The 225,647-nt window shown below is 44.9% G+C and overlaps 9 protein-coding genes across 35 annotated transcripts; 4 read left to right on the top strand and 5 right to left on the bottom strand.

The window, feature by feature from the left end:
* Positions 1-391: 391 nt before the first annotated feature.
* LOC119393216 (protein disulfide-isomerase A5) lies at positions 392-25,148 on the bottom strand. Of its 2 annotated transcripts, XM_037660073.2 has the most exons (23): positions 25,067-25,148; positions 24,434-24,569; positions 22,577-22,667; positions 22,430-22,495; positions 21,414-21,459; positions 20,767-20,859; positions 20,577-20,637; positions 20,128-20,195; positions 19,351-19,442; positions 19,196-19,264; positions 16,679-16,815; positions 14,758-14,825; positions 13,999-14,093; positions 13,177-13,242; positions 12,639-12,778; positions 11,379-11,449; positions 10,433-10,561; positions 9,674-9,884; positions 8,845-8,912; positions 7,783-7,877; positions 7,014-7,171; positions 4,596-4,684; positions 392-990 (listed from the first exon to the last, which is right to left on the bottom strand). In XM_037660073.2, exons 1-21 carry the CDS (start codon positions 25,118-25,120, stop codon positions 7,066-7,068), a joined length of 1,962 nt encoding a protein of 653 aa, XP_037516001.1. In that variant the 5' UTR covers positions 25,121-25,148; the 3' UTR covers positions 392-990; positions 4,596-4,684; positions 7,014-7,065. The 2 variants fall into 2 exon arrangements, with proteins under 2 accessions (XP_037516001.1, XP_037516000.1); XM_037660072.2 differs by having other exon boundaries at positions 392-4,684.
* Positions 25,149-25,384: 236 nt separating this feature from the next.
* On the top strand, positions 25,385-37,016 carry LOC119393217 (aurora kinase A). The gene is made up of 9 exons (XM_049416143.1): positions 25,385-25,593; positions 25,784-25,818; positions 25,973-26,040; positions 26,148-26,265; positions 27,236-27,315; positions 27,411-27,549; positions 31,236-31,384; positions 35,498-35,729; positions 36,503-37,016. Exons 2-9 carry the CDS (start codon positions 25,798-25,800, stop codon positions 36,590-36,592), a joined length of 897 nt encoding a protein of 298 aa, XP_049272100.1. The 5' UTR covers positions 25,385-25,593; positions 25,784-25,797; the 3' UTR covers positions 36,593-37,016.
* A 9,043-nt stretch (positions 37,017-46,059) lies between these two features.
* On the top strand, positions 46,060-47,906 carry LOC119392761 (uncharacterized). Its single transcript, XM_037659718.2, has 2 exons — positions 46,060-46,196; positions 47,029-47,906. Exon 2 carries the CDS (start codon positions 47,042-47,044, stop codon positions 47,582-47,584), a length of 543 nt encoding a protein of 180 aa, XP_037515646.1. The 5' UTR covers positions 46,060-46,196; positions 47,029-47,041; the 3' UTR covers positions 47,585-47,906.
* A 3,151-nt stretch (positions 47,907-51,057) lies between these two features.
* Positions 51,058-64,703, bottom strand: LOC119393218 (39S ribosomal protein L37, mitochondrial). The gene is made up of 8 exons (XM_037660075.2): positions 64,584-64,703; positions 63,646-63,885; positions 61,653-61,768; positions 59,022-59,259; positions 55,288-55,406; positions 54,952-55,137; positions 51,822-51,970; positions 51,058-51,385 (listed from the first exon to the last, which is right to left on the bottom strand). The coding sequence occupies exons 2-8, from the start codon at positions 63,822-63,824 to the stop codon at positions 51,113-51,115; spliced, it is 1,260 nt and encodes a 419-aa protein (XP_037516003.1). The 5' UTR covers positions 63,825-63,885; positions 64,584-64,703; the 3' UTR covers positions 51,058-51,112.
* A 119-nt stretch (positions 64,704-64,822) lies between these two features.
* LOC119393222 (40S ribosomal protein S19) lies at positions 64,823-67,846 on the top strand. Its single transcript, XM_037660077.2, has 5 exons — positions 64,823-64,910; positions 65,170-65,240; positions 65,325-65,425; positions 66,911-67,094; positions 67,733-67,846. The coding sequence occupies exons 2-5, from the start codon at positions 65,170-65,172 to the stop codon at positions 67,818-67,820; spliced, it is 444 nt and encodes a 147-aa protein (XP_037516005.1). The 5' UTR covers positions 64,823-64,910; the 3' UTR covers positions 67,821-67,846.
* A 1,114-nt stretch (positions 67,847-68,960) lies between these two features.
* Positions 68,961-75,132, top strand: LOC119393223 (transmembrane protein 218-like). Its single transcript, XM_037660078.2, has 2 exons — positions 68,961-69,073; positions 74,848-75,132. The coding sequence occupies exons 1-2, from the start codon at positions 68,961-68,963 to the stop codon at positions 75,125-75,127; spliced, it is 393 nt and encodes a 130-aa protein (XP_037516006.2). The 3' UTR covers positions 75,128-75,132.
* Positions 75,133-78,467: 3,335 nt separating this feature from the next.
* On the bottom strand, positions 78,468-82,571 carry LOC119393228 (succinate dehydrogenase cytochrome b560 subunit, mitochondrial). Its single transcript, XM_037660134.2, has 6 exons — positions 82,367-82,571; positions 81,878-81,940; positions 80,727-80,837; positions 79,699-79,760; positions 79,318-79,481; positions 78,468-78,742 (listed from the first exon to the last, which is right to left on the bottom strand). Exons 1-6 carry the CDS (start codon positions 82,381-82,383, stop codon positions 78,638-78,640), a joined length of 522 nt encoding a protein of 173 aa, XP_037516062.1. The 5' UTR covers positions 82,384-82,571; the 3' UTR covers positions 78,468-78,637.
* Positions 82,572-85,587: 3,016 nt separating this feature from the next.
* On the bottom strand, positions 85,588-145,559 carry LOC119393224 (cytoplasmic dynein 1 intermediate chain 2). Of its 26 annotated transcripts, none has more exons than XM_037660080.2 (19): positions 145,325-145,559; positions 144,975-145,059; positions 144,728-144,866; positions 144,001-144,107; positions 141,513-141,566; positions 137,998-138,018; positions 128,456-128,473; positions 127,208-127,261; positions 113,628-113,828; positions 112,889-113,045; positions 111,528-111,627; positions 103,588-103,713; positions 101,572-101,718; positions 93,394-93,507; positions 93,033-93,153; positions 88,745-88,905; positions 88,321-88,461; positions 86,873-86,998; positions 85,588-86,213 (listed from the first exon to the last, which is right to left on the bottom strand). In XM_037660080.2, the coding sequence occupies exons 1-19, from the start codon at positions 145,436-145,438 to the stop codon at positions 86,058-86,060; spliced, it is 2,142 nt and encodes a 713-aa protein (XP_037516008.1). In that variant the 5' UTR covers positions 145,439-145,559; the 3' UTR covers positions 85,588-86,057. The 26 variants fall into 26 exon arrangements, with proteins under 26 accessions (XP_037516008.1, XP_037516029.1, XP_049272102.1 ...); XM_037660101.2 differs by lacking the exon at positions 141,513-141,566 and adding an exon at positions 140,384-140,407 and having other exon boundaries at positions 127,208-127,228; positions 145,325-145,545; XM_049416145.1 differs by lacking the exon at positions 141,513-141,566 and adding an exon at positions 140,384-140,407 and having other exon boundaries at positions 145,325-145,545.
* A 32,993-nt stretch (positions 145,560-178,552) lies between these two features.
* Positions 178,553-206,879, bottom strand: LOC119393103 (uncharacterized). The gene is made up of 14 exons (XM_049415861.1): positions 206,765-206,879; positions 204,115-204,176; positions 202,706-202,823; positions 200,890-201,000; positions 199,446-199,699; positions 194,450-194,630; positions 191,360-191,539; positions 187,951-188,058; positions 187,226-187,315; positions 186,146-186,874; positions 184,999-186,102; positions 183,058-183,115; positions 181,901-182,250; positions 178,553-178,923 (listed from the first exon to the last, which is right to left on the bottom strand). Exons 1-14 carry the CDS (start codon positions 206,873-206,875, stop codon positions 178,609-178,611), a joined length of 3,771 nt encoding a protein of 1,256 aa, XP_049271818.1. The 5' UTR covers positions 206,876-206,879; the 3' UTR covers positions 178,553-178,608.
* Between the last annotated feature and the right edge of the window lie 18,768 nt (positions 206,880-225,647).

The following is a 225,647-nucleotide window of genomic DNA, read 5'->3' on the forward strand; positions in this document are numbered from 1 at the left end:
GTTGTGTGAACAGAGGTCAGAGATAATAGTATAGTCTATACACCACAGTTCTGCTCTTTGCACCATCTATTTGCCCCACAACAACTGTCCTCCATCTTGCATGCCTTTCATTGCTTCAACAGTGTGTGCCCAGTGTTTTCACATCATGAACACTGTGCACGTAATCAATGTGACATAGCATTCTTGATAGAAAAGTGGCAAGTGTACACCTTTCAAGAAAGGATACGCAAGTGAGCCAATAATTGCTGTTAGACAAAAAGGCTCCCAAAGGGTGCAAACTGCTTTTAGAGAGTAGCTGTCAGCATGAAAACTCTCACTGCCTCACTCTAAATGAACTTTTGATGTTAGCACAACGCGACTAAGAAGAAGAGTTAGGAACATACAGAAGGAGTCATAAATTTGTAAACTTTATTAAAGCCCTCATGGTTTGAAACCCTGCAGTGGCAAAATACAGGGTAAGAACAGCATTTTGATGCATTCATAGTGAAAATGTACTCACACAATCCTTGAAAACTTCACAAACAAAAATTTTGAAACAACAGCAGTTAACCCAGTGATAAAAAATCGGAAGCGTAGACTTAGGCAGATAAAACTACCCAACAAGCATTCTACAAAGCACACATAACAAATGGGGCATCAATTTGTGCAGCAGCAGAAGGAGTAAAACATTTATGCCTAGCAAAACCGAAGTCATAAGAACACGTTGAGTTAGCTTCACTGCAGTAAACTCTTGGACACGTCATGAATGTCGTTTAGTGGTGACATACGAGGGTACCAATGATAAACGATTCCATAACATAAGGTGATATATAAACAGGTCTTATACAGCAATGATAACCAACTGCAAACAAATTTGTTCACACAGTACGGTGTACAACCACAAGGTCAGAAACCTAGAAAGACTTCCTGAATGCTTTGAAGATGCTGGTTACCAGCAGATGAGCAACATTTTTTTAACGCTACCCCCCCCTTTTTTTTCAATGTTGCCTCCTGCACAACGACTGCAGAAAACACGGGGATTGAAGACAGCTGTCGACACACTAAACAACTTGATAAGCCAGTTTCCACAACAACGCAGCAATTGACACACATTTCATACTATTGTGGCTGAGCAAAGCACGAAGGACATCCAAGAAATATAGCCAGGGGCTGCCTAGGAATTCTTTCACATTGCCACTGCTTACCTGCATTACACTGACATCTACTGAAATGATTGAGTAGAAGGCACTGGTTTCATAACATCACAAGTACACTGCATGTGAGACATACTTTGCATTTACAATGTCCACTTATACAGGCTTCACGTAAAGCCAGCATTGTAAGCAACAACACTCTCCTTCCAACGCAGCAAGTGAAACACAGACAGGCACAAGACACCGGCTAATAGTTGCACCACACATACAACTACATTAAGAAGAAAGCAAGTTTCAGAAAACACTATCCACAAAGATATTACACACAAATAAAAAAGGAGTATTATACTTTCGTTGGGAGAGGCTGCCTGGGCAGCTTTTTCAATTTAAGCAGTATCATAGTTTAGTATCATACTTGTGTATTACAGGAGAATAAGTTTCTTTTTTTTTTTTAATATTAAAATTATAAAGAACTGCAGATTCAAATCTGCACTACTGATTTGGAAGACTAACAAGGCTGCCTAACTATTTTCTAACCTAACTCTTCATGTACTACATATTCATAACCGCTAACATTCAGCTACAACATGAATGATGGCCTGTTTGCAACAGCCAAAATCGGTTGATAGCGGAGCATCAACCATTGCTAAAAGCTTCTACACAGTCTGCCACCCTGTCTAGGCTCACGAGCAACATCGCCAGTTTGCACACATAATTGAATCCACGTGACCAATGTTATGGCATCTTGTCTTAAAGGGCCCCTCACCAGGTTCGGGCATTGCGAGTAAACAAGCGTGGCATGCTGACGGGTTGGTTGCGATTGTGCCTGCAAAATGTGATGCATCACATTTTGCAAAAACAGTGTAAATTTAAAGCAAGAGGTTGTGCACCATCCTTCTCAAAGGAGGCAGCCCGTGAATTCCGTTCTTCATTCAATGGGGGAGCCCACAATGCATGCATTGCAAAGCGAAAACATAAAGAGAAGAAAAAAAAAGAGCGGTGGGGCTTGCCATGTACGTGAACATCACATGCTCCCTCGACTACGGCAGTCCAGAGAGTGCAGTGCTCGTGGATGCTAGCCTCCTGAAGGCAGGTCAACAGCGCAGTTTATTTCTTTTAGTCCAATGATGAATAGATTTTAAGAAGATATTGAGACAACACCCACACAGACAGCACCTCGCAAGTCCCAATGTGTAATCAAAATTTTACAACAGGGCTGGGTGAGGGGCCCTTCAATATGCATTAAAAATGACACAAACATTTCTGCTTTGACGTTTTAATATAAATCAGAAAAACCACGTTCTAATTAGGGCAACTTTATCAATGATTTCATTTGATATGTCTGCAAACATTGAAATAAGCCTCAAACCACAAATACACGAGTCTGGCTGCTCGTGTGTGCGTGTATTCTTTGTGAATGGTAGACGCCAGGGGTGTAGCCAGAAATTTTTTTAGGGGAGGGTTCAACCATACTTTATGTATGCTCGTGCGTGCATTTGTATGTGTGCGTGTATATACACGCAAGCAAAATTGAAAAATTTCGATAGGGGGAAGGTTTGACCCCCCCCCCCTGCTACGCCCCTGGTAGATGCCAACTAAAGGAGAGAAGCTAACTTTGGGCAAGCATAAAGGTCTTGCCAGATGATGGACACCTTTGAAAAACGTATGAAAGAGAGAACATGGAGAAACATTGCAGAAAAAGAAGAGAGGAACATCTTATGAAAATAAAATATTTTGATCATCCAAACAAACTGCATTTGGACATTACAGCACCGAAAGAGCAAAAACATTGCTACAGACATGTGCAATTGAAAACAGGTGCCATTGTGTGCCTGGTACTGCACTGAATTAAATGTGGCAAGACATGAACAAGCTGCTCAACACCAAATGAGAAGCAGAAAAAACAAAGTGACAAGAGAAACCAGCTTACTGGAATGCACGCTGAAATGCAGACAGGAACATGCACGAATGAAATCATTTCTAAGACACACCATGCAATCTTAAACCACAATGCATTACAGCACCATTACTGAACCATGAGCAGCCATGATATATGCCATGGCGAGAGCACCCAATGATGGTCACTGTGAAGAAGTATGCGTATCTACTGCCTCACAGATATACGCGATGATGTGATGGAGCTGTTTCCATGTAGTGGGTTAGGAATACAACTTACGTGCCACTGGCTTCTAATACGTAGTACTGGCACTGCTAACCAATATTTGGCACTTCAAACTGGGGCTATCCTTGCAGGAAAAATATACTGACTTGAATTTGACAGACTGCATAGTATGGAACTTAAAAGATGTGCGATTTGGCAGCATTTAGCTTTTTTTATCAGGCCACTCAGTAGAAGTCTGCAGTTCCAGCTTCGTGCGGACTTTCAATCTGCACTGCATCGTGAAACAGCTCTACATAGGTTCCCTGACAATTGTCAAGCACTAGGTTCATGCTATACTTCTCAATTATTTTTTTTTCCAGAAGAGAAAGGCTTGCTTGCTTTAAGCCTAGTTATGTATAGTTCTGCTGAGGTAACAGACAAAGAGATCATTGGTTACCCAAGCCCATGCAAATGCATTTCCTGTAAGCGAGCACTGCCCCAAATACACTGTAAGTTTGATCGGAGGAGAATACTGTATATCAACAGCCATGACACTGGGCAAAGATGCATGCGCCTTCATTGAAAATATTAAGTTTACTACACCACAGGAAATGCTTCCAGTTATCATGCAAGGACAGTTATTTCCAAGCAATAAATATGCATAAAGCCTATTTGCTGTAGTAGGCACAAGTGAACTAAAGTAAAATAAGAATTAAGGACTGACATTAACAAAAAGACGTGCTCAGCTGCATCCCTACCACTTCCTTTTAGCTTTAAGTACGCTGTAACAACTTGATTTACTAGTCCCTTGCAGTTATTCTCTTGCACCGATTCAATTCGTGCTTGCGTAAAAATGATGACATATATGCAGTTAAACTAGGCTGAAATAATACCTGCTGACAAGCAATTAGGTGAACCAGGGGCCTCAAACATGAGTTAGTTGCACTTGTGCACAACCATTAAAGGCCTCCTGAATGAATGATGAGCACTTCACACATACAGAAAGTTATACACCCACTGTGCTGTATTTTTCTATGCTACGTGAGTGACAAATTCCAAATCACTTCATTCAATGCAAAGCTCTCAAAAAAGTTGCAGCTAAGCGAATTTCAGGGTGATGATGGTTGTTGCTATCACACAAAAGTGCTGCTCAAAATGTACAATACATACTTGAGTACGAGTTAGCTTATGTATTAAACAGCCAATGCCTAGAGGTAACAGACAAACCACTAGCGTGGTAACAAATCTAAATTTTCTGACAGGTTTCGTATTCTCAGGGTACAAGATGCAGAGGCATTCAACAGATATTTTCAGCTTAAAACTGCATTTCTGCCAGAATTAACTTGCATTTTTGTACGAACCTCCAAGACACCTTCTGTACGTGACAAACATGGCCTCCTGGATGATACAAGGCGCGGATGAGAACAGGAAATGTTGCTGCAGCACTGAGCTGAATGGAAAAGAGAAAGGAGAGGATATTACGTTCATATAAGACCCAAGTAGTTATAGAATTACGATGTGCATGTCTTCTCAACGAGCTTCTACCCCTTTCAACTGTAAAGTGCTGAAGGAAAAACAAGAATGCTGACGAACTGCCAATGAAAGGCTTGAAAAGTACGTTTTTGGAATATTTTCAGTTTTTAAACAATTCATACCAATTGCAAATCAGTTCTGCGGAATCCCACAAGGTGGCGGAAGGGTTAAGAAAGGGGAGAGTAGACAACCACCCATGTGTAGCACAAGGCCACAAGGAAATCCATACGGATTTCTCAGGAAGAATGCTTCTTAGTTGCTGAAAAATTCGTCCTGGTCCGGGGATTTGAACCCGGGACCAACGCCTTGCGACTCGTAGCTTCGTGTTACAAATGGGTGGTTGTCACTTTCCCTTTCTTAATTGATACCAATATACAATTTGTGGCTGCCACTTCGGACGGTACAAAAGGACAAAAACTGCTCATATGCTCTTCTGAACAGTGTGATGGTGGGCACCTAAATTTACAGTAATCATAAAGTTTGTAGTACAGTTGAAGCAAAAGTATTTGTCATTATGACAATCAAAGACCAAGGAAACCGTCATGCACCACGCTAAAGCTGATAACAAAGCAGAAAACTGGGCGAGTTGGTATGCATTCATCGCTACTGGAGAGTGCGCCCCGACGACAGAGACAAAGAAAGAAGAACGCAACACAAGCGCTCAGGAAAGCTAAAGCTGAGTCAAGTCAACAGCACAAAACAAATGAAGGACAATGTGATCACAGCCATGACGATGGTAAAAAAAATCACAGCATATCCACGTGGTGAATGATGATGAGTGGGGCGAAGCGAACTCGCGCTGCAGCACGGCGATGGCATTGGCACGAGCGTGGTCCTTCTTGATGGAAGATATTGTGACTAGATTGCTTGAGAACCACAATCTGTTGCATAAACCGCAACTATGGCCGAAACTGTTATCAAGGAAGTCTCGCTGGAAGCGCGCGTCGGCGCCTTCGGGCAGAGCCCGCCTGATGCGTTTTGCAGCCACTTCACGTGCTCGCACAGCCTCGGGCTCTGCCTGCCGGCATGTGCGCTTTCTCGCCGCTTCACGGTCCTTCACATTTTGAAGATCCGATTCGTGCTGCAGCCGTGCAGCTTCGGCCTCGCGGGCTCGAACGGCGGGGTCTTCGCTCCGCATCCGTGCAGCTTGTGGAGCAGCTTCGGCCTCGCAAGCTCGAACGGCGGGGTCTTCGCGCCGCAGCCGTGCAGCTTGTCGAGCAGCTTCGGCCTCGCGGGCTCGAACGGCAGGGTCTTCTCGCCGCAGCCGTGCAGCTTGTCGAGCAGCTTGTCGAGCAGCTTCGGCCTTGCGGGCTCGAACGGCGGGGTCTTCGCGCCGCAGCCGTGCAGCTTGTCGAGCAGCTTCGGCCTCGCGGGCTCGAACGGCAGGGTCTTCGCGCCGCAGCCGTGCAGCTTGTCCAGCAGCTTCGGCTTCGCGGGCTCGAACGGCAGGGTCTTCGCGCCGCAGCCGTGCAGCTTGTCGAGCAGCTTCGGCTTCGCGGGCTCGAACGGCAGGGTCTTCGCGCCGCAGCCGTGCAGCTTGTCGAGCAGCTTCGGCCTTGCGGGCTCGAACGGCGGGGTCTTCGCGCCGCAGCCGTGCAGCTTGTCGAGTAGCTTCGGCTTCGCGGGCTCGAACGGCAGGGTCTTCTCGCCACAGCCGTGCAGCTTGTCAAGCAGCTTCGGCTTCGCGGGCTCGAACGGCGGAATCCGCTTTGCGGCGTCGACGTGCAGCTTCGGCCTCACGGGCTCTCACCTCAGGATTCTGTCTGCGAGCGCGCGCTGCCGCCGCCTTCCGTGCCCTCCGTTCCGCAGCCTTGTCTTCCATCTGGCGGCTTCGAGCTAAAGAGAAAGCGTTACAAGAGGGAGCCTCATGGCTCGTTACTTCTGAAATGTTGTCTTCGGGTGTCATTGAAAATACGAGACGTAGTAAAAAAGAAAGAACGCCACACAGGCGAACACGCACAAGAGTGTCACTTGTCAACGTCGTCTTCTTCTTCTACTGCATACCAGAACTCGCGCTTCTCACGAGCTAGAGGTGGCTACTACAACGCTACAAACAAACGGAGGATGGACAGACCCACGGCATAAGGAGCTTCGCCCCTAAAAGAAGATACTGACTAGCCGGGTGGCATGGGGTCTCCCCTGCGTCTTCTCTGGACCCAAATAGAGTTTGCATCATCATCATCATCATACTGACTAAGTCACAAAAGCAGAACTTGGGAAAATATTTATAGTAAGCAGAGGGTTACCTTTAGACAGCCTGGCCAAAGTTATGACAGGCGACGTTGACGCAGTGTCATCTCATAGCTCGGTTTTCTTGGCTGCAACTGGAGGACTCTTAAGATATGCAACCAGGTCCTCAACGGTGTTCTTTCCTTTGTCATAGTCGGCAACAAACTTTCCTTGCCTTGTAAAGGAAAAAAAGAAAACATTTCTATAAATGTAAATGCAAAATACAAGGTAATTATATGTGCTAAATATGTAAGCACACGATGTGCACATCAACATTCAACTAACAGGTTAACTTTCGTGGCTGTTAGTTGCTTTTTTTTTTTTTAAGTAAACGAGTTGGTGCCTAAATTGTGCTGGTCAGGGGGTTGCGGCATAGCTTAATATGCCCAGCTAGACCAGCATGCTTTCCGACTGAAAGGCGATTCAGTAAATGTTTTAGTCGTAAATTAATAATTTAATGTTACGAAGACTGCACTTTTTAAGAGCTGTACGGTTTGGCTGGATTTTAAGTCTTAAAAGATTTTTGTAATGCCACAAGCCAACAAAAGCGCAACTGATTTACCTTGTCTATATTTTTTTCCATGGTTGCTCCAAATTTCACAATTGAACATTACAAATGTTTCTGTACTTATTACTTTTACATTGCCTGAAGTGAACAGATGAACTATTTAACTACAATTTGCTATGTGTCAGTGCATGTTGAAAACTATTATTCCTTTTTTTTTGTAATGAGTTACGGACTGCACGTGTAGCACAGCACTGTGGCAGTTTGAAGTGACCTGTTACCTGTAATACTTGAGTGCGGGAAGGCTGTTTACTTTCCACTTGGAAGCGAGGGTCTTCTCTTCTGATGCGTCAACTGCTGCTAGCTTGCCTGGTACCTTGATAAGGCGAAGACAACGGTCACTTCAGGAAGTGTAAATAATATTGACAAAAGTATGAAAGGCACAAGGCAGAATAGTAAGAAGAAACTGAAGGCTGTTGCTTCACTAGTTCGTGAACTGACAGAAGGTAGGTAGTACTAACACACTGTGTTGACGGGCTAGTTGATGCTTGTCCATAGTAACTTTTAGCGCAACAAAACGACACAAGAAAGACAACAGGACACACTGTTACCCTCAAATGTTCAGTTGAGAGTAGCACTGCGTCTCATCGTCTTTCTTGCATCGTTTTGCTGTGCTAAAAGTTACTATGTATGGGTATTAACAGTGGGATCTTCCTGCTTTCTTTAATCAATGATGAAGACTAGTTAGTCGAGCAACACGTGTTAACATGTCTAGCCTTTACCATTTCCAGCATGCATCGACCGTCGTGCTCCATTGTGCCACAAGATGAAAACTTGCACCTGATCTGCTCACTTGCTCTTCCCTACAACAAATTCACTGCTTTTCCTCACACTGCTACTGTAACCTACTTTAGTTTCCTGCAGAGCCTCACATCAATAAACAAAATTCAAAGCAGAATGCTTCATTGTACTTCCAGTGTCTATACATCTGAAATCATACTTGGTGTGAGAACTTTAAGAACTACAGCATGTTTTGCAGCCAGCTACAGACCACTTTCATTCCCAACATGTATGAAATTACACACAAGAGCTTTCTTCATTCGTGCTTTTCATTTCAATTTTGTTATGAAACCAAGGAGAGAAAAGCAAGTCGTCTTTCTCGATGTCTAGCGTCAATTTCATCAGTTTCATGCCCCACTCCTGCCTCCCCCCATAAACGAAGACTGCCTTCGCAAATGTGCAACTGCTGACAGAGTCCTTCATTTCTGGAATATGATGGAGAGAAAGTGACTAGAGACAGAGAGAGAAACGGAAGCAAAGCCCCTTCTATGTGCTATACTTACTTGCTCGGTGTACAACCGTAAAGCAGCTGCAGCAAAAGTAGGCTTCAGTTCTTGACTAAACTTGCACCCTGAAATAATGAAAATAATGTTCAAAGCATCGACAAGGCACCATTCACAGCTAACCCACATACCGTATTTTGCACCTTATTAAACAGAGGCTTCTAGATGTGATTAAATTATTCTTGCATTTCCTGGAAACTTTGGAAGTCTCCGGCTAGAACTCATGTTTAAGTAACACATCTTTAGAATAAACTGTCAACGAAAATTTAGGGTGTCAACGAAAATTTAGGGTAATAGAAGTGATCGACGCACGAAAGGCTAAAAACCTATATGCTAGATGGCTGTCACAATTTAATGCACATCATGGTATGTATCAACAAAGAAACAGCAAAAATCATAAGTTTCCTTAACACATTTTTTTTTTTCTATCGAAAGCTTTCCATGTAGTATAACACAAGTGAAGCATGCCATACGTGCAGTTGCAAGCAGAAGTCATATTTTTATTTGCAGCCTGGACAAGCCAGTAGAAATCAAGAGGTACTAGCTTTGTGCCGAGTTTGACTAATGAAATGAAGTATTGAATTTCACGTCGCAGAGCTGTGCTAGAAAGCTATACATTTTTTACTGATATTCGCTTATCTAAAATTTTGCTTTCAACTGTACATGCATAGATTGTTACATTCAATGTAGTCCAGCAGGGTTCTATGGCTCTTTGCTGTCAGTTGTCGAATACTTCTTGCTACTCAAAGCTGTCTGGAAGGCTCAACTACGCGAATGCAAGTTTTACGTTTCCACAGCAGCAAAATGACAAGCATCGATAGCTACTTACATGGGGCGTAAAACATCACCAACACAGATTCTTGGCTGTCAAGGTACGACTGAAAGTCTCCCGATTTTAGCAAATGGACATGGTTGCTTCCAGGCAAGTCATCCCACCAAGACTTTGGCTTTGGTTTCGGTGTTGTAGGTGATGTGGCTGCAGGCGTGGGTGCGGCTGATGTGCCGCTCTGGTCTCGAATGAAGCTCACAAAATCTGCTGTCTGCATGTGTATATAAAGGAAGAGAATGTTAACTCGGTGCATCACACTTCAAACTAAATGGTGTTACAGACATCCAGTCGAACCATATGAAGAATAGAGTATGCGTAAAATAGACCTAGTATATGGCATATGGGTCTAGTAATGTAACCGAACTATCAAGTTTTCAAGCTCTGAAGTTGAACAAAATCTGCACACAGACTCCCATACAGGCAAACATGTGCAAAGCACTGCAATTGTGAAAAAAATCAAAGTTTCTTTGTAATCTACGCACACATCTTGAAAGTGGCTGGTGAAATGTGTTGTAGAGGTCAGTTTCGGGCAGCAATTCTCAATTCTGCACCTGAAGCCTAGGCTGGAAAGTAAACCACTTATTTGTGCAATCTTTTGTTTTCTTGTTTTCTATGGAGCTTGCAGCCAAATGTGGTAAATGTCAACCGGTGGGGGGAGACTAGGGGGACAACCTACACCGCAGATCGTGCTCTGGAGCTTTCAAGAGACTGAAAAGGGGAAAAAAGCAAAGAAACATTTGCCAAGTGTAAATGACTCACCGTCTTTCCCTTGTGATACTCAGATACTGTCTTGAGATAGCTGAAGTACTTGAATGTAGGATAGCCAGCAACATCGTAGGCATTGCAGACACCACTGTGCTCTGTGCAGTCCACTGCTGCAAGAGCCACCTGCAATGGAAAGTCAGCATTAAGATTTTCTATTGAAGATGCACAAGCCTGCATGCACGGCAATCCTTTCCTGGCAATAAAACAAATAAACCATGCCATACTAAACATTTTAACCCTTTCTGCGCCATGCTGTCATAAGTTTTAACTCTCCTTTGTGAATCAACTCACTCTTTCTTTCACTGCTCAGCGGGAGGTGTGCTGCCACATAGAAGAACACGGCAAAGTAGCGAGACAAAGCCGAGCTCAATCATGGCAGTGCAGGAAATGGTGAAGTACCATGAATGAGTTGAGCTCGTCCTTGGCCATTTTTAACAGAAACACACATTGCTTACTGAAAAGCAGGCTTGTCTGTGTGGAAACTCCTTTTCGGGATGCATAGGCTTAAGCCGTATTAAAAAAAAAAAAGGAATGATTTAAAATTCACTCCAGGTGTGACTTCAAACCTGTTAGCGCAGAATACCACATGCAGGAATACAAAAAAAAAGCAGTGATAAGAAATGAGGAAGCATCGAAACATGCAGTAAATAAAAAATGACAGAAACCCTGCGCGAGATATTTAGCCACTGCACTAAGTGTATGGCAACAAATAATGCCCAACTTAGAGCATAATACCCAGCATTAAAAACTGCTTTAAAATATTTCATCATCCTCAGTGATTGAAATGTGTTCCAGTGTCAATGCAAATTCTTTAATTATTTGGAAACAAGTTGCCACAGACTTTTGCATAAATTATGTTCATAATGTTAAGCATAAAATACCTCTGTATTAAAAAAAGAAAGAAAGACAGTCATGAAGCCACTAAATAGGCAACCTGTACCTTAGGGTCATCTTTAAGCTCCTCTGCTGCTGCCTGGAATTCAGGCTTGGCTCTCTTACAGTGAACACACCCTGCATTAAAAAAGTGGGAGAACAAAAATGAATTGCAGTGATCTATACACAAGTAGCAGCACTTGTGGTCCAGTTACTACTTTACTGTGGTGACTGGCTTCTGGTCTAGAGGGCCTTGTGAGTATAGAGAGCAGTACCTTCACTGCTCACTTCAACTAGTTAAATTGTGCAAAGTGATATTTACAAATAACTGTCAACACGGTGCACTCGACAAATGTAGCACAATAACTTTTGCTATCTGACAGGGGATAAGCTCAAGGAACAAAAAGCTGTTCAAGCTTTCTTGGCAAAAATGAGGACTAAAAATTAATTACCATGCAGTATTACAAGTTCATGAACAGTGGCTTCCCAATAACTGATCAATACTATTTCTAGTAAAGAGAATGAGCAAGGGTGACAGCAAAGGTCAAATTCCTCTTCAATGTTCATTTAGGGGCTTGTCACCTACTATATCAAAACAAGTGAAAATGTGATGTCACGTGCAGCCAGAAAATGTGCCTGTGTGTTCCTGACTGTTGCGTGCTCAGAAAACAAAAGCTCAGCACAGACAGAAAGTGGTTGAGCATCAAAAAGATGGGGACACAAGATGCCACATTGGACGCACAAAAACTGTGTGTCCTAGTGCTTTTGCATCCAGTGTGGTTTCTTCTGTCCCCGTTTTTCCCTGCACCCAACCACCTTCACTCAAGATGCACCGACATGCCACAACACTGGCCCCTTTCAGCACAGGGAGTTTCTGAGGAGGATGGACACACTGAGACGCTTGAATAAGGCATAAACTGTTGTTACCTCCGTAATGTCGACTGTTTTACAAGCTGCTATAAAATTCATAATGGTTCACTAGCCAAGTCGAGGAATGCACGGAGGAAAAGTGTGTAGACGTAATATATATAAAAGAAAAAACAAAATCTGATGTCAGTTGCTCAAGTGAGTTTTGTAATCAGCCAAAAACTAAGCACAAAGAAGAAATTGGCTTCTTCGTAACTTGTAACCATAATCTTTAGGGTCCAAACATCATATATTAGTGCATTCAAGTTCAAGTGAAATTATTTGTTCAGGCAAAAAGAAAAACTATTAAGGCAACAATAGACATCTACTAATAAGAAATGACCAGAACATGATTTACACGCATTTAGTTCCACACTTTTCTGCACCCTTGCCCAATTCAGCACTATGGAGTACAACGTACATGGTGCATAGAACATAACCAGGGCATGCTTCTTGCGCTTTAAGAATGGCTTGAATGTTTCCTCGTCGAGGTGGACGACCTCACTCTTCACCTGGCTCCACGGCTGCTCGGGGGGAGGAGGCGGCGGAGGCTCCTTGGGACTGCATTTGAAGAACAAGCGTCATCATTACAGGAATGCCAGCTGAAAAAGGAACTGCCACTGGTGTCGGCTAACGTTCAGGTTGACAGCACATTGTAGTTTAGCAAAAGCACCCAGCAACACCTAATATCGAAATAAGCTTGCTTAGTTGCTGAGCATTACCCTACTGTCATTTAAATCTGCACTAAACAATATATTTCTTTCACATGCTGCTAGATTCCCAGTTTCATTGAATGGTTGCCTGCCCTTCCTTCAATTTTTCAAACAGTTTTTAAAACAGTGCAGAAAACATTTCATGATTTTAGAAATGTTTGTTTGTTTCCCTAAATGGATATGTGGGTTACACTTTGTTTGAAATTTAGTAAAATGAAAAATTTTAGCTATAACGACAATACTCACTCTTTCATGAATTCCACAATCTTTGAAGCCACCCTCAGGTTAACATCGTAGGCAAAGACACCGTTTCTGAAACATAGACATGCTTAGAATGAAGTATTAATGGTTCACATAAAACAAAGCTTGTAAGGGCAAAAAAAGAAAGGAGTAAGCCTGTCTTCATACATCCTGAATCTTATATACATCAACTTTGAAACAATGCTTGTAGTGTACAGTTGCTTTGCTCTTAAAGCCTGCATGTGTAGTTGCGCTCATACTCAAAACTTTAATCCTCACAGAATGCAAAACTGTAGACCTGATACTCTGGTTTGCTGCCTGTCAGGCCAACTGCAACTCCTGAACTTTGTAAAATGCCTAGTTTCAGACAGTGTAGATACAGAACAGCCTCCGTTTAAACTTTAAATTTGAAATACGAGTGATTGAGTCATGAAAAGCTTAAAAAAAAGTTTTTGATACTGAAACAGACAAGGAAAAAAATGTGCCACCATTCCTGCTTGTTCAAGATAACAAAAAAAGTTGCACACTAAGAAGACAGGGCATGGGACCTCCAAGATTGTGCAGTGCACAAACGATGCTGAGGTGATGTGATATGAAGGAAAGGAACGCACTCCTTTTCTCCCACAAAACAATAAGACTAGAGAGAGACAGCAAGGTAGTGAGTGATATTTTGAAGACAAAAACCTTACGGTCCTTGGCTGTTCACATGCGAAACTATGCAGAACAACTGAATTTCAACAGGGACAGTTGTATTGCGTGGCAGTGATGGAGGGATACTACATGCAGTGTGACTAGAAATGTTTGAAGCAACAAGTGTACGTCTCTTACTCAAAGTACTTGACAGTTGGGTAGCCACTAACGTTAAAATGGGAGCCGAGTGATCTTTCTTTGGTAGCATCAACAGCAGCCAGGATGCCAGCCACCTAGCAAGAGAACATATTGCACCAAACAAGACTCCGTTAGTTACACTGAAAAGGCGCAAAACCTACCAACGTTTTCGTATAGAAGCTGTTGAGTAAGAGCATCCAAAGGCGTAAACAAAAACTTAAGCTCTCAACAATGAAAGTATGCAATATCAAAAACGTGTGCACCTAAAATAAGAAACCAAAATCCCTTGTATGGCAAAATTGTGGGTTTTGAAGAAGTAGGGGCAAAGTTCAAAGTATGGCAAGCTGCACAAAATTGTAAAAACTTCAGGTGCTTTCCCAAGTTATTGCCTTTTAGTCGAGGAGGTTTTATGGTAGGTGGTCACCACTGACAGATACTCCTAAAAATTTATTTGCAATTTATCAATCTTTTCAAACATAACACATAAATGCCAACTTTGCTTTTTCATCAACATATTTAGCCTAATAGGGTAGCAGTGGTCACCATTAAAACGAAAAGCATGTGCCGCACATGATACATACGCTTCATAACAGAACATTGCACTAAGAGATAAATTGTAACAACATATATTACATAAATTACTACCAATAAACTAGTATCACAACTCGCAAGAAAGCATACTTAAAAACTTTAAGGTATCTCATTTTAACTATAACTGCCATGTCAAATGATTTTGAAGGAAGTAAATGCTATGCTCACCCCTTCACTTTTAAGAGTAGCTGCTGCTGAGACATATTCTGGTTTCATCTTCTTGCAGTGGCCACACCCTAGGGATCATGCCAATTATGCTTATAAGCAGTGAAGCAGCTCCTGTCACAAAATGTCAGCTGTTACGATGTTCTGTCAAACACAACACTAATTAGAACTTGCAGACAAGAAAGCCAAGGAAAGTATAGGGGATGTTATTTGCAGTAATTTTGATGTAAATGTCAAAAAAGTAAAGTGGACAAAAAGATTACTTGCTGCTGGCAGGGACCGAACCTGTGACCTTCGAATAATGCGTTCGATGCTCTACCAACTGAGCTAAAGCGGTGGTCATCCCTCCGTCCACTTTATGGGGTATATATGTGCATTTAAACCTGGGAGTATTAGTCAGCACCGCTAGTAGCCATGACGGTGAATGTGGAACATTTTTTCTGCCTGCTGGCGTCACAAAGCACACGATCTTTTTACAAGCTGGCAGCTGACCAATAATCCCTCGTATACTATCATAAGGCATCCAGCAGCCAGAAAAAGTGTGTTCCACACTCGCTGTCATGGCTACTAGCGGTGCTGACTAACACTCCTAGGTTTAAATACACATATATACTCCATAAAGTGGACGGAGGGATGACCGCCGCTGTAGCTCAGTCGGTAGAACATCAGACGCATTATTCGAAGGTCGCAGGTTCGGTCCCTGCCAGAGGCAAGTTATCTATTCATCCACTTTACTTTCTTCACATTTACATCATAATGACTACGAATAAGATCCCCTATACTTTCCTTGGCTTTCTTGTCTGTAAGTTCTAATTAATTTTGTGTCTAACAAAGAAAAACGACCCCTTAAAGGGGTGGTGCCACCAAATTTGTGGCTTGCGCGTTCTTTGCTGTAAACGTTTCCTATAGCTCCAGGAAGCATGATGCATGCACCAATATTCATGTATTCTCGCTAAATAATTTAATATCGCCTTTTGATTTGGACAACTTTCGGTTTCGGTTTCTGGGCGCCGAGGTTGGGCAGTGACGTAGAAGTGTAGGAGGCGTGGTCACGTGACCACACAAGGCTGTGACGCACATAGCCAGGAAGCGATCGAAACTCGGCGAGTGATGTAGCAACCGATGCTTTGCCGGTACTATAGTGAACTAGAATATATTCTAGTTCACTACAGCCGGTACGTACGTTGCGGAAGTGGCGGAGGTCCGGAGCTCACTCACGTTACTACAGCAGATTTGGTGTGACGTCACTACAACTTTCGTTGCCCATCCTACAGATCTACGTCAGTGTTGGCGCGCTAGCGATGGGTTTCGATCGGGAGAATGAGCATTTAGGTACACTTTGGAAGTGAATTAAAATATATTCTAAACGTTTGCTGTGTCCGACCCTTCGTGTGGAATGTCCTTGCATACAAAGGAAACCCACAACAGGCTTGTTATAGCCTCGAAATTTCATTTAAAAATTCCCTTCCTTCAGTATTCTGTCATATAGAACAAGTTCAGTTTAATACAAATGAACTGTATTGAATCCTCAAGAATACTACTAGAAAGTGAAAACTGTGGTACATTTACCAAATTAAACTTCAACCAGCAATCAAACTTGGCAATCTGCTACACTTCCCAAGATTCAGAACTTATTTTTGATACATTCCAGCCACAAAGCTTTCACATAAAAGAAAGTGCTAAAAAAGTAGACATATCAAAGAATCATGGGCATCTTTAAATCGAGATAAAATTAAAATGTTCCTAGTGTCGCAAGAAATAACCACGAGGCCGAAGGAAGCAGTTTCTGAAGAGGCCGCACGCCGAGTCTAATATAGGTTCTGATGCAAGCTTTCTTTAAAATAAACTACATGCTGCAGCGCTTTGGTAAACACGTGAAACTTTGGTAACTTTATGTGGATCACCAAGCATGCTCATTACTCACAGGGTGCATAGAACATGACAAGAACAGAAGGATTCTTTTGCAGCGTTGGCTCGAATGTCTCCTCAGTCAAGTGAACAACATCACTGGGCTCATCTGACCAAGCTTGTTCTTTTTGCTTCTTGGGTTGCTGCTGTGGACTAGATCATGAAAAAACATAGGACAATGCAGTTTACAAGGATGGACTGCTGACCCAGCTAGTAATTGTTAGCTAAATAAAAATGCGCTGAAACATGAGCCCTTGATGAGAAGTGAAGGATTACTGAGAAACAAGAGAAAATATTGAAAAACTAGAGAACCATGCGTTAAGAAAAACCTACACATCCCACAAGGCCTTCACATCCCATAATGCTGACCTTAAGCAACTTTCTAACTTGCATTACGTATGGATTAACTGACACACCAGTCAAGCAGTCAAGTTTAGTGCACTTACTGGGAGTGCACTTCAGTTTAAATGCGCTTTGCAGAACCTAAACCTAGCAATGGGAATGTCAACTGCAGAAGAGTACACTCTGGTCGGAGTGCGTTCAAGGAATGCACTTCGCTCACCGAGTGCGTTGCCACTGGACTAGCAATAGACTGGAATGCGCTCATATTCTGTTCTGGCAGGATGAAACGCCGCAGTTTTGTTCTGCATTCTGTAGGTATGCACCTTGGCCGGTATCGACTTGCAGTAAAAAACATTTTTGTTTTCCATCGAGAAAAAAAATACATTCAGGTAGTTTTTTATTTATAATAAATCGCCAAACAATCAATTTTTAGACGTTTTCTTTTCCTTTTTAATGTACACCTTCAAAAAAAAAAAAAGGCGCTCGCAGTCTGTCGCAGTTCTTTCTTTTACTACGAGTGTGCTCTTTTTTCCTCTTTAGCGCTGCATAGCCTAAAGAGTCACTCAGGGTCCCTAAGTACACTCCCCATAAGTGCACTTAACTTGCCCAGTTGATAGGGGTATAACACACAATCCTCTAGCTTTTCTGTATTTCTTTCCTGCTTTTCAATAGTCCATCAGTTGTCACTAAGAGCTGGTTTTGTTGCATCCTTATCTCTCAATGCTCATCATTGAGAACTTCTTTATTTAACCACAAAACAGTCTTTTGAGATCTAACCTTGCAGGGTTCACAAAAATGCTTGAAAGGATAAATTCCTGCTAATATCTCCTGCTTAAGCAAAATGCCGTTAAACGGAAACCATTTAGGAAGTAATCAAATGCGGGGCTGTTTTTTAAAGATGTGAAAATCATGGGTTTTTTCTTTCACGATATCAAAGACAACTGTTTCAGATTACTCTGCACTTCCTCTCTTGTCATGTGCAAGAGATTTCTTTTTGCACAAAGAAAATCTCAAATAAGCTCAAAGAAAAACAAAAGACAGCACAGAGAAATAGAAACCAGAATGAAAAGCCCAGAGAGATGTACTACTACTCATGACCTTAATGCTAGCGAGAAGAAAACAGGTGTGCAGTGGGAACATATTAGCTGAAAGGTAACTTTAGCATTCTCTTACCTGGTTATGTCCATTCAAAGTCTAGCAATGTAGAGTATTTTTTTACAAGTGTTTATATAATGTAGAAGAACTGAGTGCTGGGCAATTTGATAATCCATACTAACGACAAACTGCATGAAAAACACCAGGGACGAGAAAGGAACACAAGACGGGCACGGACTAGCAACTCATAGTCATAATCAATGTTAAGTTTATTCAATGTAAACTCCATAATTTAGCAAACAAGTCTTCTTGAAGCACACTGCTAAAAGGGGTATTGACACAAAAATTTTGGCCTCGCGTTTTTTTGCTGCAATGTGTTGCTGGGGGCATGTCAGTCATAACAAGGCACATCGTGTGCTGCAGTGCGTGACAGATAATTAATTACAGGCTCCTCATTACCGACAAGTGTCAGTTTCGGTTTCAAAAATGACCAGCCCCCAGGTGCAACTACACTCAAAGCTCGATATAACTAACACGGATGTAACGAAATATCGGTTATAACGAAGTAATTGAAGAATGGTCTTGCAATAGACACAGTGTTAGGAATACACTTTTATAACGAATTTTCGGATATAACGAACTTATTTTCATGTAAAATTTAACTTATTTATAATGAGGTTTGAGTGTATCGCCACCTAGCGGGCGCAGCGCTCGCTTACGTCAGCATACAGGACTGTGACGCACTTTTGCACGGGTCGCGAGCAGTAGCCAAGAAGTAGGCTGCTGGAGCGAACGCGGCAAAAAAAAAAAAGGCAGCTATGACTCTTCATAGCGTGTTGCAGCGCGGTCACGTGAGGGAAGTAGAGGGGCCACCGAGGGTCACCTCTGAGAGTGTCAATAGCGCGAGGGTATCGATCGCTCACGCAAACTTCGAAACTGATCTAAAATACCTTCCAAGCTATATTCGCTGTTGATATTTTGCAGATGATATATGCATGTTCACAGGAATCGATCTCGCAGGCTATCTCAGCCGCGAAATTTTGTATCAGTACCCCTTTAATGTTGAAAAGAAAGAAAGAGCAAACATACAACTTACTTTTTCATGAACTTAACAATGGCATCCTTGTTGTTATCACCTTCATAGCGATGCTTTAAGGTTCCAGACCTGATTGAAACAATGAGAAAGTAAGGGAAAAAAATTAACATGTTCAAAGAACCAGCTCTCAGATATTAGGATAATGAAAACCTTACACAAAATACAGAAGCGTTGGGAAACCAGTGATGTTGTAGTGTCGACGAATAGCTGTGTTTTCAGGCCTGTTCAAGTCCATCGCAGCCAGTACCTACAGAGGGTTATGATGGAGAAAATTGTGCACGCAGGCGCTGGACTGCTTGCTATGCAGCAGAGCTGCTTTCAATCACAGTATGCACAGTTCTCTTAGCAATAAAAAATGCTATTGAGAAAGATCTTTGCAAAGGTACAAGTGACAAGGTAGTACTCATCATCAAGTGCATGGCTGGCAATATTTTCTAGAACAATGCATCTACACCTATGTTAATTTTTTTTTCTTACCTTGTAGTCACCGTAAGAAATTTTGGGTAGATTTTTTTCGAAATATGGATGCTCTGAACATATTAAATTTTCAATAAAAGTAATAAACCTTGGGGGGGGGGGTCACATTTCGTGAAATAATTCGATCCTCAAAGGGTCAACATAACTACTTACTTGTTTAACGAAACGAAAAACAGCGCTTATATTACAAAAACAGAGATGGAACGACACACGATGCACTGTGTCGTTCCTTCTCTGTCCTTGTCGCATAAGTGATGTTTTTCCTTTCGTTATGCAACACCAACTGGCCCAATGTCGCTCACTGCTGCAACTACTTGTTGCTTAGCTTATGTTACACCTTACTAAATAGCTGTCTCAAACCAGTTTATTCTGTCAATCAAAAACAAATGACACATGGCATTTTATATACTACTGCACAATGTAGTGCAAAAAGAAAAGAGGCTCAGGCAGCTCACCGAGTGACCCTTGAGTTCTGTAGCAGCCTTTGCATAGTCTGGTTTGAGTCTCTTGCAGAATGAACACCCTTGAGAAGGAGAGGACAAAGCAGAGTGACTGAAATACTCAGATGCGAAGAAAAAAGGAAACATATGCAGCACATTACTCAAATACAGTAACGGAAACAAAGGCTGCCTAAAGGCTTTGTAACTGCCGATAAAGTTGAAACTGCAAGTGCAATGCAACAAGTAGCTCACCCATTTTACATCTCAAGACTAATCGGCAGTGAGAAAGGTATGAGAATTTTTATAGCAGAAGAACTTCCAAACTACGACGCACCACACAAATAGAATAATGACAGCAGCCTCTAGTGCTGAAGATCACTTTTGGCTCTCTATTGTTACCACTAGTACAATGTCAATAACAATGTAAGAACACTACACAAATAATAAAGTTATGCTATACATACAAGGAGCATAGAACATGATGAGAACAGGTGACGTTTCTTTCTGGAATAGCCTTTTCAGTTCCTGGGAAAAAGAGCATCATTCAATTACAGCTGGCACATGTACAGAGAATTAACTGGCAAATGAATATTTTTTGGCTTTTACTTGTAACTTGATGAGGCTTGCAGTGATCAAAGTGGATAGTACGATTACCTCAATCGTAGCAATGTGATAGACATCAGCACTGTCTTCTTCCTCCTCCCAAGGTATGTCGCCCGTGGGGTCTTTTAGGAAGTTAGACATGGACTGAAATGAAGAATGACACGAATGACTTTACATCTTTAAGACAGGCCTTTAAAGCATTACACAGTATGGATAGCAGCTGCACAAAGGCCACTGAGCAGTTCAGCCGTTGTTCACATAAGATCCCTCTGAAATTGACTCCTAAGTGTCAAGGTTAATTTCAGCTGTGGCCAGAGGGCAAACCATGGACAGGTATGCCCCCATTGCCACTCTTGTACGCTTGCCACTTCAGAGACTTGCTGGAAGACCACACGTGGCATCCACAGCATTTTTAGAGATAAGCATGTTATAAGTAGAGCGGTTCCTTGACACAATGGCCACAAGAAATCAACATAGCTAACCTATACACGCATCACGGCAAACGAATGCCCCTCATTTTATCTTGTTTTTCATCTCTACACACAATTTCTTTTCTAGAAACTTAATTAAGTACCAATGATCAGCTGGTGTCGTGCTTTAGAGAAAAGGATAGCTCATCAGCTGTTATAAGGCAAAGTTTTAGGTCATCACAAAGCAGCCTCCTGTGTTTTGCTAGTGCCTAGTTGTCTTGAACGTACCGTGACTGTCAGCTTCCGGTCATAGTCCTTGTGAAATTCGCCATCCCTAGAAAACAAAGTTCAGTATGTAAAAATATTGCTGAGGCGGTGCACATCAAAGTGCCGAAAAGGCAACAGCAAGATGTGAAGATGGAAAAAAATGTCAATAAAAGAAATCTTAAATGCAACTGAATTTGTGTGGCGAGAATAAAACACCCACGGCAAGAGAAAACGTACACCATGAATCGAATAATAAAGTTAAAGATTCAATACCTAAAGGCACACAACATTGAGATCTAGAATAACAGAGAGCTGAGCTAGTTGGTAAGTATTCATTCTAAAAAGACAGGGCGTGCAAACATGGACACAAGAAAGGCGTTTGTGGTGTCCCGACTTCTTTCTTGTGTCCATGTTTGCACGCCCTGTCTTTTTAGATTGAGATCTACTTTGAAATTTCTGCAAGTGTGACTACTGCCTTGTAAGGATAATGTCTTATCAAAGTAAACGTTTCTTTGTAATGGAGAAAAAAAATAACATCTGAAAAACAAATGAAAGGAATCGTATATACTACTTGCGCCATAAGACGAACAAGTACGGCACTATGGTACTCTCGCTTTCCGCTGCCCCTAATTTTGTTATTTTGTTGTTTTCCATGTGATGGGATTATTCAAGCTGTGAAATGCAGCTTACTTCCTTTCACACTATAACCACGCCTATGTTCACTCTTATGTGCCTGCCACGAGGCTGAATAAACTCAACTAAATATGACAATGCTCGTGTAATCCCCCCCCCTTTTATGTAACACCTTCTTGGACCCTTGGGATAAATAAATGAAACTGAAGGCTCTACACATGACTATCATATCGAAGCTACGCAGAACTACCGATATATTCAGCATCTGTGACATATATAAGAGAGATGCGGAAGCCTAAACTCTGCAGCACAACTGGCAACAATAGCTAGCACACAGTAAGGCGTAAAGCAATGAACAAAAATACTGCTCTGTAAGAATACTAAATAGGAGACTGCTGGCTTACTTGTAGTGTTTCAAAACTGCCGGTTCAGGTGCTACCTTAAGCTTTTTGCAAAGCTTCTTTCCCTCCCTGCAAAAAAATAAATAAAAATGCCCAGTGAGAAGACAAAAAGTGATGGCGAGGCTAGAGATAGAAGATTGTAAAACACACCCTGAGCAGTCAACATGTGCCAAAGTGGCTTGGCCTTTGAGTTCCAATGCAACATCGCTGCATATTCGTAGTGGCTCAGTAGCTTCCTTAGCTGTAAAAGCAATCATCACCTCATCATAAATGCTATCAGTCCCACCTTTCCATGGTGTTCATAATGTACTGTAACTGCCACAATAAACCTTAATGCGCTCCTGAAGCCCTTTTTAAACAGAACAAATAAGTTTACTTTGTCACTAGGCGATACTTTTATGAACGTCTCATTTATTAAGGCTCATTCCCACTGGTGACTTGCACAGGCTGCACAACCAAGTTGGTCACAAACCGACCGGTCACAAACGGTCAAAAAGCAACTGTTTTGGGCTAGCCACAAAGCTTCTCAACCAATCAGACACCGAGGAACAGAACATCTGCTTGATTTATAAGATGATGTCAAGGCAAGCATATATGAACAGCACCAATCGTGAAATATTCTGCTATGGTGACAGGCAGGTTGCGTCAGCTGGTGCAAACATCGGTCACTATGAATAGCAATAAGTCGTGCAACCTCTGTCGATTAGCCTTCACTCTGGCACATGCAACTTGGTTTCATCATGAAAGAGGGCAATAATAATAATTGTTGGGGTTTAACGTCCCACAACCACGATATGATTATGAGGGACGCCGTAATGGAGGGATACGGAAATTTCAACCACCTGGGGTTCTTTAACGAGCACCTAAATCTAAGTACATGGGCCTCAAGCATTTTCGCCTCCATCGAAAATGTGGTCGCGGCGGCCAAGATTTGATCCCGTGACCTTAGGGTCGATGAAAAAAGGTAGGCGTGCAAACACGGACACAGGTGAAGAGAAAAAGACAACACAAACATCTTATCTCTTCTCCTGTGCTTGTGTTGGCACGTCTACCCTCTTTCATAATGAATCCATACCTACTATTTCCTGCCGTTATATGCAAGTTGGAGCTCACAATCTCACTGCGAAGGCTACCTGTTCTATATTACTCAGATTTATTTTATGTGCTCCCGTACAGCAGCAAACCATGGCTGCTGAAAAGGTTTTAGATATGGTAACTGAGCAGTGCCTCTGATGGCAGGGAACAGCATCACTGAACTGATCATCATCATTTATAATTATCAGATGGTGCCACATGATTTTGAGTTGCTGGTAATACAAAGGCTTACAGAAATATGATGTGCTCGCAGTAGGACAGTTCACACAATGAAAAGCAGGGGGACAGCGCAAGGGTGTGGTGGCAGCAGAAAACCCAGTTCCAAATAATAGCGCTAATTCATAATGTACGCACAGTCTTCTTGTTTGAGAAGACAAAAAACGAAGAAGCTTAGTGATAAGCCTGAACTTTTCCATCTTAATCTGCTATACAGTGCTCGGCAAAGCAAATAGATAAAGTGATCACGATGATAAGGACAGAAAAGTAATGTAATCAAACATGTGACATCGCACTCGGAGGCAGAAAGTTACAGCCAATGAACCAGAATATTTCGACGTGCTGCAAGTGAACACGTAAACAATCAAGCTGACACGGAACTATTCATGGCAATGCTTCACATTACCGTTTTTACAAGTTTTCATCAATCTGACCCCTTCGAAATTCAATTTTTCGAAGTGCCAGTCCTGTGATCCCCGATTACGAAACATTTGAAACCATTACTCGAATCTCCAAAGATTATACATTGCGCCATTAAAGTTAAAAAACAAAACAAAAAGAAAACCGTTACACTATACGCACAGCTCAACAAACGAACACATGATAATAATCACTGAATTTCCTTCGTAAACTGGGCGTAGTCATGCGCCGGTACACTGCATCAACTTCACATGTAACATTCCGCTTCGAGCTTACCGTTTTTCGTATATAGGATAAGAACATTCTTCTTTGTGCGAAGAAGCTTCTTGTGCTGCTTTATGTCAACAACGTCCTCGATGAGGTCTCGTCCGCTTACCTTCTTAGTTTCAATTTGAAGACAGCAGGCTAGTACCTGAACAGAAGCGATTGCACAGTCACTCTCAGCTGCACCCAGCACTATCGCGAGTCACAAAAAGTCACCTCTTTTTTAGAACCACGGCCGATACGAATAAGCGTCGTAGAAAAAAATCTAGATATAAATGCGTGCACAATATTAATCGCCTAAAGAACTTACTAGACAAGCTTACGTGGCATAACGAAAGTAACGCGATATCACTAAATTTACTACAAATACAGCAAAATTTCTCGTAAATTGCGTTAACGTTGGAACGTCGCGTGCGTGGTCACTTAAATGTTTTGAATTCAAAACAGCGCTACAGCAGTAGCAAACCCTAGCAGTGACTTCGCTCAGCTGACAACTGATAACCGGCATCCACCGGCTCGAGAGCTATTGGCACTGCGGCACATTCAACAAATATGCATAAAAAGTTCAACGTTGAAAAATTATATACGTATGCAAAGCATCTTCTGTTACTGACATGATACAAGCAGGTAAACGTGCACACTTACAAAACAAAGTAGTAAGACAACATCTCGCACATGCCACCTCACGCATAGCGCCATGATTTTTGATATGTGGCTGCTTCTTGGCTCGTCTGTGGCTGACTCTGTTCTTTATCGCGCAACTGGCTTAAATGTCTCGTTATAAAACGCGACATAATTATTTATGAACACAAAAAAGGTTATTTAAATATACAATAATTTGACTAGAAGTACGTTTATGAGCAACAAGAAAGAAAAAGTTCATTTGTATTCCAGGGGGTGTGCTGCTGCCCTAACCAGCCGGCCAATAGAAACTTCCGTGCGAAAATTTAAACGGACTCAGCCAACTCAACGCCTCAACGCCTCAACGCTCATGCAGCTCATGCTTCTTCTGTGATCGCAGTGCGCGCACTGCGCTTGTGCCCGTTAGTACCGAGTACTGTTTGTACAAGGCTGGTACTATCAGTCATTGCTAGTCTTCTGTAGTTACAGAGCCCCCGTTTAGCCGTTCATCACCTTGTGTTCACTTACGGAGCTACTTTCAACAGCCTGTGGTGAGTCTTCAACCCAGAGATGCCAAAGTCATCTTTTGCTAGCGCATCTTACACTTACGGGGTCCCCCACGTTGCCTCATCATTAATGTTATTTGTCTTTATTACGTTTCCTTTTTCCCGGCGCAAGGACGCTTCATGCGCGACGTAGCATTCCTAGCCAGCCGTTGACGTTGTTTTGTTTACTTTGCAGTTCCTTGCTCGGATATGGGTGACAAAGAAAATCAGGTAATCAAGCACACTACTAGGCACATTTGTTGCGTCTTCAATGTAATATTACTTCCATGCGTGTCATGTGTTGTTACTGATCGCCGTAATTGTTGTAAACTGGCGCCGATAGTAGCGGTTGGGTCGGTTCTCATGACGGCCTCTTCCGTTACAGCCTCAAAACTCGACTGCTGCTGACGGTAGCTCGCAAGCAAAGACCGATGATGCCTCAAAGAAGAAAAGGCAAGCTCCTTCAACCTTGTAGAACTGGAACTTTCATGATTAAGCAGCGATTATTGCGATATGTGCAGGCTACTGGCACGTGTTCGACTAAATGTCATTATTCACAGGGCGAGCGCGGAGTGGCGCCTGCAGGATTTCGAAATAGGAAGGCCGCTGGGCAAAGGAAAGTTCGGAAATGTGTACCTAGCACGGGAGAAGAAGAGCAAGTTTGTTATTGCCCTCAAGGTAGGCACAGCTATCGCAACCGTTTCCTTTATGGCGAACAAGCGGCGGCTTCACCGCGCGCTGCTTATCTCTGCGCCGCAGTCATTGCAGTGGATATTTGTCTGTAGTTTTCAGAGGCTCCAACGATGGGGACATGCAGTTTGCACGAATAAGAACCCGAAATCTGATTTTTCACAGCACTCGTAAGTTATTACTGTCGCTGAAGCAGACAAGGCCGGAAAAATTGTTTTAGTGTGTGTCAAACAGACTAAGGTAACGTTCAGTAAATAGCAGTTCAATCGTGATGTACCGCATAACAACAGTTTACTAAACAGTGCTTAACATAAGTGATATGATATACATGCACAGAAACTATACTATGTAGCTACTCTATTTAACTTAATTTTGAGTGCCTTTACTGGCTCAGCGCATACAAATGCCCTTCTACTGAATGCTACAAAACAAGAACTGTAGACAGCTATGGTGTGCTGTGTTCACACCGTCTGCATTGCTAACCTGGCACCCAAATAGGACTGTTCTGCTTCCTCATTGTTATGGCTGGACATCGGAGCATATCCTTGTAAAACTTTCAGTTCGCGTCTACCGTTTAGTATCATAACGATGCATACTGCTCATCCGTTGATGCTGTGGAACTCGTCAATGTTGCCCGCAATGCCATCGTGTATTAGAAATTCAACACCATACTATTTCTTGTTGGAGATCTTTCTGTAACAGAGGATGTGGCTATTTGAATTTACCAATTTCATTGGCCTAGGTTTGTCCTTTGTCCATCAAACACTGTAGGGCCTCAAAATCTATTTTTACGTGTAAAGCAAGGGCCCCTAGTACTGTGAACTAGTCATTAAAGAAAGCTGCAGCACTTTAATTCATTATATGCGCTAGTGATGAGAAAACATTTTCTTCAGTTAAGAAAGGGAGTGGACGATTGCTCTGCGTATTTCTGATGGCTGCTGACCTTCTATCCTGACAGGTCATGTTCAAGTCCCAGCTGCAGAGTAACAATGTTGAACACCAGCTACAAAGGGAAATTGAAATCCAATCACACCTCAGGTTTGTCTTTCACATTGCTCTTGTTTGTTTGGTTCGGTTAGATCTGCTATTTACTTGTCATGCAGCAGACTGAAAGATACTTTCTCTTTGTGCAGGCACCCACATATCCTGAGGCTATATGGGTATTTCCATGATGACACTAGAGTATATCTTATCCTTGAGTATGCTCCCAAAGGAGAATTGTACAAAGAACTCACCAAGGCCAAGATGTTTGATGACAAGAAGTCTGCAAGTGTAAGTCTTCCGATTGCAGTACAATCCTCAACCCTAACTGCCTGTGTAAACACAGTTCTAATTGATTACTTGCACAGAAATTCATTGCAGTTGCTATATTAGAAAACCACAAGCCAACTGATGGGGCTCCCAGTAGCTTGATCCATTTGTGTCTTGATGGCTCTGTCAAAGCCATAAATTCTAGTTATTGAGGTGACAGTAGTATGTTACTAATTTTATGATGTTGCATGGAAGCTAATAGAACTCATTTAGCATTTGCAATACGTTTTGTTGGGCTAGTTGGTTCATGACTTCTGAAGGAAAAAATTGTAGCGCAAAACAACACACGGACGTCTTTTTGTCACAGCAAGCCAAGAATGGCAGGGCCATTACCATCAAGTAGCGCCAGTCCCGTCCTCTCTGTCTGTCCGTGTGTTGCTTTGCGCTACAATTTTTTCCTTCAGAACTCGTTTAGCATTTGTGCAATTTATTATTCCATAGTGTTCACACTAGACCACATGTGCCAGTTGCACTTTCACAAACACACTGGAACACCAGCCATACCCCTGCTCACTTCAGCTTCAATACTCGGATGCTTCTTGTAAAGGCGTGCGAACACATTTTCTTGTCAAGGCCTGTACCTCCTGCATTGGCTGAGCAGCTACAGCATAACACTGCTAATCATAAGTTCGTGGTTCTGTTTCCAACCACATTTCAAAAGGGCCAAAATGCAGGAACTCTTGGGTACTTAGGTGGACATTGGAAGAACCCCGCATCGTTGAAATTAGTCCTACGCTGTGCTTTGCCTTGTAATCAAATTATGGATTGGCATGTAATGTCTGCATTGGCAGTAAACCTTGCCTCCTGGAAGCGTAGCAACAAGACAGTTCTATTTTTTTTCTAACATGTCCAGTAACAAACCAATGAATCTTGCATGCAAACATGCAGCGCTGCACTTTCCCCTGGTGACAAACTTTGGCGACGGGGCACGCTTGCCAGCAAACGTTCATTGGAATGTGAAGGCGTTGTGTGGAATTGTACCTTTTCCCAAACCTTATATTCTGCGGTGATCGGTTGGGACATGTTAACGCGCATACTGTTGAACCTTTGGCAAGCATTTCACAAGGATATTAGTCTTCAACCTGCAGCAGAAGCCCAAAAACTCACACTCAAACTCCGTAGTGTGTGAATGCAAACCAGTTTGTACATATCCATAGTTAAAAACAGAGCAAGATAAACACCCAAACTCGGTGCCCAATTGCAGACAAAAGTGATTGAGCAGCTTTTTTTCTTTACAAATAAAACATTTAACTATATTAATTGCAATATTGAAAGATTCAAAACCATAATATTGTAAATTCTATCATTTTTATGAATCTCTGTCTATTTGCATAGAGGTGAAGTATCACCTTCAAGATTGGCGCCTAGAAACTGGTTGGGGGTGTTTGCGAAGCTCTGACACAGACCAATTTCCAATTTGTTCTTGAGAAACTAGGCAAGCAACGATGCCAAGTGATACTTCGAAAAATGTCGTGACAATAACGTGGGAACTTTCTGCAATATTCGAATACGAACAGAGCTGCCATAAGCGCAAAATCTATCTTAAACAGAAAATGCCTGCCTGGTGACACGCTTTCAGTAACAAACAACGTAAGAAACTGCAGACTTACTCAATGTCTCAAGCCTAACAGGGGTGCAACAGACGAAATAGGATTTGTAGCAATTTTTGGAGCAGCAAAATGTTGCTTTTGGAGCACAAAAACCCAAATTTAGAGCAGGTTACGAAAAAAACCTGAATTTTTAGCACGAAATCCCAAATTTGGAGCAGGCGAACTTTTACAAAGGCGAACTTTTGTAAAAAAAAAAAAAACGTGCAAAAACAAAAAAAAAACGTACAAACCAATAAACATCAGCTAACTTGTGCATAGTGCACATGAACACTGCTATTTCAATAAAAGCAGTGTGTTGAGCCACCCCACAGTGCGAACAATGACTAAGTCCACATTAACAGTTGCAGGGTCTGTCGAATAATTCGACAGCAACTGTAAATGCTAATGTGGACCTGCGAACCTGGCAACCTCGAAATTCAGGAGATTCGTAAAGCAGGAGCAAGTGGGGGTGGAGAAAAAAGAAGACTGGCGTACATTTTTGTCTGTTTTCAAGGCCGCAGAAACGCCGTACGCAGCAGCTCCAAATGATTGCCAATAATTTTTTAGACGTCGGCGATCATACTAGTACTCATCATTTCATGGCGCATGCACGAATGAGTCATTAAGGTACAAAATGTACTGTGTCCCTGACAGCTAGTACTAAAGGCTCCTTCTAAATCTCGGTACGCTTTTCCGCAGGACACTAGTGTGTTGCGGCAAAACTGGCTTAAAAAACGTTCTCGATGCAATAAAACAAGCAGCAGGAAATTTGAGAACCACTGTCCTTTTTTATTGCGATAGCAATTATATGGACACTGTCGACGGGTTTTTGACGTCATGTTCAGTGTTCCATATAAAATCTAAATTGATAACATCCCCCGGCGCGTAGTATGTTCTACCGCGGGTAAAAGCGCGCGAGTGCAGGCGACGAACGCGGCTGAAGCAGAGATCAAACGAGCCAGCGTATCTCCGTGGCTCAGAGGGCACATGCGATAACCACTCCGCTCGGGAGGACTGCCATCGAAGCAGAGAGGAAACGCCCCGCCCGTCTTGAACAAGCATGAAAAGACGTGAGGGGGGGGGAGGGATGTCGCTCGAGTAGCAACATCTTTGAAATTTGATTCTAAAGGCGTGGTCGCGATTGCTGGCGCGCGCGCTATCTCGGCAGCCATCAGGGGGCGGCTCGTATACCCCTCTACATGCTGCGCTCTCAATGCGAAGACACTGTACAGAAAGAGCATCTTTCCCTAGAGCGGCCGTATTCTCTAACACTAATGTTTTGTAGAGGTATGCGAGATCGGATACAAACGAGTTTGCTGCCAACCTCACTTCGTATAACATTACAATTTGTTGCTATCGCGTTCATTGCTTCGTTCTTGTGGTGAAACTGTTACTTTTTTCTTTTCTTTCACGGGGGGTTAGGGTTAGGGTCTGCGCATCTGTATTGGATGATGATGCCCACACTGCAGATGACCAACGTGGCCTCCATTTCTCGCTAAAATTTGCGCAACTGAGAAATTTTGAAGCTGGTCAGGCATTTTGGCGCAGCGTGGCACAATTTCAACAAATTTCGCAGTTTTGGCGCAGCTGTTGCATCCCTGGCCTAAGCATGATGACAGAACGTTAGCACGCATTGAAAGAAATTGGGAAGCCTGCACGCCAATTGCTGGCCTAAAACAGCCAGAAAACTCTTTGTGATGCTGACATCTGTCACAAAAGCCATTCAGATACATGGCAGTAGCAGATAATAATGAAACTGGCATGCTTTCATCGGGGCCCTTTGGCTGGCATTGCAAGGGGGTCATGCAAGTTTGTAAAAAGTTCCATTCAAAAGATTCTTAGCTTCCCAGACGGCATCTTGAAGCTTCCAGTGATTAACAAAAATTTGGACTGGTGGCCTTTAAATGCAATAAACTTATCGAAATTAGCCTTGAAATAAAGCTTTGTCTTAATGCTTTGCCTTGCTTATGTCCACAGTGCTGTGACTAGCCGTCTCTGCAGCATTATTCTTCGTGCAGTGATGGTCTTTCTTTTTCATTTTTTTCCCCCCTCGAACAGTACATCTATCAAGTCTGTGATGCCCTGAAGTACTGCCACAGCAAAAAGGTCATACATCGAGACATAAAACCAGAAAACATCCTTATTGGCGCCAACGGTATGCTCAAGATTGCAGACTTTGGTTGGTCTGTACATGCCCCATCATCAAGGTGTGTTCTTCATTTCATTTACTTTGGGCCCAAACTGTGGCTTGGACTGTATGCCTAATTGTTTACACGCAGCCTTTAAAAAGACACTAAAATGCAACAGTGAATCGGTTAGAGTGATTATCCAAGAAATGTACTTCCATGAATTTCACTATCGTATGTTGGTTAATAAAAAAGAAAATGAAGACCAGCCTCCAAAGTTTCATTTTTAAATTTCGCGCTCATATCCCTGCACGCAAATGTCAGCATGACGTCATATATTTTGAAGTGTTTTGTATTTTGGTCACATTGGCTCAACAAAATTTCCTGAAACTTGGTACATTAAGCCCCTGTTAGCTGGCAACGTACTCCATTTTTACCGCTTGTGAACTATGTAGGCTTCAGCAGACGCCCTAGAAATCTATGACGCCACGGCAAGTTGGTGTAGGAACTTCAGTATGGCGACACCACCTGCATTTTTCTTTTAGCGTGTTGTCTCGCTTACCAGCCGTCTTCTTGTGTTAAGAGTTGTGCTTTTTGTGTTGTGAAAGGGTAATTTACCCGAGTGTACTGTACAGATTGTTTTTTTTTTTTTCTGTTTAGTGTCCCTTTAAATTTCCCCAAGTGCCAAATGACGGCCTTACAGTCGTCTGGGAGAAGCTATACAAAGCACATATCGTCGCATATTCAACTGAATGCATACACAAGTTCTTCACTGTGCAAGGCAATCGAGGGCTCGATCTCTGACGCATGCTTGCGACAGTTGACATGGATTGCTTTGACAATTTCCTGTTGCGTCTCCCTCCTGTGACCGTACAATATGGTGGTGTTGGCAAATCGGGGGACACGTTCACAATTACCGTATTGGTGTGACAGGTTTGAGCTAGCTTGGCCTTTAAGGCAATTGTAGTACATATTCTCACAGGCACAGATTAGTGCGGCACGGTCTGCTCAATATACACATGGTTGTAGGAAAGTGAAACTGAATAACCACTGATGTGGCATGGGACAGAACTGTTCAAGTCTCACTTGGCAGCCACTTTTTCTTAGCCTTTTGGCTTCATTATTCACAGTCAATGTTGGCACAAAGCCTACCCAACTTGTTGGGATGCAGAAATTAAAACCTGAATGTTAAAGCAAGGAGTTACCCTCTTAAGGCAGTGGGCCAGTACATGTGCATAGAAAGGCGCACCGCTAGCAGTGTTGTACGGAACGGCGTTCCAAGGAACCACGTTCCTTTTTAGAGGAACGCCACCGTTCCATTGAGGATCGGTGAAACGGTAACTCGTTACGTTTGCGTAGGAACGGCATAGAGAATGGCGTTCCTTCTGTAAAAGTTCCTCAGCATTGAACAGGCGCCCGCACACAGCACATCATGCAGAACAGGGTGGATGGGCGACCGCGTGAGGCGTAAGAATCTACCGCTCGCCTGTCACTTGACTATGCTGCATCCTGGTTTTCACTTTAAGGCGCCCGCCGGGGGCGCAGGAAAGCGCGCGATGTCAAGACCGACCACGCGCAGGAGGAACAGCTGATTTTTTTTTTTTTTTTCTTTTTGTCTGAGCCAGTCTGACAGCAATCACGGGCCGTTCTTAAGTGGAGAACTTGTACTTGACATTCGAGAATCATCGAACCCCATTGTAAGGCTGCCGCCAGGAAAGGGCACGCAATTTTTTTACCTCGGCGACCTTTTTGTTCTGCCAACTCAAAAGCAGCTTTTGTGTGTGAGGGGGGGAGGGGCGCTGCGTATTTGGGCAATTCTGCTGCGCGTCCCCATGGCCTTGTCAGCATAGGGAAAAGTGGGGGAGCCGACTTACTGTAGTCAAGGCGTTTACGCATGGTTTCGTGGAGTTTTCGAACAGCGTGAATAATCGTCACGAATCTGGTGTTTGACGCGCGTGGGACACAGGAGCCAATCAGAACGCCAGAGGCCGCAGAAAATGAGTGAAGCACCGATCTGCAACTTTTATTATAGTTCAGTTCAACAGCCGCCGCACTGATGTCTGTCATGCAATAAACGATGCGCGTACATACAGCGCCATAGCTCGACAAACTCACTCATGAGTCCATTCACTGAGACTCACTCAGACTCAGATCGAGCCGGGAGTCTGAGTGAGTCCGGGTGAGTGATATTTTGGGGAGCTGGAGTCCGAGTGAGTCCAATTAAGAAAAATTTTAGTGAGCCTGCATCCGAGTGAGTCTAGTTAAGGAAACTTTTGGTGAGTCCGAGTCCAAGTGAGCCCTAAGGGCAAAATATATTTCTTGAGTGAGTCTGAGTGAGCTCCATATTTTTTGCCGACCTATGGTTCTATCTACTAGACTTTAGCATTACAATAAGCCTTATATCACATCTAGACTCACGCCGACTAACACTTACTTCAACGCACTAGCGTTCATACGCCCGATCAATATTTATTGATCAGAGGAGTGAGTTAAGGAGGGGGGGAGGTCACAGCACCTTATTCCCTCAAACTCTTTCAAGGGGAGTTCTTGGTAAAACAATCTCGTTCGAGTCATATGCTTCAATGAAAATGTCCTTACTGGATTGCAACCACTGATAACTCGTATTTGAAGGTACGAGATCAAAAGGAACCAAGTAGAGCACCGATTATGCGAAATATTGGTGTTAAACACCATTTACAGCGTGTTCGAAAATGCCATTTATATGCTAATGGACTCATGAGTCGACTCACTCAGACTCGGATAGAGCCGTGAGTCCGAGTGAGTAATATTTTGGTGAGTTTGAGTACGAGTGAGTCCGGCTGAAAAATATTTCAGTGAGTCTAAGTACGAGTGAGTCCGGTTGAAGAAAATTTTGTTGAGTCTAAGTGAGCTCTAAGGGCAAAATATATTTCATGAGTGACTCTGAGTGAGCTCCAGGTTTTTTGCCGACCTATGTCCAGCGCTACATTCTTGTTGCGCGCGCTGAGCCTGCCCTCGCCCCTACGACCACGGTGGACTTGTCCCTATTTGTGTAGAACATGGCAGTACCCTCAAGCACTTCATGGAATGGCTCTTCAATATTGCCAACGAAGTGCTGACAAGAAAACAGGTTCCTCAGTCGGATACCAACATCGATATGTGACTCTTGCTGAGTGCGAACAAGGGACTTTTAAAGATGCGAATATGTATCCTAGACATTATTTTCTACTCACACTGCGGTATTCAATCAGCACTCATTAAATGCCTATGTGTTGTTCTTTTCGATGTGGTTTCCTGTGCAAGAAACTTATAAGCGCAGTATTATGACGGCGCATTTGATGACTGACGTGGGTAGTCCATGTGCTGAACTTGTAATAGACAAGCACAAAAGTTGCAGTTAGGCATGTCTGTAGTATGGCCGGTGGTCTCTAAAAAATGCATCTAGGAGCGTTTCTTTAAATTCATTTTATCTACATATAAGCTACTGCCGGCGATGTCAAATTTGTAAAATATATGTAGCTCGATGTTAGCTTTAAATTGCTCCCCTTATTTCGCCTCGAGGTTATCCGGCACTATATTTTGATTGAAAATTCAAATGCAACGTAAAAGTAACGACACGTTCCAATTTTCGAAAAGTAACTGGAACGCGTTCCTTTCTCATTGAGAAACCTATAACGGGAACTCGTTCCAAGATTGGAAAGGAACGAGCCTTCGTTCCTGTTTTAGAGGAATGTGTACAACGCTGACCGCTAGTTTCATATACTCATTTTGCTCAAAAGCCTGCTCTGCCTCCCTGCTGCCCTTAGGAGGAAGCCTTTCCTTTGGAAAGCAGTCTCTCTCAATTTGTCTGCCTCTGCACTGAGCCTGTCAACCGTTACACAGGGTCATCATTTTTCATCTCGGAACAGAAACAATACAGCGCTATATCATTTTCTTTACTTGCTTTGTACAATCCAAGCTATAAGTCAACAGTGACTTCACTGACCCCAAGTCGTGCTTCCAACGAAGTGGCTTGTGGAGAACACCCCCAACAAGTTGGGGAATTGGATGCAGCACTTGCTCATGCACTCGGACATGAACTCTAAGCCACTGGGATAGCTAGGAACCAAATCTGCAACCTCGTGCTTACTAGCAAAGTGCCATAGCTGCTTAGTCATTGTGGCACATTGACATTGAAAACTGAGCAGTGCAATGCATGGATTGCTTACCCTGCAGGCGCGCCACCATGTGTGGCACCATGGACTATCTTCCGCCAGAGATGATCGAAAACAGTGTCTACGATGAAAAAGTGGACCTCTGGGCCGTTGGTATCCTGATCTACGAGTTCCTTGTAGGTAGGCCCCCATTTGAGGCAAACACTACTGCAGCGACGTACGACCGAATTCGCCGTGTGGACCTTCGGTTTCCAGCTCACGTCTCGGATGATGCCAAGGATCTTATTTCCAGGGTGAGTATTCATGTCGTATATCTTGCCCTTTTGTTCTTTAATTGTTGCACGATACCAAGAGATGAAGGATGCAGCCGAGGACTGTAGAAGGTTAGATGGGATGATGAAATTAAGAAACTTGCAGGTAAAAAAAAATGGAAACGGCTTGCGGAGGATGGGGTAATTTGGATATCATTCGAAAAGGCCTTTGGCCTGCAGTGTACATTAAAAAAAGAAAAAAAGGCTTATAAATGTTGATGTCTTCTCCATACGTACCAAGCTGCATATAACAAACCTACAAGCTGTGAAAATGTCTTAGACAAGAATACTGCTAAAGTTAGGTGTAATACTACCATATGTTATGTAACACAAAATAAAATGCATTAATAAAGCCCAATTTAACAAAAATGTAAGACGTCTACCTCCACTATGGGTGTGCTAATGCAGACAATACCTCATGCGTAGTTTCCTCTAGTCATTGCTACGAATAGCAGAAAGGCGTTTGGGGTTGTTCAGTCAATCAGCCTTTTACATTTCCCTGTGCTGCTATCTGCCATTTTGGTAGGGACCGAGACGACCGGTACGGCCAGAACAAAAGCCACCGAGGTCGTACGGCGTTTCGCGACTTTTCCGCTAGGGGAAGGGCGCCGTGGCATTGTGAAAAAGGCGGATTAGAACCTCTAAGGAATTTGTTTTTGGACTGCCCATTGCCGTTCCATTCAAGCGCACATTGCTTCCTCCCTAAAGTCCATGAACTTCACTTTTCTTCCTCTTTCTTTTTTTTTTTTTTTCAGCTACTGAAAAAGGATCCTAAGCAGAGGCCAACCATTGAAGAAGTTATGGCGCATCCTTGGGTCACAAGCAATCTGGAACCTAGCTTGTAATTGTATAATATTAATAGACTTGTATAAGAGTTTAAATTGGAGTATTTCCTAATCTAAAATCTGCAAAGTTTACAGGAGTTTTAGGTTAGCTATCTACAGAGATTTAGAGTAGGAAATACTTTGAAAATTTAAACTCTGCGTGTACATATTTGTGCTTTTTTTTTTTTCATTTTGTGACATCGCAGGTATCCATTGGCCATGGCTGAGCAGCCTGATGTGCTAGGACGCTACTTTGAATAAATGCACTCCTCTCTCTCTCTTTTTTTTTTCTTCCAAACTTTGCTGCTCCCATGGCATTTTATAGTTTTAATAGTGTTTTACCTGTACGACCTGTCACAAAATCTGATGTGTTGCTATTCATTTGAAGCCCTGCTGTAAGGTCCTTGGGCAATTATAGCACGGTGGCGACAATAAAGAATTGTGATGCAAAAAAAAAGTGTTGTGTAGCAAGCAGCCAGTTGGCAAGTTGCCTAATCGGTGACTGCCTCTTGGCAACTGTAGATATCCTTGGCTTCAAGGGCTATGTTCGAAGTTCAAGAAGAAAATTAATGTATGGACGGCCAACACCACCGAAGCTTCCCAATCTGCCCACATTAGCTCCGATAATTTGGACCATGTTTGTGGCCTTATCAAATATATGTGCCACCAGGGAATTGCATGCTCCCTGATTTAAAGCGTTTGGCCACGGCCACATGCTGGAAAATTTGGACTAAGTTCGGAGAATCCACTCGGAATTTAATAATGGAGTTCAAGCAAAAGGGCCAGGGCCAACTGTGGGAGCAGGACACGAACTCTGAGCATGAGCAGCGTTCCCGAGCTTGAGCACCGATGATGGCCCAGTAGCGTTCCTCTTCGCTGCAATATATATATATATATATATATATATATATATATATATATATACACACACACACACATATATACTAGGGGTGTGCGGATATTAGAGTTTCAAATTCTAATTAAATAATTCGATTATACTTTCGAAGAACTAGTGTTCGAAGTTTCTAATAATTTGACAGGACGAATATCTAAAACATGACAAAGGCCAATGGTGAAACTTTAAGGTGGGGTGGCAAAAACTAACGCTATCGTTACAATAGGCCTTTCATTAAAACTTTCACTGATATCCTGGCTCAAAAGTGAGCGCATGTTTATCTGAAAGGAGATTGTCATTTCCGCAAGTAAAAAAAAAGACATGAGAAAACCGTCAAGCCCTTCACAACTTCGCTTCTGAAACGAAGGCATGGCCTTCTTGCGTAGTTCGGTCGTGTACGCCGCAAGTGCCATAAAACGTTCCAACTTTGGCCCGCAATACCCTCGGTAATGGGCTTCACCTGTGAAAATTTGTTCACGCTGTGCAGTCACCACACCACTTGTTCGGAAACTCCCATCCTTCTGGCGCACAGTTAAAACGCTGCTGTAAACAGGGGCCCAAAGATTTTTGGGCCCAGTGCACTCATGACGATGAAGTACAACATTACCGTTGTCAGATAAGCCGTAAACACCGTAACATCACGGTGAGAGAGCCTGAAGCCAGATCACGTGGAACAGCTTGCGTTTCTGCATGACAATTTGTAGTCTTTCAGTAGCAGTCGCTCACCGCACAATGTTCTCGAGGACATCAGCAGATTTCATTTCTTTCTTCTTTCTTTCAATTTTCAATAACAGCTCTTGTATTCGATATTCGATATTTTTGACCAATATTCGGCACTATTAAATTCGAAATAAAATTTCACTATTAGCACACCCCTAATGCGTATTTTCCCAACTAAGCCGCCAATGCCAGCACTTTCCTGAATGATGACCTATGCCATGAAGGGTCTCTGCGACATTTTAAGTGACTGCATTATTTAGCACTGGAATGTGTGTAGTAATGAATACCAAGAATGCAAAAAGAATGATGAAAGTTAGTGCATGAAAACTGCAGTTATTAGTCTTCAAAGTTCAAAACTCGAGCAGACGACGGCAAGAAACATTCCCTTTCACATTTCACTCTCCTGCTGACGTCAGTGGTAGGCCTCATGGTGGCCTTCACACAGTACCTCGCCACTGCTCTTTTTGACGGTGTTGCTACCATGGCTACGATGAATCACGTGCGTCGGCTAGCAGATGCTCCCATAGTTTGTTGTGTAGTGCACGCAATGATTTTGGATGACCTAACAGACCTCAAGTGCGAGCTCTTGCGATAGAGTGATGCACTGCATGTTGTGGTGTATGAGGTCGCGCCATTGCAAATTGGAAGTGCATTGCTGAGCCTCACGCAACGCGAGGGTGACCTCAAGGACACGGACGAAACACTACTGCCCAATGACATGGAAGGCGTTGGTTGGTAAGCGTTCAGAATTTTTCTTTTTTCGTTGACAGCATTGTGCCGAACTGAGCGTTGCATATTTTGCAGCTGTCGGTGTGGCTGATGTCGCCCGATGCCGCAAAAAGCAAAACGTGTGAGAATATCGTGTGATTACCATTCCCGCCAGTTGCCTTGCTCAGTAATACGGCATAGCTACCACCATATGATTATTACATGCTACTTGTCGCGTCAAGCCAATCAAAAACCCACGGCCTTTGTCGTCACTGCCACATGACGAAACGTCACTTCACATAAGGAAAATAGACAATGTCTGTCACTGTAGTCCGAAATCAAGGTAGTTTACCCGGCGAAATAAAATAACAGCTTAGCTTTCAGCGTTGCCACTTGCGCAACTATGTAGGTGCATTCCACAGTACCAGAAGAAGCAATGAAAACAACATGCTTAATTTGAGTTTCAGGGCCCCTTTACTTTGTAGTGGGTTGCACCATAATATAAAATCAGTATCTGATCGATGCGTTGAGGAACTTATCATTGACACTAGAAGAATATCTTGCTAAATTCTGCAGCTTTAAATATTTCATTGCTGACAATTGGCAATTCAAATCATAATATTAATTAGCTATAGCATCCACGAATGTTACCCTATAGAACGTAATGGAAATATCCACCCGCTACTCTGCCGATCCCCTGCATTGGGTATGAGCCATGGTCGGAGGACAACATCAACAACCATCCAATTAACCAGGAAAGCTGCATGCGTCTCTGCCACAGGAATTGGCACACTCATAGATTGATTTATTGACCACACAGGCTTCAAGAACCACAGCAGAATCGAGTCACAATGGTATGAAATCCACCATTTTTTTCCGTTTAGGGGCAGTCGGGTTCACTACATCTTATTGCATACAGCGCTTGAGCTCAGCAGAGTGTGATGTCAGCTCCGGTCCTCCCTTCAATGGAGCACCTGATCGGTGGTCAATTACCAACACAACATAGATACTTCAATTCTATAAGATGAAGTTGCCATGATCTGATGCATGCATGAGGTATGCATTGATAACTCCATATCAAAACTTTAACGGCAATTAATTCACCGTTCTTGTCAGAAGCGGGTCATGTAGCTAGCACAGATATATTGGATGGTTTGTTTTGCTGAGCGTGGTGATTATGCAAAGCCACAACGTTTCGAGACGGCCATTTGGCAAGGCAGAAACAAGTCTTCTATTCTCACAAAGGCATGTACTAAACAACTTCGCAGCTCTTAAGCTTGCACAAAATTGTCCGACGTTGAAGTTGTGGAGCAGCTAAAAAACATAGCGATGCATTATGGTGACCAGCTTATAACTTTAGACTACTTGGAAGGCAACAGGCATTTATCCAGTCCCTGGATGCAGTGCGTGCGGGCACACACATAGTTCTGGTGAAGAAATCGTGCTGGTACTAGTAGTGTGTGTGTGTGTGTGTGTGTGTGTGTGTGTGTGTGTGTGTGTGTGTGTGTGTGTGTCTATATATATATATATATATATATATATATATATATATATATATATAGACACACACACACACACGCACACACACACACACACACACACACACACACACACACACACACACACACACACACTACTAGTACCAGCACGATTTCTTCACCAGAACTATGTGTGTGCCCGCACGCACTGCATCCAGGGACTGGATAAATGCCTGTTGCCTTCCAAGTAGTCTAAAGTTATAAGCTGGTCACCATAATGCATCGCTATGTTTTTTAGCTGCTCCACAACTTCAACGTCGGACAATTTTGTGCAAGCTTAAGAGCTGCGAAGTTGTTTAGTACATGCCTTTGTGAGAATTTTCTGCAAGACAATTTTCCGTCCTCTTACTCGATCTCATATGTTTTCCTACTCATGCGTGTTCTGAGAAACTTGTCTAATCTCTAAATTAGCATTCTACCAACCACTAAATTTCTTTTTTCTACCTGGAGTATTTGAAAGCCTATGATATGACAAAAAAAAAGCTATATACATGCGTATAAACATATTAACAAAAAAATTTTGGGAAAAGAACAACCTGTTCATTGAAAGGCAGTCGAAGCACTGGTAGTGACAGTAATGCATATAACAGCTACAAAAAGTCTTATAGTATTATAGGCCCTATATATTGTGGTATGCATTTGCGTACTAATTCAGTTAACGAACATAGTGTCTGCATACACAGGCAAACACAAACACTTTATTCCACCACTACGAACACTGGCTTTCACAACGCTGGCTCGATGAACAGAGCAAATGCAGAGAGTTGCATTTCGCTTCTTATAAAGATGATAATTTCTTACGGAAAATGATATGTGTAACATTAAGAGATCAGAAGACAGCAAAATGGGTCAGGAAACAAACAGGGGTAGCCAATATCGTAGTTGACATTAAGCAAAAGAAACGGACCTTGGCTGACCATGTAATTCGTAGGACACAATTGGTGGTCAGTTAGAGCAACGGAATGGTTACCAAGAAACTGGTTACCAAGAACACGGAACAACGGAATGGTTACCAAGAAATGGGAAACGGCTGGGCATGGCAGCGAGTTAGATGTAGTGATGAAATTGAAAAATGTTATCCTTGCTAGTTTGACAAAATATTACAGTAAAATCTCCAGGCGTACTAACATTCATCTGGTGGTGCTTGTTTCAGAGCAAGACCAGCCTGTTGATAAGAGATGAGGAACAGGCGTCGCTTAGCGAGCATGAATGTAGTGAACTCTCAAGCAGTTGGGACACGGCGCACTGTGATTTGAGAGGAAGCACCTCACTCAATCGTCCTCCTCCCGTGGTCTCCTTCAAAAATTCACGCCACCATGAACAGCAGCAGACGCGACAGCAAGCACCAAGTCCACCGACCACATTGTCACAGACTCAACTGTTCCACTCTCCGCCAGGCTCGACTTCGAGGCGCCTCAACCACACGCAGACGTCATGGCAGAATTGGTAAGCTTGGGACGCTAATACATAGCCATGGCCCATTCAAATTCATATTGCACTGTCAGAAATTTCTTCTGTTCTGGGTGATGCTATCAGCCATAGAGCTAGAGGGACAGTTTAAATATATGCAACTGGAGAGTTCTTGGAAATTGATATAGCCCTGCACACACACACACAGATGCATGCATGCGCACACACACACATGCACAATTAAAAGTCACAGTCAAAAACATAATATTTTTTCCGACGTTTCGGCCTTGAGACTTGCCTTTCCCAAAGATAAGTATAATTTCTTCTTGCACGCGATGTCCCCGTATGCTTCCAGAGAACTTATTTTCACCCTCAAGCTGGGCCTCTCTTTTTCACGAACGAATCAACTCCTCTTTTTCTCCTGGCTCCACTCCCCAACCCGTTTAACACATGCGAATCTGTATGCACCATGGGGAAATGTACTTAAGGCATGAGGCCAAGTGTTTGGAAAACTTTTTAAAAAAGCGATAAGCACTAAAGATTATTTGTCTACATTATAAAGCACACCTTTTTTGGCACACGTGAGCACTATAAAGCAAGTCGTATGTTTCTCAAGTTGAGTTCTATTGAGTGGAACTCAAGTTCCACTCAATAAAAAAACCTAATTTTTTGTAAGGACATAAAAGAAGCATTGGCCAGTGCAATGAACCAAAACAAATGCGATCAGATGAATGTTAAAAACATAGTGATTAAATAATAAAAAAAATTATGCACTAATACTGGGGGCACCTTCGTATAACAGGCAGCCATATTAAATATTGTGGCACGATTTTACTTAACTAATGTGATAAGGAAGTGTGTCAAGTTTTAATGAAAGATCTCCATTGGCAAAAACGCAGTGATTGTTCACGTACGGAAAAATACCAAAAAATATAAGTTCTGAGAAAATCAACAAAAAAGATTTGAAACAGGTGCAGCACTTACACAAGGTGAGCAGGAGTGCTAAAATCCTCCATACTTGTAGCTAGTTCCTTTCTGGACCTTGTTCTTGTCTGCCTTTGCTCGAATGGCACCTCGTCATTTCTTTTTTTTTTTTTTCTGGCTTGCTTTGCTGCATCATTGCTGCGACAGAATGCTTTCGTGACGCGGTGCCGATCAATCGTGAGGCAAGCTTTTGTAGTGTAGAAGCCAGGCTCAGTGCCAAGTTGCTTCAAGATATCAAGTGTGCCTGTTGTCATTATTGAAATGGCACACAGCGTGATATAAAGCAAATTTGATGATTGACAGGCTCACACACAAAGCATAAACAACACATGTACGACGATGCGGGTCCACGTCGTGAGGAGTTCATGACTGTTAAGATAAAAAATGATGCGTTGACAATGCTATTAGAGCATTATTACATGTTCGCACTTGATATAATTGATAAATAACCAACAAAATACTACATATCGAGCTAATCTTATAATGCACAGAAAGCTGGCACTTTCGGTTTCGTAGAGTATGGTGGTCTAACATTTTTGCTTGTATCTTTTGAAAGAAACTGCATAGCTAGAAACTCTATGCAGCAAAATGATGGACGATAGATAAATAAATAAATAAATAAATAAATAAATACTATATATATATATATATGTACACACCGACGAAATCGTGCGTGTGTTGTTTATGCTCAGGCACACATATCGATCGGAGACCGATCTTCATCAAGACGAAATTTATCAGGCTCCTGGCACGACTCCCATAATTTGGTGACACCCCCTAGAAGCCAGAATCCTGAATAAACTCCTGCTTTAACCTTAAAAGAAAATAGCCAAATTTTTCCTTCCAACGTTTAAGCAAATGCAATGCTGCCGGTCTGATTCCTTTTGACATCATGGCTATAAGCACTGCCACAGGTTGAGAATATCCAAAAAAAGGTTGCTCTATATGTACAAGTTCCTGGCAAATGCAAAACTACTTGCGTAAACATCTTAAGAAACTTCGAGTGCGAACTAAGACGGGGACAAGAGTGAGGGAACGACACTGGTGCTAACTATCAACTGAAAGCTTTATTAAAGAAACCGACAACTGCCCAGAATATGAAATGAGTTTACTCCACTGATGTAAAGATTGTCCATCGCACTGACTCAAACCAACCCTGTTTTTTTCGTGAGAGATGGATTTATATTTTTATTTCTTAATTGAAAGTCGTGAAAAATGACCTGTGGCGCCTCTGGCGGCAGAAACATGGATGATCCGATGAAGACGGCCACGTGACCATTGATTGCTGTACGCGGTCAACGATTTTGTTGTTAGTATTGAAATATTGTTCGTTTCTTTATATTAAAAGGTATTACTCCATAATAATCTACATATAGGCCTGCGTTAGTAGTATGCATTAAAGTGGCGCTGCCTTCGCGTGACGTAATGATCCCATGCTCGTCAGCGCGTCTTGAGCAACTTTTCAGCGTGCTCATGCAACCGTGCACGCAGTATCAAGGTCGCTAAGTATTTGGAGCGACATAGTTTTGCTACCTACACTTCGTCTCAGAAATGACGCGCGCTGCTACTCGGTGCGGCCGTGCATATGCACAGTTACGTTTTCGATTACTTGGCTTGGCTCGTGTATCGAGAGAGTAACGAAGCCGGGACAAGCCATCCATGACACAGGCGCAGGCAACCTTGGGTGCAGGCGCACACAACGCTGTACAAATACCGGGAAGGTGTATAAAGCCACACATCTCATTGTAACAGCTTGATATTTTCAAAAATGGGTGGGGTGGAAAGCTCAAAATAAAGGTGGTTAAGCATAGTTACAGTAACTCCTGCAAAAGCAGAACGACAGCTTTCACAAGGGCTAGCGGCATCGTTATCAATACTCAGTGTTGCTGGAGCAAGCCTCCATGCGTGTTTGGAGCCTTTCAGATTGAAAAATATTGCTTATAAAATAACTACGTGCTTTTCGGATAAACCACTGCAGCTACAAACGCTACGAAGGGTGTGCTTCCTGTCGCGCCGTAAAAAACTGGGTCAAGAAAAATCAGTTGTCGGTCCCTTTAAGCAAGATTGAACATATATCCTCGGAACACGTCACCCGCTGCACATACGCACTGTCCTACGTGCAATATGAGCACTACCACACTGTATCTGCTTGCTACCCTCTTTCCTGTAAGTGTTGTTCCCTCACTCTTGTCCCTGTCTTAGTTCACGCTCGAAGCTCCTTAAGACGTATACGTACCAACTAGCTCGTCTTTCTGTCTTACTTGTGCAAGTTGTGCTTTGTCTCACAACCATTTCGTTGGGCAACTTATTTGGATGTGAAACAACAAGTCCATATCTAAAAGTCTTCTTTAACTGGCAAAGAAAACTGTGGACAAATCTAATCCCCGATTAAAGCCCCGTGAAATAGCAGACAGACCGGTGGTGCCGTATGGTGGTGAACAACCATAAAATCAAACCAATCACACTACTTCTACGATTTATCTGCGTGGCCACTGCACCTATGTGAAATGCTGCCTCAAATGCTCCTCAAATTATTCTGTTGTTCTTTTTACCGGCAGGACATTGATGTCGGAAGGTGCAACTCTCAGAGTGATCTTTCTTTGAAAGCAACATATACATTATTGGAGAACTGCCTCCTCTCAACACACCTGCTGGCAACAGGCATGACCCTGACTTCTCAGCCTTGTTTATAAGGAACAGGGGAAGTCCAAATTGAATGAACTGTCTTAAAGGGACACTGAAATAATTCAATGAATTAGTTTAGACTGACAAGTTGTACTCTGAAAAATCTGCTGTCGTGAATTTCACCATCGTAAGTTTATTAATATATGAGAATATGTATTAAGATCAAAATTTCACAGCAAAAATTCATGCCGAAATATCCTTGGGTGATGTCACGGATTTCAAAGTATATTTTTCACATTTTGGTGGCATTGGCTCAATGAAAATTCTTAAAACTTCATATGGTAATTCTCCCACCCCCCTCAAAAGTCAATGTACTTCATTTTTACCAATTAGGAAATAAGTAGGCCCTAGCAGGCGCTATCAAATTCTACGATGTCACAGTGATTGGTGTAAGAACTTCAAGGTGGTGTCATCACCTGCATTTGCTTTCTGCGCATTTTCTTGCTTACCAAGCGTTTTCTTGCAGCAAGTGTGGTGATTCTGGTATTGTGAAAGAGTAATTTACTAATACAAGAAAAATCGTTTTCCTCTTTAGAGTCCCTTCAATTCTGGTAACAAAATATGAAACAGGTAGCAACACTGCAGCAGGTACTGCTACAGTGTTGCTGTTGGGATCATTCACTGTTGGCTCACATTGTTGGGATCTTTCTTTTGGATAGCAAGGTGCAGGCATTATAGGACCATGGTGAGTTGCTTTCCAAAGTACAATTTGCTTTTTACGAAGTTGTTTTCAATAAAAAAGAAGATGCAAATTTTGAAGTGTATATTTTGTCTGTGCAAACAAGAGCCATGCAAGAAACCTTGCACACATTTATGGGTGCTCGTCAATCAATAACTTGTGGATTTTCTTGCGCAGAAGGCAAAAGCAAAAGATTAATTTCTGGTAGTCAGTAATTACTCATGTTTGCCATGTAAGGTATTGCAATGGCATGGTGACACATTTGGTGCTATGCTAGCAACGTATTGAGCCGCGATGTGTGGCTTAGTACTGTAGGCAATTATTTCAATGTGTAGTGGACAATATGAAAGTAAGAGAACGCACTTTCATGCAAACCTCAACAGCAGATGTTGCATTGTGGAGGAGACATCATAAGTGCAAGTGCGATGACGTAACGATTCGCATGAGAGATAATCATTCACACACAAAAAAAAAAAAATACACAAACAAGATGTGCGAGGTTGCAAAAGTTGCCTTATCGTGTGGAAGTGCATCTTAAGCTTAAACAAATTTGGACAGCAAGCAAATTAGCTGTGCAGATTTGTAAGGCGGAAGAAATTTCATGAACAAGTCACCCATAAGTAGCATTACAGTAGAATAATGCTTTAGTAGCACAAAGATACAAAAAAAATCTATATTTATATCAACTTGTGGCAGCAATGGAAAGGCAGCGCATTTATTGTATATTGCTCACGTCGCCTGGACACAGTGCATGGCAACATGACTAAATGTTCTTTTTTTTTGGTCTATGACTTGCTTTTTGTAGCAATGTAAGGGCGCTTTTTCAATGGTGTTGCAGGTCCACAACGTGGATGATGCAACTGTCTGGTATTGTAGTCATACTCATGCTGGTTGGTGTGATTGCCCTAACATTCAAGCTGCACAAGCGCTACAGGGAGCCGGAAGAAAGCTACGCGCCTGGCTTGAATATCATCGAACATGACCGCAGTGATCCCGGCAACAAGAGTGACATCGACTCCGCAAGGCACCATCGTGACGCCCAGCTGCCCGCAGAAAATGGCCATTTCAATGCTTTGAGCATGATGAAAAATGCCAGCATACAAAACCCAGTCGAAGCCTCGCATTTGGAAGTCAAAGTCACCACAAAGCAGGGCTCCAGAAGTTTGCCCCACTCCTCAGCAGAGTTAGGGGTGAGCAAACAGGGCCTCCAAAGCAATCAACCTGAAGACAAGGCGCAGCATGTCGCAGCCACAAGTACAGAGGTCCCAACATTCTCATCGGTTGACGGTGGTGGAATGAGGAAAGAAAACTCCAAGAATGCGAGGAGCCTTGTCCGGATGAACAGGACAGCTTGGGTCAAGGCCCAAGACTTGCAGCTGCTCAGAAATGGTTGACACAATGTGACAATGTCCATGGCGGACTGTCAGAGATAGTACCAGCGTGTATATGTATTAGTTTGGTGGCATTGCTGCACCATAAAAATGATGATTCAGTTTTTACAATCCATATTATTGTTTAGATCAGGTCTGCATGACAACAAGGCCAAATTCTCAGCAGTTGCTTTTGCTGGTGCTGCTCTTCAATTCTTTGATTCAAGAAATTCTCTTGCTGTAAAATTTAGTTGTCACAGACTCATTTTCTGGTACCCAATCATTCGGAGGTTCATTCATTGTACTGCGGTAATACTGCCGGGATAAAAAGTAAAGAAGGCGAGAACAAAGCATGCACTGAAGTCTCAACTAATCACAAGGGAAACCTGGGCTAGTTGGTCATAGTTCATTTTTGACCAGCTTACAGCGTTTAAGGGACGAGGACGAAGTTCAAAGAAGGTGACGACACAAGCGCTGACTCACAACTAAAGTTTGTGAAAAGAAACGACAAAATAAATACGAAGGCCAACCACATTTCAACGGAGTGACTGCCCGTGTGCAGCAGAGTCATCCAAGTGATGTAAATATGCCAGAACACGCAGAGCATAAATGTGCGTCCACAAACAAACAAACAAATACTACAACTAACAAACACAAAGGTGCAAAGAGGTGCAATTTCTAAAGAACGTGTAGTTTCTCAATTTCAGCTTGTCTTCTTGATTAATGCGGGAAAAGGTTTCTTGGCACCTCTGTGTTTGTTAGTTGCATTTGTTTGTTTCCGGATGCATGTGTATGCTCCACGTGTTCTGGCATATTTACATCACTTGGATGACTCTGCTGCACACGGGCAGTCACTCTGTTGAAATGTGGTTGGCCTTTGTATTTATTTTATCGTTTTTTTCTTTTAATAAACTTTAGTTGTGAGTCAGCGCCCGTGTCATCACCTTCTTTGAACTTCGTCCTCGTCCCTTAAGAGCTGTAAGCTGCTCAACTAATCCTTATTCAGAAAAGAAAGTCAGCATACATACAAGCGAAATAATGAAACATTGTTCCACTGAAAACTACAAAGGGATCATAATGCAAGCGCGAGGTACAAAAGTTTAACTTGGGATGCAAGATTTTGTGACGTAAACAATGCATTTTGTCATGTGTAGCTGTTGGTCTGCAAGGTCATTGAAGCTTTCCATGTTAGTAGGAAAAATGACACGTGAAAGTGCAGATACAGGTTTTTTTCAAGGAGTGGTGGTGACTGACTTGAGATAGTGAAGATTGCGTGGATGCTTACGAGCAACAATAATAATAATAATAATAATAATAATATTATTATTATTATTATTATTATTAATAATAATAACAACATATGGGGCCTTATGAGCCAAAACCACAATATGATTATGATCACTATGGAGGGCTCCGGAAGTTTCGACCACCTGGGGTTCTTTAACATGCATCTAAATCAAAGTACATGGGCCCCTAGCATTTCACCTCCAGTGAAATGCGACTGTGGTGGCAGGGTTGAACCTGCATCTTTCGTTTCAGCAGCCAAGCACCATAACCACTGTACTACAGCGGCAATAATAACAATAATAACAATAATCGGTGTGAAAATACCAAAGCTTCAACTTTCAATGAGATTTGAATAAATAAAGCCAAGTGTGAATTGAATAAAATATTTTTCTAACCTCTTTTAAATATGAATACAACTGGTTTCTGAAAAAAAAATTTTTTTTTCACTAGCCAGAGACAAAAAAAAGAAAGCTTTTGCACAGCAAATAATTCACAATAAAATTATTTGTTTTACAACATTATTTCTTGATAGTATCACAACTACAATTATTTAATGCTGCCATTAAAAAGGATAGCTTTTTGACATACCCACCGTGGTAACTTAGGCTGTAAGGTGCTGTGCTGCCAGTTTGCTGACACAAGTTCGATTTCCGGCCACAGCGGACGCATTTCGATGGGGGGCGAAATGCAAGAACACCCATGTACTGGCATGTCACAATTCCTCCAGAAATCAAAAACAGCAGCTGACTAGACATACAAGTGCCTACGTGCTTTGGATGATTATCATACTTAGATCCTTGAGGTACGCTATCAAAATCAGGAGGTGTGATGACAACCAATCTGTGCAATGGTCATTGTGAATGCATTACTATAGGTTAGCCCACACCAGTGCTTGGTTTCCCGTGAAGCAATTCTTTTTTATTTCATGATGTTAGCATAATTTAGTGATGGCCATCTATTAATTTCGATAGTTTCCGTCAAGATAATTTGGCAGTCGGTTTTAACTGCGCACTTGGTTGCCCTGTGCACACATGTGTTGGCAACTACACGAGATCACTGGTACAGCTTTTGCGAAAGTGCACTAAGTGAGCTAGTATAGCATCGATCAGGAAGGGGCATAATGCTGCTGTGACTTCGCAATTATAACATGTTTGAAATACACTACAAAGTTTTTTTTTGTTCAAATGTGTATTTTTAACAGTAAAAGTGTGGTTCAAATTGAATGGAATACCAAGATATTATAATAGGATATTTGAAGTTTTCAATATTTGCACACCCCCACCACTAATTATAGTTATTATAATAACTAAATTTGCATGCCGCTTTACTTGTGTCGGCGTCGATGCAGCCGATTTCCTGAACTCACAAACAAGGAGTTCAACACATGACTCATTTCTGTTTTCCTCAGCCCTAGTCCCAACAGTGCTGTCATAATATAATGTACTTAAATTAACTTGCCTAGTTTTCTATTCCGATGCATTCAGAAGTGTAAGGAGTACTTACTAGAACCACTGTGGCACTGTCAGGCTAAAACATCGACAGTGGCCGACAAGAGCAATAAGCAAGTCTGAAACAGTGATCATGTTTATTAAGGGCATAAAATATTTCTTGAAAATCTACACAATCTCAGTGTACATACAATAACAGTGCAAGCTGCTCTGAAATGCGCAAGTTTGCGCTGGTTGGTCCATGCTATACATTGGTCACAGAGTGACAGCAGATGGCAAGAGTCCATTCTTTCCACTTGTCTTATCCCATGCAGCGTTACTCAGTTTGGCTGTGGGCTGCTTACAGCTGGGCTTACATCACTCACATTAAGCAAGTGGTGCGTCACATACACTGATCATGACTGCATTAAGACTGCAGCATATTTGAGCACTGTCTACTCAGGCCTAGCAAAATTTTTATTTGTAGAAACGGGCTGCATTATACACCAGATTTGCCGAAGACTCAACATATTAGGTTTCAAGAACTTTTACCTAACCCTAATGGCTGAAATGGGAAACAATAACTTGCGACATTCCAAACACCTGTGACTAACCCTGGGGTTTTAGTGCGAAATTCATAAATCTAACTTTGTCAGTTCTCTTTTTTTTTTCTAATTACCATGGAGAGCTGCTTAGTCTTTCTTTAGTGCCTCTCTGAAAAAGCACAGCTTAAGAGTCAAAAGCTTCGCAAAGGGGAGTGCAACTTGAGAAAGATACAAATACTGCTCAGCATTACATTTTATTGGCTTCTATTCATCCCGTCGCTCACTCTACATGACTAACCCTGGAGAGATGGCAGCCGACTGAACCCATGGGTGTAGAATGCGAGAAAGTGTTGGAAGACAGCGGGATTGTGGCCCACCATGCCTTCCCTGTGATTGCAGCTTTCAAAGAGCCTGTGTGGCTCCCCTGCCACCCAGACCTGGTTCTTGATGCCTTCGTCAGTGGAGAGGTCCAGTGTATTCAGCTGGTACGCCAGAAAGCCAAATGTTTCGGCATCACTGTACGTGCATTGCAGAGCCACAGGCTCTGGTAAGGTCAGTGTGTCTGCCTGAAAAACAGACGGGCACAGTACAATTTGGCAGATTTGGCTATGCAGCTCTGGAAAGTTGTACGGGTCTCAAATTAGTCTATTACCACCACCACCACCAAAGTGCTTAGTAATGTGATGCCACTTTTATGAACACTACGATGTATTTTGCAACTGCCATCATGCTGTCCTGGTACTGATCTTGTGTGCATGGCTAATCCAAGGAGTCATGAATATGGAGTCTGCTGCTGGCACGAGTGTGTTGCATATGCACATTAGCGTTCCTGTTCAAGGGCACTTTTGGCGCCGTATTACATACACTGCTCCGAGCAGAAGAAACCATAAATGTCAAGCTAAACACTATAAGTGGTCATCCTAGAATGTGCAGCGCTCGCATGTTAGATACCACACCAGCACTCCTTTAAATAGATCAGTCAGAATGTAAAGAAAGACATACCCCATACAATTGCCTGGCTCTGGCTGCTGCGAACGTGAAACATGCAAGAATGGCACGGGCCATCTTTTCCTTGGGAAACCAGAAATAGTAGTAGGGGTGCGTCACATGAAGCGTGTGTGGATGCTGGTTGAGTGCCACTCTTGGAACAGCTGAAAGATGGACAGAACACAAAATGACACTTCTCGTGCCAAGCTTTGACATCCAGACATAGAACAGACCTGCCTGCTTTACCACCTGCTAAATGTCCAAAGCCAACTTTCTCTTATAGGTATCTGCTTAATGGGCAAGCCTTTCACTGCACTACCGCTTCATCCATACTATGGCCGTGATATAAATAAATAATGAAATTCAGTGTACAAATGAAAATCATTTCATAAATACATTACGAAAATAATAATGTGGCCTAGCACAGCTTTCAAGAACCAGAGTTAAAAGCTAAAAAATGATAAAAAGGTTCTCAAATTCAAAATGTAGGTTAGTCATTTCAGTACCCTCTATCCTGCCTGTCGTTCTCACTTAGCACCTTTTTTACCACTTATGAGCAGTGAAACATTAAACATTTAGCATGCATACATCTTGTTTTGCTGCCATCTAACCTAACCTAACACAATGTAACCTAACACAGTGATTTGTTCTGTGTTCTGTGCGTCTTCTATAACATCTCTGTACCATTTCTTTGCTATAATAAGTACCTAATTAGCTCAGACATGTACCTTGTCGCCGCAGTACCACTCTCTGTACCGGTTTTATTGTAACATGCATGGGGAAGTACTCTAATATGATACATTCTACAGCACAGTCTTGGTTTTATTTAAAATTGCAGCCGTTCAAGAGTAAAACCTTGTGCCACAACATAAGTTAAAGGGACACTAAAGGCAAAATACAACTCGGAATGGACTTTTGAAATACCATTCCCAGAATCTCGTAGTGCTTGTTTCGTGCCTAGGAAATGCTTAGTTTGAATGAAAATCACACTTTAGTGGTCCGTATAATGTTAGCTCAATTCAAACCGCCCGCCTCTCAGGGCCCCGTGACGTAAGCGCTCCCTAAAGCCGTCTTTAGTGGGTGTTACGCCAGCACTTTCTGTTATCTGGCAACATTGCACCTCCACCAGGAACACACGCAAGAATATTTGTTATGCTTGTTTTGTTGGCCACTGCTGCTTGCATTGTAATGCGATGTTTTCTGTGGAAGTGCTTGATACTCGGACACCGTTGTGTAGGGAAGCTGCATGCGATCCGGCCTTCAGTGTGGGAATACGGCCGTCCCATGTGTGTGTGTGTATTTGTGCTGGTGCCGTTCGGTGAACCCGTAGTCTAGACATTATACCTGTGGTGAACTCTAAGTGCGCCACGGTGCGGCCGTGGCGCTGCCAGCGTGATGAAGAGCGGCATTTCTTTTCCTCCCTCTGCACCGCAACAAAGGCACGAAGGAGGTGCGGAAAAGGAGAGAGGAGAAGGGAAACCAGTCTACTGAGTGGTACCGAGACTCCTAACAACACGCCTCGTCTCTGCGTCGCTTCCAGGTACCAACAAGCCTCGGTTTACGCTATGCCTCCAAAATGCAACACGATCAACCAATGTATACAGTGAAATCTGTGTGCGCAGCCTTTACTTGTGTGATCCACGCCAGACCAATGTTCATCCCCTCTGACGTGTCACGCAGAAGGCACCTGACGACTCATTTGGCTTTGAAGCGCGGAGAGGGACGGGTCACGCAAACAGCCACGAGAATGATATGCAGCCCTTCCTATTAATACAGTTTTGCTTTTTTAAAACCTTGAAACCATTTCTTTATTGTTCCATTTCCCTTACATGGGCATGCAGCATCCTGACAATACATATTGACAAAATAGCGCTGCGAGGAAGCAGTGCATTGAAGGGCGGTTTACACGACTTGCTTGCATTACGGTTGATTTCGTAATCCTCTGCACAAAAAGGCAGTGAGCACAAGAGTAGATTTTGCTGTTGTTCACCCCACATTTGTAGATGTGCGGCACTTAGACACTTTGAGCGTAGGAGTTCACTTCGTGGCGCCCATTTGAAAGTCGTTATTTTCGTTGATGCAGCAGACATTACATGGATGTGGCATTTTCTCTAAATTGCAGTCAGAGCGAGTTTTGCGAGCCAGCAAAGCCTGCGCAGCAATATGCAATAATAAAACTACCCTTGAAATGCGACTACGCAAGAGAAAACTACCACTGAGACACGACAGCTTGAGCGGAGTGCAGCCCGGCAAGAACGGCATTTTTGAACCACCCGTGCCATTCGGCATGGTAACGCCAAGTTCTGTTTTCCACGAATCAAAGAGAAACATACAAGCAGCACGTTATTATGTGTTGTAATGCACCGAATGTTATCTTTTATTATAAGTAGTTTGAGTACTAGTTATTAATTGTACTCTGGACTCTTGACGTCATCGGGCTCATTCCAAAATGTCCCACTGGTGGCGCATATCGTGTCCTACATTTACCTTAATTTCTCGATTAGTAGAGCACTGCTGTTGGTAATATTGACGTTTTAGACGCTCTCACACATTGACCTTTCACTCTGACATAAATTGTTATTTCCCTTTAGTGTCCCTTGAAAACACATTACTGAAACACTACCTATGGTACTTCTATTTCCAAGTGCACATATCCCAGTGATCCATTGAGGCAGTAGCAATGGAATAATGCAATAATTCCACTTTAGTTACTTTGCCAGCCATACTTTTTCTAAAGCTTCAAGATGTTCTGCTGATGCTACTGACAGGATCGACTGGTCGTGAATGTTGGATCATAAGAAAGGAGTACAACTGAATACAAATGATGGCTACAATGCACTGGCTTAGGGAGCATGCGAATTTGGTCCTGGCACACACCATGACAGAAAGTATAACTTGCACAACCAGGGGCAGCATTTCATGGCAGCGTGTTCAACTTGAGAGGAGGGAAACGGAGCTATCAAAATGCAGGCATCTTCCACTGCATGCTCGCCGACAAAGACATAGAGACGGAAGCCTTACAAGGAGGAGAGCATAAACTTCAAAAAAAGAAAAAGAAAAATGAAAGAAAAAAATAAAAACGATGGGGCAGGAACAACATGTGTGGCTCCTTTTTCAGTGCCATTCCTCTGGCACTTTGACTTACGATAGATGTCGTCCATACGATAGATGTGGCCCTTGTCCAAGTCAAGCGTGTACTTGGCAGGGTACAGGTCGGGCATCGCCATGTCAGCCGTGGCCTTGACCTCCTCGGGGGTGTTAAAGGCACGCAGTGGAACCTTGCTCGTGGTCAGGGTGTCCACCTCACTTTTAAACACCACAGTGTTCCCATCTGCCAAGCATAATTTAAAAGGGGCAGCTGAGGGTCACAATAGCTTAAGCCCACTTAAATAATATGCCTGCACTATGGTGCTGCAACTTATATCTAGTAAAGAATTTAGCGAGCAATTGAGAAAAAAAAATAGTGCGATCAGGTACACACCTGCCTTTTGGAAGCAGACATTGCTGACCACATCAGACAGGCGGGTGCGATCCATGGCCTCTGGAACTTGGCTGGTCAGCTTCTCACACAAATGATGGTAGCTGGCAAGCACTTGAGAACTGCAGGCCGCACAGGAATGAGCTTTTAGTGGGCAAGAGGCCAAAGCTGAAGGAATTAAATGGGTAAAAACAAAGCAGTGTAGCTTTCAAGGAAGCCTGCTATGACTGTGGGCAAGAAGGACCGCTTTTTTCTCACCTGCAGTGAATGCAACAAAGAAATGAAGAAACACCCTACTCTGAAAAAATAAGAGGTGATGAATGAAACCACATGCTAGTTTAGTGTTAATAGTATCCTTTGAATCATAGCAATCTTAACCTGTTCTGCAATATCATCTCTAAGGTCACAAATTTACAATGTAATAGAATGTTTGTGTGAATTATTCTACAGTGCAGTAAGCACTGCATACATATTACCTTCTTCATTGGACTGATATATAATCAGTTTACAGCTGCATGACTGAATAACTGTTTTCTTAATTGATTAATGTTGTAATCCAGGTAAGTTAAAAAAAAAATTAATTACTTGCAGCTTATGGTCAATACTTTAGCCTCAATTCTGTCTAAGCAGCTGTTGCAGAAAAAAGCCAACTCAAATGTTTTTTTAGTGGCCCATTCACGACAGTGAAATGTGAAGCCACATGAAGTCATGCTCTACGCAACGCATAGAAGGCGAAAATGCATTTTGGCGGTCTCAGAGTATGCGTCTTCTCCATACCGATTCTCTTTTGTTGGCCAAACTGCCACGTCCACTGAGCTAATGTATGACAGCGACGAATGTATGAAAATTGGTAGTTATGAGAAATGTTGGTGTTGTTTTCGTTGAACCTTATATTCGCTTTCATGGGTGAACTATTTTAGGTGGTTTCCCAGCTTTCTGAGAGCTGTACAGCCATGGCATATTGGCGGCGAGGACATACCGTGGCACCGTCTGCCGGAATCTCTCTGTGACGTGTAAAACGACATCACGTGGTACCGGCTGCACGAAGTGTTCTATGTCTCCAGTGATTCAGGCTGTTCAGCCGCGGCTTTTCTCGCTTTGCAATCGTTGAATGTGTTTGTATTAGCTGCAAAAGAACCTAGAGTGTTTGCTAACAAAGGTTTTTAGCGAGCCAACATGCGGTCATTGTCGCGTCGTAGACTTTCGACGGAGTGCATGCGCGTGGCACAGTGGACGCCGAACGTGAAGAGGCACTCTGGTAAAAGGTGAGTTGTTATGAAATTCACCTAGTAATCTGTAACTCGAAGCATTCTCGCATCTCGCGTACATTTATGTTTACTGAGGCAAGCGCGACTGCGCGCACCTCTCTCTTGCTTTTGCGCAGAAGGTGCACGGCTGAGAGGTAACGTTTCGATCCACGTGGACTGCCACGTGCGATTCACAGCAATGCCTCACCCTAGTATTCAGTGCGTAATCAAATGGCCGAGTGCAAACGATGCACTGACATTGGTTATTAAGTTTGCATGACCTTTCATAACGGTGGCCATGAGCTCTTTTGCCGCAATAACAGTACTGTTCACAACAACCGTGGTTTGTGCGGCTTGCCACTTTCACCAGAATCATTGCCGGACGATGATTTACAACAGATATATTCTAATAAGTGGAACTTTAACCGCATATATTTTTGTCTCCTTAATCCACGCTTCGCTTCCGCTACATGTGCTTCAATGTGCGAGGTGTATTGACTGATGTGATATCATACGAGCACGTTGCAATCTATGTGCATTGCTTGCTCCACTATTAATTACAATTGCTGTATTTTGTTTTCAGTGACTCTGCCGGTCTCTGGCATTAACCAATTCGTGCACCAGCAGCTCAGCACGTCACTGCTGCTAACAGAAGGAGAGGCAGTGTATGAGGCCAACCACACTTGAATGTGCAACGCAAAAGAACAGCATCAGGACAAAATCACCCTCGCTGCCCTTGTGCTGGAAACATCTGGGATAAGCCTTCCAGCCTGGCGTGAATAAACGTCATAAATTCCTATGTGTACAGTCCCAGAAAGTTCCACGTCCCACTCACCGAAAATTTTAGCTCCAAAGCAGTACACAAAATCTTCGCGAAAGCTCTTGCTACCCACGCAATAACGAATGGTGGGTTGCTTCCCCATTCTCAGCTTTATCAACCACGCATCTCGGCGCTTCTTGGTTTTGGGGTATGCATGGAAACTCACATCAGGCTAGGTCGAATACGTTCGGCACTGCGGCACTGAGCAATAAACTACACTGAAGGAAAAAAGAGAACTTAAACCTTGGGTTGACGTGGTTCTCGCAGCGTTGGTTTTCGGCGGCAAAGGCGAGTCACGTGATGTCGTTTAACGCCGGTCTCTCCTGTGGTGGCCTTCGAGGCCAATAGGTCTGCATTTGCTAGGCCTCAAGCTATGTATTATTTTGGTTTTCAACACCAAAAAAAGCAGCAATGGCTAGCTGTGTAGACTACTTCAAAAGGTTATGTGTAGGAGCTAGGCCACCAACGACAGCACGTATAAAGTGCAGCAACTATACCACAAATGACTACAAATGTTTGCGACTGCTTACAGGACGGAACGGTGTAAGCTCATGTGCGATTGCAGAGCTCCATACTGTTCGCACAAAGTACCTGAAGTCAATCAAGTTGTGGAATCAAGGCACAGTACCAAGTATGATCAGCACTCCGTGATAACACGCAACATATGTGGGGCCATGCAAATGAAGAAGGTGCTGATTTCATCGTTACAATTAGTTTTCTGAAACTAGCTCATTATTCAGATTTTCAAGGCCTTATAAATGTAAAAAAAATTTGTCAGCAATTCTATATATGCAGCTAACTTCAGTCCAAGTACAAAAAGACTTGCATGCTGATACTTCCACTCGAATGAGATGCGTGAGTGAAGGTATCAGCGCAGTTAGAGATACTAAGCAATATGTATTTAAAGAATTTTTGATGGAATGGATCTGTGGACTGATGATCGCTTGTAACAGACAAATTGGACATCTTTCTTTGAAAGGAGCACTGACACAAAATTTCAAAGGCGGGATAACTTGTGGGATAGATTTGTGTGGGCACATACATATCGTCTATGAAATATCAACTGACAATATAGCCTAGAATATATTTAAAATCAATTTTAAGGTGCGTGTCGTGCCACTGCATGTGAAACGCGCCTTTGGTTTTCGTGTAAACAACCAACTGCCAGCTGCGTCACGAGTTTGTGTTGGCTGCCACGATCCTTGCAAGCACTCTCTGCTAGCAGACCTTTTCAATGGAAAGAGGGGGCAGACTTGCAGGGGAGTACAAAGGCTGATGTCCTCGCCATGGCAGTGCATTTTTGGGGGGGTCACGCATATTTACGTCTCAGAGGGGATCCAGGAAGCCTTGGTTAAAAAGAGTTCTCAACGCGGTGCCCATGTGCATGCAGTTCTGTGTGCTCGCGTAGCCAGCTATGTTTACATGAAAACCACTCTGGGTCCCGCCTCACTCGGCGCTCTCTGAAACCAAAACTGCGACTGGGCACTGTAAAACCATCTCCATATAATTAACCATCGCGCACTCGAGTAATCGAGCTTTCCAGCCATGATAAGTGGGTCGTTCGCTACTTATTGCAACAGAAAAAACAAGATGCAAAATTTTTGTGTCAGTGCTCCTTTAAAAGCAGCATATTGCCCCTTCAAAGGGCTAAGAATGAGACAGAAACTTACACCTTGCGATCGACGGGTACTCCGAATTCTCGTGGAAAACTCATGTGGGGCTGTGTCAGATCAATCCTCTTGGGCAGTTTCACCTGGGTGCAGTCGTACAAGTGCACCTGCGCAAGGGCCTCTTTGGCAGCCGCCTGCTGAGCTTCTCCAAGGGTGTGCAGCCTAACGTGCTCCGAAAGTGCTGTGGGGAGGCCATCATACCGGACTGTCTTGGTCAGCAGGCACATGTGCTTGTCCCCTGGTGTTAGTGCAAAAGCACACAAAATAGTCAAAAAGTGCACTGCATACTCCCTGGCCACCAATTCCTGTCACAGTAATCGTACCACTTACAGAGCGCACACAAGGTGGTCAGCCAACAAACACAGAACTGAAAGTGACTTGTCTTAGAAGTGAGGCTTTCTTCTCCTATCCCGCTAGAGCTTGGCGGGAATGTTGTGAATGAATGTGTGGATGTGTGCGAATGCTAGAAGATGGAATCTCCAGCAGACCCGCTTATATTATCACTTAATTTTGACCAATAAGATAGTCATTGATCACACCTGTGCAACTGAACGATAAATCATGACACAAAGCCAGCACATATACACTAATGGTGGATCATAAGTAGCACAAAAGCACGACAAAATGGAAAATAGAATAGCGCTTGATATAGACCCTTTTCGAAAAAGTGCACCCCTAGCGCCGCGCACGCAAACTACAGTCTGCCGCCATTGTGTGGGCACCGCAGCAGACGACGCAGGCTTCGGCAACGTGCCAGTGCGTGACATTTCAGCACCGCCGAATTGTGAACTGTCATCAACGTTTTTCGTAGAGACGGCGTGCTGCAATGGTGCAGACGTGCTGCGTTCCCATGTGCCACCATCGAGGATATCGCGACGAGAACAGCGATAAGGTATGCGATAAAACTTGAACAAACGCACATGCTCTCTCTCCGTACGCGATGTCAAACGGACGTGCGGAAGGGCGTCGTTTTGTAAACGCGCTACAGAAACGGACGTGCTTATTTCACAGCACCATGTGTAGCCTTGCTTTTGCGAATGAATAGCCTTCACCCGAGTGCCTGCATGCGGTGAATTGCGATAGATTGTTTGTGCAGAAATACTGCGAGGGATCGTAAGGCCAGCCAGAAAAATAAAACTGAAGTTGCGTATCATTCATTTAGTAGCGACAGTACTGGCGCATATCGTAAGCCACATGTCAACATTTTTTAGTACAGACAAACAGGGGCGTAGGCAGAATTTTCTTTCGGGGGAGGGGGGGGGGGGGGCGCACCACCCTGATCTGAAGTGAGGGCCGCACAGGCAGATGTTGTCGAGTGTCATTTTGTGCTCTATGTGCCATGGCTAAAAAAATTCGGGGGGGGGGGGGGGGCAGGCACCGGGCCTGGTGTGCCCCCACCCCTGGCTACACCACTGCATACAAATATACCCAACGCGTGGCGTCCGAAAAATAGTTGCATGGTGTGGCTTGCGGCAGACAGGATTTTCACTGGTTGCGGTCGCAAGTTCCGGGACAGTGACGTCCTTCCTTTCCTTCGGTGAGAAGTTTGTAGTTTGTAGCTTTCGGTGAGAAGTTTGTAGCTTCGGCGAGCCTTTTTTTCCCGGTCCGGGTGCGCATGCGAGTTGGCTCTGGTCACGTTCCCGCAACCGCGGCAGTCGCGCCAAACTGCTCGTCCAACCCGTTGAAGGGTACAAAATGTTGCTCATTGTGCAGCGGAAGCACCTCAGAAAGACCAACAGATAGTACTAAGAGCTCGTTCAAGCACGCAAACGGTGAGATTTCAACGGATGACACGGAGAACTAGCCGCCAACACAAACATCACAGCACTCACGCATTTGACGGCTCGCTTTCCATGCCCTCACGATGGCGCTGGCTATCCCATGCTCCTTTGCGAAGCGAAACTGATGAAAAGCCCACCATCAGGTGGCGTATTTATGAAAAGGGTCTATTGAGCAGCTTCTTATTCTTATTTTTCTTATTATTTTCTTATTATTTGGGCCCCTGAATAAGGATCCACATGTGCACATGATTTTTTCCGATTAGTATACTGCATCACTTTCACTTTCAAGCGCTTTCATCAGTTCCAACTTCAGAGGGCTCCTGTAATGCCTTCATGGTGTTAACAGCGCTGTGATGATTAAAGTAAATAAAACTGTACGATGCAAAAAAAGAACATTACATTTGATTACAGAAAATTTATTCCCTCAGCTAGATCATTTGGAGGGCGACCTTCAAACTAATAATTTGCTTTAGCCATTTAAGGCAAATAATTGAAAAGTTAACCTAATTTTGTTAATTAGGCATAAAATTACACTAATTATTCTTCATCTAAAGGCTGGCATCTGGGCACTCGAATGACATCAATAATGTCATCATTTATATAGGTATAACATTAAAATGTTCGTACAGCTTTATAAAAACACCCGGTATAGCAGGGAAGGCTATATATTTCTTGTTTACAGAGTCAGGTCAATGCCACTTAGCAGCACTGAGTGTAACAGGAATATATTGCACATTCCAAACAAAACCTACGCAGATGCTGTGAATCCCCCATTAATTCAACCAACAGAGCGAGTAAAGCCCTGTCACATGAAGATTTCGACCACTGATGGCAAAATGCCAGTACTGACCTTCGAGGAGCCGGGACTTTTTGTGCACAATATAGGCCTCGTGGTCATGCCAGTCGGGGTTCCTGCTATCCTGGCGCATTTCATTCGGTCTGCCATGGGGTTCGGGAAGGTCAAACCTGCAGCAGCACAAGTCATGGACGTCATCATCAGCCCTGTTTGAGGGGCACTGCATAACTTATGCACCTGCCCATGCTGCCTATACTTACCAAGTCTACACTCACAGCGAAGATAATTGTGTATTCCGGAAATGTAGCTGACCACTCCAACTCATCTTTATATCCCTCACCTTTGTCCAGCACAAACTGAAACTTCGTCTTTTTTTTTTTTTTTGCTTAGAAAAGCACAGGACTGCATCATGACAACTAAAGCAAAGGTTTCCTTACCTCTTCCTTAGGATTTGGTGTCAATGCAGACCTGACAGTTGCTGCTGGGTATTGTCCAGTGTTTTGAGGGGCCCCTCACCAGGCCCCAGTGCAAAATTTGGATTCAGATTCTGTGCTAATCCAGGAAATGCCGAGCTCTGGTCCCTGATTTTAGACTGCGCACCAACTGCACAATATTTCTCAGTGTGATGCCACACAACGATCATTCATGCACGAGTTTAGAGTGCAGAAAAATTATTTATTTGAAAATGAACCAGTCCTGACTTGCCCAGCGTTGGGTGTCCTACTTTTGTGCCCACTGTCTTGGAAGCGCAGGAAAGCCTGGTGAGCCCTTTGTAACAGATGACACAGTGCTGCTCTTGTCACATAGTAATGCAAGGGCAGCATTGTTCTGCATTTTTTTTATTAATATGACTACTTGGTGGAAGGAGTACATGTTCAGAGATCTCTAAGGTCCAGTTGTTGAAGTAAATAAACAAAGAATTACAGCATGCTGTATTCGTTCCATTTTAGTGTTCTTTTCTTTTGCACTCGCATGTATGTGCTCATGATTAACTTCCTCAGGCAGACTTTACTGCCCTTATATTACCAACATATATATGTATGTCACAGCCATTACAAAAGGTAAATATGCTTCACATTCCTACACCAGTCAGTAGGTGACTCTTAAGGGCTCGTTTTTTTTTTGTTGTTATACACGATATTAATGAGAACTAACAGACAATAACGCCAAGGAAAGTACAGGAGGTGTTATCTGTAGTATTTAGGATATAAATGTGAAGAAAGTAAAGTGGACGAAAAGGTAACTTGCCGCCGGCAGGGACCGAACCTGCGACCTTCGAATAACGCGTCCGATGCTCTACCACTAAGCTACGGCGGTGGTCGTCCTCCAGTCCACTTTATGGGGTATATATGTGCATTTAAACCTAGGAGTGTTAGTCAGCGCCAATCACAGCCATGGCGGCAAGTGTGGAACACTCTTTTTTCTGCCTGTTGGCGTCACGTAGCACATGATCTTTTTACGAGCTGGAACACTCACCGCCATGGCTGCGAATGGCGCTGACTAACAATCCTAGGTTTAAATGCACATATATACCCCATGAAGTGGACGGGAGGACGACCGCCGCCGTAGCTCAGTGGTAGAGCATCGGACGCGTTATTCGAAGGTTGCAGGCTCGGTCCCTGCCGGCGGCAAGTTATCTTTTTGTCCACTTTACTTTCTTCACATTTATATTCTAAATACTATAGATAACACCCCCTGTACTTTCCTTGGCGTTATTGTCTGTTAGGTCTCATTAATACACCAGTCAGTGTAACACGCTCATTCTCTTGCACTAGGCGGCACAGCTCATTCGTTGCTGCACTTTATTCTTCAATTATAGTGCACCATGGGCCACACACAGGTGAGATGCGGCACTCGCATGACGTGAGTTTGTGCAACAGTTCACATGACAATGTCGAGAACTAGCGCAGAAATCGCAGCCAAATTGAGAGGACGTTACACCTTGACGTAGGTGCAACCAGTTTATACACTGGATGTTTTAATTTCACGTAACACGTTAATCTCTCCAGAATGCCAGCCGCTAATGTACGGGTGCGAAGTAACTTACGGTTCCGGCACAAATTCGTTTGCGGCCACCTGGAGAGCATCGTGAATTTCGACCCCCTTGTCCAAGAGGGGCTGCGGCGTCCGGAACTTGACCACTCTGCGCAAGGTTCTTCTGTTCTTCCACAGCCTTTTGCGGAAGTAGATCTCGTTTTGTATGCGCAGCACCGCAGTCAACCTCATCGTGCAAGGCCAGCGGTGACAAAACTGTTCCTCTCTTTGGAGGCCGAGTGACTACACGCCTCTGCGGATGAAAAGAAACGTTTAGTTTCATTCTTGACCAAGCTCGGCGACAAGTTACATGCAACGTGAAAAGAAGGGTATACTGCTGAACCAACTGAGGTAATGTAGTGCACTAAAGCTGAAACAACGCAATATCAAGTTTCAAGTCCAGCTCCGGCTTGAAAGACAACCAGTCAACGGGCACTTTCGATCACGATCTAGTTTCATGACAGGCTTATTTGCGCAAGATGCGGAAGGGAGCCAATCGCGGTCGACGAACTTTGTCACGATCGGAAATCGTTCGCGGTCGAAAGTGCCCGTGTGACACCTGAAAGACAAGCAGCAATACGGCAGAGCAAAGCAGCCGATCTCTGCCACTCGTAGTCTACAGCGAAGTTCTTACTAGGGAATTTACGCAGGCACTATGAATAAAGAGCGTGCCAGGCTAGCATACTAGCCAATGTAACTCGTTTGCCCTGAGTATTCTGCGCCGCCCACTTTATTATAATTTCAGGTGCTCTCCATAGGCCCCGGAGTGTGGCCTGCCCTGCAAGAGACTTCCGCAACACAAGTCAGAACTTTACGAACTTTACTTCGAAGGGCAAATGTTGGAGATATATTTTCAATAAAAAAAAGTGAAGTTCTTGCATATGAATAACGCAGGTGTTTATGCAGCAAGTGCATCATGCAACGGTAGTAGTAATGAAGTTACCTACTTACTGTTAACGATCACCACAAAACTAAAGCAACTCGCATTTCGGCACGCTGCCCATTTAAACGCTCATGGAGGCTGCCATATTGCCTAGTGATTCGCGTCTTCGCATAAGATAAATCGTTAATATAGCTGTTAGTAATATTTATTAATATAATTGTATCGTCGCATAATAATGTTTTTGCTATGCTATTAAGGGATATCTCGTGGACAAATAATGATGAAGCTATCCGGAAATTTGCAGATGGCGTAGGCGGCGAATTTTCCCAGCATACATTGCGCGCTCACACACGTTTCGGTCGTTTCGGTCCTTTCCCTTCGCAAGCGCCGGCAAGGTACGTTTAGGCCTAGTTTAAGTAGCTCTATTTGAGCATTTTGGAGCGAGAAAAAGGCTACAGTACTGTACGCACCGTAATTGTGCGTGCTCTTTGATTGTTGTGGTTCAGTTATCGGGGGAGCCAGTCTAGCGACTTACAAGAGCACCGCTGATGTGAGCGTGGGTGCATCTGCCATGTGACGTGCAGTTGTGTTCGGTGATCATTTGTAAGTGAAGTCCGTATGTGTTGACCCTATGTTTTCGATTGCGCCTTTCAGATGCCTTCTGTCGGAGTCAAAGACGTTGACCAGCAGGCGTTTGTGCGGGCTTTGTCTGCCTTCCTCAAAAAGTAAGCGTCGAGATTGTTCTGGCATGTTATTGAGGTCTCCGTAGGAAGGCCTAGCAAACTGACTCAATCTTGATTGCCCGTCAGGTCCGGCAAGCTGAAGGTTCCCGACTGGGTTGATGTAGTGAAGACCGCCATCTACAAGGAGCTGGCCCCTTATGACGAGGACTGGTTCTACACACGATGCGGTGAGTTGAATGACGTTGATGGACGCGTGTTGCAGTAGGCACCTCTGGAGCGCGCAGTAATCTAAAAATTCGCCGCCCTTGCGCCTTGCGTGAGCTGTTCGTATTTCAAGCGCAAACATTTTAACTTCACAGAAGATGCTAGAATTGTGGAGGAAGCGTTTGGTGGCAGGTGTGACGTACTGCCCCCATTCCTGGACCCCGTGTTCTTGCAGAGATGATCCCAGCGGCCAGGACTCTAAAATTTTTGTGACGTTTCACGCTGTTACGAGTGAGAGCAGATGTATTGATGTCAGGTTTCTGTTTAAAGACAAAACACAGCCCATGAAGTCCACCAGTATACCCACTTTGCACATCATCATTTGGTATGCAATAAAGTAATCTTGGATATAATCGGTTGTGGCTAGTGGAAACGAGCTATACCATTGAAGCGAAACTGTGTCACTAATAATGCTGTGCAATAATTTTGCAGGCTTCGTCATTACTGATTGGGTCTATTAAGTGCTCGCAATGAAGGGTTGCCCAGCTTATGACATAATTGCATTCCAAGGCCATATAGCTTGTATGTGCAGAAGAAATGCAAGTGAAAAAGATTACAGCTCAAAGCAGCTGTGCACTGTGTGCCTGCACGACGCAGGTGATGTCAGTGGGAATGACTCGAACGCGGTAATACTCAATTGTAAATGTTTGGGTTCGTTGGCATGACCTCTACAGCGAAGCTGTATATAACTAGGTCATTCATAACTCCATGAACAGAAAACCTCTAATGCAAGTATGTCAAACCCAGCTACTTGCCATTCGTCCTCCAAAAATGAAGTCCATGGGCAAAACTGTATGTACGATAAACCCCACTACGCACCACTGGTCCACTAAAATTGAAGGAAACACACGGGCGCTAAACACCAACGTATGTGCCTCAGAAATTGGGCAAACTCCACTACTCGTCACTAGTCCACTGAAACGTTGTGAAATAATGCTGCAAAAACACTCGTACTGCTCAAATGTCTAGAGATTGTGCACATTCGTTCGACGCTAGACGACTTGTGCAGCTCAAATTGGAAACTTTCCTGGAGTTGTTGAATTGCGAAGCTTTTAGAAGTGCTTGTAAAATATTGAAGTTTCTCTAATAAACTAATCGTCACTCGCCAGGGATATGTGCTACGGTACTGGTAGTTCGGTGCCCATTGTATTAATCTTTTTAGTGCATACAGCTGTAAGACGGCCAAGGAGGAGATGCGAAAAATCGAATAAAAGAACATGTACAAGCTATACAACTCTATAAACAAAATTTACTTTAGGATCAGTCTTTCGTGCTCTGAGAAAAAGTAAGCTGAGTATGAATTGCAAAGCTGCCAAAATACAGACAGCTATGGTGTTATCAACAATGAAACTTACACAAAAATGATGTGCTTTTTCAAAATTGGGATTGCCTTGTTCTGAAAAATCATGTGAATGATTCCTTCTGATTGTATGCCCCCGTTACTACAGCATCTGTGGCACGGCACCTGTACATGCGGTCTCCATCTGGTGTCAAGTCCATGCGGAAGATCTATGGTGGCCGGTACCGCCGGGGTGTTCGCCCATCTCACTTCTGCCCCGCCTCTGCCAGTGTGGCGCGCAAGGCCCTCCAGGCCCTGGAACAGCTGAAGCTGGTTGAGCAGGACCCAAGCGGGTGAGTGGTGCTAGGATTGAAAACTTTTGGGCTCTGTGTCGAGTCACGTGAACCTTGTGGTACTATAATTGAGATAAACAATGGCAGCACATTTGCCTACTTTAAGGAACTGCAGGTCACCAACCCAGGGTGGTCATAAAATATTGCAACTGTACATTTTATGCTTGACCTTGAATTCCCGATAGTCGACTTGAGGCTGCCAAAATCTGCTTGTATGCTTTGAAGACAAACTTATTGCCATTATTAGTCCTTGTCCTGAAATTTTTGTGGCATAAAAATAACTGGTTGAAATTGCACATGTTCAAAATTTCAGAGTAAATGAAAATATCAATTCGTAACAGATATTGTTAAGCATACTATAAGAACTCTTCCTTTCTCTCTGGTGCTTTGCACCCACAAATGTGAAGAATAATTGGATCTTTCTGTTACTTCATTTGACACTCCTAAGTGTAAATTACCTTTCTTGCTTACCAGTGAATACAATACTAAACACAACACAGAATTGCAGTCTGTATGCTAAGATTAATGCATGCTTTAGTAATGTGCATGCTGTCCTCATTATTTGGCTGTGATTATTTAGCATGAGCTGTTCGTATAGCATTTCAGGTGTAGATGCTTAGCTGATCTGTGTCTTCCAGTGGCCGCAAGCTGACCAGTCAAGGCAGGAAAGATTTGGACCGGATCGCAGCACAGATCAAGATGAAGACATCTGTATCTGCCAAATAGATGCACCCTTTCATTAAAATGTTTTGACCACATTTCCAGCGTGCTGTTTGTATTTAAGCTGCACATTTTAGTAATGTCACTAGTGCTGTGTTATGCTTATAAAAGCGCCTAACAAGTCTGACAAATCTCTGTATGAGAAACAAATAGTGTCCATGTTTGTGATGCAGTGAGTCATTTTCATATTAGAGTAACAAAAATTTACAATGAGTAACAAGACAAAGTTATGTCGAACGGGTACTGAAGTGCAACACTTATCGTGCAGACTCTGTGCTCATCAATGTCTGTTACAATTGCAAGTCTTAGTTGTGCTGTATAAGAAGTATGAAGCACTGGAAGAGCAAATCTTTAATTTTGCTACTACTAGTCTCTGTGCTAGTTGCAGAAGCAGTCGTGTTTGGCTGTATCAATTGATTTAAAAAAAGTGATCTGTTGAAGCACCACCTCTAAATGACCATGCCACGTATTGAACAATGGACTCGTAACATTTAACGCGTTGCGCTTTTGAACATGGCATCACTGGGAAAGGCTGCTGTTATCGAGATACGTGCAGTACTGTTAGAGAGTTTTAGCAAGTTACGGAAATACGGTACGCAAATACGGTAAGGCAGTACGGTAGCGTTCCTCCTTTCCCGCTGGTTGTGCTTTTGCCGCTCCCCGTTCCAGTGACAATGCGTACCCCAAACGACAGGTGTCTCGTTAACAATGCGTGGGCTGGCGGGCAACAATAAGCCGTGACAACCCCACAGTAAATTTCGAAAAAGCTTTTGTGGTGTTGGGGTGCCTTCCCGGCAAAAGGTCGACGACCTGGAAAGGAGGAGCGGTACCGTCCTACGGTAGCGTATTTGCGTACCGTATTTCCGTAACTTGCTAAAACTCTCTATTGTCTCCAGTTAGGACGTTTGCCTCGTGCAACGAAGACTGCAGGCGGCGCCATTGGTTGCCAGTACAAAAATTTTGCGATGGCCGAAAGTACACTGCACCCAAAGAGTGCAAGTCTTCTGTCACCTGGACGACGCTTTATTCTGACCGGGACTCCTCTCTGACGCGTTGTGCCAGCGGGTGCAACACGCACCGTTCGGAATACACTGATCGGCCGACCGCGAGCGCCGGTTGCCATGGCAACGCATGTTGACGGTAAGCATGGCTAGCCCACGCGTGTTCGAGGTTGGCATCGGCGTTTTTATTCTCGCCGTGCTGTGGACAACATGCTGCTTGCTTTGCATCTTCCTGTCCAAAACGCAAGGAATTTCCCGGTGAGTCGATAAAATGTGCTGCAATAATACCTTGGTTGGGATAAAATGGTTTTGCTGTAGGCGCTTGCTTGTCTGACGCGCGCTGCGTGTGATACCTAGAAACTGCGCTGTACAGTTTTAGATTTTTAGCTTAAACACACCGTAATTTGCCCGTCGGAAACAGAAATGATCATCATCATGAACCGGCACGCGCTCTCTCCGTCCTCTTCTTCATCGTCGTCGTCTTAAATTCGCTCCCAGAACATGTGCGGCGATTTCTCCGGTGCGGGATACAATAATCTGATGGGCGAGACAACGAGTACAGAGAGAGAACAAAAAAATTCTTGGCGAGGCGGGATTCGAATCCGCGTTCCCACGATCCGAAGGCGAGCATCGTAACCACTCGGCCAGGGGCGTAGCCAGAATTTTTTTTCGGGGGGGTTCAGCCATACTTTATGTATGTTCGTGCGTGCGTTTGTATGTGTGCGTGTATATATACGCAAGCATAAGTGAAAAATTTCAGGGGGGGGGGAGGTTGACCCCCCCCCCCCGGCTACGCCCTTGCACTCGGCTATCCAGGCACGCTATCAGAGCATAGCAAAGAAGGACGGGAAAGGAAAGTGAGGTGGAGGGAAGAGAGTAAAGCGTAGCATAGAAAGAGAAAAAGATAGAAATATAGAGGAAATAAGCGAGAGAGAGAAATTAAAAGGAAAGAGAAAGTGAGGGTGAGGAGGAGAAAAAGAGTACGGGAGAGAGTAAAGCATAGCATAGACAGAATGAGCAAGAGAGAAATACAGAGAAACAAATGTAGAAAGAAAAAGTGAAAGAGAGAATCAAAAAAGGAGAAAGAAAGAAATTAATAGAAATAAAGAGAGAGGAAAAAGAAGACAGAAAAAATGTAACGAGAAGAGTCACAGTTTCGCCGCAACGGCGAAGCAATGAATGCGATAGCAACAAAGTGGAATGTAACGCGAAGAACGGAAAGCAGCTCGAAATTACCAGCGCGTCGCTCGAGCCCAAAGGACGCACGAAAAGAACGCGCACAGGACGAGCGCGAACTATCATGCGTCACAGCTCGATACTTGAAGCGCACTGCTGAAACATAAAGCAGGACGCACGAAACGAACGAACAGGTATACACACGACGAGCGCGAACTAAACGTCGCAGTTGTTACGCATTTCTGTTTGAACAGCTTGCTCTTTCGCAAACGCGGCCGCTGCAGCGAGCGAAGTGACCTTCGTACGCTCTGTGATTTCAGCGCGGACATCGCGGGGAAAGCACAAGACATATAACCCCCCGCTCTATCCCGCGCCCGCCCCCCTTCTTTCCCTGAAATAAGCGCGCGAAGGCGACCACGCCCTGTAGGGCAAAGAGCATCGGCGTTACAGTGGCTAGAATATCGGCGTTCGCAGGAGCGGGGCGGCGACCTTTAAAGCCCAGCGCGCTCCTCGCGCCATCTCGCTGGTAATGAAGAAACGCTTATAAGCGCCTGCCGTCTCTGAGTCCGGCCAGCGGTAAAGGGTGTGTCTATAACGCTCGCCGTTAGCTACGTGGACGATCTACGGTGGACGATGTGCGTTTCGTGGCGTAGTGGCTCGCGCCACGCGCTGCCGAGCGAGAGGTCCCTGGTTCGATTCCGCGCTTCGGAAGCAATTTTATGAATTACTTTTCTTTGGAGCTTTTATATGTATATATATATATATATACCGGGTGTCCCAGCTATCTTTAGCCAAGGGTTTAAAAATACAATATTAGAGGCAGGCGAGTGAAATCACTTGCAAATTACTGACAGTCACCTTGCGCACTACAGACAATTTTTTGTTTGGCAATTAGCTAATTTGTTAATTATGAATATTTAATTAAATTGCAAAATATTGGCTGTAGGCAAGAAATGCGGCTTGCAAAGTTCGAGGGCGTCTTCAGAAACCCCAATTCCATTATTTGCGATAAAGGAAGTCTCACGTATACCATTTTTTCCCAAGCTGCAAAGAAAGCCCGCGAAATACAAAAAGAACCACGTGACTAGCGCATTCGCCCGCCGCGAGAATGCTGCCGTCAGCCGTGGTTTGAGAGAACGAAATCAGCTGCGGCCACGACTCGCCAGCTCCGTTGCAGCAGTAGGCCCATAAGTTAACGGTGGTTTCTTGGCCCGTTGCCAGCCAGTTGGCGCGCGTGACGGTGCAAGTTGTAGCGAGCGCGGGCCAAGGAACCACCGTCAACTTATCGGCCTGCCTCTGCAACGGAGCCGCCGAGTCGCGGCCGCAGCTGATTTCGTTCGCTCAAACCACGGCTGAGGGCAGCATTCTCGCGGCGGGCGAATGCGCTAGTCACGTGGTTCTTTTTGTATTTCGCGGGCTTTCTTTGCAGCTTGGAAAAATGGTATACGTGAGACTTTCTTTATCGCAAATAATGCAATTGGGGTTTCTGAAGACGCCCTCGAACTTTGCAAGCCGCATTTCTTGCCTACAGCCAATATTTTGCAATTTAATTAAATAATCATAATTAACAAATTAGTTAATTACCAAACAAAAAATTGCCTGTAGTGCGCAAGGTGACTGTCAGTAATTTGCAAGTGATTTCACTCGCCTGCCTCTAATATTGTATTTTTAAAGCCTTGGCTAAAGATAGCTGGGACACCCTGTATATATATATATACGGTGCATGACGGCGGCGGCGGCGACGGACAAAAACCAGCCGAGACTGTCCATATAATTGCTATCGCAATAAAAAGATTTTGTTTGCGAGGACATCGACTAGTGGCTGCAAATTAACGGTATCTTCAGATGGGTGCTGCTGTCTTCAATGCTTGCTGGCTATTTACACGAGCGCTGTCTTACACTAGGCTATTTAACCGGATGAAATGTGCCGCAGGTTTAAAAGGCTGACTGGGCGCAGCGGGCACTGTGGGGGAAGGGCGAAAGCATTATATGGCCAATGAAGGGAAAAATCTGACGAGCATCTGGCTAACATTGGAAGGAAAGAAAACTGTGACGCCACGTGGGTTTTTGACCAAAGGGACCAGGCGCATATCCAAGTGACCAGTCAAGTGTCAAACATTGATTCAAACTTGTCACGGGTTGCTCCGGTCTCGTGTAACAGAGCAGCCGCCTTTTCTGCGCACCCAGCGTGCTCAGTTTCGATGTCGCAACAAAAATTTGATTACGAGTATCTCAAATTGTGTGAAATTTTTGCGATTGCCAAGAAATGGCTATGCCATAACTTTTTATGACCCACAACTTTCCCATATAGACTACTGCCCTCAGGTTGACAATTAAAAAGTTACTTTAAGTTTTTATTCATTGGTAATTTCAATGAACTTAAGGTGCGGCAACGCCTCAGTGTAATGTTCGTGTGTGAAGACTGCAAGTGCCTGACTGTCATTGCATTCTTACAGACAATTTCTATAAAAAAAGAAAACCCTGCACTGTGCTTGTGTGTAATATATACAGGGTTTCCAAAATATCACGCAACACAATTTTAAAAAAGAGGAACGTCGTTACGCGAAGCATACCTAGCACATATTGTTCCCAGTAAACTGTAGTAGCCACAAATTTTTTGTTAACGAGGTTTTGGTAATTAGTCCTAATTACATTTATAACTCGACAAATACTTACCTAGTCATTAAAATGTCAATGAGGCGTACTATGTAAGCATGTTCAAATGACATCTAACTGCGCTATTTTCAACAATGTACTAAATGCGTGCTTGCCTTATTTTGGCTAATAGAGAAAGCCAGTGAAATCTGAAAAATGACATGTAACTAAACTGCAGTGCGCATGAGGAAGCAGTGCCCTCAAACAGGATCACTGTGAGGTAGCAAGTCAAGACTACGCTCCCACCTTTTGCTGGTGGGAGCGTAGTCATGTGTTATTTTTCATATTTCGCATGCTTTCTTCATCAGCCGAAAAAAATGGGCACGTAATTAGTACACTGCTGAAAATAGCGCAGTTAGATGCCATTTGAACATGCCTACATATGCCTCATTGACATTTTAATAATTAGGCGAGTATTTGTCGAGTTAGAAACAATTAGGACTAACTAAACCTCATTAACGAAAAAATTAGTAGTGGCTACTGCAGTGTACTGGGAACAACATGCACTAGGTGTCTTCGCGTAACGACATTCCTTTTTTCTTTTTTTCATCGTACTGCGTGATATTTGGGACACCCTGTGTATATACTGTATATATGTATTCATTTCCCACTGGTGGAGACTGCACAACACACGTTACGAATCTGCTTACATGTATAGCCACATATATCAGCTACAGATACACTGTAATTGCACAATGAAACGAACAACACCTTAATACCAACAACTACCGTATTTACTCGATTCTACCGCGCCCTCGATTGTAACGCGCACCCGTTTTCCGCGACCAAAAAAAAAAAAAGTAATACATCGATTGTAACGCGCACCCATTTTTCGTGAGAGAAAAGAACAAAAAAAGTCCGTAGGAGTCAAACTTCGCACATTCAGAAGAACATGTATTTGGGTTTTAAAGAACTAAAGTTTCAAAAAAGTAAAACACGAAGTCAAAAAGCGGGCCTTGCCGCTAAAACTGTCACCGCTACGGCGGCGAGACGAGTCGCGTAATGGATCAGTCCTCGTCGCTGTCAACGCTCTTCGATTTCGGGAAACCGGCCCTGCTTTGGTCCACTGAAATCTTTTCGTGAAGCTTTGCTGTAAAAAATCTTCTGCTTCTGTTTGCGCCAGTCTCGCACGCACGTTTCGGGAACTCCGAACTATATCCGAACGACCGCGATGCGGCCCGATTTCCGTCCGTCTCTCTGCACATGTAATAACTATTCTTTTAAATGCGGCATCGTGGTACACTCGTCGAGTATTCGGAGTCTGCACTTCCATGCCGTCGATGCGAACGCAGAACGGGATGACAATCTCCTCAGCACACCTACGAACTGAAAAAATTGCAGAAATCGTAGGAGGCGGCCATTTTGAATTGTCGATGGCAATACGATAACCGAGTTTCTTTTTTTTTTTCGGTACTCGATTCTAACGCGCACGCGATTTTTGGACTCGTTTTTCCGGAAAAAAGGTGCGCGTTAGATTCGAGTAAATACGGTATATTCCTTCAAGCAGAGCACTCCTTTACAGCTTCTAAAAGCACCCAACTGTTCGCACATCAACAATCATTGTCGATGGTCCGTACACAACCGTTTACACAGCAATTGTAATACAAGGAGGCATCCTCGCACCATGCCTGATATAGTGTCCGATTTAGGGGGCCTACGCAGTAACCCCACTGCAGTAGAACACGTGTCATTTTCAGTGAAACAAGTATGAGAAGTTACTTGCCAGTTTTACAACTGGTCAGCACTCAATAAACTGGCCCTTTGCTGAAGAATGGTCCTTAAAGTAGCCTGGCAATTGCAATTTTGCCTTTTGTGTGCTATGACCACAGCACTTTACCCACTAATGAAATTCAGACAGACAGGGATGACCAACCGGTTTTTAGAGCAAAAAGAAATGAAACTAATTGGTGGCAGAATGTTTTTGTCTGGTTGCACTAAATGAACAAAACATTTCATAAGCCTTTCAGCAGTAGTTAACATTGAGACTTCCAGCATTTGCTCTGCTCCTTTAGAGAATACAGAACCCCAATAAACTTGCACATTTTAAGTTTGTTATAATTCGCTCTCATACAATATGCTAGAAATGGAACGTCCTTTATGAAAAAATCGAGCTCTATTAAAAGCAATGTCTTATGAGAACTGTTTTAAGCACTCAAAAAGCACACATACGCACAGTTTCATGTGTTACACGTCCTTTGCAGAGCTGTTGGTGTGTTTGCTGTTGCACTTCTGGCAACTGTGCTACTACTCGTGTTGCCACAGGGCGAAGGCCAGAAACCAAAGGACAGCGACATCACTGACTCACTGTTCATCTGGAGGATCACACTTACTGTCCTTTTGGGCGTATGCGCACTCGCATCACCCATGATCATGATCAAGGTGCACTGGAGTGTGCCTGTGCAAGCAAGAAGTCTCAATAGATTGAACAACATAATTAGACGCCGTACTGTCAGCATTCAGACATCTGAAGAACAGCTGTAGCGTTTCAACAAAAATGTCCCTTTAGTTTCTCATTGGTAGGCCCTGAATGGGGCCGATTCTGCTGAAGCTGAAACAGCTAGAGAGAGAGATAAGGGGAACGCAGGGACCTTAACCAGGCGGGAGAAACCAAGTATTTCTGGCTACAAATAAACCAGTCCAGTTTTACCTTGTCACTGCTGAAAAATCCAACAGGACCACTCCAGGTGACATCAAAGGGCAGCTCGCTCGAAGTAGTTTCACAAAGAGCAGCTACGAGTGTTTGGCAATGGGACAAGTATATGTACATGTACATATTTTGTGTTCCTATGTGACATAGCTTCTTTAACTGTTGTGCTTGAACACATAGGCATACTTTATTTTCACTCTGTTTGTCCAAATGGCTGATGAAGTCAAGCAGTACTTTACAGTGACCAAGTTGTCCACAGTGTCATCTATTCACAAGTGACAACCCTTCAAAGCAAATAAAGGCAGAAGTTCAGGGGAAGATGGAACCTCAAAGAGATGAATGAATGAATGTGACCTTTATGAGAAGGACGAATCTTGGCCACTTTTGGGGATGAGATGGGAAAGGGGATTAAGTGTTCGGGACATGGCACCAGAAAAAAAGTTTATTTCTTGATCGATTTTGATGAAACTTCCTGACTTTATGTATATTTTTGTGCTAATTTCAAATATGTAATTACTTTTCTAGTATGATGTGTGCCTTTTAAAATACAAAATATTTCATGTGTCTTTTGGGGAGCAAGACTTTTTCTAAACTGAGTTAGTTACAAAGTAAATCAGCATATCATGATAATCTGGAATCAGAACTATGTGTGTTGTGACTTCCTTTTCTTCGTCATTCGTCTACAGATGACCAAACATCATCATTATGGATGCTCCTCACGAGCTGACGCGTGCTCACGTAGCAGCGCTGGCTCGCCCTCTTCTTTTCTTTTTTTGTTTCTAGTTCCATTAAAGCGGTTCATCTTGCAAGACGTGTTTTGGCTCGATGTTAACCGCGCCGCAGTTGGAAGGCTTAGAGGTCCAACAATGTGCAATGCAACAAAAATGGATGTTCTAAACCCATTTGAACAAAAGTTATGATATGTTGAACATTACCAATGAGTCAATTTTAAGCTGGAATTTCACCCGTGAATGTTGAACATACCATAACTTTTGTTCTAATGGTGTTAGAACATCCGTTTTTGTTGCACTGCACACAGTTCTGATTCTAGATTATCATGATATGCTGATTTACTTTGTAACTAACTCAGTTTAGAAAAAAGCTTGCTCCCCAAAAGACACACGAAATATTCTGTATTTTAAAAGCTACACATCATACTAGAAAAGTAATTCCATATTTGAAATCAGCATATAAATATACATAAAGTTATCGTTTCATCAAAATTGATCAAGAAATAAAGAAAAAATTTTAAGAGCAGTGTCCCCCCTTAAAGGGTGGTGAGCAACTTCGTGTCACGCTGAGATGAAAAATTCGTGGACATGGGATGTCGCTGAAGCCGACATTTCGACAAGCGGACTTTTCTTCAAAGCTGCGACTGCTCTTCTTAGATTGTGTGCGTATATGTTTTGTACCATCTCTTCCAACTCAAACAAAGGAGGAGGAGAGGGCAACTGCAAAAACGGGGGTGGGGGAGAAGGAGGAGCAGGCGTGCCAAATTGGGTGAGTCAAAAGGAAAGAGTAGTAGTCCAAGAAAAAGAAAGCAGGGGGGGCGTATGCGCATTGAAGGGTAGAAAAGGGAGGTAGACGTTTCACTGAATTATGGTTGTCACAAGGAAGTGCCACCTGACAGTTATAATTTCATGGCGATAAGCACAGTTAGAAATTCCTAGAAATTCTCCGTTTTTGCAGTTGCCCTCTCCTCCTTTGTTTGGGTTGGAAGAGAGGGTACGAAACATATACACACACGATCCAAGGAAAGCAGTTGCAGCCTTGAAGAAGACAAGCCTGCTTGTCGAAACGTCGGCTTCAGCGACACCCCGTGTCCACGAATTTTTCAACCTTAAAAAGCGCCCTTAGCACCTGTGAATACGGTGGACCTTCACCACCTTTCATTTTTTCACCCTAGGTGCCAAGGACTGGGCCTGCAGTACTTTTTTAAACAAAGTTGCAGAATTAATAAAAAATTTCGTTTCTTCAATGAGTTCAGTTATGTTTAAGTGGACTTCATGCAAGAACTGTCCACAAGAATGGTATGCTCTCATCAAGTCTAAGATATATTTGATGATTAGCATATTTGGAAAATATGTCTTTTGAAAAATATGTTTCTTGAAAAATATGCCTAACGTAAACATTATAAGACAATGAAAGAAGTGCAGCTACCTATACATGACAACATTGGTGTATGTGACATTTTAAATGTTCATGTATTCAGTGAATTGGCATGTGCAGTTGTGCACACAGCAGTTGAATTCAATAAAAAAAAAAAACAGCGAAGTGGAACCCTAGTGCCACCACTGACAGCAGCACTGGATCCAATTCTGAGCTTTATTTTCATGATTCATTCCTCTTGCTTCTTGTCTTTGTTCTTCTTGTTGCTTTGGTAATATTTAGCTCAAACAAAAGTAGGGAGACCGTTCTCACTGTATACGTATGCCCATTTTTCAACGCATCCATTTTTTGCTGCGAACATGTAATAATCCACGGTGTCCATAACAGTCAGCATGAACAGTAAAAAAATTTACCAACGATTACTATACCCTCTAATGCAAAATTTGAGTGCAGCTCTACGCATGTTTTCCAGGTTGCCAGACAGCATAAATCCCGATGGCATAAAATGTGTGCGTTTCCACACGGGTAATATACTGCTACAATTATTGAACATTACTTTAAGAATGATTGCAGTGTAATAGTTGAACATTGCTTTATTCATTTGGAACACTATACAGTGACAGTGAGAAGTGAAAGGTGGAACCGATGCGCAAACATACTTTAGCATCAGTAGTATAAATGCCTTTTCGTTAAAAGGTTTCAACGTGCATGCCAGCTCTGCCGAGATGTGCAGAGGGCAGGTCCATCTGGCGGCATCAGAAAAAAAAACAAAATTCCACACCATGTGACTATGTTCTCAACTCTGAATGACGGAAACTCACGCGACGCATTCGTCCTTACTCTATCATCTTTTTCTGTGCTCATTTGCTCGGTTTCGGTGAGGCATACTGATGCTCAAAACAGGAACAGGCACCTCAGAGCTGCACTCCAAAAAGACAGAACAAGGGTGAGTAAAGACAGGTGACCGTTGTCTCTTTCTTCGTCCTGTGTGTTTTCGGTGGTCACTTTTCCTAATCATGAATCACCAACTGGCCTACACCCACTATCTTCTAAAAGACAAAGTGCTCACCTACATGCACATTTGTTGCAGGTATTTTATTAACAATCAGAAAACCAGACACAACATGTCAAGAATGAGTGCTGTACCATTTTTCTTTTCATGTCTATGCAAAGCCTTAAATAAGGGAGTGCCGTGTCACTGGGCTGTAAGTGCTGCTCGCCAGACACAAGGTGGTCTACTTGAAGGCCAACACTACTGCCATCACCAGACTGAGGCCGATGACAAAAAAGCCTGTTGCGTAGAGCTCCTTGAGGCTAAAGCCAAGGCCCAAATCCCAGGCCTGAAAACAAAGGTTTCATGAGCTGCAGGTGGCTTGTACACCTATTGATGGTGATATGACCTGGTACTACAGTAGGTTGCACAGAGCACCCATTCTATCTGCACAGGAGTGTAGCTCTCTCTTTCTTTTTCCTTTCTTCGTCTTTGTTTAAGTACATAACAACAGTGCTGGCCTTAACCTTAAGCCCCACTACAGAACAAACGAGAAAATGAAATGCCTAAAACACAGAACACCAAGTGCATTTTTTGTTATCTTTCCTGTGCACTTTAGCCTATGCTGTTGTACAAAACTCTTCCATTTGTAAAATATTCTAGACCAACGTTAGAAGTGTATGGATCAAGATACCAAAGTGTAAAGGCCCAGCTGCTATTATGGCAGCGCTGAATGCAAAATGCCAAGCATGTTAAAGAAGTTACACCCCACGGCAAAATTCTAAAGGATGAACCTGCGGCCATACACCAAACAGTCACACCAGGATACTGCACTTGGTGTTCTTGCCTTAAGTTAGATGGATTATGAGAAGAATGCGACATTTCGCAAATATGAAGCAGTTGGCACCGTTAGGCACTACTCACCAGGTGGCGCATGCCATTGAAGGTGTGGTAGGAGAGGCAAAAGGCCAGGCCAAGCTTCACCGGGAAAGTGAGTATGGGCGAAATGTGCATGGCCTGCAGTGCCTCCACATAGTGTGGGAAGTTGTGGGAGCACATAAATGGCATCACACCCATTCCGTACAGGCCTGGGCAAAAGGAACAAAAATGTGTGGATTCTACTATTGATTTTTGACTGCCAAAAAAATGTACAACCATTTTAGTAGCCAACTTCTTCTGTAATCTAAAAGGTGCAAAGCTTTCAGAAAGGTTACCCCAGATGCTAGTATTCACTGCCTCCATAGCATACCTTTGACAGACTGCAACACTCTGGAAAATATGCATAATTTGGAAAACAATACTCACCTACTGCCATAGCACAGCCAGTTGCCCTGTGTGTCAGTGAAAGCATTGATGTCATTTGCGGCCTACAAAAAGAACAGTCAAATAAGACTGCATGTCAGATTTGCTGGGTCAGAATATTTAATACTGCACAGGAAAGCAAAGAGCCATGTGGATCTCAAAACCTTCAAGAACCTCTTGCTAGCCTGTTCAGTAGCGATTCATGCATGGCTGGATGCCCACAATAAGGTGACAACATCCGTGCACAGCATGCATATTCAACAATTACACGATGTGCTGGCCACCATGTTGCACTCTTATTTTTAATTGGCCTCTGTCAGGCAGCACTGTCAGTTGCCCGTTATAAAGGGAGTAGCCGCAAGCATTATCAGCGTCATTACAGGAAAGCTGCCTTGAAGTTTGTTGAAAGAGTCGATTAGTTTTCGGTGCCACATATAAAAAGAACACCATAATTTTAGCTTTGAGACTTCACAAACAGCATGTACAATATGAAATCTTCGCATGTTCAAGCTTTTCTGGCACGTGTGAAAAGAAGACTTTCCAGCGGTAGCATACAAACCGACAAGCTCCACATTATGCTGGCACTTTGCTTAAGGCTACTTCATAATTCTAAGGGTACCAATTTGTTCCAGAAGTGAAGTACATACTGTAATGTTTTACCAGCTTGTTCATGGCTCTAAATATATATCTCAGCTCTATAAATGAAAGAAAACAGTACTTACTAACCAGAAAAATCTGTAACATTACCACTCGATTCACACAAAGCACTACAGATTAAAACTAAACTCAGTTCAAGCATTTCTTTAGGTATTACATATGAACATCATACCCTAATTGCACAACAAATAGGCAGCTGTAAGACGCTACCAACATTTGGCCCAACTTCAGAAGACATGCAAATGAGTACACCAGTGACTCTTCGACTTATACGCAATGCCAATATTGCATGATACCCTCAAGGGGCTGCTGTAGATTAACCAATGCTACTGCAATGAGATATGGCTCGAAAAAGAGTCTGAACATATCCTTACGCATAAATGCTCAGGTGGGGCGACAGGGGCCTTTTTAGTGACTTGTTCTTTTTGAAGAAGTACTCGGTCGCTTCCTCCTGCTTTGGGCTCATTGCCGACATCGGTGCGAGGCTGGCAAAAAAAAAATGGGAAGGGCTATACAGCAGTCACTTTTTTACTGAAGCGACAGTGTATGCGCTGAGTCAACGCAAGCTGTGCAAATTTCTCAATGGCACACACCGTGACAGGAAATACAAAATTGGTTCAGATGATCAATGTTTCCATTTAATATGTCTGCAGAATGAATTTCTCTTGAGGAGCAGCACAGTGCTCTCCTTTCTACTCTGCTCTTCTAACTTCTGAAACAAATCTAGTGTCGTATAAGAAAAACTATATGTAAATGATCACTTGTAATCAATATTATTTCTTGTAATTGATTGATTACTTTTGCATTTCACGATGCTCGCGGTAATACAACCATTTCTTTGCAGTAACACATAACAAGTAACTTTACTGACAAGACAACATGTTACAAGCAATGCAACTTTGAACACTTGAATGTGGCCAGAACTACAATAGAACACCAGGGGCCTTGCTGACTTTACACTTACACAATCAAACACAGGCAACACAGTATTTGCTCCTAATAACGCTTCACCAGATGCTGGCTGACAAACTGAATCGAAGATGTGAATTCCTCAATATCAACTACATAGGATTTTTTTTGTCGAGAACTTCAATGGCTCTACCGAGGATGCCCTTCCAGAGCAGCGTCAACAATGAATCGGGGCACTGGATAGAGGGCACACACAAAAGAACCACAGCACTGACTATCCACTATCTTGACATTCATATGCTACAACACTGCTTTTGCCTGCGGCGCTGAGAAAAAAAAGAAGAAAAAGAGGGCCAGTTTCCGGTACTTCCGGTGTCTTCACACAAAATCTAGCGAAGAATTTTTATAAGCACTTTTTAGCGAATATAAACAATGTGTGTAGGGCCGTAGAGGACACGTTGAAAGGACATATCTAAAATGTGTCGTAGCAACAAGATCATAATCCCACATTTCTCAAAGAACGTAATCTAAAAGTGATCAATAAAGCTCTCGAGCCAGGAGCAAGTTAACGAAGTTCCAAATATCAGAATAATATCATTGCGAAAGCTGGACATACCAGGCAGAGGGCACAGCTGTCGCTGGTCGCAGAAGCGACAGAGCGCTTGCTCTATTGGCGAACCTGGAATGAACAGAACCGAAGCAAAGAGCACATAGGCAGGTCAGAAGCATGTACTACAACATCTCTTAGCCTCAGCTGTGCAGCCTTCATACGCAAGTACTACGAGAGGGAACTGAGAGAAGCCGGGAGTGCCCTCATTAACCTTGTCGTTTTATAGCAAAGCCGTACACTACAGGACGCTTTGTGTTTCTGCCATTCAAACTACGCAAGATTCCGCCAACTTCCCTACAAACATCAAAATATTGAGCAGAAGAGCGGACTGGAGGCTAGAGGCGCAAATGTATCCAAGAGCACCCAAACCAGAGGGCGAAAGCTGGCCCTCTGGCCAGCTTTCGCATTCGACACACGACTACTACACACGAGCTATCTCGCAACTACGAAGCGACAGTAGGTTAAAGTTTCGCCATGCATCAATGAAGTACTTACCTCACTGCATATGCCATAATATTACGACACAGGCTTAGCTAAACGAAATATCAAAGCTGTATGTACTACGTCTTTACAAGACGTACAAAAACGCGAGAACCGACGGCCGAGTGATCCGGGCTGACACAGCAAGCTTGGATTGGCTCGACTTCAATTTCAGCTAGTTAAAGCCATTAATAAGCTATTCATTTTCGGACCAACGCATCGTTGATCCGCGTTAGCACAAAGGAAGAAAAAAAATTATGCGCGATGTGTCAACTGTAACGATGGCATTACCAGAACTCAACTGCTTTATCAAAACGCATCTTGCGCATTTTAATACCAATCTCGGAGGACACGCTTTTGCCAGACATTCATGACATGCCATCAAGCACTTTTACGTTAATGGAACGGTCGCGAGAGATCGATATACAACTAGAGACGCGCCAAGGAATACTTCGCACGAAAAAAAAAAAAGACAGCAGTTAGTTTCTAAATAACCAACCAACTATTATCTGCCATTTAAGTGAATCTCGGAGGTCATGTGATAAACCCACGGAGCGTTCGTTTGTCAAGGCCGACTGCATGAAATAGTGCTCCTTTTTCTTCCTACCTGGAACGTACTGTCCTGAATTTGGCCTCCAGCAACCAGATTGGTGACAGCGGTGTCGTCCAGCTGTGTCACGAACGGAGCCACAGCAAATAAGCCACCCAGCAGCTGTTTCTGCTGGCGTGTATGACTGCTTCAGCAAAATTATGTACAAAGTTGTGGCACAGTTGTGTAACTACGAGATCAGGAAGAAGACAGGGCACATACTTAATGTTATGTAAAAATCCCGCTGAAGCTGGAACCTACCTTTCTTCATAGAAGTATCCCCATATATATTGCTCAGATTATTCACTTTGTATGAGCAGCTTCACTTTGTACGTGGCAATGGGAATGGTAACTTTAGTCAAAATGTTCAATTTTTCAATTTATCTTTGTTTGCAATCGTCAGACCATCTTTAACATCATGGTGAAATATTTGAACAAAATAGGCAATAGAAGTTTAGAAAAAAGCACTTTATTAGTGTGCTGTCATCAAAGACCGAGAAAATTGGGCATTCGAAAATGCAAATCTTGCAGCTTTCCCTTGGCACAAGGCCACAATCTTAGCATCATTGTAAAGAGGAGAGATTGGAGCTCAAGGTAGCCACAGTATTGCATTTCTTCAAAAAATAAAACCAGCTCCCTTATAGTTTTCTTAGCTTTAAGCGGATCCATTTTCTTCGAGCTCGGTTTTCTCAGCTTTCATTTTTTATGCAGTTGCTTTCAATCATCCCAGTGCCCTTTCACAAAAAATAAAGATATAACCATGCCGTTTTTTGCACTTTTATCCTGAAACGTTGGTGAGTGCCGTAAAGCTGTCCGGCACAGAATGAACCCTTGTGAATATTCTAATGCAAAAATTTGGATGAACTTATGGCTAATTACTTAATTCATTCTGGGATGACAATGAGGGTCTATCATGTGTTGTAACTCAACAACTACAACATATACATCAAAACCGATTTCAGTTTTGATATCAGCATAACAAATCACATCTGCATACCCCAAAGGTGGTAGGTCAGCCAATGTTACGGGATTACTTCTATTAAGATTGATCTCAGATCGCATAGAGGGCCTAGCCGAACGAAGCCGATGATCAGGGCTGCCGAGTTTCCAAACAGGGCCTCTTTCAACCTGACAGGGTCACAAGGAGCCAATGATCTGTGGTCCAATGAAGGACTACAGACCACAAGCAAGCTCATCCACTCTGTCTTGAAGTTGCACGAACCCGAGCATCAAAGATGTTCGTGTATATCCTCACAGTGTGCCACATACTACCAGTGTATGCTGAACTTTAATGAAAACCAGCAGGGTATAGGGGACATTAATTGTACTGTTTTAAGGGTATTCTTGTGAAGAAAGTAAAGTACACTTAAAACAGCACAATTGATGTCCCCTGTACCTTCCTAGGCTCCATTATCTACTGGTTTTCATTAAAGTTGTGTCAAACAAACAAACAAAAAAAAAAAAAACAGAGCCCTAAAAAATTCCTTTCATTCAGTGTGCTGAACCACACAATGAGGGGTAGTGACTGTGGTTAATAATGCAAGCATATTCTTCTGATACGGTTTGGAGAGTGGCTACCATACATATACTTAATCAAGGAGTATAAGAATTGTGCTGACTATGCACACTTGTACAACCCTGACAGCAGTAACTCTTTGCACCAATTGCGAAAATCACTGATTGAATATTCAAGCTAAAATTAAGCGGCTTTCTTTTGTATGTGTGCTTACTTGCACATGAGAATGTTCCATGCACAAGGGCAACTACGAGCACATGAAATTAGCAGTCACTGAAAATGGTATCGCAGCAGCCACAAAGTCACTGCTTTCTGTGGGAGAGCAAGCGCGCCCATTTCCTTTCCTTAAGGCTGGCGCGATCGCTAACTGACGGCGGGAGCGAAGGGACCACTAGGAGAGGAGCACCGTCGCCCTTTACGGACAACCCCTTCTTTCCCGCCGCTCCTCGCACCAATCCTCGCATCCCGGCTCGCGGGAAAGAACCCTCGCGGTGAGGAGGGAGACGAGAGGTGAACAAAACTGCCAATCAGGCAGGGAGACGGTCTCTCTTGCTCTGTCGACCTGCGAGGTACCACCTCACCGCCCCAAGATCCGCGAGCCAAACATCGACCGAAGGTGTAAGCGTTACCCTTTGTTTTCTACTAGAGCGGACTATCCCTCTATGCGACATTTGCGCGTTATTGCTAGAGTAGCAATAAAGTGTTGTTTGTTGTTCTAGCCTGTTGCCTTATTCGCCCGAACCCGTCGTAGCTGCGATGACTCGCGCTACGGGAAGGGGACGTTGACACGTGCACGGTACGACTATTTGCGGCTGGGACCGGAGCTAGGCTTCTGCACCAGCCGTGCATAGAGCGGACCCCTTCATTTCACAGTGTCACTTTCAGTGGCATCTTTATGCAAAGTGTCTGCACACAAAACTACCAATTTGTACATAAACATGAAACTGTCCAGCCTTCAATGTAGGAAACCAAGTCCACCTGGTGAAGAAGTTCTCAAACCACTGAGGAAGGCAGTGACTACGTGGCTGCTGGCCTCTGTTATGGGGGGGGGGCATCCAACGAGGTGTGTCAAGTCGTGTCTTATCAGTGAATACTACAGGAACAACTAGTGCAATGAAAATTGCGAGACCATTTGCGCAGCAATAAATATGCACATCATCGTAACTTTATTTATAAATGCTACACGATTCCCCCTTTAATACAGACCACTGGAACAAGCGACAGCGCCACCCATACGTGTATGCACAAAAGGGGATGTGCAACAAGGAAAGGGGTAAACACTAGGACTGCAACCAATGTCGCTGCATGTCAAGTTTTAATTTACTCTCTCTCTCTATAGAAATGTTGCCTACTCTGTACATGTGTACACACGCAGGTTCTGTGACGTGAGCAGAACCTTCAGCCCTTCCCACATTCTTTCAGCCGCACGAGCAACAAAGAAGAGCGGTAACAGAAAATCTGTGTTCCTTTCACCCCCAGCGTTCGCAGACTTCTTAAATTACAACGTGGCATGCGAAAGCATAAATTAGCTGCACAGCAGTGTGGTTGGTGGTCGCTGCAGAATGGCACCTCCGGCTGTCCTCGCACAAGGAGAACATCGATCAGGCATACGAGGAAAGCGGTGAGGACGAGGACAGAGTCACTGTTGTAGGCGCCAGGTTGAAGCTGTCGAGCTCCTGGTCGGCCTGATTGTTCTTCAGCTCTTGAAGAGACTGCACGAACCTGGACCACTCGTCATTCTTTGGCACGGCCAGTTGCTGCATGTGCAAAGTACAGAGATCAAGGCACAAACTACCAAACTTGGAAGTACACAGAGGGGATTCCAAGGCACATGCCACGTGCACCAACTTCTGTGCTTCACAAAGCTTATTCAAAGATTTGTTCACTGTTTTTTCGCATTACAGTATTTTTTGGTAACCCTGTAATGTGACAGGAACACATTGGAATATTACACCCCCCAGGAGGCAACAATGTGAAATAATGACAAAACACCCAAAATAAAGTGATTTTTGGAGATTGATAAACTGTGCAGATATATGTAAATAAAAGGCTTCAGCCCAGTTGTGTGTGATCCGTCATAAAGGTTAAACCCCAAATGTATCTAACTTATGAAATTAAGACTCAGTTAAACCTCAACAAACTAACAAGTTTGGTAAAGCTGTCACTTCACTTCATTGTGTAGAAATTTAGCTAACACTCAAATTAGGTATTTGATGCAAGACTGAATGAAGGGGCTGAATAAACATAACGACTGTAATGGCAAAATGAAATTATTTTATTTTTCAAATTAATTAGGAATGAATTAATATCAACTGTAGGTAATAAATATTTGACACCTGTAAAGATTAAAAGACTGATGAAATGGTGACAGTCAGCAATATATGAAACCCTTGAAGAACTTTTCGGGAAAGCTCACCTCCCCAACGTCGTAGACCCAGACTTTTCCAGCGTCGTCGCCCACAGCCACTTGGTGTCCTGAAGGTGTCCAGATAACCCTGTTCAGTGCAGGGCTTCCATCCACCACTTCACTCACTGTGGGGAGCTGTTGAGCAAGAACAAGCCAGAAGACGCAAGGCTTCCAAATGCCCTACACACAAAAGGGCCTGGATTCTGCACAAGTGTAGTGTTACTGACGCCATTTCAGAGGCACGCTAAGGTACCTTTAGTGTATCTATACTGCTTTCATCAAATTCTGCAGTGTAAGTGGTAATCGGCAAGCTTGCTTGATCCATTTATTTGTTTTAAGAGTTAGTATGTTTAAAGCAGACACGTATTAACAGGGTTTTAATGTATGAGATAAAGCGGAACGAAAATATTCCTATCACCCAAAATTTCGTATCACCAAAAAACTAGCGAAACCCGTTTCCAAACTACGATATACACACAAAACGTTTATTTCCGTCAAAAGAGCTCGCATATGTCTTTCTGGGACACATGCAAACGAACCAATAAGGGATGGCGCAGTTGGCTGCCACAAACGTGCGTTTCAAAGCTTCGCTTGAGGCCAAGTGAAAGCTATGTGCTAAAGTCCGATCCACCATAGTCATAATCGAAGAATGACAGGAATGCCGAAACGCTTCGTGCCTTTTGATGACTTTATTGCCTTTTATCTACACCTGCATTATCTGCATGCCTTCAGAGCTGTGTAGTTGCTATCGATATCGCGTTGATACCGACTGCAGTTTCGTGCGTGGCGGTTGCAACAATCGGTAGTTCCGTTTTCAATCGGTGTGCACTGGCCGCGCACGTGCCTTCAGCACTGCGTCGTTGCAATCTATGATTGCATCTTCCGCGGTTTTGTCCACCATGGTTGTGGCAAGCAGCCCTGCTTTGACTTGGTGAGCGTTGGATGCACACGCACTTCTGGAATTTCGTTGTCGCCATACATGATCACGTCGATAGCGGCCGCGGTTTCGTCCACAGCGGTTGTGGCAAAGGATAACCACAGTTCTGTGTGTGTGCTGGCTGCGCGCATACTTCTGGAGCACGCTGCTCTCAGCAGACTCTCGACGGTTTCGGTACCAAAGTTCGTATCACCCGTCGTGACCCGTAGATGTGTTCGGAACACCCGAGTTTTGGCCCATTGAACACAATGAAATTCGGCTGGGGAATTTTACGAATTCGTATCAGCCGGGTTCGTATCACCAAGATTCTACTGTAGTAATATAAAGCAAAATTGTGTTTTGTCCATATCGTAATGTAAGAAATATGTTTATAATGAGCATCAGACATAATGAAAGTATGTTCATGTTATACAAAGGGTTCACCTATGCTCCATCGGGTCTTCTAGCAGTCTTCTTTAAAATGTTTTCTCTCTCTCTCTCAAAGCAGTTCTGTGTCATTAGATAATGAGCACATGCTCACCTCTGTGTCGTTGTTGAGGTTCCATAGGTCAAGTCGTCCTGTGCCATCAACGCATGCAAACAACGCTGGGTGCACAGGGGACCATCTGACATCATACACATAGTCCCCATTGTCTTCAAATGAGTAGATGGGCTTGGACTCCTGCAATCAAGTGCAAGCAGAAAGCTATGTTGCTGCAACCTGCAAACCATCTGCAGAACTTTCACATGTACACTCTGCGTGCACCCATTCAGAGTCTGAATGTCAGTCTTGTCTGACTGCTGACAGCATGTTACTTTCACCGTAGCATTCTAACAGTGTTATACTTCTTGCCTAATCTAAACTGCTATGAAACACTTGCCATTTTCATTGTTTCAGTGGTCTTTGGAAATCGAGACTAAACTGTAAAATTAAACAACACAAGGGAAGGTGCAGGGCCACTGACCTTCAGGCTCCAGAGCTTGACAGTCCAGTCGAAGGAAGACGTGAGAAAGAGGTGCGACAGGTCCACTTGGCCCTGGCAACCGTGTGAATGCACTGCTGTCACGGGACCTTGATGACCTTCAAATGCCTCCAATATGCCTGCCTTGGTGCCGTGCCGACAAGCTGCATTTGATAAATACGTAAGGTGAGCTCGAACTACTACGAACATGAAAGTAAACATCAAGATACCAGCTCGATCTGCAGAAGAATGCAAGCATAATTTACTGCATAAAATTGAAGCTGCTGCTCTTGACAGCGGTGGAGATGATGAGAGCAGGCACACAACATGAACAAATGCATTTGTAGTGACACCTTGGAACAGTGTGTTAAACAGTGCTGCCTTTTAATTTCCCTACTAAAAACGAGCTGAGCTCATCCACACGATCTGTACCGCTCCCACTGAAGAAGAGCTGAGCTCGTCCACCGTGAAACAAGCGTTTGGGGGCACCGCAGGTAAGCTACCCTGATTCATTTCGCTGAGTTTTCTTTGGCTTCAACAGATGGCGCTGTAAAAAATTTTAAAACGTGCTCAAAGCATGTGTTTTGATCGAGAAAGGACTTGGTTCTGGTAACCGGAATGAAAAAACGGCGCCCTTCTGAGTGCGCAAGTGGCATGTGCTGCCGACAAAAGCTCCGTTCAGAAAAAAAAAAAAAGAACGAAACGCACTTGTTCGTCGAAGTTTTGTGAAATGAAGAATTTCAGTTCTCCTGCGAGTGTGGCAGCATAGTTTCTCTAAATCATTGGATCCGGACATCGCATCTCGACATATTGACACTGGACGCATCCAAGGTTTGTTTTCACGGACTCACTTGTCACTGCACTTTATTTTTTAAATTTAAAAGAGACATCTTCTGCCCTGAAGGCTGGAGAGATTAGGGCACTTTCTATGACGCAGTGCACTGAAAACAATCCTCTGCATATATATATACAGAGTGTTTCAAGAAATGTGTCCAGCAGTTTTTCAAAATCACAGAAAGGAGGTATCTGCGTGCTACCTGCGGTGTGACCTTTACTGTGGGAGAGGGCATTTTGAGATGCGCACAAACATTAATTACGGCAGCAATTATAGAAATTAAGAAAATTAACTTTTTAACTAGTGGAAATAATTGGTAGAGTCAAATGGGCGAATGGAAGCCCTTCCTGAGAATAGCCCATAGCCGCTTTGAAATTTCTGAAAGGCAGCCACTGGTAATCACCGTGGAGCGATGAAACCTGGCTAATTTTGCTGGCGATACCGAAACCTACGCACCAAAAAGCGCGTCTGCCATTCACTGCGAAAACGCCCTCAGTGACGACACTGTTTCCCTCGCACGGGGGGGGGGGAATAAGCGAGCGCAGTTATCATCCGTTGATCTAGATACTTCGTTTCGTTGCAGAGCGAGCCGCACATGCTTGCCTTTGGTAAATGCATGACATATCTAGATCAACGGATGATAACGGCGCTCGCTTATCCCCCGCCCCCGTGCGAGGGAAACAGTGTCGTCACTGAGGGCGTTTCCGCAGTGAATGGCAGACGCGCTTTTTGGTGCGTAGGTTTCGGTATCGCCAGCAAAATTAGCCAGATTTCATCGCTCCGTGGTGATTACCAGTGGCCGCCTTTCAGAAATTTCAAAGCGGCTATGGGCTATTCTCAGGAAAGGCTTCCATTCGCCCATTTGACTCTACCACTTATTTCCACTGGTTAAAAAGTTAATTTTCTTAATTTCTATAATTACTGCCGTAATTAATGTTTGTGCGCCTCTCAAAATGCCCTCTCCCACAGTAACGGTAACGCCGCAGGTAGCACGCAGATACCTCCTTTGTGTGATTTTTAAAAACTACTGGACACATTTCTTGAAACACCCTGTATATATATATATATATATATTGTGCATGTATACTGCGAATGAAGCGCCTTTTAATAATTTTTTAAAGTTGTTTCAGGACGCATAGAATCGAAGAGGCAAATAAAAAAATTGGTATTTTTAAAAATTGTTTTCAGCCAAAAAACACCGTATGGAAATGGTTAAACATCCTGCATCATACTGTTCTCTTTGACAGGAAAGATAAAACGAAAAGTTTAAGCTACAGAGGTCATATTTCCAATAAAATGTTATTTAGGCCAAAAAATATACTAAACAGAAGGCACGCTGGACAGAGTGAAGATGTGTTGCACAGACTGCTAAAAAACATTTGTTGACATCATCATAACTGCTCCCTTCATGACATTACAAATAGCAAGCACAAGTTAGCTGTCAAGGTTGTGCAAAGAGCACTCTTTGAGACCTCATCAAATAAAGATTGAATACTAGTGCCAGAAATTAATAGAATATCAAATACTGCTTCTCAAACAGTTTTCTAACATTGTACAACCATTTTCACCATTATTATAAAACCACAATCACACCTAGCATTCATAATTTTAGCGCTAAGGGCACAAACAGAGCATCAGGAACCAAAAAAAAAAAGTATTCTTTGCATGTGCAGACCTCTTCAGAGTGAGTAAGAATGACTGCTGTATAGCTGGTGAAGTTGGGCTCCCTTTGCAATCTTGAATGAATAAAACGCGCGAAAGAACGAGGACGAACAGAAGAAACAACAGAAGACGGCGCTGACTCGCAACTAAAACTTTATTTCACAACGAACAGAATAAATAGCATCTGGGAAAGGATATCAAAAGACCATCACGTATGCACAAGGCGACAAAAGTATCAACAACAACAAAATACCCCATGTGAGTGATTAGTCATGAACATGAGGCAAGTTATCTCTGAGATATGACACTTCAGCCTGTGACAAGGCTACCGAAGGTTGGCTGACGCATATGTGACCTTCCAATGACATGTAAAAAGCTTCCATTATTTCTCGTGTGCGCTGATCCCTGTGCCCATGCAAAATTTCCGTCCTATCAAAACTGGGATTACAACCACTTTTGCAACAATGAAGAGCCAAATGAGAACCTGTGCCATTTTTAACATTTTGCGCATGCTCTTGGATCCTAATGTTTATGCACCGACTAGTTTGCCCTATGTAAATGTTACCGCAGGAACATGGAATTTTATATACAACATTAGTTTGACAATCTACAAATTTTTTCTCATGTTTGACCGCGCACCTTAGCCGTTTGTCACTTTTTCCTCCATTTAACTTTCTGTGCACGCCTGGACATACCTGTCGCAACTTGTGGCCAACACTGAAAACAGCGTCAACATGGTACATAGTTGCCACATTTTTAATTCCATGTGATAACCTATGCAAATGAAGAATCACTGCTAAATTCTTCCTTGTGGTAGTGCGATTACCATCAGCTGTTCTATTCGGCCTAGCTTTTACTGTTTTTGCCACTTTTTCACAAGCTCTCGTGATAACCCAAGTCGGGTATCCTGCTTCTTGTAGTCTTGACACCTGTCTTGCAAAACTTTGTTGCATCATGTGGTGACATGATTTAAACAAAGAAGACTGAATGCATGCAACGCTGATACTGCTTTTGACCACTTTCGAGTGTTCAGATAAAAAGGCATTTGCTCTGTTCTGTTCGTTGTGAAATAAAGTTTTAGTTGCGAGTCAGCACCGTGGTCTGTTGTTTCTTCCGTTCGTCCTCGTTCTTTCGCGCGCTTTATTCATTCAAGATGGAATCACACCAACTTGCCCAGTTAAACGTTCTAATGCCCTTTGCAATGTTGCTGCTGAACTTCGTAAGCTGTCATGCCCTATGCCTATACTATGCCCACGGGGATAAACTTCGTAGTACCATTGCAACAATTTTCTGTTTATATCAGGTGCAATTCACATTTTAAAATATCGGTAAACATTTTAAAGAATATTCGCCATTATGAACAGTCGCTGTTTGATTCGAAGACGATATCAAATGCAACACAATTTGATTTGACATTTGAGTTTCAAATAATGACACACCCCTAGCAGCGAGTATAAATAACAATTTTCAAGGTGCATGTCCAAAATATGACCCCAATCATCAACGGGATGCCCAAGAGAAACAACCAACCAATGGTTAGGTATTGCTTGAGAACATTTCTGTGAGTTCTGAGGTAACGGGTAAAGGTCAAAACGAAGGTTAAAGTACTATTTCTTGAATTTCATGCCAAAGCCCCAGCAACAGTATGTCTGGATGCGCGACGTCATGGATTCGGAAGTCTAGAAACTTGAGAAGTTCAGAATGTTTTATTTTAGCAACAATAACAGCAGAAGTTGCCCCTTAAATGTGAAAGCGTAGCGATTCCAGCCAGAAAACGGCAGGCATTACCATTACCTGTATAAACAGCGCCTTCCTCACTGCCTACGATGAAGTTATTGCAGTCGCCCATGGGGAATGAGAGAGAGGTGACCGCAATGGCACGTGACTGCTTCTGCTGTGTCAGATCCAGTACGTCCTGGGCAAAAAGAAAGGCGAGTTTCGTTTAAGAGCAGCTGTGCACTTATACCCCATGTTGGTAAAGGCTTAGGCTAGGCAGGTTTCACACAATGGGTGTAACAGGTTCTTGCGAGCACAATCACTCGCAAGAGCACTAGTATAACGGAGCACTGGTTCTGGCTAACCGGTAAGCCGCAAGACAATTTTCAGCCAGGAGATGACACGCAGATGTCAAAATAGCTGTACACAGTTGACTGACCTGCGGCGCTGACAGCATGTCAAGGCTCCAGGTACAGAACTTGCCATCTGTAGATACGCTCACCAGGTTGTGTGCATTCTGTGTACCGACTACTTGGACACAGTAGACGGGGTGCTGCAAGAGCAAAGTCACAAGCAATGACTAAAATGTCACTGCCACAACACCATATTGAGACCAACGAGCAAAAAGAAAACAAGAAACAGTGGCAAAGCTTTAAACTTCATTCCACTCAGTTACACCATAAAGAGCAGTCGCCTGTTGAAAGCATAGCATAAATAGAAGGAGCAGGCAAGCATGACTCTTCTAGCTAAACCACTGGCTTGTGCCACATATTTTGCACAGAGCTAGCATTTTGTAGTGGGTTCAGTTTGATGGCACCAGAACCTGGGTAGTACATCAAATTATTCGCTACATCAAACAGTTGAAACATCCCCTTTCTTATCCCATGCAAAAGGACAGAATTGTACTATGCGTATATTAGACTCTTGTTCATCATAACATTGAATATGCATGTTGAACATTGTGCAATGTGATCGCTTCTTTCATTGGTAACGTTCATGCCAATGAAACGGCACAGGTTTTGTAATGCTGTTTCACAGTGCACTAAATCTGAAGGGCAGTGCCACTCACAATGGAGAAATAAGCAAGGTGAGCGTCTTAAAGTAAGGATGGCTTGTGTGAAAGGGATTTTATTTGTGGTCCATACTGATTAATTTGCTTTAGTAAGCTTTGCCGCAACAAAGACGTGTAATGTAAAAAATGCCAACAGCTGACAGAATTGCCATGCAATGCAGCATACTGCCTGTGGCTGAAAAGGAGACCACTATGATGCTTCACAAGTGGAAAGAGTCTCCTTGTTTTGTTAAGGGCCTTCCACAAGAAGGTGTGGATGAAAATGTAATAGCAAGCAGGTAAGCTTTCATGCCTTATAACTAAGCAACCTTGGGGAAACAAGTTGGCATATTTTTTCAGTTTTCACAACCTCAAGGAATGGCTTAAGGAGCACGGAGTTTTTGTATAAGCTTCAAACAAGCATATACTGTGTCTCAAATTATGGATACATCGAATTGTTTCATGACCACCTTCGGAGTTTGATATATCCAGGTTGGACTGTACAACTGTACATAATCTGCAGGCATTACTTGCTTACTTTGTCCACAACCAAAAGTGGATGATGTCACTGAAAAAAAAAAAATTAATTTTGCTGAATAAAACGAAGGCACCATGTGTTGGAGCTTCTGCAAACAGGTAGAGTTAATTGCAGTTGTGGCATATAGTGCCATCGCTCCAGTGAAACAGAACAGACACGCTTTTAAAGGTGCCACATCAATGCCAGCCTCAGATTTATTGTGGCAGAAACAGCTATGCAATGACCCCTCCGTCACATCAAAGCAACAAGAGCTGAACCAACTACAGAATGCTACCTTTGTACGAAACTTTTAACCATGAACAAGCCAGCCACTGAATAAGTTGTGTAGATCTGGCTACCCTAGTTATGCAATGTGCAGCACTGTATACAATGGAATATCGTTGAAGAAAACCTCGAGGGACTGGAAATACATTCCCATTAACAGGAGTTCTGTTTTGGTGCAGCACAATGAATTTAATGTATCAGCTAGTTGGTACCGTGGTATGGGGCACTGTTGACAGCTATCGGATAGACTAGGCTCTGCTCCTTGTGTTTATAAAAGACACACACCTATGCCACAGTTATTATTTCAATCGGTGGCCGAATAACACGCAGTTGTCCACGGAGAATCCTTGTCACTATTTATTGAAGGTGGCTATCGCGGTAGAGGACAGGTGTCGCAAGAATATAGTATTTCAGATTGTTCGTCTTTTGAGAAAAATCCTTCAGAGCTCACTTATGGTCGATTCCACGAAAGATAAAAAAAGGGTGTATATTTGATGTTTCCAATTTTCCTGATAATTTTGTATGTTGTGCACATATGACTGCACAGCACGAAATCGCAGTTCGTTTTCAAATAAAAATTTTTTTCAACACAGCAGAATTCGACAAGTGTCGCCGGTTGACGACGACCATTTTACGAAGAGTGCGTTTTCGTAAATTCGCAATCATGCTGGCAGCCACTGCAGCTATATATTACAAATATCTTTCTTTTTGGCGGAAGTAGAAGTAAAGAGGAAATAGCTCTTATCATTTCATGGAATTCTGAGCAAATTATGTATTTTTAAAAATTCACAAAAAACGCTGCGTTTTTGAAAATCAGTCAAATTTGGGACGCTATGGATAATTCTGTGAACACCTTAGCTTGTTCATATTTGCAGTATGAATAGGCCTTTATGTGAATAATGAACCTCTGCATTTGTATTTCTCTAATAATTTTCAAAGTAGTAAATTTTTCATGCTCGAAACACCAAAAAGAGAAAAGTGCTCCTCAATTCGAAAATCTATAATAAAAAAAACCCAACCTCAATTTTGTTTAAAGTCCCCCAAAACGTTCTCAAAGGACTGCAGAATGATATTATGAAAAAACATGTTGCATCATTTTTATTAGAACAAAAGTAGAAAATGTCAAACATTGTGTTTATAGAGCATGGTGGCTACTGCGTAAAGGACATCTCTAGTAACAAGACAATACAGTAACACGTCTTGTTTCTTCTCTAAGCTTCGCTAAACAGCAGTAATGATCTATGGTCGGAAATTGGGAACTGTTTTGTAAAGAATAAAAGATCGTTCCAATTAAATGCATTCGCGTGGTTTGCGACTTCACGCCAGTGTTAGACATCCATCAGTCCACAGTAGGCACTTTCAGTTGTAGCCTCCTTTTCTTTCATCTATTTCAGTTGAGTATAATTCATATCTTGAGTGCTAAAGAACGCATTCCCTCCATGCGTCTCTTATGATGTTGAGCTGTGCCAGAATTGAGAGATTCGTATAAAAGGCAAGGTCTCTTCATGAATGGAAATGAATTTCTGGTGAGCGGTCGCCAAGAGGTGTGGTTTTTGTTGGCCCAAATGGGTACGTTGTCAAACCTTATGTGATCAATGCAGAGTTTAAAAAGAATCGATTACGTGAAGATTGGTGGCAGCAGTTCTGGCCACGGACAAAACACGTTTTGTTTGCATTGCATCTGCTTTGTTTTGTATCTCCTTCTTTCTCTTGAAGCAGTGCTGGCAGATCTGGTCTCCCTCTTGAATTGAGCGCGCATCCTGCTTCATGACCCTCCGCAAAAGAGAGCCTCGATGCGATATCTTCTACATAACGAAAATTCCGCTGCAGCGGAATTTTCTTTTTGTGCACCATGAGGCAGTCCGTACAAAATCTCGGTCATGGCTATAACGCCTACCCATAGCCACCTTCAGAGCGTAGGACAGTGATCGCACCAAAGTGAAGCCCAATTTGGATGCTTAACTTCTATCTCAGGTGGTGTTTGGCTGACTGGCACAGCCGTGCTCGTTGCTGTCGTCTGCTCAGGCGGGCGTCTATCGCGCCACCCTTTGCACCTGCCCGTCTAACGCATGCTACTCCGTTTACACGAAGGCGTGTAGCGCGGGCCACAAGGAGGTTCTATAGAACCTCTGGAGTGGCAGTCCCGGCCGCCGCCAACGGGAGCAAGTGAAGCCGCCGGCGGCCATGTAGCTAGAGGAAAAACACGGCCCGACCGCCATAGACGGCAATGGAATACGCGCGGCGAGCGCGTTGGTTTGCAGTCCCACAATCAAAAAATGAGATGGAAACTGCTTTAAACCCACGAACAGTTGCCTCTTCTCGTTTATGAAACAAATTATGTCATACTATTACGTGAGTGAGTGAGTGAATAGCTTTAATAAGTTCCTGCAGGTTTCCGGGCTGGGTTCCCGCCTAGGAGTCGGCCGAGAGACCGTGTCTCTCAGCAGCTTCCTTGGCCTGCTGGATCGCCCAGAGTTGATTGTCTAGTCCTGAGCTGAGCTATTACGTCAGCTGCAGACTTTCAGAATAATCTGTTGTCGAAGGGGTGCTTCGTATATCGAGCGCGCTGTAATTACATATGTGTTACTAGGAACTGGGTTTTTGTGTTGTAACGGCGTCAGTGTTCAAGGGGTAACCACAAGCTAACGTGGAACGCACTTATTCTCTTTACATAAGCACACATCAATCACGCGAACATTTGGCCAGAAGGAGGATTCGCAAGCATTAACCTACGTGGGCGACGTGTGCCATCACGGCAAGCGCAGCGCGCACAGCCTCGAAACGAGGTAGCTCTCGCCCTCTCAGACTAGACGCATAAAAAAGTAAAGCAGCCGCGTCCTTCGGTGTTTCGATTTCGGTTTGGTCGGATTTCAAAAGAGTTACATCTTGCTTTTGCCGCAATTTTTTCTTTTCGTAACTATTTGTGTTGAAGCTACGTCAAGGAGGTAGAAACTAACAGGCTTTTGTAGATGCGCTGGGAAAGCAGGAAAAATTGTAGGTACAAATTGTAGGTGCCAGGCCGTCGATCTGCCCCGTTCTGTCGAAGCAGCATTCTGCGAAGTGAATAGAGCAGAGGTGGTTGGTTGGTTGGTTGTTCCTTGGCAACCTGGCGCAACCCACCGCGGGGTATCGGCCATGAAACGGGCGGCACCTTATTTTAGAGATAAAATTGTTTTACATGGAGCAGAGGTGGTCAGAGCTGGTCGAGCTGGTAACCGTCCTTAGCTCTCTAACCACTTCTTCGACCGGCACGTTCCCAGGTAGAACGCTGCGCGCAGTCTTTTGGAAACATGTAACACGGATAATCACGTCATGGAATGTTGCGTTTGCCAATTCCTCGATAAACATCCATCAAATTCGATATCCATGCACCGGATAAATATGCATGCACGCCGTCAGTCTTGACTTGCAAGAAAACACCAGAAAGCTCGGAATTCTAAGGGCGTTCTGACTTCCTACTCGTACCAATATTGCTCGGTATACGTCCAGCTAGACTGCACCCACTTCGTGTATACACTTAAAAGTCACGTACAACGTCGTGTCAGCGAACATTTAAAGCGTAAAATTTTCGTCGCTACAACTGCACGCATGTATTACATGTATGCGCACCTTTCAAATTGTTTCCAGTTTAACAGCATGCACGAAAAACAGACAATCGTCAGCGAACTAAGTGAGGACACTTACACGTGAAAAGTGATCCCAGGCGTCTTCTTATTGCGATTTGTGCAGCCATAAGCGACGCACGAAGTCGCCATGGCCTCGTAAAATGTTTAACTGCTTTACAAAAGCATGCCACCGTCCCCAAAGACAACTGCGACGGCGGGGCAACGGAGCGCACTCCGTCGTCTGCTTCCGAGTTTTTCCTTTTGCAATATGGCGGCGACCGGCTTCACTTACGGGGGCGCCACCTCCACTCCAGAAGAAATAGTATATAACCTCCTTGGCGGGCCACTCGATCCGCCACACGATCCGCACGGTGCGGATCCAGAGACCGGGCGGGAGAGCGACGAGCGGTGAAAAATGTATCGTGTAACCAAAGCAATCGACACCCCAGCTTTTTCTCGTGCAGAGCGACAAAGCCTGGCAAACTATGTGTGGCTGTTGTGCTTAGGTTGCACTGCGGGACTCGCCGTTCACCACTGCCGCCATTTGCGATTTCTCACATTCTTACAATGCATGATTGACTCAGCTACACAAATTTCACGTTTAGCTTCATTGCTTTTATATAAGCGCATTTACTAAAAAAAATTATCCAGAGGAATGAAAATGTCCGTGCTGCCCGTCGACGAGGAATGTAAGTGGTGTCGCAAATGCATTTAATTGGAACGATCTTTTTTTTCTTCACAAAACAGTTCCCACTTTCCCACAATAGATCATTACTGCTGTTTAGCGAAGCTCAGAGAAGAAAAAAGACGTGTTACTGCATTTTCTTGTTACTAGAGATGTCCTTTACGCAGTTGCCACCACGCTCTGGAAACACAATGCTTGACATTTTCTGCTTTTTCTCTAATAAAAATGATGCAACATGTTTTTTGATAATATCATTCTGCAGTCCTTTGAGAACGTTTTGGGGGACTTTGAACAAAATTGAGGTTGGGGTTTTTTTTATTATAGATTTTCGAATTGAGGAGCACTTTTCTTTTTTTGGTGTTTCGAGCATGAAAAATTTACTACTTTGAAAATTATTAGAGAAATACAAATGCAGAGGTTCATTATTTACATAAAGGCCTATTCATACTGCAAATATGAACAAGCTAAGGTGTTCACAGAATTAGCCATAGCGTCCCAAGTTTGACTGATTTTCAAAAATGCAGCGTTTTTCGTGAATTTTTAAAAATGCATAATTTGCTCAGAATTCCATGAAATGATAAGAGCTATTTCCTCTTTACTTCTACTTCCACCAAAAAGAAAGATATTTGTAATATATAGCTTCAGTGGCTGCCAGCATGATTGTGAATTTACGAAAACGCACTCTTCGTAAAATGGTCGTCGTCAACCGGCGACACTTGTCGAATTTTGCTGTGTTGAAAAAATTTTTTATTTGAAAACAATCTGCGATTTCGTGCTGTGCAGTCATATGTGCACAACATTCAAAATTATCAGGAAAATCGGAAACATCAAATATACACTGTTTTTTGATCTTTCGTGGAATCGACCTTATGTGGTTCCATTTACAGAAAGTTAAAAAGAATTCGGTTGCGATTAACAATAGTTTTTCTTTATTGTTATCCAGATACAAAACCAACCAATCAAAAGAGTGTTGTTCAGCTTAAAGGGGTCACGAAGCACCCCTTGGGCTTGTTGAAAAAACACATCCTGCGGAAAGGTGACACGGCTATGAACTGCTCAGCCAAATATTGCAGTTGCGCGTGCCACGTAAAGGCGGCAAGTGGAGCGCGAAGTTGCAGTTTTCTCATGCGCCCTCTTTTCAAACAGAGGCCAGTTCTCACTCTCGTCGGTGGGCGGAGCGCCTGCTGGTTGACATCGCATATCTGCTTCTCCGCGTCGCAAAAGACACAGCATCCTCAATGGCCGATAGCCAACATAAATCGAGAGCGGCGTTCAGATCAGATGCGCTTCTTGCCACGGGGTGCCGCCACTTGCCGGCACCGCGTTCCTCAGTGTGCTAACTTCGCGTGGTAGCCACACTCACGCAAGCGAATCACAGCGGGAGAGCGATTGCGTTTCACGACGCGCGCTGAGGTAACTTCTTTCCCCCATGCCACCCCTCCCTGTGTAGCTTCCAGCGCGCTCGCTGGGATGAGAAAAGAGAGAAAGTGCTGAGAGCGTGCGCCAAACCCCCCTAACTCCACTCGTTCTTGACAGATTCGAGAAATTTTTGCGGCAATCGATTCGGGAGGCAGTTAACTCCGATACTGAGGCCATTTTGGAAAAGTGGTTCATGACCCCTTTAAGCAATTTCTGTTTAATGAGATTATACTGTACATCAAAACTGCATTTATTTTCATTTATTAGTAGTAGTTGTAGATCCCAATTAGGGAGTCACAATTCGGGAATTAAAAAAGGAAAGAAAGAAAGACTCCAATAATTCAGTTCACAAGAAAACATTTCTAGAGCATATTTATAAATTCTAAGATTGTAGAAGTAAACTTGACATACAACAAATAAATTTGACAACTGTGTCGCACTGTGTTGCACAGGAATTTATCATGCATTTAGAGTATTTGGTATGCACATTTGGTTCCCTTTGACAACATATTAATTTGACTTTTACATACTTGTTGACAACCTTCCTCAATCCATCTCTGCCTTTATAATACTGTGTGCCTCGTGATCATTGCAAATTATGCAAGTTGTTGCATTTGTGCAAATTGAATTGAAAGAAGTACAAGTGCTAAACTGAATAGAAGGAAAGGGAGAGTTAGGTTGCTGCCATCTGGCACAAAAGCTGCCATCGTTTTCATAAATTGGTATTCAATACAATAGACATTTGGTAAACAGAAATCTCTTAAAGGGAACAGTGGCTTAAAACGGAACAACTTCCTCTAATATGATTGGTTTCGTACTTGAATTCTGCACTCTGGTTGATCTCTTGGGAAACGGAACTCCTGATAAAGGGACATGTTTTCCTGGTCCCATCAGGTTCCGTATGACGAGTCTACTGTACTTGTGGTTCACTAAAATTCGGTCCTTCAATAAATTCCTCGAGCTATGGTGCTTCTTGCACAGCAAGCTGGTATTAGCTTGCTGATGAGGTGCACTACTGCCTATCAGAGGATGATGTTCCGGTAGGCAATCCTTACTGTGTGCGCAGCGGCTGAAAGAGGGCTCCGTTGGACAGGTGTTCGCCGGCTATTCCGATTGTCCCAAAGTGCGATCTGGCCAGAGTAGGTGCCTCCAATGATGAGGTTTGGGTGGAACTTGGCGAAGCATGCCGACACCACTGCTGACTGCAAAGTGGACAGATGCGGAAGTACAGCTGCCATTAACCAGAGCAGCAAAGATGCATGTCCTACTAGCTTAAAATTGAAAAGGCTTCCACATGAATTGACAGGAAGGCGCATTAAGCTAGCCAATTCACATCACCAAACCAGATATCTAACACACACCACCACAAAAAAAAAAAAAAAAAAAAAGAGGTGTTTGAGGTGCATTCGGTTTATGATGGAAGCTGTACGTTGCTTTTAATAGAACCTGAAACACTTATTTTGTGTGGGTAAAATATCCCACGGAATAAAATGCCATTTCAAGGGCCAAATGCATGAGTACGTAAGCGATATTTTGATGTGTGGCAAAATGGAGGACCATTTAAAAAGGCAGATTGACTGATTGATGGATTTTGATGCCTCAAAGAACCACAGCGGCTGTGAGAAACATCGAGTTGAAAGCCTTTCTGATCATTTAAGGGGGGACACTGCTCTTAAATTTTTTTCTTTATTTCTTGATCAATTTTGATGAAACTTGGCGAATTTACGTATATTTAGGTGTTGATTTCAAATATGCAATTACTTTTCTTGTATATTGTGTAGTTTTTAAAATACAAAATATTTTATGTGCCTTTTGGGGAGCAAGACTTTTTCTGAACCGAGTTAGTTACAAAGTAAATCAGTATATCACAATAATCTGCAACCAGAACTGTGTGCAGTGCAACAAAAATGGATGTTCTAAACCCATTAGAACAAAAGTTATGGTATGTTGAACGTTCACGAGTGAAATTCTAGCTTGAAAATGACTCACTCATGAATGTTCAACATAGCATAACTTTTGTTCAAATGGGTTTAGGACATCCATTTTTGTTGCACTGCACACAGTTCCGATTGCAGATTATTGTGATATGCTTATTTACTTTGTAACACAGTCAGTTTAGAAATAATCTTGCTCCCCAAAAGGCACATAAAATATTTTGTATTTTAAAAACTACACACCATAACAGAAAAATAATTGCATATTTGAAATTAACACACAAATATACGTAAACTCGGGAAGTTTCATCAATATCGATCAAGAAATAAAAAACTTTTTTTCAAGTGCCCTGTCCCCCCTTAAAATTTAAACCAGTTGGGTGTCCTTAAAGGGACACTAAAGAGAAAAATGATTTTTCTTGTATTAGTAAATTAACCTTCCACAATACCAAAAGCAAAACTGTCGCAGTGAGAAGACTGTTCGTAGGCAACAAAACATGGAAAAAGAAAATGCAGATGGCAACATCACCTTGAAGTTCCCACAAGAACTCGCTGTGATGTCATACATTTTGATCGCGTCTATACGAGAGCTTACATTGTCCTTAGCTGTAAAAATGCAGTACATTGTCCTATAAGGGAGCCATAGACTTAACATGCCAAGCTTCAGGAAATTTCGTTGAGCCAATGTGGTCAAAATACAAAGAAGAACCTTTAAAATCCATGACGCCACACTGACATTCATTTGCAGAGATTTTTGCGTGAAATTTAAAAACGTAATTTTGACCTTCGTTTCCTCTTCTATTAACTTATGATGGTGAAATTAATGACAGACCAGTTTTCAAACAATAATTTATCTAAACTGATTCATTGTTTCGTATTGGTGTCACAAGCATACCAAGCTTGCATACCAAGCAATTATCATACCAAGCAATAAAAACACAGCCACTGCTACTGGAAGTTGAACCTTGACTGAACTATAATACTATATATATATATATATATATATATATATATATATATATATATATATATATATATATATATATATATATTGCTGCTTACAAAAAAACAAGCAAAGAGGCAGTGTGTAAAGGGGCAGCATACAGACAAGAAGTTGTTAATGTGGCACATACACACCTGACAGTGGAAGATGTATTCAGGTGTGGTTTTCTTGAATTTCATGTTCCATACGAGGCAGACACCATCAGGGTCATTTGGAGAATCGTAGTTGTTTCCATATGACGCTACCAGAAGCTCCGGAAACTGCAGAGTATTAAATCTACGTTATCACATGATAAATGACTTCGATAAACCTTTAATGCTTTACAAAAGCTTGAGCCCTTGCAGCATCATTAGAAAAAGTGTTGGTTATTCACTGTCCCTGAAAGGCCAACTCCGGCGATTTTTTGGCCATGTCAAAGTAATGGTGCTTTTATATTCCTGAGACGCTCCTGTCACGGGTCCGACAGCAGAAACACTCGGCAAATTGGAGAATAATTTTAAATAAGCAAAAAAGCGCAACACCAAAACCGAAACCCAACCGAGCATACTGTCTTCGCGTGACGTATAAGTGGTTACAAAACCGGAAATCATGCAAGGCATGCCGGTCCCACCAGCGCGTAGTATGAAAGCTGCGAAGAGCAGACGCTCATTTGAAAGGTGACTCCGTCGAAAATCTTGTGTGTGACTGACCGTGTCACGTGCACAAGCTGAGCTGTCGGAAAATGACAGCTGCGATTCCGACGCATTTGGAGGCCAACTGTAATGGTCATTCCTCTTCGATGAAGTGGAACACACCTGTTTAGCTCTTTGCTTGCCTAGTTGCACATTCTACCGCCAGATGGCACCACCTGTCCAGGGAGCTCAAGTCTGTGCGGCCGTGATTGGGTAAAATGCTATCGCCGAGAAGTTCGCGGACTAACTAAAGCTTCTTAATATTGCTATGGAAAGAGTGCATAAGTTTGGCAATAGCGGCGTTCAACATCGCGTTGGTACGGCCGAAGGAATTTAATGTAAGCCAAGTATGAGCCACCTTTCGCACCATTAGGTTACGTTGTTTCGCACGATGCGCAGCTCACCGTATACCGATAGGCCCGGTCACGGTGCACCCTGTATATGCTACGGGAAGTGTTTCCGTGGTGTTCACGCATGTGCAGTCTTTAGCCGGTACGGTATTACCGTACTTTCCGTGCGGTAAACCGGCATTGCTAGCTAAAACACTCTAATATAGAGACGCAGGGTAATCGTTAGGTGCGAGTGTATCGTGACTGCCAACGGGGAATCGTGTGCAGCCCACAACGCAACACCACTTGCCACCCATCGCACGCATTACCACAAGAAACTTAAATTCACACGCCCAGCCAACGAAGCGCTCGCCAAACACTCGCGATTGTTGCCTTGCGGATAGCAGACGCTCTAGGGGCCCCTCGGTTCCGTCACGCACCCAATGTTGCCAATAATTTTGGGAAGCGAGGTGGGGAGAGTCGGGGCAATCAATAAAATTCATTTGCAATGAATCTGCGTATGTCTCCAGCTTGTAATTTGGCATATGTAACGGGAACGTGAAAAGGAACGTACCCAGCGAATTTTATTGAGATCCATGGACCTCGAAAAATCACCGGAGTTGGCCTTGAAGGATGCCATGACACACGAGTGCACTCACGGCAACAAACACAGAGGGAAAGTACTCATCTTGAGGTCATAGTGAGGTCATTCTATGGTAACTTGGAAAAACGTGCAGGGCCTCTTTAAATTGTATTTACCGATTTTCACATTTAATTCTTTTATAAACATCTATTAAAAATACATCATAAAAAATTATGTAGTATTCATACTTTACACATTCTTCAGTAGCAAAAAGATCTTCCTTCCTCATAATTTCAAGTATTATTGCAATTTTGAGATACATTAAATGAATATAGAAAACAACACAGTAGGCAGGTAACTTTATTGGACATTTATGTTAAAAATTTTAGGAGTGTGATTGTGCAGCTCAATATTAATTTTTTTGGTTACAATTCAAAGTAGGGTGATTCCACGAGAGATCGAACATGCCTGTCCGGTCGATATTTTTGTTTTGCCTGGGTTTTTTATATGTTATGTGGGCACATTCAAAGTGCGCAGAACCGAAAATTTTATTTCCATGAAACGCTCCCAGCGCGCCAAAAAAATATTTGAAGGTGGCGGCGCGGGCCTCCTGTTTTTGCTTGCTGCAATGTTTTCGGATTTCACGGCCGAATTTAACGCGAACTATAAATGATGTGTGGAAAATTTTTTTGCTGGTTTTAATACGCATTACTGTGAATTACATCCATGCTTTTTTTATGCCGTCCTCAAAAAGAAGAAAATGTGAAAAAATGGCAAACACGGCCAAAATCAAAAAAGGATCCTAAGTTTGAGGCACCTTGGCGCCTTTGCTGTTTCAAACAGAAACTTGAAAACAATGTCAACTATAGAAAAGAGCCTTTGCAACATTTATACGGAAGATCATTTTCCTACAGGCAGCGCAAAAAAAGCAAAAATAGTTAAAGAAGCGAATTTTTTCAAAAAAGTACATTTTCAAAAAATAAAATAAAAGAACTCCGGTCTCAATTTTGACGACAATTTTTTATCGAAGAGCGCTTATGTCAGTGAACACACGGTTTTAATATCATGTCCTCATTTGCTTTGTTTACGAGATATAACTGGTCAAAATGACCCTTGCTGTGTGTGCTCACTTCAGTGCGACTGATGGTTGTTATTAGCTTGCATTGTGCGTAAATCTCAGTTTTAATTATTCTGCTGCAGCAAAACCTTACTCTGGTGGCTTTTCATCAAGAAAAATGTGTTCTCATATTTTATTTGTGTCTAGCGTGTGCAAAAGCGGGCTGCTGCCGCCCTTTAAATGGCTAACGTGTAAACAGTTTGCAGCCTACAAACTCGCCGAAAATCATCAGAGGAAAGATGGGCGCGCCTGTTCAAGATATCAATCGCTTCTTCTTCCCAAAGAAATGCCTGGTCTACCTCATCGCGGTTAGGTGTAGACAGGTTTTCCTTGAGGAGCGTAAAGCAATGCAAGCAGACTTCGCAGGTGTTGCGAAGATCCTCAGCCTATGACAGTAGCTTCTGGAGGTAGGCAACAACAAAAAGAGCAAAGAAAGAAAATTTGTGCAACGAAAATGTTTTCCTCAGCAATCTTCTTCTTGTGAACGCGTAAATAATCGGCACAGAATAACAGGACGTAGCCATGGGCCGCGGGCATCGCGTGTAGTGAACAGCTAGACCTAGAGCAAGTCGAAACGTTTATACTGAACGGCGCTGCACAAATTATCTCACATCTGCGCAGCTGTCATGAATGCGTTTCCAGAACTGCTCAAGGTTTAAAATTTTATGACTAAGGGTGTCTAAGCGCTTTGGGCTGTAGTAATTAATTTGTAGGCCACACTCATTGTCAAAACTAAGGGTAATGTCCGTCTGGCGCCACCAATGACCTCTGCTGTCCTCGACGTGGGAAAGCACTTTAGTAAAGTGGCAATAAAACATCATCAATTGGGCAGCTTCGGCCCCTCATGGCTTAATCATGCTGCACCGCACGTTTTCTGGCTGTTGAAATGCTGAGGTAAAGGTCGAGATGATACAGGAAGACATTATCTGCGACGCCGAAAACATGTGACAGCGTTAAGTGAAATAAACGGCTCGGAAATGATTGAGCTAACTTTTTACAAATGTTGTTTAGGCACAGTGTGCGTCGAATGGGGAAGATGGTTAGAGCATACAATGCACGTAATGGAAGGGAAGCAAGCAGGCAGTGAGAAAACAACTGCATAACAGCGCGCCTGCTGATCGTGGCATTTAGTTACAGATTAAGTTGGCCTTCGCTGCATACAGATGCTTTATTCTGTGTGCAAGGAGAGTTTTGACGAAGTGACCTAAACCATGTGTTCGCGGTGTCTCGCGTGCTTTTGATTAGCGAATACTGGCGGGGTAAGTTGAGGTTATAAGCTGCAAACTGTGTACGCGTTAGGCCTTTAGAGAGCGGCAGCAGCCCACCCTCGCGCACGCTAGACACAATTAAAGGACCCCTGACACCAAAATTGAAACCTCGAGATGTTTTTGTTGTTTGACTTTCCTGTATACGGGGACACATCTGACTGATTATTAGTGACGAACGTTGCCTTTAAGATACCTTAATTTGGTTTTAAAAGTAAGCATGAGTGCTCATTTGAGTTGGCTGCACCTCGCGACATCCTGGTATGACATAGAGGCCCTGACGAGTAAAGCAAGTATTGTGGACGTCACGGAAGGTTTGCCGGGTGCACGTGCACAATACGGCGAGGCCTATTGTTCCGCACCCCTTTCGCTTTGTTATCCGGCTGCTCTTGAGGTAGTTTTCACACGCGCTTAACAGGTTTAACCCATACCGAGGCACCCACATACTTTCAATCTCTACCGCGCGCGGGGCCCCGATTTGAAAACCGCGCTTTCAATGTCACCACAGCTTGAGTGCACGTAGTCTCTGACGCTCCCACGCATGGGGTGCTAGTTTTTTGTGGTTTTTAGGCGGGCGTTTTGAAGTGACGCTAAAACGGTCACAATTAGCTACGCTAGAATTAGTTATACGATACGCTAGAGCATTTACGATTCAACTTAGGGATTACCAGACACAAAGCTACAAATTACAGCAAAAAAGTCACCAACAAAAATTTTGCTGTCAGGGGCCCTTTAAAGCTTGAGAATACATTTTTCTTGACGACAAGACACCAGAGCAAAGTTTTACTGCAGGAAAATAATTAAAATTAGATTTGCGTGCAATGCAAGCTGATGACAACTATCAATCGCACTGAAGTGAGCACACACAGCAAGGGTAATTTTGGCCCCTTAAATGTCATGAACAAAGCAAATGAGGAAATACATATTAACACGGTGTTTTCACTGACATAAGCGTTCATCGATAAAAAAATGTCGTCAAAATTGAGGCCTGAGCTTTTTTTTTTTTTTGAAAATGTACTTTTTTGAAAAAAAATTCGCTTCTTTAACTATTTTCTTCTTATTTTGCGCTGCCTGTAGGAAAACGATCTTCCGCATAAATGTTGCAAAGGCTCCTTGAAATACTTGTCACTTTTTTGAAGTTTCTGTGTGAAATAGGAAAGGCGCCAAGGTGCATCAAACTTAGCGAACTTTGTTGATTTGGGCAGGGGTTTGCCTTTTTTTTTTCACATTTCTTTTCCTTTTGAGGACGGCATAATAAAGCATGGACACAGTAATGCGTAATAAAACCAACAAAAAAATTTTCAACGCATCATTTATAGTTCGCGTTAAATTCGGCCGTGAAATCCGAAAACATTGCAGTGAACAAAAACAGGAGGTCCGCGCTGCCACATTCAAATATTTTTTTTTTGCACGCTGGGAGCGTTTCTTGGAAATATAATTTTCGGTTCCGTGCACTTTGAATGTGCCCAAATAACACATAAAAAACCCAGGCAAAACAAAAATATCGACCGGACAGGCATGCTCGATCTCTCGTGGAATTACCCTTTAGAGGGCGGCAGCAGCCCATTTTCGCACACGTTAAAAGCAAATAAAATCTGAGAACACATTTTTCTTGACGAAAAGCCACCAGAGCAAGGTTTTGCTGCAGCAGAATAATTAAAACCGAGATTTACGCACAATGCAAGCTGATAACAACCATCAGTCGCACTGAAGTGAGCACACACAGCAAGGGTCATTTTGGCCCGTTATATTTCGTGAACAAAGCAAATGAGGACATATGATATTAAAACCGCGTGTTCACTGACATAAGCGCTCTTCGATAAAAAATTGTCGTTAAACTTGAGACCGGAGTTTTTTATTTTATTTTTTGAAAATGTACTTTTGAAAAACGCGCTAATTTAACTATTTTTTTCTTTTTTCGCGCTGCCTGTAGGAAAATGACCTTCCGTATAAATGTTGCAAAGGCTCTTTTCTATATTTGACATTGTTTTCAAGTTTCTGTTTGTAATAGCAAAGGCGCCAAGGCGCCTCAAACTTAGGACCCTTTTTTGTTTTCGGCCGCGTTTGCCATTTTTTCACATTTTCTTCTTTTTGAGGACGGCATAAAAAAAAGCATGGATGTAATTCACAGTAATGCGTATTAAAACCAGCAAAAAAATTTTCCACACATCATTTATAGTTTGCGTTAAATTCGGCCGTGAAATCCGAAAACATTGCAGCGAGCAAAAACAGGAGGCCCGCACCGCCACCTTCAAATATTTTTTTGTCGCGCCGGGAGCGTTTCATGGAAATAAAATTTTTGGTTCCGTGCACTTTGAATGTGCCCACATAACATATAAAAAACCCAGGCAAAACAAAAATTGCGACCGGACAGGCATGTTCGATCTCGTGGAATCACCCAGTAATGCTACACAGATAAAGAACTGTGCAAAAACACGGAATGCAAGAAAGGATGCACACACCCGCCACGGTGCTCTAGAGGTTATGGTGCTCGACTGCTGACCTGCAGGTCCCGGAATCGAATCTCGGTTGCGGCGGCCACATTTTTGGCCCGTGTATTAAGATTTAGTAGGTGCGTGTTAAAGAGCCCCATGTGGTCAAAACTTCTGGAGCTCACAATGGAGGGAAACAGCGCGAAAGAGGAAACACCAGGCAGAGAAGGACACATACAACAGCGCTGTTGTATGTGCCCTTCTTATGTGGTGTTTAGTCTTTCGTGCTGTTTCCCTCCAATATGTCGTACCAACTTGCCTCTGGACCTCTCCACTGCAGTGCCTCTCATAATCACACTGTGGTTTTGGGACGTTAAACCTTAACAATTATTATTATTAGAAAGGATGCACAGAGACAGTGCTGACTCGCAACTAATTTATTCCTCCGAATGCTATGATTTTTATGGCATGCATCAGGCTGAAAAGAAACAGACGAACAGCTGATTACAAAATTTGCATTGACAAAGACAGATGTCAAGAGGGTTGCCGAATGAGATAGATGAAGAGTGCTGGGTGCGGGGTCTAAAACCTTAAAAGTGAAGCACCTTCGTGATATACAAGGCGAATACCTCACAGAAAATTTTAACGCGGTAGCGTAAACGGGATTGTGTCACAGAAATTCCAGTGTCAGCGTCATTGGTTGTGAGTGAAAAATCAGCGTTGTCCGTGAGCGAAAATTTGAGATAGATGCAATAAGAAAGAACGATAAAAAAAATCTTCGGTTCGAATGTGAATCGAAGCCACGACTTCTGCATGGCAAGCAGGTGTTCTACGACAGAGCCATGCCAATGCTCGAATTGCTTGTGTAGAAGTGCAGAATAACACCAGGTGTCAAAACATGTGAACTGCGCAACGAATGGTTGTTTTAAAGGCCCACCAATTACAAAGCACACAGGCATAATTAATTATCATTATCAACGACAGCATCAACAACGTATGCAGCTGCGAAGGTGGGCGTGTTGCCTTACGGCTGCATAGTGGGTACCTCACCAACTCGCAAAAAGAAGAATTATGATGTAGCGGGCACTCTGCAACTGTACTTGCGGTAGGCATTTTATGATACTTTGAAAAGACCAATTTACAGACGTGTATTTCCTAGCAGCACGGTTTAGGTGTCCACCGAGAGGTGAAGCCAGGTAGCAATTGAGAAGGCGATGCGAACAGGGTCCCGTCATGCTATCGCGTTCTACTCTTGGACACGAAGATCAAGCGTCCTCCATGTTTTCAAAAAATGTTCCGACTTTTCGCACTGTTTCTTCTTGTCTTAGTATGAACCAACTTGCCCAAGCACCTGTTTCAGCTAATGCTGCACCCTACACAAAAATATGTTGACTAAACTGATAAGTGCAGTCTGTAAATTTAGCATAGCTACGCAATCTAAATAATTAACTGCAGTGACAGTATACTGTGAATGTTTACTGAGGTAAATCCAAGATATGCAAAATGTTCTGTAGCAGTTTTAAATGTACCAACTGATATCATATTTAAAAATACATTACAGCAAATACAAAGCGAACACATGACGAATGGACAAGATAGTTTGCTTTAGGCACTGACAAAGGATTTATGTTTCTGTCCAGCAACCCATTTAGGAGAGTCACCATGGAGAGGGAGTACCTGTGAAGACCAGTCAAAACTGGTGACAATCCTGTTCTTGGACCACCGGTCATCTGCGAACACCCTGTTCATGGACAGCTTGATGCCGCTCTTGTCATCACTGGGAAAACAGAGGAGCAGTGCCGTCGAGATTTGAAATGCAACATGCACCATACAAGCTACAGCCATAACCACAAAGGATTGGTACTGAAAAGCATACTCCTTATTGAAATGCACCCACACTCCATAAACGACAGTAAAGGTTGGCAGAACATGGAAGATGGACAAGGAAGAGTACACGACAGGCTTCCACAAACCTTAGGCCAGATCTTAGACAACTTTCTCAAGGTTTTTTTTGGTTAGCATGAACAGTAGTTCTAAAGAGGAAGTGAAATGATAAGGTCATTTTTACACAAACATACACACATACAAAGTCATGTAAATGCACAAAAGCCTGTCCCAAGGTATCTGGAAAGATGTTTCAGGTAGTTCGCATAATGCACCTCAAGTACAAGTTCACATGAACACATTGATAAGCTTGCAGTAATCATCTCGCTATTGCTTTCTGAGAAGAAATGCACAGTTGGCACTACATGACATAGAAATGTATGCACTGAAATCGTGCAGAAAACTGCTTTGAGAATTGTTCATATAATTAAAGGTTTAGCTCATCAATAAGTACTCATTTCCTTTCCTGTTTGTAAGTCTGGAAAATGCCACTTTAAAAGGTTAAGTTATAACAGGGTGTTTGATATTGCAGAAATAAACTACCTCAAACAACCAGACAGACTGTTTGGTGCAAACCTGCATTCACAACACACAAGTACAGTTAGAAGGTGAATTCCTTGCAAGACTGGTCGCAAGGTATGAAAAAGGTGATGTGATCCCATGGTGTAAGCTTGCTGTCATGGTGGATGAGTGCTCTGCTACACAATACAATCTTTTTGCAGGAACACACTGGGGCAATTTTCATTCGATCTGACCTGCAGCCATATTAGACGAAGGCTTTACAACAGTGTTAAAGTTAAACATTGTTTGAGAACGATGCGTTGGTTACTAAACACCTCAGCATGGTTAGAATGAACCATAATGTGTTTCAGCACTCTTTTTTTTGCCTTATTTAGTAGCGTTACAGGGGCTACAACCTTCACAACAAAATCCGCACATCTAATATAATTCATTCCAGGTAAATCATGCAGCGTATTGAAGACGCATGATTGTATGCGAGCTAATTAAAATGTCAAGTATCTTCCAGAACTGCACATTTTCCTCGCTTCTGCAGGGCTGTAGGGACCTCCAACCCTTAAGACCCAAAAAGTAAGGTTGCTACACACGCGCTGCAATGCAGTACTAAACAAGTTCAGTGCAGCAGAGAAGCCCACCTGTCCTGCTCTTCTGTGGTGCCACTGTAGTCGATGCAGATGTCCACATTCTCATACAGTGCTCGTTCAATGACACGTGCAGAGCGGGACAGGAAGCTGCGGAAGTCGTCGCTCAGAAGGATCTGCAGCCTTTCTTCCTCGCTCAGTTCACGAGGCACTGTAAGCAAAGGCAGCACACCTCTCAGCATTTCGTGAAGCTGTATGCAGAACTGTACACACTAAGACAGCACATATAAATCCAAAGCATAAACAAAAATATTGATGTCTAAAATGTGTCGCATACACTTCAAGGTACCTCAGATGAAACCTTCTCTGCAAATTAGAATAATATGTACAGAATGTTTTATAGAAAGGAGGTGGAAGCCATTTTCTATAAGCCTTAAATCAAGTGGAACAGGCAACTCCACATGGGATGGTACACATAACTGTGACAGTTGTGTGTTTCATTTAATGGGTGTTATTTTCGCACTGTTGGGGAAAAAAAAGCATCGTCTATAAAAGATAACTGTCCATTGCTGCATAAAATGCTGTTAATACCTTGCTCAGGGATCCTACGTGGCTACATGGCCTACATACACAGATCCTACATGGCTCCCCATTTCTTTCCAAACATTTTCACTCTACTAGCCACGGGTTTGCACTGTGCAAAGGAGTTGGAAACTGTGGTCTGGACATCAGCTGTCAAGGTTTAAGGTTCCAGTGCTAGGCGAGAACTTCCACGGCTAAGAGGCTCACACACCTTTAGGCTTGTCCTGTTCTGCAGCTGCCCTGTGTCCATCAGTGGCTCCCTCGGCAGGTGTCTGGGCGGGCCGTACAGGCTCGATGTGGGGCAGACCTGTCACCTTGTGCTGGTGTGGCTCATGCAGAGGTAGCGCCCCCTCCACCACTGCTCCCAGCGAGGAGCCGTCTTCTTCCGCTAGGACGTCCCCAAAAGTCAACACTGCCCGTGAACAAGCACAGCCCAAGTTCAGACTCCCAAGTGTTGCCTCCCTGAGCTGCGCTACCATGCACTGACCTTCCTAGAGCCGTATTTTTAACTGGTACAATGCAGCATCAAATGTCATGCACCAGTGCAGCAATTAGAATTTGTTGACACTGTATTGTTTCTTCCCTCACATTAAGTGCATACAGTACAAGTTTGACACAAGAAAATATCCCATCTTGGTGCTCCTACACAGGGGTTGCTTGACCCATAGAGTCTTTTACAGTTGATATATTTTATCTTACAATTAATATCGATGCTAGAGTACTGTTGTGTGCATGGGAATGCTAGGAATGGGAGGTTTAAGGAGGCACATTTCTTGCAAGAGCCAGGGCCTTTGAATCTGGTGACTACTGTTCCATCACAGTGGATCAGCGAACACAGTGCCTAAAATACAGTTTTTCTCTTGTTGTAAATGTCAAAATTATTGTTTACTTACACGTAAGGAATCACATAGGTGTGTTCATGTATCACATGCAAACTGTTCTAGAGGGCTGCTTATTTTAGAGAAAAGACAAGCAGTCCATGCATCGTGTGCATTAGTTTTAACTGTGAATGTGCATGACATACGAGACCAAAATGAAAATTCTCCCAAATATTTCCTTTTAAGAAAGCTTTCCTAGTGCAGCTGTGAACACATTTGAGGCTAAGGTACATTTAACAACACCCTGGCCCTGCACCTTACTACATCATTCCCATGGTGTCACTGAGAGTGCGATCACAAGAACATTTCACCTTGACAATTATTTTAAATGAGCAGTATAAACTATCAAAGAAATTTAGGCAGGGCTGTAAATGTTAGGTTGTTTAACTTGTCTATTCGCAGCCTTTAATTAACTCAGCCTTTTAATCACTACCTTAGTTGGTATCACTCTGTTTTAACCATCAATTAAAACAGCATGTTAGCAGGCAAAATGACTAGCTGGCGGTCAGCCAATATATAATGTGCCACACAATCTCCAAAATCTCCCATGACAGGTCACTCCACCAATTCTCAACGTTCTGGTTACTGTGCCTTTTCTGCCAAGAGGAGTTTTTTTACTTTCATTATCAAAATGTCTGTTCTTCCTAGCTTTTTGTAATGCACCCATTGATACATCAAGCAAAATTTTGTATGGAGACTGCCATCTGTATTTGCACTTTCTGAAGCTAGGCGTCTTATGCAGTCCAAAGTTTCATTGCAATGGTCTTTAAGAAGCTTGCATAGACAGTGGTACCATGAGTTTCTTAACTATTGTGATGAGAAATCGTTAACAGGGAATGTCACTGGAATCAGTGCTTTGACAAGTGGACTTGTCTTTGTCAACATAGCAACTCTCAGCAAATGGTTGCTCCAGTGAAATCCCCTGTTCACAAATTTCTCATCACTTCATGCACCCACCTTCTCCTGAATGTCTGTCTTTTTGGATTTCTTGATACCATTATAACACACTGTATGTTATGCTAAACCACGATCACTGCAAGTGGTATATCCAAAAGTTGTTGTATGACAGTAGTATACCTCACAATATTAATGTTAAACCAATGGTATGAAAGGCTTCCAGCTCTTACTGCTAATAAAATTATCACTTTTAATGGCTATTAACATAAAGCTTATTCAAGAGGCCTGCTATGGCACCAAAACTGAGTAGCCTCTAGCATGCACATTTGACACCATCGAGAACAGCATGATAGCATCTGTCTTATGCCAGATATGCATCATCGTGAATTTAGAAAGGCATTGAATGACATTTCAAATGCCGACACAGTTGCTGATCTGTAATAATAATTGAAGGCAACATGAATGCCTAACAATGTGAAAGGACACACATACACAGCTTCATTTGTACTTTGTTTAAGAAGCAATGCTTTCTGAACTGCTGGTACACTCTTACGCAGTGCCGAAAGGAGGATTTCCTTTGTATAGCCCTGAAGACAATTTTTTTTTTCCACTTTTAAGAGCAGCTTGTTAAATGTAAGTGCAAAATCAAAATGTTACTGATAAAGCAATCCTAGAAGCCTTCCGATTGTGATACATGGTAGACAAATTTTACATTCCTGGACCAATAAATGCTGTCCTTAGCTTTCACTAAAATTGGCATTGCTGAATTTGCAGGAAGCCAGTAATCATGCTGCCTTGGCTGCTTCCAATTTTGAATGCCCAGTAACCTTCAGCGATTCACCTGATGAACGAAATTTAAATTAAAAAAGTACTGCAGCATAAAGCTTTCTGCCGCTTACACATTTCACAGAGATATGCATGCATAGGTACATTTAATCATTTAAAATTTTCTAAAAGCCAGTAACTTAAGAGAAAAGTATAAGGAATGCTGAGAGCTAAGAGGAGCTATAAGAACCACTATACATGGACAACCCGCATCTGATGGACTTATTTTTGCACAGTGAGCTACAAATGATGTAAACACATAGCCAAGTATTAACAAGGAATCCTAAGCTTTAAGCATGCACAGGGGCACATAGGCACTATACTTAGGACAGAGCTGTGTCACTGGAAGTAAAAAAATGCTTTATGCTGCTTTGTGCTGCTTAAACATATGGCGTCAAACTCCATGCTGTTAAAAATATTTTGGCAATGATCTCTTACCATCATCAACTGTGGAGATCCATGGGGCACATTTTTGGAAAGAAGAAAAGGTGCTTTAGAGACCCAGCCATATTGTCAAAAAAGAGAATAAAAATAATGGCATGCTTTTAACTGGGCATGCTGGAGCAAAAGTATTGAAAGCCATACATAGAAGTGGTATTGATTTAGAGTTATGGCAGTGCAACTGAGACAAGGACATAGCAAAAGAACACAAGGCATCCTTTCAATATATTAAGTTGAAGACGAATGAATGTAAATGATCTGCTTTCCATTTGGATATCTTGGGTTTTGGCCCAAAACATTTTAATAACTACAAACAAGAGCACTCAGTAAGCAACCCATCCATTTACATGAATAAAACTAAGATAGACTTTATTGAAAGCAGCAGTGTTTGCAAAATGTTATGCGACATAATCATGAGCTCACCAGAAGCTTTTCTGGCCGTTTCATTGTTTTAAATGCAAATGGCTATCCTGTGTTAATAAGCTTCTTTACATTAGCACATACGCCAAATAGACCCAGGTCCTTATGTGGTCCTTTCAGTATACTTCAGTGGTGTAGTATGGAGCCAAACTTGCATCAGTCAATATGTTCCGAATGCAGTTTTTTATGGTATTCTTTTACTGTTTTTTTACACGCCTGTTCCACTGCACATAATTTGTGGCTTCTTGTTTTGAAGACTCAGTGAAGAACAAGTGCTGCCTACAGTCCTTTTGCTATGTCTGTGGTCTCAGCCATATGGCTGTAATAACCATGCTAGAGCAACCAAGACAGCATGACACCCTTAATGCAATTTTTGCTGAGAATGCAAGCATAGTGAATAAAACTAATGTAGCAGAAAATGACAAAGAAGCAAATAAATGATATAAAAAGCAGCTCTAAGGGTGCTATGCAGAATGATAAGCATAGCAACGAAAAGTGCATTACAGACACATAAAGTGTGCCACTACGTAAGTAACAGAAGGCTCCTGATGGCTTAAAGGCTGCTGTGGGACTTCGAACACTATACATTGCACGTGAGCACAAGAAGCCACACCACCTACTGCTGCTGCTGCAGATGCCTACATTTAAAATATAAAGATTTCACAAAATGCTGCACTGCCGACACAGACACGCACGCACACACAATGACTGAAAGAGGAAAGAAAGGACATGGCCAGCCCCAGAGCTTGCTTTGATGAGTTTGCACTCCTGGTGAATGACTTGCAGGGCAGCACATTTCAAAGCTACACCTGTGCCCTCGGAGGATACCAGGGATGCTTTAATGATGAGCCATTGAAAATTTAAACACACAAAGCTTTTACGCCACTGAAGTCTAAGTATACAAGTAATGTTCATTTTGCTCCAGAATGTGGTCACTGTGGATATGAATTACCCTTCTTTCTAGCACTTTTATAGCAGAATGCCATGGCCGGCCCAGTTCCTAACAGATGTCCACTTTCCCAAGGACAGCCAACTCCACACAGCTACAACTTCCTAGTTGATGTTTATACAGTGCTATAAAAAAATCCTACTCAGCTTCCCATAACCATATTTTCCTACAAAAAGGTGCAATTACTTGCTTCTAGAGCATTTCTTTGTGTCATAGCTGATGCTGTAACTAAATTCTGCACAACCAATTCACAATACCATCAGTCAAGATTACGTTACGTCAGCATATCATTACTACTTGCAGTAAAAAAAAACAGTATTTGCTTAAGAATATTTGTATGTAGTGCAACATAGGTGTAGCGACAGAGAAGAGGCCGACACCCATGTTGCCCTGGTTGAACACTTCTTCTTTCTTTTTCCTTTATTTCGTGCTCACGAGCAGCCCCGCCTTACGCCCGCTTCTTCGCGCGTCTTGTGCGCGGCATGGCGTTTCCCGCCATCGTTTTGCCGCGGCAGATTCAACATCCTCCCGGGGCAGCGGCGTGGTCGCTTGCTTCCAATAGATACCGCCGATGAGCCGTGCGCCGGACTTGATGGCCGTTTGGGTAGGCGAGTTCAAAATCTCTCTAGATGCCGTTTCTACCTGGATACGCCTTAACCACTCTGCTGAGTTTTACTGCAGTACCGGCACACTGTCATTCTGGAGAATCAACGTCGCCAACGTGCAGTCGGAACAAAGATGGATGGCACTGATGAGCGTAGCGCAGGTGAAGGAAATATTCTTTCTTCCTGCTTTTCCACAACCATTGCAGAAGCTCGTGGTCACACTTCACAAGCCTTCGCAGGTCATGAGCGGTGGAACTATGCAAATAGCCGGTAGTTCTTGCTGGTAGCCGCAAGAAGTGCTTGCCGGTTAGGAGGTACCAGGGTGTCCGCGCCCGTGCATCCTTGGTGTCCTCGCAGAGTTGCGTTAGAGGGCGGTCATGTACTGTCACGCCTCTATGGACTTCATATGTCAATGACGGGTAACGTGAAAAGTGATGGTCCGAAAGAACAGGACGTTCCGATGCCCACTTCCACAAGTCCTCGACGTCAGGAGGAAGAGGCTCGTCCCAGTAGATGACCTGCCTCGATTGCCGTCTGCGCTTTTCCTCCTCTGATGTCGTGGCTAGGCAATCACGCGTCACGTCTACTGGCATGCCGCAGAGAGGACATACGGTCTGTCTAGGCCTTGAAGTAGCTCCTGGCGATGATGACTGCGCTGTCACTGTTATGGTGGACGGTAGATGAGGCGACGTTGAGGTGTCCGTTGCCTTGCGGTTTGCTGACGCTTTCCCTGAAGTAGTTTCCTCACCTGACATTCGTCTCTGCCGCTGACTTTCCACTTTATTGAACTTTAGGATTGCCTTCACTTGCTCTTCGTTTGATTGCCCCGCAGAGTCTGCGACGTCTGCGTCGGTTTTCGTGCGCTTACGGTACAAGATTGCCTGGTCCTCTGGCAATGAGCGCGTCGGCAGTCGATGCGAAACAACCGCGTACTCTGCAGACGGCATGCAAAGGCCGTCCAAACAGTCATTCCTGAACTGTGTTTTCTCGTAGAGGTTGCGCAGCTTAGATACTTGTGATGGTGACTGGACCGATTCAATGGCAAGCAAGCTGTCTGTGTGGTCCTCGATGAGGAGGTCTTTTCGGCCATATCGTTTGATGAGCACCTTGACGGTGATATTGTTGTTGGCTTCATTCAGCTGTATGCCTTCGATGGCTCGCTTCGCAGTGTCGGCCAAGTAAGTCAAGTACTCGAACTTCTCGATACCGGTGAGATCGGGGTGCGTGTTAATGGTCGCCTCGTAGTGCTCCCAGAACCCCGGCCACTCACTGCTCTCGCCGCTGAAGACGGGTACTTGAAGGTTCGGCAGGGCGTCTTGTAGGCCTGGTGCTCACGGCCTACGCTGATCGTTGAGGTTTCGACTGGTCACGTCCGAGTGGGCTGCTCCCATGGAATTGCTGGATCCATCTCTTGTCCACGCGTGCCTCGACTGGTTGGCTTCGATGACGGTAGGACCAACCGATGCACGCGCGCCAAGCGCGGACCGAAGTCTGCTGACGGCTTTCACGATCTTCTCGTGGTACTCAATCGCGCCCGTAATTTCCTCGTCAAACTTCTCACCGTCAAGGGCGTAGGCGATCTGTCTGTCCAGTTCAGCGAGAGCGGAGTCCTTGTCGCGAAGCTCGTTGATGAGTTCCTGCAAGTCGGTGGAAGACGGTAGTGTGCCTTGCAGGAGGATCTCGCTGGCCTCGGACAGGAGTCGGGTAGTGGCACCGCGAAGGTCGCCTCGATCTCTGCGTAACTTGTTCATCCTCGGTATGGCATCGGTACGGAGGATGTTGGCCTTCTCCTGGGTTTCCGGCACCAATAATGCAGCGACAGAGAAGAGGCCGACACCCGTGTTGCCCTGGTTGAACACTTCTTCTTTCCTTTTCCTTTATTTCGTGCTCACGAGCAGCCCCGCCTTACGCCCGCTTCTTCGCGCGTCTTGTGCGCGGCATGGCGTTTCCCGCCATCGTTTTGCCGCGGCAGATTCAACAATAGGAACTAAGCAAACTCATGAAGGCAAAGGTAAAATACCACAAATATTTTTAAATGGGGTGCTTGTCAAGAGCTTCAATTTAGGCAGAGCACAAGAGCTGCACTAGATTACTGGTGTATGTTATGCTCACCACCACATTCTTGCATCAGCCATGTGGAGTCATTTCGCCAGTGTATGTGCATATCAAATGTCTGCTTATGTTTCATCATCGGTGAGTTGGACTCACACGGTCCCTGTAATAAGAGCAGCCCTGCACGGCTGTGCTTGTAGTTCAGTCTTTTCGTAGTGAGTTTGCACAACAATCTGCTTGATGCTGTCGCTCTGACTTTTCCATTTTCCCATCGCGACCGAAACATGATGGCGACGAGGACGGTATTAATAAGTATGCAAATTAACTGAAGAAATCCAATGTGAGGTGAGGCTGTTTCTCGGGATGGCAGCACTCGAAAGGTTCAAGGAGTTCATTGAGGATGGCAACGAGGATTTTGTATCCTACGTTCAGAGGTTCGAGCACTTCCTAAAGGCCTCGGAGGCGAGTGACGACTTGAAGGGTTCCATGTTTATCATGGCAATTGAGAAGAAGACCTATCAGCAAAACGCTGGTATAGCCAGAAAAGCCAGAAAGGAAGACCTATAAGCACCAAGTACTGTGAGCACATGGCATTCTGAAGCCATTGGTCACTGCTGAAAGATTAGAGTTTAATTCCAATTTTCAGCACGAAGGGGAATTTGTAACAATATTTTCCGTTAAGTTTAGGCATCTAGAGGCGTCATGCGACTTTAGAACTTTCCTTTATGATGCTCTTCGGGAATGTTTTGTTGTTGGACTGTGTGACAGAGCAGCGCAAGCAGATTTGCTGAAGAGGGGAACTTTAACATTCAAGAGTGCATGCAACATTGTGAAGTGGAGAGAAAGTCGGGAGTTTCAGCCCAGTAGTGTGCAACCAGTAAACACAGTCGGCCGCTAACTGGACGGTCGGAAACGCAGAGCGGAACAGACAAGCTGGTATGCCACAATGAGGATCGAACATCAGAATGTTTCACTTGTCAGAATGTTTTCGGTGCGCATCCGTCCACAATGCATCAATCTGCAAGTTCTGCAAGTAACGGTGCCATCTTTGCAAGCAATAGGGACACTTAGCTAAAATATGCAAGGCTAGATGTAAGGGCATTACGAATGCAGTGGATGACAGTGACAATGAGCTGGTGTTGCACAATATTTACTTGTGTGATGAATGCGCAGGATGATATGAATTATGTCTTCCAAGTGGCATAGAAGGTGTTTTCATGCAGATGGACACAGGAGCATCACTTTCAATTGTGCCAGAAAGCCTGTACAAGAAGAATTGGCCCAGTCTACCTTTAGAGCCCTGCAAACTGAAGCTGAAAACGTATGGCAGTTCTTAGCTTGCCATTATGGAGAAGCTAATAGCTTCAGTAGAACAAGGTCCGCACCAGGAGCTTCCACTAGTGGTCGTTAAAACCCGTGATACCAGCAATACTGGATTGCTTGGGTGAAACTGGCTGGCAGCTGTGAAGATGAACTGGCCTGGTATGCACTAGGTGTGCCAAGATATTGCTGCAATATTACTGGAATGGTATTTACAAGTTTTTGATCAAGCGCTTGGTTCAGTTAAGAGCACTGCTATCAAGCTAGTGCTTAAACAAGGTAGCATTCCTGTCTTTTGCAAAGCGTGCCAAGTGCCTTTTCATTGAAAGATGCTGTAGCACAATGCTCCGTAATGCAATAACACAACGCTGGGCATTATTGCTAGCAGTGTACAACTATCAGCGGGTGTATCGAAAAGGCAGTGGTATTGGAAATGCTGACGCTCTTTTGCACTTGTCATTGCCAAATGAAAAATAGGTTTCAGATTATATGTTCTTTTCTGCTGTTGACCAGGTGCTGTTGTGTGTTGCCAACATACAGAAGGGACAGATCCTGTTTTGTCAAAAGTGCTTGCCTACATATGAAATGGCTGGCCAACAAACATGGCAGATAGTCTTAATACTTTAAATCACCGGCTTTACTCAACATGAGAACAAAACAAGAGATAGACGTTTCGCCACCTATACGGGTGGCATCGTCAGTACACAAATGACATCAAATGAGAGAATACGTTGTGCTTATATCTTGCCGTAAACATCAGGCAGGGGGCCACGATTACTACTGCATGCAGTTTGATTACGGTGAATGTACCATGACTCAATAAATTTTCTTGGGCCCCATCGTTGCTGTCGCGCCAATGTTGTCGCATTATCGGGATCAAAAACGTGACCTTTCGTCCGGCAGTGGTCAACTAATTCCGTCTTGGCACGTGTTGCATGTGTGGCCTTCGTGACGTCCCTTGCGTGTTCCTTGAGATGAGTATGGCGTCGTCGCCCCGTCTCGCCGATGTAGCTGGCATCACAGTCCATGCAGTCCACCTTATATATAACTCCACTTTGTTCGTCCGGGGGGTGCGGTCCTTTTGTTTTGGGAACACATTTGCTAGCGTGCGTATGGGTTTAAAAACAGTTCAAACACCCAAAGGCCGTAAGGCCCTACGCACTACTTATGACACACCGCGAACATATGGGATGCACGCAAAAGAAGTTGCCTTAGTGGTCCTACTCTCGCGAGGTCTTCGCATGCGGCGTTGCGTATCGTCGACAAACCGCTGAGGGTAGCCACATTTATTTAAGACACTGGCAACATTTGTTTCTTCACGCTTCCTCAGGGTTTGCGTCGACGATAGCGCGTCGCAGCTTGACAAAAGTGCATGCACAACAGCATACTTGTGTTCGGCAGGATGGTGCGAGTCGAAACTCAGCACACTGCCGCTATCGCAAGATTTGCGGTATACGGCTGTCCCCAATGAACCGCCCTCGCCCCGACATACCAGAACATCCGAACATCAAGAACATCAAGGAATACCGGAACATCACAGAACATACCAGAACATCAAGGAACACGCAAGGGATGTCATGAAGGCCACACATGCAACACGTGCCAAGATGGAATTAGTTGACTACTGCCTGACGAAAGGACATGTTTTCGATCTCGATAATGCGATGACATTGGTGCGGGAGCAACGATGGGGCCCAAGAAAAAAAAAAAATTTATTGAGTCATGGTACATTCACCGTAATCAAACTGCATGCAATAGTCATCGTGGCCCCCTGCCGGATGTTTACGGCAAGATATAAGCACGATGTATTCTCTCATTTGATGTCATTTGTGTACTGATGATGCCACCCGTATAGGTGGCGAAACGTCTATCTCTTGTTATGTTTTTATGTTGAGTAAAGCCGGTGATTGAAAGTTTTAAGATGAATTCCCCTGGCTTTTGGAATATTTTCTCATGGCAGATAGTGCTTTGTCTACTTATTTCATTAGACGAAGTGGATTGTCCACTGACGAGAAATTTGTAGCGTGTGACAACCAAGTCATCATCCCTCAATGTTTTGCCTTTTGCATGAAGATAACCAAACAACATGCGTTAAAATTCTCACTTGTAGCTATGTCTGGTGGGTGAGATGAGATGAGGACATTTCTAGTCTGGTTAAGCAATGTGGCACTTTTCAGATGACACAAAATGCTCCACAAGAAAAGCCATTGCTGACATGGGGTTGGCTGACACGCCGGTGGCAACGAGTTCATCTGGACGTTGCATTCGTTGAGAATCGGCCGTTGTTGGTGTTAACTGACACACACTTAAGTGCATGGAGGTCATCCTGATGGCATAAACGACAACTGACAGAACTATTGAAAAACTGCGCACTGCTTTTGCAGCACACAGACTTTCGCACGAAGTTGTAACTGATAACAATGTTTAGGTACTACAAGCTGAAAAAAGCCCTGCTTAAATGGCAGCATGCTGATGGCTGCAAAGCGCAGTTGTAAATGCTGCAGAGAAATTCTGGTCTTGTCATGCAGTTTGCTTACTTGTAAATGTGGAATGAACAGAATATTGGATCTGGTGTGATTGTTTAAATGTCATGTGAAAGGCATATATCAGACTCCATTTAAGCTATGAACAATCCAAAACGACCTTTGTAGACTTCTGAATGCACTGCAAAGTATGTGGTGCAAAGTTGCAATGGTGCTTAGTGCTGTACTAGGCAGGGACCATAGAGTGCTTTATGACATACTGCTACCCTAGCGGATGCTACATGCTAAAGGACGCTATAATAAACGGTCTACCCTAAAGTATATCTATCCGAGTTCTTAGAAGGGCACTGCGTCATAGTGGGAATGATGGAACGCATAAAGTTAGGACTTTTTTTTAACGTGGCTTGGCCATATTCAAGATAGTGCTAGCATGGTCAATTTCCAAGCAAACACCAAGCTTCTTCAAAACTATGAATAATCAAAACAAGCATTGGTTCTCCCACAACTTGTATTACTATTTGTTAATACACAGCTTGCATTAATATTTATTCGCTTATGATAAAATAACTAAATAAAAAATATGAAGGTGCTTGACTGAAACTGGCCCACAATGACTGCATAGCCCATCTTTCCTTCTCTTAATTAAAGGGGCTGAGACATCAAATTTGTGGCTTGTGCATTCTTTGTTTCAAACCATACTTTATGTATGTTCGTGCGTGCGTTTGTATGTGTGCATGTATACAGTGAAACCTCGGTGATACGATCACAGCTAATACGAATTTCGGGGTGATACGAATTTTTTGTTGGTCCCGGCCATGGCCCATTGGCCTGCAATGTAATGGAGTACGGTCGTTGCGAACCGATTTTCACCCAGCGACGTTTGATACGAACGTACGCTACCGCTCAGGTACGAAGAGGTGCTGTCCGCGCTGTCTCGGAAGATGCGCCAAGCACGTGTGAGCGCGGGAAAGCAAGCGTGGACATGCGCGCCGCACCGCGAAATCGTCAGAATCAGGGTGTAAGAAAAACACTTACGGTCAGAATGAACCTTCAGTGACGCGTCACGGCCTCCGAGATTGTGTGCGCGAATCTTTGGGGCTCTTATGTGACTCCGTGTGCCTTAGCCTTTAGATTACAGAAGACATTAGCGCCGTGCTTTTTTTTTTCTAACGCGTCGATGCGGGCTGCTGTCGTTGTGCTGTGTTTACACGTGCCTGCCTCGTGCATCAGACATCCTATGAAAGGTGGACGATGACCGAAAGAAAACGAGGACGGTCTTGGCGAAGAAGTCAGGCCTCACAACGTCAACATGCGCGACCGTTGAGGTCGCACTTGTGCGGGCAAGGCCGTAAATATCCAAAAAACATCCCCAACACCTCGCGATAACAAAATCATAACACAGAACCGTGGTTTTGTAATTTTGTGGTCTTGATCCATCGCGTCAAAGCGCCTCTTTTGTTACTTTCGCTGCAGTACTCCTGTGCCACGCAAAAAAGCATACTGAAATTTAGAAGGGGCTACTGCTGTCGCGGGTCACAACGCTCTTGGTTCATTAATTGAATACGCGCGTACGGGCCGTGCATTTACGAGTGCTGGTATGATTGCCGACATCTAAAAACTTGACTGACAATCATTCAGGGTTCTTCCTAACGTTGCTGCGGCCGTGAAAAACAATAAATGAAAATGTACGCCAGCTTTCTTTTGTCGCATGCTAATTTTGCGCGCTGTCCGGTGATACGAATTTCGGATGATACGAATATTTTTGGTCGCCCCGTGAGATTCGTATCACTGAGGTTTCACTGTATATGCGCAAGCAAAATTGAAAATTTGGGGGGGGGGGGGGAAGTGAACCCCCCCAACCCTCCCCCTTGGCTACGCCCCTGCAATCTAAGCTGCCACAGCGGGTATCCCTTGGCAAGCGCAAAAAACTACGGTTTAGACAGTGATCTCCAGCCTAGTTTCAAAAAAAAAACTGAAGTGACGACTATATCCTTAGGTTTGTTTTGAGTAATCTATTCGTCCTCCATTGGCAAAAGAGAAGGTAACACAAGGACATTTCTTGGTGTACATCAGGCAGCAGCAGCAGCAGCAGTGGCAGGCAACGGTGTCATTCCACTTGCCTCCCAAGAGCTGAAAGCCCACATACGCAAGCTGTGCACAATGTGAGGACTGAACGATTGGACATAAGAGTGAAAATGGCAGCAGTGTCAAAATGCAATGCACGAATGACCTTAAACCACATTCTCCACAACACCGTGTCGCATGTGTTCAAGCAAGGATCCAATGATGCCTTAGAAGCATAACTTAACGCAGCCTTCCTGGAAAGGGACCAGCTCTCAGAGCTAGTAAGACCACAACTGATGTGCCACATAGCAGCAGCTACACTGAAGAAGGACTTTGAGGAAGGGCACCTCTACAATGCAGTGGGGACACATCACATAAGGGAGATTGGAACACAAGTGGAACAATAACACTGAGCACACACGTCACAAGCAAGGGCAACAGTGCAAGGCAAGAAATTAAAAAGCCAGTTAATCTGCAAGAATGTGCCACCACGATGATGACAACAGCCAGCAGGCAAGCAAAGATGTCAAGCAATGCCAGAGTCACAACACATAGGCACACGAGCATGGAGGCAGTAAAAGGTTGCTTTCATGGCAGAAGCTAGAATTCTGGGTTAGAATGTACGGCAGTGTACATTGCAACAGTTTAAATGAGGGCTCATGCAAATGCTGCACAAAGACAGCAATAACAGGGAAGAAGCCAGTCAAGGTTAGAAAGGAGACAGAAGGGACAATACAAGCTCAAGGAAAAAAACAAAAGCCTGGGCAAAGCAGGGCATAAGCTCACAAGCAGTTTAACTGAGAAAAAAAAAAAAGGAATATGGGCACAAGAATGGCGTGCTGGCCAGTGGAACCTACCTTGAAACTCGTCATCCCATTCTATTGCGGTAGGAAAAACAAAGTGACCGTCGTCTTTGTGAGTTTTTTGTTGGGTGTGGATAAAAAGGAATGGAAAGAAAAGAAAAAAAAAAAGAAAGATGCAAGAAGACACGTGTCAAGGTGTTGGAATGGCCCCAGACAATACAACCACACACTTACATTAAAAAAATAATAGAGACACTCGCGGAACGGTCACTGCTGCCTTCTCGCTCTAATGGAGAGAAGTCAGGGGCCACCGAACCAATTAAGAAGCATCAAGAAAGCTGGATACTGTCCTTGGCACAGTCAGCATGCAAAAATTAATACTGCACGTTCCTACTGGACTTCACTGGAATGTCAGAGATCTCTTGAAAAAAATTATTTCTCAGCCAGCAGCATTCATTATAAAACCATAGAAATTAGGAGGCAATATAAAGCCCTGCACACAGATGCCATCAAACAAAGGGAGAAGAAATCAGTTCTCCTTTTTTTGTGAATAGCAAGCACTACTTTTAACCTATGAGGCAAGGCTGCGCCAGCTATATAACAGTGCTCAACTGGCATCTTTCAATAATGAAGTCAAGTTCACTGAGAAAATGCGTGGAAAAGGTAACAGTAGTGGACAGACAGTAAAGCGGAGAAAAAGTAATTAGGTATTACTGTCAGCTTCTCTAGCGTAGGCGATAACTTCATCTAGGACAAGCAACTGGTGAACATTTCTTGTGGTCAAGTAATATGTAAGAAGACCAGCCTTTTTTTTTTTAAAGGCATAACATCATTTGTTTATTGGTGCCAAGCATGGCTGGTTGGAAAAAAGAGGCAAAGAACGCACACATTGTGTGCAGGACATGTCCCGAGATTTCAACAAGCTCTGCAGGTCTGTCAGAAATAAAAAAAGTCAAGCTGAGTGTTGATGCAACGTGAGTGAATGTGCAAGAAAAAAGAAATGCAAAATGAAAGAGCAAAGCAGCAGCAGAGCAACGTAACATGGAAAGAGATGAGAGAGAAGTCAATGAGTGAGCGAGTGAGCTGAGCAGCATTGGCATGAGTTCGGTGTAAGGGAAGCCTGCACAGATCCTCGCAGATGGATAGCGAAGTACATGTGAATGCTGACGATGCAAGTCTAGCAACCAGGAAGAAACGGATGTTGATGCCTTAAACAGCATGTTGAATGTAGTTTGTGACCTTCCCCGCCCAACCAAAATGTGCATTGAAACAAGAGTGCAGACAAGAGGATTGAGAACGTACCTTCATCCCAATGTATCACTTTAGAAGGGACAGGAGGAAAACAAAAAGAGTAGGTGACAGTTTTACACATCAGCCTCATCAAATAGAAGCAATATTAACAGCAGTTCATTAGAAACATTCATATCTGAGGCTATAGTGCTTTATGGAGATGGTCTATCCTTGCGATTACCCATTATGCTGGATATATTATCGGAGGTACTCCATTTATTCTCCCAAAAAATATTAAAAACTCCCCTTAGCTTTACGACTACCAGCAACAGAAATTGCAGAAGTATACTTCTTTCTTTTTGTTCTTTATATGCATGCAACACTAATATGGCTATAAACGGAAAGGACTGAAGAGAGAGAGAGAGAGAGGGGGGGGGGGGGTTTCCAACTCCTTTAGACGACATCACTGTGACAATATGCGGCTTAATACAACTTACACAAACGTAAGCAATTATATTATGTGTATACGTCCAATACATTGAATGGTTATGCTAGAATGCCGGCAATATGCTCTATTCGGATATGAAAATGAGGAAGTATAGCATTTTAGAATGGCCACCATTGTCCCTGAAGAACTTTACACACAACTAATACCTGCATCAGGCACACCATGAAAGAGACACTTCCTCTGGAATTTAACTAATCAAAGTAATTTAGTTTTGGCAGTATGGAAAATGCAGAAGCCTGGTTTAGCTGGCAATAGATTGTTGCCCAAAGATTGACTACACGACTAGACTAAGTGACAAAAGAAAAAAAAAAAAGAATAATGGGTTGACTGATGAAGCTTAAAGGGACACTAAAGGCAAATATTAAGTCGACGTTGATTGTTGAAATCGCGGTCCAGAAACCTCGTAGTGCTACTTTTATGCCAAGGAATTGCTTATTTTGAAATAAAATCACGTTTTAGTGGTCCACATCACGTTAGCGCACTTCAACTCACTCGCCTGAAATTCGACTTTCATACGTCACTGCTGCCGTGCCCAACGTTACCCGCCTTTACTGCGCGGCCGCCGACACTAGTAGCAGCAGAGCGAAAGTAGCGGGACCCACAGCAGCAACAACGACCATCGAAGCCATCGAAGCTTGCTGCAATCGCCACAATGGATGTGGACGGAGAACTTGACAACGAGACATTGGCTCGCGACGCTGGGCTCCAATTCAGCGACCTGAGCCCCGATGAACGCAGTATACTGCTGAGGGCTCGTAGTGCCGGCGTCGTTGCATGCGGCATTTTGTCGAACTTTCTGTCAGAGCGACTTTCACGAGCGCGCAAAACACACGCGACGCGATCCCGAAACTACCACTGAGAAGCGACCGCGTGAGCGAAGCAGGGCGCCGGGTGAAGCGCAGTTCGGCGAAAACGGAACCTTTGAACCACGCGCGCCGTTCCCCATGGCAACGCCACAGAGGTTCTTTTTTCCATGAACCAAACGGAAATGAACAAACGGCATTTATTATGTCTTTTGATGCACGGAAGGTTCTTTTTTTATTGCCGCTAGTTTGGTTACTAGTGATTTATTGTAGGCAGACTCTCATACGTCATCGGGATCACTTCGAAAATGTCCCACTCGTGGCGCTCATCATGCGATACATTTAGCTTAATTTCTCGGTAAGTAGGGCACTGCTGTTGATAATATTGCCGTTTTAGAAGTTGTCATACATTGAGCTTTCACTCTGACATAAATTGTTATTTGCCTTTAATGTCCCTTTAACATCGTGGGAGACATCATTGTGCAATGCTCCTGATCATTTTGACCAAATGGGGCTCTTTATGGATTATCCAAAGCACTGTATACACCCCAGTAGAATGTAACTGTGGCAGCTACGATCTGACCTTAGCGGCAGTCTTTTAGCTACTTTGAGAACATATATTCTTAATTTTTTTTCCGTTGCAATAAAATATTCTGTTGCATAACAGCCCAAAAGCTTAGAAGAAATGGCAATGCTGGGCACGCATTGTTATACTCAAGCTATGCTTACAATGATGTGGATTTAAGTCAGATCTCCCAGAACAGCACTCCCCTGTTTGCATTAGCCACTGCCTCCACATACGAATCGCCTATCAAGATGTTTTGGTGTCAGCTACACTGCAGCTTTCTCAATCTGGTCATCACTCAACTGAACACATGCAGTACATTGTGGACTGGCCAGCTAAAATTGCACTATGCGCACGAGAGCACAAAAAAGGGACAAGGGCATCCCCCGTAAGAAAAGTTAGAAGACAAGCCTTGTGAGCTACAACAACGTGCATCCACACCATGCAGGCTTAACTGCAGCAAAAAAAAAAAAGAAAGAAAGAAAGGGAGGCGGTGTACAACACAGTCTATTACTAGAGTAATGGCTGTCATTGGTGGCAAGCAACAGATAAAACAAGAAGGGTGAGGAAGGGAAGCACACTGGAACGCACAGAATGAGAACTCATAAGAAAAGAAACAAAGGCCGTCATATACATAGAAGCAGTGTGCAAAAGTTGGTGACAGGTACGCAGTACTGATGACATCACCAACACAGTTTCGCAACTACAATGTTTTCCAGTATGCACTTAAGAGAGTTGAGCACTGGTCGTCTTTTGGAAGGGTGCGCTAAATTATCTCTAAAACTGGAAGATAAAGTAAAAAGGTAAACAAAATATATTCTGTTTCTAAAGGAAGGGATAGTATTAAGTATGAAATATATGTATTTTTGTTTTCAAAGGAAAAAAACAATAAGTGCGCAGCAGCAGAGGTAGCACAAATACTGGCATTTTACGGCATTAGCATGCTTCACAGAAGGCAAAAAAGATATGAAGGGTCAGGAGCCAAGTAAAGTGAAATGTGAGAGATGAAACCCGAAGAACCAGAACAGTATATTAATAATAGCCACTCTGGGCACACCTGAGGAACCTTTTAAACCTGATTATGAGTGCAAAACAGCGCAGCCGACAGGAGGGGACAGAAGAGGACACAGAGCGCTGAGTCAGCGCTCTGTCCTCTTCTGTCCCCTCCTGTCGGCTGCGCTGTTTTGCACTCATAATCATGCTGTACCAACACATCCAATCCTACAGTCTTTTAAACCTCTAAGTGCCGAACAAGAGCGCTACTCATATGTGTGTTATACTGCTCGTTTTGAATGTTAACAATGAGGCCATACTCGTCCCTTTCTGCCTTTACGCAGTATTCAGGGGACAGTCTTGTCAATGGCAATTTTGAAAAAACAGATTGCACAAAAATTACCAGAGGAAGCTCTGGTGCTGCAATCACTCAGCTACCAGAATAATTTTATGCTAATGGCTTCAAATGTTCTTGCAGCTTCATTATTATGCTTAATCTTTCTAAATTGCAAATTAATATTTTAAAAAAAGTCAGCGATGGCAATAGGTCTCTGCGTACATGCATGACCATTGGAAACTGTTGCACTTACAGCATGATATTTACTCAAGAAAGGTCAATTCAAAAAATCACAAAGCCACTTAAAAAGCCATAGGAACAAAGTATGGGTAAATTCATGCATGTATTGCCATTCTGGTGAGCCATCGTACTTGCCACTACGATAAAACAGTAATGCCAGATCTCCCCATATAACTCTTGGAGAAACTCTGTAGCCTCATCCCACTCATTCCTCAAATTAATGCAAACAGAAAGGAAAACACACAAGTGATAATTAAGTGATTTGAGCAGTTTCTTGCTTGGCAACTGTGGTGCCCAACAGCACAGGATGTTCCCTAAACCAATCATGCTGCCTTTCAAGCCAATCCAGCAACAAATCTGCATGTTTTTTACTTGATGTTATTTAATAATAATTTATAGCTTGACAAAAGCAAAGGAACCTGGAGCAATTAGCTGTAAACTGCTCCAGTGGGTTGGGTTCAGACACAAACACGATATTTGTAATAATAATCTGCAATCGCTTATCTCAGCATGCAGAGTTCTACTCGTGATCTGACTCCTCAAGAGAGAAAAGAAATCTAGTTTGGCTACATTAAACAAATATTGATGCCCTTAAAAACGATACTTTGACAGACTTGGAACAAAAATAAAGAATAAAACAGGTACTTGGGAGTTTAATGTAGGAGCCAATTTATTCTTCAATTGCCAGGTTGACTGCTGATCAAGAATCCTTGTAGAAACCAATCCTTTCACGAAAGGATACAGTGAAGTTCCAAGAAGGACATGGTGCTGAGCAAAATCTTGAAAACAATGCTTTCTTTTGTTGATATGTGTACATTACATTAGTTTTTTTCCAGTGACAGCTTTTCACTGGATTATTAGTGTTATTAATCGGTGTAAGATGTGACTAGTTTATTAGAACCTTCTTCAGTATAATTATACTGCTCAAGCAAATACAAAACATTCTGAGACATGTGCAATCTGGAATGCAGAGTGGTGAATATGTATAAGATAGCAAATGGACTTAAACAATCAGTTTCACTTATTTTTCTATGCACACGTTCACACAACTGAGAGATTCTTAACTTGCACTTTTGCCAATGATAGTTTAGTTGTTAATGGTAGCTGGTGTGGTACGAATTGGTACAAACATGGTACAAATAAAATAATACCCAGTATAGTTCATGAAATTTTTGTTGTTTTTATAGAAAACACATTTGCTGTTCATACGATACCATAAAATGACCACGCTCCAATTTCTTAATCATTGATCGGCACTTAGGGGTTAATGCAATGCCACTGTAAGGTGCTTCACAGTTTGCTTTCTACACACGAGTTTCAACTGGCTGATAAGATTTGACTCGCCTGTAGATTTTGACCATGACTAACAAGAAATTTTTATGAATGATTGGCTACGAAGAAAAGGGTTAAGTACTTTGAAGCGTGCTTGAACATGGCACATATCAGCAACTGCTTATATGTGTGAACTCTATAGCCAATCTCTAAGAACTAGCTGGGAAACCCTTGCAGTGAACAATACCCTCCGAATATAAATTACCACCTAAATTGGCATCAGCATACAGAGTAGGTAAATATGATGAAATGTGAATGGCTTCATGAAGAGGTCATTAAGGACTGATGTATAACCTTATGCAGTTTATTATGGTGCATTACAATTTTAGAACTTAATTAAATTTAGGAATGTAAAAAATTGCTGACAAGTGAGACAGAAAAAAAAGAAAGCAAGACCTTGATACCTATAGCAACGGGAAATATAAAGAAAAGCATAATCTGCATTGCAGAAAGAACCACTCAGGTAGAAACTAAAGCAAAAATACAACAAAGATTAAGAAAACAATGCGAGTAAAGATACAGGTAGTAAATGGACAAGGAAAGAAATGAAACAACACTCTTGAGGTGGAAGAAATCTGTCTGACGGCAAGCGTGAATACAGTAACTTGTGCAAAAGAAGACCTGCATCTGAAACATAAAAGTATCTAGCGTAGCAAGTAGAAGTGAGTGTCATCTCTGTGCTACATGATACAAATTCCTGCAACTTATACTAAATTCTAAACTCGATTGGTATTTGCACGACATCATAGTTTTTTGTAGTGAGAGAGCTACTCGAAAAGACTGTCTCTGCGCTATAATGGAATAAAAGCAGGAAGCTTAAAAAGCTTCGGCCAGCTTGGGAGAAAGCAAATAGAAGGCAAGGTATGCAGCAGGCATGCAAGAGTGGTGTGCTCTTTGACAAGGTGGACATGGCTGTTTGCGTCATGTCAACAGCATGTGATAGAACTTGTTCAATGTAGTACAGACTAAAATTTGATAAGTAGCAGCTATGCGTGACAAAAAGTTGCAAAGAGATGGTCAACAGGTGTTGCCTTTAATGTGACATTGGCTTGTTTTCTGTAAATAGCGCCAAATGATATTCTGCTGCTAAAACGGAAACACTGGTAATACACTTTCAGATAATTTGTGGTGCATACTTCTTTCACAATGAGCAAGAACAGGGTCACAGACAAGGGAACAGACAGCCCATTTACTCATTCTTGTGCAATTTGAAAAAAACTCAAGCAGGTGCAAAAATTCATGCTAGTGCAAAGGCCGTAGCAAATGCACGGGGGAAAAGAAAGGGGGAGGTGGGGGGAACAGCAAGGCCACTTTTTCCTCACCATGTTCTGTTACCAACAAGGAAAAAACCAAAAGTAACACTGAAATTCTAACAGGGTGTCATAAATACTAAGATTTGCTCCTACGCAGTTGGTGAAAGACATAAGCATAAAATGGAAATGTTGTCATTCACTTATTTATAGCACAAAGCTATGAAGGAAATCCATACTGATCTCTTGTAAAGAAAGCTTTTAGTTGACAAATAATTTATCCTTGTCCCAGACCACGAGGAAATTTTCGTCACCTAAGAAGCTTCCTTTATGAAAAGTCTCCATGGTTTTCCTTTGCAGCTTCGTGTACAAATGGGTGGTTGGCAAATTTTGCTGGCCTGCTGCATAACTGATTTACCGAATAGACAAATTGTTTGAGAGAGTAAAACTGTCACTGGAAACAGTGCCATGGCAGTATGAAACATGACGAAAAAAAATTTTTTCAAAAAAAAAATCCAAGTGCCTATATTGAAGGGGTGGGGGGGGGGATGAGGACAGAGGTAGAGGGCGGGGACAAGATTCTCCTTTTTTGGGCAGTGGTAGCCAAAGCAACCTGACAAAGGAGGTGGACGACAGGCACTGAAGGGGAAAGGAGGGGGGGGGGGGGTCAATCGTCCCTAACCCCTGGAGGACGAAGGTCTGTCCGAGTGATCTCCAAGTTACCCTATCTCAAGCAAGCTGATTTCATTTTATCCCTGTGAACTTATTAATTCTGTTACTCCATCAAACTCAATGGCATCCTCGGCTTCCTTTCCCTTCCAGTGGTATACCCTCCGTTGCTCTAACTGACCAGCGGCTGTCTGTCCTACACATTTTGTGGCCAGCCCAGGCACCTTAAAGCCAACATTGATTGAAGTGTTCACATCTATGGGTCACCCATGTTGCTCTAAAATCACCTTTTGTGTACTTTAAAACGAAGGCAAGATGGGTGCTTTGATCAGGTTACAACAGATGTCAGTTATAAGGGCTTATCCGTGCTGGCATAAATTAGAAACGAATGCTAAACTGCAATGGAATGGACCAACAGAGCAAGTACGCACCAAAATGCATCTGAGATGCACAGATACATTCTCAAAATCAACTACTAAACAAGTGCACATGTTAATGGCACAGCCTCAGAGAGCCATATAATGAGCACAAGGGTACACAAATGTCTATTGATGTGCCTTTCTCTGCCACCATACATTTTAGCTCAGAGTCAAAACTTAGCACATGTAGTACAAAATGGGAATGAAAAAAGAGAAACAGTTTACTAGTCCAGGTGTTCATCAATGAGCATTTAAAGGCCAACTCCGGCGATTTTTCGAGGTCGATGGATCTCAATGAAATTCGCTGGGTACGTTCCTTTGCACGTTTCCGTCATTTATGCCAAATTACAGGCTTGAGACATGCGCAGATTGTTTGCAAATGAATTTTAAAGATTGTCTGCAAACGCCCTCCTGGCTTCTCACAATTATTGGCAACACTGCGTCTGTGACGTCAGTATTGGGAAGGCGGCGGAAGTGACGCAGCCGAAGGCACCACTAACTTCGGCACTTCGGCCGCTACAGCGAGCGTCTGCTGTGCACAAGGCGACAGACAGCGTTGGTTTGGCCGGCGCTTCGCTGGTCGTCCCGGCTGTCACAGTTTTCATACTCCGCGCCAGCGTGACCGGCATGCCTTGCATGACTTTTGGTTCGTTCATAACAACCTCTACGTCATACGTAGACAGTACACTCGGTTGGCTTTCGGTTTCGATGTTGCGCTTTTTTGCTAATTTAAAATTATTCTCCAACTTGCCGAGTATTTCTGCTATCGGGCCCGTAACAGGAGCGTCTCAGGAACATAAAAGCACAATTACTTTGACATGGACAAAAAATCGCCGGAGTTGGCCTTTAAGTGTTCAATAAGTGACCAAAACAAGTGCAACCACATCCCCTTGTTCAGTGAATTGGGTTTAAATTTAGCAAAACCACCATGCACCATACCAACACTTCGCTAGTCTTACGAGAAAGATCATTCAAGAAGCAGCATCACATACATGCTCACTGGATCATTTGAACAAGAGTACACTTCTATGTCCTGCAAGCTGAGAGCTACTTTTGAATCTAGTGGTGTGTTGGCTCATTTTGAAGTAAATCAACTTGCCAACGGGTAGTGCAACGGCACATAGTATGCTGCTACTTGTTGCAAAGGCTCATGTAGCAGCATAGCAGGCAATCTAGTGAGCTAGACTGAGTGTCACTATGTTGCAATGTACTGCTCCCATATGACCACCTTCTGTGTCGTGATGTCACAACACAATACGCTCCTGGAAGACTAAACTGATACCAGCTGCAGAAAAGTTTTTAAGGTGTTCTGAGGCTCCCAAATATTTTTCCTAAGGTATACACATCTTCACATAAAACAAGCAATGGTAACTAGAAAATATCAAGTCAGTATGCCTTAAAAATAACACGAAGCTTTAACCCTCCCCCCATTTCCCCTAATTAAAAAAATAGACAAAGGACTGTAATTTTGAAGGAGGCTGTAATGGAGGGCTCCGGATTGTATTTGACCACCTGGAGTTCTTTAGGATGCATACAGGCGTTTTCGTACACAGCCTCCATGAAAGTGCAGCATTTGTGACTGGGAATCAAAGCTCCAACCTTGTCTGAGCAGCAAAATGCCGTTATGAAAGCTACCCTGGAGGAGGGTGGCTGAAATATTTTTTTGAAATTTCCTGAACGCTCTCAGCAATCCTATAGCAAAGGCATGTAGCCTTTGCTATAGCCAGCCATGCAGTATGCCTACCAGATTTCTCAATCTCTGCTACAGCGCTACCAGTAGGCCTGCAATCATTGGACATGAAGCTCATAGTCACGAAGCCAGGAAAAGACATCACTGTTTCTAGCACAGATTCAGTAGGACGACTTAGCTTCGGTCTTGCATACCGCTGGTTTCATAATAACTGCTACTGGCACCCATCTCTGCAACTCAGGAGCAGCTTGGGTGGAAACTACCTGTCTTCACACCCACCTTTATTCTAATTTCCTGAAAAATTAAAGTTTCCCATGAATGCAAAATTAAACCTGGTATTTCTGGGCTGTTTTCGTACATAGAAAGCTATCAAAACCTGCCCAGTTCAGCCTATAATATCTTGGTAATGCACTGCAATCCACCTTGTGCCATATCAACTGTGAGCAGATAAAAGAGGGAGAGAGAACGAAGGGCAGACCCAACAGGGGGTGAGAAGCAGTACAGAAGACTTAGAAATTAATACCATGCACAGTATTAATGGGTTGTAAGTTGTTCAATTTAAACAATGCAAGTTTGCAAAGATGGCTCATGTTTCTAGCTCAATGTATGAACTGAGCAAAGGAGTCCATGCTTGCTTGTGTGTAACAAGTGCAAGTGAGATGTGGTAGTCAGCATCATTAGCCATGGCACTGTTTGCAGACAGGAGTGTTTTGCAAGCCGGATTTCTGTAGCCTCTCAGCATGGCAATCACAGCACACAGCAAACCCAAGACAACACAACGATGGGTTTAGAATAATGCAAGACTTACCATAGTAATCCAGTGGGTGAGCTTTATGCAGAGAGAGAGAGAGAGAGGGAGGGAATAAAATTACACCACAGTTGTTCCAATCACTGCACATCAAATGCAGAGTCAGTAGCTGCGAGTTTAACTGCCCTCTTTAAATGCAGCAAAGATACTATATTACACAAAGCCACTGCTGATCCAGAACATTTGTCAAACATGCTAAGGAAACATTATAGACTGAAAGCTTTTGGGAATATCACTACTAACGTGCACTAATTGGCTAAGCATCCACTCAAAATGATCCTCAATCCAACGGGGCATTGTTTCTGGTGCGACAACATGCAACAAAAGTGAACGTATCTGCACAATAGACCAATAAAGAATTTAGCCCTTGTTAGTAGTACTGCAACTAAAGCTGGTCTAGAAGCAGCTTGAGGTGCATAATAAGACAAGGACTAAGGACAGACATGTATTCAGCTGCAGGCACTCGTGACTGGTTCTTCTGTGCTTCACTGTAAGCCGCCCAATTCTTTAACTATCGTGCGCGAGCGCCGACTTTTTTGTGCGTCAGTGCCGTACGATGGAGCCAAGTTGCAAACAGGGCGAGAGTAAGTGCATGCCCACGAAGCGCGCCCAGCTGGGCCCATCGTCCGCTTGGTTGTTCCTTCGTGAGAACGTCACGCTGCATTAACTCACTTCAGACGAACAGGCAGCGCTCCTAGCTTGTATCTTATATTCCGAAGATCAGCAAGCGACCAAGAAAATGTCACACGCCCGCGCGCATGAGATAAGCTGACAAATGTGGATGGTTCATTTGTTATCTGGCGACGTAAACGCCTTTTTTTTCCTTGTAAGAGGGGCGCTTACTCTCGCCCTGTTTGCAACTTGGCTCTGTCGAACAGCGCTGATGTACAAAAAAGTCGGCGCTCGCGCACGATAGTTAAAGATTTGGCCGACTGTACATATAAACACAGAACATGCACAAAGCTGCGCTAGGTCGACAATTTAGTTGTCAGCCAGGTGTTACCATGTCATCAGTTATCATCCTCGTCTACAACCTGAGGTTATATACACAGTGAAGCAGAAAAGAATGAATTAATTTCCGAGATTTTACATGCCAAAACCCCAATATGATTACGAGGCATGTCATAGCAAGGGACCCCAGATTTATTTTGACCACCTGGGGTTCTTTGACGTGCACCTAATTTTAAGTACTCAAGTGTTATTGCATTTCGCTCCCATTGAAATGCAGCCGCCGTGGCTGGGAATCAAACCTGCAACCCAGAGCTTAGCAGCGCAACACCTCAGCCTGCTAAGCTATCATGGAAGGTAAGCATAGAAGAATTAAAATCGATTGTGAGTGTGCATTTTTTTGTGTGTGTGTTCTTAGTTCTTGTCTTGTATTGAACCTAGAAACCTTGGGACCTTCATCTGTATATGCATGATTATATATTATTTTGATTATATGCAATAAACCTGAATCTGAAAACCCTTCTAGTCGCCTGCAAACTATACGCCCCAATATAGCACACAGTCAGGCTAACCTTCTCACGCAACAATTATGTGCAAAAGATGTCAGGAACCTCCCCATGCTACAGAAAACATGCTCTAGCATTGCGCGTGTAACAAAAGAAAACAAAGCTGCACATGATGACTTAGAGTTTCTATGTATTACCAGCCCCTACCAGAATACGCAAACATATGGTATTGTAACTAAACACATGAAGTTATGTGCTACACCTCACACTGCAGTGCAAGAGCATGCATTCTCGTCTCCAATCACTCTAACAAATGCTATTCCCTCTTGATATGTGAACTTTCTCAAACACTTCTCCTATACTAGCACGGAAGCTTGATGGGGAGGTTTTGTAAATGAACTGGGAGTTTTCTAAACATGCAATGGGTCATTCAATGCAGAAAAATGCAAAAAAACACTGAACAAAATGCGACAGTGAAGGTGAGAAGCAAAAAAGTAGTCCCCCTGCCCCAAAATTTTTTGCACATCCTTCGTGCACAAGTTACAACATGCAAAGGAGCCCAGAGGCAGATAAGTGTGCAAGTGGGACTCAGTTTAGCCCAAAAGCTATTGCAAGTGCATTGGAAAGACATTGCAGAACTTGGGATTAGCTGAAACGAGAAACCCTCAGCCATAAAGCAAGCAATATAAACTTTTTCTTAACTATAACTGTATGCCGGACAAGTGTGCAAACACGGTTAACAATTTTATGCTACTAAACCTTTTTTTCTTCTTTTAAGTAAGAAAGACCTAAAATGTGGAATACAACACAAAAAAATATCCTTTGCTCGTTTTTCCAACACACAAACAAAGCCGACCACAAGCAACCTCCACCTTCACAGAAACAAAACGATGCTGAGCAGCAATTAAGCAGAAAAAAAAAAGCACTCATACCAGATTTTCCAGCTGGCTCTGGTGCTGTGAATGAAAAAAAAAATTCCAACCGGTATGCAAATTAAGCAAAAAGTATTAATGAATATCAAATAAAAATCTGAGCAGGCTAAAACATTTGCCAGGTTGCTATGCTCATTCACATTTACTTCCTTAAACCATGAAAATTCTTGCTGGTGCAATGGCAGGGGCAGAAAACTTACAAGACTGTTATACCGTTAAAAGTGCATTTTGAAACTGCTGTCGTATAACCCCATGTAGCTGCATCAATGGCACCTACAGAGGTGAACAAAAAATATTGTAAGTCTTGTGCAAAAGACTACTTGTCTATGCTTCAAGAAATATTGCTTGCTCTTTTTCAAAATTTCCTAAAAGACGAGCACCTTTGCAGGCAATCAGGTAATATTATATTGTTCATTGCCATTTGCTACACCTTCACTGTTCATGTAGTGTGTCGCGTGACAAGAGTGCAAGAAATAGAACAAGACAGAAAAGCTCATATTCTTGAGTGTTTGTGCCAGTGCATATCGACTACATGTTTTTTCCCCCCTTTTCTTCCATGTCTTTCTGGTTCTTCTCCACATTTCTTGTAATCCTTGCCCTATATTCCACTGTACCAGAAGGAGAGGCTGCTTTCGGCTGTTCGTCACTCAGAAAACCTGTTGTTTCTACTGACCCAATGAGTAACTGTATCTCCAACTTTTGTTTAACCACTAAAAAATTGCACTCTCACTGCAAAAAAAATATGTTTGCTTGAAATCTGCAGTAGCATTCCACCCATAATCCTAACGTAAACAATGCTATTTCAGGCCTTCAGCTACACGCACAAGACCAGCAAAAAGTGTGATAATAAAGGTTAAAGCTAGTAGCGTACATGTGAATGTTGCAATGGTTAAGTCGCATCAAACCCAGAAATAAACTTTGTTATATCAAATAATACTAGTATTAGCATATATTCATTACATGTTGATCTAGCGGAAAAATGTCTTAGATTTACCAATGCACTGCGCTGCCATGCAGACACGACAGTATGTGGTAAGATGGCAGCAGAAAAAACACGAAGCTGGGTGTAGACAGGAGGCTTAGAATACAGAAACCTAAGGTGAAAATGTGGGCCACAGCAGCAACAAACCTTTCCGGGTCTTGAAAAAATGCCCATGCTCTCTAGGCGAGGATGTTAAAGAGCCTTCAGGCAGCGTTAAAGAAAAAGGAAGGAAGAAGGAAAAGAGCAGAGAAAATATTGCGTGTGTTTATAACAGCACATGCCATGTACACAGTGCACAAGCTACCATGCTAAACAGTGGTCTTCTGGTGCGTATCTCAAGTTCTCTTCAACTGCGATTGCATGAATGCACTCAACACACGAACAAAACGAGACGCACATATCGCATACTTGTAACAGCTTTAATTGAAACTGTCATCAGGTGTATATGTTGATACATGCACACTGCACACATGTGCCACTTAAAGAGCAAAGGCCCTGTTCTTGTCAGTGTCAGATACGCTACACTAGGCCAATTTTCTTTTTCTTCACACATCACTGTCTCAGTAATAAGCACAGACGTTTGATTGCAATTGCAAGCTAGTACCATAAATCAATTTTAATTGAAAGAATAAATGCCAGAATAATTGTTTCCTGTACTTTCACAGAGGCTTCTTTGCCTTTTGTAACTGAGAAAAAATTAAACCATTTTTACTCTGGCAGGAAACAACCAATAAAGAGCACAAGAGACCACATTCCCACAATGCTTTTCAGTAGTGCAAGAAGCCACCTCAGTGTTCCTTCCTCTACAGGTTCAAACCACTTGCGGTACACAAGACGACATCAATAAAACCTCACGATGCGCAGGAGAGCATAAGAACGACACTGAACTAGGGCAACTTATTCAAGTAGACAAATCCTGAACAGTGAGGCACGAAATTTGAAAACATGGTTGACTAGCTTAATACCCTAAACCCGCTTTACATACTAATATGTTGATATAATCGAAGCATCCTTGTGAATGACAATATCTGTGATGCAATTATTAAACAATATAGTAAACAGCATCAGAAATATGATCAAGAGAGACACTGCAGGCTGGGCCATGCTTGTGACAGGCACAAAGAAGTAATGGTGCAGCATATTTCCGTTAGAGAGCCGCTAATTGGGTTTCTCAACTAGTATCTATATCAGCTAGAAATTCTGGCTAGTGGAAGTAAATTTCAGTGGCTTGTGCCTTGCATTACGTTGAAAGAGAGAAAGAAAGCGATAGTGAGACAAAAGGAAGAATGCACTGGATAAATTAGTCTCAGCTACATGCACTATTTACAGCCAGAGGAGCTGCACTGGAGTGGCAAGTGACGTGCGGAAAGCAAGCTTGCAATCAAAAGCATGTTAGAGAGGGGAATGCCTAGCAACACCATATTCCAAAGAAGTGAACATGGAAAAAAAAAGGGCTGGGAGTGATTTGTGCCTGAACGTGGCATTACTATTATTTGTTTCACAAAGGAGGTACCCAGACAGACAAAAAGGAAATCATGAAAGGAAAGGTGGTAAAGGAAAGCACTGAACGTAAGCTGATGAAAAGAGCCAGGAGATGATGATTAGACCGAAGCTATAACAGTCTCTTGCCCACGGTGCTGATTTTTGACCATCATGGGCAGTGCCTTGTCGAGTTTTGTGAATGTAGACAGCGAGGCCTGTAGTCTGAATTAGCAAGTGTTCACATGCATTTGAGTGACTCTGTGATTGTTGTTGATGAGAACGAAATGCGCAAAGCCTCTGTCAAAAAACATCACAAAGGCATGGCTAACTAGGGTGGAAACAGAGCTATGAAGACATTCTTGCGTGAGAGAAGCACATTCATGTTGGCATGCTTTCCCTGTCAGGCACAGATTTCCACCGATAATTATATATTAAGTAGGCAAGCAATGTGAACAAGCCTTAGGCTGCATTTTAATTTAATTCACTGGACAACTAGACAAATCCTCAAACGGGGCAAAATAATGAAAGTTAACAGTTACAGTACGTCAGATATCAAGGCGTGTCAAATAAAGTACTTTAACTGAAACTTTAAGCCACAGGTAAACAACCACCTTTACCTGTCAGCCAAGGCTATATTAGGTAAAAAGTATAAGCGGAGAAAGATATGCCCCTCCAATCTGGCCTTGCCAAGCTATGGGGGCATCCACAAAACTGGATAGTAAGAAAACTGCACAGGTGTTGGCTGCATTGTGATGGGGAGCAGCATGCTTTCAGGTGCCAACACTGTGCAGGTGGACATGCCAAAGGTATGATGGAGCACTAGAAGAATGGCTGGATCAGTTTTGCATGAAGAAAGAATACGCAAAAGTGGTGTAAAAAAAAAAAAGAAGGCAATGGCGACTATCTTTTGTGGAAGAGTTTGTGAGACAGTTCTATGGTTAACGTAACAAAGCACTTGCTCATGGAGCCATTTCCAAGTTATGTACTCAAGTAAGCCATGGGTAATGGGAAATCCGAGTGCTGTGGCAACAGACCTCGCAACAGAAGTCGAGAAGCAGCTATGGAGAACCATACCAGGCAAAACAAGCAAAGAAAAAAGAAAGAAAATGAGAGAGCTTGTAAATGAAACCGTATTGAAAGATATTATGCTCACCATCCCTTTCACCTGATGGGGCGGTCTGTGTCTGCTTGTTGTATGTGACGTTCTCTCGGGGTGGTATGTTGGTCTGGTGCACCGTACAGATGCTCAGCTTAGGTTTTCTGCGAGAAAGCAAATATTTACATAAAACTCTTTTACTCTTTTAAATATTTACATGCTTCTGAGAAACCTTGCTTGTGGAACATTCACGCATTAGACTGCGTGTAAGTCATAGAAAATAAAACTTCTCTTTATAGGCCACAGATGGAAGGAAAAAAAAAAGACAAGTGCACAAAAAGAACACAGCTAGCACTGAAAAGGAGACAGTTTGTGACTGTCTTGTGTCTTGAGATCACCAGACTTCATTAGCACTTGGATGGTCACAAGAAGATATGATGATAACCGGAACCTTCCGCGTATCTTTGAAAAGATGAGGAAATATGTTACAGAAATATGAGGAACAACATAAATGAAATATGTACACCATGCAACGTACCAAAGGACACATAAGCTACCGATTCCATCAAGAGATCTATGCTTAGTGCAAAACACACAGAGAAAGATTTCGTATACGAAACAAAAGTGCGAGACGGCGCAAATCTTAAAATCGAGCTATTTACAGTCGATTTCCAGTGCTCCTGGGCAACGCGCTCCGTAGTGATCGGCGACCAAAGTGGTATTTTTGCCATGTCGTTCGAGGTACTGTCACTGCCACTGACCCCGAGTGAGAAACCACACTCACTTCTGAACCTTGGCCGGTGCCTGCTGCTGCTGCTGAGGTTCCTGTTGCGTCGGCAGAGACTGGTGGTCGAGGCTGGAAGCAGTGCTGCTCGCGTTCGGCGAGCCCGTGGGAGGCGTCGACACGCTGCTCACACTCAAATCTGGAAAACGGAACCGCACGGACTTGGAACGAGCGCGCAGCAAGCACTCTATCGACGCACCCTGTGCGTACACGGGCACTGATCGACAAATGTTTGGACGCTGCTCACCTCGCGTCAACGTTATTCCCAACGACGATAACAACTCGTCAGGGTCGATGGCATGGTCCGATCTCGATTTCGGCCCGTCGTCAACCTGCGAAACAAGACCATCCGCGGTGTGAAACGCCAACCGAGTGGCGACGGAGTCGAGCGAAGGTGCGGCGGTGGTAATTGCAGATGTCAATCATGCCGATGCCCAGCACACGAGTAGTTTTGCTCTCCCAGCCAGCTCACGAATTGCAAGGTGTCGCGGAAGGGTTTAAAGCACTGACTCGCTGCTTGTGAGACACACCTTCGCTGAGGCATGTTTTACGCAGCCCCAGCAGATGATCAGAGACGGGAGAAAACCCACGGCTTACGTCATTCAACCTGCTGTCTTTCTTCTCCTTTTCCTCCTTTTTCTTAAGCCGTTCCATGCGTAGCTGCTCCAACTTCTGGCGTTTCCGTTCTAACTCCGCTCTTCTGGCCTCCATCGTGAGTGGCTTGTGGTGAAATCGGTGTTGTAGAGTTTCGGCCGGAGCCCTAACACCGAAAACACCCAAAAGCTGGGAGCTGTCCCGCTGTCCTTCCGCCAGGCCACGCCAACTTTGACTGGGCAAATATCTTCGCTTCAAATGAGGGCGCTGCAAACTAGACATTATTTGCCCGCTCACTTGTACTTCAGTATGCAACTGAGTGCTTTAGAATTACAAAAAATAACAAAATAAGTAATTCTTACAAAAATGTTTTATGAATTCACTCAGTTTAGTCAGCAAAAAGAGCGCTGGCGTCGTTAGCGATGTGCCCTTGAGTCGTCGTCTTCTGCTCTGTTTACTTCAATGCACGCATAATTTTCATTACTCGTGAGCTACTTTACAGCAGTGATTCTGTTGAAAAGATGATAAAGTTGCTTCTCTCTCTCTCTCTGGTGAAAAGGAAATGGAACGGCAGAGCTAGCGTCAATTGAGCTCCGTTTGCAGTCTTCTGGCGACGAGAAAAACTTAAAATAGGGTCATTCCACGACAACTGTCCCAGGGGGCTCGAGAAAAATCAATTTCTCTAAAAAATTCTGAGAAAATTACACACATATAGACGTTAGTTCTACAGTATTTTCCCAAAATATTTTGGGCAGCAAAAATTTTTTGGGTACGTGAGCGCCATTTAAACTTCACGAGATGTTGGAAAACCAGGTACGAAAAAAAAAATTCGCTATAAATCGACCGTTCCAGGCATTCTTTCAACACTTGCATTTTTGCGTTTTTCGAGCATCGTTATTTCATTATAGGGCAGTTCCTAATAACAGCCTTATATTTTTACGCCTTAGAGCGTAGGTAAAGTTGAGTAAATTCTCGTCTCTTGGGGAATTTTTTTACAATATACAATTATCGATCAAATGCAGAAGTTACTTTTATAAAACTCTTCATAAAACGTACTATCTCCTAAATTTTTGTTTTGCCCGTGTACGGCGCATAGGCTCTAAAATAAAATCCTGAACTTGGCAAAAACGTTACATTGGCCTATGTTGAGACGTCTGTAGCACCCTAAGGTGGTCCAAGAAAAAATAAGCGGGAAAGCGCATACAATTGCGAACCATAACAACTTAATTATTCCAGAGAAACTTTAATCAAAGTAGTTTTTGTTTTAGTCGAGAAAATGTTTTTGAAGTTTAGTCCCACCATTGCATTTTTTTGTTGGGGGGGGGGGGGGGGGGGCAATACAAACCAACTGAATGTGCTGCATGAAAAAAAAGAGTTAGTGTATTCCTAGGACATGGTTTTCAGTTCCTGTTGTTAGTACTTTATATTGTTTATTGCATATAAATGTGATAATAAACAGAGGTAAACATATAATTCCCCCAATAATGATTCGTATCATCCGATACGAATAATGATTCGTATCAATTGATATTCGTATCATCTGAAATTCGTATCACCAGAAAACATGGAAAATTAGTATGCGACCAAAGAAAGTAGGCATACGTACGTTTTGATTCAGTGTTTCTCAGGGCCGCAGCGACGTCATGAACAGCTCTGAAATATTGCCAGTAAAGTTTTTAGACGTCAACGATCATACTTGCACTCATAAATGTACGGTGCATGCGCGCGTGTGTAATTAATGAACCAGATGTGTTATTGTGCCCCGTGACCGCTAGCAGCCCCTTCCTAATCTTACTACGCTTTTCTGCATGACACCAGAGTACTGCGGCGAAAGTAATTTAAGAAGCGCTTTGCACACGATAGATAAAGGCCAAGCTCCTTCGCGAAGACCGTCCGCTTCGTCCCTTGGGGTCTTCGTCCACCTTAATGGGACTTCATGACGGACCCGCAGCCCAAGTTTCAGTCTTGTTTCATAGAAGGCAGCGTCTCCTGCGCCGCGCGGCGCAGCAGCCAGCCCCACACAGAAGTGGCTCCTGCGCCGCACGGAAGTGACGTCACTTTAAAAATTATTACTTAAAGCTATTTGAATGTATAAACTATTATTGTATAATACGTTAAATTTACAAAAATATTACTAAACAGGTGTTTCACGAGTCAATTAGCCTATATTTGTTAATTAAGCACATATCACAAGCATTTTAAATACAGGGGGCGCCATGGGCGCTGCGGCCCTGCGGCTACGAAAGGTAGTGGCAGAGATGGTAGCTGCGATGTGTGGTGGTGGTAACAACCTTATTGAAAACTCCGGCAAATTCGTGGTCTGGGCCTAGGCCGCCTCCAAGGAGGACCGAAGACCCTGTGCCGTCGTTGCCTGAAGGGATTGCTGGATGCCCAGTTGATCGTGGAGGTTGGAGCTAGCGCGGCCGTCCACCGCGCCGCAGCTTCATCCGAGTGTGTGCACCATAAAGTTTCTCAGTGTGAAGTGTGGATTATTGTTGTTGGACGTACTGCATTTTCTAGATTGCAATGCCAAGCGTGTCGCCGAGTTTTGCTTGTCGCGAAGGGCAAGGTCGACGATGAAATAAATGCTTTTGCGCAGTTCGCGTGTGAATGTCCGGACGCACATGCATGAAACCCCACTGCGTCTACGAAGTGTATACTTACGAAGCCTGTGATCTCCGAAGGCCAAAGCTACTGCATTGCAGGCTGTTTTGCTAAGTGAGAAAACGTACGGCCGTTCTCATCCGTTGCTACGGAAATGCTCCCGTGCTGTCACAGGCCGTGCGTGTTGTTCAACAAGGCAGACACGCTGTTTTGTAGGTAGATGGGCTAATGCAGTTGGCATTTGCCCTTGGGTATCGTTTATCAAGTGCTAATCGCCTATAGCATTACTTTGGCACGTCAGTATTTTGAAGCGGCCTGCCGGTTACCTCGTCAGGTGGTGACGGTATGTTGAGCGACATAAAAAAAGTTTCCTGTTGCATATTCGGCGTGGCTACGTTGCAGTCCGCCTTTTTGTCATCAAAACTTTGATAAACCGTGGAAATCAACATTCCTGACGCGTGTGCCGGAGAAACTGATGCAGCCAGCTGCATTTGAACTTTTCGTGTCCTCCTGCGTCTCGCCGATTAAGAGCATTAATTCGCAAAACACTTTATCATAATAAATATAGCCAATTCTGCGAGGGTCATCATCAAAGGGCCTGTGGACAGGACCACCAGCAGTAAGTCAGGCTGACGGGAGGCCGATGAGGAGGCGCAAATGTAAAAACAATAGTAGCGCGACCAAAAAAAGTAAATAAAAGAAACTGCGAAGGGGCTCGAACCAGCGACCTTACCCGTCCTTTATGTGCTGCGCTAACTAACTACGCCACAGCTGCCGATCAGTTCGGAGGGTTTAACAAGCCGGTTTTGTATTGTAGTCACGCTGGACGTAACTTTAACATTTTTCATTTTTACGTCTGGACGTAACTTTCACAGCTTCTATTGTTACGTCTAGACGTAACGCTAAACACTCCCGACTATTCAAACCATATACTATTATTCAAACGAAGCGCCGAACCGGAAAAGTGCATGACGCCACATCCGTGCGGCGCAGCAGCCGTTTCTGTGTGGGGCAGGCTCGTGCGCCGCGCGGCGCAGCAGTCTCTGCCTTCATAGAATGTCTGATTTCGGGGACATGGCTCGCATCGACGTGGCAGGCACGTGTTACCACAGTACTAGTACGCTGCTGCCTCTAGCACAGGAGCACGCGTCAATGCTTCGGGGGGGAAAAAAAAAAGCGCGACGTCAACGTCATCTGTAACCTAAACGTGAAGGCGCCTAAAGACCTCCAAGATTCGCGCGCGCTATCTCGGAGGCAACGACGCACCGTTGATGGTCGCGCAGCGCGCATGCCAGCGCCCGTGCGTGACTGTCGCGTCTTCCGCGACAGCGCGGGCAGCACCTGTTCGTACCTGTGCGCTAGCGGCAGGTGAAAAGCCGACCAAAAGAATGTTGGGTCTTGAAAAACGAAATGCTCAGCGGAATGCTATACAGCAGATTCAATACAGAGGTAATATTACAAGTGAACAGAAATCTATAGAGGATGCTTTCCATGAGTATACTACAGCCAGCTATTCGATAAGAGTGAAGTAAATGTAGACGTTTTAAAAAAGAATTTCTAAAGTTAATGCCGAAGGTTGAAGACTGCAAGAAAGATAACTTAGAACTCCCTTTCTCTGAAGCAGAAGTGGCAAAAGCAATCACTGACTTTCATTTGGGAAAGTCCCCAGGTGCTGACGGATTCACGGCTACCTTTTATGAACTGTTGAAACACGAAATATCCCCATGTCTAGCAGCGGTATTTAACGAAGCATCAGATATAAAAGTACTGCCGCCGTCATTTCTGTTATCTCATACTATATTAATTCCGTAAACTGAAGACGCAGTTAAATTACGCGACGTAAAGTCATACAGGCCAATCAGTCTATCGAATATTGACTACAAGATTTTGATGAAAGTCCTAGCAAGGAGACTTCAGACAGTTGTTCATGATATTGTACGCGACCACCAGACATGCGGAATTAAAGGGCGTACTATATTTACAAACATTCATAAGGCACGAAGTGTACTGGAATGCTGTGATGCCACAAATGACCACATTGCAATGATCCAGATTGATTTAGAAAAAGCGTTTGACCGAGTACCTCATGACATTCTTCTTCTCTTGTTGGACTATGTTGAATGGCATATACTGGATGTAAAACGCGCCTCATCATCAACAAAGTTATCGGGAAACGAATCCATGTTGAACGTTCTGTGCGGCAAGGCTGTCCTTTGTCATCTCTTCTTTTTTCAATTTATATAAGTCATTTTGCCGGAAGGTCATGGAAAGTAGTACCATAAAAGGGTACAAACTACAAGAAGCTGAAGTACGGTTACTGGCTTACGCCGATGATATAGCTGTGTTTTGTAAAGATTACGAAAGCGTCACTGACACCGCTAAAATTGTGAACCTTTATTGCAATACGAGTGGAAGTCTGGTCAACTGGAGCAAGTGCGTGAGTTACTGGCACGTTGAATGGCCAGTGACCCCTGACTTCTTCGCGGGTATATTATGGACTACTACTCCTGTGCGGTACTTAGGTGTTCCACTGGAACATTATTGTGACAGTGAACCGTACTGGCGGCGTCAGGCCGCTGAACTGCGAGAAAAAACTCAGCAATTCAAGGGTTTTCATCTATAAATTTTCGCCAGAGCAACCTTTTGTAACATATTTTTGGTTAGTAAGCTCTGGTACGTGCTTCAAGTACTGCATTATTCGCGTGTGAATGTACAAAAGCTTCACCGAATATTTACTGTTTTTTTGTGGGGTTCTTCTTGGGAGCGAACAAGTAGAACTAACCTTTTCAGACGGGTTCGCTCTGGTGGCCTTAGTCTGTGTCATTTGTATCTGCGTCAGTTAGTTAACCGGTTCATGTTCTTCCGAAATAATCGAGACCCGTTAATACGTACTGTTATACAACTTAGGCTTGGGAGGGTGTTGCCGGAACCGGTGGTGGCTTCTGGCAACATGAAAACAAATGTTAGAGGTTACTTGAAAGAAGTAGATAATTCGAGTCTCTTTTTAAAAACGCGCTTTTCTTTGGAATATCTCTGTTCTGTTTCCCGTAAGAAGTTATACAAAAATCTAGTAGACACAATTCTTCCTGTTCCTCTTTATAGAGCAATGTAACGTGTAGGCCCGGGTCAGAATGTCTTAAGCCGAGTAAAAAAAATGGAGGTAACACCCGGAGTAAAATCCTTTTTCTTCAAATTACACAGTGCAACATTGCCTGTCAAAACATGGATGCAGGAAAAGGGCTTATTCGTTCTTCGGGGAGACCTTTGTTTACTCTGCAGGAAGCTGGAGACAATCGAAGATGTTTTTCTTGACTGCTGGGGTGCGGTCTTTTTTTGGGACGTTCTTCAACGCACTTTAAAAAAGGATTTGCCCCTTGACGCCTACGGCATCAGATTTCTCCCGGTTGAAAATGAGGAAGGGGTACCGTTCCATCTAGTCATGTTACTGGGCCTGCACAGTATATGGCAGTCAAGAATGGCGGTGCGCCATGCTGATATTAATGCACGTCCGTTTCGACACTACTTATTCGAGTCTATATGTTCATTTGTAGAAACACAAAAGGTCCAGCAAGATGTACCAGATTGGCTTCATCAAGTAGAAAGCCTTCTACAGATGAAGCAATTTTAAGAAGCTTGCAAACTGTATTTTTATTTTTTTTGTTCTTTGTTCGGTATAAATTTGTTTGTCACTGCTGTATGTATGTACATAGGCAATAAAGAAAGAAAAAAAAAGCTAGCGTACGTTCGTATCAAACACCGCGGGGTGCAAATCGGTTCGCAACAACCGTACTCCAATACATTGCAGGCTAATGGGCCTTGGTCGGGACCACAGAAAAATTCGTATCACCCCAAAATTCGTACGAGCCGTGATCGTATCACCAAGGTTTTACTGTAGATGGCGCCACCGCACCGTGGCCGTCCCCCTACCGTGGCCGTCTGCGCGCACGCGAGTAAAAGCGAGAAGACGCCACGGCCGCTTCGCTGGCCCAATGCGTCGGCTGGGGCAAATGCCTGGGGCATAAAGTTAATATACTGACTCAGTATATTAACAATATTAACTCTATGGGCTGGGGAAAGGTCAGTTACGATCACGTGATCAAACATGGCAGCGCCCGTGCGCCCCTGCGGAAAATCCGGAAAATCGTCTGTACCCTCCTCCTCACCACTGCCTTGCACCCTCAACTCACAGACACGCTGGCATCACCGGCGATCGCAGCGCTCTCATGAGCGCACTCAACGGTTCGAGCTTCGCCCAGTCGTGGCCTCCGATATTGCGCGCCCACAAATCGCGCGCTATCTCGGAGGCCCATGGATGGATGGATGCTATGAGTGTCCCCTTTATAACGGGGCGGTGACATGTCTGCCACCATGCTCGAAGAAAAAAGAAAAAAACTTCCTTGTTTCATGCTGGCCTAATACCTTATCTACATTGATTAAATCTATGTTATACCAAAAAAAATTATATATTCACGGTCTATCTCTCTGCCTCTTAAGGCAGAATGACCTTATTTTTTCCCCATTATTTATTTTTGTACTCTATCTCTAATTTTCTGCCACCAATACTCTAACCGTCTCTTACTTATTTCTATCGCGGACGTGTTCAGCTTTCCATTGTTGTCCCTAAAACCCATGGCTTCCTGTAGACTCGTGCCCACAAGTATACCTGGGTGAATATCGCCACATTCAATCAGTACATGTTCCATCGTTTCCTTAGTTCCCCCGCAGCATGTACATTGTTCTTCTTCGTTACTGAATCTCGCCTTATAACTACGCGTTCTAAGGCAGCCCGACCTTGCTTCAAACAGTAAAGCGCTTCCCCTTGAATTATCATAAAACCTTTCCCTCCTTATTTCGTTTTTTTCCTTTCGGTAGTTACTCAGAGCCGGCTTCTTTTCCATCGCTGCCATCCAATAAGTCCTCTCCGCCTCTCTGACCTTCTACTTAATGCTCCTTGTTGCCATATCACCCGCACTGCTAGCCGTATATTTACTGGTGAGCCTCCTAGTTCTTTTTCTCCACTGCGTGTCAACGCTTTTTCTATACAAATACCTGAAAACCTTCTCTGCCCATCTACTCTTCTTCATTTTCCTCAGCCTCTCTTCGAATCTCATTTTGCTCTGAGCTTTCCTCACTTCAAAGCCTGTCCATCCCATATCACCCTTTACAGCCTCATTTGTCGTCTTCCCATGAGCGCCCAACGCGAGGCGGCCAACCGTCCTTTGATTTACATCCATTCCTGATTGTACCTCTGACTTCATGCACACCACTGAGTTCCCAAATGTAAGCCCCGGGACCATCACACCCTTCCACAGCCCTCGAAGCACCTCGTACCTATTGTATCCCCATAAAGCTCTGTGCTTCATAATTGCAGCATTCCTCTTTCCCTTTGCTACCGATGCTTTCTCTTGTACCTCCATATATCTATCCCCCTCATTTACCCATACTCCGAGGTACTTGTACTCGCTTACCCTCGGTATTTTTTGGCCCTGTACGAAGACCGCATGGTCTTCGTGATCATTGAATACCATCAATCCACATTTTGTTGCACTAAATCCTAGTCCTAGAGCCTCACATTCCCTTCCGCATATATCTGCCAATCGCTGTATATCATCCTGACTGTCCGCAAATAAGACAATATCATCAGCATAAAATAGACCTGGAAGCTTCTGCTCAACCATCGTGCCGACCTGTTTGTGCGACAAATTAAATCCAATTTTGCTACCTTCTAGCGCTTTTTCCATCCTCACCATATACAGCATGAATAACAGCGGGGACAAAGGACATCCCTGTCTCAGCCCCTTGCTAATTTCAACGCTGTCCTTGCTACTTATTCCTTCCCATTCTATACAAACTGTATTTTCTCGGTATATTTCCCCCAAAAGCTGTATACAGTCGTCCCCTATGCCCACTTCTTTCAATATATCCCACAAAATTTCCTGATTAACGTTGTCATACGCCCCGGTGATATCTAGATAAGCTACGTATAAGGGCCTGTTTTCTATTTTCGATATTTCTATACACTGGGTAAGAACAAACAGATTATCGTCTAACCGCCTGTCGATTCGAAATCTATTCTGAAGTTCTCCCAAAATATCATTTTGTTCTACCCACGCTTCTATTTTTAATTTTACTGCCTGCATCGCCATCCTGTATAGCACCGATGTAATGGTTAGCGGTCTATACGAGCGAATGTTATCATTTTCTCCCCTGCCTTTATAGATTAAGTTCATTCTACTTTTTCGCCAACTGTCTGGTATTTCCCTCTCCTGTAAGCACTTTTCTACGGCTTTCAGCAGTGCTTCTTTAGTGTTATGTCCGAGTTCGTTAATGAGGCTGACGGGAACCCCATCTAAGCCCGGAGTAGTGCGCTTAGGAATTTTTCCTTCGGCCTTCTTCCAATTGAAATTCTCTAGTACTACATCTTCGTCAGTTGCTCTCCTTTGCGTACTTTTACCCACCGGGGGAATCCCCTGGGTGACCTTTTTAAACGAACCGGCTGTTATCTTTCGGATGTAACCTAGCGCTTCATGCCCTTCCAATTGATTTCCTCCTTCATCTACCAAACGTTGTTGCATTGTGACAGGCTTCCTACCTAGCGCTTTTAGGTGGCTCCAAAATATCCTAGGCGCGGCCTTCTTGTTTTCGCGAATCTCTGTCATCCAGCGTTCACTTTCACCTTTAATTTTTGCCTCGACTAATTTCTGCACAGTGGATTTTTGCTCTAAATATATTTCCCATATTTGGTTGACTTCGTCCTGTGGCCGCTTCTCGTTTTTTGCCTGTCTGTGCTCCCGTGATGCCTCACGTCGCTTCTCGATCACCTCCCGGATTTCTTTGTTCCACCAACTTTTTGGCTTTCTCTTAACTTTCCAACAAATAGTTTTCTGCTCTTTTTCCATTTCTTTCGTGATTACATGTAGCAGCTCACTATATTTCCAGTCTTTGCCTGGTAGTTCGTCTACTTTTTCCTCGCCTCTTGCGGCTATATTTGTTATTTGTTTGTCATTTAGATACAAGCTGCCAAACTTTGATTCTATGTTCTTATTCTATGTTCTTAAGCTCGCGGAGTGGTTGATATCTCCTCCGACGGGTTCCGCCACACTACCAGCTGATCTTATTTTATTCTCTGTACCCAATCTAGCCCCCCGTCCAGCCTGGCTCCCCCATTCCCACTGCCATTTATCGTCAATATAGTTTATTCCTCCTCCTTATTCTCTGTACGGCGACAACCTGTAAAATATGCGGACAAACAAAAAGAATTCGAGAACGATCACCGATAAGCGTAAACTCGGGCCATGTGGTTGTGTCTTCAGGGGTGAAGTTACAGCCGCAGACACGTGGATCGTGGCGTTGAACGGATAGCGAAAGCGCGACGATCATTGCAGTCGAACTGAAGGGATTCCACTCGCCAGATGCTTCACAAACATTGCACGATGTCGCAGCTTTACAAGTCGACAATAGCTAGCTATGTGGTACACAACACGGCTAGGGCATGTCCAAGAAAAGACACTTCGAGATAAACACTGTCGCTCAGCTCACGTAAGCACGGAGCTCATTACGATCGCTGTCCACAGGACGTTCAGTGACTGTTCGGTTCAGTTCAGAGTTCGGCGGACTGGACATATCCAATCAGATCAGCCGCCTGCGTGACGTCGCGCTTCCAGTACGACACGCACTGGAAATGGGCGGTTTGAAAACACGTTTCGCTGAGCCGCTGTGATCGGTGGCGATTCGCAGTTTTAGAGCCTTGTAATAAATTACACAGTATACGCACAGAGCTTAAATCGGTCTGTAAATGATCCTTAGGACTTGCTCTACCGGCGCAATGTGTTCGTACAAAATCGTCAAAACCGTTTCAGGGTCCCTTTAAGACTATTACGAGAATTACAAATTCAAGACAGAAGCGCTTCAGTGCTATCGTTGCCTTGTGGCTAATTCCAGTTTCAACTACAGCGTAAGTAATTCACGCTCTCTTGATAGCCGACCAAATATATAAGCGCGATAATTTCATAAATGATAATTATGGTCTGGGACAAGCCAAGTTTCTTGCAAGATGATTATGTCTGAATTCTCTTTTACCAAGACAAGACTAATCTGTGGAAACTGAAAAAATTGATGGGCAGTTCTTTTTGCTGTTGCCGAACAAAACTGGCTCATAAGCACGAGGGGTATCGGCGGAGAAGCTGGCGGTAATGTAATGTATAAAATAAGGAAAAGACAGGATAATGGAAAAATGTTCATATTTTCGCGTAATTCTGGTCATAGTTTGAAAAATGAGAGAGAACGAAAATAAAAATAAATTGTTTGGCAATAACAAAGTAATTTGTAATACATAATAGCAAAAAAAGTTCAGTCGAACCCGACTATATCGAGCTCGGGTAAATCGAATTATCTTTTATATCTAACTATTTTAGAACACGGCAATGTCCTAACATCAATACATAGGAAAACCTACGGCTACATCGAACAAAAATAGCCGGAACACTTCAAATATCGAAAGTATAGGCACTGCAAAACACCCCAAGAATTTGGTTTTCCCTCACAAGAAGTTGGCTTTTCCTCATGGAAGGGGACTTACCCGCATGCGAGTAGAAACTACCGCTTGCCATCGCATGCTTTCTCCCGTGATTCCTGCTCTCAGCAAGGCTGGCGATAAGCGACACAGTCGAACGAAGAGAAAAGGTCTGACATCGCCGCTGCGTAAGAGAGGGGAGCTCATAGGGCGGCGACCAACATACACACACACACACACACACACACACACACACACACACACACACACACACACACACACACACACACACACACACACACACACACACACACACAAACACACACACACACACACACACACACACACACACACACACACACACACACACACACACACACACACACACACACACACACACACACACACACACACACACACACACACACAAATTAAAAAGTTAAACAATGTAGTCTTAATTACTGTACCAAGTTATGTATTTAACTATATTAAGATGCCTGGCGCTACAGCTAAAGCAACTGTGAAGGCAGCCAGCAAACATCGCATATTCCTGATTTTTGAGGACTTCTTGAAACACCCGGTATATATATATATATATATGCGCACGCACACGCACACACACACACACACACACACACACACAAGTAGACGGAGGGACGACCGCCGCTGTAGCTCAGCATCGGGCGCGTAATCCGATGGTTGCAGGTTCCGCCCCTGCCGGCGGCAAGCTGTCTTTTCGTCCACTTTACTTTCTTCACATCAGTATCACAATTGTTACAATACAATTAAAACAGTACAATCAACCTCCCCTATACCTTCTCTGGCTTCATTATGTGCTAGTTTTCTTTAAGGTTGTGTCAAACAAAGAAGCGAGCCCTCAAAAATTTCCTTCCTTCAATCATACATAGATAGACAGGTAGACAGAAACGGCCAAAGTGCCTTTGGTTCGATAAGACATGCATCGCATTTTAAAAAAAAGTCACAGTTTCGCCTCAAGGGCGAAGCAATGAATGCGATAGCAAGTGGAATGTCACACGAGGAACGACAAGCGGCTCGATAGTTAGTAAAGCTTGTTGTTAGGCTAGTTGGTAGATGCTTCAATACAAAAAAGACATGTACCATCGAGGAAAAATCTGTTCTCTTAAATTACTTCTCGATGGTACGCACCTTTTTGTATTTCAGTAAGCTCGATACTAGCAGCGCACCGCTGAAGCACAAAGAAGGACGCCCGAAAAGAACGCACAGGCATGCACAGGGCAAGCGTGAACTAACAACTGTCACAGTTGCTACGTCTTTGTGCTTGAGCAACGCGCTGCAAGTGTTGACAACGGAGAATCAGACCCCTCTGCGTCTCCTGACACACGGGGACGTCTGATGCAAAGGGTGCCTGCCCGGTGTTTCTTTTTTAGGGGCGAAGCTCCTTAAGGCGGCACCCGTTCGTCCCTCGTAGTAGTGCGTAACCAGTCGTAACGCTAGTACCAGATCTTGACCTCCAAGGTGGTGCCGGTGGGAGATTTTTCCTGTGCGTTGTTGAACAACAAAAAATTCGCAGCGTGCGCGTTAACTAAAAGCCGAATTCTTCTGTCTCTCATTCCCCATTAGCAGCCATTGGCATGTTCCAGTAGGAAACGTTAGTAGAAGTAGAAGTGTAAGTGTTAGCTAAAAGCCGACTTCTTCTGTCTCTCATTCCCATTAGCAGCCATTGTTTACCTCCAAGGTAGTGCCTGGTGAGATTTCTCCTGTGCGTGATTAAACAATAAAAATTTTGTTCAAAACGCCGTTGATTGATGAAATAAACCAACGAAAGACGCCAGATGTTTTCTAAAAGCAAAACGAAAGAACGCCAGATGTTTCTAAAGCAAAACGAAAAGACGCCAGCTGCTTAACGAAAGACGCCAGATGTTTTCTAAAGCAATGGTTTTCTAAACAATGAAAATTCACAGCGTACATGTAAAATTAAAGTGAGCTGCAAGTCGTCATAACTCATCGAACCTTTAGTATAAACGCGCCCGATCTCACGTCGGTGATGATGTACTGGGCAGAATTCACGGAAGATTCACGGTTTACCGATGAACCTCCGCAGCTTCGTCCACTCATCATCATTCACTCCGTGGATATGCTTTTCTCATTCCACACCACGAGTGGGTACACAGGGGCCACTTTGCAATGCGCATATCAAGGGCAGTTTTCAAATTGAAAGAAAATGTGGGAGCGTTGCGTGATAGAAAACATGCCCAAGCCCCTCCGAGATCTGCGAACCACCAGCGGTAAATGGTGCGTATAAATAGCTCGCCGTTTTTTCGCCGGTGCATACATGGCGTGTGGTTGAGTCTGCCTCCGGACCCGGAAGCGTTCGGACGCAAGATGTCGAGCTCTCCAAGAGCGGATTCAGCGGCCGCGTCTGGCCGTGGCAACAGGCATTCTGACGGGGAATTGCTCGGAGGATTTCACGCGAGACGGACGTGTCGCCCGCGATGCCCCGCTCGCCCGTTCAGGACGCGCTCGTGCCTCTCGCCGTCGACGCTCTGTGACGGCTGCCTCGACCGCCATGCCGCGCGCCTCTCATCGGCGGGGCCTTCGCCGCCTCGTCACCGACGTGCATCGTGCCCCTGGCTGAATCGTGGTCCCGTCCGTGAACTCCTGTGACCGGCTCCCCAATCTTTCCTGTCCTCTTCTCTCTTCGTCACGCCTGTCGACTTCCGATCACTTCCTTTCCTATTTCTTTCTACTTTTCTTTTATTCCCTCCTTCCCCCACCCCTATAGGGCACTTAGCCGTGTCGCCTATAGGCAGACAGAAATTAGCGCCCTTTTCATTTTCCTCAAGAACCACTAGAGATTCTGACGCCCCACCGGGCTATCGGTACGTACTATACCGACCTTGCCATCAGGCGAAACTACGAAGGAGTGTTTGTTTTGTAGCGTTAGCTATACTGGCCTAGCCGAGCCGATTTCCCGTGGATCCTCAAGAGCCGTGCTGCGCATGCGCGAGGATCAGTGATGTCACGCACCGGAGCCGGCACCTCGCGCGCACTCCGCCGCCGCCGGTCTGCGCTTTCCAGAGGAGTGACGTCGTAGCCTTGGCAGACGTAGTGGCGCCGGCGCGCGCGCAGCAATTCGCCTTCGCTGTGCAGTCGCCGTCTGACACTGCGCTGGAGCCGCTTGATAGCGCCTCTGACTGGTGTTTGCCAGTAGTGTGGTATATATAGACATGGAGAAGGAGAGCGCATATGCTGCTCAACGGCGCAGAAGAGCGGAGAAGCTTAACTCATCGGATCCCGCGGAGTAGTTGCCTGGCAAACTAAATATACATCTGCCACATAATACGTATACCGTGTGTGTGTCATTGGAGCAGCAGTAAGCATGGTAATCAAGCTAATCCTAGACAATCAGGAAAGCTAAGAATAATTAGCTGAACCTTTACTAACGCTACGTTAACCTGGCATAGCCGAGCTAAGCCACTTCAACATTTTTTACACTGTGACGTTGCTGGAAGGCCATACCGTCTCGAAGATTTCCGTGAGCCGCTGCAAGAACTCGGTGTGCTGAAAGACGTAACCGGTATAGGGCCGTTCCAAATGACGCATGTGTGGCTGATCAAGCTACGAACACGTCAAGCAAAGGAAGCGTTGGTGAACGCGGGTGGCTTAGAGGTGAAAGGGCGTTTTTGCGCTGTCATTGACCCTGTACAGCAGGACATCACATTTAAAGTGCACTGGGTTCCGTTTCATGTGACCGGAGAAGCACTGAAGAAGGCTTTTGACCACCACTACGGTGAAGTGAAAGAGATACGACAAGAGGAATGGAAGGTGCGAGGATTTGAGCAGGCCAAGTCCACCACACGAATTGTGCGGATGACGCTCCGAGAGGACTTAACACGCACTCACTGCCCCATCTGTTCAAGGTCTTTGGGGGCTCTGTGCTCGTCGTTGTTCCCAGAAGAGCTCCAATTTGTATTCGTTGTCGACGCAAAGGGCATATTAGACGAGACTGCAGAGTGCCAAGGTGTGCTCAGTGTCGAGAATTCGGTCATGAAGCACAAGATTGCGTACGTACATACGCAAACGTTACTGATAGCGGACAACCTGAAGAAGAGGGACTTGAATTGATGGAGGAAGAGGTAACGGACAAGCTAACAGCGCCCTCGGAAACCCAGGCCGAACAGGGGTCAACTGACGCGGAAAAGGTGGTAACGCCATCCGTGTCGACACAGGATGCCACAACGGGAAGGAAGCAGAAAAACTGAAGAACGAAGGAAGAAGAGAAGACATCGCCTGCACCTACAGTCTCAGATCATGGGCGCGATGCGCTGAACGAGGATTTCAACGTGGAACCAGAGACGCCATATGAGACGCCTGATGAGACGGCCACAGAGGAGCCGGCCACGCCTGCCAAGCGGTGCCGAAGGGACGCCACCACGGTGGACGGTATACTGTTGAGGAGACACTGGCGGACAGCGCTCAGCGCCTGGAGCCGCAGTGGATGGAGGCCCGGTCTGCCCGGGCAATGCCCGGGCCAAGAAAGGGAAACACGCCTCAGCGCAAAGGTCAGCGTCGCTCACCAGTGAAGGGGAGTCGACGCAGTGACCAACGCGACTGGTGTCGGGGGTGCCCGTTCAAGCTGTCGTGCCAACGCAGACGCTCGGTTTGTGAACTGCTAACAGCTGGTTGCTTTACCGTTGTTCTACCCTTGCTGATGTGAAATTGATATGTTGCTAGCTCCAGTGCGCGTCTGAACGCTCAACGTTAGAGGTCTAAATTTGGGACGTAAGCAGCGTCAGCTACGACGCGTAATGTTAGAGGAAGGTTTAGATATTTTGGCGGTCCAGGAGACTAAAATAGAGAGCGAGAGTCAGACTGATGGTATGGGCGCACAGTTTAGTGACCGCTACGATATATGCGTTAGCCCTGCTGTTGGCACAACGGCAAGTTGCTGTGTATTTATAAAGAAAGGTCTAGGTATAGTAATAGAACCAGTTATAAGTGATCAGAGTGGGCGATTCGTGCTGCGCGGTTTATTACACGAAAATATGGAATTCCGAATATTATGTGTGTACGCACCAACAAAAGTGAAGGACCGGCTAAGATTTTTTTAAAGAAATATCAGAATACACGCAAATGGATAGACGTCTGATTATTTTAGCAGACTTTAATTGCGTTTTGGACCCGGATGATCGTTCGCGTGAGGGATATTGGGAGGATAAGAGCGTAGTGTTTCTGAGGGAGGCCATAGGAAAAGCCCTCGTCGAGGATATTGCATATTATGCGGATGGAGGACATAATCGACATTATACACATTTTCAGGGCAGTAGCCATGCAAGTTAGACAGAGCTTATTTATCTCAAGGAATTGCCGCACTTTGTAACGATTACAAAGTTCTGAACATAACCTTTAGTGACCATTGTTTGGTAGCCTTCACAATGGGGAAAAAGATCACCGTAAAACCTAAAATGAAGTGGGAGATGTGGAAATTAAACACGAAGCTCTTAAAGGATGATCTATTTATACAAAGCGTGAGAACAGAAATTGCTAAATCAAATCGAAACTGTCATAGAGGATGGGGTGAGCGATGAGAGAGGTTTAAAGAAGCCATAAAAATGAGCGCCATAGAGCGAGCTGTAGAAATACGTTTTGAAGAGCGTAAAGAAGAAAGTAACCTTCAAAAAATGCCGCAAGGAATACGTCGATGCAGAGACGGCAACGCCAGGTACCTTTATGAAAGAAATAAGAGAAAAAAAAATAAAATTGAGGCTATCGACGCGCAAAAATACCGTGGCGCGCTTGTTCGTGCTCGAACGGAAAAGATTTTGACTGATGAAATACCAACGAAGCGGGCTTTCGCAACTGAGAGAAAGTATGCTAAGAGGAATGAAATAGTTGAGGTTGAATATAAAGGGAAAATGTCTGGAGATGCAGAACATATTAAGCATGCCTTTGATGAGTATTACAAAGAGCTGTTCAAGTGAAGGGTACCGAGCAGGCCTGGTTATGAGAACCATTTCTTATCCGCTTTGCCTAGATTAGACGCCGAAGAAACGGAAAGATTAGCAGCAGATATTACAGCTAAAGAGATTGAAATGGCCATAGCACACCTTAACCCAGGATAGTCGCCAGGTCTTGACGGCCTAACAGCCGCCTTTTACAAGGCTTTCTGTCCGCAGCAGGCGAATCAAGCAGGACGCCTTCCACCGTCTTTCAAAAGGGCTTACACAGTCTTGATACCAAAAAGCGACGATAAGAATAAACTTAACAAAGTAACAGGCTATAGACCAATTACGCTGACCAACGTAGATTATATAAAGTATTAATGAAGGTACTTGAGAGCAGACTACAAGGTGTTGTTTGCGATATAGTAGGGCCGCATCAGACTTGTGGGATAAGAGGGAGATCAATATTTACCGATATCCACGTGGCTCGCAGCATACTCGAAACTTGTGATGCAGATTTTAGAAAAGTCGCTATGTTCCAAATTGACTTAGAGAAGGCATTTCAGAGTATGTCATGATCTCCTGTTTTCAATTCTTGAGTATGTTCCAGTTGGCTCATTAATAACAGAAGGAGTTAAGATGGCATACGACAACTGTACGACTAACCTCATTATCAACCATGAGCTAACTCAAGGGACTGAAGTGCGCTTCTCTGTGCGTCAGGGTTGTCCCCTGTCACCTCTTTTGTTCGCGATATATCTGGAGGCTCTGTGTAAAAAGATTATTGATAGCCCAGATGTCCGTGGCTTCAGCCTTTAAGGGTGTGAAGTGCGTTTATTGGCTTACGCTGATGATGTTGTTATCTTCTGCTCTGATAAAGAGAGTGTTACAACTTCTATAAAAATTATGCGAGAGCTCTGTGACATGACAGGCAGCAATGTAAACCTCAGTAAGTGTGACGGTTTATGGCATGGTCAGTGGGAGACAACGCCGCGCATTTTTGAAAGCATGCAGTGGACGCGCATACCTGGGATTTATCTTGCTGTACCATTAGGCGCCCATCGCCCCGCCACGGTGGTCTAGTGGTTATGGCACTCGACTGCTGACCCGAAGGTCGCGGGATCAAATCCCGGCCGCGGCGGCTGCATTTTCGGTGGAGGCGAAAATGTTTGAGGCCCGTGTACTTAGATTTAGGTGCACGTTAAAGAACCCCGGGCGGTCGAAATTTCCGGAGCCCTCCACTACGGCGTCTCTCATAATCATATGGTGGTTTTGGGACGTTAAACCCCAGATATTATTATTATTATTAGGCGCCCATCGAGACACCAAAGAAAAGTGGAATGGAAAGATCCAGGAATTTAAATCTCAAGCTGACAAATGGCGAGGACGTGGCCTCTCAATTTTCGCACGCGCGGCTATTTGCAGGATGTTCTTGGCGACCAAGCTGGTCTATCTCATGCAAGTCCTTAGCTGCTCCAGATTCAACTTTAAGAATTTCATAGTATTTGCTGTTTTTGTGTGGCAGTCAGAATATGAAAGGACAAGCAGAAACAGCTTGTTTCGCAAGTTAAGTCAAGGGGGATTAAAACTGCCGAACTTATTCTTTAGGCAACTCGTCTCTAGATTTTTGTTCTTGCGTGACACGACAAATCCTTTCTTCAGAACTACGACTCCAACTACGACTAAGCCATGTCTTGCCCAACTTTGTTGTCTCGATGAGGGAGGGTGGACGTTACGCAACGAGTAAATTTTTACGCGAAGTAATTGTGGCATTTAGATTTCTGAACTACCACATTTCCATATAATATTTGGGTACTGTAACACGCAAGCGTTCGAACTCGGATTTGATAGACATTATGTTCCCAGAACCTTTGTACCGAATATTGTACAGCGAAGGCCAGGGCAAAGATGTTCTAAAACGTGTGAAACGAATGATGGTGCCAGGAGGAGAGAAAACATTATTTTTTAAACTGCATACTAATACCTTGCCCGTTCTAACTTGGCTAGAAGAAAAAAGGGAGTATTTACCATGGGGTACCGATTGTTTACTTTGTAGGAAACCTGAATCTATAGAACATGTGTTTGTAGACTGTTGGAGTGCGGTCTTCTTTTGGGATATTATGCAAAGAACCCTTAAAAAGGAATTACCGCTCACGCCTCACGGTATTCGTTATTTAGCTACAGGTCAAAGCACCGTGCCCTATGACATGTTTTTTCTACTCGGTCTTTACAGTATTTGGAGAAACCGCATGGCTGTAAAGAACTGTGACATAAATCCGAAACCGGTGAACTCTTACTTTACCGAGTTGGTGATTAGACTACGCGAAGTGTTTCGGAAATTGGAACATGACGAAGAAGTGTTGGCATTGATGGATGCTCTGGTCAAAATGAAAGTTTTGTCATCTAAACCGCATGCTAAAAGCGCTGCAGTGGGAAAGTGTTTCCTAATGTCTGGAAATAAAGACCAAAAAAAGCGATGGCGTGTGGTTGAGTTGTCTAACGCAGCGCGCTGGGGAGCGAGGGGTCGCTGGTTCGAATCCCCAGTCGGGTGCTTCGGAATTTTTTTCTGCTTTATTTTTCTTTGTTCCTTTTTTATATACATGCATACATATACATATCCGGGACATGACGGCGACGGCAAAAATCTACCGAGAGTGTCCATATAATTGCTATCGCAATAATAGAGGCAGTTTGTCTAACTTCGGTTGGACAGGAATTCTCGAGTTCCCTGTATAACCGGGCCTTTACCGTATGCGCCACAGTTGTGTTACGCACGCCTACATGGAGCTTCCGCTTCCTCCCTCTTTCTTGGCATGAACATTTCCCCATATATACTTTTTGCTTGAGGTGCACCTTTGCCCTTGTCCTTTAGAGCACCATGGCGATTCCTGATCGTTGCAAGGGACTTCATTGCGAGTCAGTGTTAAATGACACTAGTGAGAAAACAAGGAAGATGACGCGTAAAGAATGCCTCGAGATCGTCCACTGACCGCGCGCCAGAAGAAGAACGAGCCCTGAACGAGCAACATCGCCTAGGAACCGCTTAATTGCTTCAGAATGCACGAACAAGTGCCGCCTAGTGATCACAAAAACTCAGCAATGCAGAAGAGTTCCAAGACGCGACACCAACGCTCGAAGAAGGGGCGGAAGGATTCGGACTACCGGACACCACCATCGGACTTGCCAGGGCAGCCACCGCCGTCGCAGCCCTCTCAAGAGTCGCAGACCAGCAGCGCTGTGAAGCGGACTAGGTTGTCACACCACAGGTCCCGGGTGTCGACGGCGGCGCCAACGGTGCAGTCTGCATCAAAGGTACCTGCAGCCCCCGCATCGTCGACCATGTCCTCTCCGTTGCTGCCGCTTACTTCCGCTTTGGCGTCAATGGCTGCAGTCGGACCACCGCCTCTGCCCCCGGCAACGACCGTCTTTGCTCCCGCATGTTCAGAGCCTGCAGCCCTCACTTCGCTGTCAGCGCCTCGAACACCGCGGGCACCGGTGTATCCGAAGCAGTCGATTCCTTCAGCGTGTGAAGCGTTGCCGCGTCAGCAAGTGCCACCCACGGACTCGCAGGGCGCCGAACGGACCTTTCAAATGGGGGCCTCGTACCAATCGGCTGTGACACGAAGAGCATCCTTGCGGCAGCTGAAGGAGCTGCGGTCACTGCGATCACAGAACCTATCCGGTGACTGGGCGAAAAAGGGTCAGCAGCTTCAATCGCCCTTGCTTTCCCGTCCTCGCTCCCCTTCTATCACGTCTCCGCAACGGATAATTCAGTCGTCGCAGGAGCAGCACCAAACCGTTGGCGCAGATGCGAACATTGCACCAGGCAGTTTAGGGTCCGAGGAACCTCAGAGAGAGCAAGGCCGACCGTTGAAGCCCAGTTGGCGAGAAGAGCAGCGTGACTTACAGGAGAGCATGTCCATCTTCCAAAGCCGGCGTTCCCTGTCGCGCACTTCCCTCAGCATGCCACACGAACCTTCGCAATGGCCACCGGCAACGACTGTGGGCTTAGGAGCCAGCTCCTGGCGGCGCGAACAGGCTTCGCAGCTTGTCGGCAAGCACGGACCCTTTCAGACGACCACGTTCTACTTCGTTCTACTAGCCGCCTTCGTGCTGCCCTTTCACACGTTGCCGCTACAGATCGTTCAGAACAATATCGACCACTGGTGCGCCAGGCCCACTAACTTGCGTAACTTGTCGGTGGAGCAATGGAAGCATCTGATGCTTCCACGAACTGAAGGCGGCCGTTACAGTCAGTGTCGCATGTACGCAGAGCTCAACACTTCAGGCGTTGCCACAGTGCCATGCACGCACTGGGAGTACGCACCCTCCGCCTATGGGCGCTCCATCGTCCAGGACTTCGACCTTGTGTGTGAGCGTGCCTGGTTCTTGCCGCTCAGTTGCTCTGCCTTCGCGATGGGCTCCATCTGTACGCTGGTCGCATCGGGGCCTCTGGCCGACTGGTTGGGCCGAAAGCCAGTGATACAATTTTCGACAGTTATGCTGCAGGCAGCTGGAGTGGTGATATTGTTCTCGCGTATCCTGAACAGCTTCCTTGCCATGCGCTTCCTGCTAGGCGCCGCCACCAGCACCCTCTTCAACACCAGCTTTGTGCTGTTGGTGGAAGTACTGGCACCGGAGACTCGCACGCTTTATTCCATGGCGGCGATGCTGGGAAAGGTGTTGGGGGCCATCATAGTCGGCGCTTTGATGTGGGCGAAGTTCAGCTGGTACACGTTGCAGGTTGTCACCATGTTTCCCTACCTCGTGATGTTGCGTATGTTCACGCACCTAGTGGAGTCCCCTCGCTGGCTTTTGGCGAGGGGAAATTTGGAAGATGCTGAAATGGTCATCATGCACGCGGCTACGATCAATGGCGAGAACTTGTTCGAAGTGCGCCAGCAGCTGGCGCGTGCGCGGCGCGAAGCCGAGCGGGCCGAGCGGGCCGAGCCTGCCGTTGAGGGCGGCTGCTTCGGCACGTTACGTGTTCGAGGCCGCTGGAGGAACAGCATCATCCTCTGCTACCTCTGGACAGTGACTGCGTTCGCTTCGCAAGCGGCCTCGCTGAAAATTCACTACCTGGACTTCTACCCTGCGGCCCTGCTCGCACTTTCCTCGTTGCTCTCGTTTCCGACCGAGCTGGTCGCAATCGTGTCCGCCGCGCACCTCGGCCGCAGGGCTTCCCAGTCGACCGCACTGGTGCTGGCCGCCGCCTGCTGCTTCGTAGCCGCCTATCTCGCCGACGACAGCGTGGGTCGCAGCGCGGCGCTTCTGCTCGTGACGAGCGTCAGCGTGGACGCGTCGCAGGCCATCGGCACCCTGTACACAACCGAAGTGTACCCCACGGTGGTACGCTGCTCTGGCATAGCGCTGTGCACGTGCTTCTCGGCGGCAGCTAGCGTCGCCACGCCCGTCGCTCTGTACCTGGGCATCCTGCCGACGTCTTCGGTGCCCTTGGGCTTCGTGTCTCTATTATGCGTAACGGCAGCGTACCTTGCGATGCGTTTGCCGGACACCAAAGAGTCGAGCGCTCTTTCGGATCAGTTTCCGGACTTGGGAACGTCGCCACCGGAAAGCGCACCGGCCGCTCTCGCTGACACCAACAGTCCGTCGCGGGCACGTCGTTTGCGCGATCAGCTACGTCCAATGGGGAAGCGCTGACCCCTTTCTCAACACTATGGGATCACCATCGTCTCCATTACTTTCTTTTTTTACAACTCGGTTGTTAATGGTCTAGACGTTCGTCTGTGGTGCTGCGACAGTGAGCATCGCCACTGCAACGTCGATCTCTTCCAGAAGATAAATAGTTCTGTCGAAAAGTCTGAGGGTTGCAGCATGGGCCCCTAGTGCTGGGATTTTGTGGCGATTTCTTCGACGTCCAGTGTACGACAGATCAGGGCCCGATGGACCTCGATCTTGCAAAGCGGCTGAATCGCGCAAACAATCGTGCATATATGCGTACAGTTGCACCAGCTGCCCAAGTCGCAAGGACATATTTGCGGAGATCCCTATGCGAGAGTGTATTCCTCTGCCAATCGACGAGAAAAGTGCATGCATGGGTGCTGGGCTCGAAATGGCTGTCGCTTAAAGCACTCATGCAGCCACGAATAAAATAATTATGGTGTTCGCTTACGTCTTGTGGGAAGTATTTAAATGCGATTCGGAACATTTCTTCGCGAACCATGGAGCCCGTTTATATATCGAGCCGCCTGGGTGCTCTCGAGGCGTTAGAGGACATTAGTCCTCTAGTTCAACCAACTCTAGCCCTATAGTTCAACCGCTCGGGCCATGGCCCGAGCGGTTGGCGAATGCGAAACCGCGGAGAGCCGTCAGTGGAAATGAGAGTTGAGCAAAAAAAGAAAGAAAAATGTGATGTGCACGCAGCCTTTGTTTTGTTTGTAATTTACTTTTTAAGGTGTTCGCTGCAGTAGCGTAGCCAGGAATCTTTTTCAGGGGGACGGGGGGGGGACTATATATATGTTCGTGCATGCGTTTGTATGTGTGCGTGTATATACACAAACGCAAAACTGAAAGGTTTCGGGGGAGTGGGGGAGGTCGACCCCCCCCTCGCCTTGCTACGCCAGTGGTTCACTGCCATGGGAGCAATTGGCTGTACGCCATTCGACCCGGCCAATAGGAGGATTCCCTCCCTTCTGGTCTTTTAGTAATCTGGCTGTCTGCTCCTGCTCTGCACTTCTCAGTCATGCCGGAAAGACACTCAGCAGTGTGTTGATTCGACAGTGGACACGTGACTGCACTTTGCAGAACACGGCGGTGCGAACCGTGCGGGACAAAGCACTACAAATGTTGGCGCCTTTGTGCCATCTTAAGCAATAACATTTTACAGCGAAAGCTGTTATGAGATCATTTCACCGGCCGTTTTTGGCGCCGTAGTTGTCCGCCGCCGCCGCCGCCGCTGCCGCCGCCGCCGCCGCCGGTGTCCGTAACCAGTATCGCTCGAAATAAGAAAAAAAAAAAACGAAATAAGAAAAAAATTCCAGGATGGAACGAGGTTCGAACCTGGGCCCTCTGCGTGGGAGCCCAGTATTCAACCTCTGAGCCATGCCGGTGCTTGAAACTGCTTTGCAAAAAGGTCCTATACAGGTTTCATGTCGGGAAGGAACCACTTTAGCATATGCAACATAGCGTGCTAGAAGAGTAAAATAAGCACCAAGCGTCGCACAACGCGAATTCTGTAAACAGGCGTCACACAATGCGATTTGCGCAACGAGTAGGTTGTTGAATGCTTCCAGCCCATTACAAAGGACTATGCCATAATTCTTCATCGTCATCAGGCACAGCATCAACAAAGTGCGCATAATGCCTTACATGCGTTTAGCAGGTACCAACGCTCTCCGTAAAATGACGAAAAATGGCACAGTGCCTGCTGCCCTACTTCTCAAAAATTACAATGATTTATAGCGTAGTGGGTTCCTCGCAAGTGCACTTGTATTGGTTGCCAAGGAAGCCCATAAGCGCATGATCCACTTCCTCGGGGTCTCAGTAAAATTACACTGATTTATAGCGTAGTGGGTTCCTCGCAAGTGCACTTGTATTGGTTGCCAAGGAAGCCCATAAGCGCATGATCCATTTCCTCGGGGCCTCAGTAAAGTTCTTCACCCCTCCCCCCCTCCGTCTCTCTCCCACGTCAACGTATGTTATACAGCATGACGGGAGAGGGAAATAGCGACCGGGGGTCACCCAATGCAAATTACATAACTGGTGGGCCGTTTGAAGATTCCAACCCATTACAAAGGGCTGAGCCACAATGCTTCATCGTCATCAGTCGTCGCGTCAAGAAAGTGCACATAATGCCTTACAGACGTGTAGCTGGTGCCTCGTTTCTCCGCAGAATGACGATTAATGGCTTAGTAGGTGCTTCTCAACTTCACAAAAATTGTGATTTATGGCGTAGTGGGTACCTTTCTAGTGTACTTGTATTGTAGCCCCAAGAGAGCTTAACGGGATCTAGAAACGCCGCTCTTCCAGCTTTCGCTGTGACTGTGCTGCGGTTTCAGCGCAGGCCTGGCGTTTTTTTGTTTTCCTGTCGTAGATAGAGGTCGCGCACGTGTTCGTTTGAAATTATTTGCATTTATGTGAAAATTTATTGTGCCTATATTTACGATTTTGGAAGCCTAAAACATTGTTTTGCCTGCCTATTGTTGGCGCCTAAAACGAGCTTTTTTAGTGCCTAAAAATCCGGCCTCTAGTAATAAACATGTAATCTTGTGACTCGGCAAACTATATGGCCTATAGCATTGGTCGGTCCCGCAGGAATACGCCAAAGAAAGCGGCTTACACTTCGATATAAGGGACGTCTGTAATATAACGTGAGTGCCGACGTTACGCCAGACCATAAGCTATCCTTTGCTCGCCAGTGTATGGTTGACGCGCCTGGTAAGCCCACCGCAACACAAAATTGTCGTCCACCTCGTATGATTAGGCTCAAACTCAGTTTTGGTTGTTTGAGACTTCGAACATATATTCCTTTCGATGTTTGAGACTTGGTTCAAACATCGCTTTTACGAATTCCTGTGGTCGTGAAATGCCAAACGTATACACGCGCATTTATTAGTATTTGCCGTTCATCATGAACTTCAGCACATCACGCTAATACCGCAAACACGGAACTGCCGAAGCAGACGCGCAACTTGCGCATCTCGCGTTCTTTTTGTCTCGCGCGAACGCCGAAATAACGAAGTGAACGAACTACACGCGTAGCTGTCGCGCTCACTTTTTTATCATTTGTTTTGGACCTCTGTCGCCTTATATGCGCCATAGGCAGCTACTCGTGGACTGCTTCGCTTGCAACCGATTCCCACAATCTGTGGGACCTGCCGACATTAAAAAAAGCATATATATACAATCCATCCACTTGCATGCGTATTTGCGCTGATTTATTACTTCTGACCAGATAAAATCAGCACGCCTCTTTACGAGGAACAAGTGCTTACTCTTGTGAAAATGAAAAAAAAAAATTCGGCAGATCCCACGCATTGTGGGAATCGGTTTCATGCGAAGCAGCCAGCGAGTACTTCTATGCTGTATTTTATGACTTTGAGCCAAGCGTTACGAGGTGGATCGACGTGTTTCTGTCAGTGTAGTAGCTGTCTGCACATCGTGTTCTTACCAGGCACGTCGAACACTGGCGTTTAAACTGTAACTTATGGTGCGACGTAACGTCAGCCCTCACGTTAGAGTACCTACGTTACTATTATCGAAACTAAGTGCACTTTATGGTGTCGTCATGTGAATATCATATGTAACTTTCCTCCGGGCTCGAGTTCAGTATAACTTGCTCAATCATAGGAATACAAATGTAATGTTTATTAGACTGCTATAAAAGCGGAGCGTACACTGGAACCACAGATGTTATTCTGATATGACACCTGTATCTTAGCAGTGCATGTGTTGTGTTTATTGCTTTCTTGTAAAATTAGATAGCCAGCACCACAACCACAATTGACGTTGCACCGGCATTACGCCTCCACAGGCTGTTTTTCCAAACCAGTTCAGAGGGAAGCCAAGCTCAAGTTCGGGCGCGACGATCGCGCGGCCAAGTAATGCGTCACTGGGGGCAGACGCTGCACGCGAAGGCGGTTTGAGGGACAGATTTGGCAGCGGCGGCAAGGACACGTGCGCGCATGCGCTCCTCATTCGTCCTGAGCACTGCTAGTCCACAATAGTTATATTGTGACGCACCACAGGTGCAATCCGAGAGCTCATGCGCGTGCGCGGAAACGGACGCGGCAGTGTTGTAGCCGTGGGCATTCTGAGTTGCGATAAGAATTACTGGCGCAGCCCGACGTTGCTTTGGAAGCCTGTAGACCTGGCGTAGCTCTGTGGTAGAATACCCGATTGCCAGGTCGAATGCTTGGGTTCGATTCCTGCTGCGATCCTAATTTTAATTCTTTCCGTTCGTCGTGGGGCAACGCTGCCGATGTCGGTGTTTCTTAATTTTCTCGCACCTAAATGACCAATGTCTGTCCTCGCCATTCCTGGGTAGATATAAACTGTCAATCACCTGTGGCGCATACCCGTACAACGCGGCCCGTGTTACACGGGTATGTGCCATACGTGTCTGGAGGAAAGTGTTTGACGACGTACGCGACAGGGTTTTCACGTTATTCGTGTCATGACTCGACAGTCATATTCGTTAAATCCTTTCCCTCTCCTATGCCAATTTTGGTCTACACCAACTTAAGGAGGCGATCATGAAAGCACCCAGACGTAGGCGGCTAGATAGATGGATACGTAGAGAAACGCTCAAAGTGCCAAAGGTTCGCTAAGAAATGCATCGCATTTAAAAATCACAGCTTGTGCATTTGCCTAAGAAGACTAAATCGAAGGTGAAAGCCATCCGCTGGCAATTCTACCATGCACATTCCATCATGCGACCGCCATTTTGCTTTTTTTTTGGTTCAGAAGAACACTGCAAAGACGAATCGAACGCGCGATATTTGCGCTTTAACGTGGCAAAAACGAAGTGAACGCGCAGCTCGCGCGGTTACGTGATATTTGCGCTTTGTTTTATCCTAGTATAGTCACGCCAACACTGCTTTTTCTTTTGTTTTAACACGAAAGTGTTTTATGCCGGGTCCACCAAATACGTCCGTTACGGATGACATTGATAAAATAGACGCCAACGGGTGAGAAGGAAAAAACCAAGAGAAAGATCCGTCGCTGGGAATCGAACCCATGACCTAACGGCCGCGACGGTAAGCGCCCGACGGTCGACCGACTAAGCTACCTTGGCAGTGCTGGACACTTCACGAGCGCGCCTTGTATCTTTCACACGTTCTCTCTCTCACGGTGCTCTCTGTTGGCGGTGTAGGTAGGCGGTGCGGTGCCGCCGTCTGTGAGAGGTGAAAAAGAAGTAATGCGTCACAATAGACACGTACTAGCGCTTACTCCGAGATTGCCCGCGATATCGGAGGTTATCGCTAAAGCGTCTCGCTACCAGCGAGGGACACTGGCCGCGCTGGCGCTGCTGAGGCACCCTAGCAACCCTAGACGTAGTTACGTTATTTGCCTTTCGCTTCGTGTTAGCGAGCGCCGGCCCATCGAAGTAGGTCAGCTTCCACATGCACCAACGGGATTTCTCCGCCGCCGACTACTTCAATTGCGAGAGCACCGACTAACAAGACTGCTGCAATACGCGTTGAAGATGATGATGATGAAAAAACATTTATTATAAAAGAAAAAAAAGAGAGTTTGGGGGCCAAAGCATGACCCCGGTACATGGTCGGCGTCCCTAGTCCGGGACACCGCATGACGAGGCCCCGTCTCGCGCCCGTCGCACCAGAGCCCGTTGCGACTCCAGTGAGGAGCAGTTGAGGAGGGCAGTCTCCCATGCCTCTCGTGAAGGGGTAGGGGAAGGGGGCAGGTCGGGATTTTTAGTACATGCCCACACCATGTGGAAGATATCACAGGTCTCCCCACAGTGTGGGCACCGCCTATCCGTGTTTGGATCGTAGTGCTTTAACATTGCAGGGCAGAGTAGAGTACCTGTCTGCAGGCGCCTTAGAGTTCGCTCATCCGCCTTACTCAGCCCCTTTGCAGGAGCCGGGAAAAGGCGGTGAGTGTCGCGATAATATGAGAGAATTTCTTTGAACCGCAGAAGCGGTGTATTGGCCTCTGAGTCATAAGAGCCAGGGTGAGGAGCCCGGTGGGTAAGCGCTCGGGCGGCCGCGTCAGCGGCCTCATTACCTCGTAAGCCCTGATGGCCAGGAGCCCATATAATGCGTTTCGGGGTCGGATCAATGGCAGCCCGTTTTAGAATTTGGCCGGCTAAGGGGGATATGTCCCCTGCCAAAAAGTGAGCACATGCTTTACGGGAGTCCGTGATGATGACTTTCGAATTGGGATCCGCGGCAGCAAGCGCTATCGCTACTTCCTCAGCTCGCTCTGAATTTTGTGCTCGGAAGGAGAGCCCATTGACGTGTTTTTCCTGGTGAATTACAGAGGCCGTGTAAAATCCCTTGGGCGAAGGCCCTGCTATGTCCACGTAGAATACACCAGGTCGAGAGCCGTGTTGTCTTTCAAGCGTCCGAGCCCGCGCTTGTCGTCTGCTTTCGTGCGTGTGCGTATCCATGTTACTGGGGAGCGGAGAGACCGAGAGCATATGGCGCCACAGTTCTGGAATACGCTCCGCCTCCTCTGCAGGGCAAACGTGTTGGATCTGTAATCGGTTTAGCAGGCGGCGCCCGGGAGCCGTCTGCACGAGCCGCGTGTATTGATTGACAAGGTGGGCTCCAGCTACGAACGTCTGCCTCCCGTGTTGCTGAAGCGCAATGTGGTAGTGTATGCATGAGCACAGGCGTCGGTTACCCATTACTAGAAAGCGTACACCGTGCCATTTCTCTCCTTAATTGACGACGCTTTGAAGAAGTGCATATCGGGCAGCAATTGATTATGAGCTTGTTGATGTCATCTTTACGCGGGATTCACGATTCGCTGTGTCCAAATATATGTTCACAACTTCACTACCACATCGCTTTAATCATGATCATGGGCGTTAGTCGTCGCGATGGAGACATGCCACTAGGCGTCAACATGGGTGCATCCACGTCAAACAGTGATATAGTTTCCAAACACGAATAGACATTGTACAAGCTCTCATATATCACTACTCAATAAGCACTACTTCTGCGAAGACACGTTTCACTTTCGTGTTATACCGATTCCTATGACGGAGGGATCAGCCATGTTTTTTTCTAGTCATACGAACGCTGCAGCGAAGAAGAGAACGCGCAGCTAGTGCTTCATTTCGGTGACACAAAGCGCAGGTGCCTGCTGTAAACGAGTTTGTCTGTAACTAGAGCTGATGAGACGCTCCAGTGCCGCCTGTGACTCGGGGTGGCCTTCACGAAGGCCTCTTCATTTCGAATTGGAATGGCCAGCAGCCCGACATGTGATTACTGTAGCTGCGAGGAGACAATCGCCCATCTTCTCTGTGAGTGTCCTCGCTTCAGTGCACCAACAGAACTCTCCAAAATGTTTCATAGACTTGACAATCGTCCACTGTCGCAGGAAAAGATCTTAGGACACTGGCCGAAACCGTCCTCGGCACGGAAAGCTTTGAAAGCGTTGTTGCGCTTTTTGCGCACATCTAGTCTCATAGACAGACTTTAAGCAGTGTCGTTTATTGTATTATTTTTTCTTCTTCTTTTTGTAACATCTCTATTCTATCATCTTTCACTCCCCCTTCCCCTTTCCCCAGCACAGGGTAGCCAGCCGGTCTCAGAACTGGCTAACCTCCCTGTCTTTCCGTTTTTATTCTCCTCCTCCTCCTCTGTAGACGAAGCGCTTTAACCGCCAATGGCATTCTTGCAGAGTTAAAAAAAGATTATAAGCCAGTTCGACAATTTCATCCTGACTGAAAGAATTGTTCTAAAAACCACGTGAACCGTGAAACGGCAAATCGTTAACATAATTACAAATCTTAGAGGCTACAATACAGAGGTTTAGATAAAATATTATGATACCAGCAGGCATATCACATATACATAAATTTTATACGACGCTTTACAAAAAAATAAAAAAGCGATACTCCACCAGATTCGCTACGTCACCATTGAGCACCCACCTGTCAAACACTCGCATCAAGATAAACATTGAACGACATTCGAAAAAAAAAAGAAAGAAAAGGAACGGCGAATCTTCTATAATTCGTTTTCACATCTGACCACTTTTACCTATAAATTATTCGTTTCTTGGCCAATCCCCCAGAGTGGGTGTGAGCCATTTATAAAGGTCATCATCGTCATCATCTTGCACTAAGTCGCGCAAGGCTTGAAACAGCGAAACTGGACGATTCTGAAGACTAACCTGGTTGCTTCTAGGTTATTGCTAGGCTTTAGCTAGGTTAGTCACGACACGGATGTCCAAACTCCATAACCGAGCGTTCGCAACTCTCATAGATCTACGGGCACGTCGTCGTTGGCGTAGGGCTTCCATCGCTTCGGGCTCCTCTCGCAGCCGCCGTTGCCTTTCCCGTTCCCCAGTATGGCAGCTTCGCACTTGTCGTGCCAACCCTGAAGGAAGAACGCAGCTGGGTGGCTATCTTTGTTTATCATTACTTTTTTCCTTCTTTCTTCTCCAGGCTTTCTCTTTTTTTTGTGTCCTGTATCTCTATTTTGTATGTTTCTATTTCTTTCCCTTTCTCGCTATTTTTATCTTTGATTCTATTCCTTGCCTTTCTTTCTTTCTCTCTTGATTTTTTTTCCTATCTCTTTCTCTCTCCGCTTCTTTCTCTCTCTTTCTACCTTTCTATGTCTTTATTCCCTCTGTATTTTTCTGTCTCTCGCTTTCTATAGCTTTCTCTTAGTGGACCAGTGGTGAGTAGTGGGATTTGCCCAATTTCTGTGGCCCATGCCCGTTCATGATGATGATAGCTTCCTGATAGGCCGCACACACAAATTACGGCTAGCCTGAACAGCTTCGCCGTTAAAACAAAATAGCTCCACTGACGTGAAACCTGGGGAGGTGCGAAGCACCGGCGTTTCCCGTAGGGACACGTGAATAGCAATGGGAGGACAGCGCCCTCTCATTGCTACACAGACAGTGTGTCGTACAGACAGCGTCCAGCGTCCATCGCAGAAACAGTTTTTCCTGAGCCAACACGCCGTCTTATTAACGCGATAGCGTTAAAGAGCTCATTTCGCAGAAATTCCGGCGTCGGCGTCGTTGGTTGTAATCGAAGAATCAGTGTTGTCCGTGAGCAAAAAATCAAGAAAGATGCAAATGAAATAAATAATAAAAATCTTCGGTTCGCATGAGAATCGAACCCAGGCCTTCTGTGGGGCAAGCAGGTGCTCTACCTCAGAGCCACGCCATTGCTCAAAACTGTTTCGCAAAAAAAAAAAAACACTACATGAATGTTATGTAGTAGGAGAATCGAGTTTCCTTAACGCATCACGGTAATATTGCGTGGCAGAAACGTAGAATCGCGACGGGCGTCAAAACACGTGAATTGCGCAACGAGCGGGTGTTTTTAAAGGCCCACCCATTACGAAGCGCTCAGACATCTTTATTCACCACCATCAGCAAAAGCATAAACAAAGTGAGCAGCTTCGTAGGTTCGCGTGTTGCCTTACGGACACTTAGTGGGCCCGTCGCCGATTCGCAAAAGGAAGAACTGTACTTGCAGTAGGCATTCTAGAATAGTTTTGAAAACGCCTAATGTTACGCGCAAAGACGATCATTTCTTTGCGGCACGGTTGAGGCATCCACAGAGAACCATAAGCGTGCGCAGGGTTCCCCTTCAGGGGGGGGCGAAGGTTCGTCGCAGCGCCCCGCTCCCTATTATGTCATTGTATGCGGCTGCCTTTGCGCCCCTCTTCTCGCCCCCCCCCCCCCCCTACAATGCATAGGGCTGACTTTGCGCCCCCCCTTCTCGCCCCCTTGCCCCCTTGCCCCCCCCCCCTGCGCACACGCCTATGCAGAGAACCAAATTCAGGCTAGCAGCTGAGAAGGCGAAGCGCACGGGGCCCGATAACGCCGCACTAGAAGGTATGGAGCCACCATATAGAAGGCGAAGCTGCCCCGCCACAGTGGTCTAGTGGTTATGGCACTCGACTGCTGACCCGAAGGTCGCGGGATCGAATCCTGGCGGCTGCATTTCCGATGGAGGCGAAAATGTTTGAGGCCCGTGTACTTAGATTCAGGTGCACGTTAAAGAACCCGAGGTGGTCGAAATTTCCGGAGCCCTCCACTACGGCGTCTCTCATAATCATATCGTGGTTTTGGGACGTTAAACCCCAAGTATTATTATTAGAAGGCGAAGCTCAAGCGTCCTCCAAGTTTTTTGCCATTCGGAAAAGCGCAGGTGGCGTTGTCTCTTGCGGGCGAGAGCGCGTTCTCGCGAGCTTTTCCTGAGCGAAAGCGCGTCTTATTTGCGGCTTGCTTTACCGTGAGAAGAGGCGTTGACCGTGACGTGCGACGACAGAAAACGCCGTGACGGGCTACGCCGACAGCCCGAGTGCTGCATCACACCTAAACCGTGACTCGCATCTACAAGCGAGGCGCTGCGTTTCGGTTCGTTTCTCGCTTACAAATCACAAACGTTCGTGGTCGAGCCCCAGACATATCAAGGACACAGTGGTGTAAGGGTCCATAAATCGAAGCTATTTTTGTTACAATAATTGTGGTACGATACATATACACGCTAATGCACGAATAAACTGTCCTTTGCTATCGCCCGTAGATCCTGCTTTGCCGAGAGATCGTGTGGGTTTGTCCCTCCCCTATCGTAGAACTTGGCACAGCTCTCCAGCAGCCATGGGCGAAGTGGACGGGCAGCGGAATGCTTGTGCGAATTGCGTCGATTGGCGCACCGCCATGTTGACGCGCACTGCGGCGGGCAGGCGGCGGTAAGCCTCGAACTGGTGCGACTCGAATACGGCGTCGCTGAGCTCGCAGTGGTCCAATGCGTAGTAGAGGAAGAACAGTTGGTCCGACGACACTTCCGGCAGCGTCGAGAACCGGAAGTCGAAGCTCCAGATGCGCCGTACGGACAGCAGGCGTCGGAAGGCGAGAAAACCCAGCTGGAGGGCCAGCACCTTTTTTCCAAAGATAGAAAAAGAAATTGTAGTTTTCAATTGGTTCAAAAGTTATGCAGTGTGTTAGGAGGACTCCGGAAGGAACGAAGGAAAAACATTTATTGACAGAGGTTTGTAGTGCGGGGCCAGCTTGTCCCGCAAGTCGCATCTAGCAGGGCTGGCTGCCCTCAGTCCAGGACGCCACAGGCAGTTGCCGCCCTGCGTGCCCTGTCGATCAAACTGATCTGATCGCTGGCCAGCAACTCCTCCCACCGCTCCACACTCGCTTGGTCAATGGTGAGTAGGCCGGCGATGGATTAGTCTGGCGTTTTAATTTCTTAAAGACACGCTAAAGAGGTAATAGATTTTTCTCGTATTAGTAGATTACCCTTTCACAATATCAAAAGCGCCACTCTTGCCGCTAGAAGATGTTTGGTATCGAGACAAAGCGCAAAAAGAAAATGTAGGTGGCGACGCCGTATTCAAGTTCCCGTACCAACTCACCATGACGTCATATATTTTTACGGCGTGTGCTAGGTCCTACATAACTCTTAACCGGCAAAAATGAAGTACATTACCCTCAAAAAGAGCCAGGGAATTCATGCCGCGTTTCAGGAAATTTTGTTGAGCCAATGCGGCTTAAGCAGGAAAAATTAAAAGCTTTGGAAAACATGACTTCGCCTTCATGTCAATTTAAGAATGGAATTATGACCTTCATTTCTTATTTTAATAATCGAACTATGATCGCGGAGTACGACGATGAAGTGCTAAAAAAAATAAATCATCAGTCCCTTTAAGTGGGCACCATAGAGCACGGCTCATGAACGTTTTTGCCTTGTCTGCGGTCCCATTATATGTAGCAAAACTTTCACACATTCCAAGTATCTAAACAGCTAATGAAAGGGAGGAATATTCTTCCAACGACCCAATTGGCGATTTTTTTTCGTCAACTGGGAAGATTTCCTTCCGAGAAATCCGTACAAATGTTCTTTTTAGCTTAGCGCTGCAAACGATAGGAAGACGACATTTGTCTCTCACGAGTTCTACATCCCCTAGTAGGCTTCCGCATTTGCCATAACCAATAATCTCGTATGATTAGACTCATGCAAATATCATTTTCTTGATTCGAAACGAATGGTAATTAGTATGGAGTATTTTCGGGGCGAATAGTTAGAATAGCGGGATTATAGCGGGCACGCAAAACTTGTTTACAGGCTCTTGTCCAGTGTTGTCGGTCAGCGTATAACGTCTAAAATATAGCGGCGGTTGAGGCCCCCCGACAATGCTGTGCGTTGTCACAGTGGTGTGAAGCGAAACTTTGGCTGCCTGCAAGCGGTTTCTGCTATCTTGCGTTGCGCTTTTCAACCCCATTCACGCGAGCTAAACATGTTGCATTATATATAGCTCTATTAGCTTCTTGGTTCCTTCACTCTTCCCGAGTTGAGCTAGCTCAGGAAAACATTATGCAACACCAATTCGCCCAAAATGCCTCTATTTCTGCAACTAAAACCATTCTGTTGTGGAAGTGCAGAGACGAACTATTTGGTAGTCCCGCTCGCCACTTTTGTGGTGCTTAGTCCAGGCCGCGTGCATGACCCGATAACCGTTTAGCGGCACACATATCCCACGGTGACCTGCCGTCTACTGCTGCGCCTATAGGTTAGAACTTGTGCTGTATTGCCTTCTGTGTCCCTGTCTCTAAGTTTGCTCTATTCCAATGAGGCTAGACCTGTTAAATCTATACCAATGCTGCTTCGACGTCTGTCTGCCATCAAAGTTATACTTTAGTGTCGGATCGATGCAAATCTATTCGCACTGGTCGTATAGCTGTTAGGAAGCCGGACAAAGATTTCGCGAGCGATTGCGAGACTATTTTGACGGCAACCATTCTTGCCGATATGGTATGCTGACATGTTAGAAAAATAAAGAGAAATACAGTGCCGCAAACATGATGTGGGCGCAGACTTTTTTTTTTCTTTTGGGGGGTGGGGGGTGCTGTACCCACGCATTGTTTCTTTCTTTGTTGAAGGCGCCGGTTTCTGCGTAGTAAAATGCGTTACGTTTTGGGATTTGCCATAATTAGCGCGTCTATATCGCTTGAAAACTAAACATTTCAAACAGGGGGGGGAAATGCAAACTTCACCTTGAGGTGTGGCTTCACAGCAGTGCGAACTCCCTTTGAAAACGTGGTTTCATGGCACACCAGTACCGCGCTGCCGTGAAACCATCTTCGCAGGTGGGTTGCACGCGGAAAAACAACGTATATTTGTTCGTTTCAGTGGCGTAGCGGGAATTTTTTTTTTCGGGACTAGAACCCATAAACCTGCCGACCAGCCAATCAGCCACAGTGAGTGCCTCCTTGGCACTCACAAAGGAAGTAAAGGATTGCATCTTCGAGAGCCAGGTGATCGAAGCGCGACGAGGTACTTTATATCCCACGATTAGCTTGTTTGTTCGTCTTTCTTTTATTGTCTTTTTTGGGGGGGGGGGGGGGGGTGGGCTTTTCCTGAATATTAAGCTTGCACAGGGGCCTCCACCACACTGGCTGTAGAAAGCATGCAAGTCAGGTGTTATCGTAACTTTCTGCGAGTGTACTGCGTCCGGAGCGTGGGATCGATGCAAGGAAAAGTGCAAGCTGACGCTACATAATTCTTCTCTACTGGAGATGCTACACAAAATCCACCTCCACAAATGAGTGCCGTTTGCTAAGTATGAACAAGGAGGTCCTTTCCTAAAAAAAAAAAACCGTGATCGCACTACCTGACGAAGAGATGTCGTCATCGTCAAGGTGGCGCGTTGGGGTTCCTTGTCGTGAAACTAAATCTATATTATACAGCGTTTTTGCATTTCTCATCATCAAGATACAGCCTCTGTGGCCGGGAATCGATGCAGCGTCTACAGCGGGTCAGCAGCGCTGAACCACGGTCGATAGGCTACCACAGTAGGTGTTCCGGCTCATGAAAGGGCGCTGCTTTCCTGCAAGAAGGGCGGGGCGTACCTGTTCCAGCAGAGCGTAGCGCACCCGCTCCGCTCGGAGGCCGTGCGGGAAGCGACGCCGCGCGTCGCACACCAAACAGTCGAGCAGGTCCTCGAGCGTGCGTTCCGCCTCCTCGGTGAAATAGAGCGGTATCTCGCGTTCGTACACGGTGCCTTCGTAAAGCAGCTGCGCCAGCGCTGCATACAGCCGCACCGCCAGGCGCGATAGGTGCAGCGCGAACACGCTGCTATTGGCCGGCACCGACCCATTGACCAGCCCTGCGGGGATCTGAAACAACTGCAGGCACAGCCGGTACCGGGCCACACCGACAACGGTGAGCCGGTGCTCGCTTGCAGCGGAGGCTTTACAAGCTGCGGGAAAGAGAAAACATACAAGAGGCAACTGGGGACGGTTCCTATTAGCATTAAATTATTTGTGCACATCTATCTATCTATCTATCTATCTATCTATCTATCTATCTATCTATCTATCTATCTATCTATCTATCTATCTATCTATCTATCTATCTATCTATCTATCTATCTATCTATCTATCTATCTATCTATCTCTATCTATCTATCTATCTATCTATCTATCTATCTATCTATCTATCTATCTATCTATCTATCTATCTAATCTATCTATCTATCTATCTATCTATCTATATCTATCTATCTATCTATCTAATCTATCTATCTATCTATCTATCTATCCTATCTATCTATATCTATCTATCTATCTTCTATCTATCTATCTATCTATCTATCTATCTATCTATCTATCTATCTATCTATCTATCTATCTATCTATCTATCTATCTATCTAGCCGCCGCACTTGCATGACGAACACGATTGGCAGTCATGACATGAATAGCGCGACTTTCCTGTCGCGTACGTCATGAAATCCTTTCCACCAATCACGTGTGGCACACACCCGTATACCACGGCCCGTGGTATGTCAACGCCACATGTCTCGTGGTTCGGATTTGCGGTACCTGCCCTGAGCAGACGTATTCCTTTACTACGTCTAGTGCTTCGTTACCTATCGCAAACCGTTGTTCTTTTTCGACATTGTTGAGCATTGCTTTAGTTTTCTGCACGTTAATTTTCAGACCCATCGTTCTGCTTTGCCTGTCCAATTCAGTAATCATGATTTGCAATTCGTTCTCTGAGTTACTCAGCAAGACAGCGAGTCGCAGGTTACTAAGATATTCTCCATTAACTCTTGTGACTAACTGTCGCCAATCCACACATGCACATTCATGCTGTACACCGCATATATGCTGTGCATATACATACATGTTTTTTTGTGAAAGCGTGATATGTGTTCCTTCTACCGAAGTCACTTCTACATAGCTAGCATCAACGCAATTGCAGAACCGTTTTGTTTAAAGGGACACTAAAAGAGAAACAATGAATTGGTTTAGATCGATAAATTGTGCTCTGAGAACTCTAATGTCGTTAATTTTCGCCATGATAGGTTTATTAGTAGAGGAGAAAATCAAGTTCAATGTTTCATTTTAAAATTTCGCGCCGAATCTCCCCGCGTGACTTCAAATTACCCGAAATTTGGCATGTTAAGTCTATGGCCCCCTCAGAAGGCAATGCACTTCATTTTTACCGATTAGGACTACGCAGTCTCTAGTAGGCGCTATCAAAACATGTGACGTCACGGCGAATGGTGCGGAAACTTCAAGGTGGCGTCGCCACCCACATTTTGTTTTTGCGCGTTTTCTGCGTCTTCTCGCAGCAAGCGTGGTGTTTTTGGCATCGAGAAAGAGTACTTTACTAATATGAGTAAAGTCGTTTTTTCTGTTTAGTGTCCCTTTAACTTTTATGAAGGAAAGAAGTAGAAACTTTAAAGGCTCGTTTTTCTTTGTTATACACAATATTAATGAGCACTAACAGACAATAATGCCAAGGAAAGTATAGGGGACGTTATTAGTAGTAAATGCGAAGAAAGAAAAGTGGACGAAAAGATAGCTTGCCGCGGGCAGGGGCCGAACCTGCGACCTTCGAATAACGCGTCCGATGCTCTACCAACTGAGCTACCGCGGCGGCCATCCCCCCGTCCACTTTATGGGGTATATATGTGTATTTAAACGTAGGAGTGTTAGTCAGCGCCGATCGCAGCCGTGGTGGCAGAGTGTGGAACACTCATTTTTCAGCCTGTTGGCGTCGCGTAGCACGTGAACTTATTACGAGTTGGCAGCTGACCAATAATCCCTCGCATACTACCTGAAAGCACCAAGTCTGCCAGAACGAGACCCTCGCTATGAATGAAGGAAACAAGTGGAAAATTTAAAGGCTCGTTTTTCTTTGTTATACACACTATTAATGAGCACTAACAGACAATAATGCCAAGGAAAGTATAGGGGACGTTATTAGTAGTAAATGTAATGTAAATGCGAAGAAAGAAAAGTGGACGAAAAGATAGCTTGCCGCGGGCAGGGACCGAACCTGCGACCTTCGAATAACGCGTCCGATGCTACCAACTGAGCTACCGCGGCGGCCATCCCCCCGTCCACTTTATGGGGTATATATGTGTATTTAAACGTAGGAGTGTTAGTTAGCGCCGATCGCAGCCGTGGCGGCAGAGTGTGGAACACTCTTTTTTCAGCCTGTTGGCGTCACGTAGCACGTGAACTTATTACGAGTTGGCAGCTGACCAATAATCCCTCGCATACTACCTGAAAGCACCAAGTCTGCCAGAACGAGACCCTCGCTATGAATGAAGGAAAGAGTGGAAATTTTAAAGGCTCGTTTTTCTTTGTTATACACAATATTAATGAGCACTAACAGACAATAATGCCAAGGAAAGTATAGGGGACGTTATTAGTAGTAAATGTAATGTAAATGCGAAAAAAGAAAAGTGGACGAAAAGATAGCTTGCCGCGGGCAGGGACCGAACCTGCGACCTTCGAATAACGCGTATGGTGATACGATTCGCACAATTATAGAAAAAGGTTTTCTGATGATGCGTCAGTAAGCTGCCTTCGTCTCACAAATAAAATACTGAGAACATATTAGAAATTTCTCATCGCTTCTTTGCGTGTATATGGTTCTGACGTCTCGAAGGCCTAACATCGATTCAGTGGATTAAACCAACTAAACGTACCTGTTCAAGCTCCTGTGTTTGACGCAGTCTGACGGCGTCCACAAAGGCGTTAATGGCCTTGGAAGACGCTGCTCTGGTCGTAGAATTGCAGTCGCCCAAAGGCCAGACGGGAAAAAAGCGCGCCAAGCGGTGGTGCTGCATCTTATAGCGCACGAACAAGGACGTCAGATTGTCCATCCACACGACGTTGCGCACGTATCCCACAAACAGGGACTCGAGCTGCGACAGCCACACGGACCGGTGCGTGTTCTTGTATAACGCTTGCGACGCTGTTGCCAGACAAGCAGGATAAGCCTGGCTCACAGCGCGCAGACACAGGACGTCGTTGCTCCCGATCTCGGCCCGTCCAAGCGTGTGCACCGAATGGAGCACGCGGAGAGAACTCAGCTGCTCCGGCAGAAATGGAGACAGCGCCACGAGAGCGAGCAGGCCCAGATAGTTGAGCATGGCGCGAGGAGGCAAGCTATTCACCGTTTCGTCCAGCTCTCGACGTACCAGCGGACTTCGGTGGACCAGAAGCCGGGTGCTAGTATCGAGTGTCACGATATTCGCGAAGACGGTTCGCAGAAAGTATTGCACGCCTTTCCCCAAGGAAGTGAACTTAATCACCTGGAAATCCAGAGGCGACGTTCCCAGATCGTCAAGTTGGAGAAGCGAGATACTGGCTAAGGCGATGCTGACGTCCTTGGCTGCTGCGTTGGCAGCGCTTGCGTCGTTCGGGTCCAGCGCTTTAGCTGCGGTGCGCGTCGCGTCACTGAAAAGTTTCATGACCCGAGGTTCCGAGACGTCCTTAGAGAAGAACACTGTTCTCGGTGGGCCCAGCTCGATGATGTTCAGGTCGATGTTCCACGGGTCGAGGCCAATCTCGATTCCCACGAGTGACGGCACGCCCAGCACCTGCATCAGCTTGGCAGCAAAGTGCCACACGTCCGTCGGAGAGATGTTAGCGCTGTCCTTCTGCGGCCAGTCTGACCCCCACTGGCGGAGCAGCTTCTTTGCGTCCAAGAGCGCAGCATTCGCCGCACCTCTGTTCATACACATATTGTAGAGCTTTCGGGCGGGAGTGACGTCCGCGTGCGCCCTGTCCTTTATGAAGGCCAACAACTGAGTTTCCATGGACGCCTGCAGCAGAGTGTCGGTGGAAAACTGCTGCGCCTGCCACATTTTGGATTATACGAGAAGCGACCTTCTTCCAAGCACCACAAACGTGCTCGTAAAAGTTTTCGCATGCTTCCTTCGTGGAATGAGTGGTCAAAGCGCGCAGGTAGTTGCCTTCCCTTTGGCAGTAATCGCTCGAGCATATGAAATTCCCTTGCAGCGGTTGTTGCGTTGTTGAGGTGTTGGTGGAACTGGTCGACGGTGTCACTTGCGTCACAGGGGTCCACCAAGTAGGATATTGTGTCGTTGTGACCAATGTGGCTATTGTGGACTCTTCGTCCGTTGTTGGAGGCAGGCCGTGCTTGACCGCTGCCGACAGTACGAGAAATATAATCCAGATTAGACAAAGGATCGCCAGCAGAATTACCAGCCTGCTCTCGGGATAGAGTTCCACGGTGGTCAACTCTAGGTCGCGCAGTTCCTTGTCCATTTGTTCGCCAGCTTTATCCGCTTCTTCTTCTTGTTCTGAAGTGAGCTCGGTGCGGGACGGTGGCGATACAATGGAGGCAGCTGCCTTAGGCTTAGACCTCGATGGCGCATGCTTATCTTTCGCTGACATAAATTCAGAAGAAGAGAGTTCATCCCGTGGGCAGACAGCGTCAGAGACTCCAGTCTCTGGGTTTCGCCCTTCGTCGACTTGTCCGGCAGAAGCCTCGCTGTCGCTGTTCTCTGCGTCTTCAGACTTTTTTGAGTATTTTTTCCCAGATGCTTTGGCGACCTAAAGAAAAAGTAAGAATAGTGCTACGAGAGGGGCAGGCAAAAAGGTATCCGCTCCAGCTCGAGAAGTGCAGCAGCATAACCAATGTACCGAAAGACTGTTCTGAAGCAGCGAAGAACACACAAAGGTAAGAGCAAAAGCCAAAAAGCCCAACTTTCAATACTATTGGAAAGATATTTGCAATGCACACTCAGTAATGCCCGGATTTCACTGTGTTTATGCAATATGCATTTTGACGGTGCACTGGGCATGCGCTGTGGCGTCATATCATCGGCATTGCACACGCTTTCAACATTGCTATGTAATTAAATGGAAGTTTACGCCATTCTAACGCTGAACGCGAAGGCACACTACCACGGGTGCGACAGCCGCCATTTGGCTTTCTTTTCTCTCTTTCTTCTTTCTGTGGCCCTCATTGCTTTTCTCTTTTTCGTGAGCCTCCTGGAAGGAATGAATACGGAATCGATTAAACGAAAAGCGTTAGCCGTGGTAAAGCAGAGAGGCTGCTTTCAAGAAGTCTCATGGGCCAGCTGTGACTGTATGATGCATCACCAATGTATAGCAACAAAGTTGTTCTGAAGCAGTGAATGTCTACTACCTCTCCATAATTTAATTCATAAGCATATGCAATGCACTCACCAGCTCGCCAGATATAGGCTCGAAGTAATGGACAGTGGGGGGAAAAAGAAAATCTGCAGGCTCCAGAATATTTCTTTTTAATTGGCTCTGAGTGAGAGTCTTCTCATTCTTAATTGGTCGCAGTGTTAAACGTGCATTGCATCAAAATACATAAGTGAATAAAGCTAGTGTCAGAGCTGCTTAGGAATAAGCACTTCAGCACAGTGAATGAGCGAATGAAAGGCAACTTCTGGGATTAACCGCAGACCAAGGAAAGATATTAGCACGGCGCCCACCGTAATGCCCGGATGTCACTGTTTATGCATTATGCACTTCGATGATGGCGCTGGGCATGTGATATATGATGCCATATTATTATCGGTATTGCACGCACTTTAACCTTGCGATGAAATTCAATGCAAGTTTACGGAATTTTAACTTTGAACGTAAGAGCGTACCGCCACGGGGACGACTACGGCCACTTTGATTCCTTTTCTCTCTCTCTTCTTTCTGTGGTCCTCCTTGCCTTTCTCTTCTTCAGCTTCCCCCTCTTCTGCGTGAGCCTCCTGTAATGAATGTAGAAGTTCAGGGGACTTGATGCGAGGAAAAAACGCCAGACCTGCGCGGAAAGCGCGGCGCGGAGCGAAAGCTGGAAGAGCGACATTTCTTGAGCCCGTTATAAACTCTCTTGTTGTTACTAATACAAGTACACTAGCGAGGTACCCACTACGCCATGAATAAATTTTTGTGAAGTTGGGAAGCACCCACTACGCCATTATTCGTCATTCTGCGGAGAAGCGATGTACCAGCTACACATCTGTAAGGCATTATGTGCACTTTGCTGAATGCGGTTCGGCGTCCCTCATAATCATATCGTGATTTTGGGACGTGAAACCCGGGATATTATTATTGTTATTATTGAGTGTGGTTCCTTGCTAGGGTCTTTGATAGGGTCTTTTTTGATAGGGTCTTTGATAGGGTCTTTTTTAGTCTCATGCACCGGCATGGCTCTGAGGTAGAATACTGGGCTCTCATGCAGAGGGCCCAGGTTCGAACCCCGTCCCATCCTGAGTATTTTTTCTTATTTCGCGCGATAGCGGTTACGGACACCGGCGGCGGCGGAAAACTACGGCGCCAAAAACGGCCGTTGTTGCGACCTCATAACAGTTTTCGCTGTAAAATCCTTGGAACACGGGATTATCCTCGCTGTAATGAAGGAATGATAATGCCCACGGGTTTCTAGGTGCGCTAGCTTGTCAACGCTGTGGCAGAACAGCGCACAGAACGGGACAGTGAACACAGCGCTGTGTTCTGTGTGTTAACTGTGCCGTTTTTTTGTGCTGTTCTGCCACAGTGTTCAAGAACGAATGATGTCCGTGCCACACGGCACGAAAAATGGCATTAGGCCTTGAGAGTTAACGCCGTTTGCGCGGTGTCTCACGGGCAAACCAAATGACATTCGCCTTAACGCCATTCGCCACCTAATACCTCCGCCAGAACTGATTAGACTGAGAAATGCGCGCTCTCAGCGCCAAAGCTTGCTCATTTCAGTATACATGAAACATTTGAATAGCGCTTACCATGTAAAGCGTATTTTATGCATGACAAAGCTCACGTTATTCCCTAGTTGCACTATAGCGAAATTCAATCCAGAATTGCAATGACTTCGACATGACAGCGCCATGTTTTAGATGCGAAGTATCTTAAGGCGGAGCTCAATCCGGTGGTGGTGGTGGTGGTGTGCGGCGTGACCACCTTTACTGCGCATGCGTATACCCTCCCCATCACCTCCTCTCCACTCCCCCTCACCATTCCCCCTGTCCTCTACCCCTCTACCTTTCCCATCCCCCTCTCCACTTCCCCTCTCCCCTCCCCCTTTCCGCTCTTCCTCTGAAACGCGGGCTAGACATGCCGAAATTCTCTCCTGCGCAACCGCCGCGATGAGCTCGAGCGCATGCGCGTCCCCTCCCCTTCTCTCTCCTCTCCTACTCTGCCCCCCTCTCACCCGCCTGTCGACCGCGTTCCCCGCTCGCCCTGTGAGAATTAACGGCCAGGCTAGATGGAAGATACGACGCGCGTAGCGTCCCTCTTCGCATTCCACGACGCGAGGTCGTAGCATGCCCAACGAACGCCAACGGAACGCGATCGTGCAAGTGCTCCGGCTTCGCATCGGCTCATGGTCCCCTTTATTTTCTAGACTTTGGATTCAACATGCAACGACCGAAGCTACTATGATTGCTCCTAAGGTTGTAAAGGACAACAACAAATTCAAGGTAATGACACCACAGTATTCTTATTTCTACATTTCACTATAGGTGTGGCCACAGATAAGACCTGTAAAATCCTTGTTTATTTCTTTGTTACCCTAAAATTGCTCTCTTTAGAAATCACTGTTATGGTGATCATCAGGTGAAATGCCATCAAGTATTTTCCGCCGAAACAAATGGCATTCAGCATTAATCATTGAACGCCATTCCTTTTGTCAGTGTGGCACGAATACAAGAATGCGTGGGATCTGCCGGGATTTTTTTCAAACGCGAATGTCAATCTTATTTCTGTTATCAATGTTTTCTAATGCAAAACATCAGTAAACTTCTCGCTCACATTCGAGCTTTTGTATTATCTTTGTTCGTTCCTCGGACATGGAACCGCCTTCCCGAAAACATTGTATCTATCAATTACAGTTCCATGTTTCGTGGTGCCTTAGAAAACATTACTAAATGGAATTCAATTTTATTGACCTGTACGTCTTGTTATTTCTCTATTTCTTGTCTATATTGCATCTCTTGTATTTCTTGAATACCATGTAATAGCTTCTTCATTTTTTTTTCACTGATTGCATTCCTATTGAATTGTGTACGTCAAATGTTACTCATTGTGTTGTACCACCTCTCACATGACCTGCAAGTCACTTTTCTGTAATGCTTTGAGCTGTCTTGAGGGTATAATAAATGAAATTAATACGCAAGCAAGGCCACTACTTAATCCATGTTTAACAATTTTTTTGAAGATCTCCTGACGCTTCTTTATCGCCTCGGCTTCACACTTTCGCAAGGACGAAGTGAGCACGCAGCTCGCGCACTTCAAGCCATGCTTGAGAGAGAGAGAGAGAGAAAAAAACTTTTATTTTCGAAACCTAAGTCCGGGTCTGAGCTCTAGGGTGAGGCTTTACTGACCTCCCCTAAGATGGTTAGTATATGATTAAGGAGAGTTGCCCACGAGGAGGTGGTTTCGCCCAGATTCGCAACCCAGGCCTCCCTTGTAAGTATGTTAGGGCGCTGTGGCGTGTTGGCTCTGGGGCAGTGCCAGTATGTGTGGGATAGAGTCGGTATGGAACCGCACACTTGGCAATGAGGTGTATTCGGCGCTTGTTGTATTTTATGCAGTGTGAGAGGTTGCTTGAAGGAAAGATTACTTTTAAGGGCTCATATTTTCTTTTGTTAGACACAATAATAATGAGAACTAACAGACAATAATGCCAAAGAAAGTATGGGGGGTCTTATTTGTAATAATTGGGATATAAATGTGAAGAAAGTAAAGTGGACGAGAAGGTAACTTGCCGCCGGCAGCGATTCGCGTTAGTGCTGGCGCGATTTTTTCCCCAGCTCGACCGAACGATGACTTAATAAATCTTTCTTGTCCTCGTTCCCGATTTATTATTTTTTTTTGGCATGCTCAGTCCATGTTATGCGGGAAAATGAAGCAGGGAACAAACGTGAGCTAGCTGGTAGGTGATCAGCGTGGAAGTTAAAATTCATCATTAACTTTCCGCGCCACCTTCTATACTACTCACTTACAGCCTATTGAGACCGATGCGATTTCGTCGCAGATGGCGTCTACCCATCAAGCTTGCACGCCGGCTCTTACCTTACACTCGTCATCGGAGTCTCCGCCCTGTTTCTCCTCATTCTCTTCTTCTTCCTCCTTATCCTCCTCTTCCTTATGCTCCTCCTCATCCTCGGCCTTTTCCTCCCCCGTTTCCGTTTCCTCTTCCCTTTCTGTAGCGAAGTGGTAAGTCCCTGGTTCTTCTCCCGCAGAAGGCTTGAACTGCAAATTTTTCAATGAAACTACCGATGTCGATCGTTGCATAAAGAAAAAGGACTCGAGCGTTGACCGACAGGACAGAGTGCGAGAGAACGCATCAATTAAGAAACGGTGTACCATTAAGTTACGGATATCACGGTGACTTTCAATAATAACCGTGCTTATTACATAAAGCAGCATGAGGCATTGTTCCTCCTATAGCTGCCGCGATTTAATTCGTGAGCCGTCGCGATGGCCTTGTGGTTACGGTGCTCGGCTGCCGACCCGAAACACGCACGTTCGATCCTGGCCGCGGCGGTCGCATTTCGATGGAGACGAAGTGTTCGAGGCCCGTGTAGTGCGCGATGCCAGCGCACGTTAAAGAACCCCAGGTGGTCCAAATTATACTGATCGCTCCACTACGGCGTCTCTCATAGCCTGAGCCGCCTTGGGACGGTAAATTTCACAAACATACTAACCATTTAAGTCGTTTTACGTAGATAATAGGGTCGTTTAGCAGCGCCTGTTTGCCGTAAAGTAAGTATGGAAATACTGCACCATCATGCACATCACGTCACTATTTTAATCTGCGAGAACAGTATTGGCTACTGTAATCATCGCGTCATGTTGCCTTACGCATGGAACAACTCGCGCAGCTAAAACGTTTTAGTACCGTGGTACATATTTAACACGGAACGGTAATATCGTAGCGTAAACGGAACGGTATATTACCAAAACACCCTACAAAAGCAGAGCATATTTTACGACTACGAAGGGTTATCGCTGCCAGCGCCTCTATAGTTAGCCCTTGTGGCAGTCTGCGGCTTCGCAGTTCCAGGATGATGGTCAAAGGACTCCAGCGCCTCCACTTGTTCAAATGGGGGTGTTTTACTGGTAGGAGTAGACACAACTGAACATGGGTTTGCCTAGCACAAGGGCTAACTAGCGGCGAGGGCAGTGATCACCCTTCGTAGTCTTCCTCTTTTCTCTTATTCAAGCCCTGTGTCCACTGTCTCTGTTACAGATATTACTCAATTCACTTGACAGATGGAAGGAAACAATATGCATAAAAAGGGTTAAAAAAACGAGATCTGTGCAACGCAGTATGTTTTTTCTTTCTCTTTGAGGACTAAAATATTTGACAATTTATAATGAATAAGTGTTCTTCCCCTGCAGCAGGGCTGGGCAGAGATACTCGGAAAAGTATTCCGGAATACAGATATCGAAATACGTGGACCGGAAGCCTAAAATACAGATACTGAGATACATTTGCCTTTAGCGTAACGGGATATTTCGGTGATAATTTTGCAATATGAAGAAAAAAATATTCCGGAATACAGATACAGCAATACAGATACTAGAATACTTCTATTTTATTTCAGGGATGCTCATACTCCGCAAAGGACATTTATAAGTGCAGCATAATGGTGTAAATAAAGTTGCAGTGCATTCAAACTTTCAGTTCATTTATTTATTACAGTACCCTCAGCACCATTAAGACATCGCAGAGGGGAGGGGCGGCTTACCAAGTACATAATTAGTAATAATGACATAATTATACATATCAATCGCAATAAAAAAGTACACTATTTCACAGCAACAGTAACAAGCATTGGGCACCGAAATCGACGTATACTTTAAGCAAATCACTCGGATCACGAGTGAACACCAGTGAATTGAGAAAAAGTATGCATTACTTTGCACATAAGATCTGCTTTGCTGAGTAGGTTGCTGTGTGAGCTTCTCAAGCAGGCTGTCTTCTAGACAGCGTCGATTCGGCCTCAGCACAAGACTCGCGAAAGAAAAAAGTTTATCTAGCGCTGCAGACGGGCACAAATTCGTGCTAGAGTGAATAAATACCGCCTTCATAGCCGGATAGCCCTGGAGCGCGGCGACATCTCTTCTCGGGCTATCTAGATACCGAAACACTTCCTCCCTCGCGTGGGTTGTTCTGACCGCTCAGAAGCCCAAGTCGGTCCCCATCTTCGGAATCCTCACCCGTCTGGCCCGGTCGGCGCCGGGTCGGACGGCTGAGGATTCCGCTGCCCATATAGGCCGGTCATAATTACATACGCGCAATGGAGCCCTGTATGTCAAAACTGCACAATCCAAAAATTGGCTTCTTAAAATCACGTTCTTTGGTGGTGAGAGGGTGTAAGCCTTCCCAAATCGCTCCTGCAAGCTCTCTATACAGATGTGGAAACAGGGACACCTACTCAGAGCACCCCATCAGAAACTACTGCAAGCACTGGTCGCCTAGGCCGGAAAAGGTGTCACCACCACCGACGCTACCAGCACTCATTTCAGCAAGCCGCAACAAACTAAGTCGCCTCCGGCGGTGGGGAGCCTGGTACCACAGAAGACCGTTTAACATACGCGAAGCATTGCATAGTCTCTGTTCCAAGGCGGTATTCGCGCGGGGGGTCACGAAGTAATGGCTTGCCGCCCGAAAAAACTAGGCGAGCTGCACTGGCCTTGAGAGACATCGTCTTTCGTCGACAGAGGCCGACAACACTGCCTCCGCGATTCTGCCGTCTGCGGCGTCGCGCGCTTTACCAAATGGCCTTTCTGTGCTTGAGGGGAAACAATCGCCGCCCTTTCTGTCGGCGACCGGCAGCGCCACTTTGCTTGTCTTGGCACAAAAACAAATAAAAAAGAAACCGTCATACCCCCTTGGAAACACGCGTAAACTCATTTCCGACAAAAAGAAAATGTAACGAGATACCCGTGTCCTGCACTGTATCGCGATACAAGCGATACATCGTAAAAGTATTTCACTACTGAGATACAAATACATTTTTCAAATGTATCTCGATACAGAAATACAGATACTTAAAAGTATCTCTGAAATACTATCGCGATACTCTTGTATCGCGATACTGCCCAGCCCTGCCCTGCAGTGCTTGAAAGATAGCCGGAAGTTAAATAAGTTACCGGAGGAGACGTTGTGTCGAGTTCCTCAGGCAAGCTGCCCGGCGAACCGATGTCCTGGTGAGCATCATCGTTATCCGACGTCGCCGAGCGAAGCAGGTTAGTATTCAACACAACAGGACCGGTCAGCTTGGGCTCGGTCGCTCTTGAAGACTCTTCATGCGCCGATGAAGAGCCGCTGTACCTGGAAAGAGTGTCGCCCGTGGCAGCACAGTGCGCCTTTGGGAGAAAACACACATCTTCATCTGAACCCCCTCGTACTTTACACAACACGAAAGGGATGGCGCAGAGGCGTCAGTTACCGCATGGGTGCCTCTTCACCAGAGGTCTAAAATTCATCTCAGCTGGCGGGCCGCAGTCACAAAACTTAGTCCTCCAAGGGCCGGAACAGTAGGTTGAAAAAAGGGGGGGGGGGGTACTTTGAACGAAATGACGGCTAGCGTTGCCATTTGAAAGAAAGTTTTTCGCGTATCTCATATGTGGATAAGCAAATTCACTTCTCTTTCTCCCGAAGTGGGAGGGAGGGAAAAAAACGATATTGCGGAGGAGTAGGCAGCGAGATACCAGGTAGAGTACCTTCTCGCGGCGAGCAACATGGCCTTCGGCAACCTTGGGCCATTACGAAATCACATTTGAGCCAAAACCATTCGAAGAGAAGCCTTGGCAGCCAAGTCCCGTTCTGGTGGGGACAGCTGTCCGTTGCTGACTGCAGGCTCACGAACACGCTAAGAAAGTTTAAAAAAAGAAATCCTGCGCTAATGTCGTTCTCATTTGTGTATGTCTTGGTGTAGTTCTATATCCCGCGCTCCACTATCGTGAAACCTGAGGAAGTGCGGAGCACGAGCAGCCCAGCGATTCCATTGGCGCTTGCCACCGCCTCGTCAATCGCGCACTTGCCGAGGCGGTGGCGCCCTCGCTCGCGCGGCGCGGGTGTCAGCAGCATGTTTCAGAAGCGTTTTTCGCGATTTCAGGTAAATTATTGCGATTAATTTTTGGTTATTTCTGTAGTTTATATCATTTTAGACCTTATTAGTTTATTTTGCACTGGTCTGTACTGACCACTGAGTGGCCATGCGACATGAGACGGTGGGTGGATGACAAGCCGCGGCCACTAAAGTGCTACTCACTTAAAATACGGGACGAAGACATGCCATGTGAGGGCCGGGTCGCTAGCGAAAAGCCAGCGGGCCGCATGCTTGAGACGGCTGCTCTACACCGTCCCTCAATTATTTCCGACAAACTGCTTGCGCAAACAACTCATTTGGGAAGGGTGGCTCACAGTTCATTTAAAACGAACAATTCACAGCCATCGATGATATTTTGCAAAGCAGCGCCCCAGAGCTCATGCTTTTTCTTTCTCGCGACAACGAGAAAACAAATGTTTAAATTGTTCGCAAGCAGTTGAAACGGACCGTTGTCAACCTTGAGTTATTCTCTGTTAAGCCGGAGCTTCAGGCGATTCTTTTTCACGACAAGACGCTCTATCATTATTGATTGCCTGCATGCAAATAACTGAAGGGGCCTGAGCTTCAGGTGCTTGTTCTAACGGGAAGACGCCTCTGTTTGTTGATTCCTTTCATATGTAGAAGTGCAAATAAGCGAAGTGACCGAATAGAGTTTCATAACTAGCTGGTTGTTGACTCTGGGGCCTTGCTACCCACAGCCCAGTATATGACATCGTATTTTACAGGCTGGAAACAAGCTCTCCATGCTATCACTGCATCGCTCGTTCTAACTAAATACATCAAAAATGATTTCAGTGGTGTCAACTCCTCCCCAAAAATTTTTAATTTTGCATGCGCAAATATACAAGCACGAATACAAACACACGCACAGACATGCATAAAGTAAGGTTGAACCCCCCCCCCCCCCCCCCGCTTTACCGATAAAAAAAATTCTGGCTACGCTACTGCAGCTCGCATACAGCGAAATTCTCGTCAAGCTGCATGTTTGTCAGAACACGCTTTCCGTCACTGCGCCAAGACAGCCTCGTCCTTCGGAAAGACAGAGAACGACAGGTTCTTTTAAGATTGCAGCCAGGTACACGAGAATCTCTCTTTTTTTCGTGCCATGAATACACATATAGAGTTTGTGGAGCACAAAAAGAAACGTGCGCAACTTCCAAGAGGGCACTGCGGACAGCGTTACGACTTGCACTTGCACACGTGCTTATGATCATGGATGGGTGCATATGCACAGCGCACGGCCCCTCGCGTCTCCACACTGGCGGCTTCAATCCGCCCTGTAGACTTTTATGTAAAAGTTACTTAAAAGAGAACAAAAAAAACGCGTGTCCAATTTTTTTTTATGCTCTCTTACGTAACTTCCTCTATATGCGCCAGAAAAAAAACCCTTTCAGTCATGTTTCGTGCAATTTATGCTGTTTTTTAGTAAACGTTCGTTTTACAGCAATTTCCTCAGTTATATAACAAATGCTTATTACAACATGCATTGTAAAGAAAATGCCTCAGTTTACGGAAAATCTTGCTGGTAAATCGTTGCTGGAGGATTTTTGTAAATAAACAGGAAGCGCCGCATGTGCAGTGCCCGGCTGTGGTTGTGGCGATTTTTTTTTCTAAAAGAGCCAAGTGCACTTTAACTGAAAGTGAAAAAAACGCACTTTTTTTTTTGCTACTGACAACATGTTCGGGCCTGCTTCAACAATTTTTTGCCAGTGTGGTCCTGCCCCCTAACTACCTCAAATATATATTGCGGCTAAAATTTATACAGCCCACTATCGTCGGTATTCAGGAGTAAAATTTGTATTTGGCTCTTATAGATCGGAACATTTCATTTCGGATTGAGTTAGCTCGTAAAATAAGTCTAGAACGATTCGAATGTACGGTATAGCAATATTTTTCGATAAAATTAACATCATCCTTGTGCTTCCGTCGGCGCCTTCCTTCGTCGCATGGGCGTAAAGGCGATGACTAGACTTGAAGAGCGAGTGGTCCTTCGTGGCAAAAGGCGCACTGTTCTGGATTGTCGGCAGCGTTTTTTTTTTGTTCTTTGCATCTACTGAAGGCCTTGAAAAGTGCTCCGGCTCTTCTTCTTCTGAGCGCGTTTTATGCCGCGCCGTTTCGGATTACTTCTTCTCCAAGGAATAGATCGGTGCCCGACATCTTCATTTCATATGTCTTTTATTTCAAATATACCGTCTTGGAGCGAAAGGAGGACATAATACTCTAGCGCTCAACTCAAATAGAAATAGGAAAGTCGGCCTCTTACTGTTTATATTCTAGTTTTGCCCTGCAATAACATGTCCTTCAGTAAGTGTCAACTCGCCCTAGAAAACTAATTGTGGAACGTAAACACGATAGCAAAGTAACTAGGACACAAATGAAACAAACTGGATGAGACCATGTAGGTTGTTTTGGTCCAGATTGTTGACGTAGCGCTGGCTTAATGAATGTTGATCAGTTTGATTGAAACAGATGCAGGATTTGGCTCATTTTTGATTAGAAACTGCCTTTTTGAGTTCACGTTACCATCAGGAATTGCCACATTTTGATTCCAACTGTTTTAGAAGCTAAAGATAGGCGTGCTTTACGCTCCCGTGAAATTTAGCCCAGTTTCGGCTTCTGCATTTGCCTCTTTTTGAAAAAAAAAAAAAACGCCACATATATATGTTCAAAGTACGGAGCCAGTGGCGTAGCCGGGGGGGGGGGGGGCACACCGGACCCATGCCCCTCCACAATTTTTTTTTTTTTTTGCCATGTCACACGGAGCACAAAACGACACTCGACCACATCTGCCTGCTCAGCCCCCACTTCAGATCAAGGTGGTGTGCCCCCCCCCCCCCCCCCGAAAAAAATTTCTGCCTACGTCCCTGATTGCAGCAATACATTTGTGGCGAGCCCACCATGCGTGATGACTGCCTGACGTGTTAGCGGGGCGATGGAACGCCGAAAAAAAAGCTTTTAATGATTAATGCAACGGTCCTCCAATAACGTACCGATGCGCCTTTAACGTGTTCCCAGCGAGCACTGAAGCCACTGACTTTCAGACTGTGTACGCAGTACACCTCGGACAACGATTTTCTGTTCGCCACCGCTGCCGGAGAACACGGCAGTAATAGTAGTTCTTAAGGGGCCAGGTGGCAACTATGGTAAGATTTAGGTTGTGTTTGTATGTTATGACAAACCCGCTGTTCCTCGACGTCAAAATGAAAATTTTCAAGTGACGTTTAAATCATACATTCAGAGCAGGCTTTAGCAGAATAACGCCTTCAACTTGTCTCTGTAATAACGTTCGCTGGAAAAAGTTTCACTAACAATATTTAGTTGCACATGAGGCATTGTTGCTTATGGATTGCATGTAAGGAAGGCTATATGCCGTGAACGGTGCGAGAGGATCGGCGTACGATATATAGTTTTTCGACGGGAAAGTAGCTAGAGCATTGCATTCAGGAAAGCTGGTTCAAGAAAAACATAATTATTGTTTGGAGATAAGATACGCCCAAAAGGGTGCTACATCAGAGTGCACTCTGAAAGCAGTTGCGCCCTTTGAAGCGTATTTTAAGCCTCATAACAAAGATAATCTATCTGCCGTGGGTTCCCTGCTTTAATTAGCGCCAGGTACTTCGAGGTCTCGAACGGCGTGCGCGTCGTGAGCGTGACATGGTATTGTTTACAGGAAAGTGGCGCGCGTAGAGCGTTCAGGAAAGGCAACGAAATCTGGTGTTGTGAGACAAAAAGACCTCCCAAAGGCTGCAACTGCTCTCAGGTTGTGTACTAAGTGAAGGTCGGGTTAGATGGTTGCTCAAGACACTGAGGTAACAGCGCGAAACTGGACGTGGACGAAGAACAGACAAAGACGAGCGCTGTCTTTAAGTCCACGTCTATAGTTACCCGCTGTTTACCGCAGTATTAACTCAAGGCCTTCGCAAACTCGAGACTATGCGCTTTTCTTGCGAGAACCCGTTAAGTATTTGTTTTGTCACTTTGTGCTACTGTGCAATGTATGACAGCTTTTGATTTGATGAGGTTCTAAGACTTACAGCGCGCCTTCCCTTCGGGCCTCGGTAGCCGGCTTGAACTGCTGAGTGATGGTCGGATCACGATGCTTGAGGGGTCCTCTCGAAGACCAGGAGAAAGGCTTAGTCTCGAGTCCAACATCTTTGGCGACGGTGCCAGGCATAACACGGGCTTTGTAGGAGCCCCGCGCTGGTGCCCGCTCAGGGGCACCCCACGTGAAATCCAAAAACTGCAGCGAAGCGCCCCCCGTACTCCTCTCCACGGTGCTAGACGAGACCTGCGCGATAGTGGGGGTTTGGGAGCTCCACTTCGTCGAAGAACTTTCGAGACTCTACGAGTCACTAAGCACGCGCTCTTTTCTTACACCTCAGTGCATTTCACATCACATAATTGATCACCGTCATAAGGTTGGCATTGAATCTTGTAACAACCCAGTCTTTTTATCGATCTTGTTGCCTCGTAAACCATTAGATTGGAACCATCTTCCACAGTACATTGTAAATATATTACTTATAACCAGCTCTTTCGACAAACATTAGCTAGTACTGTACAACTAGATAAAGAACTTACATTTATACATTTACCTATTGTATTTCATTTTCTGACTACACACAGCCAACATTGTATAATTAGCGGTCTTTATTTGTACACATTTGTTTCTTTATTATTTCTTTGTTTTTTGCTTTGTAACCACTATCCTCTATAAGGCCGTACGACACCGTGGGTAGTATGGATAAATAAATAAAATATATTCCAAATATTAATTCCAAGTAGGCGCACGCGGTTTCAGAACTCCGGTTATAAAACGCGTGTCGACTCTGCATGATGAGAAACAAACAAACAAACAAAAAAAAACAGGCAGACCAAACTCAGGTTGTTGTACGTATATACGAGAGGAAGGATTTAGAATGAAGACACTGTTATAACAGCAGGTAGCCCACGTTAGACAGCACTCACCATCATTGAGCCAACACCAGCCGATATAATTTAGCCTAAGTAAGGTACCACTAGGTGATATCGTAAACAATTTAGACAGCATTAGCGAACAATAGCCCATATTACCCAATGCTAAGCAATGTTGGTATACTCGGTTACAACCTAAGAAAAAGTCACAGTTTAATCGCAAGGGCGAAGCAATGAATGCGATAGCAACTACAAATTGTAGTGTTACACGAAGTGAGGCTGGCAGCTAACAGTCTTGTTTCCGGTCTCGCGCAACTACAAAACGCTGGTGTCACATTTTTTGACATTTCTTTTTAGGTTGTAGCCGAGTATAACATATGAGATCAACTTTTCTTTGTATATTTCTGAAGTATATGCGAGCACATACGGTAAGGCAGAACACTAACGCATGCCGATCGCAATTAAAATTACGGGGTGGCTAGGGAGGGGGGTTACGGTATTATGTTTGGAAGTGAACCGACGATGATGTTACGAAGCGTTGAAAGAGTGCACGTATGCGCCCACCTGTGATGTAATATGGAGGGGTTGATACCAGCCGTGATCCGATGATGAGAGGTAGCCTTCCCGCTGCTCAACCTTCGCCTCAAATTCTAGAGCTCTCAGCCTACTTTGTCCCTGTGAGCGAAAAAACAAAAAAAAAAAAACAAATCATGGGCATGTAATGAGCAGAAGATGTCCATCGCCCGAAAGAACTATTTCAATAACAGCAAGTTGTCACTGGTGTGACTGTAAGAAGCTTAGCTACGTACCTGAGCGTGCTATATCTGCAGGCACAGGTCGGCAAAAAATGAGGAGCTCACTCAGACTCATTCACGAAACATATCTTGCCCTTAGGGCTCACTCGGACTCAGACTCGCCAAACTTGTCCTCAACTGGACTCACTCGGACTCAGACTCACTATAATTTTTCTCAACCGGACTCACTCGGACTCAGACTCACCAAAATATAATTCACTCAGACTCACTCAGCCTCAGACTCACGAGTCGATCTGAGTGCGAGTCAGTCTGAGTGAGTCGACTCATGAGTCCGTTAGCCTGTAATTAGCTTTTTCAGCCATAGTGTCAATGCTCTTTAACACCATTATCTCGCATAATCGGTGCTCTACTTAGTACATTTTGATCTCGTACCTTCAAATACGAGTTATCAGAGTTTGCAATTCAGTAAGGACATTTTTTATTGAAAGACATGACTCACGAGATATTTTTATCAATAACTTCCCGTGAAAGAGTTTGCGGGGGGGGGGGGGGGGGGTGAGGTCAAGGCATCTCCTTCTCCTCTCCCCGCGCAACTCACGCCTCTGATCAATAAATATTGAGCCGACGTATGAACGGTAGCGCGTGGAAGTATGTGTGAGTAGACGTGAGTATAAACGTGAGCCGACATAAGGTTGACAGTAATGCTAAAGTTGAGGTGATAGATAGGACCATAGGTCGGCAAGAAATGTGGAGCTCACTCAGACTCACTCATGAAATATATTTTGCCCTTAGGGCTCACTCGGACTCAGACTCACCAAAATTTTCCTCAAAAGGACTCACTCGGACTCAGATTCAATATAACTTTTCTCAACCGGGCTAGTCGGACTCAGACTCATAAAAACATTATTCACTCGGACTCACTCAGCCTCATTATTCACTCAGCCTCAAACTCACTCACGTCTAGATCTGAGTCTGAGTGAGTCGAGTCATGAGTGAGTTTGCCGACCTATGTCTGCAGGTGTATTTTAAGTTTCAAATATAAAAGCATAATTAACAATTAAGTTTACTCTAAAAATTATTAGCTTACTGCGTCTGAGCTCAGCCGCATTAGCCCATCATTATCATTATCTTGGGACGCAAATGAGATGGAGGGAACGACCACCAGTCTTTCCTTATCGCATGCATGCCGCTAGTGTTGACTCGCAATAGGCTATGACGTAACAAACCCGCCGCCTCTATGTTGGCCGTGACGACACGTGATAACTTGGTATGTATGCTTGCTCTAAACCCGGGTTCTAAAACAGAAAAATTGGATATATATCTAAGTCCTGTTCGTGTTGACCTGTTCTTAAAGCGTCTTCCTTAAGTTAGCACCGTTCTTCTTTCAGTCTTTATGTCGCAGGTTATCGCTGGTTGAGATGCCTTCTGTACGGCCATGACGACTTTGGCTCCGTCAACACACGTGCATAAATCGCATAGCTTTATACCTTTCTACAAGACACATGACATGAAAGGCGTGTGCGTAAGACAAAAAAGTTTGTGTGCGTTACATTCCTTTCGTCCCTTGTTACAGAAGCTTTCTGCACTAAGAATAAATCATGGCGGGATCGTTTTGAGGTATTTACGTGGTGTGAAGGGGTGACCTTGCAGGAGAACGCTGTGCCGTGGTGGGTGACCCCAGCTGACCTGTCGCTGTCGGTGGGCCCGAAGCTCGTCATCACGCTCACGCTCCGCATGTCTCTTCTGCACGAGGGTCAAAAGCGCAGAGAAAGCACAGCGATCGACTTACATTCTGATGCTGCTTTTTGGGTGTACGGCCAGCTGTGCATGCAAAATGTATAAATCATATCGGGTGTCACTGAGACCACTAAGATGTTACCATTTGTTAAGACGAAATCATTATATGTCTCACGAGAATGTAGCCATGAAATAAAACCATGGCGATGATAAAAAATGACACAAAAAATAGCACTTGACCTCTCAAGCTTTACTCGAGGTGCGCGAGCTGCATTCGCGTGACTCAGTAAAAGCTCGTTAATTTGGATTTCACGGGACTGGAAAAAACGTTCGATTTAACCGAATGCCGAATTATCGAAACTTTCTAGAAAACAAGAAACAAACGCCTGTTACTACATCAATATACTTTAACTTTCTTGATGAATACGTAAATCCTGCACTTATATGCATTAGAGCAGTGTAAATGCCGCAATATTCGTCATCTTGCGGTTTCGTTCCCTATGTGACCACGGCGCAAGACACCCGCCCTCTGCACCGCTCCTTTATTACCACCACCACCAACACCACCACGCGAGCGCGACAATAGTTTTTTTTCGCAGGCAAAATGACCGGCAACTGATCGTTCGTCCATCTTGATGTAGCAAGCGAGTTTTATGCCAGCTCTTCATATTCAACAACTTCCGACATGTTTTGTGACATTGTACGCGCATTGCATCACGTCAAAACGAAGCTTCTGAGTATCGGATTCGCGTGTGGACAAAGCCGTGGTCACTAACTGATCAATATAGCCACGCGGACAGCGCCGCCTCGTTTGGGTTGTCCGTGGCCCGCGTATCCGCTCCATTGCGTCGCACATTTGCGGTGCTTCGCGCTCGACGCGCTGCGATGATCGTCCGAATTAAGCGGGTTGCGGCCAAATATGACCGAATTAACTATAGTTTGATGCCATTAAACAATGTATATGCTGGCCGGGACCAGAGAACACGTCCGAATTATCCGATATTCCGAATTAACGGGGTTCGAAATAACAAGCTTTTACTGTATAACTGACGGCCATGGAGTAATGCGGTAAGGGCGCGCGATGGGAGACGCTGTGCCAGAGTCTAATCTGACACGAAGATGGAACAAACCGGCATTTGGCTGCTATTCTCAAATATTAACACCAACATTCAATGGTCATTACAATCACACATTATTACAGTAGCATGTATACTGTATAACGTTCTTTTCAAAAGCCTTTTTTGTATACAGCTATCTAGCGTGGTTGGCAGAAAAGAACACAGCTTTAGTACTTTACCTGGGTGACTCGAATCGAAACTGGACTTCGTTTGCCATAGTCCTTGTGGTTGTTGCTGTAACCTAACATCAGCAGAAAATCAAAACAAAAAAGTAAGGTCATTTTTGTAGCGCTTTAACGTCAAGAAAGAAGATAAGCCACACGAAAGTAGCTGCTCGTGTGACGCTGTCCTGTTGTATACACGCGTGCGAGAGCACTGTAGCATGTGCCACGCCGTGAATAAACACACTAAACATTCACAGCTGCACTTACAGAAAGAAAGAAAAAGGAAACGGCTTCCTGTACCGACACCATTCTCTTATTACGAAGGCACGTCGAGCTTAGAGATTCGGGAATAATTTAGACCATCTGAGGTTCTTCAACGCGCACGCTATGCAGGGCGCACGCTGGTATTCTTGTACGCCGGGCGCGATGCCCACAGACACGGGTGCTGCAATAATTGTGACGTGCAGGGTTGGATCATGTGATCTCACCTTGCTCCGGCCAAGTCAAGCGCGGGCGTTGAACGCGTTGTTTTCGACCGCGATTTCCTGGTGTTTGCTGTCACTTCATGTGTGCGGACACTGCAGTCAACGTTATCGGCGGCGTGGTACTTTACTGCTACGTGCCCCAGTGCGCTACGCACGCGAAGGAGCCAAGCGTGACCTTTCACTTTTACCCTCATCCTGCCTTGGAAGAGCATGATGCCGCTGTCTCCTGACATTCCTTGATTGTTATTTCCATCTCATCGGGTTCCTTGACGTCTGTAGAATTAGCTCAGTCAGTGTCACTACTTCCTTATGTTGCTTTACGCTACAGGCGACGGCCACCTTCAAACACTGATTCACCGAATTCTAACAGCAGCCGCGAAGTGTCGCACTGCTTATCAATGAAGCTGTAAATGCTGGACACGTGTTTTGACTGAAACATAAAATTGCCATTTAGACCACGGTGAGCCGCACCTTGCAGCATGCTAGTGCATTCAAAATGCGCAAAGTAATACGGCCGGCTGGCACACGGTGCATTTGCTATCGCAATCGAGCCCTATCGGGACCTTGTTTTTCGATCGCGATTGGTCCCTTTGTGCAAGCTGCAGAATGGAGTCAATCGTCAAAATTTTCATCCCGATGCGGCTAGATGGCAATGCCCCGTGTCACAACGGTAGAAATTTTGCTTAAAGGGACCGACAGCCAATTTTTATGGTACCTATTTTCTTTAGCGCAACGGAAAGCTTACCTGTCAGAGTGTCTAATCACGAAATTGTAGCGCGGAAAACGCCGTGAAACGTTTGTAATCAGATTTTTCGATCTGCGGCGAATATGAAGTCGTATCCACACGTGACAACACATGCTGCAAACAGTGAGCGCGAGAGCGGTTCGTGTTCGAGCGCGGAGGTGTACTGCGCAAGCTGCACTCCCCGCGCATGCGCCGCGGCTCGACACAGGCTGCCGCGAAGGCAGCCTCCTTTTACCTCGTAAGCAGCATATAAAAGAGCGGGGATAGATAATAATATACACACTCTAACTTTGAGGGCTAATTATGGCGCGCATGACAGCATCAGACTACGTGACTACGTACAGCAAGGTGATCGACTTCATAATCCAGCTTCAAGGCTCTTCCGCTGTAGGCTGAGCGACATACCGGTATTTTGTTGCTTTTAAACACGATTTAAAAATATAACTCCCACTCACAACGCGAAAACGATGCTGATACCTGTCACTAAATTTCGCGGTCTTTTCATTTCTACCAGGATCCAATCCCACGTGCCATGACAACCATGCCGCAGACAAACTAGGGCTCATGTAAAATGTTTAGCTACAAGCATGAATGAGGCGCGCGTGTGCATATGGCTGTGTTTGCCTCCAATCGTACGAGGAAGGTTGCGGCTGTACGCAGCTCTAAGCATGTTGGGTCTCTTTAGAGGGCTACGTGTATACTAAACAGGAATGTAAATTTGCGCATGCTATTTCTGTATCGTGTCAGCAAAAATATGTTTCTTTGCCGCAAGCCCACGCTAAATCTCATTTTATGCTTGGTTTCAGTTCGACACGAAATGGCTCTACCTTTTTTGCAAAAGCAGCGCACTCGGCCCCGATGGTTTCCCTATCGGTGGCCATAGCAGACGACGTCGGCATTCAGGTCGGTGTCTAAGGCATACGAAGGTCACGTGCATATTATCGTGCTCAAGCGCTTACGTTTGAGCGTTCTTGTCTTTTCTTATGTTCTGTGTCGTCCTTGTTTCTGACGCGCACAGCCATAAGCTTTCAACCAAACTGGCCCACCAGTACGTCTTACGCAAGCATATACGCTCTTATAGTTTGCTGCCTTGAAAAATTGTTTGCACGAACCTCATGCCGACTTACAAAATATGTGGATGTTTTTTTTTATTTTAGGTGTTTTTGATATATAAATGCAGCGTATTAAGCCCTGTCATTTACTTACACTACATTTTGAAGTGTATTTTGTCATTGCAGGGTTACTTTGAGAATAATCGCGATACTTTACACCGACCAAAAGAACAAGTTAAAATTTTGGCTCCCGTATAGGGAGCCGAATAATAAAAATTAAGTTGGAAGTTCGCGCTTGTGTGCGTGACATTCCTTTCGTCCCTTGTTAGAGAAGCTTTTTGCGCAAAGAATAAACCATGGCGGCATCGTTTCGAGGTATTTACGTGGTGTGAAGGGGTGACATTGCAGGAGAACGCTGTGCCGTGGTGGGTGACCCCAGCTGACCTGTCGCTGTCGGTTGGCCCGACGCTCGTCATCACGCTCACGCTCCGCATGCCTGTTCTGCACGAGGGTCAAAAGCGCAGAGAAAGCACAGCGATCCACTTACATCACTGATGTTGCTTTTTGGATGCACGGCCACCAGCTGTCATGGCCTGTGGCACCGGAGATAAATCATTCCGACGGTGCTCGGCATAAACACCATAAGCCTATCGGGTGTCACTGAGACCACTAATATCTTCCCATTTGTTAAGACGAAATCATTATGTCTCATGTAAAAACGGCCTTGAGAGAAAACCGTGGCGATGACGCGAAAAGGTACAAAAGGTATCACGTGAGCTCTCAACCGTGGCTTCAGGCGAGCGAGCTGCATTCGTGCGTCGCAGATTATACAGCCTATGGGACGTGCTATGGAAGACGCCGAGCCACGGCCTAGTGGATTGAAGCCGAAGACGTATGCAACGACAGAGGAAGCTCGACAAGCACGAAATGAGACGCGATGAGCCAGACTGCTCGTCGGATTCTAACGTGACGTTTCAGCCTTTAGTACGCAGTCGCCATAGCGCTGGGTTCGCGCTTTTTATTTTTTAGGCGCTGACCTGTGCTATAGCGCTCAAGGCCGCATTGTTCAGTGGTCACGCCTGCTTAAGAGACCCTCGGAATATTTACCCTAGTGTTGGCGACATGATCTGCCACGCAGGACGGTGAATGAAATGAAGAGATCAGTGCAAGCGCCAAGGGACACGTTCATGATTCACCATCCGCTTGAGTATTATGCAAACCTAGCTTTGTTGCTGAAATTCCAAGATTGAGATATCATACTGTTGTCTTATCATGCATCACGTCACGCTCAGCGTAGCTTAGCTGATTAAACTCCTGTTCATCGGAGGCGCTAGTTCCTAGTGATAACGAACCCATCTCAAATCTGATCGCACATATTACCATTTCTTTTCCGTCGTGGCCTGCCGTATTTTGGCGCTCCTGTGAAGAATCTATAGTGTCAAGACGAGGCGCCATATAACAAATTCATTTTTCTATCAATGTGCCTTAAACAAAGAAGAGAGCATGTTGAGAACGCCGCTCGACTAGCCTGTTGTCTTTCATAACTATGACAAAACGGACGGTGCGCACCTGAGTCAACAAGTCGCGATACTGAGAAACGTGAAATATATAAACTGTGTCTGGACTACCGCGGTGATGGAACAAATCGGCATTGGGCTGCTATTCTCGAACATTAGCTTCCGCATTCAATAGTCGTTATAATCAGGCCCTATTATAGCCTATACTGGGTAACGTTCTTTCCAAAAAAGTTTTTATGCCATATCGAGTTACCTAGCGTGGTTGGCATGCAGAAAAGAACACAGCTTTAGTCTTTACCTGGCGGCTCAAAGCGAAACTTGAACTCGGTTGCCGCAGCCCTTGTGGTTGTTGCTGTAACCTAAAATGACCAGAATAAAAAAAAAACGAATATATTATTAAGAGCAAGGTCACTTTTGTAGCGCTTTAGCGTCAGGGAAAAAGATAAGCCTATAGCCTCAGGAAAGTCTGCGCGTGTAACGCTATCCTGTTGTATGCGTGCGAGGGCACTCGTATGTGCAATGCCATGAATAAAAACACTAAACATTTATAGCTGAACTCCCCCCACCCCCACCACCCTCATCCAGCCCCCCCCCCCCAAAAAAAAAGAGAAAGAAACAGTTTACTGTGCCGGAAATACTCTATTATTACGAAGGCACGTTGAGCTTATGGACTCCTGATTAATTTTGACCATCTGAGTTTCTTCAACGCGCACGCTATGCATGGTGCACGTTGGCTTTCTTGTATACGCCGGCTTTATATCGGATTGCGGCGTGATCGAAGCTACACCGACGTCGTGCTTGGCACAACAACGCCATAGCCACTGAGCTACTATACGACGGAGCGTCTCACCTGTAACATTTTAGAACACTACATGGGGCATAACGTGCCAGTTATATAACCCAGCGGTCAGGTCAAGGTATGCGAGCGCATTGTTGCAGGGGGCAGTGCACAACTCATAAACTGACCGTTAGGGGCGCTCACTGCGTAAGACGTGGACGATTCTTCCTCAACGTATTGTGGATACAATAGTCACAACAGACCTTATAAAGGTCACGTCGATATTGTCGTAAGAAAAGAACGATACAGCACAGACTCACGGCGTACTCGGAGTCTGCTATATATGTATACAGCTTATGGCAGCGCGCATCAGAAGCAAAGGCGACGTAATAAAAGAATCACAGTTTCGCCGACAGGGCGAAGCAATCAATGCGATAGCAACAAATTGGAATGTTATACGAAGTAAGGCTAGTATAGCTGACTTTTCTGTATCCGGTATCGCGTAACTCTGCAAAATGCCGGTGTAAAGGAATGCGGCCGCTCTAGCGAACGAGGCGGCTTTTGTGCTGTCAGTCCTACGCGAAGTAAGCATTGAGAGCACATCAAGTTTACGTGCCGTCTCCCGATGTCTGTCGAGATAGCGCGCCCGCCAGAGCTCGCGACCGCGCTCTTACGCGTAAAATTCGCAGTCGCTGCTCGAGCGATGCAACCACCCCCACTCCCTCCACCGAAAGACGGCCGGGGCGTTTCCTCTCTGCTTGAGGAGCCATCGACTGCAGGCCTCAAACGCGGGGTGATGTTATCTCATGCACCCTTCGTGCGACGGAGATGGCCGGCTCGTTTCATCTCTGCTTCAGCCTCGTTCGTCCCCAGCGCTTGCGTTTTCTTTTAATCGCGCATAGAACATCTACGATGCGCGGGGCAATGTTATCGATTTGGACATTGTGAATTGCTACCGCAATAGGCAAAACCGTAAGCGCTTACGTTTGAGTGTTTTTATCGTTTCTTCTGTTCTGTGTCGTCTCTATTTCTGATGCTCGCTGCCATATAAGATATCAACCAAACTGGCCCACCAGTACGTCTTACGCAAGAATATGTTTTCTTATAGTCTCATGCCTTGGAATGTAAAGGAACGTACTCCGATCGGGGTCGATAAAACACAGCCGCAGTCAATATGGTCACAAACCGGCATGGGTTGCTCTGCTGTGCCTCCACTCTTGTCCTCGACGTGGGACGACGTACGACACACCATGTCGTACACGGACGACAATGACGGCTGCGGTGGCGGCTGCGGTGGTGGCTGCGTGCCGCTGAAGCACACAGCGCTATGCACGTTCACGGTGGTTGGCGGGGCTGGAGGTGGCGGAGGTTCGTGGCTAGCGGGAAAGCTGTAGCTGGCCCAGCTTCCCGCAGGAGATAGCGAGTAGGTGACATCCAGCCCGCGAGGCACGAGGTCAACAGGTTGACAGATAGGTTCCCTATAGTCGGTTACAAACTAAGAATAAATACAAGCTCTGCCCCAACACCTGCGGCGCGCCTGCCAATCGTCTGTGCAATTTCGTGCTAGGTGATTTCTGTTGTAAACATAAGTATTTCTTTGTTGCTATGTAAACACTACGCATAATAATAATTAAATATTCGTCGTCCCTGCGTAAAATATTACGTTTCTCCGAGAGTGATGTCGGAATCTTTGCTGAAATTGGCCAGCAAGTTACAGTTTTCAGGCCGAAAACCAGCGACATGAACATGTGTCTGTATGGAAAAGTCACCTACCGTAAATACGCGAAAGGTGCTTGACGTCACGGAAATGAGCAAATGCGATTCGATGGGGCGCCTATGCAAATTAGCAAATTTTCTCTGGGTGGGAGAGCGAGGGCTGTAGGCGGAGCTTACATTTATTCTTAGGTTGTCACCGACTATAGGTGTTTTGAAATGAGCCCGATTTTCACCCCTACTTTTAGTGGGGAGAAAGGGAGAAAGAAAAATTTCGGAACTGCCATGGATATATACACCCCTCTTCCTCCAATAGGGACGAAGTACCTTAACAAATATGCGTGTTATATGCATTTTGCTCTTGTAGCTGGCTAACAGGGCAAGCAATAATAATAATAATTCTTAGGGTTTAACGTCCAAAAAAACAGGGCAACCAAGAAACCTTAAATCGAACGGCCATCGTCAAAGCCACTGTGACCAATGATGTTACAGCCAGACGCGTGATGTTCGGGAAGGTCAACAGCAATCAGTCTTGTTAACAAAGGCACGCGAGTTTTGTTACATGCGAGTTTGTCGAGTCCGGTCAAAAACTGTCACACGAGGACACTCTGACGCGTGATGGGATAATTCATCATCATCATCATCATCATCATCATCATCATCATCATCGAACTTTATCTCATCTGCCCACATAACTATCTGTCTTCCCCTGCCGCGCTTGCCTTCCCTTTCAGGGGCGTAGCCAGAAATTTTTTTCGGGGGGGGGGGGTTCAACCATACTTTATGTACGTTGGTGCGTGAGTTTGTATGTGCGCGTGTATATATACGCAAGCAAAACCGAAAAATTTCGGGGGGGTTTGAACCCCCCCAACCCCCCCCCCCCCTGGCTACGCCCCTGTTCCCTTTATATCCACTTCAATGACCAGCGGTTATCCTGACTCCTGGCTACATGCCCTGCCCATGCCCGTTTCTTCTTAATTTCGACTAAGATTTCGAAGGATTCGCCACACGTTAAATCGAAACTTGAGCGAGGCTGCCTCGATCGAATAGACATGCAAGGAAACTGAAAAAGCTGGGAAAGTGAGGAGCAGATAGCCGTTAATCAATGCCTTAATTAATTGGCTTTAGCTTTTCAAGTTCTCCAAGCTGTCAGTCAATGCTCTAGCGTTGTGAACTTGTCATAAAGAGGTGGCAGTGACCGTGAATAGAAGCTGTGCCCTTTTTCTCCACTGAGGACGCTGTCAGTCGTTACCGTCGAGTAGTTGCTAACAGACAGTCTGTGACGCGAAAATGAAATATAAGTAAAATGAGGTGATTAAAGTGCTTGTTACATGGTAGTAATCATTAAATAACATTTCAGTGGAGACGCTCTGGCGCGGGCCAGTTATATTATGCAAACGCCGCGTGATATTCGCCACGTCTCCACTCCACATACACACGTCTGTTAAGCCGACCGCAAATTGAAGCGGCTCGTAAATGTAATTCTTTTTTGTATATTCTCTTCTGTGCATACTGTATCATTCAGTGGTATCAATGGTGGTCATCACAAGGAGGCTCTATGTACAATACTTAAGGTCCGACTGCCAAACGGTTGGCACTGTCCTCAAGCTGTTGTACGAGGGCCTACAGGTAAATTTCTTTGAAACGATACATGCTACATTACCCAGAGTCATTCCTTAAATATATTTTGACGTTCTTCCTTCCATGATTGTCGATTCCACTTCGATTTTAACGACGGAGTGACTGTTGAACAGCATCGCGAATTCTAATCGACACACACGAAGAAAGACGCTGTTCATTCACAATTACTTACACGCATTCTTCGGTGACTTGATTGAAGTAAGATTCAAATGATGGTTCTGCAAAATGGCTGCGGATTAAAGAAATTGTTGCAGGTGCTGTTTAATAACACGTGACTTTGTTTATATGCTCGAAATTGCATTCTAAAAAACCGGGTCATACAGAATATTAATGCCCCTCACTTACTTGTATAGGTGAACGCGCTGTCCTTGCATTTATGGCACACAGTGTCTTGTCCAGGTCACAAAAGTAAATACAAAGTCGGAATACTCGTGCGGATGTCTCTGCATGACCACCTGTTCCCATAACACCACAGCACACCGCTACAAGCACTCTCGACTGCAGGACATGCAAATAAATGCATTTCAAGACTGACTTCCTCTTTTCAGCAGCGAAACTCGGGAATCTTTTCGTCTTCTCATTTCTCATTCTGATTAGACCGAGGTGAAAAAAAAAGAATCTCCAAGCTTTCTTGCGTGCTCTGCTTGATCGCATACTTCTCCCTTTGACCAGTCATACGTGGTTCAATTGTGCGACCATTTACTTAAAGGGGTACTGACACAAAATTTCGCGGCCGAGATAGCCTGCGGGGTCGATTCCCGTGAGCATGCACATATCATCTGCAAAATATCAACAGCGAATATAGCTTGGAAGGTATTTTGAATGAATTTTGAAGTTTGCGAGAGCCATCGACACCCTCGCGCTACTGACACCCTCAAAGGTGACCCTCGGTGACCCCCCTACTTCCCTCACGTGACCACGCTGCAACATGTTATGATGACGTCATAGCAGCCTTTTTTTTTTTTTTTTGCCGCGTTCACTCCAGCAGCCTACTTCTCGGCGACTGCTCGCGAACCGCGCGGAAGTGCGTCACAGTTCTGTGTGCTGAAGAGATCGAGCGCCGCACCTGCTAGGTGGTGACAGTTGCACCCGGAGGCTTGTCGTTTTTGAAACCAAAATTGGCACTGGTTGCTAATGAGGAGCCTGTAATTAATTATCTGTCGCGCGCTGCAGCAAACGATATGCCATGTTATGACTAACAGGACCCCAGCAACACATTGCAGCAAAAAAACGCAAGGCCAAAATTTTTGTGTCAGTACCCCTTTAACCATGGTCGCGTTAATGCATTTCCTTATGAGGTTTCATTTTACGTTATGAGATTTGTGTTGTTGTTAACAGGTTAGGGCGTGTGTTGGTACGCCCAGCCAAGACAGTAAGCCTTGGACTAAATTACGCCTATAGTGCCGGCTTCCAGAATTGTGTATTTCTTTGCAATGCCTTCTGGCTAACTTAGATCAATTAAAAGAATTATTGCGTTTTACGCGACAAAACCACCATTTGATTATGAGGCATGCCGAAGCGGAGGGCACCGGAAAGTCCTACCACCTGGGGTTCTTTAAAACGCACTAACATCGCACAGTACCAGGGCCTATATATCATTTCGCCTCCATCGAAATGCGACCGCCGCGGCCAAGATCGAACCCGCGACTTTCGGATCAGCAGCCGAGCATCGAAAACCGAGGCGGCGGCTCAGATCAATTTTCATTGCGTTCTAAATGACATTTATAAAATTAACCTTGGTTTCTCACCGACATTCATTGTACTTCAACTGCATCTTCCCGGATTTTGAATATGAATACTGAGTATCAACCCGCTGAATATCTCAGAGTGTTTAAAACGTTTTATACTGATGTGGCTGACACCCTTTTTTTATTCGTGTGGAGCTCCTGCTATTCCAGATACGCTGTGTAGCCGACTGATCTTCAGCGCCGTTCCTATAGAAACGGTGAGGAGGAGGTAAAACTTTATTTGACCAAGGGATTTGGGCACGTACGTCCCAGGGTCCCCGCACGACCCCACTACGCTATGCGTTCATGAGTTCATGCAGTTCCATGACGTGGGCGGCCCGGTCAGTGACGATCTTCTGCTTGGCCGGGTCCGTCGAGCGCAGCAGGGTCTCCCATTCCTCCCATGTGGTCAGTGGCTCCGGGCCCCGCGGGGGAGGGTCCGCCGGGCATTCCATGAGAATGTGGGTAAGGGTAGCGTGGGGGTGAGTGCATTGAGCACAAGACGGGGCGTACGCTCCCGGGTAAATGCGGGAAAAGAAATAGGGGGAGGGAAGCGTGCGAGTCTGAAGGCGTCGCCATAATATTTGGTGAAAATTTTTCAGGGATCGGTGGGGTGGGGGGTATAGCTGGCGTTCGGCGCGATATGACTGGGTAATCTCGTTGAACGAATGCATGCGCTCCCTGGAAGATCCCGACTCCGATTCCGCCGCCGCCCGGTTGATGAGACCTCGGGCGTGGTCATTGGCGGCTTCGTTGCCGGGATTCCCAGTGTGCGCAGGCACGCAGGTCAGCTCCACATGGCGGGCCGGGTTTTTGGTGGGCGAGCTGAGAATTCGGAAAGCGGTCTCGTGGACTCGTCCTCGCGCGAAATTTAGGATCGCGGTTTTCGAGTCGGAAAGCACGTACCGGGCGTCAGTCTGTGTGAGGGCAAGCGCGATCGCCGCTTCTTCCGAGGATTCCGGTGTGGACGCAGGAGGAAGGTGGAGAGTTGCGATGGGTCGGAGTGTGTGATCAACGACTGCAACTGCCGCGTCGTCGCCCGTGCAAGCTGCATCCACCCATACGGCGTCCTCTTCAGAACCGTAGTATTTGTGGAGAGCTTTTGCACGTGCCTTGCGGCGAGCCGAATGGTAGGTAACGTGGGTGTTTCTTGGGAGAGGTTTTACTATGAGCTGTGTGTGTATGGGTCGGGGGATTGGTAGAAGTGTGGGGTCGGCTGCTGGTATGTGAATATTAAGGGTGTCAAGTATGTAGCGTCCGGTGAAAGACTGAGCTAGACGAGTGTATTGCGCTCGTCTGTGGGCCTCAATGAGTTCGTGTGTGGTGTTATGGAGCCCAAGCTGAAGAAGTTTAGTGGTCTGTGTGTTAGGGGGGAGGTGTAGGGCCACCTTATAGGCTTTACGAAGCATGGCATCCAGGGTGGCTATTTCTTCTTGTCGAAGTCGGAGATACGGGATTGTATAAAGGAAGCGGCTCAGTATGAAGGCATGAATGAGACGACACAAATCGTGTTCCTTCATGCCATAGTGTTTGCCAGAAACTCTGCGGACGAGGTCTTTAATGTCTTTAATGTCTTTAATGAACTCACCAACTGAAATGATTGAGACTGCGTTGTAAATGCAATACCAACTCACTCGAAATAATGACATTTGTTTTGGTAAAAAGGCGCTCACCTTAATGGCTCATAATGGTACCGACTGGTCGACAGAGCTTCGTTAGAGGCCCAAGAGAAAGGATCACCTGCAAAATCTGGTTCGAGATGATCGTGCGCATCCCTTGTCCGTGGCCTGCGTACGTGCAATATAACTGACAAGATTAGAAATATTGCACGCATGCGGGCACCGTTAATTTGTAATTAATCGCGGTGTATCTGCTCTTATTTAAGCGGTTTATTGCTCTGATTAATATAGACTTGTCTGGTGCATCATACGAGGCCTGTCGCAAAACTTCGTGCGCTACGGTTGGGAAACAATATTTCACAAGCTCTCAGACTCATCAGTGCGGTCAGGTTTATAATATTTCCCCCACTGGTTCATGCATATGTACTGATGGTCTAGTTGGTCAGGCATGATATTTGGTGCGCTAGCGTTTGTGTCATTTTTATGTATGCGCGATTGTGTCCTTTGTGCGCGGCTTCAACAAACACTGGTTCAGCTCTTTATTCCGATGTTAGAATCGCCATTGGAAGTCGTCTACTGCAAAGCGTGTCTGAATTGTCCTTATTAATTCCTGTCACATCACCGAACTGCTGATTCTACAACACCAGTTCTCTTATAGGTAAGAATAAAATAATGATGACAGGGGGCTGAATTTGCCGTGCAGGCTGGGTGTTTCATTCAGCACTGTGATGGAAATTAGACGGTGATAAATGTACACGAGAAATGGAAATAAACAGGAGAAATTGCTATATAGTAAGCTTTTCCATGCTTAAATTTATAACTTTTTCGTGAAGCGAAGAAGTATTCGTTTGAAGAATGATTCTTATTGCGTACTGGTTTTCTTTCAAGTCTTACGAGGAGCCTCGAGTCATTATGCAATAAAACAAGGTTTGATTTCTTCCACCTGCTAGTTAAACAAGTAAAGCTTGATTCCCACCCTAATATTTAAGAATATCAAGCTGAACTCTTTCAGGTTTCACGCTCGGCCAAATTACTGTGTCACCGTCACAGCTTCCGCGTTCGAAACATTTGCCTAAGAGGGCGCACTGCTGAGTAGATTCGTACCAAGAAAGGCTTCTCGTGAGAATGCTTCCGCCAGTGGACCACACGTGACGCGGCAGGCGCAGCTCGGAACACGAGGCTGCCCTGCAAGGCGCGGCGTGCAGACACGTAGTATGCCACGATCGGCTGATGCAAGACAGCGAGGGTTCCCGCATTCGCTGCTCTCGCTCCCAGCGTTTGGCGTCCTCCCGTCCGCAGCACTCACCGCAGCAGTTTCGACAACAGCCTTGGTCCCCGCAGCGAGCAGGCGCATCATTACGCCACATGTAGCTGTGAGAACAAACACGACCGAAAATGAGTCCCAATAGTACATACTCTTGGACTATTTGGTTCGGTACATTCATTGAAGCCATAGTGCTGAAAACACAAGGAAGAAGGAAGAGCACAGGATGTGCGCTACTAACAAGTGATTTTTACTTCGGAAACGTGTGGTACTTATGCGAAAGACGAGGACAGCAATAAATGTGTAAAAAGAACGTGCCAGCCAACATCACCCAGATATGCGATTTCCTTTGCGCTCGGAGTAACCGAGAGGGCGCTGACACAGTTGGCCCCTTCTTTCGCAACTAGATTAGCCTCGTTGACTATCTCCCGCGAATCCTTTATCAATGTTCCTAAACAAAACTACACATTCATTAAACAGAGGTAGACAACAGCAGTGGTTGCATGCACGCACTGGCCCGTGCCCATCGCGGTAACAACTGCTTGTGCTCCGCTAACCTGTAATTCAGGCATCTGCCTGTGTGGCCTTTGTATGTACATACAGTCAAGCGCGATTTGAAGGTTATCGCGCGAGCATCGACCAAGAACTCCAGAAGAGCAGTGCCACGTCCCAGAATACTCTTTCGAGGAGAGGCTGGTATCAGGCAAGCTTCATTCACTCTTTTTGCTGTTCCTTAAGCCGCGATCACTTCCGTCTGAGGAAGGCGCATTTTCATTTTTTTTATGACAACGCGATATATTTTGTTGAACTTGGCAAGCTGTTCAAGCGAAGCAGTTCCAAGCCCCATCTTTACCAGATCTCTTCCAGCAGTTTTGTTATCGTCCGCGGAGATAAGAGCCAACGAAGAATACGCTTGATCGCAACGGATGGAAAACTTCAAACGGAGAGAAATGGTGGAGTGTTCCTCGTAGGGGCGATTGTTGAAGCGTGGAAGAGCCAACGAGGGAGAGAAGAATGCGTAATCTTGATTTTCACTGTTCCGAAACGTGCCGCTAGGCCGGTCGACGCTCGCGCGATAAGCGTCAAATCACGCTCGACTGTACACCTTATCGAACGAGAAGGGGAAACGATAGGCAACCACTTGTGCACAGGCCCCAAAGGGGCACCGGTGCGTGCTTCTTCGCGCATCATCGGCGTTGATAAGGACACATGGGAGATAGTCGAGGCTAATCTGACTGCAAAAGAAGGTGCCAACTGCGTCAGCGCCCCCTCGATTACTCTGAGCACAAAGGAAATCGCATATGTGGATGATGCTGCCTTGCATGTTTCTGTACTCGTCTTTTCTTTAAGTTCCACACGTTTCCGAAATAGAAATCAGTTGTTGGTAGTGCACGTGCTGTCCTCTTCCTTGGTCCCTGTGCATTCAGCGCTATGGCATCGTTGAAAATGAGTTGTCATACACGAGATATACAATACTAGCTTGAGTACCGCTGCCCGGGCTGCAAAAGCGCTCTAACGCGAGGGCACAGTCTTCAAGGAAATAACGTATTCTAGAAAATGTCGTCAGACAGGGATTTCTGTTTGACCGCTTTGCAGAGACAGCTAATTAACGTAATGAAAATTTTGTCATCTTAGTGCGCGAACTATGCATAAAAACGAGATTAGATGTTCGAGTATACCGCGTAGTATGCTCTCGTCCCATGTCCTCACAGCGCTGACTTGTAACGCAATGTTCAGTGATAACTGGGCACGTACCTCGGTTCCTGATTGTCCTGCATCCAGTGCGGTGGTTCAGCCTGCCAAGGAGCACCTGTGTTTGACGGCTGCTCGGTGTAATAAAAGCCCGCGTTCCACGGTGCTTGTGGAAGGATGCCGTTTCTCGCCGCATCGTAGTACACTTGCTTGTATGGGTCCATGTCCGGCGGCAAGCCCTGGAGGTAAGTTTGACCAGAACTCGGCGCATAAGCAGGTGGTGCTTGATAAACGAAAGCCGCTGGGTCGTTCTGCGCTTGTGGGTATAACTGCTGGTATCCAGAAGGCTCCGGGTTGCTAGCTGACTGCGGATAAGCATACGTTTCTGGATATTTCGGTGCTTGAAGATATTGTGCAAGTCGTGGGTAACCAGGGTCCTGAGCGTAGCCGGCAGCTTGTGTGCTATTAGGAGGCACACGGTAGGTAGGTGCTCGTTGGTATTGGGGAGCTTGCGGAAGGCGGTTGACTTCAGGTTGGAATGAGGGCAGAGGCTGCACAGGAGTTTGCGGAGTGGTAGGGGACTGTGGGCGCGTCAAGTCCTGTCGAATGTTACCAGGTTGAGAGTGATTAGCATCCTGTGGATATCCAGACATTTTTTGCTCGCGAGCTGAGTTCCCGAGCTGCTGGCCAATGGCAGTCTTGGCGCGGTCATTTCCACTGCTTTTGGCCGAAGCATTTGTGGCCTGTGCCATGCCTTGACGAATCGTATCTGTGGCCTGCACCGTGTTAGGAGGACGCACCTTGGGCGGGCGAGATACCTCTTTGTTTTTGTTCTTCATTAGAAGCCAGTTGCCTTGACGCCTGTAGTCAGTACTGGTGACGTCATCCTTGAGCTATGACACGATGTCTACAATTCAAGAGTTACGCCTAGGTTGATTTCACCCGTTGCTTATTCTTAGTATCCAGTGCCTGTTACCTCGGAAGGCGGCGACTGTTTCGTGAAAACAGGCAAGGCGATTTTCGCTTCTTTCGTCGCTTCGCTGGCCCGGAAACATGCGACGATTTTTGTCGTCGGCTTCAGGCTTCGTTGACGCAAGACCGCTTCCTCGGACCGTAAAGATGGCGCCTCTGTTTGGTTTAATTTGCCTGTTTGTTCTCCCGTAAGGGATGGCTCATGCCCACTACGGCAGACCGGTCAAAAGTCACGTGGAAGTAAGATATGACATGCAGTGCTAACTAGTAGACAGTGGAATCACACGCGCGCGCACGCACGCACATGCAGTCAAGAACACAACATATTTGCTGTCTTAATTATCGCTGTCTTAGCCGCTTACGAGTAGCCCCTTATGTGTGATGGCAACGACGATGCTTCGGGGCAATCACTAACCCGTCGACACGTCTTGCTTCCTTGAAATAGAAATTTATTCACAACTCGAAAATAGGAAGTACGAGATTAGGCTGTCAAGTTCCTAAATTAACCTTTTACATGCAGGAGGCTGGTCTGGCTCTCTTCCCTCTGTGTTCATTTTACGGTAAGGACGAAACGATAGAACACTTTGTATTATCATGCAGTCGCTTTTAAGCCGGAAGTGTCTCAGCAGAATTGTCGCGCTGCTAAGCTCGAGAAAGCGGGATAGATTCCCGGCCGTACTTCAATGGGCGCTAAGCACAGCATTGCACTTAGATTTAGGCGCTCGCTGAAAGAACACAGGTGATCAGAATTTCTCGAGTCACCCGCTACGGCGTGCCTCATAATCGAATGGTGATTTTGGCGCGTAAAATGGGGTGACAATTCACATGCCAGCAACCTATACACGCTTTATCGCTGGTCTTATCGTTACTCGCGGAGCGTAGCCAAGTGCAAGCTCAGCAACGCTTCCGCGTCCTACAGTCAGGCGCAGCATGTGCATTTGGGCAGCTTCAGGCATCGGAGACTGTCTTCCTGTGTCCAGTAATCGGAGATGCCACGATAAGGGCACACATCGTCAAGCCAGTTTTCCACCCACCGCTCGCTAGGCCATGTGTGTCTTCTTGCGCTGCCGTCAACGGGTGGGTTTCGGTGCCGCCATATTGGGCTGTTAACCTTGCCGTTTTGTATCTTTTTCAACTAAACGCACAGTGCTACGGCAGGCGCATGCGCATGAAGATGGGTGGGTCGGTGCATTCGACGTTTCATGACCTCATGAATTCCCGTCGCGATATATATATAAAAAAGAGATAATGCAGCTTTGCACTAGTGGTGCCACAAGCGCTGATGATGATGATGATGATCCTCTACATATGGCTCATACCCACTCTGGGGGATTGGCCAAGAATTGTAGATATGAAGATTTAAAACTACTAAGTTAACACAAAAGACAAGCAAACGTAAAAAGAACTAGTGCAATAATTATTTCTACATTCAGCCCAGACTTCTCATCCTAACTAGAAATTAGAATAATGAAATTAATGCGGTACCGAACGTCTTCTTTTTTATTGATTTTTTTATCTTATTGATTGATTGCTATTATCGGAACAGGCTTGCAATTAAGAACTTAAAAACACATTCGTTTTGTTTCCTGAAGGAAAGCAATTACAGCATCAAAAACATTCCTGTGGCTGACGCCCAAATCCGAAGCACCGAAGGTGAGAATAGCGTCTATTGTTAAAATTATCCCCAGCTTAGCACAATGAGTTTCAAGAAGTCTTTTTCTTAGTAATATACTGCGGCGACACGATAAAAAAAAATGCTCTATTGATTCGATTTCTGAACAAAAGTGACAGAGGGGAGATATCGCCAGACCAGCCCTGTGTGCATACAGATTCAACAGGGGCACTCGGCATCGTAATCTAGTTAATAATACTTCTAATTGTCTAGTTTGACACCACTGGGTTTTCCATGAAAATTTTAAATGTCTAAAATCTGTCCATGAAGTTATTGATTCTATGGCGTCTGCTCGAAGGGAAAATTTCCTATACCTAATCGCAGTTATGCTGGCTACTACAGGAAGGACCGAAATTATTGGACCGTTCAATGCCGCTCTCGCTGGTGTCGGCCATTTCATTTATTTCTAATTCACAACGGCCAGGTACCCATAATAATTTCAAAATTTTCAACTGCGGAGGAACTAGCGTAAGCAGCGTTTTTAAGGCAATTGATTTTGATGAAGTTGTTCGAGATGTACATACTGACAGGGAATCTGTTATTATTATTGCGCAATGGTCGTTGAAATCTAGTTTTTGCAGCGTTAGTATAATTTTGCCGAGCGCGGAGCTGGGCAGTCTTCTTTGTTTCTCTTCGGTTTTCTCTTTCTTTCCTCCTCTCTTTGTTTCTTTTTCTCTTTTCCAGTTTTTTCTGTCCTTTTTTTCTCTCGTAATTTCTATTTACAGTGAAACCTCGGTGATACGATCACAGCTCATACGAATTTCGGGGTGATACGAATATTTCGTTGGTCCCGGTCAAGGCCCATTGGCCTGCAATATAATGTATTGCGGTTGTTGCCAACCGATTTTCACCCAGCGACGTTTTATACGAACGTACGCTACCGCCCAGGTACGAAGAGGTGCTGTCCGCGCTGTCGCGGAAGACGCGTCAAGCACGTGCGAGCGCGGGAACGCAAGCGTGGGCAGGCGCGCCGCACCGCCAAATCGTCAGAATCACGGTGTAAGAAAAACATTTTTCTTACGCTCAGAATAAGCCTTCAGAGACGCGTGAAGGCTTTTGTTAAAATCCATGTTCATTTCACGTCCCCCTTTTCACCCTATCGATTTTGCCTTTGACAGCGCATTCACGAACTCTGTAGAAAATTTTTCTTGCATTGTTTCAAGTGCTTCTTTTTTTTGCTTCATCGCCCTGTTTCCGTGTGTATACGTTACCAGCGCCTCTGATCTTTTAGCGAAAAAAAAAGCATAAGAAGAAAAGAATTCGATAGCCTTTCTTCTCAAGCATGCGCTGTTACCACGTGATGAGCGAAGAAACTACATATATGGCATGTCTGTGTCGCAATAAATATTAGTTGGAAGTAGCACTCTGTGTGTCGTCTTCATATTCCCTGCCTTCGTGCGCTTACCGGCTTCAGGTCGTCTTCATCTTGTATGTTTCGAAAGCGAACGGATGCAGACTTTCGGCGACGTAACATAAGTTCGTGCATTTCGAATGCGCTAAAGGTATGGATAAATTAAGTCGGTCTATTTAAGCCTACACTTCTTTATATATAGTTGCGTGATAACTACAAATCTATCGGTCGTGTTAATAGCAAGATTCAAGGGGCGCCATAGCGATATTCGCCGTAGCTGACAACACGTGAAATGTGCGCATAAAAAAAGTATAAATGAGGTCTCTCAGAAATGAGGAAACCCAGGAATTAGGTTTCCAGATGATAGAAAAAGGCGTAAAACGGACAGAAAGAATTTGATTTTATCTCTACAAGCTCTAATTCGCGCATCTAATGCTACCTTCTCTATCCTTTACCACAGTCGACACCGATGGACAGTATAGTTCAGCGCGGCGGTTGCATTTTCGATGGAGGCGAAAAATTTTGAGGCCTGTGTACTTAGATTTAGGTGCACGTTCAAGAACCCCAGGCGGTCGAAATTTCCGGAGCCCTCCACTACGCGGCGTCCCTCATATTGATATCGTGGTTTCGGGACGTTAAACCCCAGATATTATTATTACAGATATATAGTTCAGTGTATTCGTTTAGCTGGTTTCTTAAACATGGGTCATCTTGAGAATTTTCCAAACGACGTAACAAAATACTAGTTCCGGCTATTCGCATGAAAGCGTTCGAAGCGCCGCAGCTCATTGGCTGATGTGAACTATATAGTATTGACCGCAGACAACTTGATCCATCAAGTATTTACCGACAAAGGAAGCAGGATGCCTAAATTACCCTTTTATAGGAGTACGACAGCTAAACGCAAGTATTCTCCAGTTGAAACATGTCTTCGAAGGGGCTGTGACAGTTATTAAAAGCAGCGACCAAGTTGTTCCCCTTATACGCTCCCCGTTCAAGTCACGCTGAAGTGATGACATCGAACTTCTTTCTAGCCTCTAATTATAGCTGTGAGATGTCTGTTACTATATTGAACTGCAGTTCGGTTCTAGTTGCCCAAGTGGGGAAACGTGATGGCCCTAATTTATCGGACGTCCGGTGATAGAAATAGCAACCCGAGTAGGCGCTTCCACGGCCGACAGGCGCCGTCCCGTACGAACGGCGTGCGGGGAATCACTGGCAGATCGGCGCTGCGCTAGTGCGCGCGTTGCGGCCGGCAGCAGCATGCCGAAAAACACTTCAAAGAGGCCGGCAGTGCAGGCGAACGCCTGTCCGAAGAGCATCAGGTAGAAGATGGCTCCCACGTCGGTGAGCTTCATGGCCGCCACGACAGTAGTTTGCGTATCCGTTGTGTGGCGCAGCGCCGCCTCCATGGTGCGGCGGTTCCATTCCTGCGGCAGGCCGGCGTCCCACAGCCAACGGAGCCTGCACGTCCGTCGAGAAATCAGTGAACGAAAAAAAAAAAGAATATCCTAGCTTCGCCGCAAAGGCGAATCAATGAATGCGATAGCAACAAACTTCACGAAGTAGGCTAGCAGCGTCCGGTCTCTCAACAAAACGCTGGCATATTAGGAAACGCGGCTGCTCCAGCGAGCGAAGCGACCTTCGTGCTGTCTGTCGGTTCAACGCCAACTGAGCGGTTGGGAATACAGCACGCATGAGCCGTCTTCTGATCCCTGCCAAGACAGGGCGCGCGTGACAGCTCCCTCCTGCTCAACGTATACGAAGTTCCTGCCGAAGCCACGCAGAGCGCCTCCGGAACCTCCGGCGGGTCTTTTGCGCGGCGGAAAACGGCCGGCGCGCAAAGCGACGACGGTCGTCGACGTCGTCATCTACAGCCACAGCATGAACGAAGTATGCAGCTACGTAGGTACGCGTGTTGCCTTATTATACAGACTCGTAGTGGGTACTTCGCTATTTCCCAAAATGATGATGTACCTCGTAACTGTACTTGCAACTGGTCATACGAAGACCGCTCCTCCGGCTTACGCTGAATGTGCTCAGGACTGGCATTTATTTATTTTTTTTTCTTTATGCCAACGGCGATCTTCCTTACAAAGACAAATGCGCATAGAAGAAATGGAGTTCACTCGTGTTCAAGCCTGGGCTAATTATTTCAACGCAGTAACCTGCCTCCTCTAATTTACGCCACAAAGTACGCTTGGAAAGGTCAATGAATGGACTGCAGCTGTGTACGCTTACTAACCTCAGGTGCATCTTCTTGATTACACCCTTGTCAAACTCGCGCCGGATGAACATGGTGAACTCGTTGTTGATGAAGAAGTCCGTGCCCAAGTAGAACTCTCCGTCGACACCGTTCGGGTAGAGTCGCGCCACGGTCCAGTAGAGCATGATGTCGTCGCAGAAAAAAATGGCTTTCTCATCCAGAACCTCATCGAAAGTTTGTTTGCTCAGGATCTCGGTGGCCGATGTTACAGACCTATAGCGCTGCACCTGCCTCCATAGGCGCTGGTGGACAGGCCGAGTTGAAGTCTGCAACCGCCAAAATACATTGAATGAATAAGGAGAAAAAAAAAGCGGCTTCACTAATGTGAAACCTGAGGAGGTGCGAAGGTGTTTCCCGTAGGTACACGTCAGTAGCAACGAGAGGACAGCGTCCTCTCATTTCTACAGACAGCACAGAAACAGAGCTTTTTCTGAGCCGTCTTATTTGCCACTCGGAGAAGCGCACGTGGCGCTGTTTTTCGCGGGCGAGCGCGCGTTCTCACTAGCTTTACATAAAGACTTGCATAGGCAACAAAGCAGGGATTGGAGACGCATACAAACCAATAGCCTTCCCAATTTGCGCCGCCTAAGTAAAATGCATCCCACAAGATTTACAGAAACCTGTCCGTGGTGTTCAGACACGCCAACACTCAGCCACATAACATGGGAGTGCTCCGAGAGGCCCACTCACATAGCCCACATAAGCAACCGCACATGTTTCACAGGCGGTGGGAGGCATGGCTTGGGGACGAGGAAAAGCAGAGGCAAATCGCTTTGCTTGACTATGCGTAGCGAGCCGCTCGTGCCAGCGGAGCCCTGCACTGAGGGCCCGACCATGACTGTCTGAATTCATTTTTTATTTTTCTTTCTGAATAAAGTTTCTTCTTCCTCCTACTTCCTGAGCAAACGCGCCGTCTTAGTATTTGCCACTTGCTTTACCCTGACGGAAGACGACGGGAGACACCTTGACGGGTTATGACGACAGGAGACGCCGACAGCCCGAGCGTATAAGGTGCATCGCGCCTAAAAAATCAGTGAAGTGCCCTTTCACGTTA

The sequence above is a fragment of the Rhipicephalus sanguineus genome, chromosome 5 (assembly GCF_013339695.2).
Source record: "Rhipicephalus sanguineus isolate Rsan-2018 chromosome 5, BIME_Rsan_1.4, whole genome shotgun sequence".
Lineage (NCBI taxonomy): Eukaryota > Metazoa > Arthropoda > Arachnida > Ixodida > Ixodidae > Rhipicephalus > Rhipicephalus sanguineus.

Excerpts from the sequence above, each read along its gene's own strand:
- LOC119393216 (XM_037660073.2), bottom strand. The coding sequence starts at position 25,120 with ATGGCGCTATGCGTGAGGTGGCATGTGCGAGATGTTGTCTTACTACTT. Across the intron at positions 22,496-22,576 it reads GCACATGTTGACTGCTCAGG|GGAGGGAAAGAAGCTTTGCA; the intron begins GTGTGTTTTACA and ends ATTTTTTTGCAG. Across the intron at positions 13,243-13,998 it reads CCAACTGTCAAGTACTTTGA|AAACGGTGTCTTTGCCTACG; the intron begins GTAAGAGACGTA and ends TCTATGTTTCAG.
- LOC119393217 (XM_049416143.1), top strand. The coding sequence starts at position 25,798 with ATGGGTGACAAAGAAAATCAG. Across the intron at positions 25,819-25,972 it reads TGGGTGACAAAGAAAATCAG|CCTCAAAACTCGACTGCTGC; the intron begins GTAATCAAGCAC and ends CTTCCGTTACAG. Across the intron at positions 26,266-27,235 it reads AGTTTGTTATTGCCCTCAAG|GTCATGTTCAAGTCCCAGCT; the intron begins GTAGGCACAGCT and ends CTATCCTGACAG.
- LOC119392761 (XM_037659718.2), top strand. The coding sequence starts at position 47,042 with ATGATGCAACTGTCTGGTATTGTAGTCATACTCATGCTGGTTGGTGTG.
- LOC119393218 (XM_037660075.2), bottom strand. The coding sequence starts at position 63,824 with ATGAGGTTGACTGCGGTGCTGCGCATACAAAACGAGATCTACTTCCGC. Across the intron at positions 61,769-63,645 it reads AACGAATTTGTGCCGGAACC|GTTTGACCTTCCCGAACCCC; the intron begins GTAAGTTACTTC and ends GTGCTGCTGCAG. Across the intron at positions 51,971-54,951 it reads TCGTATGGACGACATCTATC|CTGTTCCAAGAGTGGCACTC; the intron begins GTAAGTCAAAGT and ends TCCATCTTTCAG.
- LOC119393222 (XM_037660077.2), top strand. The coding sequence starts at position 65,170 with ATGCCTTCTGTCGGAGTCAAAGACGTTGACCAGCAGGCGTTTGTGCGG. Across the intron at positions 65,241-65,324 it reads TTGTCTGCCTTCCTCAAAAA|GTCCGGCAAGCTGAAGGTTC; the intron begins GTAAGCGTCGAG and ends ATTGCCCGTCAG. Across the intron at positions 67,095-67,732 it reads GTTGAGCAGGACCCAAGCGG|TGGCCGCAAGCTGACCAGTC; the intron begins GTGAGTGGTGCT and ends TGTGTCTTCCAG.
- LOC119393223 (XM_037660078.2), top strand. The coding sequence starts at position 68,961 with ATGGCTAGCCCACGCGTGTTCGAGGTTGGCATCGGCGTTTTTATTCTC. Across the intron at positions 69,074-74,847 it reads AAAACGCAAGGAATTTCCCG|AGCTGTTGGTGTGTTTGCTG; the intron begins GTGAGTCGATAA and ends CGTCCTTTGCAG.
- LOC119393228 (XM_037660134.2), bottom strand. Across the intron at positions 80,838-81,877 it reads ACAGCTGTGCCCTCTGCCTG|CCTCGCACCGATGTCGGCAA; the intron begins GTATGTCCAGCT and ends TTTTTTTGCCAG. Across the intron at positions 79,761-80,726 it reads CCCCACCTGAGCATTTATGC|GCCGCAAATGACATCAATGC; the intron begins GTAAGGATATGT and ends TTCTTTTTGTAG.
- LOC119393224 (XM_037660080.2), bottom strand. The coding sequence starts at position 145,438 with ATGGAGGCCAGAAGAGCGGAGTTAGAACGGAAACGCCAGAAGTTGGAG. Across the intron at positions 113,829-127,207 it reads ATGGGATGACGAGTTTCAAG|TGTTGACTTTTGGGGACGTC; the intron begins GTAGGTTCCACT and ends GTTCACGGGCAG. Across the intron at positions 86,214-86,872 it reads GGGTCTACGACGTTGGGGAG|CAACTGGCCGTGCCAAAGAA; the intron begins GTGAGCTTTCCC and ends TTGCACATGCAG.
- LOC119393103 (XM_049415861.1), bottom strand. The coding sequence starts at position 206,875 with ATGCGGAGCGTGAGCGTGATGACGAGCGTCGGGCCAACCGACAGCGAC. Across the intron at positions 202,824-204,114 it reads TTTCGATTCGAGTCACCCAG|AAGAGACATGCGGAGCGTGA; the intron begins GTAAAGTACTAA and ends ACCCTCGTGCAG. Across the intron at positions 199,700-200,889 it reads CCCTCCATATTACATCACAG|GTCTCGTCTAGCACCGTGGA; the intron begins GTGGGCGCATAC and ends ACTATCGCGCAG.